Source organism: Sphaerodactylus townsendi, linkage group LG04 (assembly GCF_021028975.2).
Source record: "Sphaerodactylus townsendi isolate TG3544 linkage group LG04, MPM_Stown_v2.3, whole genome shotgun sequence".
NCBI classification, from domain to species: Eukaryota; Metazoa; Chordata; class Lepidosauria; order Squamata; family Sphaerodactylidae; genus Sphaerodactylus; species Sphaerodactylus townsendi.
The window spans coordinates 92,999,207-93,242,999 of NC_059428.1; the positions used below are offsets into that span (position 1 = coordinate 92,999,207).

Here is a 243,793-nt window from a genome sequence, read left to right on the forward strand (position 1 = left end):
GCACCAGGCAGCCAAGGTTGGGGCTGCTGCCACCCTGCCCTGCTGTTTCCAGAGGACTTTCTGGCAGAGTGGGAAGGCAGAGAAACCATTAAAAAACACCACTAGACAGCTAGGTTTAATGGACTTATGCCACCTGAAAAGATGGCATGAGTTCAAGTGCCAAGTCATGGGATAACTGGCTGCAAAGCTGGGGTGGCTGCTAATTAAAATCAGCTCCACCCCTCAGGAATGTCTCCAGCATGTCTCCACTGTGCCAGCAGGGCTAGCAGCTATGCAGGAGCATTGATGCAGTGCCCAGCACCACGTCTGGGAATCCCAGAAGGTTGCAGCACCTGCTCACTGTATGTTTGCTCTGGGGAGGGCAAATCCACTGTCATGGGCTCACGTCCCCTTCATGGGACGATCCCCACCCCTCCCCGAATTGGGCTGTTCATTGCCCAGATCGTAGTTTATAAGATGTTCAATTTACTGTTCACTGATTTATGTAATCCAAGAAAACTTTCCAACTTCTCTCATACTCTGTAGAGGGTCTGCTGTATATCAAAGATGTTAGTTTCACTGCTGTTGAAAATTCTGTGAGTTTACTCATCCCTTGATGCAAATACAATTCTTGCTGCTGTTACCATGTATTTAAACAATTCATTATATATTTTTGGTATATTATTTGGTAGGAAAACTCCTGGAGATTTGGAAGTGGAGCTTATGGAAGACAGAGACCATGTCGTGGAGTCCACCCTCCAAAGCATCCATTTTCTCCAGGTGATCTCTGCAGCTGGAGATGAACTGTAATTTCAGGGGATCCCCAGACCCCGCCTGGAGGCTAGCATCCCTAGAACTGTTGTGCATGGTAACCATATTAAGGTGAGATATCCCTGGCTTTTACAATAGTTGTTTTGTTAGGTTATATTGGTTTAGATTATTTGTGTTATTTTCAACGGCTTCAAAATTATTGACTTATTATTTGACAGCTATTTTGTTTTAATTTTTGTGGCCTGCCTTGGCCCTTTAATTTGTTTGGAAAGGGATGGACTTCTAATCAGTTTACTAAATCAGTGGAGCCTGTTTATATTGACAGGAGTAATGGCATATTTCAGAGAATACATTGAGGCAATGTGGCCTTCTGTGGTGAGACCTGAGGAGATGCTTCAAGAGTAAGTATCACAGCTCCCATCTCACTTTGGCAATCCCTCACTGACCTCACTCCCTTTTTGAATTTCAAATCAGGACTGAGGAGTCAGTCACTAAAGGGCCATTTTCTGCTCAACTGCCACCCCCTGATTGTGGTCAGGGAGGAATCAGAATGCTAGGTTCACAGCTAGACAAGCTTTTTGAGATCTTAGGAATCTGCTTCTTTCATTTCTCAATGTGAAACTTGATGTCCTGCTTGATCAAAAGATCTCCTTATCTTATCCTGTTCTGATTGAGCCACAATTTCCAGATCCATGGGCCAGGCAAAAAAAGCTTAGTCCCAATTCTAAAGATTCTTTGTTTCCTTTGTCTCCTGTGATTCTTTGTCTCCTGTGATTCTTTGTTTCCTTTGTAATGACACATCTCCACACTAGCTAAAGCTGAAGATATGGTAAAGGGCATCTCACAGGAGCCAATTCTCAAAGTTGTGTGGCTGCCTGTACTGGTGTGTGTGTTTGTGATATGCGTATTGCAGTGGCTGCTATGCTCATCTGACAAAATTCAGATTTTGCCAGCACCTCTCCATAAACACTCTAGTCTATAAAACAAGTAAAATGTCTATCATGGTGGGGTACTTGTAAATATCTGTAGCAGAGGAGCAACAAATCAACCATTCATTATGCAGCTGCTGCTAACCAGCCAGCATGTTCTTCTCACCTCCCAGTTACAATCACAGTTTTGACCTATACTTTATCCATTTTCATCTGCAAAATGAGGGTTTGGCTTATATGTTGTTGTTGTTGTTGTTGTTATCAAGTATAGAGGTGCATAGAAATATTATTTTAATCATTTTCTTACTTAATGTATTATATTTGTTTTTGTGTCCCTCCTTCTCAAATACTTTTTTCCATTCTTCGTTCATTTATGCATTTCTGCTTGACCCTTATCCTTTACCCAACTGTGATGTTCACCTCTCCCCAATGTTGCTTAACATCTATTTGCAACCTTTCATGCAGTTGGTATGGTTGAAGCACAGTTTAGTGGAACTTAATCTATCAATGGAGGTTTTGTAGCTGGGCTGGGGAAATTCAGAAATGGGACACTGACTGCTAAAGTTGGATAGGGTGCATCCGACACGTACACCTATTGCCAAGAGCCCAGGGGTAACTCTAGATGCCTCCTTTTCTATGGAGGCCCAGGTTGCCAATACAGCCAAGATGGCATTTTTTTCACCTTCACCAAGCTAAGCTGTCTGTCTCACACTAACCTAGTCATGGAGATCCATACAATGGTCACCTCCAGGATAGACTACTGTAACTCTCTGTATGCAGGGCTGCCCTTGAGACTGCTCCAGAAATTTCAGCTGGTCCAGAATACAGTGACAAGGGTTCTTATGGGTACATTGTTAAGATCTCAAATTCAGCCTGTACTCTTCCAGCTTCACTGGCTCCCAGTTAATATTGTATTAGGTTCAAGGTTTTTATATAAAGTTTTAAAACCCATGGTCTGGAGCTGTCATATCTGTGGGACCCCCTCCCTAAATACAAACCCCAAATGACATTACGCTCGCTCAGCAGGGAATAATTTGCTGGGGTTCTTCAGTCATAGACGCATCTAGCTGTGCTCAACCAAAACTAGAGCTTTTTCAGCTCTGGCTCTGGCCTGATGGGAAATTCTGTCAACTGAGTCCCAGGCTCTGTGAAATCTGGCTCAATTCTGCAGGGTCTTTAAGACAGAAATATTTCACCAGGCCTATAGCTGAGGTAGCAACAATTACCCCTATTCTTACTGATATTTTTATTTAAATTTATTTCTATTTATCTTATTTATCTTAATTCTTTAGTAGCTGGGTTTGATTGGTTTTAATTCTCTCCTTCCTCGGTTAGTCATCCAGGGGGTGACATGGAATTAGAGTGCCAGTGGGTATTGTAATTGTTGTGATTTTAATTGTTTATGACATATTGATTCTTTAAAGTTTTAAAATTGTTAACCACACTGAGCCCAACCTTGGTCAGAAAAGAGCAGGATACAAATCTGGCAGGCAGGCAGGCAGGCAGGCAGGCAGGCAGGCAGGCAGGCAGGCAGAGAGAGAGAGAGAGAGAGAGAGAGAGAGAGAGATGATCCTGGGATCTTCCAGTGGGCTGAGGATCCAAAATTCCAGCAACCATGCTACAAGATAATCTGGCTTCCATGATTGTCTTAGGTGGTTTTGCGATCAAAACCCTTGTAGGCACCTTGAATAGACCAAAGAGAAGCATTCTTTTGCTCACGAATTGCCCTCTCAAAGAGATCTTTGTATCTGATGGAATATTGAAATGGGACAAAAAGAATAGCAAAAGATGGTGACCTTTCTCCTGTGTTAATATTTAATCAGGCACTTGACCTCCCAGATTACAAATTAACAGTAATTGGGCCCCAAAAGGTTTTCCTTTTCTTTATAGATCTTTCCTCTTTTAGAACATGTTACTAGAAAAGAATGTATTGTTTTTAAAATAGGCAAAACATAGTGTAAAACTTGCTCCCCATGCCTTCTTTCCATTTTTCCTTTATAAATATTGCTCAACTGCTTTGACTTGCTACCTGCCTGGAGTTTAAATTTTGATCAGTTTTGGGCTCCAGTCAAGTCATTCTGCAGTTCTACTGTACCGCTCGTCACTGCAGCGTAATGGAGATCCTATAGCCTTTGAACAGCATAGATTGAAAAAAATGATACCATCTTAAGCTAGAGCTACGATGGTAACACTGGCAGGCATCTGCACAGCAACACGATCACTGACTCATGGCATACCATGATAATAAGGGTCTCACATCAGCATCCTATGTGATCGAAGGATTCAATCCATGTATAAGTACAGTGGGACATCTCCATTTCATTCATCAAAAGACATTTTTTTCTGGGTCTCCCCTTTAATGAGCAGCACGATTAGTCCAGTTTGGAAAGAGTGTAAGACTCTGCCAACCACTAATAATATTCACTGCAGCAAATGAGATTTCAGTGAGCATAGATTTTAACATGATTTACCAGATTCATGGCCTCTTCCACTGCTCTCTAGTGAGCTACTGAAGGCAGGTGGTGACAGTGGCAGGCCCAAGTTGCTATTCACATATTTATGTATAATATGGATATTCTGCCTTTCTATAGTCATCTTCAAGGCAGCTTACTAAAAATACAATAAAATACAATATAACACAATAACATATACAATATATACCTATACTGGGAGTGGTCAGACTTACTTTAGTTGTAAAATGTAAGGAAAATTCAGGACATTATACTCTCTTCCTCCACTGAATGTGACATTTACCTCCCTTCGAGTGGTTGTTCCAACCTCTTTTATACATTTCAGGCTCATCTCTGGCGATGAAACCAGAAAGAGGAGGAAGCAGGAAAAGTTACCATCTGCAGGAACTTCAGGTGGGAGCTTTCAGTGTCCTTTGCTGAGCACTCTTTGACTGTTCAAGTTGACAAAGAGTGAGAAAGAAACTGCCTTGTACATGAATTTAACAGTTACATGAATGATGGGCAATCCAGATGGGGGGGAGCACTGGGGTGGACAGAGATGGCATGGAGAAGGCAGTGCCACACCACCTCCAAAGGGGATTCAAGCAGGGCAGAAAGGAGGGAAAACAACAAAACCCTCCTGTTACCTGAATCACCTCATTGGACATTCAGGCAGTGCAGAAAGGAGGGAAAACAAACAAAAAACCTCCTGCCATCGAATCGCTCCATTGGAGATTCAAGCAGCACAGAAAAAAAGGGAAAACAAAAAACCTTCCTGCCACCTGAATTGCCCTATTGGGAAATGCCACATAAGTCTGCGTGCTCTGAGAGTGGCATTCCCAGGCAATAGCATGTCAAGGGGGGGCAAAGGGGTACATTTTGACCCTCCAGCCCTCACTCTCCCCCCGTGCCCAGCCCCCAGCTGAACTCCCCCACTACGCCCCCTAGCAAACTCCTCCACACCACCACCCCCAGCAAAAAAAATTCAAATCTTTTGCCGAGCATGCCAAGGCCAGCAGCAACACATTGAGGGCGGGAACAAGGCTCAGTGTGTTGACACCGTCCTCGGTGTGCTCGGTGAAAGGTCTATAATTTTTTTTGCTTGGGGGCACAGTGGGAGGAGGTTGAAGGGAAGCCCCCTGTGGGCCAGCTCCTTTCCTGGGGGTCCTGGACACTGTGAGCTGCTCAATTCTTCTGGCTGCTTTTGGCCTTCCAGACCATAAAAGGTGGTGGATGGAGACAGGTGCTTTCTGCGGCTTGGCTGGCCAGGAAGTTCAAGCAGTGGTTGTTGGCATCTGAAGCTCTGCCCTAGCAGAAAAGGGAAAGCAGGTGTGAATCCAGGCCCTCCCCAAGAGCCTGGTGTGGAACTTAGATGTCAGCTGCAACCCTCCTGGGATGTCTCCTTGATCCCATCTTAAGTGGTCTGAAGACAGCCTGGTGGATGATGAGGCTTGGTGAAAAGCATGTACCAGGCATACCTGGAGGAATCTGAGTGGAACTTGCCCTACTCACAGCCCCCAGCACGGGCCCAACACAGGCCCAAGCACTTCTCCTTCTCAGAGTGCCACTCCTGAGAGCACCTTCAGTGTATTTCTGGCGGCCTTGGTGCACTCGGTGAAATGTTTGAAATTTGTTTTGCTTGTGAGGTGCAGTGGGAGGAGTTGGGGGAAGCAGGGGCAGAGGGAATTTGGCTAGGGGCTGGGCATGGCAGGGTGCGGCACCTAGGGCAAGACTTGGGCACCTTTTGGTAAAGCTATGCCCCTGTTCTCAGGCTGGAATGTCAATGGAAGCTGACTAAATTGGCTCCACCTCCAGGAACGCCCACAACCTGCCCTCTATCAACTTCTGGGTCTGGATACTATGGTGCTGTATGGCACCCGAACACCAGCACGTTTGCTTTCTCCGCCGGTGTAGGTGCGACTGATACCAGCAGAGGGAGCAAACATACCTACGGAGCCCTCCACCGCTCCTAAATGCCATTTCATTACCACGACCCCAATATGGATTGGGCTGTTAGTTAGACCCAAGGAATTGTCTGCTTGGCCCAAATAACTTTTGGAAGAGTTTTGTAATCGCAAGCTGCAGGTTGTTTCTGTGCTCACAGTTTCTGCCACTTGCACTGCTCCACAGGATCACCTCTTTGTGACCACTATTTCCCTAATGTCCGTTTTATCTCTAGTCAGGTTAGTGGGGGATTAAGAGAGCTTTTCCTATTGCAAACTTTCCTTTTGCTAACTCCTGACAATGTTTTCCTTCTCACATATTAAGTCTTTTTAGTTAAGTGCACATAACAATTGTCGACTCGCTATTTGGCAGCATATAGAACTACCTCACTGCATTAAGAGTTAGCGTAGCACTTTGATGTTTTCTGATTGATTCCGCGTACTTAGTGACACATTCACATTTGATGGTCTTCACATGTTCTTGCTGCTTGCTCAGATTATCAGGGTGTGTATATTCTTAATAAGAACATTCTATTTTGACCAGACATTTGACATCATCACCAGGTGATGCTGCGCTGGCTGGAAGTTTAGAGTCATAATATGTTTTGCTGCCCTTTAAAAGTACATATTTGCCATACCCCAGCAGTGTCTTTCCAAATCTTTTTATTGCTTTTTCCCCTCATCAATGATTTATGACTGGTTTCAGCTTTGAAGTTACAACCAAAGGGAAAATCAGGAACTGTGTACCACCACATGCAATGCCTGCTTAGCATCTTTTTATTGTTTGCATGAACAATTCATTTGTTATTTTAGCCACAAATATAATGCACAAAAATATAGAGCCATATCTTTGCAACAACAAATCTCCCATTCTTCTCGTGAAATCTTGTTTCCCTTCAACAAGGCAAAAGTAGTTGCGGATCAACTACTTTTGTGAATCCGGGTTTCTGATCTTTCCATGATCTCAAACTTCCCATCTGCAGGGATCCATTGCCACATCGACTGTTCTGCCATGGAACCCATGGATGACTGCAGTGGAGCCACTGCCCATTGTAAAGTATTCTGGGAAATATTTTAGGATATCAACTCCATTCTCAGGGCATTCTGATGGAGCCTAATGCAATGGGCACAACAGTTCAAGAAGGATATTAAGCTGGAATGTGTCCAGAGGAGGGCAACCAAAATAATAAAAGGTCTGGATTCCATGCCCTACAAGGAGTGGCTTAGAGAGCTAGGTATGTTTAATCTGGAGAAGAGGTTAAGGGTTGACATGACATGTTTAAATATTTGAAGGGATGTAACGTTGAAGGTGGAGCAAGCTTGCTTTCTGATGCTCTGGAGACTAAGACAAGGAGTAATGGATTCAAGGTACAAGAAAAGATATTCAACTTAAACATTAGGAAGAACTTCCTGACTATAAGAGATGTTCGACAGTGGAGTACGCTGCCTTGGAATATGGTGGAGTCTTCTTCTTTGGATGTTTTTAAACAGATGTTGGGTGGCCATCTGTCGGGAGTGCTTCGACTGTATGTTCTTGCATGGCAGGGGGTTGGACTGGATGACTCTTGTAGTCTTTTCCAACTCTATGATTCATACATACATACATAAGCCTTTATTGGCATAGTCAGAAACAAATACATAAGTCAGGAGCAAATGCATGAATACATGATAGATAAAAAGGCCCCACGGGGAGCACAACAAGTACGTTCTACTGAGAACTCTCAACTATCTCCGCAATGAAATTGGCGATCTCTTCACAAAGACCAGGGTCCAAGTTGTTTAACAATAGAGATAACCTAGTCAGATCAGGCAGCCCAGATTGGAAGAAAAAATGTAAGTTGGTATATTTAGATCTGATGTTATCAAATCTGGTGCAGTGCAAGAGTTGGTGAGTCAGGGTTTCAACCACATTAAGTTTGCAACTGCATAGCCTTGCAGATTTTTCTAAATTGCTGAACCTACCCTTTAATAGGGCAGAGGGCATAACATTAAATCGTGCAATGGTAAGGGCTCTCCTTGTGCGTGGGTTTGTTAAAGTATGGAGGTAGTTGGCCATATGTCTCTGCTCAAATGGAATTAAGTGTTGTGTTGGAGAGCAGGTTCATTTGGCTGCTAGATGTAAATTTGCAAATTCTAGATCTAAAAGCCGATCTCTGAGCCTATTGTACGCTTCTGAATAGGACATTAGGTAGAGTGATTCAATAGGCAGGCCGATGGAAATAATCTTTCTCTCAATTAGAGAAAACCAGGGGTTAGCCTGCGTGTCCTGTAGTGTCAATGAGACAAGGGAGCATTCGGATGGCAGGTAGTGAAGGAGGAGCCAAAATCTGAAGGCTCTAAGCCAAGCTTTATGTTCCAGGGTGTTTTGCCCCAGTTCTAGACACAGGGCTGCATAAGGGATGCAGTTTGGAACTCCCATTACTTGGTGGAAAAACTTGGATTGGGGGACATTCAGAGTTTGGTTCACTGCTTGGATCCAGATGAGTAGTTGGGATTCAACCTTTGCATTGAAGATCTTTAATGCAGCTGGAACAAATGAGTGCCTCTGCTATAAAAGAATTGAAGGATTCCAGAGATACTAGGGGAGGACAGAGTGAGCGCTGCCTTTTGGTGCAAGGACCAGGAAAGATTGTGTGAAAAGGTGATGCCAAGGTATTTAAAACAATAAACTTGCTCAAGAAGAACATTGTTTAGTTTCCAGAAATATTTTTTGCGGGATCAACTCTATGATTCTATAAATGAGAACTTCTGAGAAGACCCCAACATTCCCCTGTGGCTACCCATTGCAAAGCAAGATCAACAGTAGTGAATAAACTGTATCTCAGGGCCAAATTAAATAGAGAGAACCATTCTAAATAGGTCTACTCAGAATCCTACTCAAGACTATTCAATGGTGCCTAGTCCCAGCAAAGTATTCTTAGAATAGAGCAATAATTAAGTTTTCCAACACTTTTGAAGCCATTTGCGGGCTTTATATTGGAATTTGCGGGCTTTGTATTGGAAAAGAACAGCAGTGCTGTTCAGAATCAAAATGTATTTTCCTGTTTTTCCCTTGCCAATTTAACCTCCCCCCTCTTTTTCTAAGTTCCTATTAGTCCTCCTATGGAAAATACAGGTTCTAAATTAACTTTCTCTCCAGTACCTCTGTCCCAATCTGTTGTTCCCCTTCAGATCTGCTTTTGAATAAAAATAAAATACACTAGAAGATCTAATCACAGATACCTGACATCCCATTTAGCTTAGACCTCAGTAAGTTTGTCCTACATGACAAACTTTCTCAATGAGGAATCTCAGCTTCGTGGTTGGCCGGAAATCCCAGGATACTACCTCCCAGTCACTGCTGTATTGCAGGCAATGGCCATTTCCAAATATGGATCTTGTTTAGAGGTTTGGTTTTGTGACATCTACAATCTTTGACTGTGTCAATAGAATTCTGTATTATCAGTGAATGTTCAAATATAACAAGTCAGATCTTGCTGTAAAGCATGACAGTGGCGAAAAAAATCAAGTCTTGTAATTCTTGCCATATGTTTTCAAAATATTCTCCTGAACTTGAGGAAACAGACAGTGGAAGGAAAATGAGTAAATGGCCCTGGCACATATGCTTTTCACAGGAAAGTCTTCCTGGACACCTTCCATCAAAATAAATGAAACATGCATAGGAACTCAATTGTGCATCAAAAGCAGCGGTACACTCTTGTAAGTCCATTGAAGTCAATGGTCTTTAAAAGATGTTAAATCAGATTTTGCCTGATCTGTCACTTGGATAGTATGGGGTTCTAATTTAAAGCTGGAATATGATATATAAACCTGCTGCACCCAGCAGTTGACAAACTTCAACAATTCTATGCAAGAGTTCCTATTGTAAAACCATGCAAGCCTTTCCCTAACAATTTCATTAATATCTACAGCTGGTAATTTGTGAATTCCTCTGTCTACCAACATGCACAGGTCCCTTGGTTTGTAACTTCTAGAAATAAAGTGATGTTACACATGGACATTCTGTTTTCCTAGGTGCTTGTACATAAAAGTCAAATAACATTAACATTGATTTCAGTGCAAGGGATTTACATCCATAAGGACAATTGAAATCACTTGTGTGTTTAGGTTCGGGTTGCCTTTGTCCAATTTCCTTCTCATAAGTATCACATGAAATGTTTCTTCAACAAGTAGGTCTTTAATTCTCAGAAACTGGGTTAATTTCTATATACTTCTTTCTATTTGAAAACAAAATACCCCCCTGCCCCCACCATCATATTCCTCTGTGCCTTTCAGCTGCACACAGAGTTGGTACTATCCACAACATGAACAAAATTCACATTCACAACATACAAACCAGCACATTCCTCATAATGTAGAACGATGCCCGAATGCCCAAATGAGGCAGACATTGCCTCTGAATAGCATTATGACTATTACACATTCTGGATCCCAAAAGTCCAAACTGCTTATATAGGCATCTGAGACAAACCAAGCTTAAATGTATCATTAGACTGTTTTGAGAAAAAAAATAACCCCCAGATCTGAAAATGTAATAACAATTGACTCCTTTGTGTTTTCTTATTGTGTTTTCCCAGGCAAATTTGTATTTGACAGCCCATATATGTCCTTTCAAACAGATCCACAACTCTTCAAATAACCCACATCATTTCCCTCTCAATCTCTTTCTGTCCTCCGTTCCCCTCAATCCTTCTCCGTCTCCCTTTTTAATGCCCACATATCCACTATCAGGAACAAATATGATTTCTGATTGAACATCACTTTATTTGCCAGTTCTGTGGTCTTTTCTTATCTTGTTCCACACTTCTCAGGCTTTGTGGTTAAATTATGTATTAAGGTCAATGTCAAAACATGGAAGATCTGTAATCTACAGGGAGCTCCCTTTTATTCGTTATTACAGTGAAGGCTGTGCGCAACTGTCAGGGAGCTTGGGATGTGCTCAGCATGGAGGCATGCTACACAGCAGGGCTCTACAAAGCCTCTCTCCTTGTTCTCCCAGGACGACCCCTTGATAGATTTACCCAGATAACCCATCTCACTTTAAAGCTCTCTTGTCTCTGCTTCAATCTGAAAGCTGTCAAGTGCACCTATATAGTAATGTCATAAATCAAACGTAAAATGTGTACACTAGAGACATTGCGAGTGTCATGTATTCACTTGTACTTTAAGATTTTCTAAAGTAAAATGGTGTCAGAAGAAAGAAGGCTGGGAGGGAGGGTGCTTTTTCTCTCTCCCCACCCCCTAAAAACATCAGACTGTTTGAAAAGGTTTTCTATAAACTTTTTTTTATTTAAAAAGGAGAAACTTTGGTAGGTACATATTTTCATTTGTATTACATTAATCACCGATTTAGTAAACAGAAAAAAAGATAGGCAGAAGGAGAGAGAAATTGCAAGGTATCTATCTCCAAGCCCCGTTATTTAATGCAATACTGTGTATTGATTTTGTTTCTTTTGTTTTCTTCCTGACAAGCATTTGTCAACATGGATTTGTATTAGTTTCCAGGTTTGTTTATTAAAGACGCATCATTCTTTTCCTGCACAGAAACAAAGAGGATGCCTAAAACAAGATGCCAGGCAGGGCAAAACAGAAACTCTTCATATGGCATGTGCTAAAAAAATTCCTTTAGCCTTAAATCAAGGGAACTTTCATTTTGTATTGCAAGAAAAGTATGCTCACTGCTTCAAAACAGGATGTTGCTATGTGTCTTCTTCCTAATGCTGCTGTGTGTAATATCTAATCTATTTCATAACCAAATACCTCAGGGCAAAGCTATTTATGCTGCTGCTGTTCAGAGTATCTTGACTTAGTATTGCCACAAGACAGCTAAAACCCAGGATTAAACACCCCTTGCAGAAAAATACTCTGAGCATTTCAATTTCATTAAGTGATTTTTGTTTGTATTACTAATATGTCTATAGGAAGCTTACCTAGCTAAAGTTAGGCTGATTCCGCATGGGCCAAAAACAGCGGTGTGAAAACGTTGTGAAAACAGTATAAATCCTTTTACACCGTTTTAAACCCTTTTACACCATTTTCATACAGTTTTCAGACTGCTGTTTTTGGCCCATGTGGAATCAGCCTCTTTACAACTGATCCTTTTGAAATCAACACTTAAACTTGGGCAGAACTGAATCCAATAATGTCCAAGGAAAGCGGTTCACACATACATCTGTGAGTCATCAAATAATGAGAAACTAACAGCGCAATCCAGAGCTGAGGTGGACAGTGACAGCACCACTTGAGTGCTACTACATTCACTTGGCAGGGGTTTCCTGTAGTGCTGGAAACCCCCCAAAGTTTTTTTTTTTTTAAAAAAACACACCTCCAATTCCCCCATAGGCGAGTACAGAGATAAGGCACTAAAATCGTGGCGCATCTCTGCCAGCAGGTCCACTGGTACATGAGTGTCAAGAGAAGTCTAGAGACTGACAAAGCTCCTGGAATGCCCCTGGAACACCCGTGTAGCTGGGAGTGGCATGCAAGTGCAAACATGAGGCCAGGCATTGCGGCCAGGCGTTGCAGGGCAACACAGCTGCTGGACGTCAGCAGATTTGCCTCCACTGGCATAAGTGCCCTAGAGAGGTTATTTACACCAGCAGAAGCCTGCACCACATTTAGAGGGGGATTTCACCTTCCCCCCTGGATTGCGCTGAACATGATTTGCGTGCATGTATAAATTGACCATTATTTGTATGTGTATTTTATTAATGTATGGACCATATTTTTAGGCTGACCTTTCTATCAACACAAATGGGATCCAAAGTAAGTCGTAACATAAAAATAACAATAATTAATATGACATTTAAAAACAATATTAACATATAAAAACCTGAAATAACCACAAAGCTACAATGAAGAAAAAAACAGCCTGTTGATTACTGTTCTCAGAACCTTGCAAAATGGTCTTGGAGAAGGTATCCTCCAGTGTCCTCAAAAGGGGTCAGACGTGATTTGCAGATCTACTAAGTGAAATCCACTGAGTTCAATGAAATTTCTTCAGGAGTATAGTTAGGAATGGATCACAAGCCTAATAAACCCACATGTTACAGGCATGCAATTACATCTTATTGATGCATTCGAGGATGGCAGAACTCTCTTTTGTCTGTGAACCATGACAACAGAATGGGAAAATAAAACCAACCACAAATCATCAAGAACAAAATGCCTAGGGCTATCCCTGTTCCCCACACATTAAAAACAAGATTAATTCTCCATTATGTGTTTCCCAGATGTTTGATTGTCTTCTGCAAAATATGGAGCCCATCAACCCTGATTCTCTGTTATGCTGCAGTTATGCTGTTATACTGCAAGGGAACTGGAAACAAAAGACACAGATGTACTTTTTCAGCATGATGTCTGGGTTCCCCTTTTGTCAGGTCATGTGAGAAACCCAAATGCCTGAACAGCAGCTTTCTTTGCCCATCCAGATTCTTCTTTTATGTATTGCTGGAGAAAATGTCACAGGCCAATCATCCTCACTTCAACTAATCCAACCTATTGTGTTCCCAACTCAAATTCTATTTTCTGTGTTACCAAACTTAAAGCAGCTGGAAGACACAAGTGAAATCAGCAATAAATATGTGCCATACAAAGCTGGCCAGTCACTACCAGAGATATAATACAATAATCTACAAGAGCTATAATTTTTTCAAGCAAGAAAAAGTTTGACAGAAATATATCAATAAGTATGCAGATAAAGCTGATAAGTTAAACTGAAACAACTTCACTTTTTAAAAAAATTTTAAATTATAATTACATTGTTAACTTTTCACTACTCTGGACAAGAGAGGTGGGGTGGTTACCACAAATCTCAGCCTGCAAAGGTAGGTTTACATATGTCAGGATTCTCATCTGAACTGACTGCTGGCCAAGTGGCCTTGTGAAAAACCTGAGTTATGATTGGATAGTATAATGGTATTTTTAAGAAAATAAAAATAATTATTCAACAGACTTTTAAAAGAAAGTTTCCTTAATTTTTCCCCTTCCGTTCTATAAGAGCTTATAGTCACTATTTTTAAAACATGAGTCAATTGGAAGAGTAACCTTATGCTATGATTTTTTAAAACAAAAATATTCATTGGTGTTGCACGCCCCACTTGTGGATATCACCATACTTATAAGTGCTAATTGTGAAGAAAAGGACTCAAAGCTCTCTGCAGACCACTGCAGACAGTGCATAAGGTTAGGATTTTCTTGCGGAACACCATTTTAGATTCGTAGGATGCCTAAGTTGTCGGCTTCACTGCTACTCTGCTTTGCATATCTGCTTGCACTTCACAAGCGAAAAGCCATGGTGCATCTGAAGCAACCTATTTGAAGAGCCACAAAAATATCTTCTGACGACCAGGCCTAATTAATGCCTCTACAATGACCTCTACATCTAGCCCATATCAAAAATATTACAGTCGAGCTGATTCAACATGAACTTGAGATCAGGCAGGACTTGGTACTAATGAATACTAATGAAGAGTAATTACTGGAACTCTGCCACTGAAAACCATGGCAGAAGCATAAGGTAATTGGATGAACACAATCATCTACAGAACTTCATGCTAGGGAAAAAAAACCTGTATTCAATCAAAAGTGTGAGGAATCACAGTAACCTATGTGATAAGCCCAATTTGTATTTATTTCCAATCTTTTTCCTTCTCTGCTGGCCCAGGCAGAGTTCTACAAACACTGCCAAACAACATGTGTTCAATTGCCTAAACCATGGCATGAGTATAGCATGAACTAAATTTTGCAGATGCTGACTATCATACACATCTATGAGGGAAACAGAAAATAAGCTGGAACATCAAGAATTGGATAAACCATCATGACGCTCCTGACAATCACAAAACAGGCTTGTTCAAGACTTTTTAGTGGTGAAGTTTAAGTGCTGAGGAATACTGTGTTAAGTGCTGAGGAATACTGAAGCTGGAGCCTTCATCAAAAGGAAGATGAAATTCATAATGGCCTCTTCACACATGTTGGCAGCACTTTTAGGAATACTTAATTGGGAGTGAGGCCCATTGAATAAATTAGGACTTATGACCAAACTAAAAGCTGTGGCAGCCACAGTTCTGACCCATGGTTGCCAATGCCATTTTAGAGATCAATTTGGCCACAATGGCACCGAGAGACCAGGCAATCATATCCCTTCCGCTGCCTTTTTAAGGTACAAAACAGGCTTAGCTGTTTTAGCATTTCAAAAGGCACAGGGAAGGAATCACCTGGTTCCACTGTACCATAATCATGATTGGACCCTTGAGGCATATTTAAATGGCCGGATTCTTCTCTAAAATAGCCGCAGCCGCGGGTCCATTACATCTAGTTTGGCCTTTAGAGTAGATCTTCTTAGGATTACCTCTCTCAAAAATGAACTCTTATACTGAGAAATAGTTGCAGGGCTGTGCCATTAATCATATCACAATGCAATTCCAAGAACAGTTTCTCGGCATTGCTGTGCTAGATCAATGCCATCCTTTGAAATTAATGGAGTTATTCACCATATCACACCCACAAACTTTGGCAGGTGCTTATAGTTGAGTCCGAATGACCTGCGTTGTTGCCAGATGCAGAAAAATACCCCTGACTTCTGGTCAGCTATAAACTATTATATATTATTCTAATATAATACAAACAAAATCTAATATGTCCCTTAAAAATGCCACTTTATGATGTTCTCATCTCTGTGTAAAAGTGTGTCCATTTATCGTGTTCTCCCACTTGATTCTGTGGCCACCATTTCCTTCTCAAGCATAGTGCCCTGATGATTCTTTCTCTTTCAAGTATTTACTGTGATTCCTCTGGCTGCAGTGTTTACAAAAACAGGTGTTCATTTTTCTTCAGAGCACAATTTTAATCAAGTGTTGTCCTTTCTTTCTTTAGCTCCAAAAGTAATTGAGCAATCAATTCAATTAAAGTGTCTTGGCTCAAACTGGGGCAACTTCTGGAAAACCTCTTTGTCTCTTTAATCAGTGATTCTAAGGCCAAAAGAACAAATACACCTTTTCTCTCTGATACACTTTATTCATTTACAAAAGATAACGCTCTCATATCACGCAATAAAAGAACCATTAAGACGAGTACGTGTAAAACTGGGCACACTGTGCTGTTGCTTTTTCAGAATAAAAAAACCACTGTCATTGGCACAGAATAAATATTTCTCTAGGTACAATATTATCAATCAGGTCTTTCCCATAATCTGATAGACGGGAGTATCGCATAGCCACCAAACACAATAAAATTAATGTGACTGGAGATGGGGAACATATGGAGTCTTGCATCTAATCCATGTCTATTCAAGTCTCTGAGCTAACCTACATCTGTTGATCAATAATCTGCTGCTGTAAACTCAGCCTGTTGCAACTGCAATAGAATTTATATCATTAGGGACTCTTGTAACCATTATTATTTTGAACAGACTCTCTGCTGACAGAGAAAGCCAGTTCCTTTCCAAAACGGTGGCTAATCTAAAAATGTATTCACTTAATATGGCTTAATTATATCTGGGTGTGCTTTAAACATGCTACAATTGTTAGGATGGCTAAAGTAGAGATGCTTCCAAAAATATTTTTTTAAAAAAAATACCGGTATCCCTAGAAGTGATTTCCAAATATGCGATATATGAGGCACTGTGACCTGGACAGTCCAGGCTATCCTAATCTTGGTAGATCTCAGGTCCTAACTGATATTTGAATGAGATACCAACAAGGAAGGCCAGGGTTGCTATGCAGAGGCAGTGAATGGCAAACCACCTGTTAGTCTCTTACCTTAATAACCATATGGTATTTCCATCAGTTGACTTGATGGCCCTTTCTACCACCAATAGATGAAACATAATTCACCTCTAAGGTCATAATGGTCTCATTAGGATGGCGCAGAAGTTCCCATCGTCCTCAGGAGGGTTGATGCTCTGGCACATCAAACCAGGTATGCCAGAGAAGTTACACAAGAAGAAATGTGGTAAGTAACTCACCCTCCGAGGTGGAATACCCAAGTATCTTTTTTTGCATTGGCTATAATCAGATAATTCAGTCCCTCTTGATGGAGGCAGTAGAATTATGAGGGACAATCAGAGGCTTATATGAAGAAGGCATGGCAGCTGCTTACAGGACCCTTCAACTATCTGCCCTTATGTGTTTCTTTTCATATATGTGCAGTTATCTCAAGCTATACTCAGTCTGCTCCAATAAATACCTTGATACCTAAGGAAATATCCCAGCATTAAAGAAAATACAAAGTAAATACAAGTCTCTCTGGGCTCATAGGCAACAATAGGAATACTCTGGGATCTCTATTAAAATACAACCTAGCATTTGCCATCCTTGCTGCAGCCAAAGCTCTTTCCTTAGCTGCCCCATCTTCAAGCAGCCTCTGGCTGTTCCTAAAAGTCCTATGCCAAGCCAGGGGACCCTCATGAACAAAAGACAGCAAAGTACAAGCAGTGAGGAGACTCAGGATGGGGAACTGGATAAAAGCACTTCCTTCTCTCTTGTCAACTGATGAAGTATCAAAATACACCAGCAAAACCCTTCAGCAGAAGATACAGGGGAGGAAGTGTTTCATTTTGTTCATGAAGGCCCAATCCTCTAAGACTATTTTTAGGACAAGCCACAGTCTGGGGCAGCGGGTGAGTAGGGAAAGATCCATTCTGTCTCTTTCACTATGGTTTTCTTTCTTATTTTTATAGTCCTGGCTATTGCACCAGTCATGTTATTATATCTGAGATAAAGAGAAAGGCCCTTACATAAAATCCTAGATTCAAGTTTCTAGCATCTACATTGAAAAGATTTCAATGTACCGTAACAGATGTTCAGGCAAAGACGTAGGTAAGGGGAGGTTCAAGGGTTCAAACCCCCCATTACATGTCCAAAGCTCCCCCCCCCATCCATCCCCCCCTACCCAGCCAGCAGTCCCTTCTTCCCTCCCCTCCGGGGAGAAGAGACTGCCGTCCCTATCCTTGGAGAGCTGCTTTTATAAGCACTGAGGCTGGAGCGGGGCTTGGGAGGTGTGGCCATGCCCCCACCTGCCCCTGGGGCATGGCCATACCTCTCAAGCCCCGCCCCCAGGCCTCGGTGCTTATAAAAGCAGCTCTCCAAGGCCGGGGACGGCAGTCTCTTCTCCCCGGAGGAGAGGGAAGAAGGGACTGCCAGATGCCGATGGACTCCCAGCCCGTAGGGGGGGCTGGGAGCAGGGCGGGGCAGGGAAGACTGCCATCCCTGGCCTTGGAGCACTGAGGCTGGGGGAGAAGCTTGGGGAGGTGTGGTCATGCCCCAAGGGGTGGGGGGCATGGCCATGCCCCCTAACCCACCCCATAGCTACGTCACTGTGTTCAGGAAAAATCTTTATCTGCCTGGAACCCTAGAGAACTACCACCATTCAATAGACAATACTGAACTAAGTGGACTAATGATCTGACTTGGTGGAAGTCAGCTTCAAATGTTCATATTATGACCAGTCATAGCTGTTTTGTAATCTTGTTGTATTGGTTTAGTGTGATTAATTTGCTTAGGCATCTTGAGCACGAACATGGAGAAATAGAATACATGCATAAGTGCCATTATGTCGCAAATTGACCTTTTAACCTTTAAGGCCTTACGCGGCCTGGGACCCTGGTATCTGAGAGACCGCATTACCCCATATGCCCCTACTCGGCCTCTGCGATCAGCAGAGGCCAATTTGCTGGCGGTTCCTGGCCCCTCGATGATGCGGCTGGCCTCCACACGGGCCAGGACCTTTACGGCCCTGGCCCCAGCCTGGTGGAACACTCTTCCTCCAGCTGTCCGGGTCCTGCGGGACCTTGATGAATTCCGCAGGGCCTGTAAGACCGAGTTGTTCCACCGGGCCTTTGGAGTGTCCAGTCGCTGAGTGGCGCCCCCTTCTTCCCCCCCCTCTCCTTCCCCCCCTGCATCTTCTTGCACATACCATCTGTTGCACTTTACCACCTATTATCCTCCCAGAGAGGAACCTGACCCCTCCCTTTTCTTTTTACTGGGGTGATCTTAATTGAATTGGCCATAATAGGGCACCTATTATGATGCTAACCGCTGTTTTTAAGTAGCTTTTAATGGATTTTAGTATTATATTGTTGTTATCGATTTAATTAATTGTATATGTGAATGTTGTTCACCGCCCAGAGCCCCCAGGGGATGGGGCGGTTTATAAATCGAAACAATAAATAAATAATAAATAAATATGGCAACCCCAGCAAGAAGCTTCCAAGGGGAATGAGCAGAGTTGGATGGCATTGCCTACCTCTGCATAGTCTTATTTGGTGGTCTCCTATCGAAGTACAGATCCTGCTTAGCTTCTAAGTTTTAATAAGATTGAACTTCACCATGCTGCCTTTCCTCTTTTGAGATGTAATGCTCATAATCCAATGTCCACTAATTTTTAATTAGTAAACAAAAGCTTACTGACAGACACCTTTGTTCCAAGAGTCTTCATACAATGACTAGTGACTGTTCTGATACCTCATGTCCATAATATGTTATGGACTTGCCATCAAATCTCTTTCAGCATCATATTCATAACACGATCACAAGTGATTACAAACACAACCAAAATTGACATAGCAGCCAAACCCAGTTCAAATAAGGAGGCAATGGGGGAATTGCATCATTGTTAATATAAGGGACAACCTGTAAAGCAGTCAGACAATGAATAACCATTACCATCATCAGAACCATGTTAGTAAGCTGACAGAAACATCTAAAAGACACTCCTGCATTGTTTGAAATATGGTACGTTCATCAAGGTCCTTAAAGGAAACAAGGAAATGACTGTGATAGAAAATTCTAATGTTCTGAGCAAGAACTCCAGATGGAGGTATTAATGAACTTCAACTGTTTCCAATTATGGACCCTGACTATGAAATATTTGCTCCCAACATAGCACAATAGCACCATGATTTTCATACCCAACCTCCCTCCTGCTCCCATCAGACTATTGACATTTAGTATCTCTCATCACACTCCCATTGCCTCTTAAATCTGCCAGAAAGGCCATTTTATAGAGTGTGAGTGGCTGGAGGGATGCCTCAACAATGGAAAGATGTCAACAGAGGTGACAGTCTCACTGAGTCCAGTTAGTTATTTTAAAAACCCTGTCCTACTAAGGAAATAAAACTATGCTATGGGATTGCAAGGGCTACTGATGAATTGGTCTTCAGAGGTGAATTGTAACACAGAACATGCAAGTAGGGAAGAGATGATGGATGAATAATGAAGAGATAAAGGAAATTAACCATGTTTTCAATTAATGCCAAATTCCAAACACAAATGGTTTTACCTACATACTGAAAACAGTGGAATAAAGGACTGCATATTCATGGCTAACATACAATGAAACCCTTTCAAGGTTCTGGATGGGCTGCGGTGTAAAATGTGAAGAAATCCTCCCTCATAACTCATGCTATTAGTGAATGCTAGCCAAGGACAGTCTGTAAATTCATCTATTTATGACTGTGATCTATTTCTTTTCAGCAGAGACAGAATTCAGCAGGATCAATTCTATGTAACAGCCAACTTGCAGGTAGGAAGCAGCATGGACTTAAGGTATAATTTCAGTGGTTTTATTCATGTGTCTTTGCTTAGCCAGATCATCTAACACTCTTCTGACTCTGAAAAAAAGTTTTAGTATGCAAGAGATAAATAGTAGAGGCTTGACTAGAGTGAGGCCTGAAAACCCTTCCATCTGATTAGGCCTTAGATGAGAAGATGATGGAATTTAGGCAACACGCTTGATGCTCCCTGTCTTTCAGGGGATTAATTCTGCAGCCTGATCATGCTCAAGAAGAAGGAGGGAAGAAGAGTTTGGATTTATACCCCCCCCTTTCTCTCCTGTAAGGAGACTCAAGGCAGCTTTCAAACTCCTTTCCCATCCTCTCTCCACAACAGATACCTTGTGAGGTAGGTGGAGCCGAGAGAATTCTGAAAAACTTTGACTAGCCCAAGATTACCCAGCAGGAATGTAGGAGTGGGGAAACAAATCTGGTTCACCAAACAAGAGTCCACCGTTGATGTGGCGGAGTGGGGAATCAAACCTGGTTCTCCAGATTAGAGCCCACCTACTCTTAACCACTACACCGTCCTGGCTCTCCACATGATCCTGCTTGGCTTCTCCACATGAAGATCTTACACCAGCCATTTCCCAAAAAAACCAATTCCCCAGGTAAACAGGCTGAAAAGATCACCATTGACTTTAGTAAAGCTGTCTACTGTCATATACAAGCATCTAATAAGCAGGCAAGGCAGAAAATTCAGGTAGGTTGACAGCTGAGCTAAATACCTGATGTCCTTCAGACCTTCTGAGGGAGTGGTAGAGTTTAAAATGCCCACATAGAAACTATCAAATGCAAAAATTGATTAATTTAATAAAGGTCTCCACTTTCAACTGAAACAAATAGGCAAGAATGAGGCTCTAATCCAGGGGTCCCCAAACTACGGCCCGGGGGCCAAATGTGGCCCCCTGAAGGCATTTATCCGGCCCGCCAGGCATGGCGGCGATGGCTCCATTCATGTGCAGTGGGGGCTCGAGGGAGAGGAGGAACCGGCCCCAACGGCTGTTGATTGCAGTTACATGATGTCACCCCCAAATCTCCATGAATTTTCTGACCCAGAGTTGGAAACCTTACATGTGGCAATGCCTGCTCCGCCCTCCTCTCAGCTACTCCATGTGTTGCTCTCAGGCTTTCTGTTCCGCCTCACTCCCATTGGCATCAGCCAGGCAGCCGAATCGCTCGCTGGCTGCTAGGGAGGAAAGAACCCAGGAAGATACCTAATCCTGGGTTAGATGGAATGCTTCATTGGGAAAGTTCTGCTTTTTTTTTTTTTACAGGGGAAGGTATTCCACAGCCTCCCCAACAATATTTGGAGCCCACCCTATACTTGACATACTTTGGTCACTGTTCTAAAAATAGACCATAACAGAAAGGCTGAAAGGTGAAATCAAACATTTTACAATCATTTGTGCATAGGAATTTGTTCATAGTTTTTTTTAGTCCAGCCCTCCAACAGTCTGAGGGGCAGTGAACTGGCCCCCTGTTTAAAAAGTTTGGGGACCCCTGCTCTAATCTATACCAGTTACACTTTATATAATAGTTTGACAGACCAGGTAGTGGCAGGCACTGTGCTCTTATTATCCTAGCTGCAACTGTTGGTAATCTGGTTCTACCTAGCTTCCAAATCCTATTTTCTCCTCCTCTTTCTTACTTATCCTTGGATTACAGGTAAGAACTTGTTTACGGTTTACCTAGCTTCACCTAGGACAGTCTTGTCCCATATTTGTGTGATTAACCTACATTATTGGTGTTATTCTACATGGAAAAAGCTTTAAAAGTTTTCTTACTATGCAACTTGTACTAGATTGATCAAAGGAACTGAATATCCTTTATCTGACTTCACCACACTGCTGTAAGGGGAAATACTTTTCAAAATTAGTTGTCTGAATTATCTAACATAATTACAGTTTCTGACACTTTCCTTTCGTTGTATTTGTTAGTTACCTCATTATCTTACTCATAATAAACCTGAATCACTGCATCAAATGGTATTTCAGAAATCCTTGGCCCACTTTGGGAAGCTTCGCATTCTTGCTCTTTCAGTCCTTTCGGATTCCGTTTTGATTAATAAGGGCCCTGTCCTTGTTTAAACATGTTAAAACACTCACCTCTTCTGATTAGTTCAGTCTGTCATGCAAATCCTTTGTGTTGGGGTTTCTAATGATTTATACTGGATTGCACTCAGATCCGAACATGTTCCTACCTTTCCTATTGAGCTCATTTTGTCTTTGATGGTCAGCTTCTCATGTGTGTTTGGTGTCAAGTGCTAGAGAACGAAGCAGCTGTAGAGGTGTCACCATTCCCCGTTGCTCATCATTTTTGGAGGCATTGTGGACTTCGCCCCTTCCAAATTGAGGCAGAACCTTAGCTAATTATCCACAGCTATATTTGAAAACATTGTGTGAGACAAAAAAGAATTCTTTTTCTGAGAAGGCAACTATTGTTGGGATGGAAAGAGTCAGGGAACAGAAACTGAGGCCAGCAAGTGGGACAAGTTGCACCAGGCAGAGGCGTAGCTGGGCCAAACTGCGCCCGGTGCGCAGAGTGTTTTTTCTGCCCCCCGTGGCACCCCCGTGGCGCCCCCCCCCACGGCACACACACACACACACCACTACGGTACCCTTCCCACACTTACCTACGTTCCTTTTCTTTTTGTAGTACTTTTTGAGGCTGAAAAACGCGGCCTATTTACAGTTCAAGGAGAAAGCTGCCTGACGAACTATACTTTTCAGGAGACCTTGTGTGCCGCGGGGGTGCAGCGGAGGAAAGGGGGAGGGGCCAGGGGATGATTTTGTGCTCCCAGGCATGCGCCCAGTGCACGACGCGCACACACACACACACACCCGCTCCCTTTGCCCTCCGCCACTGGCACCAGGACAGTTATAATACAGGCAGGGAATATCACTGGGATTTCTAGACACACATCATAGTAAACCACATAATCATAGCAACACTAGCTATACCCTTTCTCCTAAATACAACAGATGCTACTTTACAGGCCATAGAAATGTAAGATGCCCTTGGCTGCCTCCTAATGCCATATAAACTAAAAAAGCGTTGAGCACAAGGTTATTAATTTGCTGTGTCTGTAGTAGTTAATTTGCTTTATTAGTTTTATATGCCATCTTTCCCCTCACGTGCTCAGTACTGACTCTGAATATGGGAGATGCAAATGCAAAGTCTCTATTAGCTATGATACTCATTGTAACCTTTGGACAAGTCATTCTGTCACACCCACTCATCCTTCTGTCTTTTTAGCATAAATAGGATGAGAAGTATAAATTACCTGATATTTTGGAAACTGCGCTGAAAATAATAAAAACTGAACAGTTCATGACAGAATGGGGAAATATTTCTAATTTATAGTTGCAAGCCTTGGTTCCTGGGAGCAAACTGGGTTCTGATTTGGGTTTCTGGGTGCACAGGAAAGCAGCAGACCTTATTCTTAATAAAGCACCTTCAATCAAATATGTCTTGCTTTTCCTTGAACACTCCACAATATCTCCAGGCAGGCTGTTCCGTAGAAAGCCAAATACTGGTCTTTTATGTAGCTAGATTCCATTCCAGAAGCACTTTAGAGACTAATAAGATTTTTGAGGATGAGCTTTTGAGAGTCAACATTCCCTGCACCAGATACCTGTTAAGGGAGCATTGACTCTTGAAAGCTTATAACCCAAAAACCTTGTTGGTCTTTAAGATGCTACTGGACTTGAATCTAGTTGTTTTACTGCAGACCCACATGACTACCCTCTGAAACTATGCTCTTTTATATAATCTTTACTATTATTTATCCTATTTTTATCCCTTCTCTCAGGCCATTTGTACACTTGTGATCTTCTCCACAGTGAGGGTACACTACCTTTTGTTCAGATTCTCGATTGTGTACATGTTTTCTCTACTATCAAACTCACCACGCAGCAGATGAGAGAATTCCCTGCAGTTTCTGAAAGCGAGGCAAGTGCTCCTTTTTTCCTTGTCTTTGTGGGGCAAATGAAGGAGATGGCATGCATTACTCTCTCTCTGGATTTTTCTCAATCCTCCCCACCTTCCCCCCTTTCCACCATTTGAGATCAATTAAAAGGGCTTCTTTTACTTTTTGTATCAAAAGATTTATCAATAAAGCAAAGGACTGTGCAGAAGTCAGCAAATAAATGAAGAAGTCAGCAAATAAAAAAATAGCAAACAAACAAAAAAGGCAACAGGCAAGGAAACAAGGAAGCGATGGATAGGATGTAATTCCACCAGATCCATCATTACATAATCTGAATGCCTTTTTTAAAGCATTAGCAATGAAGATTGATAGATCTATCTTTAATCCAGCAAAATAAAGTTAGACCAAATCAGGAGACCCAAAAAACAAAAACAACTATCAGTGCAAGGAAAGAAGTAGGGCAGTGGCAGAAGGGCAAAATGGTGGATTCGCTTGGCTCATCTAGGGACACTTCACCACAAGAGATCCCTTTGAAATGGAAAATTACTGGGAAACCCTACTGCAAAGCATACAGCAGAACAGCAAATATTAAGTGCACAAAAGGCCTCAGAGTAGCAAACGTGGAGCTATCCTAGCTTGTCCACAACAATCCACAAAGTATGTTGGGGGAAATGACCTTTTTAAGCCATCCAGATATTCCCATGGTTGAATTCAGATTAAAATTTAGATTTCTCCCAGTCTAAACCTAATGTTCTATCCACTACATCAAGCTGTTTCTAATTCCAGTTTAGATTTTGTATTGGGCTGGATTCAGACAGTATGTTTTTGAAAAAATTAGAAAACTGCTCTGGAAATTGGGGTTAGTGACCTTGCTAAACAGCCAAAGCACCTAACAGGGGTTTCCCCCAGAGTTCTCTCCAAGACTAAGAAGGGTACTCTGGTAGGTATCAAACTTCCATAGAACCTTCATGTTTCCCCCTCCTGTTCTCCCTCTCCATTTTTTTCCTGAGGACTTGTGGGACTGAAGTAGGGGAAATGTCTGCAGTGGGGTGCGGCAATTGTTGGAAATCACTTCCACTCTTCCAGCAATGGAAATACTCTGTTGGAGGAACTGCATGATTGGGTACATGTGATTTCAGCTGAGCATGGAGAAGAGACTTCCAACCCACCATCACTACCCCCTGAATATCACATCTATCTTCACCCCAAGATGACTTTCTACAGTAAACATATAGTGCAGATACATGGGGATCTTGGTCGTGTAAACAGATCATTGCTTCTTTCCCATTAAAATGCTTGATGAAAAGTGTTCTTTCATCTGGCATTTGATACGCAAATGCAGTTCTACGTTCTCAGTTGGATGGAGATTTTTCAAGTTCAGCCCTAATTTATTTATCTTAAAGCCAGCAATGTACTATAATTTTACAATAAAGGCCTCCTAATCAAAGCTTACCTTATCCAGAGGTAATTAATACAAAGATTGTTGAATTAAAGATGTGAGTCTTGACACTTTGGCAGGGGGTAAGGGACATGGTCTCAAAGGCCCAAATTATGCCTGAAACAGACCAATTAACACCATGTATCTTCTTTTATGTTAACTTCAATTAAGGTTTCTTAAAATTTTTGAAGTTATTTTCTTCTTTACAGTCTCAGAATGTCAGAAATGTACATCAAAGAAAAACGCTTCAGTGCGAACACCATAGGTAATGCTCATTTGCACACAAATCTGCATATTGCAAAGGAGTTCAGAGCCCATTTTGCATGTATTATTGCAAGATGTGAGCTGATGATTTGAAAGACCTAAAGATAACAACCATGCAAAGGGGTAGCATGTGTTCACTTCTGTTTACAAAATGAACTTCCAAAAAGGAAGGGAGACTCAAGTTTCAATATGCAGATATACAATGACATATCTATAGCTACATCAGTTTGCTGTTATGGACTTCGGTATGCTTGAAACTTTTCTAAAAAATTTACAAAGCTCATTTAAAGTGCTTTATCAGTCTACACTGCAGACTTAAACTGGGACAATAGCCTTCCTTTGGATGCTTTATTCTGGACAGAGGGGATAGAGAATTTCTTTCTCAACACCCTCTTTAAACTACATTTCCCAGAATTCTTTGCATGAATCATGACAACTAAATTGGTAGAGTAGCAATATAATTCTGCCTTCTGAGATCATGTATCAATGCTCTTGTTACTCAAGAGGTCAATTTGATGACAGATTACCTGTTTTGTATAACAGAAGTGTTCTTAAGTTTTGCCCTTATGAAAATTCTTTCAACAAATTCTGGCCCACAGCAAATGCAGGAGTCTCCCACGTTGAATGTACTCTTGTTGCACCTCCCTTCCATTGCTACTTTGGTAGATTTACTAAATGAAAGCAGGACTTCACAAGTTTTTCTACTAACTTTTACACCTGCATCACTACGTCTCCCTATTAACCAGCTCACAAAAATTACTAATCACACAATTCAGCCACCTTGCCAAAAAAGGAAAATGCTAAATCAGCTAAAACTGCAAGAGCTCCATTTCCATCTGCTGAAGCTTATTTTTCAAGATGTCAATCTTTTCCTATAAGACCAACTGTGATAAACCTGATCTTTGATCAACAGTTCCGAAAACGTTAAACCTTGGCCAGACTTCATCTGTTGCTCAGCCTCCATTCTATTCTGCCATGAAACTTCTGAGGAACTGCAAATGCTGTTGGAAAGATATTAAGTCCATAAGCATTACAGTCTAAGCCTTCCACTCTTTCCAGCTGAGCTAAGCTAAATGCTCCCCATGGAATAAGCCCTTCCAAAAAAGACATCATTCATGAATCACCATTTCCACAGTCTGAAACTAGATTTTCAGAGAAAGGGAGGAGACAAGAATGCTCTTTCAGGAAGCTGTGCCTCAACTACTCGAGATGTTCCACTAACTTCACCCCTTTCAGTAGTAGCTCACTTTCTTGATTGAAGTTATTTATGGCTCCATTTGAAAGGGAGGGGGCAAATCTGCCATTGAGAGCTAAGCAGGATTGCGCTGGTGCATTTGCCATCTCTGAGGCACTTGCCCCAGCAAAGGGGCAAATCCACATGCGTGCAGCCACCGTGGCCCTTCCCATTGGTGGGACGTGATGCTGAATGTCAATGTCCCTACACCCCAGCCCACATTGGCATGGGGAGCATGGCCAGGGGGAGCCACCACTAGTCGGCTTCCTCCTGGCCATTGCCCCTGTTTTTCTGGTGGCCAGGAAGCAGAAAATATCGAAGGTATCTCCCTCCAGCATTTCTGCCCATATTCTAATGCTTTCAGAAGCCTGCTGGGCAAATCAGGGTCAGATCTACATTTTTTGATGGGTGGACAAAAGTACAAAACGACACCCCATATATCATATAGATGTGCATATAATCAACATCTACAATATACATATAGAATAAACAACTCTTTAAAACAATATAATTGTGTTGACCTCTAGTGTTAATGAATAATTACACTTTTTATCTTATCTATTGCTTGTAAAGTACTGTCAAGTCAAAGCTGAAGTAAAGCTATCCTAGCAAGGGGCTTTCAAGGCAATGAGAACCAGAGGTAGTATGCCATTGCCTTCCTCTGAAAAGTCTTCCTTGGAGGTCTCCCTTCTAAGTATCACCCCTGCTTACCTTCCAATACCTGACAAGATTGAGCTATATACCATGCAGTCTTCCTTTTCTATCTATTATCTGTGAATAATTACACCGCTGACACTTGTCAAAGGGGTAAGTTGATACGGCTCATGGAGGAGAACATTCAGACCCTGGAGGATTGGATTGCTATTCTGCATGACATCAAGGATGAAGAGAATTTCATTAACAGCAGCTATGATGCCCTGCATAGGGGTGAGGAGACCAGTCAACGTGCATGTAGTGGTTATGAGCAGGGACTCTACACTGGAGAACCAGGTTTGATTCCCCTCTCTTCCACATGATCAGTGGACTCTAATCTGGTGAACTAGGCTTGTTCCTATCATGAAGCCTCCTGGGTGACCTTGGGCTAGTCACAGTTCTTTGGAACTCTCTCAGTGCCACCTACCTCATAAGTTGTCTGTTGTGGGGAGAGGAATAAAAGTAGTTTGTAAGCCGCTTTGAGACTCCTTACAGGAGAGAAAGGTATGGTATAAATTCAAACACTTCTCTTTTTCTAAGAAGAATGGGTGACCTAATATTAACCAACAGGCTACAGTTGGTGGATGGGGTTAAGATGGTGGGGACTTCAGGGAAAATTTATCTTTAAAAAAATCAGATCAGTTAAGTTGACTTATTTGGGCACTGGTGGATGAGTTTTTCTATCTTGAGCAGGGGGATGGAATGAATGATTTTTCATTTCCTCTTTTGGAATTCTTCTGTGTGTTCTGTGTCACAGAATATGTCTTTGTATAAAAGCATCCCTGGTTCAATTTTCAACTAAGAGAACATCAAATAACAGGGATGGGAAATATGTCTGCCTAAGGAACTGCTGCCACTCTGAATAGATGATTCTGGGCCAGATGGAGCCACTTAGAATCGAACATAGAATAAAGAAGCTGTATATGTGCCATAGGAAAGTGACCATGGTTCATTTGCTTGGAATAAAGTGACCATAGATCATTTGCTTGGAATAAAGAGGGTTCAATCCCTGGCACCCCAGTTGAAGGGACCAGGTAGTAGGTGAGGTAAAAGAGCTCTGCCTAACATTCTGCCAGTATAAATAGACAATAATGACTTAGGTAGACAAATATTCTCTTTACACATAAGGCAGCCTCATGTGTACATTCAATACAGACTCTGACAAAAGTGATCCAAAGAAAAACATGCCATGATTCTTGTTAATAAATTATTTATTTTTAAAAAAATAAAAGAAATAAAAGGGGAAATTTAAAAAATCTGAAAATAAAAAATAAGGCCAAGTTCTATGGTGCAAAATAAAGTAAAAATATGTGTTATTACTCAGTTAAATTCCCTAAAATTCCCTATGCATTTCACCAAAAGTTTCTTCAGGGAAATCTGTTAGTCTTGCAATGATTTTTCCAAAAAAAAAGAGTACAAGATCTGTACCCCTATAATTCCTGTAAATGCAAGAAAAAATTCAGAGCAATAGAAGCAGAACTGTTGTGGGAAATTGTATGTCTTCCCTCCATGCCCACCAGGTGCTTCTACTTCATCTCCAAATGTTAACCATTTAGGGCTTTATTGTTCCAATTTAACTTAAAAGATGGCATTCTAAATTACATACTTACTGTACATAATAAACTAAAAAAAACTTTCAGTGGTGAGTTGGTTCATAGTGGTGGCGAATAGGGTATTGAATAGTGATCAACAATACCCCAGGGGTACACTTAGTTGAGACGAAAGGGGGAAAATCAAGGTGAAAGGAAGAAAGAAATGAAAACAAGGGAAACAGGGGAGAAGGAATGGGAGGAAAGAAGAGAAAGGGAGAGAGGAAAAGGAAAGGGGGGGAAAGAGGCCAGATGATCCAGCTGATCTAATAGGGAATTATCTGGCATTTAAACAGGGCACGATCAGGACATGTTTCAAAGTTAAGGGAACACCAGTCCTGCTAATGCCTGCTAAGTGTTGAACCCAGTCAGCCATTACAGGACTTGCCCTGCCTGCAGATTTCAGTAAGCACCATCTAGGGTTGCACATATCCCATTGCTGGATTTCCAACCCTTCTTTCCTGCATAGGTATCTGAGAAATGTAGCTGTTTGATGACCCAGATACATGCTTTACTACTCTTTACCGCCTCACTTTTTTCATGAACTTTTGTACATTCTCAGTTTCCTCGTGTCTAACCTCATGTTTCTGAGGGGCGGGGGGGGGGGGTTCAGTTCTGCATATATTTTGCTCCCTCTGACAGTCAATTGGACAACCCACAGCATTAAATGAAATGTTTCTCCCTACAGTTTTAATCAGCAGCTTTTGTACTTGATAAAAAATGAAGCTATACTGAATTGACCACTAGAGGGAGAAAAATGCATGCAGAGCTCCCCCCACCCCCACCCTCCCCTGCAAGAAACAGGAAATTAGATGTGAGGAAACTGAAAATATCTAAAAGGCCATTGCTGATCACCGGAGAAGAGCGGATGCAGTGTGTAGCAGCCGGGTGGGTCACTGCCTCCGCTCTGCCTGCCGCCTGGGGCACCTGCCCCCTTACCCTCCTTAGATCCAGCCCTCGTGTAGACCTGCTTTTGGTTAACCTTGCCTGTCAAATAGTTAAACAATGTGGCAGGTGCAGGTTTTAGGACATTAAAGCTTCCAGTTTCTACAGTCATAAGGTTTTGGGTTTTTTTTTAACTTTTGTATAAGCTTGAAGTCTGGTGTGGAAGACAGTATTTTTTGAAGCCAAGCAACTCTCAAGTGTCAGAGTGCTTTCAGGTGGACTTTGAATGAACTAGCCCCAGATCGTCCTTAACATGTCAAAATGAAACTTCTTCCTTTCATCTGGGTATGTTTTTAAACAGAAGTGTGAACCTAAGACCTTTTTTAAGCATTCTCCTGCTTCCCTCCTCTTGTAAAGATTTAAGGTACACACAGCGCTGCAGGAAAATGGCTACTCTCAAAGCTTGAGAGTAAGACCTGCTGACATTTGAATAGCTGGCTGCTGATTCCCATTTGGTTATCTTGCAAGTTGCTTCCTATTTGTAGATGTACGCTCCTTTCTCCAGTATGAAGGATATGTTTCATTTTTGCAGAAGACTTAGTAATTGTAACCAGACAGTATGTTTCAAGAATGGGGGGCAGGTGTCCTCCTTTTTTGCTTGGGTGTTAAGCAATGTATGCCAGAAGATGTTTACTAGCTTCCCACGGATCCTGCTTTTAAATCAATACAGCGGCAGACAGGAGAACACAGTCTGCAATCACTGTTCACCCTAAAGGTTTCCTATGACCACAAGCTGAATTAGAGCGATGGCAACTAGAATATTAAGAGAGGAGGACTCAGTTTTGTCTGCCAGATCCACTGCCAATTATTTATACACAATTTGGCTAAAATTGGCCCAGAGACGGAAATCAAATTTAAATTTACCCACAGAAGTTCAAATTCAATCTTACTACAGCTAAGACGATACAGTTCTCAGAACAAAACACAATTGCTCTTTCTTGCTCAGTCAAGTCTTTTTCATTGATGCTGGATGGGATGAGTGCATCATAATTACAGGAATTATTTTATCAATTAGAAAGTACCAAAACGACCACAGGAATTTTAATCAGAGCAATCAGATTTCTACACAACATGGAAAAGTAAAAGGGTAACATCCAATCAGCAAAAACAATCAAGTAAATGATAGGTGGAAAATGAAATGTATTAGAGATGAAACATAAAAATTTTAATTTCAGAGGAAAGAAAGTTCAGAAATATGTCTGTACTTTAGAAGAAGAAGAGTTGGATTTATATCCCCCCTTTCTCTCTTGTAAGGAGACTCAAAGGAGCTTACAAACTCCTTTCCCTTCCCCACTCACAACAAACATCCTGTGATGTCGGTGGGGCTGAGAGAGCTCTGAAGAACTGTAACTAGCCCAAGGTCACCCAGCTGGCATGAGTTTGAGTGCACAAGCTAATCTAGTTCCCCAGATAAGCTTCCACAGTTCAAGTGGCAGAGCGGTGAATCAAACCCGGTTCTCCAGATTAGAGTGCACTTGCTCTTAACCACTACACCAAGCTGACTCTTTAACCCTTATAAAAAGCTTGGAATTACATTCCACTTTATATTTGTCATTCTTCTCTGAACTTTTGTATGGCATACAAGAGGTTTTGTGGATAAAACAGATGTCCTAAACTGCCTTTTAAAACCTTTAGGTGTCATCCTCTGTAACAGTTGCACTCTCTCAGTTTATCTCACCAGTACTCAAGGGAGTTCTAAAGATGACATGATAGAAAATAGGAATGTTAAAGAAAGCACAACATCTTATGAGGAGTGTAAAGTAGAAAATAACTACATAGATAATTTTTAAAAGAACAACTGAAGCTTTAATTGTCAGTGATCCACATAAAAACTCACAAGATTCAGGTGCAGTGGATTTGCTGAACTGCTCTTCAAACTGCAAAAGAATGGCCATTTATTAAATTGTTGTTCTTCCTTCCTTGTGATCTATATCAAAGCCCTTCGGGGGAGGGCAGCAAATAAATCTAAAGTATAAATAAATAAGTAAGTAAATAAGTAAATAAATAAATAAATAGCACTCAAGACAGCAATATAATTCCACATACAACAGAAATCTTAAACAATGCAGACTTCTTCCATGACTTTTAAACACTATATGTATGGGACTGTAAGCTTTGTATTTTAACTGACTTGAAGTGAGCATATTCTGATAGAGAAAGAAGAAAGCATTTGTTTTTTTAGTCCATAATCTTGATCTTCAGTGATTTGTCTATGAACCTAATACCAGACCCTTTTGTAATACATTCACCCTTATTAGTTGCATTTACAGTAGTTAATTTGGTTTCTTTTTGCTTGTTTAGTTGAGCACTTCCAATAGTGACAATGTCTAAATTTTAGACAGCCAATCCATAGGCCATACAAGGTTTAAAGTCATCCAGAATTCTTCATCAGACAGATGGGAAAGGAAGCTAAATTCCACACAAGGTTAGTAACAGAGATCTTGAGCCTATGTATACTAATTTGGAAGTAGCTCCCAGTGAGCAAATATGCATGTGATCAGGCTATAAATGAATTTATGCTTTATAGTGAACTTACCTGATCAAATGGCATGGTAAGAATGAACATGACACAGATCAATCTATAAATTACCACACAACCACAAAGCCATCAAAAGAAATTTTCATAAGAATAGGCTGAGATACAGGTAGCAAAGCAATTGGATAGAACTTGAAGTTCAGCCAGTTTTTAGTGAAAGCAGTTAATGAATTTTGAATCTTTTCTCTGACACCCCAAAACAGGACAGTAGATTCATGAACTGAATATCCAGTCACACATATCCCATGACTGTTGAGCAATATTTTCTCCGAAAGATGTAAGTGACTTTAGGTACTTTTTGTGCTGCTCACAAATTCTTACAAGAACCTTGGGAAGCTCGACTTTCATTTTAGACATGCAAGTTTCCAATTCCTTTGATTGCAGAGAAAAACTAGAAGGAAATGCTACTGCAGTTTCTATACCAAAATGCGAAGTAAATTATTAAACACTTTAGTACAGCTTGTATTTTACTCTCCTGGATTTTAAATGCTCCTTTACAGGTTTTCACTAGCACTGAATAAAAGCCTGTTAAAACTGTCATGTTTTAAGTAGTGACATTTTTTAAAAAACAAACTAAGAATTCTATTGGCCAAAAACATGTAGTAATAAATAATATGGAAAGAGCTGGTACAGAATAAGGATTTATAATACCTGAAGCACCTTTAAACCACCTCATGATTTGGTGATGATTTAAAACTAGTTTACACATGAGTGAAATAATAAGCAAGGCTCTTGATGGGTTTAAGTGATTCCCCCTTCCCCCTCCACACCCACCCACCCACCCACCCAGTTATCCCATGTAAATGAGTCCTGTGAAAGTTTCTAACCATAGTCTAAATTTACATCCTGTCTTGTCCCTTTAACAGAGACACAATGAGTAAAAATGGGCAGAGGAAGCTTTTTGTGGCCTGAAGTTTAGTAGCATCACCTGATAATTGCTTGAAGTTCAAACTGATATCAGGAGGCCCAGTTTAAAAGTTGGCAACCCAGTTCTTGTTCCTACAAGTATTGCAATGCTAGGGAAAGCTGTTTAAATATTTACTTCCATTCAGGCAACTGGTCAAAGGAAACTTGCCACAAAACCAACCCCTTGTTGGTGTAACACTTACAGGCACACAGAATGCATTTTCTTGCTTCCACGTTAATAAATGTAGACTGAGATCACAGATTTTTTTAAAGATTATGATCTCTCAGTACCTCCTAGGAAGAGCTGCTGATTCTACTCTCATGCTGCAAGCAGCACAGATGGCATCACAGGAGTACAGCATGTCCACCACGTTCATACAACTTTTATGCAATCTTGTTAATTATGCATGCATGAATGCATGCAAATGAGCTGCAACCCTCCAGCTCTTGATATGTTACCTTGAAGCAGAATATAGTCCAGATTTAACATCTACCTGAAATATGGTACCCTAGTCCTATTTAGTGAAAGTGAAATTGTCTGTAACAATTGCCCAGTTAACTATCCTGCCACACATTTATCAACAACTTAAAAACTAAAACAGATCTTTGCGAAAGTAATATTTTGACAATATTTGAAAGCATTTCATAGAGACAGTCATTTATTTAATTATTTACTTTGTTTACGTCCCACTTTTATCCCCAGTGGGGACCCAAACCAGCAGCTTACACAGTTCTGCTCTCCTCCATTTCATCCTCACAACAACCCTGTGCAGTTAGGTTGCTGACAGCATGTGACTGGTCACCCAGCAAGCTGCCATGGCAGAATGGTGACTTGAACCTAGTTTTCCCAGATCCTAGATCTGACACTTTAACCACTACACCATGCTGTCTCTTCAATTTTAGTTAATTGATACAGATCCTTTTGATTGATTTGCCAATCTTTTTTTGTAAAAATGCATATAGATAATGTTAAGCCACAACATTAGCAGTAAGCATAGCTTGAAAGGGGAAATGTCCAATTAAAATCTGGAGGGGGAACCTGATGTTTTGAATCTGCAAGTAATTAAGTAATTAACCCTCTGAATAATTCCATTAATTCCATAAAATTGGCTGGCTGTACTCTACTGGAAGATTGCACTGCCATCTAGTGATTGCTGTGTAATGTTGCTTGGGTCTTTCTCCCTCCACCTTAAGCCAAAGGCCCTAAAAGCCATTTAAAACAACGACAATAGTTCTCAAAGCCAAGACACACAGACAAAAATAATCCTATGGCTAAGAATTCAAAGCCTGCCTTTCCCTGTTCCATTTGTGCCTCAACAACTCCTCTCTGCCTCTCCCTCTGGAGTCTACAAGTTTTATGTTGTCCTCATCCATATCTTCTCATTTATCTTGCAGTCATTTGGTCTTTTTTGAGATCTCGTTTCCTCCTCCTTTTGGTCTTCCATGGACCTAGCACGTAGCTATACCCTTTTCAACAAAAAGAACTGATTAGAATTGTAACTTCATCCACCATGTGCTGAACTGTTGTTTTAGAATTCTCCACTTGGATTGCCTACTTAATAGAGTTACTACAAACAGAGTTAATACAAATTGTTGATACAAATAGAGTTAATACAAACAAAGGGAAGCAAGTTGGAAAGAGCTTACTAGCAGCAGTTGAATTATATCTAATCTGATATAATTCAACTGAATTATATGAATTATAGAATTATATCTAGTCTGACTTTCATTTCTCTTTTACCTGCAGATACTTAAATTCAAGATGGGTTGTTTATCTGGTTTTTGGCTTTTTAGTGGCACTGAAAAATCTCTTAAAATATTTTTACTGCACAAAATAATTGAATGTTTAATTTCACTCTTCTAAGACCACTGAAGGAAGTCAGTGTAACTCTGTTTAGGATTGTGCCACTAATCGCAAAATAATCCTGAGAAATCTAAGCATTCAAAAATTTGCACAGTATAATTCCATGGGAATACACCACTTCAAAACCTGGCAAAAACTTCCTACTTCTGAAAAGGAAGCATCAGAAAGGAGACCAGCCTATACACTGGTTACAGATGTTCTTTTTTTAATTTATTCACAACTCTCCCCTTCAAACATAATCTGAATTCAGGTGTAGAAAGGCGATACACATGATTATTCAAAATATGGAGTTTAGTCTTAATGGGGAATATTTATTTCCTTTCTTGGAGATATTCATTCATATAGTTTCTGAATTGTAAAAAAAAGACTATCACTTTTTCAGACTATATGAGAGGTACTGTGTTGCTTGGCCTACACAATTGACTTACTGAATAAGGATGTCAACATGGTTTGCATCATATCTACATCCAACATTGGGGGGGGCGGGGGGGATGTGTTGCTTGGGTTACTCAACTGACTTACTAACCAAACAACGATTTGAACATGATTGTCATCCCATCTGCAACCAACATTTGGCGAGGGGAAAAAGAGCATATGTGGCAAAAGATCCCAGGTTGAATCCCCACCATCTCCAGCTAAAAGGATCAGGCTGTAAGGGGTGCAAAAAAAAAACCCTTAGCATGAAACCCTAGAGGGCCACTGCCTGACTGAGTAGAACTTGATGGACCAACATCCAGACTTAGAATAAGACAGCTTCATGGATTCATGTGTGTACTAACTTACTATTTCTTTATCACAGGCAGATTTCAGTAGCTAAGCAGGATCAGATCTGATTAGTTTTTCAAACAATCAATCTCTACTATAGCCATAGAGCTTACCAGTATAAGGTAAAAAAGATACAAACAGTTAAAAATATAAGATATATTAAAACAATTAATATATGTCAAAAAGAATCTGCAGGGGAAAAATGACTACACAAGCAAGGTTTAGGAACATAAAGGAGATAGGATAAAAACATAAATGTTAAAAGAACACCCCCGCCCCCAACCCCCTAAAACTAAAAAAGGGGGATAGGCCTGAGGGAACAATAAAATTGGCAGATAAGAGGTCTTTAACCATGTTAAATCATTTGAATCCCACCACTGTCTATAACTATCAAATCATAGTGGACTTGTGTATCAGCTTGATTTATAGCACAGATGATACTATGACGTATTTTAAGTGCTGATACACAAAACCTTGCAACTCTGTTATATCAAGGTTGGTATTTGTGAGCAACAAGGAAGTATAAAGGTGTCCTGTGTGACCTATGCAGCAATGGCAAGATACATCTAGTAAATATATCTTTATAGTACTGACCTTGGAGAATCACATGTTCTATTGTTTCTGTGTTCAGATTCACAGGGACGTTGTTTCTTCTAATAAGGAATCTTCCTGCATCAACTTCCAAGAATAGCTGAAAAGACAGCATGCCAGAGTAAAAACCTCCAATGTTTAGATATTTCAAGATTAGTTAAATATAGGAAAAGTAGAGTATCAATTGGATTCACTAGCAATAAAAGCTGGAGATCTGGCTAGATCTGATTGACACTCTCTGTCTGCCATGCACTGTTTAATGGATTCTTTGGCCTGTTTATAATCCATATTGAGTAAAAGTTGTAGAGAAAAACGCAGAAATAAGGTTTTAGATACCACTGCCTGTTTCCATGTAGACTGAAAATCATAATCAATGGGGCAAGGCCAAGTGGGAGAAATTATAGTCTGAGCCAATAGTTGAGTAATGGCCACCCATATTCTAACCTCCATTTTCATAAGGCCTGTCTCCAATCACGAAGTAGCATTATAGACACATTTTGGAACTTGAAGGGTTTATCTTAGAAATCACAAGTATATCTCATTCCTTTCTCAACTCATCTACCCCAATTTATTTTCATTGCTGTAATATGAGAAAGTACAATAATCTCCCAGAAGAAAGTCTCATGAAGATTGTGTTTATAGCAACATTAAAGAAATTTCCAAACTAAATACCATTTTGAGTATGCCAGGTCATCTAATACACATCCTCTTTGTGAAAATTAAGCTATGTTAGCATGTCACCAAAAGAAAAAAAGAGAAATAATATCCCAGTGTCAATTACCAGTAACACTGAAGTACTTTGAAAGACGGTTAATTAATTTCATCACTGGAAGCCAAGAGAAATGGAAGAGAGCTTTAAAATGATTTTGCATAACAGTTTCCATGATGATTGCTAACAATTCAATTTAAATTCAACAATTCAAACCAGAGTAGAAAGTAAATATTCCAAAACGGAGGCTGCTTTTAGCCAAAGTCTACAGCCAACTTAATCAAGCAACTGAGGGTAACCTTTCCAAGTGAATTTTGCCTCACAAAAGCTTATGCCACATTAAATGTGTTAGCCTTTGAGATATAAGAAGAGCCGTGCTGAATCACATCAGTGGTCCATCCAGTCCAGCATTCTATCTCACACAGTAGCCGATCAATTACTCTGGAGGGCCAACAATAGGACATAGAGGCCAAGGCCTTCCCTGGTATTGCCTCCTGACACAGAGGTTTACTGCCTCTGAAGTGGAGGTTCCCTTTAGTCATCCTGGAGGGAAGTCACTGATAGATCTATCCTCCAAAAATCTTCCCCTTTTAAAGCCCTATCTGCCTATAGCCATCACTGCATCCTTTGGCAGTGAACTCCACATTTGAATCACTTGTTGTGTAAATAATAATTTCCTTTATATATCCATATCATCCTGAATCTACTGCCTATCAACTTCATTGGACACCTGAGTTCTATATTTTGAGAGAAGAAAACAATTGTTCTGACTATCCTCTCTCTCTCTCTCTCTCTCTCTCTCTCTCTCTCTCTCTCTCTCTCTCTCTGCCATCAAGTCACAGCTGACTGTATTGTTTTTAAGGCAAGATATGTTCAGAGGTGGTTTGACATTACCTGTGTCCATGTCTCAGTCCAGGTATTGTTCTGTGGTCTCCCATCCAAATAATAGTGAAGGTCAACCTGCTTAGCTTCCAAGATCTGAAGAGATCTGGCTTATAATTTTATAAATGTCTGTCATGTCGCCTCTTACTCATCTCTTCTTTAAACTGAAAAGTCCTAGTCTCATAAGAAAAGTGCTACAACTCTTTAAACATCATGGTTGCTCACTTGTGTACTTTTTTCATCTCTGTGATATCGTTTTAGAGCTGTGGTTACCAGAACTGCACACAATATTCCAATTCAGGCCACACCATAGATCTATACAGGGGTATTATGATATTGTTTTATTTCAATCCCTTTCTTAATCATCCTAGCACAGAAGTTACCTTTTCCACTATAGTGGAACACTGGGCTGACGTGCAGTGGTGTATCTAGGAAAAATTGAGCCTGGGCAAAATATGATCCTCCCCCCCCCCCCCCCGCATTCCATTTTCCCTAGATAGTCCAGGACAGGTGGGGACCCTTTCATGCTCTCCCCATGGGTCCTTTTCAAAAGCTGCCTGGCTCTTTGGTGCCAACTGAGGCACAGAGGGCACTGGGGCTAACTATGATCCATGTGCCATCAGCCTCCCCCAGGGGGTTAAATCTGCAGTGTGGGGTGCGCCTTGAAGGAGCTGCTCACTGTGCATTGCAAGGAAATGTAGCCTTGGGCGGGGGGGGGGGGTCAGCAGAAAGTGCCAGAGAGTGGAGGGGGAGGAAAAGTCAAGCAGGAAGGAGGAAAAAATAGGGTGGGGGTGGAGAGAAGGCAGCAACTAATAAATAAATGGCTTGAGGGGGGAAAGGAGGGGGTGGGCAGAGGAGGGAAGCACTGGTGAGACGAGGCAACCCAGACGGGGCTCACCTAGAGAGGTTTTCCTTCAGCTTTGCTTTCTCCACTCCTGGGAAGCCCCAATCCTGCCCTCCTCCCCACCATCCCATCCCATCCCACCGCACTTTCTTCCTGGGCCTTCCCCACCTCTCCAAACCCCAACCTGCTTGGGAGGAAGTGTGGGCCACCTTTTGTGCTGAGATGCTCAGCACACTGCAGGCAAAAGAAACATCTGCAACAGGAGGAGACCTGCCTGGCAACTAGTGGGTTTTACTTCCGAGGAACTGGGTTCAGCCATCAGCAGTGAGGCCCGTGCCACTCCTGCTTACTGAGCTTGGCTGGGTCTCCCCCCCCCACCCTGGCACGCCCCTCCCAGCCTGGAAAGCCTCAGGTTAGGTGCCAGCATGAGCCGCCACCACCTGGCGGGCTGGTGGGCATGCAGAGAGTGAGGGGTGTGGCCGTGTTGGGGTGATTTTCCGGGGTTCTCCATGTGACCAAATGGCCATGCGTCCGGGGACATGTGCCCCATATATCCCTGTGAGCCGTATGCCACTGCTGACCTGTTCATTGATCTATCCACTATGACTCCAAGGTTTCTTCTTCTCTTGATCTCAGCAAGTTCCAATCCCATTTTCATATACTTAAAGTTACGATTATTTGTTCCAGTGTGCATCATCATAACTTATGCACAGTGAATGTCATTTGCCACAGTGTTGCCCCTTGCCCCTCCTCTCCCTTGCAAGCATTGTGCAATGACACATGTTCAAACCGTTCGCTTCCCCTTTTCTTTCTTTTCCTCTTCACCAGACTCAGCCACAGCAACATGTGGCTGGGCCCGCTAGTTATATCTAAGCTGTCATTTAGCACCAACAGCTTCAGCTCCCCCATCATGGCTCAGAGGCCTCTAGCACTGACATACAAGCAGCTATAACATGTTTCCCTCTCTAACAACCATCACTTCCCTCAACCGGTTTGTCTCAGTTCATGGCCCTCCATTGCCATGCAACTCTCACCTCCATGTTCCATTGATCTCCTACCAATGTTACCCTGAGTGTTTCCACTGTCATCTATTTGAACAGACTTTCCCCAACTAAAGGCTCCCCAGCTCCTGGTGGCTTTTCCCCAAGGTCAGCTTAAAAGCTGCTTTGCCATCTTTTTAAGATATCAAGCACCTGTGCCACATATCTCAGAAGAATCTGTAGTTTTGGGTTTTGTGACTTATTTCCAGTCAACAGAAAACAGCAATCAGAGCTCTCGGCTCCTGATGCAAAAGTGCCCCTATTTTAATACAATAAAATACAGGCCATTTGCAGCCAGTAATGTGGGTTTTCTTGAAAACTATCAAGCAGGAAAAATTCTGATGGCCTAAATAAAGTGTGATCTGATTTGCCTTATTGACTTCAACATTTTTAATACATAAATTTTAAGCACACTCTGTGTCTCTTTAGAAAAGGGAATTTTTCTTTAGAAAAATAAAACACTCGAAAATTTTCTGCACATATTTAGTAGGACATCTCAGTGCACATCATAAGAACATAAGAACAAGCCAGCTGGATCAGACCAGAGTCCATCTAGTCCAGCTCTCTGCTACTCGCAGTGGCCCACCAGGTGCTTTTGGGAGCTCACATGCAGGATGTGAAAGGAACGGCCTTCTGCGGCTGTTGCTCCCGATCACCTGGTCTGTTAAGGCATCATGTGCTGCTACAAGCAGAATATATGGCAGGATAATAACTGGGGTGCTGTGTGGTTTCCAGGCTGTATGGCTGTGTTCTAGCAGCATTCTCTCCTGACGTTTCGCCTGCATCTGTGGCTGGCATCTTCAGAGGATCTGATAGTTGGAAAGGAAAGCAAGTGGAGTATATATACCTGGATAATAACTGTTTAGCTGAAAAAGGAAGTTAAAGCTGCTTTAATTCCAGAAATCATATTTGGTACAAAAGGACAACTATATTTTCCCACTACTTGTAGCACATTTCCAAGTCCTTAGGTGTAATTTTGGGACAGGATGTTGCATTAGCTGCCAGCATCAAGATTATGCTAATTTCTTTATTTTGAAGATTTATACCCCTGTCTTTCTGCTATTTCATAAAAGCATTCAAGATAAATTTAGCACTAATGGTAAAATTCACCATTCATTCTGCATCCTGGCCAAAATCCGAAAAATCCTCCTCAGCCATCTTCCTTTGATCGTCCTAAATTCTCCTCCACACCCACTAGGTGGCACTCATTACCACATGCTGAACAGTTCAGGAGTTTCTTTCTCCCTTTTCTTCAAGTTACAAACTTCCCTCTTCAAGCATAGTTGTTTGGTTATATATAATGGCAATCAGATCCCTCTGAATAGATAGCAACAGTATGCTACTTTAAAAAAAACAGTAATCATAAAATTCTGCCCAAGTAACATAATCTTTTAAAGAATTATACACTGTAAAGCATTTCCAGTTTGCATCTCAAAGGATGCAATTCTTGTTAACTATATTGCATGTTCAATTCTTTCAGCAAGTTCCTAACTAGGAAATAGGATTTCCAGCCTCCAGATAGGACCCACAGATTCCCTAGAGTTACAATTGATCTGCAGGCTACAAAGATAAGCAGTTCACATGGAGGAAATGGCACCTCCAGAGAGTGAACTCTGTGTCATACCATAGGAGCAACAGAAGTTGTTGAGTTACATCATATCCCGCTGAACTCTCTCCTAAGCACCACCCTCTTCAGGTCCCACTCCCAAATTCCAAACAACTGCCCAACCCAAAGGTTTTAACTCCAGTGTTTATTTATTCAATTCATTGGTACCTTACCTTTCTCCCCAGTGGAGACAAAGACCCCTTCCGCACATGCAGAATAATGCACTTTCAGTCCACTTTCACAATTGTTTGAAAGTGGATTTTGCTCTTCCACACCGCTGCAAAGTGCAGTGAAAGTGGATTGAAAGCGCATTATTCTGCATGTGTGGAAGGGTCACTGTGGCTTACATCATTCTCCTTTCCTCCATTTTATCTTCACAACAACAAAGTGAGATAAGTTAGGCTGAGAAAGGAGGATTGGCCCAAGGTTACCCAGCAAGATCCATGAGTGGGGACTTGAGACTGGGTCTCCTCGACACTAGTCCAACACTCTTCACCACTGCACAACACTGGCTGTTTCTGCAAGTATAATAAGAATTCGCACCCAGGACATACCATACCCAGTAGGGCAATAACTGTGCGATTCTATTAAGAGAATCAACTTAAGGACATTTTTACAGTTGATAATGTAATAATGCACATGATAATGTAACAACTTTTTTCTTAAACGTCAGAAGTCATCTTTTTACAGCATATAAATATTACACAAAAGTAAACGGAACATCTGCTGTTTAAGAAAAAATAGAACCCTGAACCATTATCATGATATCATCAGCCTAAACAACATTTTCTTAAAGGATTGATTCCTCGCCGCTTTAACAGAATCACAGTCATTGCCCGATTGGGTAAGGTATATCTTGGGTGCAAATTCTTAATATACTTAGCTTCTGAAAGTAGGCAGTGCTCACTGGCTAGTGTTCATAGGGAGATAAACTCAATGCACTCATGCCCACTCTCCCTTTGCTGCTTCAGTCCATATGCACAGGTGGCATTTGAACAAGGCCCAACATTCACAAGGCAGCTTCATGAGTTCACATGATTTGCCAGGTCACTCAAATTTTGCCTTTTCTGTTATGGATTTTGTTCCTTCACAAGCCTTCTTGACAGGCAAAATGATAAAAATGAAGCAAAAGAATTCTTGCTTTGACAGTGATATGAATGTATATAGCAAGTTAGCCTAGCATGTAATTGTATCTGCACACATGAAAATGCATTATAATGTGTTTCCAGTTGGACTTGTTCATAAAAATTTACATTGGTAATTGCCAAAATGGTTGCGGTGCATTACGCCGACATTTTCCAAAAAGCCCGATCACTGTAAAGGAATTTCAAAGAAGCAGAATCAAATTTTTTTAATGGAAGCAGGAAGTCCCCCTAAAACATTTAAAAGAATAAAAACTTTTAGAGTGAAACCGAGCAAAGACTCTTAAAATCAGAAACAGGAACACATTTTACAATCCCTTTTAATAACTTTTCCTCCAATAAAAGCAGCAAACTTTGTCTCAAATGATTACCAAAGCACACTTTGTCCCACCAAAAGTCAATTATATCATCCTGTCTACGAACACTAGCAATGTAATATAAAGTAATAAAAAGGAAGCACAATACAAAGTAAAATCCAGACATATTAAATTCCTTAATGAATATATAAAAGAAAAAAGAAAGAAGGAAATGTGGTTTGCTTTATTGAGAAAATCCCCTTTCACATTTTTAATCGATAATAAAGTTCAGACTTCCTGACTTGTGACTTGATTAAAACATCCTTTCCTCCCTTGTAATCACTACTTTTGCTTTTTAAAAGAGAGGTAATAATTGCAGAATGTTATTGTTCTATAGTGTAGACTAATAGCATCCTGGGCAGACCATTCTCTGTGTGCAGACTGGTCCCATTACAGACTATTCAGACAGAGATACTTTGTCATGTTGAAGAAGAAAGGATTGCCTTTTCCACTGGAGTATATAAATGTGAAACAAAGACCTCCAAAGCATCTGGGATTAGGAAATCCTGAAGATCATTTAGTGATACATGCTATTTTCATTGAATTCCCGCTGTTATTGTAAATTCATAATAAACTGTTTTCCAAATTGATATAAAGATCATGGCTCAGCTAGCACCAGAATTTAATAAGTTTGTGATTTGGAGTCTAGATCTTTTCCATGTATAGTTTTGCCTACCTGTTCTCACCTCTGAACAGAGAAAACTGATACAAAACTTATATTGTGCTCCTGCTTTTGAAAACACACACAGCAGGAAGCATAGGCTCTGGAAAACACAGGGAGATCACTACTTGTCCCACACATACTATTATTTTAAGTGCAGCTACTACTAATCTGTTTCTGTACTCTGTTTCACATAAAGATGTTAGTTTAGTCAATTGAGGTGCAGCAGTTGAGAAAATCATACGCTTCTGCATTAGAATATAGACCCAAATTAACATGAGAATTATCCATTTTTAAGCACTGCCTTTGTCAGAACCATTATTTTGTGCATTATTGAACATGGTACTTTGATACAAGAGCATTTATGCCAAGATGTCGTTTTACTTTCAAATGTTCTTCCACATTCAGAGCAAATGCTCTAACAATAAGCCACAGCCCCTCCTCAAATGTTTGACTGGCAGTCAAATCCTAAAGTCAGTCCCAACAGCATTTAACAGGGTTTGGGGGCCTCATCTCCACATTTTATCCCAAAAAAATCCTGATTTTTCAAGTTTCTATTACTTACCTATTGCTGTTACTAATCTGTACAAGCTATTCAGCAACTGTGTACAACATTTTAAAACATCAATGCAAGCAAAAAAAAAAACCTTACAAGAATGCTCCTGTCTACCAGGAACATATAAAACTTATGCATGCATCAAACTATCAAATTCTTGGTCCCTACATAAGACAGTGTTGGATTATTAAACTTGATATTTAGAAGTGCAGAATAAGAGACCACGAGACAGTTGCTGTTATTATATAAAAGAGTTTACTTGCTAATAAGGGAAGGGTTTACATGGAAGAAAAATAAAGAAGAACTTTCTATTCTAGCACTAATTTGGTTACATTGCTTAGGACCATGTGATCCCACACGGTGCCTAGCTAGCAAGGTAGAGATTCACCTCTTAAGGGGAATCTTGTTGTAGCAAAGAGCGTGTGTCTGTAGTGCGAGTGTGTGAGACAAAGAAACATACTTAACTTTATAACCTCTGACTACGTGACTTGTCTCACATAAGCAATGCCGGGGTTAGCTGACCAATAGCTTAATCAATGAACTGGTCATAAAACTCTGACTTCAATAACTAATTAGCATGCACATAGTTAACCCCTTTATGTCTGAATTGTGACAGACACTTGCAAATCCCAACAGACAACTACCAGGATGTAATGTCCCTTAAAAACTCAATTATTTATATGTTTAATTCAAGATGCATGCCATCAACTAATAACTTAATAATAAAAACTCAATAATAACCAGGTTGATCCCCTGATCTCTCCTCTCGCTCTGATCTCTTCTCTCGCCCTGCCATAAAGCCAGAGGATCACATAGATCTCCTCATCTGCTAGACGCCGGGGGGGGGGGGTCACTTGTTGCCCCAGACTCCATATTCTTTAGGTAACACCACTAGCACATTTTTTAAAAACCCTGTTCTTTTAAATATTCACTCTTTAATACCGTGGTTATAGGTTCATCAGTTTTTAGTCTTCAGCACATAATGTGGTCACTGACAGTGAAGGTGAGAGCATCAGAGATTGCTTGCCTGCATTATGTCTTGAAATCTACTGGGAAGTTAAGCCCAATAGCGGGAAATTTAGTTATTGTACCTCCAAAAAGGGGCACGCCCATATGGGAATCTTTCCAGTGATGACCATCTTTCCGGACGTTGATACGTATAGAGACTTCACCGATGGATTACATCCTGGTAGCTTGTGGTATTTGGATGATGGTTGTTCACCTACCTTATAAATGCAACTTTTTTTACATTGATTTGATTGTAAGCTGTTATGTGTGACATGGATTTATGACATAGGAATGATTTGGTAAATTTGTATATATTTTGATTGCTCTGCACCTTAAATTTCTTTTGCATCTTCTATGCTTGAGAGTGATTTTCTACACAGCAGCAAGGGGCACAGTGATTTCATTTTTCCTTGCTATCTTATACTGTACCCCTACAGTTTGTATAGTTCCTACATAAGACACAAATCTGGCATCAAAAACAGCCATATTCAGAAACCAGTAGGGGGATATTTCAATTTCCCAGTACAATCTATTGCTCAATTGAAATGCATCATTCTTCAACAAAAGAACTTTCTATATGAGACTGCATGTATGAAACTGCTGCATTATTTTATTTTATTTTTCTGCTTTTCAGCTCTCTTAGCAAAATTTGCAGCATTCTATCTATTACCAGTGTTAACCAGCTTAGTATAACTTGTGATTGGTTGCCTTGTTTTCTAGATTAGATTTGCATTCTACACAATTACATTTCACTCTATACTTCTTGCATTCGGGATACTTTGACCCTGCTGTTTTTTTCACATCTGCTGTACAAAACATCAGCATTGTAAGGAGACACTCATTCCACCTGAAGAAGGGGCCTCTAGTCCACAGAAGTTTATGCTGGGGGAAAAATACTGTTTGTTTGTAAGGTGTCACAAAATTCCTGTTTATTCAAGCTCTGGATTCCTTCTAGGGTGTGCATTTACAGTGCAATCCTAAATACATCTTCTTATAAATAAGTTACACTGAGAACAGTGACACTGACTCCCTAGTAAGACTGTTTAGGATTGCAGCCTTAGCCTGATATATATGCTAGCTGTCTAATCTCACTTCCCATTTTTAGCTTTTGCTCTAGACAACTCTATATAGAGTTCACCAAAGTTTCCCGCAGTCACCAGCCTGCATCTGATCTCTAAAGATTTACATTCCATAAAGCTCTGCTTTTATCCATAAATTTCATGTATAATCTGTCTATATTTCTTAACACACACACACACACACACACACCCTGGACTGCTGCATTTTTGACAGCCTGTTTTCAAGAATGAAAGCAGAATTCGAGTTGGAAAAGTCACAGAGATGTCAGCCCAAGAAGCATACAGTGATGCTGACTCATGGGTTTTATTCTACAGGCTGCAGAGAGGTATCAAATCTAATTTAAATGCAAACTGGCTTTGTTATTGTGGACCACATAGCGAAAGGGGATCCAGTTGCTGAGTCTTAGATAAATTAATTTAAAAGGTAAGTAACTGATTTTCACTTGTCCAGCCCATATCTATTCAGCTTTACTGAACTAAATAGTAATTGCTATTAACTGAAAGTGTGATACTGTGATCATTTTTATTCGTCCTTCATTTTTTTACATTTTAATTCTTAAAGATTTATTTGCCATCTTTCTAACTGTGTCTGCATCCAAGGCAGCTAACCATAAAAATTAAAACTACCATGTCATTAAAAACAAAAACAGCAGCTCAGCTCACAATGTCATTAAAATATATTAGCAACAGCACTGAAAACCATCCTTTAAAACAGAGTAGATTACAAAAAAATAGGAATGCAGGGAACTGAAAAGAAATAACCCCCAAAGTCTTGAAAGAACAGGACAGACTTTATCAAGCGCATGAATGGCAAGGCAGAAGCTTGGCTGCCGGTCTCCAGGAGCCTGTGGGAGGGGGGTGCAGCTCTGGGAGCCATTCCCCCCCCCCATACGCCTCTGCCTATACACAAGTGGCAGAGTCTTATCTGGTGAACTGGATTTGTTTCCCCACTCCTACATTCCTGCTGGGTGACCTTGGGCTTATCATATATAGTCTTCACATTTGTTCTTTCAGTCCCACTTCTATCTTACCAAAATACTGTTGTGGGAGAGAAGTTTGCTAAAGGTTCCTTTGAGATCTCTTTTTTTTACGGAAGAGAGAAAGGCAGCTAAACGGCCAAACTCTTGCTTCTTCAATTGATGTGTTGGTGGTTTATGTGAAGAGAAGGCAGCCCTTCAGATACCTAGGTGCCAAATCACTGAGGGCAACAACAGCTTTTTGAATTGTGCCAGGGAAGAAACTCCAAGCCAATAAAGACCTTTCAGAATCAGAAAAACATCCTCCTTGCAGTTCCAGTCAATAATCTGGCTGTCGTTTTTTAAAAACTTCAGTTATATCTTACTTTCCTCCCCAAAGGGACTCAACGTAGCTTACAAGATTTCCCCCTATCCAAACCAGTATGGTGACCTTCTAAGGTCCTTCTCAGTTATGGCGCCAAAACTCTGGAACTCCCTCCCCAGGAAGATTAGTCTGCCCCCTTCTGTCACAGTCTTCAGCCAACAGGTGAAGACTGTTTTGTTTTGGCTGGCATCCTCTCACTGGTCCTTATTAGCCCTCCTCCCTGTTTATGTATTTTTGAGTTTATATGTTTTGCTTTAAATACACGTGTGTGTGTGTGTGTGTGTGTGTGTGTGTGTGTGTGTGTGTGTGTGTGTGTGTGTGTTAAATGCTTATTGACACTTAATATTTGAAGTGTTCTAATTTTCACTGCCTTGAGGACTCCAAATTAAATAAATATCATATAGATCATATAGAAATTTCTGGACAAGCTGAGCTGCCACCACTAAATTTATGTCCTTTGCCAAATAGGAAGAACAACCACACTATCTCACACATAGCATTTGGTTTTATATGGTGGTGGTACCAGGCAGAATAGGCAGCTGGTAAAGAGATGGAAGTTCTTAAAAGCTTAAGCCAGCTTTATTTAAAGAGAAATCCTGTGGTGTCCGATCCAGAAGATAGGCTTGCTCAGCAACCTGGTTATTAACATTGGGAGAGGAATCGAAGGAGCATGAACCTACCCTAGCATTGAAATCTCCGCTTAGAAGATGCGAATTAGAAAATCAGATAGTGAAATTTTCAAGGGTAGTAGCCTAAAGGTCCAAGAAAATTAGTGTAATACAAATTAGAAAATGTGGGAGGAATATAAACATATGGTGGTGGTGATGAAGCCAGTCCACTAATCTCAGAATATATCTTTGCTTTTCCACGTTCCTACTGCACAGGTTGTATTTGGTCTTGGTGGAGAATCAGGGGCTAGTCAACTGATCAAGGAGCAAGTGTGAGATGGTATCTGTGTTTGCCTTCTACACCCTCTTCAGCCAAAGGATTATGCTTTCAACAATGATCATCAAATAAAATATGTATCCCTCTGAAGTTACTTAAGACAGTTGATATCAACCATATTCTTAGAATGTATGCAGTGTTGCAAATTTTACGCAAAAACCATGTGCATTGTTTAAAAAAAGTTAGATATGTGTTCATTGTAATCTGTCTTGTTTCTAATAGATTAATAAATTCAGTAGCTCTGTATCTCTTAATCTCATTATCACATCTTAAAATGTTTTCTGATATATATATTTTGTAAGAGTTGAAACCTCTTGACGAACAGTTCATTGTGCTTATGCGGCTTGCTGCTGCCACTTGTTTGGAAAAATGAAAAGCACGTTGAAAAAATGTGCATTTTCCATCATCTCTAATTGAATCCTCCCCTGACCCCTTTATTCCCCATGGCTGTATTTCAGGTTTTGATGATAAGAAAAAGAATTTTGTATTTGGATAATACAATTTTCTCACTTGCCTTCAGCGACCTTCAGCTCAATTTCCTTTCCCCAGAGACACTGTATATTATGGAATTGAACCAAATTCCTTATTCATAGAAAAAAGTTCCAATTTAATCTGAATATTCAGCATTTTACACTGGTCAGGGTGATGGATGGCATATTGAAATGCTTTGGTTTAGGTAATCAAATGGTGGAATTCAGACTTGTATTGAAAAAAAATAATGAAGTCTATTCAATATTCTCATAAGGTGCAAAAATGCACATTACACAGGGGAAGAGAAGCTTTTTCTTAATACCTTTCTGATAACATCTCCATTGCAGAAAAGTACAGGTAGGAATTAAGAATTCATGTGGGTTAGAACATTTGTACAGCAGCAGAAGTCAAGAGAGTCACGGAGAAGGATACATTTCAAATGAATATGTACTGAAACACTGGCCATATATACATCAGCAATGATAAAATATAGATCTACCATAATAGATTCGCATTTTCTTGCAAGACATTTGTATAAAAATTCTCTTTTGAGAACAGACCAATAGTTAAACTTTTAAAAAACATAGTGCATCCACAGCATTTGAACATAGAACTTGGAGAAATAAATTCTGAAACTGATAGTGCAATCCTGAGCGGCAGGGGGTTCTTAATGCAGCGTGACCCTGTGCTGGCATAGATGCCACTCAGTGTGGCTTAACTGGCATCCACACTGGTGTAGGTGCACTAACGCTGGTGCCAGAGAGCCAGGTGGCCATGCAACATCTGGGTGCCAATGCTGCTGTAGCTCTGGTGCTCCTCTAGTGCAGGACTCCACACCAGCATCAATGGGGGCATTCAGGGGACAGAAAGTCAGCTTTCTGAGATCTTTCACCCTGACAATGCCCTCTTTTAGCTGGCATAGATTTTTTTGCTCCCTGCAATCCTCTTTGGAAGCAACAGGGCTGTGCTGTGGTGTAGCTATGGGGCATTGTGGGCTGGCGCCCCAGGTGCCACTTCCCAGGGGCGCACAACAGGGCAGGAACCCCCGTACAACTGCCCCCATCCCAAAATCCAGGGAGTTTGGGGCTGGGCACAGTTGAGTGCCAGCAAGCAGAGCTCACCCTACCCCCAATCTCCACATGGAGATCAGGCAGGGTCAGCTGAGGGTAGCCAAGCTTGCTTGCCACCATTTCCACATGGAGGTCAGGGGAAGCAAGGACCCATTTGAGCCTGGACTCAATCCAAGCTGACCAGGGGTGCTCTCAAGCCTGTAGTTTTATACTATTGGGCCCACCCCCAAGTTCCACCTGACTGACTTGGATAGGGCGATAAACTTCCAGCCTGCAGCTTATAGTTTGATCCAAGCTTGGCTGAGGTGGCCATAAGTTGGCTGAAACCTGATGGCATTTTACACAGAGAGAGAGAGAGAGAGTTCCCTCCTTCCGCACTGAAAGACACACTTATTGAATTGTATTGACTTGTATTAGCTTATGTAGTTTATAGATTCATGCATTGCAAATGTAACTCCATAAATCATCCAATGGAAGTGAAATATTCTCAGATTTGCCTCCTGATAATGCCCAGACTTTATGGAATAGATCACCTATTTCTGCATTTCAAAGACCTTAGAATTCTAATCACTGAATCAGCAATTGTACTGGAACCTGAAATCCAGACCAAAATACAGACCATGGTCACTAAAATATAGAGTCCTGCTGCGGTGCACTTATATACTGCTTCACACATGATGCAGTGCCCTGTATTATTTTCTGCAAGGCATTATATTGCTACGTGGCATTATATATAGCAGTCTTTCTGATCAGCACAATTTCACTGACATAGCTCTTTGCACAAATGAAATGGAGTAACATTGCACTGTGTCCAAAATTAAGATTCTACTGCTGCTTGGGTTCAGCAATCACTGCAGCAACTATGTTTTGTCCCTCATACATTTGCTAACAATAAAACCACAAGAAAGGAGGAAAGAGGCTATTTCTCTGTCTTGTCCAGAGAGAGGCCTCTTCGCTGTTTACTTCTAAAAAAACCTTCTTAATGTATTTTAAGTTTTTGGGAAGGCAAAAGTACAGGCAGTACAGGAGAAATAATAAGTAGGGCTGTCAAATGATTTCAACAAAAACTGCTTGACATGATAAAAATTTGTAGATGATGATGATGGATGGATGGATGGATGGATGGATGGATGGATGGATGGATGGATGGATGGATGGATGGATGGATGGATGGATGGATGGATGGATGGATGGATGGATGGATGGATGGATGGATGGATTTTCCCACTGTGGTCCAAAATCATCCCCGGTGAACTCCGCCCCACCTTCCGGGTTCAGCAAGGCTGTCATGCCCCCTGTGGGAGGACCAGGGCATCTGAAGGCCGGGGCGCCTGGGGGAGGCCCCGGCACCAGTGGTGGGCGGCAAACAGATTGTTCTCCCAGACTGGGTGAACACTGATCCCTCTGGAGGACAGGCTGGCGGGGCCCTGAAGGAGGAGGAAGGGCCGGCCAGTAGCCGGTATTGGCAGCGGGGGCCCAGGAAACAGGACGGGGTGCCCTTGGAACACCTCTTCCCCTTGGAGCTAATACAGCTCCCAGCAAAGCCTGATTGGAAGCCAGCATTTCAAAGTGGGAAGCATCAGCCACTCGGCAATCCACTTGGCGGTCTGCCCTATCGGCTTGGCATTCAGCTTGCCGTTCTTTAGCCTCTACTGAATCCCCTTCATGATAAACCCTAGTAGCAATGGAAAGGAGGTCGCCTGGGTCCTTGTTAGTGACATTATCAATGTGATTCAGCTTCTTTCGAATATCAGGGCAACTGCCTCTGACAAAAATGCCATTCAGATACACTTGTACATCTTTATCTGTTGGATCCAATCTGGTGTATCTGCAACAGGTCTGTCGGATGCGGTCCTGGAAGGACAAAGGAGACTCATCCTTGCCTTGTGTAAAGAAATGTAAATGGGATAAATTGTTTGGGCAGGGGATACCATTTTCTTGTAGGATTGCCTCCCGAAATGCGGCAAGGTGATTTCTACCCTCTGGGAGGTTTTGGTTCCAATTGGGGTCCACGGTCGGGATCACCTCATTCACCGTGCGGCCAGTAAAATTAGCTTTTCGACCATCTATAGCATTTTGAGCGGCCACTCGTGCTGCCTGCAGAACTAGGGTCCGCTCCTCACTCGTAAGGAGCATCTGGAGGAGCTGATGGACATCTGCATAATTAGGGAGGTGGGTGGCAAAAATAGAACACACCAATTCATGCATTTGCAAGGGGTCAGATGAATATCTGCCCTGTTGATTCCACCAATTATATAAGTCACTAGAGGTAAAAGGAATATGGGAATAGTAAGTTTCTATCCCATTGGGGCCAGACACAACTTGGGCACGGAGTGGATACACACCATCACTGGCCAGATAAAACTGAGTTTGCTTTTGGTTCCTGTTACTTTTTGGTCTCTTTTTCACTGTCCGGTGGGGTCCAGCTGAGTCCTCCCTCTCCGCATCCGAGGCAGAAGACTCCCCCGACCCCGTAGAGGAAAAAGCCGAGGAAACTGATTCAGAGTGAGCTGTAGCCCCCTGTAGGGCCACTGCAGTGGGCTGACGCTTGTGGAAAAGGCTTTACCGGCGGAACTGACCACTGGTAGTTTCAGAAGGGAGAGGAGCAGTCTCCGGTCCTCGGTACCAATAACGGCTGCTGGTGGAGGACGGCAGGCTGCATAGTAACTTAATGAATTACTAACGTGACTTTATTGGGAACTCTCACTGTCTGATGAACTAACTGATGGAGAGGTGCTCTCTGCGCTCCCGTCCCCGCTCCAGTCATGTGCCACAGCGGGAGGGGAGCCTATGATGGAAACGGGAGGAGTATTTAGGACCGCTACTGGATTAAAAGGGGGCGGTTGTAAAAACTCCTCGGATGGTGGTGGCAACCCGTCCTTCGGTCCAAGCTCCGGGGGGCCAGCCCGGGGGTTGGAATGAGGCTTGCGCACAACCATAAGGGAAGAACCTGGAGGTATAGTAAATGAACTCGGACACAAACTTATCTCCATGAACATCCCTTTAAGCATTCTTGCTTCTTTTTCTTTCTTGGCTGTAAGGAGGATCTGATACAATGATTGAATCGTGCACAGGTCCAATGTACCGCCAGGGGGCCACATGGCATCCCCTTCTAAATGCTAGAGTCCAGTCTCCCTCGCAAAGATTTCTCAACTTATCTTTGCTACCTTTTCCCTTGGAGGCTAATGCCTTCCAATTATGGAACACACAAGAAAGGTCTGAGTCCGTCGACTGAGGCTCCATAATTTTCTTTGGTTTCTTAACCATACAAACCATATTGAAGGAAAAAAGAGTTTCATCTACACAGCCCCACGCTCTTGTTACTCTAACACTATTTACTTACTAGTGCTTTTCTTCCTGGCACAACCACAAGGGGGTTTGCCTACTACTTTATCTCAAACTACAAGGGAAATTTGAGAACCTCGGAATTCCGGGGCTTTTACAAGCCTAGGGTACCCAGACAGGACAAGACAGACCTATTTTATTTGACTAAGACACCACAGAGAATTAGGCTGACAAACACAGAACAAATAATACTACACCTGTCTTGACGGGAAGATGCTGGTTCCAGATGAGGCAGGGGTGGGCTAGCCGACGTCTTCGGTGACTCCCCTGATCCTTCTACAATTTCTCCCGGAACTGTGGGCTAACACGGTGCTCCCTGGCCTCCCTGCTATTCCCGAGTAGGCCCGGGCAAAAGAGCCGCCAGGGCTCGCTCCTGCCGGGAGAGGGAAGCGAGGAGGGGACTGCAGAAAGACCCCAATCTCCCGGGTTTCAGCACCAAAATCTGTTACCGCAGACTCGGGTTCAGACCTGGAGGCAAAGGAGCCAAACCGACAAGAGGAATAAAATTAAAGAAATAATGTTATTCAGCCCCAGGGGCTCCGCTAGAATCAGGAGAGTCGCGCCCAAGTGGCCAAATCCAAGGGTTTATAAAGGGTACATGTCATAGCACATCAAAAGAAATTAAATGACCAGTTGGTGCAGATAGAATTACAGCAATAGTGTCACAATTAAGTCATCGATATGCCAATATGCCAAGAGATGTTCTAAATGTTCCCAAACATGCGGACGCAGTTCCTTTGGCAGACCTACGTTGGTTGTTTCATTTTAATGGCATCCGCATATTCTTCGGATGTTCTTGCTTTCTTATCTGAATGTGCCTTTATGGCCCTGACTTAAACTAAACAAAGGAAGTTAACTATTGACACTTTTCTGGAGTATCTCAGACTTTTGGTGCCAGGGAGAGTTTATCTCTAGGCAGGAAAGAGGAGTTGTTTTCTTTATTATTGGGATGCCTGCATTCTTTAGCATGATTTAAAACAAAAGGTGACACTATTGGGTCTTTTGGTGACACTATTAATTTCATTAGGCCGAATGCTAATTGACCAAGGCAAAAGAGCCTACGTGGCCTCTCGCTTTGGAGATTATGGCTGCTGCCATCCAGGGCCTGACTGAGAAGAGAAAAATATGATTTTCTCTTCTGCGCTTAAAGCAACACAGAGTTGTTCCACTGGACAGAGGGCCTTTTCTGACAGGTCAGCCGGGCATCCCTTTTTCTGATAAGTTCATTCCAGTCCTCGTCTAAGTACGACATGCACATTCATTTTAAAGTTTTGTACTCCCCATTTAGGTCTATGCCATCTATTTGAACTGTAATGAAATTGTATTTTAATGTAATTAAAAATTTTAAATATAATTGTATTTTAACAAATTTTATTATGATGTTTTAAATGTTTTATATTATTTATTGTACAGAGTCTATATTTTATTGTAAGCCATGCTGAATCCTTTTTGGAGAGTCGGCGGCACATGAAAGAAAGAAAGAAAGAAAGAAAGAAAGAAAGAAAGAAAGAAAGAAAGAAAGAAAGAAAGAAAGAAAGAAAGAAAGAAAGAAAGAAAGAAAGAAAGAAAGAATGAATGAATGAATGAATGAATGAATGAATGAATGAATGAATTATAAAGTACCACATCTCTGCCTTTACAGGCCCCGTAGAAATGCATTAGGTCTTGCAAAGCTCTGGATATATGCCAAAGAATTCCAGCAGAGTTGCAAGTAGTGACATCAAAGCCACAAGGAGGAGGGGCTGCTTAACCATTCTTTGCTTGAAGCTGCCCCTTCAACTGCCTTCCCACCCTTAGAAAAGTTACCCCCCAAAGCAAATGCTTTGGTTTTCAACTGAAAACGTTCTGAAATGATTCACAGTGGACATTGTCTACTTGGATTTCCAAAAGGCTTTTGACAAAGTTCCTCACCAGAGACTATTGAGAAAACTCAGCAATCAAGGAATAAGAGGGGGAAGTCCTCCTATGGATTAAAAACTGGTTGAGAAACAGGAAGCAAAGAGTGGGTGTAAATGGGAAGTTCTCACAATGGAGAGATGTAGGGAGTGGTGTCCCCCAAGGATCCGTTTTGGGACCAGTGCTCTTTAACCTATTCATAAATGACCTGGAAGTAGGGGTGGGTAGTGTGGTGGCCAAGTTTGCAGATGATACCAAAACCTGTAGGGTGGTAGGGGACCATGATGGATTCGCGGACTCCAAGTGGACCTTGATAGGTTTCATGGTGAGTGGCTAGAAATGGCCGTAGGACAATGTGAACGGATGGTGAAGTGATGCACATGGGGCAAAAAAATCCAAACTTACGCCACAGCTACAAGGGTCATTATGGATGTTTCTTAGACCAGGGAAAGGACTGAAGGCGTCTTGGTTGATAGTTCTATGGCAGGGGTAGGGAACCTCGCATTCAGATGTTCAGGAACTACAATTCTTCCCATCAGCCCTACCAGCATGGCCAATTGGCCATGCTGACAGAAGCTGATGGGAACGGACATGTATGGTGGACTGCCTTCTATTATCGAATGTCAGCTCAGTGGAACTGGACTCTATGCTGGGGATCATTGGAAGAATTAGAATAAAACTGCAAGATTGTCATGCCCTTATATGAAGCAATTGGTGCGACCACACTTGAATTTACTGTGTCCAATTCGGTTTGCCGGTATCGGATCATTGAGGAGATAGAAAAAAGTGCAGAGAAAGGGCAACAGGATGGATGGAGGGATTTGGAACGCTGTGAAGAGAGGCGTTTGGGACTCTTTAGTTTGAGAGAGGCGGCTGCGGGGATATGATTGAAGCGTGTTAAAATTATGCATGGGGTAGAAAATGTTGACAGGGTCTCTTTCTCACAATGCGACCAGGGGCATCCATTGAAAATGCTGAAGAATTAGGACTAATAAAGGAAACACTTCTTCGCGCAATGTGGTTGGATGTTTGGGGTCATGCGCTGCCCACCCGGGAGGGTGGTGATATTCCACTAACCTGGATAGACAAAGGGGGGCTTGGACGAGTTATGAAGGAGAAGTCGATCTATGGCTACAATCTTGATCCTCTTTGATGCAAGACAGGATATAACAGACTGGATGGGATCATGGAGCAACGCTACTGCAGAAGGCCATTGCTTTCACATCCTGCATGTGAGCTCCCAAAGGCCCCTGGTGGGCCACTGTGAGTAGCAGAGAGCTGGACTAGATGGACTCTGGTCTGATCCAGCTGGCTTGTTCTTATGTTCTTATGTTCTTACATTCACTTGCAGATTTCATCAGATGCTTTGAATGCCAGTGTAAATGTACCATCTCCTGCTGGCTGCTTTAGAAATAGGGAATGTCTCTCCTACTAAATACTTCTTACCATGTACATGGCTAAGGTTTGGCCATTCTAAACACAAACCTACTTGACTACAGCTGCTAGCACAGCATCCAATAATGTTGAATCCAAAGCTTCCTCTGACGTACCAAGATTCAGCTATCAATACGAGAAGCAAAATTGACTACATGGCCACAACAAAGGAAAACGAAATGAATCACCTTTCTGATAAGGCATAAAACAGTCTGTGCACCTGTAATTGTGATCAATGCTAACTACCTTTCGTCCTGCTGTCCAAAGGGGGAAAAATTGCATATACTTAATTCAATGAAGTCTTGAATGACTATTCAACTGTTTACTATTGCAGTGATGGAGAACTGAATTATTCCAAACAGACAGCTGACAAACTGATTCTGTGGATTGCTTAAAAGTGCACCTGTGCCTGCAACAACACATTTTAATTTTGTTTTTCTGCTTTATAAATATAAATGTTCTCATGCAGCAGTGACTGTTCATATAAAGTAACAGCCTAATGTGATGCGTCAGTCCATAAACACTTCTTCTATTAACCAGCAAAATCTACTTTCAAGACCAGTACTCTAAACAGCTTCTAAGCCAGCAAAGCAAACCTTCAAACTGCGAAGCAATTCATAATCTGGAATCCTGATTTACTTCAATAGCTGTCTGTTTCCAAGTAAAATAGCCCATCTTTTTTCCCCTGAAATATCTAGCAGAGAATTAAAGAATGAAATGAAGCAACAGACTAGAGAGAAAGGCGGATTCGAGCTGCAGATTTCCCAAGGTGGGAGCTTGTGTAGTACTAAGTCAGCATAGTTTACATTTTTTGTCTGCATATGATGCTACTTCTGGAGGGCATATGATCTGTAGCTAACCATTCTAATTCTATTTAGGGTAGACAGCTGCAAGAGAAGCTAAAATGGAATAGTTGGGCGATGTGAGTTGCCGAATTATTTCATTCATCCTGCCACCCACCACCCACCACTTTCTTGTATTAAAAGCAGCCATGGATGCACTGTGCTTAGAACATCTTGATGTCCACAGTCCTTAATGGTAGGATTCCTATATATTCTTGAAATACAAGGTGCTGAATTATACTGCCTTTTCCAAGGAGAGCTAAGTAGCTGAAGTGTTGTGAACTGATGGCTAGCCCAGTAGGGCGACATAACTGTGGGATAAATGTGGGATAAACTATGGAATTGCACATAGACAAACAGTAAAAGCTGGAGAATTTTTTTAAGTCTTTGAAATTAGTGAGAAGCTATACACTGCAAAAACATATTTTTTTCAAGACACCATAAACATTCTGTCCTCACTGGCTGCTGAATAGCGGGCTCGGCCACGCGTTGCTGTGGCTCAGTCTGGTGAGGTGGAAAAGAAAGAAAAGGGGAAGCGAACGGTTCACATTCCCCTTCCTCTGCTAGGGTGGGTGGGCCATGTCTAGGTGGCTGACCTTGTCCCTTTCACTTCCTTCCCTTGCAGGCGAATTACGTAGCTGAAAACACGCTGGGAGGCATGAGCTACGTTGTGTTCAAATTTCAGAGCATTTGGTCCAGCAAACCCCCGGACCCTCCCTCACCTTCCGCTTCCTCCGCTGGGGGGGTGGGCCATGTCCAGATGGCAGACCCCATCCGTTTTACTCCAGATGGCAGCAGTTTTCAAGGAAGGCATGGTTGTTTCCCTTGTATCAGAGGGTGTTGCTTTGATGGCCAGCAGATGGCGCTGTTGCAGAACAGAACTGTGGTTCCAACTGTCACAGGTGTGGCATGTACACAATAACGGGCACAGTTGTGACATGTACACATCAGGAGGTGTGGAAACAGTATGGAAACCTGGCCGCACGCAAATGCGACCTTGTGTGAAAATTTCAAAGCAATCGGTCCAGTAGTTTGGGAGATTACCTGTCAGCAGAAAAATGCACTGATAGATTTTATATATATATATATAGAGATAGATAGGTACCCACAACCTCTGAAGTAGGGAAAACTCAGGAGAACATTTCAGCTGATGAACAGATTCATATGGAAAGGCAATCCTTTAGAAATTCTGTTCGTATTTTAAATGGTTGTACTGTACTGATTACTTGTGTAGTTCATTGAATCCATGGCATACCCCTAGCTGCATGGGAACTACTCTGTTGTTGTGCAGTTCCACATTGTTGAAGTCAACTCAATCACAGAGTGATATTTAATCAGTAAAATATCCTTAGCTGAAACCAGCAGGAGTGCATTCTTTATATATATAATTTTATTGTATAGTATAATTATGTAATAGATACAGACAATGCATTTAATCAAGCTATACATTTCTCCCTTTTTCTCCCTTCCCCCTTCTTCTTTCTCGTTTATTCAAGCAAGCAGCAGAAAGTTCATTCTTCATATTCTTTTCTCCCATAATTCTTCGTTAAATCCGGCTTCTCTCATCCAGTTCTCAAAAGTTGGACCATGTCTTCATAATGTCTCTTAATTTTTCTTGCGATAACATATTTTTGTCATCATCTCAAAAATGTCTAGCTGTATTTGTTCCCATACATATTCTAACTATTTTGAGATTGTCCATTTCTTTTTGTCTTTCCATCCCAATGCAATCACCGCATGTGCAGCTCTAATCATAATTTTGTACATTGGTCCATAACTTCTATTCACCTTTTTTTCTTCAATTATACCTACCGTTAATAAATCATTATTTAAATCAATTTTAACTTTTACTAATTTTTCTATATACTTCAAAAAAATTTACCAAAACTTTTTACCCCCTTACATTCTATCCACATGTTGGTGTAGTATGCTCCCAATTCACCACAATGTCAGCATCTTGGGCATAATCCCTTAATCATATAGGCTAGCTGCATTGGGGTTCTATATCATTTAAGTATCACTTTTCTCTCCAGTTCTACATATTTTTCTATCTTTATCTTATTCATGTTGTCTATAATTCTTTATATTTTTTTCATTATCAAATAGTTCTTCTTTTTCCCATTTTTGTTTCAACATTCTCGTCATAAATCCCTTATCTTCCATCATATATTTATAAACTGATCCTAATATCTTTTCTTTTGATTTTTCATGGCTTTTCAACCATTGTGCCATTATACATTCACCTTTTATTCTAAAATTCTTTAATCTTTCCCAAATCCTGCTTAATACCAACCAATTCTGCAGGAGTGCATTCTCTCCCAATGAGAGATGTAAAGGCCTAGAAAGAAATCCCCCGTCCCCAGAATTTCTTACACGTTTACTGAAAACCTTCTATAAAATATTTTTTCCTTTGGTGGTGAGGGATATATTTCTTGAGACAAGATTTTACTCACTTAAAATGTGTATCATTAAAATCTTAATACAGTTCAATCTACAGCTTAATAATTCAGTGCTCAGGAGGATATGTAGACAGACCAAGTTAATAGGAGCAGGTTAGTGAGATTCAAGAAGAGATTAGTTATTGCTCTGACTCAGTGTGCAGTGTTCCCTACTGTAGCAGCTAGCTTACTTTATTGAAGTAATTCATGGGAATAGAATAAGCAATAAGAGGGGAATAGAATGTGGGGCCTGGAGAGGCTAAGAAGAAGAGTAGAGAAGAAAGGAGGAGGGGGATTGTGGCTTTCCTCCCACTTATGTAAAGGCCTGCCCCACAGTAGTCTTGTACCATCTTCCTCTGTTGGGGTGGTGCAAAGAAGACCTCTTCTCTGCACTGAGGGGCAACCATGGGATCCCTGCCAATAGACTACTTTTGTTCGTGGATTCTTCTGCAATCCCAGTTTTGGGTGCTGGTTCTTAATCCTGTTCCTCTTGGGCTTCTGGTCTGGTAGTCACAGCTGGCTGCAAGTCTCCTGATAGCTCCTGGCGCCTTGGAATCTATCACAGTTTTGCCCCCCATGTGATCTACCACCATAGTATATTCATCATCTGATAAGTAATCAGGCCCAAACCTCTTTCACAACCTCACCAGAAAGGCTTCTTTTGAGAGGCTATTCCTCAGATATAGTGCAGTTAGTGAAAAAGCCACAGTCCACGCCATTGTGGAATGTATGCTACCCACAGGGGGACAGAAAGGGCAGGGTTACTGCATGGGAACACCCAAGAATGGGCAGTTTTTCAAGTATACAGATGCCAATACCTTTAGGGTTTTTAATGATAGTACCAATTCCCAGGGGTGTATCTGCCAGAGGAACATGGGGTATCACATGTCCCCGAGCATTCGCCATCTAATCATGTGGGGGGACGGCAGGCCAGGGCCACGCTTGCCAGCTCTGGGCAGTAGACCTGGGCACCTCGCTGGCTCTGGGCAGTAAACCTGGGCACCAACTCCAATCAGTAGACCAGAACACTCCAAGTGGTAGACCGGCTCCAGTGCCAAGCAGTAGACGTGGGCGTCGGCTCTGGTTCCAAATGGTAGCCCTGGACACCAGCTCCGGCTCCAAGCAGTAGACCTGGGCACCAGGGGGTGGGATGAGGTGGGGAATTCAGATTTTGGGCCCTGCTCCATTTCCCCTAGATACGCCTCTGCCAATACCTTTAATTGGATGTGGAAATGGATAGGCAGCCAGTGAAGGGATGTCTGAATGGGAGTGAAATTATTGTAGTGGCTAGCGCTTCATAATAAACAGGTTGTTACATTTTACACCAGCTAAATTTCCAGATAGAGTTCAAGGATAGCTCTATGTAGAGTACAGTACTGTAAACTAGCCTCAAGATTTCTGAAGTATGAATCAGGGTAACCAGAACAGGAGATGGGAAGATACACAAGCTTAGATTTCATATTTGTAGGAGAGGTATAGATCATTATTTGAGCTGCCCCCTTTAGAAGTGGGTTTTAAACAGAGCACCTGAAAATGAATATTAACCATTCTTCATCTTAACAAAAAGCTGACTTTTTAAAAACTCAAGCAGATAAAAACACTTCCAAAATGTTGGATTTATTTGACTTACAGCTGCACATATTAGGCAGAAATGCTTAATGACAAATGCTGTGGACTGTTTTAAGGACAGCTGAATGTTAACTGTGTTTTGTTACCAAGGAGAAACTTTTAATTTTGTTGCGACCTATGGTCCACACATATTTACAGATTGTTATATTACATGGAGTTATGCATGCCTCATTTCCCTCAACCATAGGGTGTTGCAGGGGGGTTGGCTGGGTGCCTTCAGAAAAAAAGCGCTGAAAATGTTTATCATTTCTGTAATATTTGCTTTATTTACAAATAAGTAGAGCACAGAAGCAAGCACAGAGGCATTCCCACAAAACAGCAGATCACTATCTACTACAGATCCCTAAGAAAATGAAACTACAGCTCGAGATGATTTCACCAACTTTTAGTAGTATCTCTTTCAGAATCTTAACTTCTTCTCATAGATACATTCCTGCCTACTCTCTTCAGCCAGAAAAAGTGTTCACCTCTTCAGAGTCTTGAAGGCCTTTGCTCAGAACCATTTCCTTTAGATACTTTAGATCCTCTGAGGACCAATTTACAATTGTTAAAATGACCACCATTCCTTTGACTTTGTAAGATGGAAATATACAGTGAACAGAAATCAACTCTGTACAAATACTTGGCTCAATTTCTCTTACCCAGAAAAAAACTCCCTCCTTGATACTCAACAAAACACTTGTCAGGATTTTTGTTGTGTACATGAAGCACTTGGGGGACACTAGATTTCTTCATCAATGCTAAACATTATTGTTTAACATGCTTTGGTTTAAACAAGAATAACCCTTTTACAGTCTGCATCTCCTACTCTCACAACTGTTGAGTATTACTGTAAACTTTAGGAGCTATTTATCAAAATGATTCATTCTCTCTGCATTTATGCTACAGCACAACAGAAAGTCACACGAAAGACTTAACGTCAATTTCTTTTGCAGCCATGTCATTTCTTTCCTTCAGCTTGTTTGTTTTCTCACAGATGTTCACAATGCCACTTTTAAAAGATGGTATATCAGCCCGATAACCACTTTTCTGATCTCTATACTACCAACTATCTTAAGTCTATTAACTGTGGTCACTAAGGGATGCATCAAAGATTTTCAGAATGTCTGGACATCTCTTTATTTTATGGCTGTAAGTTATTTAAAAATCTTTCTAATCAAGAAGTGTCATTTTTTTAAATTGTAAGAAGCCTTGAGCAGGTCTCTGAGCATAGAAATAAATTAATTTACACATTTCAGGAGCCCCACAGGTTGATCCTACTGCATTGCAGTAACATGTAAAGCTTTGCAACAATGTGGGCAGGAGCACTTTATTGTTCCTTCCCACAAATTCTGACTAGAAGTCCTGCACACAGTTACAGACCTTGAAATGTTACATCAGCACTATGGGATGATCCCACAAAAAAGTAACCTCCCCCCCCCCCTCACTGAAGTCCTGCTAAGTATGAAGGTACCTTAATACAGGTCATATAGACCCATGAACCTGATAGTTCAAACATCAGCATTTAGCTATGTAATAAATTTAAGGTGACAGTTTGTTTCCTGATGGATCATCCTAATGTAAACAGTATTTGGGGGGGGGGGGGCAACTTCAAACACTTGTAACCATTCCATGATCTCAAGACAAGAAATGTTTGACATTGAACCTTTACATTTCAAAGGGATCCAACTTAACTGCTCTCAGCAATGTCAGGGAAGTAGGAAGTCTTGCTCCTCTTTGGGAATTTTTGGATCATGTTCTAGTTTGGACAGGGCTGATCAGTGATCATCTCCTATAAAGTTAGTGTGCACCAATGTTTTGGAATTTTTCACATTCAGGTTTAATAGACCTGATAATTTGCAGAAAATCCCAAAGTATCCCAAATCCCCATACGGATTTTCCTATGGGAAAACTTTGCAGGGCTCTGGGGTGGGTTAAGGTAGAGCCACCAAATCTGCAGCATGGTTGGAGGTGGCTCTCCTTACAAGAACCCCCAAATTTGGAGAAGATTTGTCACAGGCCAATTTTTATGCCTCCCCGCCCCCCCGAGAGTGTCCCCATTCGTCCTCCATTGGAAAAAATGAAGGAAAATTTGGAGTCCCATAAAATTGGATCCCCTGATCCGATCTTCACCAAACTAGGAGGTTCATGTAGGAATCTGCAGCTATGCTGCAAATTTGATGGCTCAGCCTCAACCCCTCCCCCTCTCAAATCCCACAAAAATAATAAACCTGAAAAAGAAATCTAACAAAAATTAACTTTTTCCAGCTTTGCCTTTTTTGCTCCAATAATTTGGTCCCTCTTTACAATGGGTTTACCATCTCGCTTTTGGGTAGAATGTCACTCCTATGGAACAGCACTTTCGACAGCCAAATGACTAGGTATTGGTAATAATTTCTTCCTCTCAAGGCAGGAAGATCAGAATGATCCAAGGACAGAGTCTTTGAAGGGCAAAACAACTGTTAGATGTTGCTTGTGTAAATTATTAAACAGCAAATGACATCAAATTCGTTGGTGGCAGGTTTGTTTTCAGTGTCATCCAGGAGTAAAGAAAAGGAGCAGCATCACTGTGCAGGGACCTGGGACAGCTACAGGGTTTCCAGACTTCCTGGGACCCAGAGTGGCTTTGCAAGACTGTCCCTTCACACAGTCTAAGTCTAGGAGGAAAAAATCACCTGTGTATTTGATAATTCTGAACTCATGTGGGAATATGCAGACACTGAGACTTTCACCCAGTTCTTCCCTGGCATTCGGTCTATCCTATCCATTGTGAAAACAAATCAGAATCTTTCTGATAAATCAGAATCTTTCTGAGCCCAAGAATCAAGGCAGAATTTCAAAGCTGAAACTTGGCAACCCTATTTAAAGAAGTTTAATACAATGCTCATAACTAATATTAATCATCTTTATTTCGTTTTACAAAATTTATATCATGCCTTTCTGTCCTCACAAGGACCTTCAAGGCTGCTAACAAATTAAAACATACAAAATAAAATCACACTTTAAAATCACCAAAACATGTAAAAATAGAGCAAAGTACATACAAAGACATAAAACCAGCAATTAAAATATGTTGCTGTTCATCCGGAGCTACCATAAGACATTTTCACACAGGTCAGCATGAGCCCTATGCTTCCTAATACATACTGAAATTGAATATCCATACACAGGCAGTTATGCCCAGCCTGTCCCAGCTCAGGAAGTCACTGCCACCACCAACCTCCTTCCTGGAAACCTACCCAAGTTAAGGATGCTTCAGACACTAATGACAGTTCTGGTGAACCAGACCCATGTCCCAAATGTTTAATAACTTTAGATAAAGATACTACTGTTGACAATAAATTCTCTGGTTCCCTCAAATAATGCAGTTTGCCAACCTATAACTATGTTATTCTGCATTTCTATTGTAAATATACAAGCTACTTCATAAACATTCCATCTACATTTATTCTCCACCGACATTACTATTTATAACATTGTACCCATTATGCTGGAATATATACTAGATCAGTGTTTTCCAACCTTTTCGACGTCACGGTACCCTTGACCTCACTCTTCATATCTCATGGTACCCCTGCCATCCTCCCCCCACCTTCCCCTCCCAGTTTCCCTGCTTGCCACCCCCCACCTTTCCCTCCCAGGGTGAAGGGAAGCACTGGGGGTGGGGATGGGAAGAGACTGCTGACCTTGTGGCAGGCCCTGCCCCCCTGGGCTAGCTCCATATCCTTGCTGGTGCTGGCGGGAGACACCACAAAAGTGAGGGGGGCCAGTAGCATTGCCGCGGTACCCCTGGGACATGCTCACGGCACCCCAGGGTACCACGGAGCCCTGGTTGGGAATCACTGTATTAGATTGTATTTAGAATATATACATATTTTTAAAACGCAAGCCTGTAACAATAAGAACAGAGCCAAATCTTGTACTTCTGTACACTTCCACCAGATAACACAATAATCGATGAGGCACTGATCTGCATATGGAAATGACAGTTATTGCCAGCTCTCTGGTACAGAATCCAATGGCCTTTTGATCCTGACATGGCACAAATTTCAGGAAGCAGTATATAGAGAGGTTGCCTACCATAATAATACTTAAGTACTTTGAATTGTTCAAGTCCTGCCCAGAGACTTCAGTGATGGGAAGGAAATAAATGTACAGATAAATAAATAATATAAATAAATAAATACTAACAAATTACCTTACACATTTTTACGGCAAGTCTATTAGATAGTATAGTATTATGATCCCATTACTGCAGAAGGGAGGGAGAGCTGATACACTGATTGGTTTAGGCAGTGATTTTTAAAGGTTTTATGAATTCCTTGCAGTGTTGGTAGAGTTAAAGAGTTATATTCTCCTAAGCCCATTAGGGAAACCCTCCCACCTCCCATCACTCCACTGACTTGTCAGCTGCCATCAGTTGGGTAGCAGGCAATAATTACAGGTAGAATGGGGGTATAACTGGAAGAATTACTGCATGGGCGGGGTGGGGCTCTCACAACTGATGTTGATGGTGTCATCACTTCCTGCATAACCCAGAATTGATATCATCATGTATGAGCAACATGAGAATTCATGTTATAGACAACATCATTTCCAGGTTACACAAAAAGGGACATTACCACTCCCCCCTCATGGTAGGCTGACAACCTTAGAGTCCACTGACTTCAACTTATTATAATATTTATACATTTATTCCAGTTTCAATGGATTTAGAAAAATGTGACTGCTTATCACTGCAATGGCCTCAGAGCCTCTATGGCACATAATTCATCTAAAGAAATAAATAATCAAGCTTTATTGATACAGTCATAGACCAGCACAACACAACTACTCTAGGACACTGGCCAGGATTAAAATCCTGGGGTTTTTTTTACTACTGTTACTGTACTGTTTAATCAGTAAGAAGACACAGATTCACTAGTAACTGAAACAAATTAACAATAAAATATGGGCTATAGGGGGGAAATTATAAACACAAATAACAAACGGTAATGTGTTATTTTGCAGTTCTAACTTTTATGAAGCCATTGTGGTCCCAATCTGGAGTGGACCATAGCATTGTGGAAAGATGGGGCTGCTAAACTCCTCCACTCTGATCAGAAATGGCACTTGCAGAAGTGGTTTTTCTGGTAAGGGAAAAAGGAAGGTATCCATATCATGCCTATTTTTGCCTCTGTAACGGGGCTAAAGCAACTGCAGGGGAGAGCAGCATTTTGATCAAGGAAATGGGAAATTTAAAACCTCCCAAGTCCTACAATCCTGATCCAGACAGGGAGAACAGCAGCTCTTTTTAGGGCCAAATGATACATCTGAATTTCCAGTCAGGCAGTTCCAGCATCAAGAGCAGTCCGTCCCTTAAACATTGTTTATATATTTTATCCTGATTTTCTTTCCAATGAGGACTCAAAGCAGTTTACATCATTCTGTACTCTTCTAGTTTATTCCTCATAACAATCCTGTGAAGTTGGTTAGGCTGGGACAGTGTGACTGATGAAAGTCACCCAATGACTTTCCATAGCAGATTCGAATCTGGATCTGTAAACTCCTAGTCATTCTAGCTCATTCTAGTTCGCCACCACGGTTCTAGCTATTCTACCACACAGGTTATGATAAACCACATAGGGTCTATTCTGCCTGTGATGTTACTGCAATGTCGACTTCCTCAGTTACACTAATTTGTAGAATTGGAATTTACAAAAGTAAGACATTATTCAAATAATCATCACTAGGTTTTACACTTATCCCTCTTGGCTAGAACTTCACAGTTAAGAGACTAAAACACAAAAGAGGATTAAACGATAATAATAGGAAAGAACCCTCAATTTTATATTGTACTACGCATACCAATTAGATGGATTTTGCTGTGCATTATACCCCTTCCCATTTTTTTTCATCCGACCCCATCGCTTCTCTCATTTGCTATCACGTGCACAGCATTCCATTCAGTTCACAATCCCTATAGCAACAGCAGCAGCTGTTTACATGGCAACGCAATAGGAAAATATTTAATGTATTTTTAAACTTCACTTTAATGGAATTTAGCAGCTGGAAACACGAAGAGGCTACCAACAGCAGCTAATCTGATTGTCTGTCATGAGCGCACTCCTAAGAGACTATGGATCAAAAATTGAGAGCTAATGTTACACGTGGAGATCTTCAGAATGAGGAACTTAACTTCTGTTGCTCAACAAGCTGCAGAATGGAGAAATGTGTGCTGGGATGTCTAAATCCAATTTCCCGACACTCTATGACACAGACATCATGTGGACATCCGCAACACATTTGTGATCCAACATTCATAACCAGATTTGATGCCTCATCGATGTTCACACTATTCCAGCAAACTATTCACTCAACCTACTCACTAATTTAGTAAATCTGTGGCTCTTTTGCAATTATCTCCAACCTAAAGAGCCACATTTACTTCCATCGCCAGCATGACAACTGCATCTCAGGGAGGATCACAGTTTACGCATCTATCACTGGCAATTTCAAAGTGGGAACCATTTGCTACATAAGTCCCATTGAGCAAGGACCCTGCCAGCTTTCCTGAAACAAGGGGCAGGTATATTGGTGAGCAGTGCTCAGAAGGCTCCTACGCCACTGAATATTTCTTGCCTTGGCAGCTGGAAAACACTATTATGCCTATTTTCGACCTGGAATCTAAAACATGTACAGAGTCCACAGAAATTTAGTTCCTGTGGATGCCCACACACTTCTTCAGGTCTTGTCAGGATCTTACATAATAGCTTTTCACAGGAGGGCAGGAAGATGGAAAGAACCAAGGAGTCATTTGGAGATGCTCCCTCAAAGGCACTGTGCTAGGGTAAACTACAAGTGACAGTGGCAAGGATCCACCCTATGGCCACCAACGTCATTTTAAAAGCATTTATAATTCCTTAACAATTGCTAAGAGGTCCCAGGAGCTCTTCATCCGCACCCCACCCCTTTTCAGGGAGCAACCAATAATAGTTATTGGGGATATTGCAAAGTCAACACTGGCATAATCAACAATGAATACTAGAAAATCTGAGGCCAGCCAAGTCTAAGAAGCATGGACTGTACATATAGAGACACAAGGCAATGAACTAATTGGTATATGCAATTTCTTCGGGTATAAAGTCAATAGATAAGTCATACACCATTCATAAAGATATATTGTGATTATATTATAAGTAATATGCAACTGGATATAAATGTAATAACAAAACATACAATGAGGGCACTTAGGCAACCTAAGAAGCGTAATGGGACAGTACTTAGTAACAAATTCTCATAAACATTGTATAAGATCTCATAAACATTGTGCATAAGGCAAGAAACCTGTAACATTCATATTGCGTTCCAATAAATTGAAAGAGTCAGTATCACCAATGTTCAATGCTTCAAAAATATTAAAGCGAATCGTGGTTGTAGACAGCAGCAGCTCCAGCAAGTGGTTGAAGACACCACGGCGACAGCAGCCACATTCGCAGAACGCGTTGCATGCTAGTCCACGTTTTCAACAGTAATTTCTTCAGTGCATACAGGTAAATACAGTTGTAATAGAGATTGAATTCTATTCTTGTATGTTTAGGTAAGTAAAACAGCATACAGCTTCAACATTGAGTGAATCAGTAAGTTACAAAGTAATGTATAACTGGCTCAACAGACTTCCAAACGGTTATAATCAACAATGAAGACAGCTCTGAGGTTTGGCGCCACAACTAAGATGGTCTTAACTCAGGTTGCCAACCATCTGGACTTGGCTAGAATGGACACTAAAAGCAGGGCCTCCAAAGACAACCAGAGTGGATGGTAAGCTCATGTGGGAGAAGACAGTTCTTAAGGTATGCTGACCTCAAGCTACATAGGACTCTAAAGATCAATACCAGCACCATGAATTGAGCTCGGAAGTAAACTGGCAGCCAGTATAGATGTAACAAGACTGGATAAGCTGGAGAACCAGGTTTGATTCCCCATTTATCCACACGAACGGCAGACTCTTCTCTGATGAACTGAAGAAGAAGAGTTGGATTTATATCCCCCCTTTCTCTCCTGTAAGGAGACTCAAAGGGGCTTACAAGCTCCTTTCCCTTTCCCCTCACAACAAACACCCTGTGAGGTAGGATTGTTTCCCCCCTCCTTCACATGCATCCTGCTGGGTGGCCTTGACCTTCTCTCCAAACTCTCTCATCCCCACTTTCCTTAAAAGGTATCTGCTGTGGGAAGAGTAAGGGAAAAGGAGTTTGGAAGTCACCTTGAGACTCCTTATAGGAGAGAAAGGCAGGGTATAAATCCAAACTCTTGTTCTTCTTCAAGCAACTTTAAAGCAATAGGTTCAATTCCTCTTAGAGACTCTGACCCTCAGTCAAAGAAGAGTCTAAGAAAGGTGTCTCTTAGATTTAGGTCTTACTTAAATTTTACGGTTTTGTTGTTCAAGACCTCAGTTTTACTAACGGGGTTCAAAAAGGAGGAGGAATTCCCCCATCCAGGAGGGTCATCTGTTCTCCTCTACTGTTGTCTGGTTTGTTTGTTCAGCCTTTCCTGCTGAGTTTATGAGTTTATCTTTTATGTTTGTTTTATTTAACTGTTTTAAACTTATTTAACTGTTTTAAACACAAACATATATATTGTATATACTCATGTATAAGTCGACCCGCATATAAGTCGAGGCACTTAGTTTTACCACAAAAAACAGGGAAAACTTATTGACTCGCGTATAAGTCGAGGGTGGGAAATGCAGCAGCTGCTGGTAAATTTCAAAAATAAAAATAGATACCAGTAAAATTACATCAATTGAGGCATCAGTAGGTTAAATGTTTTTGAATATTTATTTCAAAGAAAAACAGTAAACTGGCTCTGTAAGTGGAAAAGAGGGTCAACAAGAACAATATGGTCTCAACAGTAACTTTTAAAGCACAAAAACCGTAGCTCAATCAGCAACCAAGCTAAAACACCGGAGTTAAAATCCTTCAAAACTGGATTCCTCATCATCATCTGTATGTCCAAATGTAACCCAACTGGAAAATCTACTATTAGCTTCCATTGTAAACAATGGGGGATGGGGCACCCTTTTGGGAATCAATAACTTTGGATCCCCTGACCCAAACTTCACCAAACCTGGTTGGTATCATAAAGAGACTCTCCTGATGAGACCAGCCAGGCTTGGTGAAGTTTGGTTCAGAGGGTCCAAAGTTATGGACCCTCAAAAGGGTAGCCTCATCTACTAATAGCTCCCATTGAAAACAATGGGGAATGGGGGCACCTCTTTTGGGGTCCATAACTTTGGACCCCCTGAACCAAACATTACCAAACTTAGCTGGTATCATCAGGAGTGTCTTCTGAGGGTACCCTGAAATTTTGGTGTTGCTAGCATAAAAATTGCACCCCCTGCTGGCCGGCAAAATAAAAACACACAAAAAAATTTAATGACCCGCATATAAGTCGAGGGGAGCTTTTTCAGCATTAAAAATGTGCTGAAAAAATCGACTTCTACATGAGTATATACGGTAATAAATTTTAATGTCTGTGACATTCCCAGGGTCTCCTGGGAAATGTAGTTCCCACCAGAACAGGAAGGCCTGTTCTCCAGCATGCTTGGTTTCCTAAAGTAAGGGGGGTGCCACGGGGGGGCATAATTTCCCCCCTTACGACGCCCCCCCCACTTACTTTAGGAAATTGAGCAGGCTAGAGAACAGGCCTTCCTGTTCTGGTGGAACTACATTTTCCAGGGTCTCCTGGGAAATGTAGTTCCCACACAGGCAGGCCTGTTCTACAGCCTGCTCGGTTTCCTAATGTAAGTGTGGGGGGCACAGCAGGGGGGGCGTGATTCCCCCCCACAGCGCCCCCCCACACTTACTTTATGAAACCGAGCAGGTTGGACAACAGGCCTGCCTGTGTGGGAACTACATTTCCCAGGAGACCCTGGGAAATGTACTTCCCACCAGAACAGGTCTCTAGCCTGCTCGATTTCCTACAGTAAGTGATGGGGTGCCGCAGGGGAAGGGGGAGGGTCCGGGGGATTTTGCACCCCCCACGTGACCCAAAACTGTGCGCCCGGTGCGTGGCACACACCCTCCTGTCACCTGGGAGCTTCGCCACTGGCACGAGTGCCTGAGGTGGCACTCAGAGCCCTCTCTGTGGGCACGCAAGTCGTTATCTCCCCCTCCCCCCGCCAGAGGTGGTTGCTGGGAGATGCACACAAGGCAGGCTCAGCAGCAGCCAGTCTCCTCATAGGGAAGGGAAACGGGGTGCCCATGCATGGAGCTCCAGAGGCGGCCCCTCCCCTTCCCTGCGAGGAGGCACCCAGTCTCCTTGCAGGGAAGGGAAGTGGGGTGCCTGGTGGGGGGTTTATTGGGTTTTGGAAGGCGAAAGTTTTACTTCCCTCTCCCAGCACACCTCTCCCCCTTCCACCGCCAGCCCCCAGTGTGATAATAATTTCATTATTTCAGGGAGGTTATTAGCATTAAACATAAAACCTAGTTTTGGGAAGCAGTTTAGGTAACCTTGTTAAGAGCTGTTGAACCCCACTGATTTTCATGGGAAGAATTAAAGCGCTATCCTTTACCTGGGAGTAAGCTCAGTTGCTGGCAATGGGGCTTGCTGCTGAGTAAACTCTCCTAGGGTCATGATTCACCTGTTCAACATGGTTGCTTCAAAGCAAAGCCATTGACTACCACCAAGCTTACTCCCGAGTAACACACACCTTGGAGCCAACCGTTTTTTCTAAACTAAAACCTCAGTATTCAGGTTAAATTGCTGTGTTGGTACTTTGCGATAAATAAGTGGGGTTTGGGTTGCAGTTTGGGCACTCAGTCTGGAAAAGGTTCTCCATCTCTGGTCTATAGGAATATAATTAAATTGATTACTACACTTTGAAGGCAAACTCATAAATGTTAGTTGTGATACCCCCTGGGTTCCTGTTTCATTTTTATATTCAATGTGGTATCACAAAGTTGTCTGGACCTGGATGGCCCAAACTACCCCAATCTTGTCAGATCTCAGAAGCTAATCAGGGTCTGAGTACAAACCTCTCTGGGTTTGTACTTCGGTGGGAGACTACCTAATACCTCCAGCATTCTCCCTGCCTTTTATAGTGTAACCACCCTGTCGTCCTCCTATGACGTAGAAAACCAGCTACTAAAACTTTCTAAAAAAACCCCTCTCACTAACTGGCCAAAATTCTTACTGACTTAGATGGCTGACCATACAAGCAACAGACAGCACATACACGACTTCTGGACATTCACAGCTCATCAAATCTGCAAACCGAGGGAACCAATCAGACTCCTTCTCATCTCCCTCTGCCCTCCTAGATGCCCTCCCGCCCGGCGCGCTCCAGATCTGCCGCGCCAATTTCAATCGCACCAGCATCGGCGAGCAGAACTCCGCGCGAATACGCGCGCGTACTAAGTCCCCTAAGTCGAACTTCCTGGTTTTTCCCCATTCCAGCGCGCATGCGTAAACGCTGTACGCATGCCCAAAAGCGGTAAGGTTGTAAACTTTAAAAAAATCAACGAAAGGGTAGGTGGGAGGGGTGAAAGCGGTTTCAGGCGCTTTGCTCAGTGATGGGCAGGACCCGTGCTTCAAAAACGGGCTAGGGCAATAGTTTCCAGTTTGGGTTTACTTCTGTTGTTTTGGAAGGTGAGTGCAAATTCCCCGCCCACTCACTCACCTGTCTGGTTATACCTATTCTCAGACAGGGGAGGCGCCCATAACAGCTCTTTTGTTGTGGGTATAATAATTATGGGAATAAAGAGTACGTGTGGGTTCTGTTTTTATTTTTAGCAGCAGGAGCTCTTGTGTAAGTTTCCATACTTTATCACGAGGGCTCTGTAACGTATCTTATCCTGCTATAGTGTGAAAGATGCTAACAGCCCAGTTTGGTTTTTGTAGAAGGTTTCTGTTTATTGGAACTTGCCTCTTCTCTGTGCCTTCAGTTTCCCTGTGACAGATAAAGTACAACAAGTGAAGCCTTTGATTTGCAACGAGGGAGAGAGCAGTACTTGGCTGGTCTCTATTAAAACTCTTCTTGCTAAAAAGGGCCAATGGAGGGGGTAATAGCTCCATCTGTTGAATTGGTTTTGGATTCAGCGAAACTATGAGGAATACAAGTTAGGCTTGCTTTTCTATGTTTTCCTATTTTGTGAACTGATAAGTCGTGGATCTGGTGTAATTTGACAAAGTGTTCTGAGGAAAGACTGACAACACTGACTGCTTTTCCAGTATAAATTTTGAGAAAAAGCTGACCTCAGCTTAAGTCCCTCTTACTTAACTTCTTCCAAGACACTATAACAATTGAAGGCTGACAACCCTTTGGCATTGCTAGTGATCTGAGGCCTGGCTAGTGTCCCTTTAGTTCACATTTCCCTGAATCCATTTGTGGGTCTGCTTGGGAATCTGTGCTGACAAAGCTTGGCAAATGAGTGGGGTTTAATATGAGCTGCCTTTTAGCTCTACACCCTTTTCTGCTTTACCACCAGCCCTGGAACATGTGAAGTAATGAAGAACAGGACCCTTCTTGTAATACTCAATAGCATCAGCTTATTTGAGAGTAGAATCGGTTTCAGACTCAGTGTATACATTTCGTGCTGGGTAGTTGAATCTCCTCTCATTTATGTTGCTTTTTTTCCAATCATGTTTTTCAATCATTTACTAAAGAAAGCATAGTCTTGATCCTTAAGGCTAGTCAGTGTTATTCCCATGCTGCTGGTAGAAGGCTGAGATATTAGGGGCATATCTAAGATTTTTTGGTGAGCTTGTGGGTAAGGTAAGATTTGAATCAAGGTTTTCTTGGCTCGTGTTCTTAGTATCCATGCTATAGCAAAAACAGTATGGTAGCCATAAAATATAGCTATTGTTTTAGTGTAAAATACCCCAAGTGTTCTGCAGCAGAATAAAATCACAGCTACAGTATATCCTGGGTTAGGGAGAAAAACTGTAAAATCAAATTTATAACCCAGTAATTGAAGGGTAAACAAGCAAACAAGAAAGCATAAAGCTCTGCCTGTTACAGGGGGAAAAAAGGGCCACCTAACAAGCATAATATCCCCAGTTTGGTACTAGTTAACTAAATCAAAAGCCTGATGAAAGAGAAATATCACAACTATTATCATGAATATCAGTTTAGGTGGCAGCAGGTATGTCTCACAGGGGAAAGAATGTTAAACTTTGTACTACTAACAAGTGAGGGTTTTTTAATGTGCCACGTTATTAGACTCTGACAGTGGCAGACTAGGGCCCATTATGGATGGTGTGCTTTCTGCTGCGCTCCCAGCCCCGTGGTCCCTTTGCAGTGGGGTCTCTTCACATTTTCCTGTTTATTTATTTATTAATTCGATTTTATAGGCCGCCTCATCCCCAAAGGGCTTTAGGCAGCTCACAACAATCCCAAAACAACACATAATAAATCAATTAATCCAATAGGATACATAAACCATCTAAAACAATAATAAATTAAATTAAAATTCAATGCAGCAAATAACTTTAGCACAACAGTACAGTGCATGAATGAATTGGAGGCACCCAATCTAACCCGAGGAGTAGCCCCACCTGTCTGCCGCTCAGCTGCACTTGTGGCTGCCTGCTCCCATTCAAAACGCAAGATATTACTCTTTGTAGATAATATCAATATTGCTTATATTGATGTTGTTGAGGCTGCTTTTCATTGCTTTTTCATTTTTAGTCTTGCCCCGCTCCTCTCAGGGATCATGGCCAGCTTTCCCCTAAAAATGCAAAAGCAGCAAAAAACAGCCTCAACAATATCAATATAAGCAATATTGATATAATCTTTAAAGGGCTTTGTAGAAACAAAACAGGCAACCTTCATCTTTTTAACTGCAGTGACCTGGAAGAAGGGAAACCTCACAGCGAGAAGGAAACCTTGTGGTTTCCTCACTCTCACAAACTGTGGGGCGCCCACGATCTCTGGCAACGCAACTCTAATGGTGTCAGTACAAGAAATTTCTGCCCTGCAGAAACCATATACTTACTGCAGGGCACAACACCAGTGTATAATCAGCCAAAGAAGGACTTCACCTGATAACCGCAATGTTTGTGTAGGCTAAAGTCTATTCTATTGCTTAGTTAACCCCTCCTCAGACAAGCTGTCAGCTGCAGTAGGTGGGCGGGCGGGCGGGGGGGGGGGGAATGACACATGCCTTGTAAATTCCAAAATCTACTGAATAGAGCTAATAAATTCTCTTCATAGACACCAATCCAAATCTGTATATGATTGTTTAGTGAATTGCTAATGTTCTTTAACATGTTTTGTTATCTTGTCTGTTTCCATGGTTGGAGAAGGAGAAAGCTATCTTTCTTTTCTCTCAGTCCCAGTTTTGACCATATTGCAAACATGTTTCTGCAATCATTCTTTAATAACTTCTGTTGCACAATTTATCATTAGCATTTCGGTGTGTCGCTATAAGAATTGTCTTATCCGTGAAAATTTTTTGAATGTAAATGTTGTGTTACAGGAAACTGGAAAACAGTTGGATCTGAACTGAGAACTGGGACCATTTTGTTGAAGAAAAATGCCCGCTGCGAAAGCTTTGCAGCCTGTATTAAAAATGAAAGTGGATGAACTCTTTTTGTGTTGGTTGAGCGAAACTGCCACACAGATGATGCTCAAGGACTATTTAAGAAGTATAACTAATGAGGAGAAGATAGAAATTGGTTCTGGTGATGCTAGAGGCAATAAACATGTTTTTTCAGAGATAAACTGTGTCTCCAAGCAGATCATGTTAGGCAATTCGATGTCTCCTTTAATTCCCACAAGCTCTCCTCTTCTTTCTGCTGTTTTACCATTGGGAGCACCAACAAGCCTGAGAAGCTTTTCTAGTAGTCGAAGGATACGTAGATCTTCAAGTAGCAGAAAGGTAAGTGCTATTATTTATGTGATCAATTAAAGTAAGAGATGAGCTTTTAATTTGTTGGCAATTGCTGTGCCAAGTAACAGTAGAGCAAAACAGGAAAAGGTCTAAAAGTAACCAAGGGGGAAATACCAATGTGCAATTTTGGTGATCACCATTTCAGCTTTTCTAAGGTTTATTTTCCACCCAAAATAAAAATTAACTCTCCAGATGAAGTCAAATAGCAGGCACCAATTTCAGTGCAGGGGAGGTAGCACAGCTGAGTGCAGTGACTGTGCTGCCTCCCCTATACTTCCTCACCGCCTCTGAAATCTGAGCCAGCTACAGAGGCAACGGGACAGCCAGGAAAACAGTGTGTAGGGGTTGGACCACCTGAACCTGGCACACAACTCCCCCCTCCCAGCCTCTGAAGGCCAAGCCAGCTTCAGAGGCAGCAGGCCGGCCAGCAGGGCTGAATGCAGGGGTCAAGTCACTTGATCCCTGAATTCAGCTCTGTGGCTTGAAATTGTATGCGTTCAGCTTTAAAAACCTGAAAATTTTCAAAGAAGCTGGGAAAGCTGACATGGAGGTTTGGTTGTTTTGAAAATTTCTGAGTCTTTTAAAGCCAAACCCAAAAATATTTGGGGGAACAATGGTGCACACCCCTAGTGTCAAGTATATCCTTAATGGAACACACAGCACACAACGGCCTATACTAAGCTAGCTGTTCAGTCACACAATTTGCTATACAAGCATTTCTGCAATATAGCTGAGGATACCTGCTACTGTGCCAGTGTAAAACATGCAGTTGCTTAAAACATGAGTTGGATATTGTCCATTTCTTATACCGGATACCCTCCAAGGAATTATTGGATCAGATATGAGGCTTGGTTTACCAAGAAACACATAATTGCACTCTGTAGGGCCAAGTCCGCTTCAGTAGTCTTCCTCACAGTTAAATTTTCAGTTGTGGTAGAGCTTGTCTTGCTCCTTCAAAGATGAGATAATTACACAAAAATCTAGCTTTTATAGGTTACAGTTGTCAGTGCTGATTATCTTGCACGATACCTTACATCACCTATCAATGTTCTTTCTGCCTTTTGTGATGTCATGGATGGTCCAGGGCCACAGATATGGCTTCACTAATTATTTCTGTTTTAACTAAAGTGATTTGCATAGTGATTTGAATGTTAACCAAGGGCTTTGTATAGTTTCAGTGTTGTAAAAGTAATTCAGAATCAGGACACATGGTATTACTATGGTAACTGTTTTTATCTCTTAACAAGTAAATTAAAGACGATACACTGAAAATGCTGTTTTGAAACTGTATTTGAAATACCTCTCTGCTTCTTTCCACCAGCTGTAGTTTTGAAGTTTATGTTCTGAAAAGTTAGAATCTCACCCTACCCTTGCAGGCTTCGAGTGAATAAGTATTTGAATAAATAAATAGCTAGAATAGTAACGGGAGACCTGCCTTAGTAATGTCTTCTGTCACTTCTGGAAAACGCACAGCTCAAGTCTCTGCTGGTGAACTTTTGTGTTTTATTAGCTCTAGTACTGTTTAGAGTAGAATGTCACATAGCAACTAAGGACTATGGTTGTATGACCTGTGCCCACTGGCATGATTCGGCACTGACAGCACAGTGATATCCTGCCAGCAAGACTGCAAGAGGACTCTCTTCCTTTTTGCACTGTGAATTCCAGGTGTGGAGGGAGGGAAATTGTTGAACTAATGCAGACAGGGAGCGTTTGCAGCAGTCACAGCTTGTGGTATCAACCCTCTTGCTTATCTGTTCAAAATGCTTTGCCCCTGCATTCATAGTTGGAAGACTAAAAGATCTCACCAAGCATCTGTGTGCTGAGGTGGCATACCTATAGGCTTCTGAGCAGAGCAATGTTACAAATATTCCACAGTATTTGCTCAGTAGTGTTCTTACCACTAAAGTCTTTTTTCGCTGTAGTTCCGTACTGTGCATAGTATCATTTAGGGGGTGTCTGGTCTAGGGTTTATATAGTGTTGTGGAGAACTGTGGCTGCAGATTCAATTGGTATCCTAAACTGTGTCAAGACTTTGGGTTAGGGAGGAAAGAATGAGGAGGACTTCGGTTGTCATGCTGTGTATGTTGGGTGGGACTTATATAACATTACTCTAGGGCATGACCAGGTCTAAGTGGTTTTAGGAGGGCTGTCTGACCCCAGCCCAGGACCGTCCAATTGTATGCCAGTATCAGATTTACATGAAGATCTCTGGGATGTACCAGCATAGAACGCCGTTGCTATTCTAAACTGTTCAGAGTGGTGTTAATGATGGCACTCTGCAATATGTAAATCCAGTTTTGAAAGAACCAGCTGAAGTGAGGTGTGATTTATATGTAATATTGACTGGGAGTGTGCTAGACACTTGTGTGTGCCTTCCTTTCCTTTCTCCATTGTATGTTGCTGTTTCTGAGCAAGCCACGGGTCTCTGTTGCATGCAAATTAAGCAGTTCGTAGCTTTTTCAAATCCTTGTTTTGCACAGAAACCACTGTCAAACCAAACAGGTTCTGGTAGAACTAACTGTATTTTCCATAATTCTAAGGATTCTCTGAAGTTTGAATACAAGACTGGTGTTTAAGTTCAATCTTATGTGGAGTCACTCCAGTCTGGCCCACTGAAATGAATGAGCTTAGACTGGAGCAACTATCCTTAGGTTTGCAGTGTTTGTGAGTTAAGATCCTCCTCCCTTAGCAAACTGTTCCTATTCTAAAAGCAGTTAAATGGAATGTGAGAAAATTATATCCTAATCAATTCTTGATCCTTTAATGCAGGGGTGTCCAACTCTGGCCCTCCAGATTTCATGGACTACGATTCCTATCATCCTCTGCCAGCATAATGGCTTTGAGATTAGCAGTGGGAGGTGAATACTGGCAGGGGCTAATGGGAATCATAACCCATGAACATCTGGAGGGCCACACTGTTTGGCTTATAATAAAACCAAAGAGGTTGTTGGATGATGGCAATCCTCCCAGAGCACCAAAAACCATCAGGGCTGCTCTCCCACCCAGCAGTCTGGAACACAAGTTGAGTTGTTCTTTCTACAACTCTATCACTTGCAAGCAAGCATTCCAAGAATGCAAGGAACCTCCTCTCATTTGGCTGTAATACAACCTCCTGTGCCAGCTGTGCTTGTGAAGAGGAAAAAGGAGTCCAGTCAATATTTATCAAAATTATCATAGAGTGTACCATGGACTTCTGGAAGTAAGTGGAGGTTATACAATTAAGTAAGATCTTATTATTATTTATTCTATTTATTTATTTGACTTTTGTTCTATTTGTATTTATTGAGAACATCCATATAAACATAAAATACAGATCCTTTTAAAGGGGTATTAGTTTGGCAATATTTTACTTGCAGCTCTGCTTAAAACCATTACTAAGCAAACCGTGAACTTGTCACAGGAACAGGTTCATGGGTAACTTAGCATACACAATTCTGACACCATTGGCTAAGAACAGATTTTTTCCAGCCCTGGCTTTGGGGTTAGCAGTTGGGGGTGAATGGACAGTGTCATTGTGTAGGGGAGTTGGTGCCTTATTGTAGTGTTGATTAGTGCACTTCCATGTGCTGTCGCTGGATTCTTCTTTCTTACTCTTCCTTATGACCTAATGTGGTATTGCAACCTATTTTTTCATTAGTAAGTCTGGGTAGAGAGATACATGATAATTTCTGCCAAGTAAAATATTTTGCTTTTGGCCTAAGTTCTGTGTATGGTCACTTAAGAACTGCTCTGTATACCTGAACTCTGGGCTTCCTTCTGATTATCATGAGTTGTTCATCTTTAAAAAGCTAATATTCCCTTTTTCTTCTTACCATAAGTTAGTGGACAAAATTATAGAATGCTTGTTCTACACGATTCTTGAATTATAAAGCAGATTTAAACTAAGAGAACTTTTGTCTGTGTGAAACCTGTAATACTAAGTCCCATTAAGAAAACATACTTTTTGCAGAAATATAGATTACATCTCGGTAATCATAGCCTAGTGGGCAGTAAAGCAGCTGTGGCAAAATTACTGATACTTTCCAAATTTAGCCTGCAGGCCACCAGTTCTAACCAGACTTAAGCTGAACACATTCTGGAGAATTTTAATTATCTGCTGCACTGCACGAAGGAACATCTTGTGTAGAATTGTTTCTGTTCCCTCAAGAGACACCTTTTCAGCATGCACAGCTTACCACAGGTTTTCCTATTGGTCAAACCACAGTGACTTGGAAACATGAAATCATTGTGCACACCTCCTTCTCTCTCCCTTTGTTTTGGGAGTTTCCCCCCCCCCCCACCCTCTTGTCTCTTCAGTTGTATTTATATCACATTCCATCCACTGCTTAAAATGTATTATTCCTAATAGTGGTGGGATGTCATTTATGAGGCAGAAGTACAACCTCCCTTTTTTTTCTTTTGTGTAGGCACTCTGGGGTTACTGTGCAGTTACATTTTGAAATGTCTCATCCTCCATTTCTACTATTGAGAACTACCAATCCAAAATGGAAGCCTGGAGCAGGTTCTGTTACTGAAGAAACAGAAACACATAGCCCATCGTCCCACCCCCACAAAGAACCACATTTTTCCAACTAAATTTGATCTGCAATAACGCACAAGCAGTCCCCAATTACATGTAGTAATTACCCATAGTATGTCCAATTGCCCTAGTGCAGTGGCGGCGAACCCATGGCACTCCAGATGTTTATGGACTACAATTCCCATCAGTCCCTGCCATCATGTCCAATGTCCATGAACATCTGGAGTGCCATAGGTTCGCCACCATGGCCCTAGTGTCTCAGTTTTCTATACTGATGCAGTTGACCCCAGCTTCAAAATAATTCTCTTCCCTAAGTTTACATTTCTAGTTCAATATGAAATTGACAAACTGGATGCAATAGTTACTGCTTCTTTGTATCTTTGCCTGAGTGTCAACAGGACAAGTTATAAGTGAAATTGACAAAGCTGATCCAGTTGTCCCTGCTTCTTTATATTTCCGCCTGAACTTTAACATTACAAATTCTATGTGAAATTAATAAATCTGATACATTTACCCCACTTCTTTGTATCTCTGTTTTAACATTACGTTTTTATTTCCTTTCTCATGGAAAGATGACAGTGTGGTTGTGTGCCCTTCAATAGAAGTTGAATGTACGTGCAACCGCTTGTCAAAGAAGTCAGATTCTCTTTTTAGAGTAAAAAAATCATATTTAAGCCCTGGCTTTGTCAAAAACATTATCCTCAAAATTGTAAAACAAAGCACTTTGATAAAGAGAGATTGTATTGGTCCAGACAGCTATTAGCAAAACTTTCATTTTTATACAATTGTCCCCGCCATTTTGTAGGCTCCGTGCTGCCGCAGGTAACAAAATGACAGGCACAAGTGTTGTATTAAATACTATGTATAACAATGCCAAGGATAATATTTGGGGAGCTACGCTAGATGAAAAGGGAACTCAGACATCTAGAGCGATTGTGGAGGAAATCTCATGACGAAGCTGCATGAACATCTTATAGGATGTTTATGAAGGCATATGAAATGGTGACGAAGGCGGCGAAAAGGGATTACGTTTTGTCCTCTCTTGCATCAGCTAGCTCTCACCCAGCACAGTTGTTTCAGATAATTTGGTCTTTGTCCTCATTATAGGAAGCTCTAAAAATTGACCCATAGCCGTGAGGCTTTAATGAGCTTTTTGCAGATAAGATCACTTCATTCCGCCATGACTTTCCTGCCACCCTTGAGACAATGAGCAAACTGGAGGCTCCATTGCCGTCTTCAGGTCCACTGTTGGACCAGTTTTCCCTGCTAGCCAAGGCAGATGTTGACAGGGTCCTAGCTGCTGTTAGACCTACTACCTGTCCTCTGGATCTGTGCCCCTCCTGGTTGATTAGATCTTGCCAGGGAGAGCTACGACCCCATCTTATGAGTATCATCAATCGCTCCCTTGAGCAAGGAGTGTTCCCGGATGGATTGAAGAAGGCAGTGGTCCGCCCACTCTTGAAAATACCATCTTTAGATCCTAGAGATCTGGCCAATTACCACCCCATTTTGAATTTATCATTTCTTGGGACGGTAATTGAGAGAGTGGGGTTGGAGCAGCTCCAGCGCTTTCTGGATGACACATCCGCATTCAATCCCTTCCAGTCCAGCTTCCGTGCTGGGCATGGGACGGAGACCATCATAACAGCAGTCACAGACATGTTCCGCATCTACACCGAGGCAGATCGGCACTGTTGGTATTGTTAGACCTGACTGCAGCATTTGATATGATCGATCACAACCTTTTGGCCCACCGCCTAGCCGCTTCCAGGATTCGTGGTGTTGCCTTGGGCTGGCTCATCTCATTCCTCCGTCATCAGACTCAGCAAGTGAGGTGTGGGGACAGGGATTCCCAGAGGTGCTCTCTTCAGTGCAGGGTATCTCAGGGGGCATTATTGTCTCCATTGTTATTTAACATCTATATGCAACCCCTTGCTCAGCTTTGGGCTGATCTGTCATCAGTATGCTGATGACACTCAGCTCATTCTGTTGATGGAGGGAGGGTCAGTCACTGTTCCTGCGGTTCTGCAGCACTGTTTGGAGGCGATTGCTGGTTGGTTGAGGCATAGCAGGTTAAAACTAAATCCATCGAAGATAGAGGTCCTGTGGGTGGGGGGTCTGTCCACCAGCGCTGAAGGGGGTCTCCTTGTCAATGGCCTCCCATGTCCGTAGCCTGGGGGTTCACCTGGACTCATAATTTTCTATGGAGTCCCAGATGGCCCAAACAGCACAGACAGCGTTTGTCATCTGCGCCAAGCACGACGGCTGGCCCCATACCTCTCCCAGACTGACCTAGCCACTGTGATCCATGCAATGGCCACCTCCAGATTAGACTAGAATAGAATCTTTATTGGCCAAGTGTTTTAATAGACTATTGCAGCTCGCTCTATGCAGGCCTTCCCTTGCAGTTGATCTGGAGGTTGAAATTGGTCCAGAATGCAGTGGCCCAGCTCCTCACAGGTAGTACTGTGTAGGACCACATCTCTCCTGTGTTGCACTGACTGCATTGGCTCCTGATTGAACACCGGATCATCTTCACGGTATTGGTGATGACCCTTAAGGCATTCCGCGGCCTGGAGCCTTCATATCTCTGGTACCATCTTTCCCCCTATGTCCTGCTTGGCCTCTGTGTTCTGCAGAGGCCAATTTGCTGGTGGTCCCTGGCCCCTCCATGATCTGGTTGGCCTCCATCAGGCCAACCTGAGTGCCTTGGCCCCAACATTGTGGAACACTCTTCCACCAACCATTAGGGCCCTGAGGGACCTTGGCCAGTTCCATGGGGTCTTAAAGACTGATTTGTCCGCCAAGCTTTTGGTGGACAGTAACCGTGGATTGCCACCCACCCACCTGTATTTTCCATCATCGGACCACTCCCATGAGATAGAGCTGAATTGGATTGATTCTGACTGAATTTTTATCACCATCTTTAGCTTTTTTCTGTTTTTAGGTTCAATAATGGTTTTATAGTTGTGATTTTAATGTTTGATTATTTTGTACACCGCCCAGAGCCCTTCGGGGGTGGGCGGTATAATAAATTTAATAAATAGATAAATAATAGCTGTAATAGTTTCAGTACTTCAGCTAAGGTAAGTGGTTCCTTTTGTATGGTATAACATTATGAATTATATCTAACTTTCTGTGGAAGTTCAAAAAAATGTTATTTCCTTCACATGTTTGAGCCCCATTCTACAGTCATTTTTAGTGCATAAAGTGTTTGATAGATGTTTACTGAGTATTGAGCTCTGGCCATGACAAATCCAAGGCAACAGACATAAATTGTATATTAAAATCTACATTAATAAATGAAATAGAATCCGGTTCCCTCAGATGTGAAAAAAGAAGAGTTTAGGATTGTGGGACTTGTTCTCTGAGTTACATCCTTTATAGTAAAATCCTTCTGAATTTTATTTGCGGGGGGAGTAGGTGACATCATAAAAGAAGAAATGTTCACAGCTGTGTATCAGTACACAAAAAGTAAAGTTAAGATATTCTCTAGCTTTGGCACTTAGACAGTTGTGTCTCTACCAGCAGTTTGTACTACAGATCTCTGTGCATCTTAAGGCTGGTTGCTTCCTTTTCTGACACACAACACCTAAAGGGCTGTGCAAGTCTGGAAAGCTTTCATCCCTCAATAGGACACTTGGAGATTTGCACAGTGAGTAGCTTGTTATAAAAGAGAAGAAAGGAAACTGCAAAACCACCATGGCTGACATTTTCATGTTCCTCCCTGCTTGGTTTTTCTAAATTAGACGTTTCTTTTATTGATGGTTTGGAGTGCCACTTTTATAACAGGCTTCTTTCATTTCCATACTATACCATACCATTAAGACCTTGGAATGCATGGAGTGAGGGGCTGGTTCCCAAAGTGACTTTCGCGTCTGTGTTAGCAGTTCCAGCCAAGTTCCCTTTAATGTATGGAGCAGGCTAAGCTGAACTGGATCTCAGAATAACACAGAAGTAAAACGCAGCTGCTGCTTTAAGTGGCAGTGTGTATTAATCGGACTCTGCTGTTTACTGGGACTCAAGTGCCAGAACCGGTGCGTGCTCAAGCATTATATGAAATCTGAAAGCATGAGGATAAAGGAGATTTCTTTACGGCAAGACCCTGATCTGCGAAAGGAATTGGCATTGCTGGCTCGAGGGTGTGATTTTGTTCTGCCTTCCAGATTCAAGAAAAGACTCAAAGCTTTCCAACAGGTCCAGGTTTGTTTACTCTTTTGCATTTGACTTTGTGACTTATGGAAGGGGGGGGGGAGCGGAATTCAGTGGAAAGTAGCCTGATGCATCTTACTTCCCTGCCATCTGGACTGTGAAATTTCTGGAAATAAAATTATTTTTGCTAGGCTACTGTAAAAATATATACACATGCGATTGCATGTTAATTGGACTAAGAGTCTATCTTTGTTCTATGCCTGTATTGTTAAATGTTGGCTTTCAGACATAGGTTTCCTTAGTGCTAGGTATGTAAAAGGAAAAAAAAGAAAACAATGTAAGTTTGCACAATCATTTATTGCATTAGATTTTGGATTATGCAAGGGTGCAGTTGAAAATAAGCTGTTAAATAATATTACATATTTCCTTTACCAGACTACATTACATATTTTTAACAGTTGAAATGAAGTTTGTTTTAAATGGATATAATAGAAATGAGTGAATATGCATTTTCCACTGTTTCACAAATCATATCCTGGAAACATTCCTTTTTATAAGGACTTTTCGCTGCACAGTATAGTAATCATACTCAGGAGAAATTTAATTTTCTAGCTTGTTTGTGGGAAGATGCAACACACTGGTAACTATTCTGTTTCTAATAGTCTTCCCATCGTAGCGTTCTAAATCATTTCTATAAATACACAAGTGGGACAAATAACGTTAACGTAAAGATAGGAACTGTGACACCATAGTTACATTGAGCAGGTTTGACAGAATGTCCTTGAAGATAGGACAGTAGATATCTACCCCTTCTTTCCTTCTGGGGTTTCCTTAATGACATAGGGCACAAGTAACAGCTACGGCAGTCAACAGATGGAGATTGGCAGAAAGTATCTGAAAATCAGGTACAAAGGGGGGGAATTGTAAAGTCTTCCAAGGAAAAAGTTTCCTGATCCTTCTGAATTTTATTTCTTCTTAGGATGAAAGTCAAATTATTTCAGGTCATTCAAATGTAAAACAAAAAAAACTCATAGCTTTGGAACCAGATGATTTCTGAAGCTACCACTTCTGTTATGAGGAAGTTGCATTTTTCTTGTATGTATATTCAAGTCTTGTATTCATATTCAAATTGTGTCCATACATCAAGCGCATAAACTGCTGTTAGTGGATTGTGCTGTTACAAAATTGCTTGTACCGGCACCTGCTGTAAATCCATAGCTGTCTGAAGGTCCCTTGGGTAGGACTCCAACATTATCCCTAATCTACTTTTAGCATTGTTCTTCTGGCACTTTTAGCATTGTTCTTCCCTAATCTACTTTTAGCATTGTTCTTCTGGAAATAGGATGTTTTTAGGATTGTAGGACTGGGGGAAGGGATCCCCACAGTGTTTGGTTTCATGTAGGGAGCAGTCCTCTTTCCTTGTGTGAAAGTACAACAATCATGTTGCTCTTGTTCTTGCACTATCCCCATAGTTAGCCCTTCTCACTGCTGTCTACAATTCATTCCTGGTAGGACATGGATGCTGTGCAGTTCTTTTTTTGGGGGGGGGGCAGGCAGGGGGAGAGTATGAAGTAGGATTGTTGTGAAGGAACTGGACTGCAGCTGTTGGACATAGCATTAGACGGTTGATGTTTAGAGCTCAGCAGAAGGAAGGTCTTGTCTAATTCTGGATATCCTCTGTATTGCACTGTAGGAGGTAGTGTCATCTCACAATTGCTTATACACACAGACATACAAGGATGGTGCACAAGCTCCCAGTTTTAATTGCATTTATATAATACATATAAACTCACAAATTTAGTAGGCTGCATTGCTGAGTCAGATAATTAGCCTTTCAGATTGTATTAAAGTTAGAGGTTGATCTATCAACCAGGTGACTTTGTAAATGGATAGGGAGAGCTGGTGTGGTCAGAGTGTCAGGTTAGAATGTGGGAGACCCAGGTTTGCATCCCTACTCTGGCATGAAAGCTTCCTAGGTAACAGTGGACCAGTTACATGGCCTCAGCCTAGCCTACCTTGCAGGGCTGTTGTGAGGATAAAGAGGAAAGAAAGCTGAAAGCTACTTTGGATCCCTGTTGGGGGAAAAGGTGGCGTATAAATGAATAGTAAATATGACTCTGAAAAATATGACTCCAGTGTCAACAGATGGGACACTTTCATCAGGCTGGCCAATGTGATGAACTGTAGGATACTATATCACTTGGATGTGATGTTCATTGGCTGTGATAGTGGGAAGTAGGTTTTCCAAGTACAGAGGCCATGTGTATCTGAATATTAGGTGCTGGGACAAAATGGGGCGAAGGAGTCATACAAATATGAAAGGCATTAGTCTCACATTGTGGAGAGATATATTACTAAGAAGGTTCTCTGAATATTAATATTTGATTTCACACTGTTAAATAATGAGGATAACTAATTCAGTTGTATCTAATTAAGAGTTTATGTTGCTTTTTCCTTTGCTTGAACAACAGTGAAGGTTTTGTTACGAAGGACAGATTGCAGCATGCAATGCTGCTGCAATCTCTGTCGCCAGTAAAACCCCTGTTAGTCTTTGCTTCTCCTCTTTATCTTAGTAGTGGTAATTCAATAAAGAATACTGGTGTTAAGTTAACTATATTTAGGATACCGAGGACTGTATCTAAAGCTATTTCAGAGATGAGTTTTATACTTTGTGCTATTTCCAGCACTTTTGCTTAGTATCTGCTTTTGGCATGTACTGAAGGCTGCAAAAAGGAGTATTAGAGTCATATTAATTTACCAATTTTCATCCCAAGGTGAGAGGAGGTGACCACGAGAGAGAGAGAGAGAGAGAGAGAGAGAGAGAGAGAGAGAGAGAGAGAGAATTTCCTATTGGTGTACTTAAAGCAGTATAAAATGCTCATTATAAATCGTTGAATTAAAAAAAATAATCTGTATAGTTGACATAAAGATATCAAAAGTATGAAAGTCTTAAGTTTTGATGTTTGCTTTTTTAATATATGCAAATACTGGGTGAGCCTATAATGGTCTCTTTATGCTCCTCCTGCTGTGATGGGGGCAGGGAGAGATACTGAATTTATGCCTATGCTTCAATTAAGCAATTCTCTTTTTGTCTAGGATCAAAAGAGCTGTGTGTGGTGTGGTACATAACCACAGTAGAGTTGCCAGCTGCAGTTTGAGAAGTGCTTGGCAATTTGGGAGTGGGGTCTGTAGAAGGCATAGTTTGGGGATGTTTTGCCATAGACTCCACTCTCTGAAGCTGTTTCCTCTAAGGAAACTATTCTTTGTGGTCTGGAGATCAGTTGCAATTCCAGGAAAATGTTGGGCCCCATCTTAAAGTTAGTTACGCTACCACAAGGGCACTTTCACCCCCCCCCCCTTCTTATCCATGCCCCTCCTGCAATCCCTCCTTTCCTGGAAAACATTCTGTTGGAGGACACAAATTGTTCTAGAACTGTAGGAGGAGTTGCAGTAATCTTCCCCCTCCCTTACATGCTGAAATGAATTCTGCTTACACATGGGCTTCTTTGTTTCTAGATATTGCCCAATGAAATAAAAATTTTATCCATGGCACACAGCATTATCATGGTCCTTCTACAGTACAGGTAGTCTACACTGTTCATTCTTTAAGCATGTCTGTTTTGCAGTGTAGAATCATTCATCATAGGTACTTTCCAAATGATATCCAATAAACCCCTACCTAATGCTCCTAATGCCAGAAGCACTTTTATAAGAAGAAAGAAGCATTGTATGTCCTGGATGTTGTACCACAAACTGATATCCTGAGACAGATCCTGAGAGCTTTTGTCTATGAACTATGGAAACTTTTTAAAAAGATAAAAATTATGCCAGTTGTTGCACTGGTGTCGAAATAACATAACTGGGAGATTCCAGAACTTTCAACAAATAGTCCCATTGTTGATAAATCATTTTCCCCAGCTGTGAAACTCTTGCTTACTATGACTGTTACTTAAACACAGTAAGAGGTAAACATGTTTTCAGTGATGGAAGTTGAGATCTGCAAACCAGTGGCCCTTAGGGAATGCAGTGAATGTGTAACATGAAACACTAAAGACAGTTGTGCCCCTTTTTGCTCAACATTTCTCTGAATTTGTAGAGTAAGTTAGTATATGGTGACAAATTCTGTTTTGGAAACCTGAAAGGTGTTTACTGAAAGGCCCCTTATCTGCTGATAAGAGTGTTCATGTTTTTCCCAACAGCTGGTGGTATTATTAACTGTCATATGCTTGATGTATAAGGTGAACAGTATGTGGTATGAAGAAGGGAATGCTAAGTATAATCAACATTTCCCAAACCAGAGGAGTTAACAAGTTTTGTACTCAGTTATACACTTTTTAACTGCAACAGAAAGTAGTATACATTTGCATGTACAAATTGTATGGGTTTTTGCTTGAAGTTGTGATGAAGCTGCCTTCTTACAAACTCTCCCAATATACTCTATGTTTGCCAAGTAACAACTTGCTGGTGGTTCCTGGCCCAAAGACTGCCTGGGCCAGAGAACTCTGGTGGAGCGCTCTGTCCAATTAGAGCAGGACTCTGTGTGAACTATAATAGCTCCGCTAGGCCTATAAGATGGAGTTGGTCCACCAGGCCTAGAGTTGAGGACAGCAACAATGTATATCCATCTCAGCTGGCCTGCCTTCCCTACTTTTACCAGTTGTTCTTTATTTTCCTTTTGTGTGACAAAATCAAATAAGTATTAGCTTGTTAAATTGGTTGCTCATCTGTTGCTGGGTTTATCTTAAGGTGCCAAGATTAAGATTGAGTAGTACGATATTTTATTGTTTTTATTGAGAGTGAATACTATAAATCGCTGTGGGCCTGTGGCAGGGGAGAGTGATCTAAAAAACGAACAAATAAATAAGAAGATTATGTGTGGGCTGCGTGACAAGAAAAGCTATCCTCTGCAACCTGTATAAATTATGTTCTTGTTAGTCATTGGGTGAGGCTTTCAGAGGCACTGAACACCTCTCTTGGACTGATTTGGCCACAGTAATACATGCGACAGTCACCTCTAGGCTAGATTACTGTAACTCGGTCTACGCTGGCCTACCTTTGATGCTGATCTGGAAATTGAAGCTTGTGCAACATTCAGCTGCTAGGCTCCTGGTTGGAGCCTCTAGCCAGGACCATATAACACCTCTCCTTAAAAATTTTCACTGGCTGCCTATCGAGCACTGGGTTATCTTCAAAGTTTTGGTATTGACCTTTAGGGCCATTAACGGTCTTGGACTTGCATATCTGCGAGACCACCTCTCCCCTTATTGTCCTCAAGGTCCCCTCCGATCTGCAGAGGGGAATTTTTTGGTGATCCTGGACCCTAAAGATGTCCGGCTGACATCAACACAGGCTAGGGCTTTTATGACCCTTGCCCTGACCTGGTGGAATGCACTCCTTAAGGGCCTTGCGGAATCTGTCTCAATTCCACAGGGCCTGTAAAACAGAGCTATTCCACCGGGCCCTTCCTGTTGGGCCAGCCGGGCATCCTCTGTGATAACATTCTTGATCCCCACCTGGGTTATGTCTTGTACACCTGTTCCATTATATTGTTTAGGACTCTTTTTGGTGCCATTTAGAATTAATTGTTTTTAAACCTGGTTTTAGCATTTATATTTTGTGATTTGTATTTTTGTACTGTTTTTATATGTTTTATTATATTGATTGTAAGCTGTCTCTAGCCCTCGGGGATTGGTGGGATATAAGTGCAAAAATAAATTTAAAAATATGTATCACATAACTACCAGAAATCTTGAGGAACTTTCTTTCCCTGCTTAAGCTTCAGAGACTTCATTGGGCACTGTTGACATTGATGATGATCTTTCTTGCTTTGGAATATGAACCTGAGTGACTCATGCTTCCCTCGAATCTGAGGTGAGCATCAGAATCAGACAGTTCTTCTCTGGTTCAGTTCACAATGCAAGCCAGAGGAAAATTCCTCCAATTCTGTCTCCCACACAAGTATGCATCAGTAGTGATAGAAATAATGGTGGAAGGGCAGTTCCCCCCCTCTCATGCTTGCTTGTACACTGTTTCTATAGTATCCTATCCACCTGGACATTTGGAAAATGTAGTTTTACGATATGATTTGTGTTCTTCATATGATTGGAGAGCTCATGGATTGTGATGAACAGGAGCTAGAAGTAGATGTTCAGACCCTACTGAGTTTCCAGTGATACCAAGACTTCTACATGTTCCAAACTGAGCTTAAAACCAACAAGCTCTTTTGTGAGTTTTTAAAGCTGCTTACTTAGCCCAGGTCCTGATCAAATGAGAGAGGGGTATCTGCTGCCACTACCCCTACATACTTTCCAGCCTTTAGTCATTACTGTAAGGCATTTAAAACATCATTCAATGTGTTTCAGGTTGTCTAATTCTTGATATGATCGCAAATTCTAATACTTTTCTGGAGAAATGGAAATACACATAGCCTCAGCCACTGGGTTATCTTCTGTGGCAACTTGTGCAGTGGTCCTTGGCTGGGAGGAAAAATGCAAGACAATGAACAGATAGTTTGTTTCATTGTCAGATAAGAGAATTAGTCTTTTCATTGTCATTTCTCTGATCTTTATGAAATAATGAGTATGGATTTAAAATATATTTGTAAAATCAGCAAAATAACAAACATACAGATACCTGAGTATCTATGTGTGGGAAATCATGGTGTAGGTTTTTGTATAGTTAAGTCATTTTTCATCAGCTGTGAAGAAGTGTGTATAATGCTGAGGGGAGGGGGAAGGTAAGTGAATATCTTGCAGGAAAATAAACTGACATTCCCCAAAGTGTTGTCTGTATCATCAGTGGCAACCTTTATGACAGGCATCTTCCCAAAGACGAAGCAGAGGACATAAGAGGGAAAATGGCAGAGATCCTATAGAAAGCAAAACTTCCTGCCTTCAATATAAATCAGAAAGAAAACATGCCATTAAGACCCTCAGCTCTGATTGAGACATTATCATCCTTCCAACAAAGGCAGTGCCACAGTAGTTGTGAAAACTGAACAATTCAAAGGAAAAATCAGAACTTCTGACCCTACAACATATAAAAAACTAAAATGGTACCCAATCAGCAAAATCAATTGACAAAACCAATATGTTGATTTAGAATTCCTTACTCCACTCCAACACACCCCAACAGCTCTGCCAGACAGAAAACTTTCCATCCCAACTATGCCCAAAATCTTTGGGGACTCCATCCCACTCAGACCCATTGTGAATGCCATTTGATACTCCACATATAAATGATCAAAACTCTTGGCTATCTGTTTATATACCCGAATCAAACAAACAACATCCTACATTAAAAACTCAGCTCATTTCACCATCAAAATAAGTATCTTCAAACTTACCTCCAACAACAGTTGTTCAGCTTTGATGTGGTCTCCTTATTCACCAAGGTTCCAATAAAGGATGCCCTCATGCTCATCAACCAGATCTTCCCAAATGATGTCACAGCCCTATTTCAACATTGCCAAAATGTGGAGCCCGTTCTCTGCATTGGCTCAGTGTACCCATAAGGACATCCAGTAAGTAAAAACCTTGTCTGGGCTTTCCCTCTCCCACAACTACCATGCAAAGCACCTATCCCACACTGTTCCAGAAAAACATCAAGAGAACACAATGATACTGCTCTGGAGAGAGTTCCCATCTCCAGCCCTGGACCATACACCCCTGTAAAGACAAAGGGCATGTTAATATTCTTGCCCCAAGTGTTCCTGTCCAGTGTTGTATTAACTCAATGCTTCTTCCTTTGACTAACCTCTCTAACGACCATCTCATTTGCATTGTCATTGTTCTATAGCTGTAATTTCATCAGCTACCTTCCCCCTTTTAGGCACTCCTGAGTTTGGAACATTAAGCTGATGCCTCAACCCATTGGATTAACAATCCAATCATCAAGGTTGATGTCTCTTGACTTTCCCCAGAATGGCAGAACTTCTATTTCTCTTGGGAGATTAAGGGCCACTTTGCATAACCCTGAGGGTTCCTTTTTCCCTTTAAGAAGCCCCCTCACCCAGTAACCCTTGTTCAATATCTCTGGGCACCTCTTTGTCTGTGATATTGTCCCACAATACATTGTTGTTTTACCAGACCTAAGCATGGGTCATTTAGTTCTGTTCATTAGGCCATTGCACTCCAAGATCAGATGACTGTAACTCTTATTCCCCAATTCCCTCATGTATCCTAGACCTATCCCCTGACAACTTCTTGTATCCTAGGACTGGGTGTGTGTTGTTTTGATTATTATGTGCTTGTGTACCCCTGTTATCCCTTAATAAAATTGTTAAACTTTATTCGCTCTCCTGCAGAATTTCTTGCAAAAGCTGACTTCTGATGTGGGTGAAACTTTAGGTGCAAAAACTACCAGACCATGGCTACACAGGCCAGAAAACCCACAACACCCAGTTTATGACAGACTTGACTCAAAATCCAAAGCATGAGAGTGCCATTAGTATCGTCTCTTCCTGCCTTTGCCTTGAGGGGAGGTTTGTGAGGACTGTATCAAATATAGTGCTATGTAGAGTTTTCCATAGGAGCCACTAGTTTGGGGAAATGGCATAAGAACATAAGAACATAAGAACAAGCCAGCTGGATCAGACCAGAGTCCATCTAGTCCAGCTCTCTGCTACTCGCAGTGGCCCACCAGGTGCCTTTGGGAGTTCACATGTAGGATGTGAAAGCAATGGCCTTCTGCGGCTGTTGCTCCCGAGCACCTGGACTGTTAAGGCATTTGCAATCTCAGATCAAAGAGGATCAAGATTGGTAGCCATAAATCGACTTCTCCTCCATAAATCTGTCCAAGCCCCTTTTAAAGCTATCCAGGTTAGTGGCCATCACCACCTCCTGTGGCAGCATATTCCAAACACCAATCACACGTTGCGTGAAGAAGTGTTTCCTTTTATTAGTTCTAATTCTTCCCCCCAGCATTTTCAATGAATGCCCCCTGGTTCTAGTATTGTGGGAAAGAGAGAAAAATTTCTCTCTGTCAACATTTTCTACCCCATGCATAATTTTGTAGACTTCAATCATATCCCCCCCTCAGCCGCCTCCTCTCCAAACTAAAGAGTCCCAAAACGCTGCAGCCTTTCCTCATAGGGAAGGTGCTCCAGTCCCTCAATCATCCTCGTTGCCCTTCTCTGCACTTTTTCAATCTCTTCAATATCCTTTTTTTGAGATGTGGTGACCAGAACTGAACACAGTACTCCAAGTGCGGTCGCACTGCACGGTAACTTTATATAAAGGGCATGACAATCTTTGCAGTTTTATTCTCAATTCCTTTCCTAATTATCCCAGCATAGAGTTTGCCTTTTTCACAGCTGCCATACATTGAGTTGACATTCCCATGGAACTATCAACTAAGGCGCCCAAAATCCCTTTCCTGGTCTGTGACTGATAGCACTGACCCCTGTAAGCTGATGTATGTGAAGTTTGGATTTTTTGCCCCTATGTGCATCACTTTACATTTTGCTACATTGAACTGCATTTGCCATTTCTTAGCCCACTCACCTAATTTATCAAGGTCCGCTTGGAGCTCCTCGCAATCCTTTTGTGTTCTCACCACCCTACATAATTTGTTATCATCTGCAAACTTGGCCACCACGCTTACCCACCCCTACTTCCAGGTCATTTTATGAATAGGTTAAAGAGCACTGGTCCCAATACGGATCCTTGGGGGACACCACCCCCACATCTCTCCATTGTGAGAATTTCCCATTTACACCCACTCTTTGCTTCCTGTTTCTCAACCAGTTTTTAATCCATAGGAGGACTTCCCCTCTTATTCCTTCATTGCTGAGTTTTCTCAATAGTCTCTGGTGAGGAACTTTGTCAAAAGCCTTTTGGAAATCCAAGTAGACAATGTCCACTGGTTCCCCCTTATCCACATGCCTATTTACATCCTCAAAGAACTCTAGTAAGTTTGTAAGACAGGATTTGCCTCTGCAAAAGCCATGCTGACTCTTTCTCAGCAGGTCTTGCTTTTTTATCTTTAATGACAGATTCTACTAATTTACCAGGAACAGATGTCAAACTGACTGGCCTGTAATTTCCCGGGTCCCCCCTAGATCCTTTCTTAAAGATTGGTGTGACATTGGCCATCTTCCAGTCTTCAGGGATGGAGCCTGATTTCAAGGATAAGTTGCATATTAAAGTGAGAACATCAGCAATTTCATGCTTGAGCTCTTTAAGAACTCTTGGGTGAATGCAATCTGGGCCAGGAGATTTGGTAGCATTTAGTTTATCAATGGCTGCCAAGCTTAGGAACTTCTTCCTCGTCTACCACTATCTTTGTTAGAAGTTCCTCCGGATAAAGCCTCCTAAGAAGCTTGGTTCAGGTGCAGGAATTTTCCTCACCTCCTCTTGGGTGAAGACAGATGCAAAGAATTCATTCAGCTTTTCTGCAATCTCCCTGTCATCTTTTAGCACACCCTTTGTTCCTTTGTCATCTAACTTGGGCCTACCGCTTCCCTTGCTGGCTTCCTGCTTTTGATGTACTTGAAGAACTGTTTGTTGCTGGTTTTGATGTTCACAGCCATGCGTTCCTCATAATCCTTTTTTTGCCCCCTTACAGCTAACTTGCTTCTCTTTTGCCACCATTTGTGTTCTCTCTGGTATTCTTTATCAGTTAAGTTGGACTTCCATTTTCTAAAAGACATCTTTTTTTCCTAATAATTTCCTCAAGCGTCCCTTGTTAACCATGGTGGCTTTCTTTTGGACTGGGTGCTGCCTTTTTCTAACCTGTGGAACACATTCCAGCTGAGCTTTTAAGACTGTGTTTTTTAAATAACCTCCAAGCATCTTGGACATTTTGACTCTCTTGATTTTCCCTTTCAGCTTCCTGCGCACTATCCCCTCATCTTTGAGAAATTTCCCTTTCTGAAGGCGAATGTAACTACATTAGTAGTTGTCACTTGTTAGCATCTTGAGGAGATACTGAATCTGACGGCATTGTGGTGACTGTTCCCTATCGACTCAACAAAACTGACTTCCCGCACCAGGACATTGGTCCCACATAGAATTAGATCTAGGATCACATCTCCCTGGTTGGTTCTACAACCATCTGCTCTAAGCCACAGTCATTTAACATATCCAGGAATGTTCTCTCCCTTACTATGACCTGAACATGCATTTTTCCAGTTTATATGGGGATAGTTAAAATCGCCCATTACCACGACATTTTTGCTTTTGTTGGCCTCTCTAATTTCTTTTTTCCATCTCAAAATCCTCTTGTGCGCTTTGGTCAGGGGACGATAATATATTCCTAATGTTAAACTATGCTTCACCCCTGGTATTGATATCCACAGTGCTTCTGTAGAGGAATCAGCTCCCCTGCATTGTCTATTTTATGTGACACTATGCTCTCTTTGATGTAGAGGGCCACCCCACCCCCAATACGCCCTGTCCTATCCTTCCTGTAGAGCCTGTAACCTGGGATAACAGCATCCCACTGGTTCTCCTCATTCCACCATGTCTCTGTGATGCCCACTATATCAATGTCCTCCTTCAAAACTCTGTACTCCAGCTCCCCCCATTTTAGGTCGAATGCTTCTACTATTAGCATAGAGACACTTGTATACTCTGTCTCTGTCCTTAACCTGGGATTTATGTGTTTTGCCCTCTAGCCTTTTGTAGACACTATCACTTATCACATTGCTATGTTCCTCACTTGTATGTGGTTGATTTAAAAAAACCTCCTTCTCTGTCTGCATCCCCATGGACTCTGTATTCCGAACCGAAGTCACCTCAGCTCCTGTCGGCTTTCCCCCAGGGATCAGTTTAAAAGCTGTTCTGCCACCTTTTTAATGTTGAGCGCCAGCAGCCTGGTTCCTCTTTGGTTCAGATGAAGCCCATCCCTTTTGTACAGGCCTGCCTTATCCCAAAAGGTTCCCCAGTTCCTGACAAATCTGAAACCCTCTGCCTTGCACCACCTTCTCATCCACGCATTGAGACCCTGTATCTCCGCTTGCCTAGCTAAGCCCTGCTTGGCGATGGAACAGGTAGCATTTCAGAGAATGCCACCTTGGGGGTCCTGGATTTTAACCTTTTTCCTAGCAGCCTAAATTTAGCTTCCAGAACCTCCCGGCTACATTTCCCAATGTCATTGGTACCAATGTGGACCACAACTGCTGACTCCACCCCAGCACTGTCTAACAGCCTATCTAGACGAAGCGTGACATCCGCAACCTTCGCACCAGGCAGGCAAGTCACCATGCGGTCATCACGCCTGTCACAAACCCAACTCTCTATATTCCTGATGATCGAATCACCCACTACAAGGAGTCCCCCACCTCCCCGAGGGGTATCCTCAGTGCGAGAGGATATCTGACCACTAACTAAGGAAGGGGTCCCATCTAAGGGAACATCTTCCCCCACCTCAGACTGGCACCCTCTGTCACCCAGACTCTCATTCTCCATGACATTCTCCATGACATCTGAAGAGATGTCACCTTGGGAGTGGGACCCGGCTGCTAGGTCCCTGAAAGCCTTGTTTGTTGCCCTCTCTACCTCTCTCAGCTTCTCCAGGTCTGCCACCTTGGCTTCAAGAGAACGGACACGTTCCTTGAGTGCCAGGAGCTCATTGCAGCGAGGGCACACCCACGGCTTCTGGCCTAGTGGCAGATAGTCATACATGTGACACTCAGTGCAAAACACTGGCAAGCCCCCATCCCCCTGCTGGCTTCCTGCCTTCATATCTGCTTCGATATGGCATGTGAATAACTATAAGAGAATCAGAACTCATTCCTCCAGACCTGCATACTCCTTCAGTTCTTTCTGATCCCCAAGTTGTTGGAGAAGGAGGGCAGTTTGAAAGATAATGTACTGAAGTGCACACCACAAAGGCACTATCATGTAGTCTTGGCTTGTGATATACTTGCCAAAGGGACTGGAAGTTCATTATTGCTGTGTCCTGATTAGAAATTGTCCATTGTAGAGTTATAGTAAAATGGATATAAACCAGCTCCATTTCTATGCTCAGGGTGGATAAAAATTAATGATTTTTTTGAAGTCAAAACAAATTTTTAGAATTTACATCAGATTTTTTAAAATAAAATGCTTTTTGAGGAAAAAATCTATCTAAAGATAGTTTTCTGTTTAAAATGTATTATAGTTCAAAGGTTATTCATCACGAAATAATGCTTAGTTTTTAGTTGTATTCCATGAGGTTGTATATTTATGCAATGTTTAAATTCTTTGGTAAAGGAATTCCATTCATTTATTCACAATATCATTCTCCTCCAGAGTTTCTGTCAGACTTCTTTGGGCATTTTTTCTATCTAGAAAATGTTATTACAGATCCTTGGTTTTGCAGTTTCAAAACTGTGAGTTTGTGTTTGCAGAGATAAGATGGCTCTTCTTCACAGCAAAAATGTCATTAAAAAAACACACAGAGTTGAGGAAAAGGCCTTAATGTCATTGTTCCTTTGCAGATCTACATACATGGAATCAATCCCTTACTTTTCAAGAAGTGCAATGAATAGAGGATTGGATCGAGTGGAATAGATCTGCACAGGAAACTAAGGCTGTTTCTGCACGGGCCAAAGTCACTGGTGTCGGCCCAGTAAAAACACCATTTTGGGAAGAAACTTTGCACGGCTGTCAGCTCCAAATCAAGACAGTGCCGCTCTCCCCCTCGCCCCATATGGTGTTTTGCTGACTCGCTCACCGAGTGAGGCTTTTGGAAAACAGCAGCTTCCACCCAATGCCGAGTGAATGGCACCGGGTGTAAGGCGCTGTTTTCGGCCCTCCGTTTTTGTTTTTTAAACTTGCCTCCTCTTCCTGCATTGCTCCAAGGTGACGAGGGGACACGCCTCCGGCCCCCGGGGCATTGCCAGGGCCACTGGGGCATGTCCCCTCGTCCTGACAGAGCGATGCAGGAAGAGGGGGTAAGTTTTAAAAACAAAAGCCTTGTGCAGAGGCAGTGCTGTGGGAGCGCCGGGGCTGCCAGCACACAAGTGTCCGAACAGCCCCAGGCTGGCGCCTGTGTCAGGTACTCAGGTACTCTGGCACTCCTGGGGCCTGTGCAGAAATGTGCAAAAATGGCCTAAGTGTGAGGAGGAAGGGTGAAGTAAAATGAAAGTGAAATGTTTTGAGCAGGATTATATGGCAGGTCTTGGGATCTTTGAGGTTTATCATATCATTCTCTCACTAGAGGAGAAAAACTATAATGGCAGCAGGCTAATAAAAGAGACCCAGTTTGGAAATATTTTAATGAAGTTCCTCTACCTATGGGTAAGGCAGGCAGGCATGCAAAATGCAAGCACTGCAGCAAAGAAATTCAAGGCCTAATGGCCTGAATGAAACTGGAGATAATTTACCAAGCAAAAAATTCATAATTATCTATCTATGTATTTCTAATAGTATAACCAAATCAGTAATTTTTAATATAACTGCAAAACTAATCTGAAATATTAAGAATTAAATACCACCAAGAATTCATCTTTATGTAGAAAACCATGATGTAAACCAAGTCTTACTGAACAGTAATTTAAATTGTGATTCAGACTGATTTAAATCGATTTGATTTAAACTCAAATCAGTATTTACTCTAAATGCTTTAGGTTTCTGTCAGCATAACCAGCTGGATTTTGAGTCTTTCTGCATAAGTAGATATTATTCGCCTAAAAACAAGCCTTCTGACTTGGTTTTGGTATAAGAATTAGCCTTGTGAAAGTAGTTAAAGCCCATTGATCTGTTATGTGGTGTTGCTTATATAGGAAATCAGTTGTACGTGACCTGGGGTATTTCCTGAAGAATTCGTTTTTAGAACAGTGAAATTCCCTTAGTGTTGTTTATAATACTTAATATCCTTGTAAACTCTGTTTATTTGTGTGTAGGTATAAGCTGTGAAAAGAAATTATAGTTGTCTCTATGGCCCCTTCCGCACACACAAAATAATGCATTTTCAAACCACTTTCACAACTGTTTGCAAGTGGATTTTGCTGTTCCGCACAGCTTCAAAGAGCACTGAAAGCAGTTTGAAAGTGCATTATTCTGCATGTGCGGAATGAGCCTATGTTTTGTGGGTGGGTGTGAAAACCCTAGTCCCTGTTCTTCACCATAGTAAATGAGTTTAAATGCTCTTTAATTTATGGTTCCTATAGTATATGCTTGTTCAGTACAGAGCACACATTGTGGATTTGCTACATGTTTTCATAAGAATGTAAGGATATTCTCTCTAGCTCTTTCATTCTTCCTCTATTGTTCAGAAATAGTGTGAACTTCACTTCCTTGGCTCCTCTGCATCAATCTGGACTAGTTTTCCCATTATAATAATTGGGTTGACGCAAAAGTCATTTCTATGAACTTAGTGCTGCAAGTGTTCAGCTATCTCTCAACAGTCATTTTCCAGCAAAACGGCAACTGTTGTTTAAAATTAATAACCCCACAATTCTTGCCTCATTCTCAGATAAGTTTATATATTGAGTCTGGGTTACTACGTAAAGTGCATAAGCAGTCGTTTGACCAGTTACGCGTTGTAGTCAACACTAAAATAGACAAGGTTGTAGATTTTTAAAATCCCCAAATGAAAATTGTTTGATTAGGAACAGCCAAAATACCGCAAAACACTGCATGCAGGCTGTCAAGCTCTCTAGAACTTTTCATCCAATTGAATGTTTTAAAAAGTGGAAGGTGGGAGAAGAGATGGAGTCGGGCCACGATAAATTAATCTCCAGTTTCTTTAGTATTTGCCTCTGCAGGCAACCTTTTAAGGATAATCATGTGCTCCAGCTGGCGCTAGAGAGATTTTTTATTATATTTTCAAATAGAAGTGCTATTTTTCCCATTCATTATAGGAGGCTTTGATACCATTTTAAACTAGCACCACCTAATCTAACGAAGTCTGCAACAATTCTGAACAAGCTGCAGACTGGAGGCCTTCCCATCATTGCCTGAAAAAAAGGATCTTTTTTCTAATCTCGCTCCCCTTTGTATGTTAACATCCTGCCATGTGAAGAGTTCTGGAGAGCTCAGAAGCTTGCACAATGCATTTTGTGGTATTTCTGGTGCGTCTAATGAACTTGGCCGCTTGCTGTCCCAGTTTTTGTATGCTCTCATTGCAAAGTAGGTTAGCATGGGGTAGTGGTGAGGGTATTGGACTAGGTTCTGTGAGGCTCAGATTTGAATCTTTCATGGAAAATTGCTGTGCTGCCCTTAGTTGGTCAATCTGTGTCTCTGCCTGGTCCACCTGAAAGGATGGGTTGTTAGGATAAAATGGTGGAGGAAATACAATGATGTAACCCACTTCGCACCTTCATTGGGGAGATGAGCAGTATAAATATATAAAGAAATCTATGGCTGAACACTCTGTTTATCTGTATTGTCGAAGGCTTTCATGGCCAGATTCAACTGGTTGTGTTGGGTTTTCCGGGCTGTGTGACCGTGGTCTGGTGGATTTTGTTCCTAACACTTCGCCTGCATCTGTGCCTGGCTTCATACAGTTCTGTTGTGAGATTAAAATGGAGGAGAGGAGAACAATTTAAGCAGCTTTGGGTCCTCTCCCTTCAGCTCCTCTGAGCTCCTTGGCCAGTTTCACGCAGTTCACAGCCTGACCCTCCAATCCAGGAGCTGCCTCCGATAACTGTGGACCCTTGTTGTAAGGTTACATTGTTCTCACAACAGCACTGTATGAAGCCAGCCACAGATGCAAGTGAAACGTTAGGAACAGGATCCACCAGACCACAACCACATAGCCCGGAAAACCCACCACAGCCAATCTGTTTATCTGTTCACTAAAGGCAGGTGCAAACTTGAATTTGGTGCATCCATATCTGCAGTTTTTGCTCTGTGTGTGTATGTGTTCAAGCTCAGTTTCCAAGATGTGTGTTCATTGAAAGGGTTTCTGTTTGGTGGTGGGTATCCCTATTTGGGCCACTAGTAGTGACCTCTCTGGATATTTATCTGCACACACAATATGGAAAATACACCTTTAAGCCAATCTTCTTACCTCATACATCTGCCTTAGAGTATACAGACCCAAAGTATGTAATCTGAAATGAATGTGAGTGACTGGCCCAAAATCACCCAGCAAGCTTCCATAACAGCAGAGGGATTCAAATCTGCATGACTTTAGGTCAGTGATGGTGAACCTTTTCGAGACAGAGTTCTCAAACTGCAACCCCAAACCCACTTATTTATCGCAAAGTGCCAACACGGCAATTTAACCTGAATACTGAGGTTTTAGTTTAGAAAAAATGGTTGGCTCCAAGGCATGAGTTACTCAGGAGTAAGCTTGGTGGTAGTCGGTGGCTTTGCTTGAAGCAGCCATGCAACTCTTCCGACGGGTGAATCACAACCCTAGGAGGGTTTACTCAGAAGCAAGCCCCATTGCCAGCAACTGAGCTTACTCCTAGGTAAAGGATCGTGCTTTAGTTCTTCGCATAAAAATCAGTGGGGGTTAACAGCGCTTAACAGGGTTACCTACACTGCTTCCCCAAAACATAGTCTTAGGTTTAATGCTAATAATCAAACCCAGAGACCCAGGCCAGCCTAGATGTGTGGGGAGAGGGGCACTCTGTTTGCGGGTGCCCAAAGAGAGGGCTCTGAGTGCCACCTCTGGCACCGGTACAATAGGTTTGCCACCACTGCTTTCGGTGTTCTGTGAAAATGAGTTAAGATGTTCTCTTAGAAATTTTTTTTTGTCTTTTAAAATGAGAGCCCAGGGTAATGGTTCAGTTGCTATAAGGACTTAAACACGGAACCTGGACCAGGGGATACCTGTGTTCAAATGTGTTCTCAAACTTTGAAGTTAACTGGATGACCTCAAGTTTGTCATTGTCTTTTGGCCACCTATCCACTATGTGGAGTGGTTGTGCAGAGAAAATAGGACAGTTCTGTCTGTGTATACTACCTGCAACAATTCAGAGGAAACATGGAAAATAATTGTGAGGACTGGATACCATGTACTGTGATTAAAATAATTTGACATATGTTACTTAAATTTTTACCATTCAGGTTGGATATGAAAAGTTTTCAATTGTATTTCATTTTAGTAATAACGTTGGTATTGAACAAGAGAACTTGAACACAGACTTATGGGCTGTCAAATCACAGCTGACTTATGGCACCCCTTGTAGGGTTTTTGAGGCCAGAGACGTTTCAAGGTGCTTTGCCATTGCCTGCCTCTTTGTCACAACTTTGGCATTCCTTGGAGGTTGCCCATCCAAATTCTAATCAGAACAGACCCTGCTTTGCTTCTGAAATCTGATGAAATCAGGCTAGCTTAGAACTAGGCAAAGAATGGTTAGGAGGTAGAAGAGAAGAATAAGAGTTTGGATTTATATCCCCCTTTTCTCTCCTGTAGGAGACTCAAAGGGGCTTACAATCTCCTTGCCCTTCCACCCTCACAAGAAACACCCTGTGAGGTGGGTGGGGCTGAGAGAGCTCAGAAGAACTGTGACTTGCCCAAGGTCACCCAGCTGGCATGTGTGGGAGTGCACAGGCTAATCTGAATTCCTCAGATAAGCCTCCGCAGCTCAAGCGGCAGAACTGGGAATTAAAGCCGGTTCCTCTAGATTAGAATCCACCTGCTCTTAACCACTACGCCGCTGCTGCTAATAATAGGTAAATAAACTATTGTCAGTCTATTCTTAAGCAGAGGTGGTGGTGGAAAGTGCAGTCAAGCTGGCTTTTGGCTGTCTCACAGGATTTTAAAGACAAAAAATGAACAGAGATTGTTTGCTGTTGCCCGCCTCTGAATAGCAAGCCTGGACTTCCCTAGTGTTCTCCTGTCAAAGTGTTATCAGGGCCATTCCTGCTTAGCTGTTGGGATTGGGTTAGCCTAGGCCATCCAGGTCAGGGTTGAAGTAAATGGTTTTAGAAGGGTGAAACTGCTTATGAATGCGCTTTAGATCACCTCAAGCATCATACTCAATATGAGCAAAAGAAAACTGTTTACTGCCATGTGGCTTATCTGAAACTCTTATCTAGCTTTCTTGAAATATGTGGAGAATTTAGTGATTGTCCGATACCAGTACAGCTAAGAATGCTCAGTATGTGCATGGTTTCATAACAAATGTTGTGATTTTTGTAGTATCTTTTTAAAAAATGATACTTTGTAGTATTTTTTTTTAAATGAAAATTCAGTATTGACTAAAGGGCAATGTTCTGCAAGCTGTTTCCTGCTCCCCAGTAGTATTAAAATGAAATCTGATTTGTTTTAATAAAATATTGGATAAACAAATGCAAAAAATACTTCCTGAAATTAATGCTTCATAAAAACACTTTTATGGGAAGATGTTTTTGCAATATGATGCTATAAATCTCTCCGTTGGAAATCAGGGGCTTTCTGTCATGCTGTCTATCATCAAGGCATGAATCCCATAGGCTAAAATGGCTTTTTAGTGTGGGCCCCACAATGATTCTTCTGTATTTTGCCATAATCAGGCTTGATGTTTAGTAGCTCTGCTTATGTATGTCTTCGAGACAATTGGTAAATGCAGCTGTGTGCTGAGAAGAATGATTAATATATTTATAATGGACTTACTTATTGCACGTTGAACTGTAGCTGTCCCACGCAATGCTCTGATTTTTCCCATCTGCTGCTACTGTTTACTACCATAATTTCAGAGGACAAAATGAATATAAGACACTGTTTCAAAACTGCTCAGATATACTTTCTTGACAAATTTTAACACTTGTCTTCATGTATAAAATTTGGCATTTATACATTGGCATATGAATTGTCTCTTTTATTTTTTTAATAAACTAAGATTTGGTTTAAAATGATTATCTCTTCTCATCCTCCAAATATGTGACATTCTTTTTCTACCCTTTGTTTTAGGATTTAGAATAAAGTTTGCACTCTGCCAGTGTAGGCTGGGTTATAGTAAGCAGCTGGAAATTACAGTGTTGTTCTGTCTCTTAAACAGAACTGTTCATTATTTGTTTGTGATTACATGGTAATGCTTGTTGCAATAATAGATAACCTTTAAGTATAATTGCAGATGTTTCATTAAGTGTCTTTCTAAAAGTAGGTGAGGAGGTTACAAGAGGCTTATCATAAATGTAGGAAATAGTAGATTTAATTTGTTTAATCATGGACATAGCCTCCCTCCCCTTCGTTTGAGCTTTGCTGAAATCTATTTGATGAAGGAATGGGGAAGCTTTAATGTAGTGTTTCCAGGGAGAAAGCTAGAAATTTCTTTTTTAAAATATGTTTAATAGTATTTCTTTTTTTATCTATTTAGATTCAGTCAAAGAAAGAAGAACCTTTGACACCGTCTTTGAGCCAAACCATTCCAACATTTTATTTTCCTCGAGGATGTCCACAAGAAAAAGTGAATATTGATGCTGTCATTGCAAAAGTAGAGAAAACTTTCTCTCAGTTTCCAAATGAGAGAGCAACATTAGAAGACATGGGGAAAGTTGCCAAGGTGACTGGTTTGGTTTCTCTTCTTGGGTGCATATCTGCAGGATTTGAAATACAGTAAGAATGTTGGATGTATTTAAGTGACTGAATTAAGTGATTGGATGTATTTAAGCCCAGTCCTAAGGGAGGGTTGGCTTTAGGAGCTGGGTCCAGGGCCGTGGAGGCTTGTTTGCCCACCCTGCCAGCATAACTGGCACTTACACCAGAAGGGAGGGCAAGCTGGAGGGTGGGCAGGACACAGCCCCTAGAGATTTTATTGGGGCCCTCCTGGGGGCTGGCGCAGCAGGGGATATTCTGGAGGCATTCCCGGGATTGGAGTGAAAGTCAGCTTCCACCAGTCTTCTGATTTACACCATAAAAACAGTGGCGAAAGTCTGTTTCTGCAACAGGGCTCTTTGGACGGTGGGAGTGATTTTGATTTTCCGTCATGCCTATGGTGCCAGGACTCCCTTTGGAGGTGGCACAGCAGCACCTTCACCATGCCATCCCAGTTCGCCACAGCACTCCCCCCCACCCCCCACCATCTGGATTGTGCTGCAAGAGAGCAATCCTAAGCAAGTTACTTGGAATCCTGCTGAGGTATATTCAGGAGGTCTTACTCCCAGGAAAGTGTTCTTTGGCTTGCACTCTTAAAAGCGCAATCCTGTGCAGAAATGTTTATTTATTTTACATTATTTGCAGGCCACCTTTCTCAGTGGGACCTACACAATGTAAGTCTAATATATTCAACAGGATGGGACATCCGTAAACAAAGCGATAGCGTTTGGATTGCAGAAATCTGAAGACAGAGCTAAAACAAAGCATAAGCATTGAGATGACCCATTAAGCAATGCAGAAAGTACATAGTAGGATCATACTTTCAGCAGCAGACAGTATGTACTATGCTCAGTAGTGCAGTCCCGCACACTAATTCCTTTACCATAGCATCTTTATAAAACATTTTGTTACAGTACCACCCTAATTACTTCTACTGCAGTTTAGAGTAAGTCTGCTAAGAACTGTACTGTTGGCAAGGGAATTAGAAAGGTGACGAGAACAACCATTTGTTGAAATGTTTAAAACAATTTGGGTTAGATTTTGTTTTCCATTGGATGTGCTATTTTTCTCTGGCTCTAACTCTAGGATAGTCATTCATAATACTTTGTGGAGATACCTATAAAGATTAAAATACCTGTTGAGATTAAAAGGGCGAGTCAGACAGGGATATCTCCTGTCAGCCCTGCTATTGAATTAACAGTTGAACCATTTGTCATAATTTTAGAGCAATCTGAGCAGATTCAAGGGGTGAAAATGAAGGGATAACGTTATAAAATGAATCTATATGCAGACAATGTTGTTACTTTCTGCACACAACCATTTGTTGTGTGAAATGTTACTTTTTGTGAATAAGAAAGAGGATTTCAGTTCATGTACTTTGTGTGACTAAGAGCAACCAAAACCCCCCCTAGGAATTTATGTATCAAAAGTTAACTATGATCTCTTTAAGTACAACTCTTCTGCTGATTTCTGAGATTAAAGTAAAAATAGCAGTTTGAGTAAAATTAAATATCTGGTTTCTTGGTAGATTAAATAATGTAGAAATGTCTTTATTCCCAAATATTATTTTAGTATTTACTAATGGTGTAGTTTTAATTCACAATAAAGACATGACAAGCATTACAACATTGGTTCAGTAGCTTCATTTAGGCTACAGAGGCGCCTTAGGCTTTCCTAATATGAGTTTACTATTGTGCAATTTGATTATCTTAGTAAAATGAGTATTTTAATAATAAAATGAGAGAGAAATGGATTATAGAGATGGCAGTTACATTATTTCAGTGCTGATACAAAGTTTGTCATATTATGGTGTAAATTGGCACTTACTGTTTCCCTATTGCCCTTTGATCAGAAGTAGAAAACAAATTTTGGGTCTTGAGCCTAATAATTTCAAGTATTGGAAACTTTCCAGTTGTGCTTGGTATTATACACCTAGGATAAGCATAAGATTGTTCTTTATTACCTTGTTCTAGACAGAGGAAATAGGACAATTTTTCACTATTTTTAGACAATAAAATAGTGTATTGTGACAACTAAGAAGCAAATGGTAATCAGAGAACTCACAAAATTTGAAAAATCAGCATTACAAGAAAACAAAGTTTGATCGCTGATGTCATTTTAAAAAACACAATGCTAAACATAGAGCCTCTGGATCATATTCTATGCTCTCACTCTTCTAAACATTTTAACTGATTTAAATATTGAAATGAAGTTTCAATGGAAGTTGTATAGGGGGTTTAGCATCTTCTGAGACATCTGGCCAAGAATTCTTATAGTTCAGTTTATTTCTTACAATGAAAATAATATAATCTGCAAAATGATTGTTTTGTAGTTTTTCCAAACGTGGAACATTCTTATAAGTTCTGAAGTTAGTTCTGAAAAACTAATCCTCACATTTGTTTGCCTTAATTTTAGGCATGTGAATGCCCTCTCTATTGGAAAGGCCCATTGTTTTATTGTGCTGGAGGAGAACGAACAGGATTTGTATCAGTGCATAAATTTGTTGCAATGTGGCGAAAGTAAGTGTGATTCTTTTCTAGCAGTGCCGTTTTGTCATGTGTTTATATAGAGCAATTGAAAGACTTGTTAAAATAATTGCCGTTTGGTAATATCTTCCTATCTCTTTTTCCCCCAATAAATGTATTCTGGACTTAATGTAAAAAAAATTCCCATGTTTCTAATGTAGATCAGTTATTTTAAAACTGAAAGAGCGGGAGAGGGAGCGGCAAGGGAGATATAAAGTCAAATCTCTGTAAAGAAATATACTGCTGTGAGTTAGAGAATTACAGATCATGTTCAAGGATCCAAATAAGATGTTTGTTCCTCTCAGCAAGAAAACTTCCAGCTTGTTTCCTGCTGTTAAAATATATACTTACTATTTTTACACAAATTAGATAAATTATACATTTCAGGATACTACAGACTTGTCATGATGCTGCTGCGAAGTTTGTTCATCTTTTAAAGAGTCCTGGATATAACTATTTGGTACAAGAAGACTTCATTCCACTTTTGCAAGTAAATGACCATTTAATTAGTACCATGGAATCCCAGAAAGACTTTATTAGCTCAGCGTGCTCTTTGAAAATGTTACTTATTTATTGATGCACTCACTGAGGGATGGAAAGGCTGAAACTTGGTTTCTGTGCAGTCCGAGGCACATATTAAGTGTCGGAAAATGAGGTTGTGTTATCCCTCTTGCCCAAAACTTTGGGGTCCAAATCCATTCTTATTTCCACCGCCCTTCAAACTCACCTCAAACCATTTCCATCTAGATCACACAAGCATTTTCCCCAGCTTCCACCCGTTGCTTTCTTCCGCAGTCTCTCTTTAGATTTGCTTTTTGACTTTTTATACCCTTTCCAATGTAATTGGATTTCTGCATATTTCTGAAATTTTTATTCCCATTTTTTTCTGAAAAAATTAAACCGCAGGACAGAACTCTTTTTATAGTGTTGGTTTGCTTAAAACGTGTAATTGTCTTAAGCCCACATAATGCCTTTAATGTGGCATCTTATGAGTCGGTTGTGATTCATGAACAAATTGCACATTAGAATTCTATGTCTACTTGTTTTCTGTGTCTACTTGTATGTTGACAGTGAATACGCCTTCGTGCCTGTAACCCTCATGCTTTTTTTTTAGGATGTAGTCAATAGTCACCCTAGCCTTGTGTTCTTAAAAGAGGCATCAGAATTTCATTCTCGATACATTACCACAGTAAGTGTCCTTTATATTTAAAAATGAACTTTGTCTGAATTCTGGTACTGGCAGATCCAGGTGTTTAAGCATGGATCCATCCTTTATGTAAAAAGTAGACAATGGCATTGTCTCGTTTTAAAAGCAAAAGAAGCACCAAATTACAGAGATCCTGCGTTTGGTTTGGTGCTTAATTTCATTTTTTATATTCTTGTTAACAAGTAGGTAAAATGTGGTTTGGATCCTATTACTGTTCTGTGGATTTGTAACTGGTTGACAGATCACATCCAAAGAGTGCTTGTTAATGGTTCCTTATCCTCTTGGACAGATGGGACAAATGGAGAGCCTCAAGGTTCTGTCCTAGAGCCTGTGTTGTTGAACATCTTTATAAATGACTGGGATGAAGGAATGAAGGGGATGCTCATTATATTTGCAGGTGATACTAAATGCAGTACAAAACACAGTCAAGCAGAAAGTCAAGATACAAAATGATCTTGACAGGCTAGAAAACTGGGCTGAAACTAATAAAATGGATTTAGGAGTCTTAGTAGACCATACAGTGAATATGAGTCAACCATGTGATGTTTTAACTAAAAAGGCAAATATGATTTTTGACTGTATCAACACAGGTATAGTGTTCAGATGACTCAAATTGATGGTATCACTTTACTGTGCTCTGGGTAGACTTCATTTGTAGTATTGTGGTCAGTTTGGGGCATTGCAGTTTAAGAAAGATATTGACAAGCTGGATCAACTCCAGAGGAGGGTAATGGAGATGATGAAGGGTCTGGAGACCAAGTCCTATGGGGATGCATTGAAGGCATTGGATATGTTTAGCCTGAAAAGAAGATGACTGAGAGGTGATCCAATAGCCATTTTCAAGTATTTGAACGGTTGTCATACAGAGATTAAAGAACAATTGTTTTCTGTTGCTTCAGAAGGTCAGGTTGAAATGAAAACAAACAGGTTGAAATGAAAACAAAAGAGTTTTTGGCTAAACATTAGGGACAACTTTCTGACAGTGCAGTTCCTCAGTAGAACAAGCTTCCTCAAGAGGTGGGGGGGGGCTCTCCTTCTTTGGAAGTTTCTAAGCAAAGCTGATTCTGTTGACTTATGCAGACCATGATTGAAGGGCAGGAAGAAATGAGTCAGTGCTTGGCTCCTGTGACCCTTTCTTACATGCCTAGAGTAATGTTCATTGCCACTTAGGGGTCAAGAAGGAATTCTCCTCCAGGCCAAATTGGCTAGGGATGCCTTCCTCTGAGCATAGAGCAGGGGTCACTGGGAAACTGGAGAGTGTTACCTGAAGTGGTGGGAAATCTCTCCCTTTTAGTGGGGAAATTAGCTGGAGCAGACTCTTGGTTTGAAAAAGGCCGGGCAAAGTGAGGTCTTGAATGCCTATTTATACAAGAGTCAGCTTTTGTATAGAAACACACAGGAGAATGGATAAAAGTTCGACAATTTTTATTAAGGGATATAAATGGGGGTTTGCAAGCACACAATAAGACAGCAGAACACACTCACAGTCCTGGGATATTAATCTAGAATAGATAAGGAATATAGGGAGGGCCAATAGAAGTTTTAGTCACATGATGCGGCTGGCCTCCACGCGGGCCAGGGCCTTTACGGCTCTGGCCCCAGCCTGGTCGAACACCCTTCCTCCGGCTGTTCGGGCCCTGCGGGACCTTGGCGAGTTCCGCAGGGCCTTTAAAACGGAGTTGTTCCCCCGGGCCTTTGGAGGGATCAGCCGCTGAAATGGTGCCCCCCAGTTGGCCTTTCTACCTAGGCCACCATCTAAAATGACTCGCCGCTCTCCTCCCCCCCCCCTTTTCCTGGGGAGAATTTTTAAAGTGGGGTTGGTCGGACGCCTCTATTATTGCTATCATTATTGATTGTATCACTGTTTTAAAGATTTTAGTAATTCATTTTACTTACGCTTTGTTGTACACCGCCCAGAGCCCCTCGGGGATGGGGCGGTATAAAAGCCGAAACAATGAATGAATGAATGAATGAATGAATGAATGAATGAATGAATGAATGAATGAATGAATGAATGAATGAATGATCTTGGAGCGGAATGGTCCAATGAACAGAACTGAGCAACCCAGGCTTAGCTCTGTAGAACAGTATCAAAAAGGGGGGGAGTAATTGTGCAGAGGGCTGGATTAGCTGTCCTTTGAGGTCACTTCCAGCTCTGTGTTTCTGTGTTTCTTTCTCATTGCTGAGTACCACTACGGTGTGTAAAGTTTGTCAAGAGAAAAGAATAATGTGCTTTTCTCAAACCAGATAACTGGGAACCTGACACTACCAATGATGAATTGGGGGGGGGGGGGGGTAAATCTTAATCCTGTGCATTATTTGATGCCAGATCTAATGAAATCTCTGGGGTAGAGGAAATTATATATAGTATATAGGCAATAATATTTTGTGTTAGGCATATTTTTGAAATCTATTGGGAGAGCAGTATATTGAATTGCAGTATATTTTCACTTTATTCACAAAGCTTGCTCTCTGAGTTCAGTCTAAGACACTAAAGCAATGGTGAACTGGCTGTTGGCCCCAGAGAATGTAGAATTTTCAGGAATGAATAGAACAACTCACGTCTTATCTCACTAGGAACAGTCCTATGTACATTGTGCATTTAATTCACCTGAAAGTTCCTAGTAAAATTTGTTAACCTGCCTTTTTATAGAAACTACGTATCTTTGCACACCCCACCCCAGCCCACCCCGACTCAGTTAAATTGCAGACTGGTCCACAATTGCAGACTGATCAAAGTAGCCAAGAAAACAAAGTGACAGATTGGCTAATGTTGCACTCACAGTGGTCATATTCAACGTTAACTCTTTCAGTCTCCAGTGATTAGTCTAGCCCAGGGGTAGGGAACCTGCGGCTCTCCAGATGTTCAGGAACTACAATTCCCATCAGCCCCTACCAGCATGGCCAATTGGCCATGCTGACAGAAAACTGATAGGGAGTTCCTGAATTTATCTGGAGTCCACCCTGGTCTAACTGCTACCCGTTCATTGTTGAGATAAACATTGTTACATGTGTCTCACTTTTCTAGGCTGAGAGAATATATTTTATTGTATTCATTTATACTCCCTTTTCTTCCCAAAGGGGACCCAAAGTGGCTTACAATATTCCAGCGTTTAGCATTTACTTATGTTGATTACCTTTGTGGCCAGTGATGTTTTGTAGTATTTACTTAATTACATATATTCAGGTAGAGTACAAGTGGAGCAGTGGTGGGATTCAGCAGGTTGTTAAAATGGTGCTTGTAAACAACCAGTTGTTAAAATTATTTGAATCCCACCACCAGAACCGGTTGTTAAATTATTTGAATCCTACCACTGAAGTGGAGGCACTGCTACAGGACAAATCTGTAGTTCAAGATGCCATATGTAACAGACTTGCCCCACCCTGAAGGGCTGGTGTGAAGCAGGCCTGCTTAAAGAGGCCTGGGTGACAGTAACAGTATGTCAGCAGACCCTAATTTAAATAAAAGCAAGGTGATTGGTCGATGGAAGGCACTGTTGCCCCTGGCCAATGTAAGGGGGCGCTAAAACGCTGCTAGATAAACAGAAAGACAGAGAGAGGCTGTCAGACAGTTCTTTCCGAAGAGAACAGCTTGTGTTCAGTTGAGAGCAGAGTCTGTGGAGTGAAGTCTCTCAGCTCTGTCTCTGGTGAAAAGGAATTCTGGTCCAGCTCAGATAGCTGGCAGGATTCTAGTGACTCTCCTCAAGCGAAGGAAGCTTGTGAAAGGAAGGCACTGGCTTTTTGGTGCAGAGCGAAGCGCCGGCCAGAGGCTTGTCAGTAGACACTGACCAGACCTAGGAGTCTGTCCAGCCCCTGTACCATACCAGTCTGGGAAGCCCCCAAACCTCTAGGTAGAGAGGGTTTGGTGTGTGTGAGTGAGGGAGGCTGTGTAATGCCTGAAACTCACAGGGCCAGGACTGTGTGTATGTGAGACAGTGGGTAGTGCAAGAAATAAGGTCAAGGGTGTGTCTGTGAGGAAAAGTTAAGTATATTAAAGCCAAGTCATTTCTGAGAGACACCTGCGTGTGTCTGAGTGTGGGTTAAGTCTGAGAAACCTAAGTAATATCTGAAGCTCTGTAACTTTTAAGTGAAAAGAACCTCTCTGAAATCATCAAGCGTTAGTACCTCTCTGAGCCAGAAGCTTTATTTTGTTTTTAAAATAAATTTAATTTGTTGTGTTCAAGTTACCCTCGTGCCAGCCTGTGTTTGTGTGTGAGAAGCGGAAGAGTGCCTGTCTGTGAGACTAGAATCCCAGTCAATTTTGAGTTCCCTCCATTTTTTTTGTATATGGGACTCTGAAGGACATTCCCCTGAGACCAAGAGTGAATGTAAGGTGGGATCCTTTATATATTTGGCAGCCAGCAGCAGTTTTTGGGATTTCTAGTTTCTTCTCTTTTTATGATGGCAGCAGAGTAAAAAGAAGATCCCTGAACACTAGCCTGGGATATTTTGGGTGGCAAAGGAAACACTACTGGTCAGTTTAGTGGGAACCTTGATTGCAGGCCACCCATCCCGTTACAATTGGTGGCTAGTGGTGGGTTAATATCTCTCCCTCGCCTTGAATATAAGCGACCCCATTACACCATAAATAAAAGATAATTGAATACAGCAAGTAGCTGTATATTTTGGTATGTAGAGTAATGTAGTGAATATAATCAGTGACCTATTCATACTTATTTTCTTGCTTCAGGTAATACAGAGGATATTTTATACTGTAAATAGATCCTGGTCAGGAAGAATCACTTGTAATGAGCTTAGAAAAAGCAGCTTTTTGCAGGTATGTTATATATGTAACATTGTGAATTAAACCGAAACAAAAATTAAAACTAAAACATAAGTTAAAACATGAAACACATGTTATTCAAATAGTCCAGAGTATTTTAAAGAATGTAATGCTATTTTGGTAATATGTTTCTGTACTCTTTGGAATGATATCATTCTACTTGGATTTTTCAATTTGTTTCAAAGCCTCCAGTGGTATCTTGCACCACACTATGCAAGTCAGGTATTAAAATCATAATGTGCAGTAAACCCACCATGGAAAAAGTCATTCCTTGATTCTGATCAAAGTAGCCAAGAAAACAAAGTGACAGATTGGCTAATGTTGCACTCACAGTGGTCATGTTCAACGTTAACTCTTTCAGTCTCCAGTTATCTATATTATATTGTGCTTAAGACATTTGCCTTCCTGGCTATTTTTAGATTTGTTCAAATTTCTCAAGTCATTTTCAAGTTGCTGAAATAGTTGTAGGGGGATGCAGCAGGTTCGGCACTTGAAAAGGTACAAGAGAAGAAGAATAACTCCTCAGTCTACTGTCACTCAGGCCTAACAAGGATTGGGCCCTCATGATATTTTGAAATTGCTTTAAAATGATAGCAGTGGATGCTGTTATGTCTAGTTTGACCCTGAGTGGGGACCCATAATGCTCAGAATTTGCATAAGATAAACTGTAAAGTGCTACTGTAAAGTGCTGTGATAGTTGGGGTCATGCTTTCGTAATGAGACATTCTCTTGTGTATTTTCATCAATAGAATGTGGCAATGTTGGAAGAAGAAGTGGATATTAACCAGCTGACAGAATACTTTTCTTATGAGCACTTTTATGTAATTTACTGCAAATTTTGGGAGCTGGATACCGACCATGACCTTTATATTGATGCAAAGGATTTAGCACGGCATAATGATCACGGTATGATAGTGCAATTTGGTTGAATGTTGTCAGTAATATCTGTACTAAAATGATCCATTTCATCATATTTTCAAATATGTATGCATAAATGTATAGCAGATATTTCCAAACTTGTTGAGTCACAGATCTCTTTTCAGGAGAGAAATTCATCACAACACATGATCATTACCATTATGCCAAAGGCTGTTTTTATATAACTGTATTTTTCAAGTTGTTAGTCTTTTATTGTATTTATAGCAAAAGCACAAATTATTTTTTGAATTCTAAATAGCATCAATTTTGATCAAAACTTAATTTTTCTCATTGAAAGTCATTAAAATAGGAACTTCAAATGCTGTTTTTTCAAAATATCACAAATACACAATTGTGAGATATTGTAATATTTATTCCAATCTGTTTGTGGAGCATTTGGAGATGCTTCGTGGAGCACAGTTTGGGAGCTGCTGCTCTTCTGTAGACTTCTGTAGACTTATTGAAGTTACGCAAGGGATAAACAGGAGGAAAAAAAAGGTAAACTTCAGAATAGATGAGGATTCCTGAAACCCACATCTTCAGAAAGTCATCTCCTGAATAAAATGATGAGCATATTATGTTATACCAAACACGATAAAAACAATTTATGTGCATATGCTTGCATCACTTGTTCATGGAGCTTACAGAGGAGGGGCTGATAGTGGGGCAAGGAACATGATCTGAGATGTGAAAGTTTGTAACTCAGAGAAATCTTTTCTTCATCCCATGTGATGCTCTGTGATGCTCTGTTGTATCAAGGTCTATATTGAAAATGCAGTGCTAGCTACGTTTGTGCTTCTTTCTTCTACGTAGATTCTATAGTAGCAAAAATCATGCGAAATTAATTTGAACAGTAATACCAGTGTAAAGTCAGGGAAGTTTATTCTGCTGAGGAAGTTTTAGAATCCATAGTCTTCAGAAGCTTTCTGTGTCTTGGTGGTGGAAAGTGCCATCAATATCTAAGTCCTACATATAAAAAGCAGTAGGGATCCTAAAGTTACAGAGGCAGGTGCAAAAAATTGTTTCAGTCTTTATGTCCCTTAAGCAACAATATAACCTACATTCAGTGGACATATGTGACTAAATCCTGTCCCACAAGAAAGAAGCTTTATACACAGGGCTTGAAATTTTGAAGAGAATAAATTAACATGAGCATGTTAACCTGAACTGAATAATTTTGCTCTTCACAGCCATATCTAATCGTATGATAGAGAGGATTTTCTCAGGAGCTGTAACAAGGTGACTTTTTCTCTTATTACCTGTTAATTATGATTTGTGACGCTTAAGGTTAACAACTACATAAGATAACTGAAGTCTAATAAAAATGGAACTCCTAATTGCCAGCGTGGAGTTTTGCCTTTAAAACAGTTGGTTTTTTAAATGGCGAATGCAAGCTGCCATCTGATGTTAAATAAAGCACCTTTTTTGGTAAAAGAAATCTTGAATATAAGGTCTCTCAGGTTAACGAATGAATCATGAGACAGGTGCAGTATAATATAAAAACTCCAATCTAGTTTTTCTGTCCTAAGTAAGATTTACATAAGAAGTGGTATGAAAACATTTACAGCATGCTTAAAAGTGGTGTGCGTTGTCAGGTTTCACTGACCAGCACCAGTTTTATACAGTTGTATAAATACTTTGGCCAAAATTCAGTTCTGCATCCGAGGTTTGCAATCTGAGATCTTAATTGCTGCCATTGCCGGGGGATAATATCCATCTATTGACTTTAGCTGGCAGTTGGGCCAGCAGAAGAGTGTTGTCTTACTGCAACTGAGGCAGCATGTCATTTCGGCGAGTGAGAGAAGCAGGGGGCAACTCTGCCGTACTGTTTCCCTCCAAGCCCTTTTATTGACAGTTACAGGTGGAAAATCAAACAGGGCATGCAGGTTGGGGGAACGCAATACAATGGAGAGAGCAAAGAGCACAGGGGTTAGAGTAGAGAATTAAATGTTTGCACATACACATATTGGGGCCAGAGAGTCTGCAATGTCAGCAGTTTTCTTCGAAACCACCTTTGGAAGGAGAGGTCAGTCGGGGGAGCGTGGAATACCCTTTTCCGGCGGTGTGCCACCGTACTCAAGCGTTTCCCAGGCACTCAGGCCCTCCAACAGAAGAGTTCTACATTTCAGCACCATATCATAGTTTATTACACTAAACAGAAATAGATCACCACAACCTCATCTTCCTCAGCCTTTCAATTTTTTTAGTGGATAATCAACAGAGAAGGGAGAGTGTACCTTTGTGTCCACCAGGAAAAAACCCAAACCTTATCTGCTGCATCTGGAAAATTCAGATTAAAAATACCTCTCTGTTATAAAGGTCACAAAGTGGTCATGGGTCAATTTATTCATTTTATTTTATTTTATTGGATCTAATACCCCAGCCTCCTCGACCTAAACCAGGCTCAGGGCAGCTAACACACATAGTTATAATAAAACCCATGAAAACCAATAAATAACATAATCAACAATTAAAATCATTCCAACATGTAAATTTTCTCCAGATGGCAGTACAACTCCCAGACTTATTGCCCATACAACAACCTTACATTCACCCCAAAAGTACAATCTCGGGGGCCAGCATGACTCAGTATGGTCCATGACAGCTTCAGTTATAAGCTTGGCAGAACATCTCAGTTTTACATGCACTGCAGGATTGTTTGATATGCCACAGGACTATAATGTCCGCTGGTAGTCAATTCTATGTAAGAGCCAGAGCTGAAAAAACTCTGGCTGTAGTGGAAGCCAGCTGTATGACCATGGGGCCTTGAATCACCCAGAGATTTCTGTTGGAGGGCCGAAGAGTCCTCCATGGGCAGTATGGGGAGATGCAGTCTCAAAGGTATGATGGTTCCAGACTGCTCAAGGCCTTAAAGGTCATCACCAAAACCTTGAAGACAATCCAGAATTCAACAGATAACCAGTGCAGCTGATAGAGTGTAGGTCTTATATGTTTTCTTACTGGAGTTCTGGTGAGTACTCTTGCTGCTGCATTCTGGACTAATTTCTGGAGTTTCTGGAACAGTCTGAAGGGCAGGCCAGCATATGGCAAGTTACAGTAATCTAGCCAGTAGATTACGATCACATGGATCACTGACTCTAGAACATAACCTGCTGAATCAGACCAGAGTCCATCTAGTCCAGCACTCTGCTACTCACAGTGGCCCACCAGGTGCCTTTGGAAGCTCACATGCAGGATGTGAAAGCAATGGGCTTCTGCTTCTGCTGCTTCTGAGCACCTGGTCTTTCTTAGCTTAGTCTACCAACTAGGGATGTATCCTGCCATTTCTACAATGTAGTCAGGTAGAATATGTGAGGCTGCCTGCTTTTTATCTTTACAAGTGAGACAGGCAAAAACTCTGTGGTACCTCCAAATTTGTTACTACCGTGTTTCCCCGAATATAAGACCGTGTCTTATATTAATTTTTGCTCCCAAAGATGCGCTATGTCTTATTTTCAGGGGATGTCTTATTTTTCTGTGTTCTGTTCGTTGGGCATGCTTCCAAACAAAAACTTTGCTATGTCTTACTTTCGGGGGATGCCTTATATTTCGCACTTCATCAAAACCTCTACTGTGTCTTCTTTTTAGGGGATGTCTTATATTCAGGGAAACAGGGTATGTAGTTATTTCTTAAAATATTTATGAAAATACCACTAACTTGTATGTCATAATTTTCCCCACCTCCCCCCTTTTTAAAAACTACCTGAAAATGTCAAAGGGGCAAGAAAGCACAAAAAGAAGGGAAAATCAGCTATGCAGATTTTGTATGGTTTTTAATATCTGAAGAAGACAAAAAGACAATAACCAGGTAAGGTTAACATTTTAATGAGCATAAAGCTTTATAATAAGTATAAAGTTTTTTTATATTAGATTGGATAAGCACAGTACTCTGTTGCCATGAAAGTTAGACAGTGCTAATACATTTTATTTTATAACTTTGGTTTAATTCACTTGTAATTAATGTAATTGGTACATATATCAGGTAACATACCAATCTTGTTTGAATTGCAAGGGCCAGGTCAGTCCAAGCATGTATGTAATGGCACATTTTCTGAAGGGCTGAATAGTTCTGTTGCTTTTGACCCCAGACCTACATAGACAATATATGTGTACACAAGAGTTGTTGCTGTTTGGTCCCCCTAAAACTCTATGTATATATTCCACAGGGACAGACATCTCAAGTGCTGAACTGCTTGCAAATTGATCCTTTGTTTTCCTCTTTGGAACAGATATGAATTAGATGATCCTAAATTAATTCTTGATTCATTCCAGCATTGAATACTGGTTCCGTTGCATGGATCTTGATGGGGACGGTGTTTTGTCTATGTATGAGCTGCAGTACTTTTATGAAGAGCAATGTCAAAAACTGGACAATATGGCTATCGAACCTCTGCCATTTGAAGACTGCCTTTGTCAGATGCTCGATCTTGTGAAACCAGAGCATGAAGGTGATTAGTTGTTTAATATCTTAGCAGCAGCTCTATGAAAATGTCTTTGCTGCTAGAAAGAAGATAATAGAAACCATTGTAGGTTTGTCACTTCCATGAAGTTATGTTGGTTAATTGTTCAAGTTTTACCTATCATTTAGAAATAAAAATTCATTTCCAAACAGTTGGAAAATCAGCAAAATATTTAGTAGTTATAAAGAATCAAAAGCTTGCCAAAATAAGAACTTTTACCATTTACCTAAAGATCAGTAGTGACTGTTTTGCCACACTTTTCCTTGAGAGGAAATTTTAAAGAGAACTCACTCTGCAGCTTTTAAAGGTTCGTTTATAATTCCCACCCAAGCAAGACTTACCATTCTTCATTGAAGTGGTGGTCCCTGTGAACCTGCAAATAGTTTTGCAAAACCTGTAAATCTTGTTAAGCTTGCATTGCATTCTCAAACCTGTCGCTTGAATCCTTATTTGTATCCTTTCATCCAGGGAAAATAACTCTTCATGACTTAAAGAGGTGTAAGATGGCAAATGTGTTTTTTGATACCTTTTTCAACATTGACAAATACTTAGATCATGAGCAGAAGGATCAGTTTTCTATATTGCGGGTAAGCACTAATGAGATGGTCATAAGCTAGCTTTGCATTTCATAATAAAGCTTATAATATTAAGCAATGCTAAATATGTGTATGATATCCATAGGGTGCTGAAAATGAAAATCAAGAAATGTCTGATTGGGAAAAATATGCTGCTGAAGAATATGATGTCTTGGTAGCAGAGGAAGCAGCTAGTGACCAGTGGAATGATTGGTAAGTATAGCTTGGGCCAGAATCCCTGTCTATAAATCTTGCAAAGATGACCAGTTGGCTGCCTACACAAACAAAGGCATGAATGTTCACTTTACTGTGGCTGTCTTTAAAATGATGAACCCTAAAGGCCTGCATCATTGAGGCTCACAAAGCCACACATTTAACAATCCCAACAGGTATAACAGCACATTGAATCTGTAGTACCGCCACCAATGTGGCATTCCACAAACACGTTTCAGTTGAGGAGATTTGTAGGGCAGCCATATGGTCATCGCCCTCCTCATTTGTCAAACATTACAGATTACACTCATGGGCGGCTACCAAGAAGGCCTTCAGCCACAGGGTCTTGGAGCACGTCCTGAGGGACTGCTGATGACCTACCCATATTTGGGACACTGCTCTGGGAGGTCCCAGACAAGATGGCTTCCACCTCTAGAATGGTTCATTGGATACTTACCATGAAGGGCCTTTCTCCTAGTAGTTAAAAGGCCATCTTGGCCCTCCCATATCAGAATACAGGACATGCTCCAAAGAGTTAAGTTGCATATTATAGTTGCTAAGGGTCAGTTTTTGTGTTACCCTGTGTGTATGTTATGCTCTGTTACAAGACATGTGTTGTAGTTTCCTGTTATTAAGGTTACTGCTTTGTCAGTTGAATACTGGCACCAAATGGGAGGAGGAGCCCAAGACAGGAAGCTACAAAGTTTTGTTCCTGCCTCCCTGGAGATAGGTGGAGAATCACCCAGGCAAGATGGCCTCCTACTTACCAGGAGAAAGGCCCTTCACGGTAAGTATCCAATGGGCCATCTTCCCACTATGTGTTCAGGTAGTGTGGTTTTTTGACTTGTAGTGTGGTGTATTGGTTAAAGTGTTGGACTAGGATCTAGGGAACCCAGGTTCGAATTCCCACCCTGCCATGGAAGTATGTTAAGTGACTTTAGGCCAGTCAGGGATTCTCAGGCTAACTTACCTCACAGGTTTGCTGTGAGGATAAAACAGAGAAGAACAATATAAGCTGCTTTGGCTCCAACTGAGGAGAAAGGCAGAATATATATAAAGTAAATAAAAAAATAATCTCTATACCTTCTTGTAATTTTGTACTTTTTTGCATTCCGTAAAGGTGTTTCTTTTTTACTGTTGTTCTGAATATAAAAGGAACTGAAGAGTAAGGTCTTCTGCAAACAGAGATGAAAGTGATTTTGACTAGAGTTAACTTGTGTGCTCTGTGCAGAATATTCTTGGGACTCAGTCCAAATTCAGATATTAACATCTCCAGGGGAACTAATATCTGTTGGTTTTTATTCCAGTTGATCTTCACCCCTTCCCCACACCAAGATTAGCAACCCTAATTCCCCTCTCCCTTGTCCAAACCCTACCTTCTTCTGAAATTTCCCTACATGGAGCTGGCAACCCTAGGTAGACCTGGCCTCAATGAATCCTCCTTCAAAGGTCCAGAGAGGCCTGGAAAGGGCCCTGTCCCTTTCACTGCCTTTTATGGACAGAACCAAACCTGGAATGCCATGGTTTCCTAGCAACAGACACTGAGGAAATGTGTTGATTAAAGCTACATACACTCAGTTGATCATGTTAAGTTTTTTTTAAAAAAACCAATTTTTTTAAGCATTCACATTTTTGGGGGGTGTCTTCAGATTTGTAGAAAGCTCTGTCTGGCCCATTCACAGTTCCAAACAGTGAATTTATTCAGATTTGGTCAACTCAATTATTAAAATGCAGGGAAGTGGGAGGCCTGTGAGATTCATGGGGGGAATTGTATCTCTGCCCACATTGCAACTCCTGGCCCCACCGCCAACCTTAAGCTGTGCTCCAGTCCCAGCTGCCTTGCAAGAGGACACCAGGACCTACTCTGGGCTAAGAGCAGCTCCCAGTGTCAAGCCCAGAGCAGCTCTGGCGTCTACATTCACTGCAGCTGGGCATGGAGCAGCTCTGGCATTGGCTCTTGCTGTGGTCAGGCCCGGAGTTCTCCCGGTATGCTCCAACATGGTAGCTGGGCCCTGAGAGGATCTCAGTGACTACCAACAGTGCAAAAGGCTGCCACCTGTGCAGACAGCACTATTATTTTAATGGGGGAATTTAAGTCCCCAGTATATTTTTTTAAACTTCAGGGGTTTTTTTGCAAACCTAGGGAGCACCCCAGTTTTGCAGAAAAGTCTGTTTAGCATCTCTGTGGTCTTTTAATTTTTTTTTATTGTATAGCGTATATAACAGTTACATACAATATATTTAATCAAACTATACGTTTTTCCTTTTTTTTCCTCCCTCCTTCTTCTTTCTCAGTTATTCAAGCAAGCAGCAGAAAGTTCATTCTCCGTATTCTTTTCTCCCAAATGTCTTTGTTAAATCTGGCTTCTCTCATCCACTTCTCGAACATTGTCCATATCTTCATAATGTCTCTTAATTTTTCTTGCCATAGCATATTTTTTGACATTATCTCAAAAATTTCTAACTGTATTTGTTCCCATACATATTCCAACCATTTTGAGATTGTCTATTTCTTATTATCTTTCCAACCCAATGCAATCATCGCATGTGCAGCTCTAATCATAATTTTATACATTGGTCCAAAACTTCTATTCACCTTTTTACCTTCAATTATTCCAACCAGTAGTAAATCATTATTTATATCAATTTTCACTTTTAATAATTTTTCTATATACTTAAAAAAAATTCCCAAAACTTTTTAACCTCTTTACATTCTATCCACACGTGGATGTAGTATGTCCCCTGTTCTCCACAATGCCAACATCTTGAGCACAGTCCCTTAATCATATAGGCTAGCTGTGTTGGGGTTCTGTACCATTTAAGTATTACCTTTCTCTCCAGTTCCACATATTTATCTCTGTGGTCTTGATCTGCAGACTTAGGTAGTCTGTGGCGGTGGGGGTGGGGGGTCATATGAGATATAGAGAGCTTTTTTCCAGAGGGTACTAGAATGTCAGCCCAGCTGTGCCAGTTACCTCAAGATATCCTCACACTTATGCTGCTGCCTTTTATGATATCCCAGTTGTAGCATGGGATAGGAAGATAGGTTTTAGAGGCCATACCAAATGTAGGGACAAGTCTTTGTGTGTTTTTTGTTTCAAAAGATGCATGTGGCCAGTGCTTGAACAGAAGCCAAAATCTGTGACCTGAGGACTAATTGAATTCCTATTTTATTTTTCTAGTTATGAACCAGAATTGAACCCTGGAGACCATCAGAAGACCAACTTACTAAAATATCAGATGGAGAAAAGGCCTTTCTTTGACATGCCTTCTCATTTGGCTGATGTTGACTTGGACGAGTATGAGTATGAGGAAGACTTCGAATGAATTGAGCTGCCTAGGTTGGACAAGAATGAATAAGAACTGTCTGCAGCTGGTCTGCTGAATCTGTGTAGAGCTTTGTTTCCAGAAAAAGAGTAAACTTAACGGTTTGGCTGCAAGGTTAATATTTTAATCCTTTAGATAATATTTTGAAAAAGTGAGTTTGTATGGAATGATGCCTTTTGTATTTTTCAACAGATTGTCGACTGTAAAGTACTTAAATTATTTATAGATAGGTTATTTTTTTTCTTTAAGGACTTGCAACGTATCTTAGTGTTTAAAGTAAATTTTCTCGACTTGTTCATTTTTATACAACACTAGAATTCTTCCTAATTTCTACTTGTATGTGACAGCTGAGGCCAGAGGTTGTTGCTCTTGCAGCCTCTTAGCAGAAATACGGCAACTTCACTGGAGTTCAAAGAGAAAAGGGTCACAGCCAAGAGCTGAACATTGTGGCTGATTTCTGACGCGAAGAGCCATTGCTTAGGCAAGCTGGATTCACTGGTGCACCTAGCAAAGTATGTCATGCTCTGAAACAACCTGTTCCCTTTCCTGTCTTTCCCCTGCCTTGTTCCTTCTCATTTTGTTCTCTTGATGCCCATTACAGCAGAAGCTTTTATCTCTCACACAACTGCAGCGGCTATTTTTATTCCCATGTCAAAGGAACCAATTTTTAAACATGTAAGTTTTACTTGATTTGTTATGTGCACTAACCTTGTGATGGGCATTTCGTGTGTTTCTTCAATGGTTAGCTATTAACACATTCCATGAACATTCATACCAATGGTTTCAGAACAGCTGAACAGTGTGATGGTTGCTTGCCCACACAAGGTGAGAGATTGCTTTCTGGACAAGCTAGACATTACAGCTCCAGTTTTTTTGAAAAAATCATAACGGTTTGTAGTGCCTTAATTGTCCCATGTTCACTTGAGAAACGGAATATAAAGCATTTAGAGCAACTCTTGTTAAGGTTTTCATGTAAAGAGAAAACAAACGTAAGTTATTTTGGTTGCAGTGTATATCGCTTGTGCATTTAAAATATCATGTCGTTATTTTCAAATAAAGGTTTTTTTTCCATATATGTAATCCATCTGTCTCTTCACTATTGATTACAGAAAGTTCGCTTTCAAAATACCTTAATGCCCGAACTGGCTGAATTGCCAGATTAATGACTTCCAGAATTGTGATTACTGGTATTATAGCAATCCCTTTTAAACAGTATAGGGCTGGCTATACAGCACTGGACATAGCACCTTATCACAGGAGAAATCTGTGGGTACTCTATCCTGTTCTGCTGCTCTTAACGTGCCGTGGTTAGATAGTGATACAGACTGTGTGGGTTAGCTTTGGTTCCATGATTATTCTGGCAGACAGAAGGAGTTTCTCTTCTCGATATAGTTTTTACCATCCAGACAGCTCTTATTGTTCCCATCAGAGGAAAACTGAAGCCTCCTTTATATTTGCTCCAACAGGGCAAATAGCTGCAACAAGGGCCCATTTGAGCTTTGAGAACAGTGCGGGTGAAGTTATAATTACATACTTCCACGATTGACAGCCCTTCTCCAAATCACAAGAACCCCACAGCTCTTCTGTAGCAATAAAAATGTGCAAGAGATTCTTTCATGAGCCCTTGCCCATATGCAGGGCCAGCCTTATAATGGAATTAGGTGGTAGCCTCATTTGGTATAATGACAGTCATGCAGACCTAATAGGATTCCTGAACTCACAGCTACAGGGCATGCAAGGTGGCACCCCAATTGACTGATAACTGCCCCCCTTGCCTACCTTTGTTTTGTGGCATTTCCCTTCTATGCTAATATGACACACATTATACATATTCAGCCAAACTAAATTTGACACACCTTTTATTTTGCAAACACATTAATATAAAAGTATGAATTTTTTTGCAATGATCACTAATGGCAAACTCCCATTCTGTAATGATGCACTTATGAAACTGGAAGTAGAAAATGGGTCGTCTGATAAGGACAGAAGGGCTTTTTATTGACACAACTTTCATAACTTTCTTCTCCCTCAAATCCACAACCTTGTTCCTCTGAGACAAGATGGTAGAAATGTGCTTACTTCAAGACCTACAGAGTGTCTGTTCCTTTTTATTTACATACAATAATGTCTGGCTGGGTTTTGTTGATACATAAATATACTAGCAAGATTGGGAACAGAAAATACTTCTTTTTTTTAAAACTGCTGATTATTAAGTCACAAAATACCAAACCAGTAGTGAAGCTGGTTTTAACACTGGATGTTGATGTCATCATTCTGGTAATTTTCTTTGCCTTTTCCAGATATACTCAGCTCTTCTCTACCAGATTAGTTGAGAGCATGATTTGTTGTCCAAGATACAGTGATGACATATTTCTTGTTCTCTTCATTTTCATTCAGTTGGAAAAGTAATGGTTTATGACCAGCTGTCCTGGACTCTCATGTCTTCTGTATGTGAACAAATATCAAAGTAAGCCACTTGCCAATCAAGTTGCCATCTTAAAATCTTAAGGGGTACTGAAAGCTTCCAAATTGTTCTGCTGAGTAGCTACTTATTCATTTCATTAGTGGTTACAGTGGTGAGACCCTGTCCCAAGGGGCTCAGTAAAGACCAGATTACTTCAAACTGGCCTCAACAAAAACGGCACCAGCAGTTTCTCTCTGAGTTCTAATGTGCAAGATGGCTCCTTCATACTAAAATGCCCTGAAACTCTGCCAATCCTACAAGCCTAGGTTCTGTGCCCCCAGTCTTATGAATACCTTCTCTGACACCTTCTCTTTACTTCCCTATATATTGTGACCTTTCTTGCAACAGTGCATGGTCTTATTTTAAATAAGCTGCTTCCAGTGCAGTTAATTGGAAAATGTGTATGATAAGGAAAGTTTTGGTTATTAAATTATAATAACTGAAACTTTATGATTTCTAATCTGCTTTGGGGATATAGATATATATATATCCAAAGCAGTGGAGCAGCAGTGGCATAGTGGTTAAGAGCAGGTGTAGTCTAATCTGGAGGAACCAGGTTTGATTCCCTGCTCTGCTGCTTGAGCTGTGGAGGCTTATCTGGGGAATTCAGATTAGCCTGTACTCTCCAACACACGCCAGCTGGATGACCTTGAGCTAGTCACAGTTCTTCTGAGCTCTCTCAGCCCCACCTACCTCACAGGGTGAGGGGGAAAGGGAAAGGAGTTTGTATGCCTCTTTGAGTCTCCTTGCAAGAGAGAAAGGGGGAATATAAATCCAACTCTTCTTCTATATATATATCCAAAGAGAAATACAGACTCATCAATTATGATAATGGTATAAATGAAGGTATTTTCCTATTACCCCAGATTCAAGTCAGCTTCAAAATATTTGTCATCAGTAAATCTATAAATTTTGTTTTTAACCAGTTGAATTAACTTTACTGCAAGATGGTAAGTTTTGAGGTGGCTTTCTTCTTTTTATGTTTGCATTGCTGCTAGACTTTTAAGCTTTTGTGTACTTGTTGACACTGAACTATAAATAAAAATGTTAACACAACTCTAAATCTTTTGGTTGCAATGATATGCCTTTCCCCATATATCTCTGCAAAAGAAAGGGCTATAGACTTAATTTTCCTTACAAATGAAAGCTGGGGATTCAAAGAACTGCTGCACATTATTGCAATGGTATATTGACAATGATATTCTAGTATGGCTTTTTAATTAAATGGAAGCTCCAGACAGAGAGGAAATGGCTGCCTCAAAGACAGACTTGCTTTTCATAGCGGTCGTTTGTGGTGTGCTTTAAATTGTACTATTTTCACCTTGGAGCCACCTTGATCAAGTCTCAGAAGAGGCTGTGTAGAAGTGCTCCAAACAAGGCATCACTCATCTTCCTCAACCAGACTGTACTGCTCAAGATACCCTAAAGCTGAAAATGAAGCCATCCTTACCTAATCAGCACCAACAACATCAACATCAGCATCTTCTGAGGGAACCTCCTCAACCTTGATTACAACTTGGCAACTAAAATGAGAGCACATAGTCTAGCTGTTCACATGTTCATATCCTCCAGAAGCAAAAAGTAATGACTTTTTCATTTGAGATGTGACATGAAAACTCAGTTGACAGAATGTACCAGTAAAATACACCAAAGCTGCAAACGAAAAGCCTCCCATGTCTGTCATGATCAAGGGGCCACCATCAACAATGCCGCCATCCACCCGCTCTAGAGCAGACCCAGAGAAGCTGAATGTCTGCGGCTGTGCACAAGCTGCCATAAAAACCTGCAGCCCCACCATTTGCTTCCACCTGGAGGCATCTGCCTTGTCAAAAAAAATTAACTTTTCAAGATTGTGGGGGGCACTGTGCCCCTAACCCCAGCGATGTGGAAGGGAAAACTGTATTATATCCTACTTCTACAGAAGCAAATGCAAGAATGCTTTCAACTATGATTTTCCATTCATTATCTTGAACAGTGAAACTCAGGTCACAACTTGGTAGTCGCTGGCCCTGAGGACATGGGACTGGCCTTGACCAAAGCCAGGGCTTTTTCATGGTTCCAGTCTCATGAAACTCTCTGTCAGCTGAAACCAGGATCCGGTGGGATCTTAACCAGTTCCGCAGGGCTTGTACAACAGAGATGTTCCACTGGACTTTGGCTGAGGCCACTCGTGCATCCAGATATCATCAGCTGGTCTCCCTCCAATATCAATGCATGGTTACACAGCATTGCCCCTTCTTGACCCAACCCAGGCTCACATAGTTTTTAGATGAGTTTATACCTGAACTGGGCCAGATTATTTTCATAGGTCGAAATTTGTTTGCTTGCCATCTTGCATTTTTAGTGAGTTTGAGGATAGATATAGTGATTTGTATGTATTTGTAAAATTATTTTAAAATGCCTATATGCTGCCCTGAGCCTGACTTCAGTCAGGGAGACAGGATATTAATTTAATAAAATTAAATAAATAAATGACCTGTTTTTGAAATATGCTCAGTTCATCAGGTGGGGTGATGGTCAAAGAAGTTTTTTTTTTTGATAAAGCATAAATGCACATGGGATGACAGGGCTGTTTATAAATCCAAACCTGCTGCTCCACTGTTGTAGCGTTAGAGTAAATATTCATGTGCATCTGTAGTTTTCAAGCATCCCACAGATTCCAGAGGCTGTAAAAATGATCTAAGTCCTTTCTCACCTATTTTTTCTCCTAAGATTTGCAGGAGCAAGCAACGGAGGATATTCTTGGAGACTGCTGTTGTGAGATTTTAGCCTTTTCCTGCTCCTCGGTGCCAAGGAAGGGAGTTGAGCTGAGTAACAGATATCTGAAGTTCTATTTGTTGTTTCGGTGTGATTGGATTTGTGCAAACTTCCTGAAACAGACCATAAATGATATTCTTCACATTGGTTCTTGTACTTGTTGACCAATATGCAAGGCTAGAGACATCCATGCTTAGAATGTTTATATTCTGGGTAACACATTCCGAGACACATTGGTTAAGCTCTAACTACATATTACATTTCTCCTGGGGTACATCCCTGTGAGGAACTGAGATGTATTCTGGAATTCAACACTTCCCAAGTGCAGATGGGCCCAATTCACAGCAAGATTATGGTATGTGTGGAGGGGGAAAAGGACCATTCATCCTGTTTTTCCACCATTCAGGGCTGGCCATGGCATTTTGCTAGGGCAACCAAGTCACCTCTCCATGAGGTGGCAGGAAATTGCACCACTTACTTTCCCCCACAAACACATGTACACAAACTGACCCTCACAAACATGTATAGTGATGTACCATTTGAAAACCATCACGGATCCACTGTTGGACCCCTTGCAATTTGCATACCGAGCAAATAGATCGACAGATGATGCTATTAATATGGCTTTGCACTATATCCTACAGCATCTTGAATCGCCAACCTCTATCTCAGATGCACCAACAATAGCCAAACTTCCTACAACTGAACCCATTTCATTGGGTTTACAACCCCTGGTGATCTCAGAAAAGGAAGTGCAAGATCTATTTCACAGACAGAAGCCTGGAAAAGCACCAGGCCCAGACAAGATAACACCTTCTTGCCTAAAAGTCTGTGCTGTCCAATTGGCCCCCATCTTCACCCAAATCTTTAACAAATCACTAGAGATGTGCTATGTTCCTTCCTGCTTCAAACACTCCACTATCGTCCCAGTGCCGAAGAAGCCTTCCATCAAGGAACTGAACGACTACAGACCAGTTGCTCTAACATCTGTAGTTATGAAAACTTTTGAAAGGCTAGTGATGTACCATTTGAAAACCATCACGGATCCACTGTTGGACCCCTTGCAATTTGCATACCGAGCAAATAGATCGACAGATGATGCTGTTAATATGGCTTTGCACTATATCCTACAGCATCTTGAATCGCCAAAGACCTATGCAAGGGTCCTCTTTGTTGACTTTAGTTCAGCATTCAATACTATCAGACCGGACATTCTTCTAACCAAACTAAATCAGCTAGCAGTACCTGAGCATATTTGTGTAAAGTGGATCACAAGCTTCCTAACAGATAGGAAACAGCAGGTGTGAAGCTAGGAAAGAATTACATCAGACACCTGTAAAATGAGCACAGGGGCCCCCAAGGCTGTGTGTACTTTCACCACTTCTCTTCTCTCTGTATACCAATGACTGCATCCTCAAATGATCCATCTGTTAAAATACTGAAATTTGCAGATGATACAACAGTGATTGGTCTCATTCGAGACAACGTATGAAACCGCATACAGACGGGAGGGTTGAACAACTAGCCTCGTGGTGCCACTGGAACAATCTAGAACTGAACACACTTAAAACCCGTGCAGAAATGGTGGTAGATTTCAGGAGAAACCCTCCCATCCTCTACACTCCTTCCTCACAATACTAGACAACACAGAATCAACAGTAGAGACCTTTAAATTTCTAGGCTCCATCATATCTCATGACCTAAAATGGTCACCTAATATCAAAATGCTCATCAAAAAAAAGCACAACAAAGAATGTTCTTTCTAAGCCAACTCCTAGGAAAGCCTCAAACTGCCCAAGGGAGCTGCTGGATACAGTTCTACAGAGGGAATCTCATTGAGTCTTGCTCATCTGCACCTCTACTAACTGTGTGGTTTTGGTTCTGCAAAGCCCAACAAGATCGACACAGACTTCAGAGAATAATCAGAACTGCAGAAAAAAAAACAATTGCTGCTAACCTGCTCTTCCATTGAGGACCTGTATACTGCACGGGTCAAAAAAAAAAAGGGCTGTAGAAAATATTTACTGACCCCTCGCATCCTGGACATATAAACTGTTTCAACTCTTACCCTCCTAAGCATTGCCACAGAGCACTGCACACCAAGACAACTAGAACATAAGAACAGTTTTTCCGAATGCCATCACCTGTTAAACAAATAATTCCCTCGAGCAATGTCAAACTATTTATTATATATTTATTATATAATTACTGCACTACTTTTTTTCATCATCTCTATTACCCACTTCCTCCCAATTATGACTGTGTAAGGACTATAGCTCCAGTGCTGACATTTCATTTTATTTTATGGGATTTTACATTTTATGTTTTTATTACTATTGATTGTTTCCTGATTGCTTACTAGACCTATATGACAATCATTAAGTGCTGTACCTTATGATTCTTGACAAATGTATTTTCTTTTATGTACACTGAGAGCATATGCACCGGAGACAAATTCCTTGTGTGTCCAATCACACTTGGCCAATAAAGATTCTATTCTATTCTATTCTATTCTATTCTATTCTATTCTACACTAACTGACATACACTAAACCCAATGAGGTGCCATCCACCTCCTTGCCTAATCCCACCATGCAATACACAGCTACGGTAATGATGGTAAGCTCTCCCCACCCCCATCCCACAACAGGAGGGCAACAGAGAGGAGCCTTCTGACTAGACACCCACAGGTACTAAGGCACCTCCCAGGGCAGAACACTGACTCAGCAATGAGGGGGCTGCTGGAGATAGGAGGCAACAGGGCCAGATGGTGCTCTTCTACCACTGAGGTCCTAGATAAAATTACCTCAGCCTGCCTAGTGAACAGGTTGCCCCTGCTACCATCCATTTGCATACAGCCCCATAAAGGCAAGATCATTTCCTGTCAGCAAAATGCAAGAATAAGGAAGTATAAGTTACTGTCAGCCCCTTCTGAATTAGGCCCAGCTATACCAAGGAACCTGTGGAATTCCAGAACACGTCTCTCAAACCAGCCTGTGGACCACCCTGGGCAAAATATAGCATGTATTCAGCAGTCATTTTTTACCTTTCAGGATGCAGTTCAGTGTACCACACTGAACAGCCCTCCCCCCACCCTGCACCAGACCCCTCCTACCCTCCAGGGGATGCTTTAGGACAGGAGTAGGGAACCTGCGGCTCTCCAGATGTTCAGGAACTACAATTCCCATCAGCCCCTACCAGCATGGCCAATTGGCCATGCTGACAGAGGCTGATGGGAATTGTAGTTCCTGAACATCTGGAGAGCCGCAGGTTCCCTACCCCTGCTTTAGGAAATGCATGAGGGATGGTAGTAGAAAGAGTGCCCTGAAAGCACCTTGGCATATCTGGGGAACACTAGAAATAGACCTGTGAATCCATGCCACAGTAAGCAACTCATTCAATATAAAACTTCAGTCTGACACATTAGCTTCCTAATCTTAACATTTGGCATTTCTTGTCCTATTGATTTCAGTGAAAGATGCTTCCATCTATCCCCATGTTGCAAACTATAAATTCGAGACAAAGTGCTTGGTTTCCCTGAGAACCCAACCTGAATGGCAGGATCAGAAGAGGATCAGGTTACCAGTCTTATAGAACAATCCTCAAGGACTTTTCTTAGACTCTTCCATTGTAACCTTTATGGCAACTGAAAATATACTAACCCCATGTGTGCTATCATTACGCTTATATAGTTTACAATGCTAACCCTAGTTTTCACAATATGATGATGAGACTCACTGATTTCCTAACACTCTAATCCTTACTGTGGGTGATCTCAATGTCAGAATTAGCCACGATGATGAACATTTGATCAACAAGTGGTTAGATGGTGAAGCGGAAGAAATGGAATAGATTTTCAAAATATAGTGCAACAGATTTTCAAAAGAGAAGATAGTTAATGCTGCAACACTCAAATTGTTTGATTTCTCCATGCAAAGAGGGCAAAAAGAAATTGATGGAAAAGGTGAGTACTTTTTTTGGTTCTAAGGGGGCTAGCCTGATTGACCACTTCATCATAGCAGCAGATTATTTAGTGGAGAAAGTCAAGGTAGAAGAATATATAGGAGGAGATCATATTCCAATCTTCCCCAGTTTCCATGCAGCCACAAATAGCCACCTGCTCCACTATCTAATAACCAGACAACTACATACCAGACACAATGGTCTCCCACCATTGAGAAGACAGTAAGCAAACTGTTCAACTCCCAAGAGTTTCAGTAAAGAGAAGAAAAACTCCTATCAAGCTATTCAAAGGATGATTCTTCTATATTACCAGTTTACTATTTTTTAACAATAGTAATACACTGCATCTGCACTGGACCATTTCCTGCAACGGAAAGCATCAATGGAAAAGAAAATCCCTCCACATAGAAAGCCAGCATCTCAGAGAAGGTTAAATAATTTTTAATTTTTTTATATAGAAGAATTTTTGGTATGGAGAATCCCAGTTATGCTTGGTCCAACCTGTAGATTAATAATAAGTTATAACCCAGGGGTCATCACTGTTTTCTTCCATGAGAGTTACTTCTGAGGAATGAAAAATGTCCTAAACAATCCCACCCACTCTGAACATGTTAACAAGTTTTACTCTGTCCTAGAAAAAGAGGACTAACTAAGAAGAGCCCCAGAAATTAAGCTGCTAGTGAAGCAGCAGAGGGAAAAATCCTAAGAAATAAAAGCTTCCTGAAAAAAGCAATGACAAAAAGACTACAGCAGATATTTTGTGATCTCTTCCTGGGTTTTCTAAGGTATACACAAATTACTCTTCAACAGTGAATAAATAAATTGCTGGAGAGCTCTGTTATAGCATCAGTAGGGTTACCATGTTAATAAGTGGTGGTCATATCTATTAAGGAGTTATTATCAGTGCAGTGAAAACATCCATAGGATGTCAAACACAAAATAGTGAGACATGTTTACCTTCAGAAAATTTTCTTTTAAAAGGTGTCTTAGCATCACTGACAGGTGGCCACTCATTTAAGCTGCTGGCAGCAGAACTCTCCTCCTCTTCACTGGCCAGCAAAGAGGTTTTGTACGAAACCAGGGAGTTCCAGGAATCTCCTTTAGAAAGTGCTGGATCAGGTTCATATCTCAGCAAGTAACTATACCTGGACAAGAAAAGAGAGGGAAAAATATAGATGACCTAAAAGATCAGGTGCTTTCCCCTGGCAGAAAGGTCACAGAGACAGTTCTGGACCTTTCTTTATTTCACAAGGCCAAACCAACCCATCATTTAGGAAAAAGTCTGCTCAGAAAACTTTAAATCATCCATGACAAATGCATTTAGTCCAGGTGTCAAAAGTGACAGCTTAGTACAGTATATTATTGTGGTGGAAAGTGCTGTGCTGTCATGTCATAGCTGACTTATGGTGATGATGTAAGGTTTTCAAGGCAAGAGACAAACAGTGGCTTGCTGTCACCTGCATCTGTGTAGCAACCCTGGACTTCCTTAGTGGCCCCGAGTACTAACCAGGACAGACTCTGCTTAGATTCTGAGATATGGCTAGTCCAGGCCATCCAGGTTAGGATACGTTATTGTGGTAGCATCCAAAATTCTCCTCCCCTTAAGGACTAATATTCTAATGATTAATTCAAAATATCTATAATACCCCTTATTATAACATGCACACAGAGATGCTCATCAGCATGTGTGCAAATTGCCATATTAATATGTACCCACATCTTTTCACATGGCACAATGTGAAACCATCAAAGGAACATGCAAACAGCAAGCATCAGGCAATTAAGAGTAATGTCTTCTATATGCTAGCAGCAGATGGTTCCCAAGTAAACACCAGTAAACTGCTGTTTGCAATCTGCCTTCTACGCCATAGAAGACAGGAAAGCAGCGGTGAATCAGGACAGCAACAAATGTCTCTGGAGGAATCTTGTGCTGTCATTCTTTCATTCTGAGCATAAACATATGACTGATAATGTTAAGTGGGAGCCATACTAAAGCTCATTTACACCTTCTTTATTTATCCTTTGTCTAATTTTTATATCACAGAGACTCCTGTAATATCCCAGCACTGAACTGCATTTATTTTTCCCCCAAAGCAACTTACACAAGCCTTTTGTCAGGCTTTAGAAGCTTATTGGAGAATTCACTGAGGATCGTCAGAAAGTTTAGATTGGGAGGCAGGCACTTCCCTTCCATTCCAGCAGCTCCTTGAAAGGCAAATTCAATACCTTCCCTTTAGCAGAGGTAAAGAAGAAAGGTAAAGAGGCAATAAAGGCTTACAATGGAGGTAATGTACCAATGAATGACTGAAGGGTAACATACACTTGGCACGTACTTGTGTATCATGGCTACAGATTCCCGCGTTTTCACTTGGTCCCAACCAAATGTCAAAGAAAAGCGCCGTGCAAGCTCTTTAATGTTGTTAAAGGAGGCAGAGAAAGTGTCCGTGCTGCTGCCGCTGCCGCAGCCCTGGCTTTCAACAAGCTTCTGAAAAAGCTGCAAACCACAGACATGACACACAATTTTCCAGGCAATAAAATGCCCCAGGAGGACATACCTGTCATACAACTGGTAAATCCCTTGAACAGGATGCTGCTAAGCATACCCTCATCCATTAATCTGGTTATATATTTTAAGAATCCCACCAAGCTGACAAGCATCTGAGCACTGCAGATGGAAATCAGTGGGCAGGAGGATCAGAATACATACAGAATACAATTAAGACACTGACATGTCGACATTTCTCAGTTTCGACGGGGCAAGAAACCCTCTCAGTGCTCCCTCAGATAAAGAGATCAGGGAAGGTTTTCCTTCAGATGTGCATAGCATAGCATAGTCTATACTATGCATATGTTACATGTAGAGAGCTATTGTGTTGTGGTTAGAGAACTAGACTGGGATTCTCTAGGAGATCTGGGTTCAAAACTTTGCTGAGCCATGAAGGTTACAGTTTGACCTTGGGCCAATCACTCATACTTAGCTTAACCTACCTCACAGGGTCACTGTGAAGGAGGAGAAAACTGTGTATGCTGCTCTGAGTTCCTTGAAAGAACAGCAGCACTAAAATATAATAATTTGCAAATGCCTGTAATGAAAACATATGCATACAATAAAGTACACGTAATAAAACTTCAATGCTGTTCCCAGACAAGGAAGGCAGAGGAAGACAAACCTACACTGACCACTGGACCTTTGTAAATAGTCATACATGACTCAACCAGGCTCAGAGCAGCTGGGGAGGGGGAAAGCTGACAGAAGCAACCAGAAGCAAAATTCACACACCCTCCCTTAGTTTGGTCTTCCACAGCAAGCTGAAATGCTGTTTTGGCAAGAAAAAGTAGCCAATTATTTACACATGCATGATCAGCCTAGAGAGAACTCTTCCTCTGCTTCTTTGTGCACTGATGAAATAGATGCACATATACCACCACATTGAATGGTAAACTGGATCAGTTCTGCTAATCATGAAAGCAGCAGAAACAAAACCACAAAGGACTCAGGGGTTTCTATAGACTCCCGATACACAGAAAAATTCGACTTTGTAAACAAAAACAAAAAAAATCCCTGGTGAGGCACAAAGATGATATGGGAGGCAGAGAATGCTGGGAATGGCCAGACACCTTTTTGTTGCTACAAATTAACACTTGTGTGGACACTGTCTGTGGTCCCTACTTGTTCCCCAGTAAACAGTACAAAAGTCTGGTGGTGGAAAACTTGTTCATGAGTGCATGAGGATCCAGGACTGGCATCAGCTCCCAAATTCATGTCTACTGTAAATGCACTGGACGTGTAAAAAGTTAATCAGCTCTTGAACAGCAAAGCTATGTGGGGAGGTGTGTTCAGTAACTGCCCCACAACTGCAGAATTTACTGGGTGTACATTCAATCAAGTGCACGCTTCAACTTGTGTTTGGAAATATTTAAAGACCATGCTATCTGGGGAAGAGTTTGACAATCTAGATTAAAACATCTACACCAAAGAAAACTTTCATAATTTGGTTGGGTTGGGGGAGGGCGGGTAGATCAGAAGCATCAATTAACCGATGCAATTAAGTGAGGCTGTCTTTGTTCAATATCTCAGTTAGCAACATCATTTGCCCAGCTAGGCACCCAAGGACAGGCAGGAGAGAGCAAAGTAACAGGCCTGCTCCATTTATACAGACAGACTAGTCAGGTGGGTTAGAATGCTTTGATCCGCAAGCTTTCAAGGTCAACCAACACCCACAACTGGGCTGGTTGCCTATGTGATATGTAAACACAAGCTTCTGGCTATGTGAGCAGAGCACAGCTCACTAAATGCTGCTGAGCCTCTTCTTATCTCATATTTCAGGGAACAGGTCATGGATCTTCCTAAGCTCTTGACGACGGGTGTGAAATCCACTGGGCTCACATAACAGCCATCCAGAGGGGCATATGTTGAAGGAAGCTCAGAGGATGACATGGAAGCTTGCTGAACAGATAGCAAGTTAGGCTAGCTGTGTATAGTAAATATTACATCCAGTGCAGTTTTCTGGGATGGGCAGTGGAATCAAAACGGCACCAGCTAGGACTCTGGGACCTAGACTGAATCTGGGCTATGCCATGACATGATAATGCTCTTCTCACCCCAGTCCACCCCCAGCCCCCAGTCCTCCACACAGGACATTAGAATCTACTTTTCTACGTGAATGGATTTGATTATAAGAGTAAACTGTCATATGAGCCACCATCTGCAATCAGAAGTGATATAGCCCAGACACATATTTACTGTCTAGATGAGGACCAAACAACACATTCCATGACAGATCCATGACGGCATGTCTCTCAATGCTTTCTTTAAAACATTTAAAAAACATTTGAGGATGAACCCGATTTGAATTAGGGCCTTGGAGTTAGGGGAACTGCACATTAATACTTCTCCCCCTACCACAGCTAATAGTAGGGTGGGGGGATTTCTATAATATAGATAGCAGGAGGAGAATGGGTAAGCCACCTTCAAGTTCCAATCCAGATCACTCATCTCATGGCTGTTTTTAAAGTATAGACATGAATAATGTCAGGAGGTGCAACCACAAATCTTTCACACTGCATGTAGTCTGCCCCTGAGACCTTGATGGGAAACAGCTAGAAAACTACACAACAAGGAGATGGGATGGTTAGTCTGGAGAAGCGAAGATTAAGGGGGGACATGATAGCCACATTTAAATCATCAACTGTAACATGCTTACCTGCTGTAAACAAAGGATCAATGTCTTTGCACTTTGAATTTTGTCATTGTGCCTGGTTCGGCTCAATGTTTCTTTAATTATGTCTCCAAAATCATTATAAGCCTGTTAAAGGATAAGGGGGGGAAAGTGTTCTCTCATGCCAAGGAACAGCAATATCCATAAACACAAAACTCAAACGCTACATTCCACAACAACTAAGTAAGAAAATATTTATGGCTACTTATAAGGAACTTTGATACTCAGGGAGTTTCTAACAGACTTATTCATCGATATTAGAGGCAAGGCATTAAAATGGCTTTTGGACTTTTTATTTAACTGCATGTAAAAAGTGATAACTGATGATGTAGCTTCTGCAACATGGGAGCTCTTGTGTGGAGTTCCACGCTACTCAAAATTGCTGTCCACGTTACTTAAAATCTATGTAACATCACTGACTAAGGCCCCTTCCGCACAAGCAGAATACTGCACTTTCAATGCACTTTGAAGCTGGATTTTACTGAGCGGAATAGCAAAATCTACTTTCAAACAATTGTGAAAGTGGATTGAATGTGCATTATTCTGCATCTGCAGAAGGGGCCTAAGGGGCCCATGGGAGAGGTGGGGGCAAATCCGCCTGTGGGAGCAGTGTGCACCGGTGCATTTGCCCTCCCTGGGGCACTTGCCCGGTGCATTTGCCCTCCCTGGGGCACTTGCTTGGCAGATTTGCCCTCCATGGGGCACCTCCCTGGGAAAGGGGGAATTCTGCCAGTGTGCAGCCCTGCAGCCCTCTTAGGCACTGGAATGCAGCACCAGACATGGTGTCAGCATCCCAGCAACCCTGCTGCCGCTGGCGTAGCGAGGGGCAGGCTGGAAGCATGGCCAGGGAAGCTCCTCCCGGCTATTCACCACCATATGCCAGTGACTTGCACCTCAGACTTAAGCCACCAAGAGGATGGTGCAAGTCTATTGAGCCCCATAGAGGCTTCTCAGGGAAGACTTTTTCAATTTGCAAGCCTCCCCACGCCACTGGGAAGCCTCTATGGGAGTGGCAGAGTACTGCCGCCCCAGCACTGTGATGCCATGGCTGGCCATCCGGCCTCTGGGATGGGGCTGTAAGATTGTCTTCAGCTTTAGATTGGGCACTTATCATTATGCTGATGGCACCCAGTTATGCCTCAAATTAAATAAGCATCCAGAAGCAGCTGTGCATTGAATACAAAATCTATTCTTCTATACTAACCACAAGATATGTATAAGATACAACTGAGTATTCATATGACTGAATGGCTGTGCTTACAATTACTTATCCCAGAAAGTTCAATTTTACAGGATTTAGAAGACCTCATGAGTAGGATTATTAATTTACCTTCATATAATGCTTATAAATTTCAGAAGCTGCAGTCATCCCAATAACATTATAGATGATTAGCTTGCAATAAGCTGCAAGGAGGCCTCTCTTTGTGTGCAAGATGTCCAAAGTTTGGTCTTCATTTTTCCTGTCTTCTTCTTCTGCCAACTCTATGGTAAGAATTTGGGATATCTGTCATTTTAATGGGCAATTTTAAAATACAACCTTCCATTGAGAAACAGTATTGACCCATCCCACTTACACTCCTTTCTTTGCTTTTCAAGATCACAAAAGGGCTGTTTCTTCTTCAAGTGTCATAACAGTGATAACTACCCAGTTGCTACTTCCAACAACATGGAACAATAAAAACAGGAGCAAATGAATGGAGAGGGAGCTCTTACGTATCCCCACTGAAAAACATTGCTGACCTTTGCCTTTGTCTTTTTCCTCCGTGAAGATGTGATCCTGAATGAACAGGAGCATTTTGGATTGAAGAGTCATGCTGGGAAAATATTCGAGTAGCCCAAGGGTTCCATCATCACTCGTATCTTGATGACTCACAATCATCAGAAAGTCACAAAGCACCATAAAAGCCTATAAGAACAGGCAAGAAACAGAACTGAAGTGTTTTGGAGAATGAGGTCATAATGATGGCAATCATTCTCCCCTTGCTATTCACTGCAAAATCGTTCTTAACTGGTTTCTTCGAGTCACCGCCTCTAGAAAGCCCAAAGACTTGTTTTGCTAAGTCACATGAAGTGGCCTTACAGTGAACCTGACCCTTGGTCCATCCAAGTCAGTGCTGTCTACTCAGACTGGCAGAAGCTCTCCAGGGTTTTAGGTAGAGGTCCTTCTATGTGGGACACGGTTCCATGATCAGACCTGCTAAGAAGCACTTTGTAGAAAAATGCAAACAATTCAACTGCAAATCTTTTAGCCTGTGCAAATCTCCTGAAAAGGCATCACAATCAAATGCCGTGAAACAGTACAATTGAAGTGACCTATCCTCACAATACATGTAAGTTATTTAAAGCTCACTTATTGAACAGAGAGATTCACTCCACTGGGCTCTTGTCTGAGTCTGTGATGGTACATCTCCACAGGATCCATATCTCACAAGGGACATCAATGTTCCCCCTGATGAGGCATTTTTGGCCCTTACTGACCCACAGGCAATAGAGACTTATACATGTGCTTATTCAGCAAAGTAGTGAAGAAGAGGAATGGGAATTTCTATAAGGAAAGCTAATACAGCTAACTACATTCTGCTGGCCAGAAACAGGATACTTCAAATCCCTGCTTGCAAGACTATAGCTTTAGCTGATACACAGAACCAGCTGTTCCCAGTTCCATTTCTGGGACAAATTTGAATGCTGAAATATCACTTTATTCATTTCCCATTTCTGAAACACTACAAAGGCTAAAACCACTAAACTAAAACAAACTAAATATATAGAAATGTATAACGATAAATAAAATGCATACAGACAAGTATAGTTTTCTCTAGACATTAAAACCAAATCCTGAACAGCAGGAGACGACAAACAATACAAAAATGCAACCTATTCAAGGTGATCTGCAGAGAAAAAGATGAAAACTCGCCTTTACTATTTTGCTTTGTCACACACAAAAACCATGTATTGGTCATTCTTCACTGAATTTTAATTCAGACAAACATTTTATAACCATAACCCCTGTTTTCTCCCTCTTTTGTAACTGGTCAGTACCACGTACATCAATCAGCTTATCACAAACTGGGATTCCATTGGCAGAGAGACACTCAACTAATTCTCACTTCAAGGCAGCTTGTATGTTCACCACATTTCCATTGGTCACAGAAACATAAAGCATGAAGGGTGGCACGTATCTTCCAGCACACAACACATACAGACTACAGACACATGACTTTTAAATGCCCATCCACAGGTCTTTGAAACACACATGTCCTCACCTTGGGTATACTTTTTTTTTCCTACAGGAAAAATCAGCATCAGTGCAACAAACACAGCAAATGATGTAAAGTTGCCCTGAACACAGATATAGAAGTATCAAACTGCCATGACAATGGCAAGGCAAACCAGTGCAGTATACTGGTTTGAGTACTAAAGTAGATCTGGGAAACCCAGGTTCGAATTCCCACTAACCCATTAAAGTTCATTGGGCAACTTTGGGCAAGTCATATTCTCTCAGCCTCAAGGATGTTGTTATATGAATAAAACAGATAGAGGACAATGTTGGAAATGTTCTGGGCCCGCACTAGGAGAAAAATGACATATCTAAATAAACACATACATCCGATGGTAACTTGGGTTAACCCTGGGACCTGGGGTTTGACAATACAATTTTGCAATGAAGTTCTATTCACGTTTTCTTCTGTGCTGCCATGCTCCACCCTCCACCCATAGCAATCCAGTTTCTTTGCTTAATTAAGACTGATGCTGGGTTCACTCGTGCAGCAGAATAAGGTGATAGAAAAGACTATACCACCTTAGATTTCAGATGGACCGGCCATCTTAAACTGGGATGCCCACATTTAAAAAGTGAATGCAATTTTTAAAAAATTAGCACACTAGGAAGAAATATTCTAGTCCAGTGCTTCGTCTCTTGCACTAGATTTTTATTTGCAGAATTTGTTGTTCTTGTTGTTGCTGCATAAGTATTCAAAAATCTGATTCCACCCCGCACCTTAGGTCTCAAGTGGTCGAGTCCTTTCTGCCACCTCAGCATACAATCATCATGACTCTGCTGCACATGTAGATCAGGTCTCCCAAAGCTGTACATATAGATCAGGTCTCCCAAAGCTTTTTATGTTTGCATAAAACTTATTTATATTACCCTTAAAGCAAGACAGAATATAAATCTCCACAGAAAAGTAATATTAAAGTGTTTACAAAATTCTTACCTTCTCTCGCACATCTCTGTTGCTGTGGCTGAAGTAGCACGCACAAACATGACTGTAATGCCTCAAACGTGTTTTCAGAACAAAGAGGTTTTCCTTTAAATGTGGGGAGGGGGAAGAATCATACAGTTGCACAAAATACTTTCTTGAATATTTCGAATAGCTATTATACTAAGTAAATACTTAAACAAATAGTTCTTTCAAAGTGAAAGTAAAACAAAGTAGATCTTGCCAAAGGAAGAAAGAGGCTGCAGATAGATCTCTGCAAAACCATATGAAACAGAACAATCTCATGCCACTGTCTTCCCCACCTCATCCTTGAGTTCAACTTTCTTACTCTCTCCCTTGTGAATAGTTTTTGCTTCCTCTAGGGACAACGCTTAGGAGCCATAACAATTTACATCTGGTCCATACATGATGCTATTAATAACTGGTTGATCAATTGAAAGGCCTCTACCATCTAGATTCCAGATGAGAAGCCTGGTTTGCCATGCATCACCAGGACCTGGAGGAAAATGGGGAATCATGTTTTCTCCCACAGATCAAATAATCCCTGGAGACTGAGACTATGGTAAGATGTGCAAGACGTTACTTCACATGTTGCATTCTGATTCTTTGCTTTCAATGTAAATCATTGATATGTCTGCAACCCCTGCTGCTTTTGAAGGTTCAAAGCTGGCCAACAACAGGTATGAACAAAGCATTTTCAGTATCTAGAGCTAACCTTAGAAGGCAGCTTCTTTGCCACAGAATCTAGTTGCCAGAGAAGTGCAAAATAAGCACACTGTAAAGCAGGCAAAATAATCTGCGAAATAAAAATAAAGAGAGGGTCATCATACAATTATATGAAAATGTTAATGACAGAGGTATAACCATCACAATAATGCAGAACAGAGTATACCTCCCAGCAAAAAAAGAATAATACACGTACAGCTAAATGTAGTCTCTGTCACTGTATTAGGAATCTGAATCAGACTTGTATGAAATTGGACCTAACAAGATTAAAACAGTAATTTTTAAGGATACTAGAAACATGGGATTGTTTTGAAAGTTAAATACTTTTTGATTTAAGAGAGTATTACAGTTACCTGAGCAGGTAAGCAGCTGTGTTCCACCTCAAAAACAAGCAGCTCAGACATCTTGTCGTAGAGATTCCACTTGGAGAGATCATGGGCACTACAAATCCAAAAGGAAAGAAAGAATCACCAGGGGGACTAACAAGTGGCTGTGGCAAAGAAAAGAAAGAAAAGACAGCAAACTGACCCTGTTTCCCCAATATTTTATTTTGTCCTTTATAAAAAAATGCTTCCCAGCTATTCATGAAAACCGGAAGAAGAGAAACCATTTATCTTCGCAGTGAAACATGGATTTAGCTGGATGACAATTTTTAAAAACAACAACAATGAGAGATTTCATTGATTACAAGCAATAACAATATTGTCAATTAACAACAGAATCCCTACCTCAACAATCAGATTTTAAGACATTAAAATGGAGGCAACAGTTGTGTTCTTTTTCTAGTTCGCTACTTCTAAAACTCTGACAACCCAGTCACCCAACATAGTACTACATTACCTACAAAAATCCATGCTGTGCTGTAGACTGCAGAGACTGCAGAAAACATTCCTGGCACATGAGCAATGAAATGTAAACATTTCCTTAATATATTTAAAATATTAGTAAGAACATGATGAAAGGGCGTTTGCATACCACTTTCCTCTGCCACTGAATGTTTTCTAAACCAAAAGAACACCAGGGAAATTACAGCATTCTCACAACAGCACTGTCTACATATCTTATTCAAACATTTTACAGAGTTCTTTGGGGCAGTGGGGGTCGAGAGTCTGTCCCACATTGGGTCAGGAAAGAAAGTTAATAAACAGCATAAAACAAATCTTACTTATGAAAAACAGTTATTCTTCTCAAAGTGGTGTATATACAGTTAATTCCTTCTTCTTCTGCACAGAGACCTTCTCCCTAAATCACAATACAAAGGACAGAAGAGAAAATACTAAGCTGAGTTTGAGAAGTTGTCTATCTTGATATCTTAACTATGGGAGTCATTCTAAAACCACATTTGAAAAATGGAGGCAAGGCGGATGGGGCCTGCAGCAGCCCGACATACATTCCATGCCCACCCATTCCATTCCCACCTCACACTCACACAATGTATAAGGAAGATGCAAGATGCAGCAAGATGCAGGCCCAGCTACAGATGCTTAAATAGCACTGAGTTACCATCTTGCAAATAGCCTGCCTCTTGCATTCAGCCAGATCCCCTATGCTGTGCTGCCTCTGCATTAGTTTTACTCATTGGAAATGTTACAGCTATACTGTGAATATAGTAGTTGTGTGCAATTCCTATGGCATCAAGGAAAGAAACAAGGGGCCAGGATCCCAAAGCTGGCTGTACATTCCTACGCTACCAACCAGAAGAGAAGAGTTTGCATTTAAACCCCACCTTTCTCTCCTGTAAGGAGTCTCAAAGTGGCTTACAAACTCCTTCCCTTCCTTTCCCCACAACAGGTGGGGCTGAGAGAGTTCTGAGAGAACTGTGAGTAGCCCAAGGTCATTCAGCAGGCTTGATGTGTAGGAGCGGGGAAACAAATTCAGTTCACCAGATAAGAGTCCGCCGCTCATGTGGATGAGTAGGGAATCAATCCCAGTGCTCCAGATTAGAGTACCTCCACTCCCAACCACTACACCACACTGGCACCAAGACCTGGGTAGAATGCACATAGATTTCCTCACTGGAGCATGTTGGACTCTGGGGAATGACTGAATCTGCCCTGCTCCAGGTTCATTTGAGAAGGGAGCTCAGCAAGAGCTGTGGCTTTGGTTCTTATGTTTCTGTATGTATAGTTTGGAGAGTGGGTCAGAGAGGTCCTGTTCTAATCCACTTCTAGTGTTGAGATCAGTATCAAAATTCAAACAGCAGCCGCAATATCCCTATAACCATATGCAAACATGTTTGCACTTACCTGTGAAGTAGATTATGTGGTGATGGATGAGAGCACCAAAAAGGAGTACACAGTGTTTAAAATGTTTGAAAACACCTCTATATAGTCATGAGTAGTAGAAAAAGAATTATGTACATGACACAAAACTCCAAGGTTTTCCCTAACAATGCTTTTTCAAGGAGCCACGAATGTATTCCACTGTAGATTCTCACAAGTCGCACCAAGTCTGGAGAAGGATGAGGCTCTCCGTCTCCCCACAGACTTTTCAGGGGCTTACTCACCTTCTCAGTCTCCTCAAGGCACAGCATAATTAACACTCTAACCACTACCCACACTGATCCTCTGAGGTCCTGCCTCCGTCCCAGTTCAGAGACCTATTAACAAAGCTTACATGTCCAGCCAGTCACTTTCTCTCAGTCTAATCTACCTCACAGGGCGATTATGAGGGTAAAATGGAGAATGGAATAAAATGTAGACCACCCTGATTCTCTGAAGAAAAAGCAGGATAAAAATGTACAGATCACTATGACAAAACACTTTGCTCTCATAAGAACATAAGAACAAGCCAGCTGGATCAGACCAGAGTCCATCTAGTCCAGCTCTCTGCTACTCGCAGTGGCCCACCAGGTGCCTTTGGGAGTTCACATGTAGGATGTGAAAGCAATGGCCTTCTGTGGCTGTTGCTCCCGAGCACCTGGACTGTTAAGGCATTTGCAATCTCAGATCAAAGAGGATCAAGATTGGTAGCCATAAATCGACTTCTCCTCCATAAATCTGTCCAAGCCCCTTTTAAAGCTATCCAGGTTAGTGGCCATCACCACCTCCTGTGGCAGCATATTCCAAACACCAATCACACGTTGCGTGAAGAAGTGTTTCCTTTTATTAGTTCTAAATTCTTCCCCAGCATTTGCATTTTTCAATGAATGCCCCTGGTTCTAGTATTGTGAGAAAGAGAGAAAAAATTTCTCTCTGTCAACATTTTGCCTCTACCCCATGCATAATTTTATAGACTTCAATCATATCCCCTCAGGCGTCTCCTCTCCAAACTAAAAAAAGAGTCTCCAAAGCGGCTGCAGCCTTTTCCTCATAAGGAAAGGGTGCTGCAGTCCCTCAATCATCCTCGTCGCCTCTTCTCTCTGCACTTTTTTCTATCTCTTCAATAATATCCTTTTTTGAGATGTGGCAACCAAGAACTGAACACAGTACTCCAAGTCGCGAATTCGCGACCACAATAGCTTTATATAAAGGGCATGACAATCTTTTGCCAGTTTTATTCTCCAATTCCTTTCCTAATTATCCCCAGCATAGAGTTTGCCTTTTTTTCACAAAGCTGCCATACATTGAGGTTGACATCTCCCATGGAACTATCAACCTTCTAAGACGCCCAAATCCGCTTTCCTGGTCTGTGACTGATAGCACTGACCCCTGTAGCATGTAATGTGAAGTTTGGATTTTTTGCCCCTATGTGCATCACTTTGCATTTTGCTACATTGAACTGCATTTGCCATTTCATTTCTTAGCCCATAATTCTCACCTTAATTTATCAAGGTCCGCTTGGAGCTCCTACGCCAATCCTTTGTGGTTCTCACCACCCTACATGTAATTTTGGTATCATCTGCAAACTTGGCCCACCACGCTTACCCACCCCTACTTCCAGGTCATTTTATGAATAGGTTAAAGAGCACTGGTCCCCATTATCTACGGATCCCCTTGGGGGACACACACACATACCACTCCCCTACATCTCTCCATTGTGAGAATTTCCCCATTTTACACCCACTCTTTGCCTTCCTGTTTCTCAACCAGTTTTTAATCCATAGGAGGACTTCCCCTCTTATTCCTTCATTGCTGAGTTTTCTCAATAGTCTCTGGTGAGGAACTTTGTCAAAAGCCTTTTGGAAATCCAAGTAGACAATGTAATCCACTGGTTCCCCCTTATCCACATGCCTGTTTACATCCTCAAAGAACTCTAGTAAAGTTTGTAAGACAGGATTTGCTCTCTGCACAAAAATGCTTCTTTCATGCTGACTCTCTCTTTTCTCAGCAGAGTCTCTGCTTTTTTCTACATGTTTTATAATTTTATCTTTAATGACAGATTCATACTAATTCTACCAGGAACAGATGTCAAACTGAGCTGGCCTGTAATTTCCTCGGTCCCCCCTAGATCGCTTTCTTTAAAGATTGGTGTGACATTGGCCATCTTCCAGTCTTCAGGGATGGAGCCTGGATTTCAAGGATAAGTTGCATATTAAAAGTGAGAAGATCCAGCAATTTCATGCTTCTGGAGCTCTTTAAGAACTCTTGGGTTGAATGCAATCTGGGCCATGAGGGAGTTTGGTAACATTTCTAGATTTATCAATGGCTGCCAGAACTTCTTCCTTGTCTACCACTATCTTTTTGTTGTTAGTTCCTCGGATTAAGCCTCCTAAGAAGCTTGGTTCAGGTGCAGGAATTTTCCTCACCCTCCTCTTGGGTGAAGACAGATGCAAAGAATTCATTTCAGCTTTTCTGCAATCTCCCTGTCAATAAATCTTTTAGCACACCCTTTGTTCCTTTGTGTCATCTAACTTGGGCCTACCGGCTTCCCTTGCTGGCTTTCCTGCTTTTGATGTACTTGAAGAACTGTTAGTTGCTGGTTTTGATGTTCACGCAGCCATGTGTTCCCTCATAATCCTTTTTTTTGCCTCCACTTTACAGCTAACTTGCTTCTCTTTTTGCCACCATTTGTGTGTTTCTCCTTCTGGTATTCTTTTTTATCCAGTTAAAGTTGGACTTCCATTTTCTAAAAGACATCTTTTTTTTTCCTAATAATTTCCTCCAAGCGCTGTCCCTGATATTGTTAACCATGGTGGCTTTCTTTGGACTGGGCGCTGCTCTTTCCTAACTCTGCGGAACCACATTCCAGCTGAGCTTTTGTGACTGTGTTTTCTGCAAATAACCTCCAAGCATCTTGGACATTTTGACTCTCTTGATTTTTCCCTTTCAGCTTCCTGCGCACTATCCCTCTTCTCATCTTTGAGAAATTTCCCTTTTCTGAAGGCAAATGTAACTACATTAGTAGTTGTCACTTGTTCAAGCATGCAGAGATACTGAATCTGATGACAGCATTGTGGTGCAGCCTGTTCCCTACTCGGGCTCAACAACACTGACTTCTCCTCGCACTCAGGAGTCCTGGGTCCCACATAGAATTAGATCTAGGATCACATCTCCCCTGGACGTTGGTTCTACAACCATCTGCTCCTAAGCCACAGTCATTTAGCATATCCAGGAATGTTTATACTCTCCCTTACTATATGACCTGAACGTATTGCATTTTTTTCCAGTTTATATGGGGATAGTTAAAATGCGCCCATTACCGACGCATACTTTTGCTTTTTGTTGGCCTCTCTAATTTCTTTTTTTTTTCCATCTCAGAATCACTCTTGTGCTTTACGGTCAGGGGGACGATAATATATTCCTAATGTTAAACTATGCTTCACCCTGGTATTGATATCCACAGATGCTTCTGTAGGGGAATCAGCTCCCCTGCATTGTCTATTTTTATGTGACACTATGCTCTAATATAACTTTTTGATGTAGAGGGCCACTCCACCCCCATCGCTTCCTGTCCTATCCTTCCTGTAGAGCCTGGTAACCTGGGATAACAGCATCCCACTGGTTCTCCTCATTCCACCATGTGTCTCTGTGATGCCCACTATATCAATGTCCCTCCTTCAAAACTCTGTACTCCAGCTCTCCCCCATTTTTTTTAAGGTCGAATGCTTCTACTACTATTAGCATAGAGACTTGCTTGTATACTCTGTCTCTGTCCCTAACCTGGGATTTATGTGTTTTTTGCCCTCTAGCCTTTTTTTGTAGACACTATCACTTATCACATTGCTGTGCTCTTTTCACTCTGTATGTGGTTGATTTTAAAAAACTCCTCTCTTCTCTGTCTGCATCCCCATGGACTTCTGTATTCCGAACCGAGAGAAGTCACCTCAGCTCCTGTCGGCTTTCCCCAGGGATCCAGTTTAAAAGCTGTTCTGCCACCTTTTTTTAATGTGTTGAGCGCTCCAGCAGCCTGGTTCCTCTTTGGTTAAAGATGAAGCCCGTCCCCTTTTGTACAGGCCTGCCTTTTATCCCAAAAGGTTCCCCAGTTCCTGACAAATCTGAAACCCTCTGCCTTGCACCACCTTCTCACATCCACGCATTAAGGAGACCACCTGTATCTCCGGCACTTGCCTAGCCGTCGCCTCTCTTGCTGATGGAACATCAGGTGAGTAGCATTTCAGAGAATGCCACCTTGGGGTCCTGGATTTTTAACCTTTTTTCCTAAGCAGCCTAAATTTAGCTTCCAGAACCCTCCCGGCTAAACATTTCCCAATGTCATTGGTACCCAATGTGGGACCACAACTGCTGACTCCACCCAGCACTGTTCTAACAGCCTATCTAGGACGTGAGCGTGACATCCGCAACAACCTTGCACCCAGGCAGGCAGAAGAGTCACCATGCGGTCATCAAGCCTCGTCACAAACCCAACTCTCTATATTCCTGATGATCGAATCACCCACTACAAGGAGCCCCCCACCTCCCGAGGTGGAGTATCCTCGAGTCGCGAGAGGATATCCCAGTGACCACCAGCAACTAAGAGGAAGGGGTCCCATCTAAAGGGAACATCTTCCCCACCGCCAGACTGGCACCCCTCTGTCACCCAGACTCTCATTCTCCACATGACATCTGAAGAGATGTCACCTTGGGAAGTGGGACCCGGCTGCTGGGTCCCTGAAAGCCTTGTTTGTTGCCCTCTCTGCCTCTCTCAGCTTCTCTCCCAGGTCCTGCCACCTTGGCTTCAAGAGAACGGACATCGTTCCCTATGTATGCCAGTGAAGCTCATTGCATGCGAGGGCACACCCACGACTTCTGGCCTAGTGGCAGATAGTCATACATGTGACACCTCCAGTGCAGTGTAGCAAAACACTGGGAAGCCCCATCCCCCCTGCTGGCTTCCTGCAGCTTCATATCTGCTTTTGTTGTTTTTATATATTTAGATATTAAACTTTTGAGTCAGGTGCCCCTTTGAGCTATCTGTACCTACTATCCCTCAAAAAATGTCCTTATTAATTAATTAATTTATTTATTTTTTAAAAAAAGAAGAAGAAATTGCCGCTGGTTCCAGAGACTGAACTAAAGACTGAATGACTCACCTCAGGAGCCCCACCTTTAGCAGCCCAGGACAAAGAGTAACCTCTGTTAACCCCTGTTAAGCCCCACCTCCAGCAGTCTCAGCTCTTAGCAACCTTACAAGGAGAAAAAGAGAAAACCCCTGCAAACCCCTGTTAAAAATACACTGTTTTAAAAGATGTGGCTTTGAGAAAAGCCCTCCAAAATGAACACCAGCAGGTCACTCTGCTCTTCCTGGCCAGTTGCCTTGTCCACTGCTGCTCCTTTCTGCTGGTTCCAGAGACTCTCATGCTTGTACTTGTCCTCAAAGCTTAACATTGCATCACAGTCAAGACCCTTCTCCCTAAGATGACTTAGGGAGCAATACTAAGCAGGTCTACTGAGAAGTTAGTCTCATTTTATTCAATGGGACTTACTCCTAAAATGCTCAGTATGAAACTCAGTACTTATCAGAAACTGTAGACTATACAGTGCGCAACCAGTACTGCTTAACAAGTGTTACAATCTGAAATGAGGTCCCCTGTTACCTTTCCCTGTCCCTTTATATGTGCCCTCTCATGGCTTCCAGTTCTGGTCAGTGTCCCAAGGATGAAAAAATAAAAGATAAAGCAAAATCTGAAACTTAATCTTATAAATAAAGCAGATTTGTTAGTCTGCCCAGTTTACATAATACAGTACCCAACACAAGGTTGCTGGGGGTATAATTTAGCTGACCTCCCTTCATAAACTGACTTGGATTGGTGCGGAATCATCCACTACCAAAATAAATATGGGTTAATTTCGCCTGCCACATTTACTGTACTTCAGATGCCAATAAAAAGCCTATCAGCCTGAACTCTTGTACGATGGAATGACATCTGTTAGCGATGACACAGTTGATCAACTGTTGTTGAACTGAGTCTGCAGGCTATTCATACTTCCAACAGCTGCTCTTGTATTCTTAGTACAACGAAAACTTTTTCAAATATTTCTGCAGACCCTACATACACACAGTGACATGAAAGCTACTATTAAGATATAAATGCTTTACAATATTAAAAAACAAACAAACAGCCTCCACGTGTAAAACTTTAAAAGCCATGAAGGAGGAAGATTTTTAATTGTCCCCAGTCCAGGAAAAAAATTGCTTTCTCTACAAAATAATCTGAACTTTAAATTAATTTCCTGATTGTATCTCAGGTGAATACTGCCAAACAACAATCAGTCATCAGTTTAGAATGCAAACTGTAAACAGGCTGGAAGAAGAACAATAGTCTTGAAGTATGATCAAGAATATTACACATTCAAAAGTCATATTACTCTCTCTTTAGAAAGCACATAAATTACCGCTCTTTTTTTACACCTCTGTTATACCAAAATATTCACTACTTCAAGCAGAAAACCAAGAACATTCTGAAATAGAAAGATTATTGATGCAGGATTTTAAAACACACAGGTATCGCACACATAACAACCATTAATCTTTGGACTATTGAATACCTGACAAATTTCCAACACTGATTTCACTTCTGGATAAGAACTAATTTAAATGACATACAGAAACCAGCACATGTGATAAGTCCACTTTACTATATTTGAGCATATTCCTCACACAGTTGCCAAATATAATCCAGAGGTACAACCTTCAAAAGTTCCAAGATGTGAAGGGAGTTTGAAGATCAGCCCTCCCCTGGTCCACTCAAGCACACTTCTTAATGTGCTATCACAACGCCACAATTTGTTCTTCAGGCGGATGTAAGAAAGAAACATACCCAGGACATCTACTGTTACCATGAAACAATGTAAGAGACAAGCAGGATCTTTGGGTTACAATAATGGCAAACCCACTACACTGCGGCTGTGTACACAGTGTGCTTATGTGTATACAAGTATCGCACAGGCATATATTTTAAAATGATTTCTCTACATGCCTGAAGTGCCTTTTTATTTATTTGTATCCTGCTTTCCCCCTAGCGGGAATCCTAAGAGACTTATAACATTGTCTTCATCCCTTCTTCTATTTTATCCTCACAATACCATCCCTGTGAGCTAGATTAGGTTGAAAGACAGTGACTGGTCCAAGGTCACCCAGCACACTTCCATGGCAAAGGGGGGAATATGAAACTGGATATCCCAGATCCAAGCCTGATCCTCTAACCACTATGCCATGCTGGTTTTCTAGCCTTTATTACCTCATCCATTCACATAAAAATGTACATTTCAAATCTGCCCCCCACAGAAAACAAAAAAAAACTATTTAAATTTTGCTTCAGAAAACTTAACAGTTATTTTCTTATTACAGCAGACTTCACACATACCTCCTTTAAAAATGTGTCCAAGAGCTGATTTAGTTTGTCTACTAATTCATCTGCCAGTTCAGTTCTAGCAACAACCACTTTGTTGTGGGTGGGAAGTTCTTCACTGCAAAAAATACAGTACAACCTGGAACAAGCCTCCAGGACATCCATGTCACAGTGGTCCATTACAATGGCTTTCACCTCTCTTAGCAATGCATCCAAGTGCTGCAAGGAAGGCAAAAGTGTCAGTCATGAGTACCACAAGCTATACATAGTCTGTCCTAGGTGCAAATGCTCACTCACATTCTGTGTAGCCTGGAAAAATACAACTCTATTTGCTGGGGTCATAATACCAGTGATCTATTTTGCAGACAGAATGGTGAAATGTTGTCACAAGGTCACATGTATACAAAAAATTTCTATGCAAACCATATGCGGACAGGTACACAAGAAATAGTCCAGAAAAAAGGTGGTATGCATCAGGAAGAGGCTATCTATACACAGGGGCACATGATCCTCACATCTGCTCTGCAACAGACAGTTCAGACCAGCACAGGTTGAGATTTGATGCTATGTGGCTGAATCAGCATGCCCAAAACCAGCCCCTTGTTACCTTGCATGAGCCTGCTCCTGGGATCTGATACGCTATAAATCAAAGCACAAGTAACAGATTCAGGGCAGCTTCACCCCTCTACAACAAGAGCACCCCCAAAAGCTTGACAGGTCATAGTTTGAACTTTGGTCAAGCTTTCTCTTCTCTCAGAGGCCCAAAGATCAATGCTTGTTTCAGATGATGGAATTCAGGCATCCTTTTTTTAAAGGTATGGGATGGAGGGAACCCTATGCTACTTTGCTGCAAAGTTAGTCACTAAGGATTGGAACTACATATTACAGGCTTTCCTGCAATTCTGTTTGAGGTAAGAGCAGTACATCCTTTTTGCATACTGGGGAGTATGAAGAAAAAGAAATATGGGTTTCAGAGCAAGGATCATCATGTTCCAGCACAAACTTCTAACATTGACCCTTCCTCCTGACAAACTACACACAAATGGAGAGACTCATCCCAGACATTAATCATGAAAGAAAAAAGATGTATGTTACTTCTGAAATGGGATAAACTGACCATATTGTGGTAGCAGACATTACTAGGATATTACTAGGGCTCCATTTCCCTTACTTCTCTTGGGGCCTTGTCCAGAGTTTGTGGTACAAAAATCTAGATATTATTAAATATTAATACACACAAAACCAGAACTCAGTTGCTCAAGGAAAAAAGTATCAAAACACATTTGGTGACTTCTATTTATCACATATTTATCACAGGCATTGCTGTCTTTCCTAGAAGCAGTTCAAAACCGTGTATTCATAGGATGACTAGAGTCAGAGTTTCAGCAAAGTTGATGCCTCATAGCCTTCAGACCATTTTTCTCCACTCTACTTCAGATCTATGTCCTAAACTGCTGGAGGACCAATGTTTGTAATACAATAATCCTTCTTTCAGAGGGTAGCTGGGTTGGTCTACAAGAGAACAGCTAGATTCAACTCCAGGAGCACCTTAGTGACCCAACAAGATTTTAGGGGATACGCTTTCAAGTTTCAATGCTCTCTTTTTCAGAAATTTGATGAAAGGAGCATTGGGTCTTGAAACCTTATATCTCAAAAATCTTGCTGGTCTCTAAGGTGCTACTGGACTCAAATCTTGTAGGTTTTCTTGTTTACCGAAATCAAACTGTTCTCAAATGTTAGAGTGCATCACTGCATTTCATACTCTCTCTTTCTCTCCGACACAAACCTACAAAAACACAACTTCTTCACCTTTTCCAGAGATCCAGTACCATAGAGTTCTAAATCAAAATACTGTGGAATCTGCAAGAGGTTTGTCACTCTTTCTGCATCTTCTGAATACTGCAAAGGAAAACAGGATATGAGCAACTGCTGAAGTGCAAATGAATGATTTAATATGCATTCACTTGAACGGTTGCTAGTTTACCTTTGCCAAGAGTTGAGGAAGCACCACAGTGAAATGTTCAGTAATTTTAATACTGTCTTCAACTTGTATCTTCTTCTCCTTGGCTGATAGGATCTGCAGATAAAACACTTTGTCCCTATTATGGCATAAGCATGTTGCGGATTAATATTTAAACTAGCTGCCAGGTTAAAAGTTGGTAGAAGTAATATATTAGGGTTTGAATGAATCAAATGTTGTGATTCCTTCATTGAAAGTATAATTACAAATATTCTTTTAAAAAAAAAAAGGATGGCTGCTAATCAGCAGTGGAGAAGTCCATCTGTAAACATGTCCAAAAAGGATCATAGCATGAGCAAAGAAGTATGCAGATAAAGAAAACTCTGGGCATTCCTGTCATATCAGTCCCTCATGAAAGAGTTCAGCACTGCCAGCCACTTTGAACAAACTATGCAGATCTCTCGGCTCTTACAGTATCAAGAGGTGCTTGAGGTTTATTCTAAATGTGATGCTGCAGTGCTGAGACTAGAACTCCAGAAGTATTATTTCGCCCTAGAAAGCAACTTCTAGGAGGCAATTGCTGGAAGGTCTGATCTGATGAGGATCAAATCAGTGTTGGGGGTGGGCACATAACATTCTCACTATAAGCACCATTTTCCCAGTTGAACAAGTCTTCCTCCCAGCCGCTTTAATTCATGGTAAGGAGAGGATAGAGTTCAGAACCAACAAGGTTACTCTCCTCCCCCCCTTTGGCTCAAAACAGTTCAGAGGGGTCATTTGAAATCAGGAAAACAAAGGGGGGGGGAGAGAATTAAAACTAGTCTGCATCATCAGCATGGCCCCCATTTGCATCAGCCTCCACACGTGGTTGCTTAGGAGTACAATAACATTTGGATTTCTGATCACAAAATTCCTCTAGTAGTTCAGCCCTCACATCAGGACTGAAAAACAAAAGCTGAACAGAAGAGAAGAGAAGAGAAGAGAATTCACACCTCCAAGTAGGTCACAGTTTGTCACAACACATTGAATGGAAATGACAAAGATAGCCTTTTTAAAAGAATGATGTCCTCCTTTCATTAGCTAAAGGGAATGCACATTGTTTGCCCTTGAACAAGGATTCTATCCTCCTGTTGCGTGTGAAGCTAATATCATTTGGAAGAACAGAAAAAGCAAATCAGAAAAAGATTCCCACTGACTTTCTTGGTGCCCCCTCTGCCCACAGGAGGATGACCTTCAGCAGCTTCTCGGACAGTCGCTAAGATTATCTCAATGAGGGCACTCTCCTGGGCATCACTCAGCGCTGTAAGCAAAATGACACTTAGACTCCACTCAATCTCCCACAAAAAAGAAGCTAAGATCCTCAGATTTAGAAACAGTTGAAATTGCTCCAGACAGGAAGTGCTACATATGTTCAGAAAAAGGGAGGTAAAATGAACTGGTGATTTAAAAAAAAAATCAACACCGTATCAGGAAAGATAATCAGGGCTACTGAATTCTCCATCTATTTTAAGCTGTAAAAAGTCATAGGGATCAATTATTAACAAGTAGACCCTTGCTTTCCTATCACATATGGAGAAGCTATCATACCTACCCATTCCCCACAAGCATATGCGCAAACATACAAGGTACCAGCTGTTTTGAAACAGTAATCACACACTGAAGGTGCTATGGACAAATTACATTAAGTAAGCAGCAGAGGATAGCTCTGACTGGAAGATTGAACCTCTGCTTCACTGTCAAAAAATACAGATATCATTTTAGACTATTGCTTGACAATGACAAAGGACCCCAGTTACTGATACCCTACTTGACCTCTCTAATCCAATCTCACTTGACTTCTCATCCAACCCAGCTTCATAGGACGATGGCAGCACCTCAGCTAAAAGTGCCAAGCTTATTGGTCCACCTACCTTCTTTCTGATTATCAGCATTTTCCAGTAAGAGAGATGTCATGCACTCCCAGTCTTTCAGTAAACTCATGGACCAATCCCACAGGCTGTCCACAAGGTATGTGACATGACTATGAAGCTGAAAAAAAAAGATATGAACTATAAGAAACCATTCATTCAGTATGAACTCCCACAGAACCCAAAGAAGCAGTGTGAGGAGACAGAAATATAACCACAGCTAGCATTGGGTTTATCACAGCCCATATAGCAATTTCCACTCCCACTTTAATAGTGGAAATGGCAATAACATCAACATCAGGCAAAATTTCACAGCTCTACTCCACTTGCATGTATTGCTTTGGCAGCTTGCACACCACCACATTAAATTTTTGTCAATTTATGAAAAAATGTATCAGGTCATGATTTGGTTAAATTAACCATTAACTAATTCCAATGATACAATGGGTCCAGGAACACTCCTTACCCACCTATTAACAGCCTTAACAATCTTAACTAGCACAGAAATAGTTCATTATGAAAAATGAGACCATTAATTCTCAACTATATCCTATTTATCAAGCTGTAGAGCGGAACTTTAAAAATATCTATATACCTTCTCAGAATACAGAAGATCAGACAGTATTTTTATAAAGACTGATCTGTACTTCTGATTTCTGCCCCAAAGTCTCGTGATATCCTCAGGGCACAGCGATAACGGGGCAGGGTGGGGTGCCCCACCTCAGGCACACGCCATTGAGGTCATGTTCAAAATCGCCCCCACACCACACCATTGGGGTCTTGGAAATCGCCCCCACACCCCTCCCCCTTCTCCCCTGGCCTTGCCCCACCAGCCAGGCCCTGGCGGCCAGAGCAGGCTGTTTTTTCAGCCAGCTACTGGCTGAAATAAAGTAAGTGGGCAGGGGCAGGGCTCAGCGGGAGTGGGGGTCTGCAGGGGGCGCTTCCACACCCCTCTCCCTTCCCCCTTGCCCCACCCCACCAGCCAGGCCCCACCAGCACGAGCAGACTGTTTTTTCAGCAGGCTGCAATAAAGTACATGGGCAGGGGGCGGGGCTCTGCAGGGGGTATGGGCCCACAGGCACAAGGTCCAGGCACCATTTTGCCCCAGGTGCCATTTCCCCACCCCCTACGCCCCTGGATAGCATCGATTTCAGGCTACAGGCAGACTAATAAAACAGCTATGTTTCTATAACATAACCAAGGTCTTCCTCTTGATCCTTTAAGAATCCCTCACAAATTAAATTTATTTGTATGTTTCTTGTTCTGCAAATCTTCCAAAACATTTGAAACATATACATTCCAGAAATATATCATATTTTGAACTCTGCCTTCTAGCATACTTTACTAATTCATTTTTGAGAATATTATCTCAAAGGTGTTCTTTTTCAGTGAGTCTTTTACTTCAGTCACACAGGTAGTAGAACTATCAGTGTAACCAGAGTTCCATCCTTCTAAACTCACTAACTTGAATAGATTTACAAGCATATAACTACACCTAAGACTACACTTTATGCAATCTTATATACTTAACTACAGCTTATCCCAAAAGCAGTTCAAAAGCCAGGCACTCTGCACCAGTATGAATAGGCAGCCAGAACAGTGGGATCATAGAATCACCCTGCCCTTTTATCAACTGGTCTCAAAGAAACACATTCTGCTGACTTTAAAAAATATGCTGCTTCATTCATCTGTCGTCCATCACACTTCTTTCTTTCTTTTTTGATTTATAAGCCACCCTTCCCCTTCTTTACCTCACTCTCCAAGAAGAACATTATTAGCGTTTTCAGCTGGCTAGCAATGGGTTCCAGTTTTCCATTGCTTTTTGAGAGTGCTTCCATTTCAATTTCCTGGACAATCAGTCTGTCAATAAAAAACACATTCAGTCAAATTCAGGGCCCAAAGTTCCAAACTGAAGCAAGCATTGCATCTTGCTGGGTTATGAGCAATTCCAAAGTGTTTACTGTACAATTACTATTAATATTTTCAGCTGTTAGAAATGTATGGTTTTATTTATTCATTTTATTTCTGTCCCACAATCAGTGGATGTTAACTGTTACAAGATGATCCCCAGATGGTTTTGTTAACATATTCATGACAATATGAAGAAGGTGGATTCTCCCCACTGAAGGTATATATTTATGTGTGAGGAAACAGAAGGTTTTGAGTTTATAAGAGAGGCAGATTGAATGTTGAAAGTTGCATAGAACAGTTTGTGTATTGGCCCATTCTATCTCTCTGGAGATCTATTAATGCCTCCTTGTTTCCAACTGTACTTGCATAAAACAAATATTACAAAAAAGTACCATAAGGGCCCAGTGTTTTCTCTTTTAAAGGGAACCAACCCAACTGTTTTACATCATCTATATATCTAATTCCTATAAGTCACCGCTGTCTGTGGATATTTAAATACGCAGATAGGGCACATACTCCCCCCAAACAGGTTATTCTGCAAATAAGGGGGACATCTTGGCTTTGCTGAAAAATCAGGAAAAAATTAAAGTAATGAAGGGTTGAAATCCCCCCCCCCGCAAACTAAGTAAAGTGTTCTTTGAACATGAGCAGAGAACACACCCATCTTTCATGGCTGCCAGTATCCGCTGCTGGATCAGCCAGGTCCGAAATGGCTTCCAGCAACCCCACCAGTCTGAAGTTGCTGGTGCCACAGTGGAAGATTCCAAGAGAGGCTCCATCTTGCCCACTGCAGCAGAAGTGAGAAGGTAGGTGGTAGGGGCCTGGAGAGGTGATGAGGAGGAGACAGGGAGGTTGGAGGCCTTAGTAAGCATACTCAAAGCAACTTTAGGCTCACCCACCAAGACTAGGACTGTTGAGTGGGGGGAAGCAGGCTTGCCTGCCAAGATCAGCACGGGGGGGAAGTGGAAGCCTCGGTGGGCTCAGCAATGTGAAGAGATGGGATTCCCCTGCTCCGTTTCATAGGTCCCCACTTGTCTAATATTGAAGTCAGCCAAATCTGAAAATACTTAAATCCAAAGACTGGAGCAGTGAATGGGAAGGACAGTTCTTTCTACAAACCTGAACAGGGCTCCAGGTTTGAAGAGATATCTGAAATCTAAAAAATAAAATACATAAGGGAATCTTTAAAAACCCAATATGATAAATGGAGTAACTGTAGTTTTAAGCAATGGATTCTCTGAGTGGATATTGCTAGGTAACCACAGATTACAGGATTGGTTCTGTCAGTAAAAGACGGGGGAAGGAACAGGGTCCTTTCCAGACCTATTTTAGCCTTTGAGGCCAGGTCTGGCTAGGGTTGCAAGCTCCAGACTGGGAAATTCCTGGAGATTTTGTGGCTGAGTCAGAAAAGGGCAGGGTTTGTGGTGGGAAAGCCTTCAGCTGGATATAGTGCCATACAGTCCACCTTCAAGAGAAGTCATTTTCCTTAGAGGGATAGATCTCTGTTATCTGGAGTTCAGCTGTAAAACTTGGAGATCTCCAAGTCCCACCTGTAGTTGGCAAACCCAGGAATGCCAGCAACACCCAAGTCCCTTGATACCATCTGACTTGCATGACACAACTAGGCCTGGGTGCTTAATACAGAAGCCACCCTATGAAAGCCAGTGTGATGTAGCCAGTGACATATGTATAGGGGATTGGGGAGTTATTTGACCCAGGCACCATGAGCCTAAGTCACATAGGAGGTGCCTTTTGGCCCCCCACCCAGCTCCGACCCCCTCTCCCCACTGTCCAAAGGGAAAGGTGAAATAATGTGGATAGGCAGCTATAGTGGAAAGTCAGGTGGCCCTGACAAGTCCTTGCAGATTCCCTAATATACAGTGGTGGCCAGGAAACAAACTGAGCCATAATATTCCTAGACAAAGGTTGCCAGGGGGTGGACCTGAAGACAAAGGGGCAGGTAAATGCAGGTTAGCTGTTAAGTGGGAAGGGGAGAAGGAAAAACTGAGAGGGCATTTCAGGAAAGGGAAAATAAAAATAGTGGGGGAGGGAAAATGAGATGCCTCCTGCAAGTCCTTGCAAAGCTCCACCTTGTTTCAGTGTGATGCCCAAATACAAAGACAAGAACACTTGGAGAGGGACCCTAGAACTGTGAAGAAATTATTCATTTCACCTTTAAAATTCATGCAAGCTCAGTCTTTTTTTCCACACAATTAGTGTGAATTTTAAAAAGAAACATAGTGATTCTACATATATGTAAAATAAGCAGGAGTTGTGTGGTGCCCAGGATTTAAATCACCCCAATTGGCATTGATATTTGCACATGTTCTCCATAGCAGCATTTAGCCTTACATTTTTTTCCATCCAGCATAAAAGTTTGTGTTTCAGTATTCCTATTTAATTTTTGCTTAGTTACAGATCTGCTCATCTCTGTAATGAGCAGAAGGGCACATGAGGGGACATATCATATTGGAAGATGAGCAAGTGAATGAGCCTTAGATGGTTACACTGATTTTTAGGTCCTTAATAGTGTTACCTAAATGGATATGGAGACAGCATTGAACTTGTTTCATGGTGCGATCTATGTGAATAGTTTCTTTTTCTTGAGTGCTTTTGAATTTTCTTTAATTACATCCTGTATCTCTTGCTTTCAATTGTCTTTTTACCTGTTGTTGACAACTTTTGTTTTCATAACGGTGTGTGCATATGTATAACTGTCTACTAAGGAAACATTCCATGTGTCTGATTAAGTGGGCTTCTATTTACAAAAGCTTATGATAGAATTAAATATATTAGCCTTTAAGACTCCTGTTTATTTTTGTTGCAATCAGAAGATTAAAGAGCTACCCATCTGGAACTGACACTTTCATGCACTCTCCTTCTGTTGGGCTGCAGATATGTTTTTGCATTTGGTTATATGTAATCAAATAAAAATGAGTTTGTAAGAAGCGTTTCTCAGAAAATTTGCTCCGGTTTATGATACCAAGTTCCATAGTTGTACATGCCACCAAAAGCTTCCATGAAGGAAAAAAGAACAACCATTGTGTGACGCCTCTTTATTAATTTGGTGCCATCCTTCTTCGGCCTGTTTCAAGATCATTTCCCTTCATGTACAAGCAGTAGATGTGTGAGTGTGCCCAAGGGCATGGGGCATCCCACCATGGTCTGTTTACCTCAACTTCAGCCATGGCAATTTGCTGGATTTTTTTTTCACAGCTCTTTCTATTTCTCCAAATATCTATTCAGTTGCATACATCTCATTACTTCCCTTTAGGTAGTTATCAGAAAATAGAGATAGATTTCCATCTATGATGAATTCCTCCCTGTATATCTTTATCTATTTCTTGGTTGATAAGTATTTGATATGATTGGAAGTTGTTTTAAATGGTCTTTGTATTTAAGTGAGAAGTACAACTTTTGTACTGTTAGAATTTTTTTTTTAGATGTGCTTCTTAAGAGCGGAACACCATTTGAATGAAGTATTATTTTCATTCCCTCCTAACTACTTCACCATCCTGTTCTTTCCTGTTTAATAATCCTACCAAAAATCAATTGGCCGAATAGCATCATTAGCATTTATATGAAGAGTTGTCCACTTTCCATATATATTTCAGATCTAAACTAAATTCTAAATTTTTCATGTTTGCCTGGAGCCACACTGCAGTTTCAAAGCCCTGTGCCAACTCATGTGTAAAAATCACAGGCCATATTGTGCTTGTGGCAGCAACTTAAGGGAAGGAGGGGCACTTGGCTCCCTCCCCACTGCGTTTGATGAGAAGCTATAAGGGCAAGCATTAAGTTGCTATGATAGAGAACACCAGTCCCTGATTGTTCCAGCTGCTGAAAATTGTATGGGAGGCAGGAGCCTCCTCAACCCCCTGTGCTACTATCTTGGTCATAATCTGTGCTTTTTGCACAAGTTGCCACAGGAACTTGCAGCTGCAATAAGGCTGCAAGCCCATGTGGCAGACTTGCAAAAAGGAAACAGCTTCTATGCTGTAGCTTCCATGTTTACCAGTAGAACTATATGAAACAAGAGAGAACCTACAAGGACTAGTGGGAGATGTCCCATTTTCCCTAGCATAATTATTTTCTCTTTCCCTTTCCCAAAAGTTCTCATAACCTCTCCCCTTTTTCCTGCTTCCTTCTTGGGTTGCCAGCCTCCAGGTGCAGCCTGGTGTAGAGGTATACATTTGCTTTTGCAAAACTGTTCAAAGCCAAAAAAATACCTTTTCAGCTTTTTCAGCTTTTTTTTTTTTTTTGGGGGGGGGGGGGTCTGAAAAAAATTGACTTTCTTTAACAGCAGACAAAAAAAAGGAATCTGAAAAGTTGGGAGGGGGTACCAGCTCTTTTTGACTTTTCAGGATTCCCCATAGGCTTCAACTGAGGCATTTTCAATGGAGAATCTTGGGGAGGGGGGGTTAGGATAGAGGCACCAAATTTGCAGTATAGTTGCTGATGACTCTCCTTAGAAGAACCCTCTGAATTTGGTTAGGTTTTGGTCAGGGAGGTTCCAATTTTTAATAGCTCTCAAATGGAGGAAAAATTGAGGCCAATAAAATTGGACCCCCTGACCCAATCTTTACCAAACTTGGGGGTTCTTGTAAGCTGAATCATCAGCACCCATGCTGCAAATTTGGTGCTTCTACCCTAAAAATCCACCACCACCACCAGCCCCAGAGCCATAAAAGAGTCCCTGTAGAGTATGATGGAGTCATTGCAAATTTAAATCCCTCCATTTAAGCCTATGAAGAATCTTTGCAGAAGTCTGGGATGACTCTCCTTACAAGAACCCCTTGAGTTTGGTTAAGTTTGGGTGAAGAGGTCCAATTTTATGAATTTCACAATATGGAAAAAGCAACAAGCATCGGCACAGAATATATCAAAAGAGAGTGAAAAACATCATATATCTCATTGCCATAGGACTCAAGACTGAATCTGAAGTTCAGAAGCCAACAAAGTAATGCCAAAAACAGCCAAACTGAGGTACCTTCTATAAAGTAATTCTCCAGCTGCTACAGCTAGTGGTCGGTGGGTGGTGTAAACAAACTGGTATAAGGTTTCACAGTCTTCAGATGACAATGAATCTTCACAGTTCCTGTATAAAGACATAATGTTGACTATATTTTTCTGAAGAGGATATTGTTACATATGCTAAGCCTATAATGCCTTGGCTGAGACTTGATTTGTCACTAACTTGCACTCCCTGTTTGATATCTTTGCCAATGAACACAGAAATCCCAAACAATTAAAACAGTAGCATTCTGACAACACCAACATGTATGCCAACATAAAATGAAAGGCAGTGGAAAATTCATCCTATGGGCATTTAGAAACAATTCATGATTGATTATATGGGCCTCAGTATATGAGACCATTATCAGAGCTCTCAACAAATCTCTATTAGTCAGTGGCAGGCATGGATATAGCTTGTTCCTGTGTTTGTGCACCTGCTCCCTCTTCCCCTCACATATGGAACACCAACCAGTACTGAAAGCTCTTAGTCAAACACCAATTTGCAATGAAGCCCAAATGTAGACTCCTCTACAAACTGGAGTTTGTTTCTTCCCACAGTTTAGAATCTGAGGTTGTAAGGAAAGTAAAAACAATGTTTGTCCCAGATGCTCCATGCAGAAGGGAAGGAAGAAGGCTGAATGGAGTGCACGAGCAGAGAGGCAAACAGAGGTTTGCCTTGAAATTTGAACGAGTCCATATGCAGAACTCTAGGTAAGCACTGAAGCACACATGCCAAGAATCAATAAGTATTTGGCCTCAGTTTTTAGGTAACTGAGATATGAGAAGGCAACCATCACAAGTAGGGATGCTCATACAGAACACATGCTTTGCATGCACAAGGTCCCAGGGTCAGTTTTTGGTATTTGCAGCTAAAAGATCTGGGGAATTAGGGTGTTGGGAGCGAAATTGAGACGGACGGTGGACGGTCGGACGGTTGGGGGGACTGGAAGAAACAGTGACTGCTCCAAGATCCTGGAGAAATGCTGCTAGTCAAAAGAACCAATAATGGATAGGTGGACCAATGGTCCAGCTCAATATACTGTAAGTTTACGTATTTAAAAACTGACTTGCTAGAACAGTATTCAAGAATTAAGTGAAGTTTGGACACAAATAACTTTTTTAAAATTTCCCTATTTACTGAATTCATGCTATGAGTCAAATTTGCCTTGAAGATAAAGCTAGACCCTTCTGAATTTCTGAAAGTATTGGAGCACTGAACCATCACTAACAAGCTTCAAGTCACAGAATTTTTCGCACAATTTTTCAGTTTATGTAAACTTTCCCCATTTATGAATTTACATAAATGCTAAAACTTTGCAAATTATGGATCTGATACCCTACTGAGAATGCTGTGCCCCATGCTAGGGGTGGCAGCTCCTTAGCCATAACCACTGCCGTAATCCTTTTGCAAATGACCATCTACAAAATCCAAATTAGACACTCTCAAATCCTGTCCCCTGGCAGCTAATTAGCTTACAGAATGAGCATCTCACACTCAACTATTTGAATTGATATCATGTTTGTGTAGGTGAGGACAGCTGCTGAAAAGGGTTCTTGAAACCCACTTTCCCACAAAAGACCAGTTATCTGCTGTCATTGTATGACTGGAAGCACAAAGGAATCTGACAGGAACACACATTGCTGGTAGTTGACTTTGAGACATAAGGTAGCCACAGAAAATAGTACAAGCTGATCATTATCACTCTGTCCATCATTTGCAGAAAGGTGCCCTTTTTTATTAAAAACACTCACTGCTTGTTAAACTGCTCTTGGTAAAACTTTCCACACACCTTATTTTGAATACAACAGCTAGGGAAATATTTAAATACTGAATATTTAAGGTGTCTTTCAGAAGCAGTTTTGTATGTAAATAGTACAAACTAGTCCAAAATACGTTTTTTTAAAAAAAAAAAGACAAACTAACAGCCCAATCCAGAGAGCTCTGGTGGCCAAGGGGACAACCACTGCTATGCTGCCTCCAAGGAACTTCCACCTTCCTGTTTGCCCTCCCTGTTGGTTTAAGTATCACTTACACTGTCAGGGTGGGCAAAAGTGCTGATGGGACCCCACACCAGCTCATTAAGCCACTTCACCCCCCGCCCCAGATGGGTCTGTAATAGCAACAAACATTTATATGTGACTATTTATGAAGACTGCAGTCCTAAGCATACTTACAAGGAAATCCTGCTGAACTAAGTGTGATTTGTATCCAAATTAAAAGACTTTGGTGTAGAGTCTTATTATAAAAGATACCTGATATGAGTTAGGTTGGGAACAACTCCCAAGCAACTCACATCAGATGTGCAACTAAAGACTCGCCTTTAAAAGCAGTTTCTGCCTCCATTTTGCTCCACAACCCAGAATAGGGGGAGAATAGGCTTCTGCTTTCCCTTCTACTCCACTCTTTTGCCAACTAAAAAAATGGCTGGGGGTGACAACTGAATGTCATACTGCCAGGAATCATGACCTCTGCTCAACCATTTTTTTTCCAGCTTCAATAGCTGTTTGACAGCACATCAGCCCTTAAAATTTTTAAAGGACCATTCGTTCCTAAGGGGTAGACCTGATCTCTGCAGTTTGAAGGCCACAGCTACCCCATAAGAAAACTGGCCTTTTAAAATGTAAAGGAATGATATACCACTAATCAGCTGGGACCCTTCCTTTCTCTCCCACCTTCCCACATATTAAGAGTCTGGAAGGGCATGATTAAGTCTGAAAAAATATTGGAAGTATTATTCTAATAGCCCCAAAACACCAACAATATCCCCAATATTTTATTAAAATGATACTAATGCCATTACTAATTTTTCAGTATGGAATAAAACCAGTATTTTTTTCATGCATACATCTTTAATACTTACATCTAGCCACAGTGAGAAAGCAGACCTATTTGAATCAAGTTACTACCTCAACGAAAAGGCATGAATGTGTAGCATCATTTTACAGCTTGTGAATGAACAAAAGGAAAGGCGAGAAGAATTATCTCTTTGGCTTCTGAGGAACAGTACAGTTATTTCTATCAGTCATTCTATTATTTCGTCCAAAGGTAAGGTTGAGAAAGAGGTAAGAATCCTAACAGAAAAATACTCTCCGGCACCAGTATCTGATGTATCTTCATATGCAGTTTTACAGTTCTTTACTGGAGATGCCAGTATAATATAGTGTAAATGCTAGTTAGTGGAGTTTGTTTGATCCTTAATAGAAAGTAATACCTACTGTGACCAGAATGGTATCTTGTTCTATCACAGAAATACTTATTTTGGATGCTGTGGGCCAGTAATTATGCATTCAGGGAATACTTTATGGGGAGCGCTGCTTCAGCTGCAAATATCCAGAATGCCAAGTGCTAGATAAAGGTTAAGCCAGAAGTGCCTGGCAATATTTAGCCCTCTAAAAATAGGCCTGGCCTTCGCATACCAATACCATGTTATATCATTTTTCTCCACATTTCACTGTGACTGAGCACGAATAGAGCATGTAGCACAAAGAGGAAGAGGGAACCCTCCAGGGAGGCAATAGAAGCTTGTAGCTTCCTAGTCTAGGCAGACTCATTGGTCATTGCTTTTTAAATAGATTCTCATTTGTTTTGTGAGACGACTTTGATGAGATGGTGAAAGGAATTCCAAGATCTCAGAACGCTCACTTGCATGTCCAGAGTAGGAGAGGGGAAATTTGGGGGTGGGGGGCTAAATTAAGGGCAAGTCTATAATGTTATACCCATGATGACAATTTTGAATTATCTCCCCCTGAGAACTATGCAACCAAGGTTTAACCCAAAAGAACAAGGCAAGTTGATGAAACATGAAGACAACAGGTTCAGGAGATGAAAAGGGTGAAATAGACACATCTTGGAAGAAAAACAAGAGCTACATGGAAGAACTGGAATGCAGTTTTGGAAGTGGCAGAAGGTAGATCTGAGAGAAACTGAAATGTGGACACTGGTGCATTTTCTCCTATTCCATCTGAGAACATCCAAGCAGACTGAACTGAGAACAGCAATTCTGCATTTCCACAGCAAGCAGATTGTCAGTGGCACTTGTTTGTAAACAAAACTAGTTCTCAGGGGTAACAGAAGAGAGGTTCCTAACTGACCACTAGATTCACGCCACTAAACAAAGTGATTCCTCCCACCACCCAACAAGTGCAAACATGTGTCAAGTTCTGGCTTGTCTTGAATATATGCAAAGCTGTGAGTCACACAAACACAGAATCTAGACTCTGGGGCAGCAACTGGAAATTTTAGCACTGTGCTCTTGCTAGACCAGGGGTAGGGAACCTGCGGCTCTCCAGATGTTCAGGAACTACAATTCCCATCAGCCTCTGTCAGCATGGCCAATTGGCCTTGCTGGTAAGAACTGATAGGGAAACCTGGCTGAACATCTGAGCTGTTCAATATGGGCTAAACACATTTCTGATGTTCAAGTTGTAAAGTTTACTATTTGCAAACAATGTGGACCTCATAAAACCTATGAACCCTTTTTTCCATTATCCCAAATCTCAAAATCAGGAAAAGTACACAAGAATGGCTCGACAGGATTAATCAACATATAAGTGCTGCATGTTTAATGTAGAATTTCTTCCTATGGGGAGAAGGAACCACTCTTTCTCTTCCTGCCTAGAGCTCCCGAGAGGACATCCAAGAGTCAGGATTGACACTTGCCCTTTTTGGAGGGAAAAATGTACCAGTCCTGAGTAACAGGACATGAATCTCAGGCCTTTCTTTCTTAAAGTTCAGCATACATTTTCCAGAGGTGCTCAGGAAGGAAGCTTTTGTGGATAGAAAAGTGTGCCCTCATTAAAAAAAAAAGCATGGGTTTGCTGGCTTGATTTAGGACCTGGCCCCTGGACCAAGGAAAACAGATAACCCAGGGACTGATTTAAAGTAGTCAGATTAAATCATATTTTTTTAACCTGGCTTCTTTGTATTTTATTAGTCCAGGGGATATTCTATCAGACAAAAGTTTAGATCAACTGTTCACTGTTTTGATAACTGCAAACTATTGCCTGTTTGAATTTTTTTTGTTTTTGTTTTTCTGTGAAATATAATCCTTCAGTACATATCATTTAAAAAAAAAACTCTACTGGGATATTTACATCTCAAGATCAGCTGAATGTCTAGGCAGCACCCCTTGAGTTATAAAAGGTGAATTAGAGAGGAAATAGGGATGACCTAGGTCCCTCCATAAATTAGGAAAATTCTCCCAAACCAGGTTGGTAGCAGCAAGTACTTGGCCCATTCCATATATATATATGAGAATGAACACCATACATAAACAAACAGTGAACCAGTCTTAGAAATCTGGCAGGCATCCTCCACACCTGATTGACCTACACTGACTCTGAAGATGAGAGTTACAAGTTTAGCTGACATTCACCTCCAGTTGCTGGCAACAATACCATCAGTCATTAAATTTGTCTAATCCTTTAAAAAGTCATCTATCCTAGAGACCTTAACATCTCATGGCATTTCATTCCATAAGTTAATTACTTGTCAAAGTAGTAGTTCCAACAAAACAAATAAAGAAAAAGGTATATGGTTTCAACATGTATATATTAGTCTAGATAAAAGGGTGGGGGAGGGGGGGCTGCATCACACACAGTTCAGTAACATGAGCATCAAAACATATATTGAGATCTTTGCTTGATCTGAGAATCTACTTAGGTGTGGGGGCTTTACACATTACACATAACAGAATCCAGTGGATTAAAGTGTTATTTTGCTAAAACTTTCAAACAAGAAGATCAAATTTATAATTCTGAAAGAAGAAACGGAGGTTTGATATCTGAAGATCAGGCAATCTTCACACCTTGATACTAGATGGGTTTGGTTTCAGATGGTGATGGGCCCAACACATTAAAAGGGAAAAATATTAGACCTTTTTCCTGCACAGAATAGCTTGCTGGTGAGGTATGCCGACGAACCAGTCCCTTCGGGACAACTGCAACCCCATCCACAACAGGAGACATCCCAATGCCTGGATCAAACGTTCTGCCCACCATTTTGTCAGATGGAGCTCTTGAGAATGGGAGCAGAAGCACAGAGACAAGCTGCAGAGCTGGGGAAGGGCCTGGAGAGGAGGCTAGCAGAAGCAATGAGTCCATGTAGGTAGAAAGGACATGCTCCAGCATGGTAGACGAGATCAAATCTAAAGGGCACATTAGGGACTGTTCCAACAGAGGCAAACTTGAAAGTTACTGGATGACATATCTGCCCTTGACCCATTTCAATCCAGTTTCAGTCCTCAGTCCTCAGCTTTAGTTACACTGGTGGATGATCTTTGTTTAAAATTGCAATGTTGACAGTAAACCCTGTTGACAGTGTTAGATTTTTCAGCGGCCTTTGACACACTTCACCACTGTATTGGTATTTAGTGACTGGAATATGGAGTGAGCATTAAAGGAACTACACTTCAGTGGCTTTGTTCTCTTCTGTCCAACTGGGCCCAAACCATTTCCACTAGAGGTGCAGAATCAATTGGATGGGATTTCTTCTGTGGAGTGCCATAGGGTTCTGTTCTCTCACCCATGCTCTTTAATTTGAGGCCAGTGAATGGTATCATCTAGAACTTTGGGTTTGATATCATTTAAAGGTCACTAAAATGCAGGGGATGCCTAATTCTTTATTTTGGTATCCAAAGCCTTCCAATGCATTCATCTCAGTTCTGAGTTTGTGTTCTGAGGACCTGGTCAGGTGGCTAAGGCAGGACAAGCTGAAGCTGAATCCAGGCAAAACAGAGGTAATGGTGTGAAATAGGTTGATGCTTTAGGCATAGATGTCAAACTCGCGGCCCTCCAGATGTTATGGACTACAGTTTCCATCATCCCCTGCCAGCATCATGTTGACAGGGGATGATGAGGAACGCTATAATCCTCTTTATCGGAGCGCTTATGGTCTACCACCTAGAGGAACTTCTGGATCCAAGTGGAGTTGGCTTTTGTAGAGAACTTGAGGTGCTCATTCTTTTCATCATTCTGAGACTTCAATAAATTGTTTTACCCCATTTGTCCCAGAAACATTTCATTTTTCTTTTAATCCAGCATATCTGAAAACCCTTTTACGACAATTCTTTTGGCTGAAACCGTTCAAAGCTGGCTTCCCTTGCAGCACAGAGTTCTTGAAACATTTTAAATTTCCCACCGAAAAGCCAGCCCATTTCTCGTTCAACTTTTCCTTGGAGCCTGGCCTCCCATTTTTTTCTGTTCCTCGCCTCACCCCTTTCTTCCTCATCTCTTGGTTTTCATTATTTCATGCATTTTATATTTTTTGGCTGTTTTTCTCACTCCCTCTTGCGTTTTCTCTTACACACAGGTAAATTTACTCATCCACAATTACATTCACAAATCTACAATTAAATCCAGAATTACATGAAGCTATGATTCAACAGATTGATAAGGCATCAAATCAATAGATCAACAAAAAGAATTAAACATTTGGAGGAGGTCAGCACAGACCAACATTGTGGTAAAGAGAGGGATTGAAAACATTCTGGAGATGTTCTAAATCAGGGGTAGGGAACCTGTGGCTCTCCAGATGTTCAGGAACTACAATTCCCATCAGCCCCTACCAGCATGGCCAATTGGCCATGCTGACAGAAAAGTGGGAGTGGATTCCTGGTTCAATTTATCTGAAGCTTACAGGTCCTGTTCTAAATTATTTTGTGAGAAAAAGGCCATGGATTCCATCTTCTGTTTGAAAAACAGTAACTGAGAGCACCTTCTACCAGCTGTATCTGGTTCTCAAGTTTCTCCTTTCACAGATTTGTAACCTCAAAATTGGATTGCTGTCACATGCTATACATTGGCCTGCCCTTGAAGACAACCCAGAAACCTAAGCTGGTCCAGAATGCAGCAGGCTGATTATGATCAAGAGCTAGCCAATGGGAACATGTTACCCATTTTGAAACACCATTTTGTTTCCCAGCTGGCTTCTAAGTGCTGACCTTTAAACCCTTCTTGGCATGAGACCCATGTATCTGAAGAACTGTCACTTTCTACATGTTTCTATTCACCAACTGAGGTCTTCAGACTTCCACCCACGGGCTGATCCAACACATGAGGGGGGTGGGTGGGCATGGTTGTATCAACTGGAATCCAAACCTTTCCCATCATAGCTACCAGTGATGGAACAGACTCCCTGAAGAGGTGAGAGGGGGCTTCACTGGAGACATTCAGGAGGTATTGCAAGGCTTGCCTGTTTCCCCAGGCTTTTGTTAGGATATGAACAGTATACAACTTTGTGGGGAGAAAGAGACATTCACTTGTCTTAATTTGTAATCTTGTGAGTTTTTTTTACCTTGAGCCAAGAAGCCAGGTGCAATAAAATTAATTAAAAAATTCACTTAGCTCAACCTTACATGATTTTTTTCTTGCTTTACTGGTCTGTGATATACTATGACAATACTGGACAATACAGACAAGGCAAAATCTCCCTTTTACCAGCCAAAATTCCTTCCGCCTTTGGTGCTTAATCCTTCTACTATTTGTAGAACTATGCCCACAATGATATTGCCTTCTAGTGTTTCCTCTTCAGTCATCTCTTACAATTACCCAGTCATTAGGGAAGGTTTCTTTAATATGTTCTGAATTCACCGAACTTCAGTGCTATCTTTCTAATGCTCAAAAGTTAACACATCATCCCGAAGGTATGCTAACTGACCCCCTATGAGAACACCAGAATATTTCTGAACAACTAAATGAACATTACCTCCCAGCTTTGTGCCAACATTTCCAACATGGAAAATCTGAGCTAAAACAAGTAACATTAAATTAAATAATGCAAAGATGTGCGATTATTCTCACTCACATACAAATTAAATTGCAATGGTGTAAGAGACAGGATCCCCAGCCTTGTGCCAGTGGTCACCATGGTGCCTTTCAACACCTTTTCTGGTACCCACAAAGTGTTTTCAGGAAGTGAGTGGGGCCAAATAGGGCTTTTCCCCAGCAAGATTTCTGATTGTGCAGGTTTTTTTAAACATTGCTTTAGCAGCAGCACAAAGGTCGATACTGTACTACTGAAGATAAGCTGTAGCAATCATGTTGTGGCTGGCTCTGCCATCCTGTGACAGCCATTTTGTGGCCACGCCTACCATGCTGTATCAGAATTACAATTATGAATGTATGCTCAAAAAAGTTGGGTATAAAATAACAAAAACAACTATATTATAATACCTTTTTGTTGGGAATTTGTTATTGTATTATGAATTTTGTTTAAGGACTAACATATTGGCTACCTACTATATTTTATTTAGGTGTAACTGGGAAATGATTTGCTGTGCACAATCTCAGAGCGCACTCCCAAAACACTGTACTCAATAAGGCTTACTTACAGGAACAACTGCAGCCTTATAGTGAGATCCTAGGAGTTACACCCTTCACTGACTTCAAAGGATGAAAGATTTAGCAGGATATAACTCCATTCAGAAATTCACAGTTATTGGATCACAATCTGGCCATAGGTGTCAGACTTACTGCAAAAACAATAAAGGTGGCAAGTATACAGCAAAGTAAACAAACAAAACAGAGGAAGAAAAAGTATTCCAGAGTTTTCACATGACAAACAAAAATCCCAAATCTAACTAGTTTACAGTGTACTATGTGCAATATAGTGTCACCTTGAACTATGAGGACAGGCAGGGTATAAATATTCTAATAAATAAGTAAAATAAAAGTCAGCTGAAACCCTTTGTTCTCAAATATTTCATTTACGGTGTGATGGTCATGCTGCACTGAATGATAATACCCCATGTCACCTGGATATACATTATTCTGCTGTTGTGTAAAAGAGTTTAAGAGGCATGTAAAATATTTGTTCTATTCAAGATTCAGTAATAGAGGCCTCCAGTAATGGGAGCCTCCAGAAAAAAATTGGTGCAGACTTGTTAGACTTATCTTTGAAGATAAGAACCTTTTTCAAGACGGTTAATGCTTTGCAAAAAAGAGAAAGAGGTTTATTTGCCCATTATGTGGCTGAGCCCCTACTCCTCTTGGCCTGCATTTTCCCAATGATTACACCAGTGCCAGAGGGCTCAGTGTGACTTCAGAGCACCACTAGACAGTCCCTGGACTCAGTAAGGATATAACAGGGGAAAGGAGAGATCTTCACACAAATTGGGATGAGTCTGAGTTCCTGGATAAAACTGTTCAATGCTGAATGCTCCATTTTTTGAAAAACCAGTTCTGCTTTCCCAGGAATGACTTTGTTTTCTAAAAACAACAAAACACTCAAACTACAGTTTTCATTGTGCAGCAACAACAGAAAAGCCACAAATAATGAACAGCTGCAGAGTCAAGGCAACATTTTCCAGTTCAGATGTGGAACAAGAGTTACATTTAATGGTTTAGATCATCACTGTATTGTAACAATAGCACATTACCCCTGCTAGTACAGGACCAGGGTGAGCACAGAGATACTGGCACTGTATTTTGTTCCACTGTTTGGGCACCAGGAAGAAGCAAACACCATACACACACAATGAGACACTAAGTTGTTGTTTGTCAGGGTCATCTTGTCTCTCATGCAAATAACTTGAAAATATTATCTTTTTGCCTACCCCTGTCTTGGGGGCGGGGGGGGAGGACTGTCTCAAGGGATTTAAAATGAAAACTGCCTAGATAAACAACACAGAAGTGCACTGGAAAAATTACTTCCAGCTTGATCACATGTCAAACAAGATAAGGGTCACATTTTGCAAACTACACTACACCACTTGAAGGAGGTCAGGCAATTTGGGCACATCCCCCTATGGCGTACAACTAGACAAATCTGGTCATATTCTCAGAAACCTGGGTTTATTCACATATTATACTTTCAAGAGCTAGCACAAGTTATTCTTTGCAAGGTATGTAATATTGATCACTAACATACCACAATAAAGGGAAGAGACAGCAGCTCAGTTTTACAAATTCACACAATGACATGTGATGTAGGAACGTACAGAAAGCATTCCCAGGAACCATGCAAAACAACAACAACAACAAAAATAAACATGCAGAGAAGCCCACAGGGTTATCTTACTTTAGCTTTTAAAATCAATCCTTTCTGAGGAATTAAACAGGACTGTAAGCACATTAAAGCCCAGGCTAGCCTGATCTCATCAGATCTTGGAAGCAAAGCAGGGTCAGCCTTCATCAATATTTAGATGGAAGACCACCAAGAAGTCCAGGATTGCCATGAATAGGAAGGCAATGGCAAACTTCTTCTGAACATCACCTTCCTTGAAAGCTGTCACCATAGCTTGACTTGACAGCAAAAAAAACCCACATTAAAAATATGTTCACCCTTCATAACCTAATAACACCAAAGCTGATCACAAAGTGCATCACATTTACCTCACGCAACTCAGACATTTAAGGAGAGGGGCTTGCATACATGCCAAAAAATCACATACAGAAGATCTCATGAGCAATTTCCAGCATCTCCAATTAAAATGTGCGATGTGAGAGACCTCAGCCCTGAGACCATGGAAAGCCACTGACACTCAGGAAAGTGAACAATATGGATCTTGACAGTCAAGAGCTTCGTGTACTCATGTGATGTTCAAATACACACAGAATCGCTTGCTTGGCAATGAATTGTAAGAAACAGATTCTTTTCTAATTATTTGTTGGTCAGACAACTGCAAAGCAGAAACCTGAATCATAAGTATTTGATGAGAAGTCAGAATTAAAGTAGGCCCAGGGCTGCTACACACTGGAAGGAGGAGGAGGAGATATGAACAGAAACTTACAACAGCAGCCAGGTATCCTCCACATCATTTTAATTTGGGCCTCAGATTTGAAACATTGCTATCACAAGGCTGTATCCATACCATCATGTTTTCTACAAAGGGTGATTATGGCAAGTTTCCCACTAAAGGGTCCTTATTCCACACATTTTGTGGGGCTTTTCGTTTGTACAATCTTAAAGGGAGGGGGGATCATGGGAGATTCTTCAGTGGCAGGGCTACACTCTGGCTTTCTCCCCACCAGCACCTTTTTGTCCCTTTTACAGGGTTTTATTCTTTTCTTTTCTTTTTTGTTCCCGATTGAGCTACTATTTTTCTTTGACTGCAACTCAGCTGTAAATTGGAAAATGGAGCCTGGCCTAGAGGGGACAAAAATTCTTGTTGCTTTAGCACTTCAGCAGCAACATAACAAATTCCAAGGGACGATGGGGGTGGAAGGGACAACACATGGCCAAGAAATGGTTTCATGTAGACGATCCATTCCAGCCCACCTCCACCCCTTTCCTATTGCTTCCACAGAAGGCAGCCATACCGTTCCATCATGTGGAATATCCCTAATCTTGTAACAAGAGTTCAGACAGGCAATTTACTCCAAAAAGAAACCTACATTGCAGTTTAATCTAGGAATTACATTTATTTTCTTCAAGTAAGGCTTATAAATGCAAGATGCATTATTTGAACATTTTATAAGCAAAATGTTACTAAAATACATAATCCTTTCCAATACCACTACATCAGCTTAGGCTCTTGATTATTTTTTTAATGCAGTAAAACCCGCGTGACCAAACTAAGGCTATCTGACTTTGGTCACGTAATGAGAAGACAAGAGTCACTGGAAGAGAGAATCATGCTAGGAAAAGTTGGATGCACCAGGAAAAAGGAAGACCCAACATGAGATGGATTAATTCAATCAAGAAAGCCATAGCCTTCAATCTGCTAAACCTGAGAAAGGGTGTTAATAACAGGATGTTTTTGGAACTGTTATTAGGTTTGCCGTAAATCAGAAGAGACTTGATGGCACAACGTACACACGCAAAACCCACATGCCAATCTAGGGATGCTTGTGTAAGTGGCATATCCCTGAAGATTTCTTAACTAGTCATGGCTTTGAGCCCAGTAGACATTATAGTAAATTGAAAAAGCTACTTACTGCGACATGAGCACCAGGAGTTTCATGGCTTGAACTGCTACTTCATGGTCCTTGTCCAGTGTCATGGACATAATTCGATCCTAATAGATGTAAAATAATGAAGGAGATATAGTATGTTCAGTTCTGAAAGACTCTGCTACAGGAATTTGTGCTTTACAATCTAAGACTGATTGCAGAAACACTTTGAGGCTGTAAGTTTATAAAGGTAGGATAAAGTTCCAAGTACAGATGTTTGCAATGAAACATTCACAGAAATAAAAAGCAATAAAGATGAAATGTAAAAAAAAAGGGCATTGCAGAATCTTATTTCAAAAACACATATGGCATTGTGTTTCGTACCTTATACCACCTGGCTATTTTAGCTCAAGTGATGAAGGCTACATTGCAATAGATGGCCTGTAGCACCCCCTGCAGGTTTTAGTGCCAAACATTCTCCAGCACAGAGCCCTCAAAGAAATAATTCTCAAATAGAAGAAACCTGCTTACTGCATGGGTAGTTGTCAAAAATAACATTGAAAGGCCACATTCCCTTAACTGGTGGAACCACTTGCAAAGAGAACTGGGAACTGTCATCTCTAGTTTGTTCGTTTTTTACCTAAGAGCTCGATAGCCTTCAGAAAGCAAGCTTCTATTTCCAATTCAAAAATTATATAAAAGTTGAATATGAGCTAGCTCCAAAAATACAGTAGTATGGAGGAGGTACTTGGCAGAGGAACATCTTCCTCAGACTACCCCTTTCCCCAGCAACTCCCGGAGATCTTTTCAAAGCAACGCTCAGCAGTCCTTATGAACAACTTGGCACCAGGAGATCCTAGGGAGATGCTCAAAAAGAAGAAAGATTTGCTTCTGTGAGCAAAGTTATTTTTAAAAAATTTCTGGATTTCTATCATATTTTAATTGTTTAAGTTTGGTGTTCTCCAAAACAAGCAAGATTGAAGTAGGACATACATACAAATGTTTTCACTAAATAAATGTCCTTTTACTCCCCATTAAGAGTCACAATTCATGAACGAAAATCCACTGAAAATTCTAGAATAGAATTTTCATCATGGTAAATGTTGGCTATCTCTGTTATAAAAACAGAACTAATTAAACCTTGTCTCACTGAAAGAAAGAACCTCAAAGCTGAATGAATCCACAGTCACTTCCTGGATCTTCTTGAAGTGAAATGTTCTGCTGCAATCCTAGTGCCTGCACAGTCTCCCCCACCTCCGATTCTTCAGTAGGATTTTAAAAGTTATTTTAACTGCCGCTTGTACTGCTTGAGTCAGAACCTATATTCTGTGTACCCTTAAACTTGTAACCTTGATAAAAGAACATTTTTAGTGCCTCTAGCGATTATTAGTAGAACTTGCCTTTTGCTCCCACTGTTCTGCGTCAGCCTGATAGTACCTTTCCATTTTCTTAAGACCTTTTCTTCCTAAGATCTGATAAGATGTATTGTCGAAGGCTTTCACGGCCGGAATCACTTGGGTGCTGTGTGAAGGCACTTTAACATACAGCCCGGAAACCACACAGCACCCATCTGATAAGATCTTTTCAATTCTATGCAGAGTTAATCCAATCTAAGATCATTCGCTTCAATGGGTTTAGACTGGGACTGAGATTGGAATAACCTGGCATAGGATTGCACTGTTAGTATTCAATCTGTTTAGTTTAGAGGACTGAAGATACATGTAGGATTATGAGATATTTTGGATGGGTCCAGTCAAACCTTCCAACCAAACTGGCAAAACCAGCGGCACCCTAACTATTTAGCAAAACATGTTACGGTACAATGTAAACCAATATAAAATCCTTCCTACGTACAGGAATTAAATAAGGTCTGTTTTAGAATCAGTCAGCATAACATTCTCCATGACCAGGTCTTGGATGTGAGCTTAACAGCACTATCCAGAGGGGGAAGCTGAATTTGCCAGTGGGAGCAGTGCACAACCACACCGGCAATTGGCCCTCCCCGGGGAACTTGCCCTGGTGGAGGGATGAATCCACCATACGTGCAGATACTGCCACCCTCACCGGTGGTGGGGCGGGGGGGAGGCAGTGCAGGGGCATTGCCAGGGAAGGATTTAACATTGGCCTCATTGCACCGACAGCCAGGGATACAGACTTACACCACCAAAAATGTGGCATAAGTCTATTCAGGCAATGATGGCTTCTCGGTGGCAAGGAGGCTTTTCAGCTTTTGAAGCCTCCCCACACCACTGGGAAACCTCCTTAGGGTTGGCAGGGTGGCTCGCATCCAAGACCTGGTCATGGAGAATGTTATGTTGACTGATTCCAAAACACATGGGGCTGTGAGAACAGGCAACCACTAAACTTCATCATTTAAAGACTGAAGCTTCTACCCACCTACCTTCTAACATTTCTCAACTGAACCTGGAGAGATACTGGATCCCAGTGCTGTTTGGAGAATAATCAGCCTCCTTGGCCAATCCATTAATCTTTGGGAACTGCTAACTCCCACTTACCTTGAACCGGCTATTGAAGAGATCCATTTTAGAAACAAGCTTCTTTTGGTCATATATTCCCTGCAGTCCGTGAAGGCACTTTAACCGCACTTCAGGTTGCTGCAAGAAAGGAAAGAACATGGCAAAAATGACTGAGCGCACCAATAAGGCTATGTGACAAATCAATATTACTCAGCAGATAATATGGTGTTGGAACATCTGCATACCAGATCCTTGTGAAAATGGTTTAATATTACCACCTTTATAAAATAAATAAAAAGCATTTTAAATATAACTTCACAGTTATTATTCATTTACTGTGAGGCATCTAACAGCCACACTGAAGCACTTTTGAGGCACCTCTGTAACATATGAGAGCACAAGATAGCCAAAGAAAAGCCATCTTACATATATTTAAACCAAAATCCAGTCCTTGTGAAAATAATTTTGAATGTAAGGTATGTCTGAAGTGCTTAAAGTAATGATACCCTCAATCTCAAGGCTTGCTCCACATAATTCTAACATTCAATTCAGAACTGCATTTTTGGAGCAAAATAAAACAGCTGTGGAAAAAACAAGTTAATACTTTGAACAATTGTCTTCAAACAAGGGTACAATATTTATTTCTATTTTTAATTAAGTATCCTGCCCTTTTCCAGCCCAAGGCTGGGCTCAGGGTGGCTGACAAATTTAAAATTATTCCATACATATGCAGTAACAATATATTTGATAAATAATTCAATAAACCTATTAAAAACCATCAGATATTGGTGAGAGATCACCCCATGTGGAACCCCACAAGTTAGGGGATATCACTGGGACGTCATCCCACCAAATGCCACCTGCTGTTCCTGCCACTGGAGAAATGAGGTCAGCCATTATAGGACCGTACTCTTAATCCCAGTGGCAGTGAGGCAGAGGATCAGAAGAGCATAATCAACCAAGTCAAATGCAACTGTTAGATCTAAGAGTAACAGCAGTACTGACCCACTACGATCAAGCTGGAGCCAGAGCTCCAGAACAATGTATGAATTAAAAATCACTTTATCATACAGACTCTGAATTTCAAAAACTTTTCACCAATTGTGAAAAAGAGAAAATAGGGGAAAAAGCTTACTTTATCATAGAGCATCCATCCAATGTATTTTAAGTAACTATCATTTAAGAACGTACGGGGATAAATTTTCATCCAGCTGCCCATTTCTTCTATACAAATAGCCCGGATCTCTGGAATAACATCGCTTCAAAATGACACAAATGAACAGTATTAATGGCCCTCTGAGACCTGATTCGCATTGTATATACATAATTCTATTTGTTACCACCTGATTAATCAATATGTGAACAGAGTATTGAAAAAAAACTGTTTGAGATAGTGGGACATAAAAGAACTGTTGGTAGTGAATGATGTGTAATGGCTTATTCACATACACAAGTCATGTTTTGATGCTGTAGGCATCAGGCAATCAACATGTATAATTAGCCTTAAGTCAAATATGGCAACAGTAACAGTTGGCCCCTATCATTACTGGCTCATGAGGTGATGTCACGTCATGACATTTACTAGGCAGACTACGTTTACAGGGTGGTTTGGCAAATATGACCTGTCATTCTATGTATCTCTGGGGGGACTATATCCCTGCAATGTCCAGGGTTGGATTAGAGACTTGTTCCAAGTTAATAAAGTTTCTTACCGATAGCGCTGCAAAAAGATCCCTTTGAAAATAGCATTCATCATATTCTCTATCTCCAGAGGCTTCTGTTCATACTGAAATTAGAAGTATTGAATGGTTCATTTCAAATAATGAAGGCTTGACTCAAATGCTGAATACCAATTCATTTTTCAAATGAAGGAATAACCAAAATTCAGGCAAGAAAGGAGTGAAAAGGAAGCTAGTAATGTTTTTCCCTTTCCTCAATAACTCATCCAGAATTATCAACTTCTTCAACATTGGGATTGATCGTAATTCATTGTGCCTTAATTTTCAGTTGTTAAACACACAGCAAAATAACTCCACCCATTTTTTTCATAGCTATGTGATATAATAATCTGCTTATAAAATCAGTTCAGTACCTCTAAAGGTCAGTAAAATTAAGGTCATTGAACAGAAGTAATATTGCGTTTCACCAAAATTACCTATATCCTTCTACAGTGCAGTCACTATCTTGGACAAATTTGATATATAGTTGTCAAATATGCAACCGACATAATATAGTTGTCAACCAACAATGCTCTCATGCTGAAAGCCTTGAGTGATCCATGAATATTTAACCAGTACTTCATGAGAACCCACCACCTCCAAAACAGACTATTCCACTGCTGAATATATCTTACTATTAGGAAATTTCTCTTAATATTTAGCCAAAACCTACTTCCCTGTAATTTCCACCAATTGGTTCAGGTCCTTCCTCTGGAACAAGAGAGAACAACTTTGCTCTATTTTCTTTGTGACAGCCCTCCAGATATTCAAACACATAAATTGTGTCTCCGTTCAGACTAAATATGCCCAGCTTTCCCAACCTTTCTTCACAGTACTTGGTTTTCAGACCCCACCCTATCCTAACAACCCTTGTCTGGAAATACTCTAGCTCACTGACATACTTCTCAATACAGCACACAGAACTGGATGCAGCACTGTGTGACCTGATCAGTACAGAACAGAGTGGAACCTTTACTTCCAGTGATCTGGACACCATGCTTCTGTTAATGCAGCCCAACACTGTGTTATCTTTTGTAGCAGCTGCAAGACACTACTGGCTCATGTTTGACTTGTGATCAACTAAGTGCAATCCTATGCAAAGATACTCCACTTTAAGTTCATTGGAATCAGTGAGATGAGACAGGTGATTCTAAATATATAGGAGCTATGCATTTTACAGACTAAAACAATTTTCCATCATAGTCTTTAATATTATGGTAGCATTAAACATAGTCAAGTCAGAACCATGCAGTGTCTGCTGTAATGCACACACAGTAAATTTTATATCATCATCACAGATTTCCAATGCCTAGTCACTAACAGCAGAATAAGGACTTTTAAGAGACCATCATTAATCTCCAAATAGAAGTGCATCATACCTCTTTTCTTTTTTTCTCTAGCTGGTCCAGTCTACTATTGGTCCTCTTGCCAGCAGTTCTGTTCTTCTCCACCTCGTATAATCTTTCAAGGTTCCTCTTACTTGCATCTAGACTGAGATTTAGATTAACGAGTGCCGTCAGAAGCTTCATAGCTGGGGTGGGAAAAAGAACAACTCAACATCAAATTCGATACTCAAATCGCACCATCCACGTTTTTAAAAAAAAATCAGTAATCTCTAGATTGTTATGATGTTACTGTACCATAGAATCTATTGCTATGATCTACTAATTCCTCTGAAGTCTCAGGGTTCCTTGTAAAAAGTAAGTTTTATCTCTTTTTGCTGTGCATTTGCATTAAACTCAATTATCAATTGGAAAGCCTCAACCAAGGGGGCAGGTGGCCAGCAGTGCCGACTCACCACTCCCATAGAGGCTTCCTGGAGGCTCAGGGAAGCTTCAAAAGCAAAAAAGCCTCCCTGCTGCCAAAAAGCCCCCACTGGGCTTAATAGACTTATGTCACTTTTTTGGGTAGTGCAAGTCTAAAGCCCCAGCCACTGGCGTAATAGGACTAATAGCTGGGAGGAAACTGACTAATGTTGGTTCCTCCTCTGGCCTGCCCCTGCTATGCCGCTGCCAGCGGTAGGGGCACTGAAATGTTGGTGTGGTTTTGGAACTGGGTCCCAGCACCAGGGAGGGCATCAGCAGCCGCACACTGGTAGAATTGCCCTGGCGGATTTGGGCCCTCTCTTTGGATGGGGTTGTCAGTGATGCACAAATTACACTCCAAGGAAGATGCACTCTGCAATGAAAGTTTACAAATACAGGTGTGCACAGGCATATATGACTGAACTGATTATAAGCACAGCTGGCGATTTACAAGATCACATTACACAACAGACAGCCACACACAAATAAGGAGCACTACCTCAAAAAGTTTAACACTCAGACATTTATCTATTTCACTGGTTTGAAACATCAGACTTATTTATTGCTGATCATATTTGCAGATACCTGCTAAAGTGCTGGTATGCCTGAATGCTCTCACTGTGGAATCTGCCAAACCTGTGAGCAGTGAGATGATGGTGTCCAACAAATAGCTGTCGCAGAGAATGCTGCACTGACACTGCTGTATTAGCACTTCCGTGAACTCACAAAAATTGGCTTTGAATTTCTTCCAGTAGGACCCTGGTCTGATGAGCGGATAATCTTCATTGTCCTGCATTGGGTGGGGAAAAACAAAAGCAGTCTTAACAGGAAAGCTTAAGCAAAGAATCATGGAAAACAGAGGGGCATTATGATATCAAATCCTTGCCCTACATCAAAACCAAAAAAAAAAAAAAGATCAGCAGTGCAATCCTAAGCACAGATACACCCTTCTAAGTCTTAGAGGGATGTTGCTTAGGACTGAACTGCAAGGCAACTTGAAGGCACTTGTGTACAAATACACTGGAGAGCACAAAACTGTGCAAGGAAAAATCAGAAGAATGCATTGCTGGCTACTGAAGATTAAAGGTGCTTTCACACATCCTGAATAATGCACCTTCCATACACCTTCAATACATTTTAATGATGGTTTGCAAGTGGATTTTGCTGTTTCACACAATAAAGTCCAACTGCAAAATGAATTGAAAGTTGATTATTGAAAGAGCTTTGTTTGGTATGTGAAAAAGTGCCCTTTTCTCCTACATGCCCTGGTTAAATCTAGATTAAATTACTGCAATGTGCTGTATGAGGACTGGCCTTGAAAAGTATTCAGAATCTTCAATTGGTGCAGAATGCTGCAACCAGGATGCTGACTGGAGTAAGTCATAGGGACCATATCCCTCCACTCTTGGCTCATCTACACTGTTTTCCCAATTTGCTTCCAGGCACAAATCAAAGTGAGGCCCATTATGCATAGAACGCTTGCCTCAGAACTCTTCAATGGGCTTGCAGAGGACTCTCCCCGCATTTCTCTGTTTACATGCGAGGAGGCATGCCCTCCTTTCCCTAGAGGTTTGTTTTTTTACAGAGAGCTCTCTAGGCCTGGTTCTCTTAACTCCATCCATCAAGTGATTCTTAGAGGCACAGATCGCCTTACAGCCAGTAGTCACAACTGCTGGCTTAGCACTTTAAGACGTACTTATGTCGATATTACTGTTCCAAACGTAACACACACACCCCCCAATGAAAGTGGCAAAGTAGGTATGCTTATCTTAGATTTGTTACGCTTTTAACATTTGTAAGCCACTTTGAGTCCTGTGTATCAGGAGAAAAGCAGAATATATATATGCTAAATAAGCATAAATACATAAATAAAAGTGATGAGTGAATCTATTCTAGCTGGATCCAAACTAGGCAGATACTGCAGCACTACCAGGTGTGCTCCTGGCTGCCAGTAGCCCTCCAAGACAGTGATAGGGAAGGAACTCTGTTGGCAAGTTAAATGCTTGCACCAAAATGGCAAAGGCTTGTCAGATACATAAAGATGTTTACCTTTTGTATATATCAACGCAAGACTTTTTAAATTAATGGAGCAAACGTCATTGATTATTCAAATGAATTTTTCATTGTAAATTCTGATACTGCAACTCTACTTTTGCTAAATAAGGTTTAGGCCTGGATGCGAAACAGCATCGGGATTCTATCTGTACAACCCTAAATTTTGAAGAAGAAAGGTATGATATGAATGAACAAACAAATGAATTAAACTTACCATATCCACTGGCCAGGTTACAGTCAAAATCCAGGGATAAGCCATGAACTTTTTATACTGCAATCCTGTTTCCTACAAAATAAAAAAGTTTTAAAAGAGTTTAAGTGATAACAGCTAATGCTGCATTCTGTTAATGGGTAAGTACATAAACACAGAGAGCCACAGGCTTCGTGGGCATCCAGAAGCTGGTGGAGATCCAAGAAGCATGGGCTTCTTTATTCAGAAATGAAGAAGCTCCATTAGCCCATCCTCACCAAATGTCCGTGGCAAATAATCTACAAGGAGTCATGCTCAAGCTGAAGTTCTGTGTATACACTAGAATGCCAGCGTGGCTTTGGATCAGAGTTCCCGAATGTTAGTTTTAAGTACTATGATACTAAAATCAGAAAAAAAGATATTTTGTTTAGTAAGTCCGCCATCACTGTATCAAATTCATTCTCACCATAATACACAGTGAAACACAATTATACCCTATCAGCATAGTATGCATCTCCCCATTCCCATTCCACTACACTGGTGGGGCAGGGAAATGCATTAAGACAAGGCCATTGGGACTGGTTTCATTATTTGCTATAGAAGGCAAAAGGATGAATGTGATACAGGATTGCTGTTTTTTGGCAGAAACACAGAAGTTATCATTAACATCTAGTTCAGCCCAGGGGCGTAACAAGGCAGCCCAGGGCAAACTGTAGCCCTGGGCAAAACCTGAGTTGGATCCCCCCCCCCCCCCATGGGCAGCCACTCCACCACGACCAAATTTCTTTTTGCACCAGGACATTGGTGCCTGCAGGGGGTGCATTTTTAGACATATCAGCACCAAACTTTCAGCATATCATCAGGAGACTGTACTTATGCTACTCCCCAAGTTTGGTGAGGTTTGGTTCAAGGAGTCCAAACTTATGGACTCCCAAAGGGGGTGCCCCATCCCCCATTGTTTCCAATGGGAGATAATAGGAGATGGGGGCTACAGTTTTGAGGGTCCATAATTTTGGCCCCCCTGAACCAAACTGCACCAAACTTGGGGGGTGCCATCATCTCCAGATGATACCCTGAAATTTTATCCTAGAAATTTGCCCAAGAATCTTTGTTCTGAATTGAGTTTTCTGCATTGCTGTCAATGGGGGTTGCAGGCTGCGGGGGGCACATTTCTGAAGGCACAGTCTCAAAACTTTCAGGGTCTCATCTGGACACTGCCCTAATGATACCCCCCAAATTTGGTGCAATTTGGTTCAGGGGGGCCAAAGTTATGGACCCTCAAAACTGTAGCCCCCAATCTCCTATTAGATCCCATTGGAAACAATGGGGGATAGGGGCACCCCATTTGGGAGTCCATAACTTTGGACTCCCTGAACCAAACCTCACCAAACTTGGGGGGTAGCATAATGACAGTCTCCTGATGATACGCTGAAATTTTGGTGCCACTAGCCTAAAAACTGTGCCCCCTGCAAACCAAAAATGGAAAACCACTAAAATACCCAAAAAGAACCCAGCTTTTTGATGCCCCCCCAAGGTGATGCCCTGAGCAAATGCCCACCTTGCCCAATGGGCATTACGCCAGTGGTTCAGCCTGAATCTAGTATGGGTACATACAGTTAAAGGCTTCCAGCTTAAAGAAGTCTTTATTGCATGGGATACAGGGGGTGATTTTCCTTTCAAATACCACATATGCAAGACAACCCTCAAAAGAATGTAGGATGGCTTTCTTTTAAAAAAGACAGTAATGCTTTCTAACGAAACAGTGACCCTCTAAGAAAGGGAAGCCATTCTGTGTTATACTTACTTCATCAAATGTCTCTGTCATTTTCTGCATCACATCACAGTTCTGAAAACTCTGGAACATCTCTGCAGTAACCATTCCTATGGAAACAACAATAAAAATGATGTGAACGGAGTACCAAACTAAACACAGGTATGACACTGTTGAAATAACTCTTGACTTTAAAATAACATCAGGACTGCAATGACACATATTCAGAAGTTCGAAAGCGAAGGAAAGTTGTTGGAGGAAAAAAATGTCAGTCAGTAGTACGACATCTGCTTTGCAAGCAAAAAGACCCAGGTACAATCCTCAGCTTTCCAAAGGACATGATAGTGCATTTATTTTAAAATTTATGCTGTTTAAATATACATTTATTCAAGTCTCACTGATCCTGACAAAAAGAGGATATAAAACTGAGTAAAATGTGCCCCTGAAGAAACATGGCCAGAGTAGTAGAAGAAGAAGAGTTTGGATTTATACTCCACCTTTCTCTCCTGTAAGGAGACTCAATGTGCCTCACAAACTCCTTTCCTTTCCTCTCCCCACAACAGACACCTTGTGAGGTGGGTGGGGCTGAGAGAGTTCCAAAGAACTGTGACTAGCCCAGGGGTAGGGAACCTGCGGCTCTCCAGATGTTCAGGAACTACAATTCCCATCAGCCTCTGTCAGCATGGCCAATTGGCCATGCTAGTAGGGGCTGATGGGAATTGTAGTTCCTGAACATCTGGAGAGCCACAGGTTCCCTACCCCTGGACTAGCCCAACGTCACCCAGCAGGAATGTAGGAGTACAGAAACACATCTGGCTCACCAGATAAGCCTCTGCCACTCAGGTGGAGGAGTTGGGAATCACACCCCAGATTAGAATCCACCTGCTCTCAGATTAGAATCCACCTGCTCTTAACAAGTTCACTATGCTGGCTCAGTGTTGTGCAATATCACATGTTCTTTTTGAACCCCCTGTTCTCAATTTCTCCTCTGCTTTAATTATAAGAAAGATCGGGCACTAATCCCATTAATTAATCAAAAGTGATTAATTCTAAAAGGCAGCAGACTTGTGTGTATCCTAACGTTCAGTGGAATATACTAGCAAACAAGGATCGCACCTAATTCCTCCTTCTCCCGGCACCTCACTGCCCCTTTAAAAGGTTGATGCTTGAGGATGCACAACCCATAGGGGCATAAATCCACTCAGACTGTACGGGAGGGAGGGGGAATGATTGAAATCGGCTTTCCTGCCTCTTCTAATCTTGGAGCTTCTGAAACTCTGTTCCAGGAAGAGGGAGAAGGGGCAAATTTTACCCATTATTCCTGATCTGCATCAAAATCCACAAGTGTCAGATGACCTCCAGCATCAGTTTTTCATAGATCAAAAGGAGCTGCTGAGGTAAAGGAATAGAGGGAAGAGCTGCATTGAACAGAACATTACACTGGCAGTGCTGCATACCATCAAGTATTTCTAATTTGCTACCCTTACCAAATGATGTTCGTTCATCCTTCATGTAATTCAATTCTGTATTATTTCTTAAAGGTCCAAAGATTAATACAATTTGTGAACTTCTATTTGTGAACAGTTTTTCTGGAATCTGAGGTTTATTCACTTACATGGACCCAACAGGAGGACACACACAAGATTCTGAATGGCCGGATCACTAGGAGCTACGCTGTTTGAAACGGGAGCTTAGACAGCTAGAGCGAGTGTGGAGGAAGTCTCGTGACGAGGCTGCGCGAACATCTTATAGGACGTTTATGAAGGCCTATGAGATGGCGACGAAGGAGGCGAAGAGAGTGTTCCTCTCTCGCGTCTGCTAGCTCTCGCCCAGCACAACTGTTCCGCATTATTCGATCCCTTACCTCTTTGTCAGAGGGTTCAAAAAATGATCAATTGGCTATTAGCTGTGAGGCATTTATGAGCTATTTTGCAGATAAAATCGCGTCGCTCCATGGGACCTCCTGCCACCACCTTGGAGACAATTAGTGAACTGGAGAGCTCCCTTGCCGTCTTTGGCTGTGTTTGGCCCAGTTTTCCCTGCTCTCTGAGGGGCCGATGTTGACAGAGCCCTAGCTGCTGTTAGACCTACCTACTTGTCCTCTGGATCCGTGCCCTTCCTGGCTTATTAAAGCATGTGGGAGAACTCACCATTTACCACCTGTTGACTATTATCAAGCGCTCCCTTGAGCAAGGTTTGTCGGTGGGTTGAAGGAGGCATGGTCGCCCACTCTTAAAAAAGACCGTCATTAGATCCCTAGTGATCCGGTAATTACCGCCCGTTTGAATCTTTCGTTTCTAGGGAAGGTAATTGAGAAGAGTAGTGTTGGAGCAACCGGGGGTTTTTCTGGAGGACGCGCCGACCTTTGATCCCTTCCAGTCCGGCTTCCGTGCTGGGCATGGAATGAGGAGACTGTTCTGCGTCGCCCGTCACAGATGCGGCTCCGTATGCAACTTGACCGGCGGTTGGCTGCTGGTGTTGTTGGATCTCGCGGCATGCTTGTTCGACCGATCTTTTTGACCCCACCGCCTGGCGTCTCCGGGGAGTGCGGGGTACTGTCCTTTAATGGATTGCCTCGTTCCTCGGGACGGAGTCAGCACAAGTGTGGTCGCGGGGATAACTTCCGGCGGTGCCAGCTTTATTGCGGTGTGTGCCTCAGGGGCTATTGTCCCCGCTGTTATTTAACATCTATATCACGACCCCTTGCTTCCAGCTGAGTGCAGACTTTGGGCTGGAGTACCATCAGTGGCATTTGGTAGGTAGCTCATTCTGTCGATGGAGGGGAGCAGAAACCGCCCTACAGCTCTACAGCATTGTTTGGAGGCGTTTGCTGGTTAGTTGATAGTGAGCAGGTTAAAAAACTGGAATCCAACAAGGACGGAAATCGCTGAGTTAGGAATTAGCGAGCGCTGGAGGGTTTCCAGCCACGCCCGGTGTGGGAGGGGGTCTCATTGGCACGGCCCCTCGGTCCATGAAGCCTGGGGTCCACCTGGATTAAAATCTCTCTTTCTTCTGGAGACCCAGGTGGCCCATGTAACCAGGGTTGCGTTTTCCATCTTCTCGCCAGGCCCGGCGGCTGGCCCCTTCCTCTCCCAGGCTGGATCTGGCCACAGTGATTCATGCAACGGTCCTCCAGATTAGACTATTACAACTCGGCTCATGCTGGCCTACCATCCTTTGAGAGGCTGATCCGAAACTGAAACTGGTCCCAGCATGCTTGTGACCCGGCTTTTGCTCCGCAGGCGGTGCCTTCCCTAGGGATCATATCGCGCCGTGTTGCAAATCGTGGGTTGCACTGGCTCCCCAGTTGAATTCTGAATGCGTCTTCAAGGTATTGGTGTTAGCCTTTAAAGACCACAGCGGTCCTGGGACCCTGTTACCTCAGGGACCGATCTGGCCCCATATGTGCCCGCATCGGTCAATCTTCATGCGGCAGGAGCCAATTTACTGGAGATCCCGCCCCCTCTACTTAGTCGCATTGGCCTCCCACTAGGGCCAGGGCTTTTCACGACCCTGGCCCCTGCCTGAATGGAATGCTCTCCCACCAACTGTGTCCAGACCCTCACGGGACCTCGCTTGAGTTCCACAGGGCCTGCAAGACCGAAAGTTATTCCGCCCGGAGCTTTTGGGGAGGCCGGCTGCTGATAGGTGCCCATTAACAGCTGAGATCCGCTTGTTCCCCTCTTAGAGGAGTTGAGGAGTTAATGGTGAGCGCCATCTATTTTAATTGATTATGAAATTTGGGCACGCTGCATTTTAACTGGATTTGAATTTTATTATTTTATTGTGTATTCGGCTTGTGTTATATTATGATGTAAACCGCCCACAAGGCCCTCTTGGGGAGGCGGTATAAAGAGATGGAACGTGAATAAATGAATAAATAAAAAATAAATAATGAGAAAACCATTCAAAGAATCAACACTGCCCCCAAAAAACTTTTATCCAATTCTCCCTCAGAAGAAAGGTGGCAAAAAGAAAAAGTTTTACCTTGGCAACCTGAGCACTGAATGAAGAAATTGATGAGGTCCAGAAGGGCCACATCTCGGTCTTTCTTATAAGCTTCAACCCAGTCGTCAACCACAAACTAAACCAAATGGCAAAAAAGACCAAAGATCAAAAAAATAGAAATACAACATGCCAATTGCTAGCAGCCTCTCACAATTTCATGTACAATAGCCTAGTCACTTCAGGAAGCCATCGTACCTGCATAGCTCTTTTGCCCATGCTAACCACCTCAAATAAGGTAACTGCTTCGACCACATCTCCATTGTGCGGCTGGTATGACCTTCTCCGACTGGAAGAGTTTCGTCTTCTGTTTTCACACTGCTCGTAGATTTTCCTTTTCCCTTGCTAAAGCAAGAAAGATAGAATGTATTCCTTGACAAACAAAGTAAGCGAGGAGACATAGGGTTTCATTCATTTGCTAGGTATATAATCCTTTCAAAATAACTGCAGCGGGAACAACATAATGAGGGGCATGTACTTGTGGCCCAGAAATAGACAGATGCTTAGCACAGAAGAGTGAGAATGAGCAGAATCTTACAAGTGGTTTCACTGGTCCAAAAGGGAGGAAAAGCCCCTTTTGACTCCCTCAAACAGGTAGGTCAGAGATCATGGGGCTCTTGTAGACCAAATGTCACAGGGCACAGAGGCAGCAGTGAGAAGGAAAATGAATAATCTCCTCTAAGAACCTCACTCTAGTAATCATCACACACATTTTACTTGATCAGCATGTATATGCTATGAAGAAAAAATACCAGCTACCGTAATATATGACATGGAGGGTACTGTCAAAGGCTTTCACAGCCAGAATCATTGGAGTATTGTGGGGTTTCCGGGCTGTATGGCCATGTTCTGGTAGCATTTTCTCCTGATGGTTCGCCTGCATTTGTGGCTGGCATCTTCAGAGGACCCTAATTTCTACTATTTCTTTTTTTTTAATTGTTTAATATATGCTGAAAAATAATTTTAAAAAATAAAAAAGATTTGCCAATTTTGAGTATTTACTATAGTAAATACATCTTATCACATGTTCAGAGCAATGAGACCTAGACAGACCCATTGGTTTATCACTTGTACAATTATGAAGCATAACAGAAACTTACAAAAGATTTAATACTGCCATTTCTCAAACAGTTGCCATTTTGAGCAGTGGATTCAGGCACAGATTCCTCATGGATCCCATTTTCTCTGAGTCATTAAAAATGGAGAGAGAAAAAGATGTGAACAATAGGAGTAATATATTTTGAGGTGTATATACTTAAAATAACTGATACTTCAATTCTGTTCTACAGACCAAATTGCTGATTAAACCAATTCAAACATAGGGGGGGGGGGGGCTAAATACCAGAGCTAATATCTTCTCAATCCAAGACTTCCTATGTTCATCAAACAGTGGCACTAATATTAATTATCACATGTAAGATAAAGCTGAAGTTATACACTTGGGCTAAGTTCAAACATAATGAAGCAAAATGTATGACTGTGTGAACAACCTGGTGAATCCTGAGACTTGCATGCTCCCTCCCTATTTGCATGCTACCAGATCATTAGATCTTCACTTCTAAACTAGAGTTTCCCTATACAGCCAAAACAGAAAACAATAGTTTTTTCGCAAGATTCTAGTGGCCCAGTCAGGAGGGGGTGAATCACCACTTGGATGCAGTGGAGGGTCACACCAGCATGTTTGCCCTCTCTGCCAGCATAAGGTCTACCCTTACTGGTGGAGAGGGCAAGGACACCAATGTCCAGGTGCTCCACAGCTCCATGGTGGTAAAACCTGGAAGTGAGTACTGCTACAGAGCTACACAAGCGTCCAACTGGGTGCTGGTGCGGGGGGAGGGCAGACTAGGGTGTTCCTGGGGGTGGAGCTGACCGTAGGGTTTTTTAAGTTTCTGCAGCCTCCTGAAAGCCCTTTGGAGGTGAAGCGGCGGTGCAGCGGCAATGCCATCCCCAGCCACCAGGGACTTACGGATTGGGTTTTAAACAACCAAATTAAAATGTTGTGACACAAAGACATTTGTCTGTGTCAGGTGTAAAGCCTGTTAGCTGATGTGCTCATTCCAATTCACGTGAGATCCAAATTCAAGAACCTGGAAAAACTGGATTTTACTTCAAGTTTTCCTGAACTCCATAAGGCCTCAATTGTACTTCATGTATGAGAGAGAGGAAGCAAAGCGGAAAGAGTAAGGGGAACACAGCTATAAATAGTGTTCACACTGAGAAACTTCTTTTTGTTGTGGCATCTGAATGCAGTCAGTTACTTATTCCCAGCATGGAATCCTGGTTTACAGAGATCGCAGAAAGCACTGTTTGCTTATTCAGACATCTGCTCAATATGGTTTAGCAATAAAAAAGGAAATAACTCATTAGATTGCCAGGGAAAGGGAAGCAGGGAAGCTTATACAAGAAGTAGCAAACTGCAGTTTTGCTGTTATTTCATGTTGGAACCAAGCTAACACGAGACAGAACTGGACACAAAAGGAGATGCAAGAGTAGTTTTCAGACTTTTAAAAAAACTGAAATGTAGCTGCAGTAGACTGTAATTGGCAACTGAAGAGCAGCTATTTTCTCTGCACAAAACTCATCCCCCGACTACTTTTCTCTCCAGAAGTAGAAAGACTGGTGACCCCCTCCCTTCTTCTCCATATGTAAGAAACAGATGGCAGAAAGAGGAAAGGTGTGACCACCTCTCCACTACAACTACTTGACTGCAGCCTCTCGTGACATTTTTTCATGTACATGGTTCCTCAGTCAGGAAACTCTGCATGCACTTCCTATGTAATATCTAGTTTGTCCCATGCACTAAATCATCTCAGCAAAGACCTTCTGAAATCTAGTGTATTTTTACTTGTTCATACAACAGTGTTTTTTAAAATAAAAATTACACTAATGTTGTAGTACCATACAGAATAAAACATAGGGTTTAAAAAAATACTACATTAATCTTCTATGCAATTTTTCCAAATTCTTGCTTTTAGGCACCATAGACTAGTACAGTGCAGCTTACCAGTTCAGGCTTGCGCTATGCATGATAACACAAGAAGTGGAATATCCAAGCACAGCCTGCCTCACCCAAATTTATACAGATGCTTACTAATTATGAAACTCGTTTTCACACTAGATTTTCCCACGTCTTCCCACATACCCCGTAGCAATTCCCAGTGCCTCCAGACAAAAAGTGCTTACATAAAGTTTTTTGCTGCTGAAATAAATTCAAAAGAAACAACAGATTTCATCCCTAGTATGTCTGGTTCAAGGTGGTCTGAAAAAGGTCTCTGACAGATCTTGAAATGCAGTTGCCAGTCGCACCAGACATCAAGTCAGATATTACTGGCTTAACACATTGCTATAAAACATCACATTATGTCCAGCTGTTATGGGTATAAATAAAAGGTTTAAACGTTAAATATTTTCATGTGTGTAGCTGTATTGGTCTGCAGCACAATGATATATGAATCCAGTAGCACCTTAAAGACCAGCATTTCCAGTCAAACTCCCGTCATCCCTGGAAATCTCATTAGTCTCTAAGGTGTTATTGGCCTCAAATCTTAACATTAAACTGTTTTCTCTGATACTGTCAAGCAATTAATAGCTTTTAATAACTTCATTAGTCACTTCACAAAAACAGGAATTATTTGGTTGAGCAAATTAGGACTGCATTTCCTATAAACACAGCTGTGAATAAGTCTCACTGAACTTAGCAGAGTTTACCTCTGAGCACTGAATCATGATATATTTATTACTGTACATCACACACATAAAATGCTCAAGCCCCCATAAGCATAACAGCCAGCATCCATCAACTTCATCCTCTGATTTGCTTTTGAACATGCAAACAAAACATGGGTATCAAAGCAGGTGTAGACCCTTTAGAGCACATCAGGTCCTTCAAGCCCTTTTTTAGCAACCTCTAGTCATTCAAATAACACAAGAGTCTCTATGCAGAGGAAAGCAATAGCAAATCACCTCTGTCAGTCTCTTGCCTTGAAAACCCTACTGGGTCGCCATAAGTTGGCTGCAACTTGATGCCACTTTACTTACACACAAACACACAGAGTCATTCACAGTGCAGTCCTAAGCAGAATTATACCCTTCTAAGACCATGGACTTCAGCTGACATAGAAGAGCTTAACTCTACCTAAGACTGCACTGTAAATAAGTAAGAAGGCAGAGGGAAAGCTTCAGATGAAACTCTGGAATCCTTTGGAGAGCAGGCACAGTCTCTAATGCTGCCAACCTAAACCTCTGTCAAATAATTATAATGGCATTTATTTGCTTATGGCATTTATAGGCTCTTTCAGCCACAGCAGCTCCCACATCCTCAGGACCCGCAATCACAAAAAAGCACCACAACCAAAACTGAGTTGCTTGGTTCACAGTGATTTTGGGCCCTATGACAGGATGCTCAAAGGAAAAAATGGTGGCACGGCCATATGAGTCAGTTAAGCAGTTCAGGGATCATGCCGAGAGATGGGTTTGCACTAATCACAAAACCCAGGTTATGATCTGAACTTACAAATGTGCAAGCTGGAGCTGCTTATGTGTTTTCGTTTTCTACCTGCTCAGCACTCCCTTTACTAAGTAGCAGAGGCTTCTGCAGGCACAGCAACAAACCAAACCATAGTTGGTCATGAAGACACCATGCCAAACTTACTGCAAGTCATAGCTCTCTTCTCCTTAGGTAAGTGGACACGGAACTATAGTCAAGCTTCAAGAATCATGACTGATGTTCCCACTGAACCACATTTTATAAACTTTCAGAGGACCTCAAAATATATATATTAAAAAAGAGAAAATGGCCACACTAGCACCTTAGGATGCCACTGTGGCAATTCTCCTTGTTGTTATATTATTAAACTGCTCAAAAAAGGGGGACATAAACTGTATCTCAATTCACCCACCACACAGCTCACCCCCTCTAGTCACTTCCATAAAATGGGATGCACATGGGATGTGGGGGAGAGGAGTTTGAAGAGTTCATTTCTCCCCTAGAAATTAACTAAGCTGTGAAGCTGGGAAAGCCTCAATGACAAAGACAGCCGTTCCTTATCCTAAGTCTTCCCTGGGGCTATGTGTTTTCTTAGCCAATAGGTAGGTTTTACTTCTCCCACTTGGTTTTATAGCTTTTAGTGTAGTCCAGTTCATTAATTTCTGATCTATGGACTCTCAGTTATTTTTTACTCTCTATGGACTCTCTCTGTGGTTTATTTTATTTAATGATTTTGGTTACTGTTTCATCTTTTAAATTATGGGTTCTTTTGCCAGAAATGGTTTTATGTTTATATTGTAATTTTTGCCTGTACATCCACTCCTAGGAGCTTGAGATATGAGAGGGGGCAAAGAAAAAAGAAAGAAAGAAAGAAAGAAAGAAAGAAAGAAAGAAGAAAGAAAGAAAGAAAGAAAGAAAGAAAGAAAGAAAGAAAGAAAGAAAGAAAGAAAGAAAGAAAGAAAGAAAGAAAGAAAGAAAGAAAGAAAGAAAGAAAGAAAGAAAGAAAGAAAGAAAGAAAGCTATGTATCAGTAAACAGCCTTATTCTATACTGAAATACGGAAAAGGAGTTTTACACGCATTCACATACATACCACTGCCTCTCTGTTTAAAACCATCCCCTTTTGTTGATGCTTTGGAGAGAAACAGCAACCATTAGGCCAGGGGTAGGGAACCTGCGGCTCTCCAGATGTTCAGGAACTACAATTCCCATCAGCCCCTACCAGCATGGCCAATTGGCCATGCTGACAGAGGCTGATGGGAATTGTAGTTCCTGAACATCTGGAGAGCCGCAGGTTCCCTACCCCTGCATTAGGCCAACATTGCATGCAGTTCAGAGTAATATGTGGGCTGGTTTTAGTATAACTGACCAAGGCAGGCTAACCTCACATATGCAAAATCCACTGAGAACAATGCTGAAATGTGACATCTGTCCTCACTCTTAGAGGCTGTGTACATGTGTCCCTGGAACCATGTGTATCACTTTTCTGATTATTTTTTCCCACTAGCTCATTTAAAATTATCAGTGTAATTCCAAAAGAAAAATGTACACACAAATATATTACAGATCTGCACACACCTTTGCAACCCACTACAAAACACAGTAAGTATATAGCATAGACTGTGCAACACAAACATCAAAGTGGTGTCTGTGCCCTGCTTTTTATTTCTTACTTGTGGTTGGGGAGATTAACAGCGGAATTGGGCTCAGCTATCATTGCCACTACATCCTCTCAACAGCATAGAAAGCGAATTTAGCCTTATTAGACACGGCAGCATGTAAATGAATATAAGCAGCAGAGATCCAGATTCATTTTCTTCAGGTCTCCATCAAGAGAAGCAAACAGCAAAACTGTACAAAATAAAAAGAAGCAAGACAAGACAAACCTCAAATTATAGCTTTTAAAATATGTTAACAGCAGAAGCTCTACAATTAAATGTTGAAATTCTAAGATCTAGAAAATGCTTTATTTTTATTTTAGCCGCATGACTGATACCATAAAACTTGTGAATTGATCTTGACCAAACATCATAACTAATGACATACCATTTTAGAAATCACCAGTGTTCAAATGGAGCTGACAAAAATCATTGAGTTACACAGAATTTTTCCTTGGGCTGAAAAAAAACTCTATCAAAAACATAAACAGATCTTTCTATCTGTTACATGTTTACTTCTGCCCTTTCTTCAAGGCGGTCAGGGTGACATATTTGAAACAATGCTATTTTATCTTCAAAACAGCCTTATGAGTTCTGTTTGGCTAAGGAAAGTTAATTTGCTTAAGGGAATCAAGCTTTGTAACTGGGCAAGCAACTTGAATTGGCATGGATGTTGTGGGTTTTCCAGACTGTGTGGCCATAGTCTGGTAATCTTGTTTCTAAGGTTTCAACTGCATCTGTGGCTGGCATCTTCAGAGGGGTATCACAGAGAGAAGTCTGTTATACACTGTGTCCAATGAGAAGGGAATGTTTAGTGGGGTATATATTGTCCATGTCCCGGGGTAGGGAACCAATCAGTAAGTGTTTGGGTGGAACTTGCCATTCCCTGCAGCAGCAACAGTCTTAGTGAATGCAAACCCTCTGGGTGAAGTCCTTGTCTATGATCCCAGCATGCCCTTGGCCTTTGATTCTAGTGTTTTTAAATACTGGTAGCCAAGTTTTGTTAATTCTCAGAGTCTCTTCCTTCTTGTTGAAGTTGTCTTGGTGTCTGCGGATTTCAATGGTCTCCCTGTGTAGTCTGACATAGTAACCTTCTGAGTTATCCAGAATTTCAGTATTTTCAAATAAAATGTTATGTCCAGTTTTGTTTAAAGCATGTTCTGCTACTGCAGATTTTTCAGGATGGTTAAACTGACAGTGTCTTTCATGCTCCTTAATATGAGTCTGAAAGTAGACCTTTCCACAGCTGCAGGATATGTGATAGACTCCTGCAGAAGTGAGGGGGTCTCTCTTGTCCTTTGCTGAGTGTAGCATCTGCTGTATTTTTCTGGTAGGTTTGAAGATTGTTTGTAGGTTATGTTTTTTCATCAGTTTCACTATTTGATCTGTGATTCCCTTGAGGTATGGTAGAAATATTTTTCCTGTGGTGGGCTGTTTCTCCTCAGTCCTCTGGACTTCTCTTGGTCTTAAATCTCTTCTGATTTCTGTTGTGGAGTAGCCATTAGCCTGCACAGCCCAGTCTAGTTGATTGATTTCATCAGAGAGGAGGAGAGGGTCACAAATTCATTTTGCACGATCTGCCAAAATTTATTATACACTTTTTTTGTTGTGGGTAGTGGTTGGAGTTTTTATGTAGATACCAGTCTATTTGTGTAGGTTTTCTGTATACTGTGTGGGCCAGTTGTTGGTTGGGTTTACAAAAGACCAAGACATCTAGAAAAAACCGTTTTCCTTCTTTTTCAGTTTCTGTGATAAATTGGATGTTTGGATGGATGCTTTTAAGGTGGTCCAGAAAATTCAGCAGTTCTTCTTCACCATGGCTCCAGATTGTGAAAGTGTCATCCACAAATCGGAACCAAGTTGTAGGTTTTCTCGGTGCTCTTTTGAGGGCTTGTTTCTCAAAATGTTCCATGTAAAAACTGGATATCAACGGACTGAGGGGGCTTCCCATGGCTACCCCATCTGTCTGGTCATAGTAATCATTGTCCCATTGGAAGTATCTGGTTGTTAGGCAGTGTTGAAACAAAGCTGCAATGTCATTTGGAAAAATCTGGCCGATGTGTGCAAGTGTGTCCTTCACTGGAACTTTGGTGAACAGTGAGACAACATCAAAGCTGATAAGTCTGTCACTAGGGTTGAGATGGAGATTGCTAATTTTTTTCGATGAAGTGGGCTGAGTCTTTAACATAATGAGTTGTATGTCCGATATGGCTTTGTAACTGTGAAGTCAAGAATTTTGCCAGTTCATATGGGGGGGAACCAATTGCACTAACAATAGGTCTGAGTGGGATGGAGTCCTTGTGAATTCTTGTTGAAGAAAACTTCAGCAAGAAGGAAGAGACTCTGAGAATTAACAAAACTTGGCAACCAGTACTTAAAAACACCAGAATCAAAGGCCAAGGGCATGCTGGGCTCATAGACAATGGACTCCACCCAGACACAGGGTTTGCATTCACTAAGACTGTTGCTGCTGCAGAGAATGCAAATGTGAATCACTCCCTGGACCGAAAAACTCACCTGTTTTACAATGCACTCAACCACACCTTTGCATGGCAAGTTCCACCCACCCTGGGATCCCCACCCTTGACATGGACAATATATATTCCACTAAACATTCCCTTCTCATTGGACCCAGTGTATAACAGGGCCTTTCCCCACTTACCTTAAGCCCCGCGCTACTCTCCTCAAGTAGCGCGGGGTCCCCCGGCACTCCCCACGACAGGGGCGGTGACAGCGCAGCCACCCTGACACTGCCGCTGTTGCGCCCCCTCAGTGCGCAGCATCCCTGGCATTCTTGTAAACGGCGCCTTTTGATGACCCCGTGCAGAGCAGCACGCAGCATAGGGGGGGTCGTGGTGAGTGGGGAAACGCCCAATGACTTCTCTCTGTGATACCCCTCTGAAAATGCCAGCCATATATGCAGGCAAAATGTTAGGAACAAGATCTACCAGCCCAGGCCACACAGCCCAGAAAACCCACAACAACCAGTTGAATCCAGCTGTGAAAGCATTTGACAATACATTGAATTGGTATCTCACTTGTCCAAGACGAGTATTCAGTGCACTACACCACACAAGTCTTCAGGATTTTGAGTGGAAGCATATTGTGCTGAACTAATCTGTCTCTTATCTTATAACTGAGAGCAGAAATACTAGCAGATGTGAATTATCCCAAGTCTATATTTATCAGTTTATTAAAATATTTATAAGCTGCTTTTCAGCTCCATGAAACCAATAAACGTAAAACACATTACAATCTAAAAACCAGCTACACGAAAAAACTAATTAGCAAGAACAAGATGCAAACATAGTAGCAAGAACAGGATGCAAACAGAATTACTTATATCCCCTCCCACCCCCCGCACCCCCGGACAGGTTCCTTAGAACACAGAGCATAGCAAAACATAGTCATTCCTACACTGGCAAAGCTATATATTAATTTCTGACAGTATACAAAGTACAAAAATCAATTTAAAAACCTAACATAATTGATCCTGACTGCTTTTGATACTAAAGTTGGATAACATGTTACTTGACAGCTTCAGATAGGAAGCATTTCCCTTGTTCCTGTTCTAGAACCCCACTAGAAATAATAATAAAATTGGTCCACTGGCTTTTATGACCAGCAAGTTCTTTCGAGGCTCAATTGACACCTATCTTCATCATCGTATTACAGTGAGAAATAATACAAAGAAATTGCCATCAATATACATGTGTAAATTTGGTGTAAAAAGATCTATGCAACAGAAACGATTCATGAATGCAAATTCAAGTGAGGATATAGAAGTTTCAAGGCGCACACCCTAAGGCAGGGGTGGCCAACCTATGGCGCTCCAGATGTTCACTGACTACAATTCCCATCTGATGGGAATTAGTCCATGAATATCTGGAGCGCCATAGGTTGGCCACCCCTACCCTAAGGGCATCCTGGTCACCTTTTGAAAAAGAGCAGTGTCCTTGCGCCCTTAACAGTGCATGACAGGCAGAAAATTACCACTAGAGGAAAAGCAAAGGCACGTTAATTCTTGAATTTCTGCACTACAGCTGCCAAAAGACCCGACTGCCTTGCAAAGAAAAGGTGACAGAACGAGAGAAAAGTGCACGAACAGGATGCAACCCCAAGTTCAGAATAAAGGGGAAAGGGAGACACGTATTTGTTGCAAAAGAAGACTAGCACGGGCGGGAGTAAAATAGCATACAGTGAAACTGGGAGCCCGCGGCATGCACAGAAAAGATGTCAAACACAAAGGTGCAACAAGAGCCTGCAAGAAGCTTGCAAGGGGAGGGTCCTCCTCAACCCAAGAGCAACAGTCGGGCACCGACGCTGACCCCGCGGGACCCCCTACCCAGCTGGATGCACTGACGGAGACTGGGGCCCGATCCTGTCCAGAAAGGAGAGTCGCGTTCCGACTGTCAATCACAGCAACAGCAATGAGCCGGCCCGCATTAGCCGCTCGCCTGACGGGTCCAACAGGAGAGACTCGAGCCTTTCTAGATCACGTGCCTCACCTTGTCCAATAGAAAAAGGTTTTGGAGCCACCCGTGCATTCGAAGGAGCGCTTCTGGAATCCCCTCCTCTTCTGGTTTTGCTCAGAACAGAAAGTGACGCGATGGGCGGAGCTTAGAAGCGTCTGGCACCAGAGCCGTATAGAGCGAAGGAACCACAAGCAGGGAGACCTTTGTTTCACTGGGGACTTGTTTTGGGAGAGGACCGTGGTATCTAGGGGGACCGGATAAGTGTTACACGCGTGAGTCCATATGGGTTCTCGGTGGCGGCAGCTGCTGCAGCTGCGTCGGGGGTTTCGTGCAGTTTTTCGTCTTTCGCCTGCTTGTTGCCGAGTGCCTCGCCCTGTCAAGTTTTTGCATGCCAGTTCTGTCAACTGCCGCTTCCTGGGGTCAGGCAATGGGCCCGCTGGAGGAAGGCCGGATAAGGACGGCGGTGAATGGGGGACCGGAGAGGGCGAGGAGGACAGCGAAGAGGAGGGAGAGGAAGACGAAGAGTTTGAAGTCGAGGATGAGGAGCTGCGAGAATCGGCGCTGCCCCCTCTGCCCCTTGGTGTGCAGCACGTGTTTGTGGTCCATCCAGCTGTGAAATGGGGGCCAGGCAAGGCTCGGTTAACCACAGGTGTGATGCACACTGTCAGGCAACAAACACGCGAGGCAACAAACAATGCAGGTGTTTATAGCCGGCTCTTAAAAAGGTTGAGCTGTGCTGGGTGGATACTGGCAGCAGGTGGCGAAATTGCTGCAGTTGAGTTCTATGAACGCCTTCTGAACCGTCACTGTTGCACTTTTTCAGAAATCTCTCATGCAGAAATCAACAGGGGCAAACTCCTTCGGTTTTTGCCACTGCTGATTTCTGCATGAGTGATTTCTGCAAATGTGAACACATGCTGATGCAAAGGACCTGTTGCCCTATGCAGAAAGATTTATGGGAGTGAATCTTGATTCATGTATTTTTTTTTGGGTCAGCCCACTTGTAAGTAGTATTTATTTGTACAGTCATAGGCCAGATCATAAAAGTAATTAACAAAATATACATCCTAACAAATACAATGATGTCCAGACTGGTTAAAACTAAAGTGAGACTATTAAAACCTATAAAATGATACTGTTAACCATATAAAACATCCATCTATAATACAAAAATAATAAAATCTTATCTTCATATATTTTTTAAAAAATAACTTAAGCTAGAACCATAATAGGAATCACCTCTTGTTCCTTTAACAGATACTGCAGGTGAATTTGGCAACTTTTAACATTGCCTCAACATCTGTTCTGGCGACCAATATTGAAATAAGAGTTCTCCTATCCCTCCCAGGATATTTACATACCACTGAATTAATTAAATTCCTTCTTTCCTGTTCTAAATTTTTGCAGACAAATATAAAATGATCCAGTGATTCTATGGAGCCATCTTGGCATGAGCATAGGCATTCTTATTTCAGTTTCTTATTATATTTGCCAATTAAAACCGCTGTGGGCAAGGCATATCTAATGAGCATAAAACTTTTTTGTAGGTTTGATACATCTAGTTGTTTTATGCACGGCATCAGTGTTATATCGTTCAAGGTACGCATATCAAACAGGAAGTACTTAATTCTATTTATATCATGGCTCCTTTCGATATCCTGTAGTCTTTGTTTAATTATTAATCTGACCTGAGTATTTTCTGTCATCATCAATACCTTAGCAGATAGACCATAGGATCTCAGTTTAGATACACAGCCTTGCACCACAGTGAAATATATGGATCCCTACTAATGAGATAAAGGAGACCTTTAGATGAATCTAATAACCTGAGCCAAAACTAAAAGGCCATCAGCCACATTTTAGCCTCAATTTTGACCATTCGATCCTCAAGTCTAATGGCGGCATTTGAAATTTATAAGAGAACCTGGAAGATGGACTTAATTCATATATGTGGACAAACCTGGTGACATAGATGATATGTCACTAAATGGTTTGTTCTTTATTCTAGGACAAACAATCAATGGGAATTCTTCAATTCAGTGAATAGTGTGCTTCTGTTGGCAGTGAAGAAGGAAGACAATACAACTTTATTGTATTTTCTGTTGACACAGCTGCCTATTGTATTAGCAGTCTTGAAGTCATCTCAGCAGAGGTGGACAGACTATTTAACTTATAGGGAAAATTCCCCATGAGTCCCTGTAGTTGAAGGTTGCTGGGGATCAGTAGCAGGAATAGCTAAGTTCTAGCAACTCTGCCAGAGCCTCAAGATCCTTTGGCTTAGATCCTTCATTACCAATTATAATTGGTTTTCTGCACCAATGCCAGTTTTCAGAATGATGCAGTCAGTGAATTGATACCCATTGTTGGCATGACTGAACTGAGTAACTTCTGAAGCACGAGTGTGTAGTGCCATGGGGCCTGTCAGCTTGGCATTTTCTGTTGTCATTTACATTTCTTGGTTCACTTCTGCCTCAGTTCATTTCAAAGGGAAATGTTTGAAACATTTGTGAATGCTAATTTGTATACTTTAAAGCAGTATTCTTAGTGTTACGCTGCTCTTTGGATTGAAATTTGAAACTGGTTTGAAAATATACCCATGTATCTGGCATTTTAATCTGTCGCACACTTTTGTTGATTTAAATGTTATAATGGTATGTATTATAGTTTATATTTGTACATCTGATTGTTGGAAAACCTGGTGATGAATTCCTACTGTCTTAAGGGGAGTTAATATTGCAAGTACTAATTTTATATTATAATCAAGTGCTTATGGAAATGTGTTGTGTGGTTAGGACTGTATTAATATTTTGTTTTTATGATGTTACAGCTGAACTTCAGCTAGCTGAAGCTGTTGCACTGATAAACACCATTCAAGATTGGACTGTTGTAGAGAAAATGATTCTTTCTACAAAAAATGCAGACAAGCTTTTTATCTTCGGCAAAGGGAATCTCCAGCTTCTGACTGGTAAGGAGAAAATCCAAGTTTTCAAACAGGTTTTTGTTCTGCTGTTAGTTTGTGATTGTGTGTATTGTATTATAATCCTGTCGATAGTTGATGCTACAATAAATGTAAGTTTTCTTGACTCTTGTGTTACAGACTGCCTCTTCAAACAGTTATATGGAACATCCACAAATTAAAATGGTTCATGGAAAGCTGTAGGGTTCTGTGTAAATTTCTGGCTGTGAAATATGTAAACAAGCCTAGCAATATGTGAACAAGCCTAGATCCTCTGAAAATGACAGCCACAGATGCAGGCAAAATGTCAAGAGAAAATGCTACTAGAACACGGTCATACAGCCCGGAAACCACACAACACCTCAAACCTAGCAAGTTTAGAATCACAGAGATTTTAGCTTGTCCATTAAGTATCTATAAATTAGAGATTTGTTTAAATAGTGCATATGATGGGAGATATACTAAAGAGTTGTTTTGCACTGTTAAGTGAGAGAATGTATTCTGCTGATTAGATATTAAAGAAACTGATTGATAGTCTACTTTAGCATGAGGAAAGTTTTTCCAGATTAAGGGATTCTTCCATTGGAGGGTGAGCCCTTAAGACTTAAGTTGAAAGAAGCAGTGGCGTATCTGCCATAGGAACATGGGGGGGGGGGTCAATTGACCCTGGGCACCACCCATTAGAGCATGTGGCAGGTGCCTGGCGGCCCGGCCAGGCTGTTCCTTCAGCCGGCGGAGGAGGGTGGCCCACGGCAGGCTCCTGGAACAGCTGGGCCTGGATCCTTCCATGGGGCTGGCCCTGCCAAGCTGGAGGAGCCTGAAGGGCTAGAAGGAGCAGCCAGGCTGGGAGCCTGCCATGGGCCTGCTGGGCTGGCCCCGCCAGGCTGAGTCAAGGGGCGGCCTGTGGTAGGCTTCCAACCCGGCTGCTCCTCAGCCCCACCAGACTGCCCGGGACCACTGCCACCCTCCGCCAGCTAAGGTAAGTGGGACAATGGGGGCCCCCTGAGCACCATTTTCCCCAGCATGCCTCTGGAAAGAAGGCTCCTTAACCTGGAAGAACCCTTCAGGTTTTCTAAAACAACAGTTCTCCATGCTAAATGGCTTATCTCTTTGAAACTAACCTTATCCCCTTCGGGGATTGGGCGGTATATAAGACTGATAAATAAATAAATAAATAAATTTTAATGTGTGATATGTTGTTGCATGTTAGAGGGAAGTTTGTAGTTCAAAGGGGGAAAACAGTGGGGGGAACAGCATGCCCACCTTGGAAACTCCAGAGGTATCTGTTTGGATGCTGACCATTGTCTTTTGTCCTCCTTAGGACTAAATTGTAGGATTGACGTGTGAATTGTATTGGTTTGAATGGTCTTTAGCTCACCTGTAAACCTTGACCCAGAGGGAAGTCTCTTAAGGAATCTGCTGCAGTTGCCCTGTATTTAAATTAAGGGAATCCTTTCTATTCAAAATATGTACTGAAAAATACTAAATTCAACTCACAAAAATATTTTTTAAAATTAGCAACCAATCACCTAAAACAATTGATAATGGAAAGACAGCAGATAAAAGACAGCGTAGACAGCAAAGGGGAAACACGGCAGCAGGTACAATTTAAAAATGATCTGTAGATCTGACTTCCCTTCCACCAATTCCTTTCCACAACAGAATGCAGAAAGGCAATGAAGGAGCAGACCAAGGTGGACTTCGAGGGGCAAAAATATTTATAATCTGCAAAGTTGACTAACGGGGCAGGGGAGGTGGCCAAGTTGACTTCTGGATGTGTCGCAGAGCTACACCTGCAGATTTGCCCTCAACTTATCCCGGTGGAGGGGCTAAAATGCCAGCAGGCAAATGCCGCAGCACTCTGGGACGCCTGAACACGGTGCTGCAGCTGGTTCTGTCAGTGCAGCAGGGGCAGGCTGGAGGTGTTTCCTGGGGTGAGCTTACTGTAGTCGACTTCCACCCAGCCTTTAGATCTGGGAATGCTACGGCTTGGACCTCGGAGTTACATCATGCAAACTCCATTCCACCCTATGAAGGGGTTTCAGGTAGCTGGGTTTTCTTTTTTCTTTTTTGCTGCACCCATCTGCTGCTTGAAATCCCTCTGGAGGCAGCATGGCAAGCGGAGCTGTCCTGGGCCACAGCGACCTCTGGATTGGGCTGCCACCATTACTGTCTTCACCCACTGGCAGAAGTCAATGATCAGAGGAAGACAAACAAATCTCCCTGGGGAAATAGTTCCTAAGTCTCAGCACAACAACCAAGAAGGCCTTTTTTGGGGGGTCCCCGCCTGTCTAACCATAGATGGTGATTACACCCAAAACCAGACCTATGAAGATAACCCCAGATTGGATGGGTAGATGCATATGGGAGTATGCCTGGCTCAAGCCTTATAGGGCTTAAAGGTTAATATTTCAACTTGCTTTGGGCATGGAAGTAAATTGGCAGGCCGTGTAGATGGGAAAAGACTGGAGTGATATGAATATGATAGAAAGCTATTTGCCTTGAAGGGATTTGTATTCAAGGACAGCAACTGGCTAACTGCAAGATAATTTCACATTATCTGAGTTGGTATTGTAGAGTGTCTCGATTGCACAAAACAAAAATTAAAGATCAGGAATGAACCTCTGAAGGATGAAATGTTAAGTGCAAACACTACGTTTGAATAGCCCCAAAGACATAATCTTTGTTTTGGTATATGTAGTCTTCCCAATGTTATTGGGCAAAAAATATTTATTCTAGAAACAGCAAGTATTATTTTGTAGGCTGCAGCTCTATACACACTTATTTGAGCACAGATGCCATTGAACTTGCTTCTAAGTAACTAGGTTTAAGATTGTGCTGATAGTCTGGCTGTGTATAATAGCTAACCTAGATAGGAATTTTCTCTTGATACATGAGTGAAAAAATAACTTTTCCATGATTGAATTTTTAAATTGCCCCAGGTATGACCTTTGTGAAGGGGACTGTTTAGTGGAAGGATGAGCACATAAGATGTCTGCCTGTACCTTTCCTGCAAACAAAGAACGTGGCTTTTCAGTACTGTTAATTCAGATTTTAAAAATATAAATGCTAATAGCTGCAAAATGATATATCTTAGTAATTTCCTTTTTAGACAAGATTAAAGAATTGCCATGTGTATCAGCAGTCTTTGTGAATGTAGAAAGACTCTCTCTTCGTACCAAGGTAATTACAACATTTGATGTTAAAAGAAGTCTGACTTCATGTTTTGAAGGCTGCATTTGTAATGTACTCATAAAATAGAGATGTGCCTAAATTTGCATGTCAATGAGACACTCAGAAATTAGGAAGCCAGTTTTAATCCTAGGTTATTATGAAATTGCTATCCAAAATTTTAGCACTGCAATCCTATGCACATTGATTTGGAGTAAGTCTAATTGAACTCAGTGAATTCATATCCTTAGAATTGGTCTATACAGTAAACCTGATTGCTTCACAAGTTAATTTCTCTTAAGGTTTAGGTCCGTAAAACTTTTTGCTCTTGTCCTTTTAACATGCATGTGCACAACTGGTCTGAACGTTATCTGACTGTAATTCAGATTTTTCCTTGTGCTGATTTTCCCCTCTGGGGCTATAATGGCTTTGGCACAAGTAAAACAACTTGCATTCCAGTTCATGGAGACAGGAGTGGATTCTGCACAGCATATTTATAACAAGTTGCAATCATTATAGATGAACTCATTTTCCTTTTTATAAATAGAAAATGAACTCATTCATTGCAACTCATGATTGGAACTCGTTATAAATATGCTGTGCAGCATCCGCAAGGGCTGCAGGAAAATAAGTACAAAATTCTTTTCTGCCTCTTTAGTGCCATGAGATAATTCTGTATCAGATCATTAAAGAAATGAATGAAAGAATATTTTTAAATATTTTAATTCTCCATGACTACTGAGATGTTGGGATTCTTGCTTCCATGGTGAAGAGAAAAGTACGTCTCACCTCAGGTTATCCTATTGTAGGTATCTGTCAAATGATGCAGATTTTCCAGGAACAATATCAAAATTCCGTATACTGGCTGGTTTACAGAAAATATATAAATCTTCATTTTTTTTCTCTTTTAAAGAAAGAATTTGAACAAGCCTGGGGAGTGGAGGTTTTCGACAGATACTCAGTTGTTCTTCATATTTTCCGCCGCAATGCTCAGACTAAGGAAGCAAAACTTCAGATATCATTGGCTGAAATACCAATTCTGAGGTATTAGAAACAGTACAAGTAGCATTTTATTATGTCAATAAAATAGCAAAAGCAGTTAAGACAAAACGCTTTATTCAGATACCATGAACAAACCACAGTTTGCTATGTGAACAAGGTTGAACTTCTCCAGTTCATATGCTCTGTTCCTTCCTTTCCACACATGGACTCCTGAAGGTGGAGCAAAGATCCCTGATTTATGAAGTTTTCAGTCTAATCACAATTTATCACAACCTCCTGTGTGGGTATTTTAACCAGTTGCAGTTTGTTGTTGCCCAAGACAAACTTCAATTTTTAAGACCTCCCAGATTCAGATAGCACAACAAATTCCTAAACCAATTCTGGTTTCTTCATTAACCCTTGAATACAACCTGTGACTAGAACGATGATGCATTCGTCTTGTTTCTCTTGTGCAGGATGCTCAACCTCATTATGTAGCTTAAAACAGAACAGGATATTTTGTTTAGTTCCTCATTCATAAGTATTTAAATTAATTTAACTTGCCTATTGAAGGAATATACATAAAATAATTTATCCCAAGCAATGAGGCGTATTATAAGTGTTCTTGTCTTTTAAATTAGACAGTCATGGGCTAGGATCCTATGAAAATTACTTATAATTTATTATCACTGAAACTGATCATAACTTTGTGGGCTATTTGGATAACAGTTTAATAGTGAAGAGTGCGGACAAAGAAAAGGAAAAAAATGTCACTGACAGCCCAATCTAGAGGGCTCCAGCAGCCAGGGACAACACCGCTGCCATTCCACCAGATCACCTCCAGAGGGCTTCCAGGGGGTGTGGGAAGGCAGCAAACTCTAGATAACTCACAGCCACCTGATTGCCTTCCATAGGGCAAAACAGATTTAAGCCTGCTCTAGGGGTGTTCCCAGCTCAAAAGCCTGGTGGAATCTGACTCCCAGTGCCACTTACACCAGCAGGTGCCACTTACACCAGTGTGACTCCAGAAACTGCTTTGTGCCCCCTCTGGATTGGGTTATTTATCTTTTTAACTGTTGTTGTTAGTTCGAAAGAAAATGAGATTGGTAGGTAAAAGGAAAGAGATAATCCAGTGTTCCTTGCAACTAACAACTGTAACAGTTTCCTAAAAATAAAATAAGAACATATCCTACCATCTGCTATCCAGCTTGAAAAATACTTTGAAACAGTTGATGAGAATTTGACATCGTGTTAGTCTATTCTAAAAAGTCTACATTTTACTTGTTATCTTGCTGATCTACCAATGAGGTTTAAAGCTTTTGATTCCAGTCCATTTTGAGAAGCATCTTATTTTGCTTCACACTTTTGGGATATAAAGTTAGCTCCAAGAATCCCAACCTTCATTTCCCAACTGAGGGGAGATGCCCATTTAGTCACAGTATATGCGCATGTGGGCCATTTGGGTAACAACTTGTATGATTGAAAGACATGAATGACTGGGGCCCTAGTTTGGAGCTGAACCCAGACATACTTCATGATGTGTGTGAGTACCATTTGAAATAAGAGGCCCAATGCAGCCACACAAAAGAGTGAGATGTGTGTCTTGTAATGAAAAAGCAATGTTTCTTTATCTTTCTTTCACAGGACCAATTTGAGAAATGAGGTTGCTCAGATGGATCAACAGAGGGGTGGATCAAGATACATTATGGGTTCTGGTAAAGTGCACTTGTTGGAAATTCTCAGGCGGACTTACATGCCCAATCAGAAAACCATTACTGTTATGATAAAATGAATTTTGAACCAGCAGTATTACAAAGCTTAAAGAAGCTTTGATAAATTTCCAGGTTTTTAATTTATTTTTATTTCATACATGATAATAAATACAAAATAACGAGCGACTTACATAACTAAATATAATTTCAAAGTGATCCAAGGAATCAAATAACTTTGTTTATAGTCTTAGACCATCAATTAAGAAATTATTTCAGCAATAAAATTTCTGCATAAAATTCTAGTACACACCAGATACACAAGGGGCATGAATTGTAGCATCAGTTAGTAGAATCAGAAAGCATCAACAGCAGTGCATGACGGTACAAAACACAGAAAGTGCAGATGTAAAGACTGCATAACATTCGGTTGTATTCCAGACAATGCAAGATCATCATTCATAATGGCAGTATCCATATTGAGCCGGTGCCCCTATCTGTCTTGCTTTTTTACGTACGGTCTCTAACTCACAAAGCAAATATATAGCTCATAAAATTTATAAAATACTACAAAATATACAAAACTTTGAATAAAACATATAGAGGGTTCCCATGTCTCAGAAATATACACAAAACCATCCAACCAAACAGACTCATATATGCAGCTGAACTTCTTTTTTTACTCATAAGTAATCCTTTTGACATTACATAATAATGGGCTTCAATATGCTTCCCAACCTTTAATTACTTTCTTAACCAAAGCAGTATGCCTGGCTAACACTATCTGTCAATTTTTCCTTAACCAATCCGCTTTATTTGGAAGATATTTTGTCTTACAACAGTAGCCAAGACCAGCCATGCAGCTGTTTACAATGTATAAATCCAGTTTTTGTAAATCTTATTTTTCATACATTTTGCCGTTCCTAAATTAACAGTTCTTAAACAACTTGTGATGCACATTATTGAAAATCTTCAAGATACAGCAGCGTCTTTCTGATTCATGAATATTTACCTGTACGCTTCGGTTACACTCCATTTGTAAATTCATTTATTTGGAACTAAGCTCCAGTTTTCACATACTATTTACTTAATTTCCTATGTCAGCATAAATATTTTAAAAATGAGTTGGAATTAGTTCTCTGAGCCTTCTGGGGAAATGTGAATGAGAACAAAGGAATTGAACATGCTTTTCACCTATCTTTTCTGAAAAATGCATATGAATGCTAGAAAATAAACAATAGAATCCAAAGAACTCCTTGGTAGTAAGCCCCATTGGATACCTGATTCTGAGTAGACCTGCTTAGAATGGCACTGTAAGCAACAGAAGCTGTCCTTGCTACTGTAGATGTGTGTGAACAATATATTTGCTTGACCTTATTGGTCTTGTATCTTCAAAAATTAATATATTTATCTTTATGTTTTTTAAGGTGCTGCTTTTTCTACTGTACCATACTTAACAATTACACAGTTTAAATTATCACAATGAGATGAAAACATTGCCAAGATATTTAACAAAAAATATTGCTGGACCATGAAATCATAAAAGTTGAAACTGGAAGAAGTTCAGGAATTTTTGCAAAATACTTTCACTTCCATTTCTGGGGATGATGTAGTTTTTTGTTTTTTTGTGTCCAGACAGTTATTGCTTCATGTTTTTCAGGTGAAACATTCATGGAAGTGCAACTTCGCCTTTTGAAAGAAAAGGAAGCTAAAATTCGAAGGGCTCTGGAGAGGCTCAGAAGAAAAAGATCCTTACTTAGAAAACAACGGAAAAAGTGTGAATTTCCTATTATTTCAGTAATGGGCTACACTAACTGTGGTAGGTTGCAAGACATGATGATATTAAATGAGAAGTGTTTACAAGAATTCTCTTTTTTTAATGAAAGGGCTTGTGTATTACTTCCTGGATTTTAAACCTACATAAGTCAATTAAGAATGAAGGAAGTGTTTTCCTGGTTATTAGTAGAATGTCTTGTGTTGGCAAATGGCAATGCCCATTGATGTTAACAAAAATTCACAGGGTTTCAATGGAAAATTAAGGGTAGTTAAACAGTCTAGCAAATATTTAACTTTCAAGCTAGGCCAGGATCCAATGTGCAGCATTCTTCTTGTGCACTTGAGATTTTCAGCCATCATCTCTCTCCCCAACTTTCTGAATCCTTTGAAAAGATACTCAGAAAAGTCCTTAGTGTGGGAAGCTGTAGTGAGAGGGACAAATCAGCAATCTCAACTCTTATCAGACTTACATAATCCTTTCTGAGTGCACATGGGGATCTTGGTATCCCACTCAGAAAAACCAAGAGTAGAAAATGAAAATGTTGAAAAGTAAGGTCTTAGAACAAATGTCACATATACCATGAGTGGCTTTTTGAAAATACCAGCTGTTGCATTAAACACTTTGAATTGTGTTCGCTCAACTCAGAGGAAACTAAAAATCTATGAAGGGATAATCATTATCACTAATTCTGGATGACAAATTTTACAACCTATGGGTATGTGTTGCATAGCAGCTGGGAGACCTCGAAGGAATACCAAGATTGTGACACAGAGGCAGGCAATGGCAAACCAGCTCTGAGTGTCTCTTGCCTTCAAAACCCTACAGGGTTGTCATAAGTTAGCTGTGACTATGGCCCTTTCCACATGGGCGATATACAGCGGCCCAGGGACAGCAAAAACGCTGTCCCTGGGCGGCTGTTCACACAGGAGGCGCTGCTGCATTGCAATGCAGCAGCACCGCCCTGGCCGCCCAAAAGTGGCATGAAGCCGCCACTTTTAACCTCGCAAAATAAGCAAGATTTTTGCAAAAGAGCGTCTTTCCAGCAGCATGGTGCAAACTGCACCGCTGGGAAGATGCTGCTTCCCCCATAGCCTTTACTCACCGTCATGTCCAGCGTCGCCCTGGAGGGCTGCAGGGACCCGCCCACGCTGCCCTCCGACCCCTCTCCGGCTGGGGGGGAGTGGGGGCCGCTTGCACACTAGCATGCAAACAGCCCAAGAGTCTCCATTGGCATAAATTATGCCAATGGAGGCTTGTTTCCGCCTGTGTGCAGAAAGGGCCAGAATGGCCAAAAAAAAGTGTTGCATGCACAAACTCAATTTTGTCCCTTGACTAATCACAAATATGAGTACTCAACCTTTGTTCCCATTCCTGTTCCTGTGAGGAGAGGAAGGGAAAGGAGTTTGTAAGCCTCCTTGTGCCTCCTGGCAGGAGAGAAAGGTGGGGGTATAAATCTAAACTCTTTTTCAAGTTGGGCAAACATGGTTTAGGCCATGGAATAAGAATAAGGAAGTATTTTTCAGTAAGCTTTGAGCCCTGCCTCAGAATATCTCTGCTAGTGGAGAATGCAGAAGTGTTTGCATGCTATTTTTATGTTACTTTGCCAATTTTTATTACATTTTTGGCATTTTAAAAATGCTAAGCTCTGTTCACTGGACTGGGAAACATAGGGTAGCATCTTGCAGTTCAGGTAATAGCTATCTGAAAGACACAGAAAGCACAAGAACTTCTACAGGATTGTGCTTCTGGTGAGAAAAGGATCAGGCTCTTCTTTGACTGTGCTGCGGTCCCTACAACTGCTATTTATGAATGTTTTAAAAAATCTCTGTAGAGATCAATTTGTGGAACTCACAGAGGAGCCTTATGCTGAGGTTGCAGATGCAGTCTGTAACGTAGACAAACACTTAGGCACATTCAAGCAGTAGAGTCCAAAGGGTTAATCTGGAACTCCATATGATTGGCTGAGAGAACTGCACAGCATGAGGGCACCCTCTTTCATATGGGTGTATATGTGATACAGTCCCACCAAGGGTGGCTCCTTTGCTGTCAACACCACTAACTACTTGGGGCAGGGATTGGCTGAAAGAGGCAGCCCTCAAGGTGCTGCTGTTTTTTGTGGACTACAAGCAGGCAGGTTGCGTAGGAAGAGGAGAGGTCTGCTGCACATATAGCATTCCCAACCACCAGAACCCATGGCAAGGGTCACAGGCCCACTCAGTTTTCTTAGGCACAAATGTGGCACAAATGTATGCTTACTCTTTAAATAATTGGTGAAGCGTAGTAGGGAAGCTTCTAGGCAAGGAAGCAAGTGACCACTTCCTGAAAGTTTATCTGTAATCTGGTTATGTGTGAGCAGGCATTTAGATGGCAAGAAGACAGAAGTGCCAGCTGCTAGTCTGAGGGTGTGTTTAACCTGCTAATCTGTGCATATCCTGTTACGTCTTTTACTGTTGCAATTCAGTCTGTGTGAATCAAAGTTCTCAGCTTGTATTCTTTATCACTTCTGTAAGGGAAAACTACTCTGATCAAGGCCCTTACTGGAGATTTAGGATTAGAGCCTCAAGATCGATTGTTTGCCACACTGGACATTACAGCTCATGCTGGCTGTTTGCCATCACGCCTCACCGTTCTTTTTGTGGATACTATTGGATTTCTCACTCAGTTGCCCCATGATCTTATTGAATCATTTTCGGCTACGCTAGAAGACGTAGCCTGCTCGGTAGGTTGAATTTTAAGAGCCATCTGACAAGCATCTTTGGCAGGGAAACCTGCCCTTCACATTGTTGCAAAATATTGTGGTCCTAGCGCATAATAAACTTGCTTCTGAGTTTTCATAGGTTTCAGTTTGACTTGTCCAAAACCAAAATTTGAAGGTTGTATCCTGCCTTACAGTAGTCATTCCAAGATTGCTGTGTATTGAACCTGTCCTCTCTGATCATCTGATTGCAAACTACAAGGTTTCCTGTCTGTATGAATAACTTTTGTATGGAGAGGACACTAGACACAGTTCTTTTCTGGAATGGAATATTATCATGATGCCATTTTGAACCCACTCTGAATGAACTTGTACAATACTCTGTTCTACAGAAAGATGACAGTTCAGTCAGTTGAGGTGCAGCCGTTAATAAAATTGTGGGCTTCTGCGTTGGAATATAGTCCTAAACAAATATAAGATGTATCATTTATTTTGATGCACTGCCTTTGTCAAAACCATTATTATGTGCATTTTTGAACATGATACTTTGATACCAGAGCATTTATGCCAAAATGTGTTTTTACTTTCAAACAGATGGGGGGGGGGGGGAGAGCAAGACTAGGTAGGCACTAGGACCCAGGCAAAGCATTGTACAACAGAGAAAGTCTGGCTTGCTTTGTTCTGTGGCAGAGGAATATACAACCTACTATTATCTTTCTGTGGAACAGAGTATCATTCTGATCTCAATAATACAGCATGGTCAATGGTTGTGGGCTGGCTTCCAGAAAAGGACACTGATATATATTCTGAACTATTTGCCAGTTTCAGCCTTCATGAAGGTTAAAAGTAGACAGGCATTTCACACACCTTCTTCACAGCATTTCTGCACAGGAAAATGCCTTGTAAGAGTAGTTGGTAGATGGAAAATTGTTTCATTTGTGTGGGAGCTTTAGAAGCTGTTAACCTGTGTGGCATTTTCAATAGCATTTTCAAATTATTTTCTATTTTGTTTAAAGACTTCTCTTTAACTTTGAAATGAGAAAGTGGAACATAATTTTCCTTAGAATCTATAAGTATGTTAGGGAGGAAAAGAGTTCCTGCTTCCTAGCATGGAAAGGGGTCATGCTACAGACAACATATCTTCAGCCTCAAGTTCAGTTTTAGCCTTCTGCCTAGTCAGGTAGTATAGCTGAACTTGTTTGGTTCTTCTTTCCAGCTTGCCTCTGTTTAAAAAAAATCTAATCACTTATTCATGCATTTCTGTTTGTTTCCTTTGCTAGGATTTAATTGTCCACGTGAGGGATATTAGCCATCCAGAAACCACCCTCCAGAAGGAAAGTGTGCTGTCGGTTCTCAGGAATCTCCATCTTCCCAGTCAGTTAATGGAGTCAATTATTGAAGTTCACAACAAAGTAGATTTGGTAGACAGGTAAGAGTTGGAGTAAACCTTTTGAAATATTGTTGCATTCCATATTTTAGTCATCCCAGTCCACAGATAAAATCAATTGAGGGTCTTCAGAATAAAGTTTATGGTGCAGTAGCCTTTGTGCCAGAATCCTTCGCTTTATTTCTGGCACAGTGTTGCAGTCTCGCCATTTTGCATTGGAACAGGAGTCCAGCTTATGTCATGAGTTAAGGCATTCCAATTCACATTTGACCACCAAGATGGAATAAATTAAGGATGGCATCTATCCATTAAAATATTCCTGCTCCATATTTGCCTTATAGCCCAAGAAAGATTATAATTCCAAAATTAAAAACATATTATACAGTAAAAACCTAATTAACCCCTTTCCCAAGAAAATATCCTCAGCACTCACTAATCAAAAAGCACTCACTAATCAAATGGTCCCTGTAGGCTCTTCTCTGTTCCAATGATTTCCTTGAATTTTAAGCATGCTAAAGATGAACTAGGTCATGACCTAAACTTTTCTTTGGCTTAACTGGTTTATGAATGAACTGCTTTTTCTGTATCCCTTTTTGCACTCAGAATATGAGAAGGTAAGAGAGATTGTAAAGTAATTGTATAGACTAGCACAGTCTTCAAAGGAAAAATGGCAGTAGATAGGGGTAAGAGAGAAGGAATGCTTCAATGTTTTTAATATTTTGCACTGGCTGGAGACCCACAAGGTAAACCTGCAGAAAGCTGAATTAATATATGAAAATTCCCACCCTTCTGACCGTAGCTGGTGCTCATGAATTATCCCAGCTTTGCCTTGGGCAGATGTCTCCTCAAATTGGGCATTGAATCATGTGATCATTTGGAGGTCACAAAAATTTGCTTTTTTATTTCGAAATAGATGAGATAAAATGCTTGCTGTGAAGCAGTATTTTGTCTCTGACAAAAGAGAAGCACAGTTTACTCCTAGGAAACACAGTTTACCATTGTACTTCTGTTTCTCAGCTAAGTTGCTGCTTGTTCTAAGGTTGTCTTTCTGTCTGTTGCTTTCTCCTAGTTACCATCCTACTGAACCAAATGCCATAGCCATTTCTGCTCTCTTGGGGCATGGATTAGACAACTTGAAAGAGGAAATTGAGAGGACAGTTTTGAAAATAACTGGGAGGCAGATTCTGACAATTCAAGTTGATTTATCTGGACCTCAGCTCAGGTAAATGGCAGCAGCAAAAGGTCTGTGGCCGGCCTGGGCGGTGGGGGGGCGACAGAGGAAAGGTAGTCACATAAGTATCAAGGCTCTATTTCTCAGGCAAGGTGGTGCTTTGTGGGGGAGGGGATACAAACGATTACATACCCTGCTTAAGCCACTCTTGGACAGTAGGAGATAACCTGATTTGGGAAATATTTAACAGTCCTTGTGTTGACTTTAGCTTAGAAAAGAGTTGCATGAAGAGCGAGTCTGTAGCTAAGAAGTTTATGGCTGTGTCCATTTACATTTCTGTATCATCATCAGGCTCTATATCCTTCAGAATGTCTGGCACAAATGCATCAATTTAGTTGAAATGCTGCCGCTGTAACCTAATTCTGGTGCTCCTGATGTGCTGTAGTTCTGATTGTTGCATTTTGCTGCTTTTTCTGGCTCAGTAGCCAATTGTGGTTGCATTTTATTCGCTGCTTTTTTTTACATTTCTTATTAATCACTTTGAGTGCTTTATTGGTTGAAAGGTAGGGTCAAAATATTAAATATGGAAGTTCAACAAAAAAGGGAACTTAAAATATGCAGCTCACATAAAACATATCTACCTTTAAACACACCTGTAGCAGCACTGAACTATCAGACATTGACTGTTTTATCATTTCAGTTGGCTTTACAAAGAAGCAACAGTACAAGAGATGAATGTTAATCCTGAAGATAGTACAGCCACTGTAAACGTGATTATAAGCAGCTCTGCCTTGGGCAGATACAAAAGACTGTTTCCACGATCACGTTGTTCTTCCATGGGAAAGGGGAATCCTGACTAAAAGAAAAGCATTTTTAACAGAAGTTAAATGCAGAGTACTCTGCTAGAACACAGACTTTCGTCATATTTCTACTTGGAACTGATCAGCATCTGTTTGTCATGCAATTCTGACCTACTACCTCTGGGAGGAAAACAACCTCAATACGAAAGCTTTATAAAACTGTTTGCTTGGAATTGCAGAAAAGGATTAAAGATGTTTTGCCCCCAAACTTTGGAGGTTTCAGCTCTATCTGTAGTAAAAATATCAAGTCTCTGCAAAATGGCCAGTTGTTCTGGAACATAGCTGGCTGTTGGTCATCTCTTCCTTGACTGCTTTCCTTTGCTTAATAGATAAAAGGGAATTTAAATAGGAGAAACTGAAAACATGCCCACTGGTGGCAAAAAAATAACCCTGTTTCCCCCCTGGAATGCTCCTTAGGAAATAATTATTTATACCACATATGGAAACCAGCCAAAGTCAGCTTGGCTCCAGGAATGCCCCCAGCCTGCCCCCAGCTGCATTGATATCCATGTTTAGGCCGCTGCAACTGGGGGCAGAAACACCTTCCTGGTTGGGCAAATGTGTTTGCGTGAGCCCACACCATTCCACAGCCCACTACACCTCCCCCCGGCCAATCTGGATTGGGCTGTTAGTCCTACAATCAATCCTGGGCTTCTGTAGATACCACTGTGTGTGCTAGTGCATCTATCTAAGCCAAACTCAGAATGCTAGCAGCAATTTCTATGATTGGCTGTTGTGCATTTTCTGGGCTGTGTGGCTGTGGTCTGGTAGTTTTTGTTCCTAACATTTCAGCAGTATGTCACAGCGAGATTCATTTCTCTCTGTGGCACAGAAGAAACATATCTCACTGTGACATATCTCTGAAGATACCCGCCATAGATGTAGCTGGAACATTAGGAGCAAAAACTGCCAGAACATAACCACACAGCCTGGTAAACCCACAACAGCCTTCAACAATACAATTTCTGTGATCCTCGCAGAACATTGTATTGTGTGAATCAGTCCCAAGACCATAAAATATACTGGACTTTTTTACTTAGTTTAATTCCTGTTATGGTTCCTAGCAGCCAGGTAATGTGATAGAGACTCTGAAAAGTGAAAGACAAACTTTATTAGACTGAGTTCAGGTTCATTCAGTTCTACAACACTTGTACTATCTCTGATGCTGTCACAACCACTTCCACATTTAAGGCTGCTGCAATAAAGCTTTGGTCATTAGAAAGTGCCTACTATAACCACCTATTTAGGCTGGTAAACATTTACTATAGATCAGTGGTGGCGAACCTATGGCACTCCAGATGTTCATGGACTACAATTCCCATCAGCCCCTGCCAGCATGGTCAATTGGCCATGCTGGCAGGGGCTGATGGGAATTTTAGTCCATGGACATCTGGAGTGCCATAGGTTCGCCACCACGGCTATAGATGGTACCAATCAGTAAGGATGCTCATACCAGTCATAGTACACCAGATCTACTTTTTCCATCCTACATTCCAACGTAAAACCTTTCCACTACTGTGTGGGTGGGGATGCTGCTCCAGAGTTCCCTACATAACCTTTGATGAGGGCTCAGTAGGGTATAAATAGAAATTGGGAGTTTAAAAAAACCCTCTGTGGAAATGGAGCAGCTGCTTCTACCAATTCTTAAAGCACAGGAGTATCTGGACACTTCTTTTTAATAATATATGCCATAAGGGAGAAGACAAAATATACCAATACACACAATAGATAAATTTGGTTAGTTAACCTATAAGCACAGAGATCCTGAATTAAGATCGCCTTGTTGAGGTGATAACCTATAATATCACTGGCAAGACTACTTGTTTCACTTTACAAGTGCTGTTTTAGTAATTGCAAATATGGCAAATAAACATAAACAATTACACTGAAAAAAATATAGTTTACATCCATTCTCAAATCACAGAGTGTTGGTGTTTGAAATAAGAAACTGGATCCTGGAGATTATGGATCCAGCAGTGGAGGTGATGCTTTTTATCTGGCCCCAGTCACTCAGAGCAGTATTCACAAACCTTTCCATTGGTTGCTGATGTAGAAAGGATTTCCCTCAAGTGCCTTTTTTCAAAGAGGATGCACAAGAGGATGCACAACCAGCTGAACTGGTGTTTTATGGTCACGTACATAAGTGCAGTCAAGTCACAACAAACTTATGGTGACCCCACCAAGGGGCTTTCAAGGCAAGTGAGAAGCAGAGCTGGTTTACCTTTGTTTTCCTCTGCAAAGTCTTCCTTGGGGATTCCCTATCCAAGCTACAGTTAAGAATATCAAACTAGTGTACAGGTCACTACATCACCAGGCTCCCCAAATCTGCTATTACACCTTCATTTTAAATATTTGTCTGAGATGCTTAAGAGCAGCCGTTGTTCAAATCAATTCATTTAGGTCGACATTCTGCTTCCAACTGCAACCAGGTAAATGCTTTCAGCAAGGTTGTAAGATAGGAATACAACAGCCCTCCTCTTCATTATTTGTCTCATAGGTCCTGGGGTTAAAAAATATTGCCTCTAAACACAGCAGTTGCATTGATCCATCACAGCTAAATAGATATTGACAAAACTGTTGTCAAATTTTATTAGTGCCTATGGCTATTGCTACATATTGTAAGTTGTGCAAATTGCAGCACTGTGCAAGGAGGATTGAAAAACATTATCTACTTCATACATACTTTACAAACACCTTATATATCTCTTCGCCTCTGCCCCAAATCATTACTATTTTCTGCTCTTTTTCTACATTATTCTTCTTGCAACCCAGATTTACGTATACCATTACAATACAATACTGGCCATGCTATTAGCAGTCCCTTTTTCAAGTAATTCTTAACACTGAACTATTTTTTTCACAGCTGCTGCATGCTGAATTGACGTTCCATGCAAAATAGCCATACGATCTTTTTCCTGGTTACTATCTATGTGGTCAGGATTTTTTGCCCAACTATCTTCATTTTTACACTTAGAGAAAGTGTTTCTGGCAAGGTAGTTTGGTGATATCTTCAAACACGGCTATCTCATACTTCACTTACAACTCATGGACTGAAAAGTTAAATACCACTTGTGGAAACTTGCTGCTTATTTTCCTGTGTTGCAAGAACCATCCATTTATTCTAGTCTTCTGATTCCTGTTCTTTACCAAGTCCAAAAAAGGATGTCTCACTCTTCTCTCATAATCAAAGTATGCAATGTCTCTACTAGAAAGCTGTGAGATGTGACTTCGGTCAGCTGAGCTTGTTCCTTTGAACGTTTAGCTTTAAGAATGTTATCCATTATTTACCATGGTAGTAGTTAGACTAGCTAACCTCATCCCTTGCTTTCTTCTCTCCTACCCAATCCCTTTCTGAAAATTGTATTACGTTGGCTTCCTTCTGCTCTTTTAGCAGAGGCTGATTTCTAGATAATTCTTTCCTTGTAAAACTCCTCTATTTATAGCTTTTGTTATGGGATCCCAGCATCAAGCATTGGATGTTTCACAGTCAAGGTTGTACTTCTGGATTGGCAGCATGAACCGTTCCATAAAGATGGCTAGCTTTGTCAGTCCTGATTTTGTCAGTCATCTGTTTTTGGAAGAAGAATGTCTTCCCCTTCCCTATGAAGAGATAACTGGTGTGTGCCATTTAGTTCACAAGAGCACCTGGTCAGATTCTCTTATACAGTAACAAGTACCAAGCATTGAAGACATGATGTTTGGATTTAAAAAATGGCAAAAGTGATGTGAAAAAGTACTTGGTTTCCTAGGAAGCAATGCAGTAAGAACAGTTGTATTTTTCAGTATCAGCGCCAGAACAATTCTTAACTAGAGGAGGGTTTTTTAAAACTTTGCTGTGTATGTATTATTCCAAAGTCTCACGGTACTCAGGTTTTTCCAAAACTGGGCAAAGGCAGCATATCCGGGGAGTGCTATTTTGGAATAAGGTTTTCATTAAGACTGATCACATTCTTCACAAAATTATTTCTTTCTATGAAGTCTCCAGCAATTATATTAATGCACTCTTTCCCTGCTCCAGGTTGTTGCTTCTTTATCCAGCGATTTAGACATGGAAGGGCATGGAGCGTCATTTTCTTTATAGAATAATGGAGATGTGCCAGAATGTACCCCAAATCTCCAGTAAGATTGATTCCTGCAACGAATAATCCACCTGTATGAAAACAAAACAAAGAGTTGCCACCGTGTCTGTAATATGCCTTCCTGTGGGCATGACTAACACTGTGGGTAATCAGTGTTTGAATTTTCTCACTATATTTAAAAGTTTAATTTCAGGCACCTCCATCAAAACCTCCAGTGATGGCGAACCTTTTAGAGAACAAGTGCCGGGGTGGAGCAAGGGAAAACTGTGTCCAGGGCATGTGTGCACCCTGCACCCCTGCCTGCCCCTGCCCTGCCCTGGAACACCCCGAAACACCCCGTCACACTCCTGGAACACCCTCGCCACGCCCCTGCAGGGACACGCCCCCAGTTCGTTGCGTACCCCTAGCTCCCTTGACACTATGCCACTGCTGAGTGCCCAAACTGGGGCGATGGCGTGCGTGCCCACAAAGAGGGCTCTGAGTGCCACCTCTGGCACCCATGCCATAGGTTCGCCACACTGGTTTAATCTGTCCACTCTTGCATGGTTCACCCATTAATCTCTTATCCCTTTCCCACTCTTAGGAATTTGGGAAGGAAAAAGATTCCTCCCCCGTCCCCACACCCATAGGGAGAATTCTAACTTGGGCCGATGCAGAGGCGTACCAGGGGTAAATGGTGCCCAGAGACACATTGTCTCCGGGTGCCCCCCCTTGGGGGGTGGAGACAGGCACCTTCAACCCGGCCCATGTTCATGTTGATAACGACATGTGTGAGTTGAGGGTGCTCAGACACAACAGCAGGAGGAAGTCCTGCTGCCTCGTCATCTTCGAGGGCCCTCAACCCCACCCATGTGTCATGGACATAGGTGGGGTCAGGGGTGCCCAGCTCGACACCCCCACTGCCGTCTTCCTGGTCACGTGGGGAGGCAATTTTGTGCCCCCCACATGACCAGGAGAGTGGTGCCCGGGGGCAAGAGGTACCCCTTGCCCCTAGGCAAATATGCCACTGGGCCGATGCATCTGAAATTTAGCTTTCAAAAGATGCTGGGAGATATATTTTTAATCAATTTGACTCTGTATTCACACAGCATAGAGTCCCATTCCTTTATATTAATTAAAGATAAAGGAGCAAACTATCCTTGTACCAGTATGCTGCTGCATTTGCAACCCATGCACATTGAAAGCAGTCCACAGAGATACTTGTAACTAATCTCCTAACATGGCAGACTGAAGTTACCAGTAGATTCTCTCATCATTTTCTATATCAAGGGGTAGAGGAGATCCAACATAGATAATTGCAACATCTTGTCACTTTGAACCGCAGATTAAGGTGCTAAAGAGCCATTCTACTTGGCAGTAAGCGCCTTACCTCTAGGAGCAACATTGTCCAAATAGTGCACTGTTGTCTAGATTCAAATCAAACAGTTTGCACTACATTGGCTCTCCAATATTGATTAACTGGTGCAAACACAGCCCATTATAATCAGCTGTTTTCATGTCTTTGTTTTGTTAATTTAGTAGACCTTTATAAAGAATAAAGAAATAGCATAAAATAGCTCTACAGATATAATAGACAGCTGTTGAATCTCTCTAAATGCATCCTAACAGTGTCCATGCACATTTGAAGTAAAAACAAAGGGTTTCAGTTATCCGGTTCACCCTGTCTCCTTAAATGTGATCAGAGAAAAACCAATCTTCCTTTAAAGTTATATATTATATGGCTCCGATCAAGCTTTATGGAAATCCTTCTTTTAAAATGATAAAAGCATGTCAATCTTTGACAGTCTAGAGAACAAGCCAGATAGAGCTTTGAAACATGGTTTGCAGAAACAAAAATGCAACAGATACCTGGGCGTCCACCACTTTTCCTTAGCTCCAAATACTGGACAAGTTTTCTTGCTGTGGTCTTATTTCCCCACCAGTATGGAATTTTAGGCCATAACTCAGAGTGCTCTGCCACTTGTACAATATCTTCATATGAGACAATAACCTGATAGCCATTAGCCCACATGAGCTGTAGGGTTGGAACCACCTGAAAGAGAGACATTGCTCTATATTTGTGTGGCCACAATGAATGTGGCCACTGCACAGAAATTCAAATGTTAAGGCATGCATCCTTTATTATATTTCTCTAACTTGAATTTAAAATTCATAAACAGGAGAGATTAAATAGCAAAAGAGGCATTTTTTTCTGAATACTAAGAATCACCATACGTTTGTAGGATTTTTTCCCATATGTGAATTTTCTAACTTCATAAAAGGCCTTCAGTTTTTTGCTAGGTAGGCAGTCTCCTTACATAAATACCCTCATTTATATTTTTTAAAGCTAATGTAAGGGGGGAAAAACTTTCTTAGATGAAACATTTCAGAATATCTTTCATAAACATTGTGTTTATTTTTAAGCAAAATCAATCACTCTTTGTTTCCATCTGCCTCCATAATATTAGAAGGAAAGAAAGGAAAAAAGGAAAGGAAAAAGACCCTTGACAGAACATCTTGCTCTGTGTCTCCCATATAGTTTTTTTTTGTTCACAGGTTCCCAAGAAATACAACTAAACTTCTTGAAATCCAAGAGTTCTGTACATCATCCCCTCAAGCAGACCAGTCCCATTATCTACACCTCAGTACTTGAGGACTCTTCCCCCATACACACACATTCAACAAAGTGCCTCTATATGATGTGATTACTGGTGCTGAACTGACTGGTCATTTCCTGTTTAAGAAGTGAAAGACAATTTTAAAAGAGAAGAGTTCTGTCTTTTCTACACACTGTTCTAAGTGCAACAAAATTCACATAGCCTCGGCCTATAGCTGTGATCCAACTTACAGAAATGTGTACTGGCATTTTTGAATAAATTCCATTGCTCTCATGGAATTTAATCGCCATTAATGCCCTAATTTGATCAGCTATTTAATTTCCACACCAAAACTGAAAATATCTTAGATATAGTAGTGAAGAGATTTGATCACTTTGTAAGTAAGGTATAAGTTTACATTTAAAGATAAAGGTTTATTATTGTTGTTGTTGTTATTGTTATTATTTATTCCATTTCATATACTGTTCTATCCCCAGAGGGCTCTGAGCGATGCACAACAAATATAAAACATAATATAAAATATAAAATCATTAGAAATACACAATAAATCCAATAAAATTATCTAAAATCAGTAACAATTCATGTAGCACCACATAATATATATATTGAATATCATTAATGCATTTGATGGCATCTGGCCTACACCCCGGGAGAGGACCAACAAATAGCCAAGATAGGCACATTCAGATGACACGGGGGCATCATGAAGGGGCGGGAGATCCGCAGCCAGCCTCCCCAAAAGCTCCGGGGGAACAGCTTGGTTTTGTAGGCCCTGCGGAACTCACCCAGGTCCCGCAGGGCCCGAACAGCTGGAGAGAGAGAGTTCCCACCAGGCAGGGGCCAGGCCTGTAAATGCCCTAGCCTGGGTAGAGGCTAGCCACATCATAGAGGGGAGGAAAAACCACCAGGAAATTTGCCTCTGCTCAATGCAAAGGATGAGTCGGGACATATGGGGTAAGATGGTCTCGCAGGTATGCGGGCCCCAGGCCGCGAAGGGTCTTAAAGGTCAACACCAACACCTTGAAAACGATCCGGAAATCCCACTGGGAGTCAGTGCAGGCGGTGCAACACAGGGGAGATGCAGGGGCGTACCTAGGCAAACTGGCGCCCGGGGACAAAACCTGATTTTGGCGCCCCCCCCCCCGACCCGGCATATGAGCGGCCACCCTCCCCCACCATGACCAAACAATGATTTTTGTACCACCTCACAAAACACCTCCCACTCCCATCAAAACATACATGGCTCTCTCCCCACCAACTCTTTTCCTAATTTCCTAATCACAACAACCCTATGAGGTAGGTTGTTAGCCTGAGAAACAACTCCAAGCCAGTGCAAGTGGGTATTAAGCATGTAAATCTCTCACAAATCACCCCCAGCAAAACATTTACCAAACAAATGTCAGCATCATCTCTCACAAAACACCTCCAGTGGAATCCACCCCCAAACAGCATCACTTTCAATGGTGTTTAAACTAGGGAGCTCAGATTCTTCTTTTAAATCCACCTTAAAGGGAGAATCTGGAGTCCCCGGTTAAAACAAAATTAAAAGTGATGCTGTTTGGGGGTGGATTCTCCCCCGCCCTGAAACAGAAGAAGAAGAAGAAGAGTTTGGATTTATATTCCCCCTTTCTCTCCTGCAGGAGACTCAAAGGGGCTTACAATCTCCATGCCCTTCCCCCCTCACAACAAACACCCTGTGAGGTGGGTGGGGCTGAGAGAGCTCAGCAGAGCTGTGACTAGCCCAAGGTCACCCAGCTGGCGTGTGTGGGAGTGTACAGGCTAATCTGAATTCCCCAGATAAGCCTCCACAGCTCAGGCGGCAGAGCTGGGAATCAAACCCGGTTCCTCCAGATTAGATACATGAGCTCTTAACCTCCTACACCACTGCTGCTCCTCATCCTCAACCCTCATCACTTTTGAGGGTTGGAGATTCAGATGAAACAAATAGCAGATTCGGCTGGAATCTGGGCAAATTTGGGCACATTCGGACAAAAATTGTCCAATTATGTCCTGCCCAAATATGAACAAACGCGAATGCAAGGTATTTGGGTTTTTGGGGAGTATTTTTGGTGTTTTTTCGGCCTGCAGGGAGCACATTTTTAAAGCTAGCAGCACCATGATTTCAGGGCATCATCCAGAGACTGCCCTGATGATACCACCCAAGTTTGGTGATGTTTGGTTCAGGGGCAGCAAAGTTATGGACGCCCAAATGGAATGCCCCCATCCCCATTGTTTTCAATGGGAGCTAACCTGAGATGGGGGCTACCCATTTGAGGGACCATAACTTTGATCCCCCTGAACATAACTTCACCAAACTTGGGTGGCATCATAAGAATAGTTAACAGATGATACCCTGAAAATTTGGTGTCACTAGCTTTAAAAATACACCCCTTCCAGGCACCCCAAGAAATTTGCCCAAGATTCTTTGTTTTGCAGTGACTTTGCTCCATTGTAGCCAATGGGCAATTTCTGAGTGTGTAGGCAGGCTGCACATTTTTGAAGATAGAGGCACCAGACTTTCAGGGTGGCTCCAGGAGGGCTTCCTGGTAATAGCATCCAGGTTTGGAGACCTTTGCTTCTGGGGGTTCAATTTTATGGGCTCCCAAAAGGCTTATTTTGTTTACTTGCTCCTGCACATGAAAGCCTGTGGGCTGAGTTCTCTCAGAACTCTCTCAACTCCCCCGCCCCCCCACTCCAGAAGCAAAGCTCACCAAGCTTGGATGCTATAACTCAAGGCCTCTTGGAGCCACCTTGAAAGTCTGGCACCTCTATCTTCAAAAATGTGCAGCCTGCCTCAAAATTCCTCATTAGCTACAATGGAGCAAAGTCACTGCAAAACAAAGAATCTTGGGCAAATTTCTTGGGGTGCCTGGAAGGGGTGTATTTTTAAAGCTAGTGACACCAAATTTTCAGGGTATCATCTGTTAACTATTCTTATGATGCCACCCAAGTTTGGTGAAGTTATGTTCAGGGGGACTAAAGTTATGGTCCCTCAAATGGGTAGCCCCCATCTCAGGTTAGCTCCCATTGAAAACAATGGGGATAGGGGCACCCCCTTTGGGGGTCCATAACTTTGCTTCCCCTGAACCAAACATCACCACATTTGGGTGGTATCATCAGGACAGTCCCTGGATAGTACCCTGAAAATATGGTGCCGCTAGCCTTAAAAATGCGCCCCCTGCAGGCCGGAACGTGAAAAACACTTAAAAATTTTAAAAACGCACAAACGACCCTGAAATGTTGGCGCCCCCCCACGTGACCAAATGGGGGGCGCCCGGGGACATAGGGTACCCCCTGTCCCTAGGCAGGAACGCCACTGGGGAGATGTGATCTCTAACAGAGCCCCCCCCATAAGGAGCCAAGCCCCCGCATTCTGGACCAGCTTCAACTTCCGGATCAGTCGCAAGGAAAGGCCAGCAACTGTTTTTGACTGTTAAATTTGTGTTTAAAAACTGTGTTACATATAAATAGCTGAATTCCTTACTTTGAAACAACTTACATTAAAGTGAATAAGGATCCATTCTAAAAGGATGCTGAAGAGTATCCAAAGTTGTAGCAAAATGAAATGGAATAGGAATTTCAAACCAAAGCATGATGCAGATAATTAAATATCTAGGTAACAGAACACAACTGTTCCTCTTACATTTGGCATCTTAATAATTTCAACAATACTAGGTTTAATTTGAATAAAGACTTGGTCTTGGAATGTTGTTTTAATACCAGAGCTGAATCCTGATGTGATAGGCAGCTGTACCCTAAATGGTTACCCCGGCCATAGTACACTGTGATTGACATTCAAATAGAATTCTGAGAATGGTAGAAAACTGACAGTTAAGAACTGACAGTTGACTGAGAAAGAAGCCAACAGATAGAGCTTGGAGAAAGCTGTGTGAGCTATCAGCTGTCTGATGGAGGATTCTCCTCAAAAGTGAAAGGAAACACATTTGGGGGTTTTGGATCAGGATAGGATCTCTAACCAACTATCTAGGGGAAACAGCTCTGATTCCTAAGAGTTTAATGGGAAATACCTCTTGTGAATCAAGTAATGCACTTAGAGAGAAAAACTGGGAAATGTGTCGTGTTAATGTTTCCAAGTCCTACAACTAAAGAACCACTGTGAAAAAGAAAGAACCTTAAGTTTAACAACGTATAAAAGAATCTTAAGTTTAAGAAACAAACCAGTGACTGCCAAGCAAGATCACTTTCAGTAGAATATAAAGGTATGTGAACCACCTTGATACACTTGAGCCTAACCACCTCAAATTTCTCAGTTCTGTTACAATCTACATTCCTGTTATAAGGATTTGCTAACCTGACTTTTAAATCCCACAAAAAAGACTAATAAAACTATTTTAAGTGGTATTTCAAAAAGCCTTTCAAGTGCCAAATATTTACGACCATTTTACCATTAAAAACAAGTTCCTCTATCATATCTGACATAGCTGAACTAACAAAAAAATGAGCTTCTTCAAGCACAACAAGAATGGCTTGCTTACAGGAGCCTATCTCCACACACTTGGGATTAAGATGGAGAAAAGATGGTCTATTACTTAGGGTAGCTTGAACACCAATGGTTCAACACTGAGCATCTGATTCTTAATCAGATTGTAGGTTTTAATTTTCATCTTGCAAAAACGATATTGACATCTGTACAGAATCCCATTCATTTAGAGCATTCATTGTGGGTTTTATGTGAGCAGTATTGTTTACTTAAGTATAACATCCTGAACAGGCAAGTGTAAGCAAGACACTTGTATCTTTGAAAGGTCAAAACCAATGATTCCAAACAACTTACATTTCTAGGACACAGTTTGGAGCTGAAGATCTTCTTTATACAAGCCACCAAATGACCATGGTGGTCCTCGTTCAATCCATCAAAGTTTCTGAAAGCTAGAATGATGACTTCACAGGGATGGGTTTTCAACCATAGTAAAATATCCCACAGGACATCCTACAACAATTAATGCAAAACAGCCAAGATAAATAGTTAGACAGGTGTGTCACACTATGCATGCACAGAATTCTACATGAATGCCAGAGTACTCACCCATTCTACCTCAGCCTGTTCCCACAGCATGAGGAGCCAAGGGATAAACAGTATGCTTATTTAAGTACCAACAGGAGTAATAGCCTACAGGAGCAGCAGTGGCATAGTGGTTAAGAGCAGGTGTACTCTAATCTGGAGGAACCGGGTTTGATTCCCCTCTCTGCTGCTTGAGCTGTGGAGGCTTATCTGGGGAATTCAGATTAGCCTGTGCATCCAACACACGCTAGCTGGGTGACCTTGGGCTAGCCACAGCTTTCCAGAGCTCCCTCAGCCCCACTCACCTCACAGGGTGTTTGTTGTGAGGGGGGAAGGGAAAGGAGATAGTAAGCTCCTTTGAGTCTCCTACAGGAGAGAAGGGGGGATATAAATCCAAACTCCTCCTCTTCTTCTATTCAAGAGAATGCTATCTGCAGTAAAATATTCAGGACTCTTCTAAATATTAAAAAGAGGGTTGTTAGCAAAAAGTATCCATGAACAGAGAGCTTCATAGTTTGGATTCTCTGAAAAGGAACAGCAAGTTGCAAGTACAAGTCCTTTATCTGGTCCGTTAGAATTCCCTCACTGATATCTCAAAATTTAAACCCTAATCTGACAATCCCTTGACTAGTGGGAACTATAATGGGTACACACCCCGTTCCCCTGAAGTATGTAGCTCTATCAATGAATCTTTCTTGATATTCAACCCCACTCCAAGTTCACATGAAAGTGGCTTAGGAGCAGTCTTTTTAAACTAATAGCATAAAGGCTTTTCTTAAAACAAAAATCCAGATTGTTGGCAGCCCAAAACATCATGAGCACAACCACCAGGTCAAATAATTTCCTGAAAACTGCCGCAGAGGTCACCGTTTCAAACTTGGTGGAGCTACCCATTCATCACCACAGAAGATTCTCAACTATAATATAATTAATTATAGCAATGAAAGGCATCATGAGTATATAGCCTGAAATAATGATTTGGTGCAAACTAGGACAGATTACGCATGGGCCAAAAACAGAAGTTTGAAAACGGTTTAAAAGGGTTTAAAACAGTAAAAGGATTTATACCATTTTCACACCGTTTTCACATCGCTGTTTTTGGCCCATGCGGAATCCACTTAGGAGAAGTAGAAGTCTGGAAGTTCAGCAAACGGTTTTTGGGGTAATGCATTTCAAGGTGGATTTAAGGGGATTTCAACCACCTCATTAAGAAATTGCATTTTCATGACTGGGCCACAAAACAAAATTCCGAATGAGAAAAATAATCTGTTCCACCTAACCTATAACCCACTCATTTTTTTAAAAAAACAAGTAACGACAGTAATAGTTACCCCAACAGATGGCTGCTTAGATGGGATTGGATGTAAGTGGATCCAGCCTCCATTTAGACTGGAATAACTATGCACAGACTACATTGTAAGTATACGAGAATCCCATTTTAAATAATGTAGAAGCCATTGTTCTAACCTCTCTTCAAATAGTACCCAATAAAGAGAATCTCAAATATGTATGTCTTTTATTTTATCCATATTTTAAAAAGCATGTGATTTTTTTTTTGAGAGGTTGATTCATATTTTGGACCCTTGGGGCTAGTAATTTTTGGGTTTCTATATTTATTCCTGAGACTCTTGGAAAATTTTTAGTAATCTTCAGACTGTAAAATATATAAACTGGATGTCACATAGAACTGCTGACATTCCTGAGTCAATACAGACATTGCTGAATCATTAATTAGCTTCAAACTCATTTAACTCATGGCCACTTGTAAAACGTCTAGGAATCTAATGCTTCAAGCCTTTGTACTAAGAACCATGCATCACTCAGATTCACACTACTATAACTCATGCATACTATGTTCATTTCAATAGTCCCCTATCTTAAAAAAAATAAGCCACAATTGTCGTTTTCAAAGGAATTAAAGTGTAGCCATAATTGGATATGGGGATTACACTGCTTTGCTCCAGCAAAGTACCCTCACTACTTGTTCAAGCAAATGGCCCACAAACAAAAGATACAGCCTTGCTAAAACAGAAATAATCTTTTTGGTGAGGGAGATAACTAATTTCAGCAGAATTTCCTTATGCTCCCCAACATCCTTTTAAGCAAGATTCCGAGGCGAGCCTTCTCCTTCTTAGCTGCCACCTCTTCCTTTTCTCAGCCCCAGTTCTAGTTTGGTAGTCAGAATGAGCAAGTCAAAGGAGGCTGTGGTTTCCATGTGAGCTAGCAGCAAGGTGTATGCATAGGAATGTGCTCTCTTCACTAATACAACTTTATTTCTACAGACACAACAGAGTTTACAATACAGTTTATGGGAACAACAGTGGTGATGGAAAGTGACATCAAGTTGCAATCGATCAAGGGCCCCACATAAGGTTTTCAAGGCAAGATTCAAATGGGTATATGCATAAAGAAGATGTCGTTCTTCTCATAGTCACACATTCTCCCACAGTCAAACAAACATACACACATGGACAGAAAGGACAGCTTTTTCAGTTCTCCCTCTCATGTGTAAAAGGGCCTTAGCAAATCTGGGCCTTGAGTTCTGGAACACAAAGAATTTCCTTAGTCAATAGAGAGGCACTTAACATATCAAAGAGATTCCATATTTTCACTCCTGGCTGTAAAACCAATCCTATCCAGCCAGATAAGGTTTCTCCCAGGCCTAGTGGTGTCTCAAAGCTGGTCAGTCTTCGCAAATGTGCTGCCCCATCTGCCTTCATTCACTGCATAGATAACCTCTGGCTTTCGGTACATCTCCAGTCCTGGAATTCACCCAACTCCATTCAGGCTGTATTTGCATTGGAAGATTGCCCACAGGTTGCATTTGCATTGGAAGATTGCCCAAAGGTTGTACTGTTAGAGTATGATAACTCTTTGATGATAATGAACTCTTAGGATACTACCTCTGGGCAGTCTTTCCTATGCAAGCACCACTAAAATAAACAAGTATTAAAGCAGGAGTCCTGGGTTCCAACTTGCACTGTGCCATGAAGCTTGCTAGATATTCCTGGACAAGTCAGTTTTTCTTAGCCTAACTTATCAGGAAGGATAAAATGGAAGAGGGTAGAGGCACTATCTTGAAGGCATAAAAGCGTACTAAACAAAGCCTCTGCCAACCAGACCCTGGAAACAAGGTGTAAGGTGCCACTGGCATTTGCATTTATTTTTATTTTATTATATTTATACTCCACCCATTCCAACCTGAGGCCAGGTTCAGGACAGTTTACAATACAATTAAAACCACATCAGTAACGTATAGCATAAAAAATAATGTAACATTTAAAATCTAATATTTGTGGTGGCAAACTATGCAGTAAATTCCAGCCTAGAAAATAATTCTACCCTCCCCTATCCTGATATAAATCAAATTCCTATATATCAGGAAGGGGAAAGGGGAGGAGTCTGCATGTTGATAATGTGCCTGGTAAGGGAGGCCAGCTCATAGATGGATCAAATCTATTCATAGGAAGCCCCAGCCAGTGGAATATCTCTATCTAGGCAAGGTCCCACAGGGCCCTAGTGTCTGCTGACAGAGTGTTCCACCAGGGCTGAAAAAAACCCTGGCTCTGGTCGAGGCCAACAAATGTTAAGGAGCAAAGCATACCTGTGAATCTAGTCACTAGCCAGTTATCTATGCTTGGGACACAGAGATTGCTGCCAGACAGGGGCGTATCTAGGCAAACTGGAGCACGGGAACAAAACCTGAGTTTGGCACTCCCTCCACCCATCCATGGGCCAAACACACAAACCCACCCCCACAACAACAATTTTTTTGCACCAGCTCACAAAACACCTCCCAACCCCCAGCAAAACATACATGGCTCTCTCTCTACCAACTCTCTTTCCTAATTTTTTCCTCACACCTACCCTATGAGGTAGGTTGTTAGCCTGAGAAACAGCTCCAAGCCAGTGCAAGTGAATATTAAGCATGTAAATCTTTCACAAATCACCCCCAGCAAAACATTTACCAAACAAATGTCAGCATCATCTCTCACAAAACACCTCCAGTAGAATCCACCCCTCCGGGGGAGGGCGGTTTATAAATATAATAAATAATAATAATAACAGCATCACTTTCAATGTTTAAACTAGGGAGCCCAGATTCTTCTTTTAAATCCACCTTAAAGGGAGAATCTGGGGTCCCCAGTTTAAACAACGTTGAAAGTGATGCTGTTTGGGGGGAGATTCTCCCCCATCCTGAAACAGCATCACTTTCAATGTTTAAACTGGAGACCTCACATTCTCCCTTTAAGTCCATGCTGAAGGGGGTGGATTTAAAAGGAGAATCTGGGGGAATTTGGAGGGTGCCTGCTGTCAGGGGTGCAATTGTTAAGCTAGCAGCACCAAAATTTCAGAGTATCTTTAGGAGACTCTCCTGATGATACCACCCAGGTTTGGTGAAGTTTGGTTCAGGGGGTCCAAAGTTATGGAGCCTCAAAGGTCCATAACTCCCCCATCTCCTATTAGCTCCCATTAGAAACAATGGGGGATGGGGGCACCCCCTTTGGGAGTCCATAACCCTGAACCAAACCTCACCAAACCTGGGAGGTTTCATCAGGAGGGTCTCTTTAAAGATCCCTGAAATTTTGGTGCTGCTAGCTAGCCTAAAAACTGTGCCCCCCTGCAAGCCAAAAAAGGAAAAAACACTAAAAAAGACAAAAAAGACACCAACGAGCCTGAAATTTTGGCACCCTCCACTGGGGGATGCCCGGTGACATAGGGTACCCCATGTCCCTAGGTAAATACACCACTGCTGCCAGAGCATTGGCTGCAGAAACTGGATCATGCCAGATATTATATTGATGGTAGTTACATCTTGGTTACCAGAAACAGTCTTAAAATAAATTAACAAATTTGTTTTCATTAGAATTGGAGACTGTACCTCTACAACAGCTGTAGTATATAGCATATGAACAAAGTGCAAAGTCATAGAAGGGTCATCAGGCTTGTGAGCAATCCTAAAGTCAAAGTACCTAATTCCAGCATCCAGTTGCTCCAACACAGTCAGCTCCTGAATAATTAAAAAACAAAACCGAAATACAGAATGTGTGCTTAATTCTCTTCAGAAGAAAGGGACTTCAGTCGGATATGATGCCATGTAATCCACCCTCCAAAGCAGTCTTCTGTTGCTCAGAGGACTTGGAATAAGGTGCACCAATATGCAGAAAACATGTAGCTCTGTTCTTCTTTTATTTGCAAGATATATATCCCACCTTTCTGCCCCCGTAAGAGCTACCAAGGTGACTAATAATGTAAAAAATATACATGATAAAATCACATTTTAAAACCATTGCAATCAACCTCATCCTTTAAACACACCTCACTAAAACAAATTAAATACAGAACTAAAATACATACCGACAAAAAATAGCAATTAAAACATTAAAATACATACAAGACATAAAAACACCAATTAAAACATTGATCAGCTGAGTGAGGTAGTTTAACCATTTTACAGAGTGCATTTAGTTTAAAGGATATTATTTTAAGATGCTCAACAATACCTACATTTATGTTTTGGCTAGGTTTCTTAATTCTGAATTTTAACTAAATGTTTAATGTTTTAGGTTTTTATTATGCTTTATACACTTACAGAATCAATGTGCCTCGGGCAGGTTCATCAGAGAGGCAGTATAAAAATGCTCTCAATAATGCTCTAAATTAATAAACACTAATTCTCTTTGTGGAAGCAGCCTACACCTTTGAGCTTAGAAAGAATCTACATGTGAATCAGTTATCAGAATACAATATACAGAGAGGGAAGGGAGATCTCCTCCACAGACTGCATTAAGAAACAGTAGAAGGCAACAGCTTGTATTAATATATTCTTGTGAAATCTCCCAATTCTCTTGTTGAAAACAAAGGTTTAGTGTTCTGTTTTCTGAGTTGGTTCTATTTTACAGGAATGACTAGAGAGTTACCACTAAAAATAAGTGTCACAAGACAGTAAATTGAAAAATTCAAAATAAGACATAAAAAGGAAGATTTGTTTACCTGTGTTATACACCACCTCAAAATGATAGGGTGTATTATACAGTGCATATGTTTATCCATAAGTTCCAACAGCTTGGATTCATTTACGCTGACAGTTGATGTTTTATCAAAGCTGTATGTCACAGCATCATGGCTCCCTAGCAATATAAAACTTAAAATTAAACTAATGCAATTTTTTGTCTGCCTTTCAAATGCTGCTTGCATAAATACACAAGTTTCGTAAACATTATTCAGGTATCACCTCAGTTCAAAAGGATATCTTCTTGTACCAGAATCACCAGAAAGTTTGTCAACTTCCATATCAGGATGCAGAGCAGAAGGAAGGAAGGCTCTGAGACGAATATAGGCTTAGAGTCCACAACATGGCTAGGACTTTCAACAAATTTCCCACTTCTGTGCCTCTGGGCCATACACACGTCTCCTATGTTCTCAATTGTCCTCATCTTATTCCCACTCTGGCTCTCACACCTGCCCCTCCTCTTTTTGGCCACTGACTCTTTCATCAGGCTCTATGAAGGCATTATAAAGTCCTCATGTTTCTTGTGGGGAGAACTCAAGGACCTTGTATCATGTGTCCTCAAACACCCCCACAGAGATGCTGTTGACTCTCTTATGTGACTACACAGAAATTTCACAAGTAATGTGATTTTTACAAGAGAGGTAATAACAGCTCTATGGAGCTGGGGGAGGGATGTTAAAGTCACTTCTTCCTGTGTGGTGTATTCACATACAGAAAAGTCCAGTGCAGTATTCCTTAAACATTTTAAATTTCTTGACAAAAGGTTGGCTCATTTCCCAAGCCCCTGTGCCCTTGCTCAACTTCCCCCTCAGAGGTTGCAAGAGAAGCTATCTTGGAAACATTTCAACCAAAAGAATCGTTGTAAAAGAGTTTTCAAATACAACAGATTAAAAAGAAAATGAAACGTTTCCACAATGAATGGGGGAAAATGAAGTCCAGAATGCCACAGAGAAAACAATTTATTGAAGTCATGGAAATGTTTTTAATGACGTGTGCGGAAAAGGTTGCAGTCTCTTCAAATTCATGTTTGCTAGTTTGTTTATGAAAATTTGGTGATATTTTCAGTCAAAACTTGAACCGTCACCCGTCAGAAGTAACAATGAACAGTTTTCAATCTCATAGGCATTGTCACAAATCCAAGAATCTGATGTGTAAAGTTGACTTCATTAAATATAATTTTCCACCGGTTACTTCATTGGCACAGCGAGTGCACCAGTCTCAAAGAGAGGAATCTATGGTTATTAGAAATAGGGGAGACAGAGGAGCCATCACAATCTCCCAAGGCTGGAGTGCTTGTCACCGGATGATTAAAGTAGGTGAAGAGTGCAGTGGAAGAGCATAACATGACAGCCTTTGAAATAAAAGTGTTGGTCAGATAGGAGGATTGCTGCCTTTTCACTTGAGGTGATTGGCAACAAAAATGTTAGTCTATATCAGGCAAGAAATATTTCACATATATGATATTTCTAGTTCAGGGGTAGGGAACCTGCGGCTCTCCAGATGTTCAGAAACTACAATTCCCATCAGCCTGTCAGCATGGCCAATTGGCCATGCTGGTAGGGGCTGATGGGAATTGTAGTTCCTGAACATCTGGAGAGCCGCAGGTTCCCTACCCCTGTTCTAGTTCTAGAAGTTTCTGCTATCTGGCCTGCTCATATCGATTTTCCATTTATGGTACTGTTCATAAGCCAATAAGAAAATGATTGTTACAGCAGTAAGTGCAAATAAACGATATACCCATATCGCCCGCAGAGAACCCTTCAGTCCTTGGATAGTAATCTATTCCAGCCCCAGGGCCATTTGGCTGAGCTAGGGCCTTTTCAGCTCTGACTCCCAGTTGGTGGAATTCACTCCCAGCGGACATAAGGGCTCTGAGGATACAAATCAATGCCGCAGGGCCTGTAAGACTTAATTGTTCTGCTGGGCTTACAATTGAAGATGCTGTAATGTAACATCTTGGTCCCCAAGCTCATATCTCTCACCCATATGACCTAGACCTGGAGTGGGAGTAGAACTGATCATTGATGGGTTAGTATTTAAGTCGCCATCTGGGTGTTATACATTGGAATGTTTTAATCTACTAATTTATTAATGGTGTTATTGGTTATTTTAAATATGTTTGTCAACAGCCCTGAGCCCAGCTTTAGCTAGAAAGGGTGGGATATTAAATAAAATTTATTATTATTAAAATGTTTATTATTAATAATATTGTATTTTAAAGTAAATACTATATACCTGGTAGTGATAGGTTGGAAAGCGGAATGGTCCACAGACATTCTGGCAAGTGAGACATCCAATAAGCAAGTTCATGGCACAGGGGAATGGACTTTTTTGGACGGTTCTTCGTTTTCTTTTTTTGCCGCATGTTCTAGAAAATAAGCTAAATGAAAAGTAGCAGTAAACTGACTTGCTGGTCTGTACCAAATTTATCTTGCAAATAACAAAAGCTCCCATTAAATCAATTAAAATCCTTCTGCTGGTCTTGCCAGCTTGCATGCAGGATTCAAATTGAACCTAAGGTCCTTGTTATGTAGGAGGGCCAAGATTGGATCTTCCAACATTTTTTGAACATTAGAAGGCAATGATGGAGTCGATTCTGGAAGCAGAAGAGTTTAGCCCTGTTCCCACTGCCATTTCCATAATAGTATTTCTGAGAAAGGGTTTCTACCAGGAAACTGGTGACGGGAGTCTTCAACTAGCAACTACTGGGAAGGGGCCATAGCTCAAGGGTCAAGCATTCCATTCCGAAGATCCTTGGTTCAGTCCTCAGTATCTCCATTAAACTGATTAGATAATAGGTACTATGAAAGATCCACACCTGAGACCCTAGAACAGAGATGTCAAACATGTGGCCACAGGGACCAGATGTGGCCCCTTGAGAGGGTTTATCAAGCCTGAAAGCCAGCCAAGGCAACCCCTCTTCTTTGCTTCCCAATCTGGCCTGGTGAGCCAGGATCAGAAGCGAGAAGGAGTTGCCTCAGCTGCCTTGTGGGGCTGATAAGCACTGAGGTAACCACACACTCCAGTGCCAATCTTGGCTGTGGGGGCTGCTGGTGGCTTGCCAGCCAAGGCAGCCATGTCCCACGCCCAGAGCCCAGCCCAACCAAATCACATTTGTTATATGTAACAAGTGAGTTAGACACCCATGACCTAGAGAGTCACTGCCAGTCAAAATAGGCAATGCTGATTTTGACAGGCCAAGGGTCTGGTTTATGGTAAAGCAGCTTAATTTGCATTCACTTCCCCTCCTCCTTTTAGCTAAAGACAACACATGAGATTCAACCATAAAACTCCTATGTAATCTGTACACCAATCCAGCGAGAGGTTATGCCGTTACAACAGAAGAACAGCTGAAGCATTTTGCCTGCTTCAACACCAGAATGCCTGTATGACGCCAAACTTAAGCATCAAAGACATATGACAGCCTAAGGACTCTTACAGGGACTGGAATGGTATGCATCAGCATGTCATTACTTCCACTTATAAGTCATCTAGAAATTTGCTTGGCAAATGGGGAAAGGCTAGGTAATTCTGACTAACAAGCAGCCTTCAGTCTTCACCTGCACTAGCCCCAGTTGTTCATATCACTTCTTCTAAAAACAATGTACAGGACTGGGCTATCCATCAATTGAATTACATACAGATTTTTCTTTTAAATATATAGGTTAGAGAATTGGAGTTTTCTTCCCCCCCTAATGAGTACTGCCTTTTGTGGTAGCCCTGGAAATCAGGTCGACAGGTTTGCTTGAAAATATATTATATGTTGGAGCCTGTTAGACACCATACAGCCAATATTCAGTGAAAATTGGTGCCTTATAAATGGTACTGTTCATTATAGTTTTGTTCAGTTCTTCCTGCAAAACATGAGAAAAGTCACCTTGGTGGTCCCAACAGAGCAGAAAGGCAGTATATAAATGTTCTAACAGACAGAAAGAAAACTGGTTGTATGAATATATATCTTTATTTTTTAATGATGAAGGCAGATTAATCAATTAAATAGTATTTTCTTGAGTGTTGTGAGTTTTCCGGGTTGTATGGCCGTGTTCCAGTAGCATTTTCTTGTCTTGAGCAAATGTACATCAGTTGGTTGTTGTGGGTTTTCTGTGCTGTGTGGCTGCATGGCCATGGTCTGGTAATTTTTGTTTCTCTCCAGGGCACATCTCACTGTGACACGCTTCTGAAGATGCCACCTATACATGTGGGCGAAATGTTAGGAGTAAACACCACAGCCACACAGCCCAGAGAATCCACAACAGCCAGTTGGTTCTGGCTGTGAAACCTTCGACAATACATTATACATTAGTTGTACAATGTCAAATCCCAAATAAAATGTCTGAGGGGGGCAATTTTCATCATTTCCCCCTCCTGTGACTAATTCCCTCCAAGTTGTTTTTACTGGTTCTCCTGCCATGAACACCATTCTCTTGCCATGCAGATGGAGCTGCAGTTAGAAAGGGTAAGTGGGAAATCATGCATTTTTGGATGGAAGTCCTTCCGTCCAATTTTAGGCTGGATCCCCTCTAATGGGAAGAACTGTAAAATGAAGCATCCTCATTTTAGTAAAATATAATTAAATTAACACAGATGGACAACTATAGAGACTGTTTTGGACTCTGCAACTAAAGTTTTAGTAAAACCAAGCAAGGGGAAGTCCTAGTTCTCCAAAACAAAAATATATTTTAAGACTAGTTCAGATCTGATATTCTTTTAGAAAGGAAAGTAGATACATATAGTTCAGGCATTTCCCATACATCTATCTGGGTTGCAAAAAAGAAAGACCTTAATAGACATAATACATAAGGTTGATAACAGCAATCCACAGAAAGCACAAATTAAGACTTCACATAAGCCGATTTAAGACTCCACATGAGCCAAACTCCTTATGGACCCCTAAACCCAGGAAAGCTTGACAGCTGTAACTGTATCAGGCGCCACTATTTTGACCTATTTCCATAAATCCCCTTGTCTGAGCCTATCCTATTGTTTCCTAAATAGGTCATTTTCTTCTTTTCAGTAGTCACCAATACTCAGGTGTCATCCAGGATGAAGTGTGAATAGAAATGTATTTTATTATGTTATTTAATTAATGTATACCCTGCCTTTCTCTTCAGTAGGGCCCCGAGGCAGCTTACACGTTATGCTCACAGCAACTGTGTGAGATAGGTTAGAAGAAGAAGAGGTGGTTTTTATTCCCCACTTTATCTCCCAAGGTCATCCAGCAGGCTTCATGTGTAAGAGTGAGGAAACAAATCCAGTACACCAGACTAGAGTCCTCTAGGAGTGAGGAATCAAGCCGGGTTCTTCAAATTAGAGTTTGCTGCTCTTAACCACTATACTGAGGGTGTATGCTTCAACCAAAATCACCCAGCATGCTTTTATGGCATGGCATGGCATGAGTAAGGATTCAAACTTGAGTCTTCCAAATACTAGCCTGACACTTTTAACCACTGTGCCCCACTGGTGTACATGTGGCTCTTCAAGATCCTTTTTCCTGCCACCCAAGAAGATGGCTTTGGGAAAAGATACACCTGTATCCAGAACTCACTGAGTGCATATGCATGACTGGTACACTCCATTTTGGACTGTAACATTTCAGATGTGAGGAGGTGAGATTCAGGACCCTTTACCCCTAAGCCAGCTGGTTTAGTTGAGCACACACATCTATTTAATGGGACAAGTTCTCCTGTGCAATAGCAGGCTGATTGCTGCAAAGAAGAACCTCTAGATCAGAGTTACTACATGGACATGCTACAGTTGACAACTTGGAGGTGAGCTAACGTCCACCGAAAGATGCTTAAGATCCATGTTAACTCCTAGGAGAAATCTCTCTCCTTTCAAAGCAGGGCACCAGATTGTAACTATCTATTTGTAAGGCTTCCAAAATTAAATCAAGAGGGAAATGAATAGTCAAACAAGGATACATTTTGATCCTACAGATCACTTGAAAGAGTTTCAAACTATCCCCTTCATTTCTGTTTACTTAACATTGTTTCCCTTCTAATTTTGTATTATCAGACTGCAGACCTCTCTGAAGAGGAAATAAAAACTTTCATAGGAAGAGTCTCATTGTGGTACATACTATAAGGTACAAGCTTGCGATAAGAAAAGCCTCAGCCTGTCCTGGTACTCTGAGGACTTGCAGGAAACATATACTGTCTCATTCATACTTTACACCTTTAAGAATGTATTACAGATGTCTGATGAGTCCAAATGAAAGAATAACTTACTGGTTGTTCCCATGTTTGTTTCTATATGCCTCAACACTATTGCTGCTCCCAGTACAATAAAAAGGATTAGCATAATTTCACAATCTCAGAAACTCTGCTAGATTTTCTCGGTAGCCCTATTAATGAAGTTCTTTACAGCAAAAGTTGTAGTGAGTCTTTGATGTTGACTGTAAAGAATCAAAACTTTTTCACAGAGATAAAAAATAAGCGTAAACCCCAAATCTCTAGAAAACTAGAAGATAACCCTGAATGCAAAAGCCCCCCCCCCCCAGTCATACACAAAAAATTTTATTATTGCTACTGTCCAAAACTGTAATTCGTTCACGAAATTAAGACACTCCCCTTCTTTTCTTGCTGGCACACATGGGAAAAAAACCTCCTCTCCTTCAAATAAATGGGATATGTTATCAGCCTTACCTTGTCATTATTTTAATGCCCCAGTGAAATATCAGGGGCAAGCAGATGTATGTCATGACCCATATTCAGCTGGGATAACAAAAATTAATCGGCTACAGAGACAAATCAAACGACCCTTCCTTTATTAAAAAAAAAAAAAACAGAAAACTGCAAAAGCGAAAGAGAGAAGAAAACGGCTTTACCTGTCCAGCAGAAATACAAGAGGCAAATCGTTACATACCAGGAACCAAAATCAGTCGCCGCTCATTTTCAAAGCAAGCCTCGTGATTTCCCAAAGCTGAGATTTTGCACAAACCTTTGGTTTGCTCCGAAAGAAACGTACTTTGTTGTCGTTCCTGTTCACTCGTGTGATGGGCATCTGAGCAGCGCCTGTACTTTCCCCATTAGCAGATGTTGCACAGGTTTCCGCATTCCGGATAGGCGCGTCTGCCGGCGCGTGGATTCACACACAGAACAGCGGCGGCACCAGCAAATGAAAACAAACACCCACGGCGATATGATTTGCATAGAGCCTCGGGATTGGTCGCTGTCGCCAACCCGCTGCCTCCTGAGTCAAGCGACGGACAAATTTGACTCGCAGGGGCGGGAAGAGTTAAAATGAGAAGCTGTGCGTTCTTTGAGGACTTCACGTCCCTGATAGTGGGAAAGTTACTTGTGGTTTCGTTATTAGGTTGAAACAATGGGGGAAGAATAGGTGGAAGGCTGCAACGTTGTGCTCACTTCCTTGTGAGCAGGTTTCATTGAATCCAATAGTTCTGAGTACAAATACATTGGTTTGAGCTGCAAGCTATATTTCTAAGCACGCTTACCTTGGAATGCTCACTTTTGAGTCAAAAGTAATGTC

At 41.4% G+C, this 243,793-nt stretch overlaps 4 protein-coding genes across 14 annotated transcripts; 2 read left to right on the forward strand and 2 right to left on the reverse strand.

Annotated features, from left to right (window-relative positions):
• Positions 1–74,152: 74,152 nt before the first annotated feature.
• On the forward strand, positions 74,153–125,677 carry PPP2R3B (protein phosphatase 2 regulatory subunit B''beta). 3 transcript variants are annotated; one of them, XM_048492726.1, is made up of 14 exons: positions 74,153–74,280; positions 77,112–77,513; positions 106,379–106,564; positions 109,012–109,115; positions 109,509–109,611; positions 110,236–110,310; positions 115,019–115,105; positions 115,861–116,017; positions 117,220–117,268; positions 119,748–119,837; positions 120,302–120,477; positions 120,958–121,076; positions 121,171–121,277; positions 124,460–125,677. In XM_048492726.1, the coding sequence occupies exons 2-14, from the start codon at positions 77,169–77,171 to the stop codon at positions 124,602–124,604; spliced, it is 1,743 nt and encodes a 580-aa protein (XP_048348683.1). In that variant the 5' UTR covers positions 74,153–74,280; positions 77,112–77,168; the 3' UTR covers positions 124,605–125,677. The 3 variants fall into 3 exon arrangements, with proteins under 3 accessions (XP_048348683.1, XP_048348685.1, XP_048348684.1); XM_048492728.1 differs by lacking the exons at positions 74,153–74,280; positions 77,112–77,513 and adding an exon at positions 85,714–86,241; XM_048492727.1 differs by lacking the exons at positions 74,153–74,280; positions 77,112–77,513 and adding an exon at positions 85,715–86,247.
• A 769-nt stretch (positions 125,678–126,446) lies between these two features.
• LOC125430647 (cohesin subunit SA-2-like) lies at positions 126,447–202,001 on the reverse strand. Of its 5 annotated transcripts, none has more exons than XM_048492722.1 (33): positions 201,920–202,001; positions 197,427–197,604; positions 192,369–192,453; positions 191,467–191,613; positions 191,251–191,347; positions 187,297–187,373; positions 185,517–185,588; positions 183,833–184,037; positions 182,822–182,973; positions 181,437–181,510; positions 180,860–180,983; positions 179,764–179,862; positions 177,293–177,372; positions 164,391–164,498; positions 159,241–159,349; positions 157,493–157,610; positions 156,779–156,882; positions 155,607–155,699; positions 155,432–155,521; positions 153,638–153,841; positions 145,118–145,194; positions 144,306–144,393; positions 143,942–144,022; positions 143,221–143,313; positions 140,747–140,912; positions 140,337–140,488; positions 138,992–139,093; positions 136,121–136,281; positions 135,890–136,018; positions 134,745–134,932; positions 129,764–129,938; positions 128,519–128,591; positions 126,447–127,049 (listed from the first exon to the last, which is right to left on the reverse strand). In XM_048492722.1, exons 2-32 carry the CDS (start codon positions 197,468–197,470, stop codon positions 128,519–128,521), a joined length of 3,567 nt encoding a protein of 1,188 aa, XP_048348679.1. In that variant the 5' UTR covers positions 197,471–197,604; positions 201,920–202,001; the 3' UTR covers positions 126,447–127,049. The 5 variants fall into 5 exon arrangements, with proteins under 5 accessions (XP_048348679.1, XP_048348682.1, XP_048348681.1 ...); XM_048492725.1 differs by lacking the exon at positions 201,920–202,001 and adding an exon at positions 201,757–201,907 and having other exon boundaries at positions 140,753–140,912; XM_048492724.1 differs by lacking the exon at positions 201,920–202,001 and adding an exon at positions 201,757–201,907 and having other exon boundaries at positions 126,447–127,046.
• Positions 202,002–202,076: 75 nt separating this feature from the next.
• On the forward strand, positions 202,077–225,693 carry GTPBP6 (GTP binding protein 6 (putative)). Of its 5 annotated transcripts, none has more exons than XR_007244306.1 (11): positions 202,077–202,586; positions 204,714–204,851; positions 207,955–208,025; positions 208,927–209,057; positions 210,639–210,709; positions 212,364–212,522; positions 214,991–215,199; positions 216,456–216,604; positions 217,632–217,784; positions 222,612–222,813; positions 225,208–225,693. XR_007244306.1 is itself a non-coding variant. In XM_048494300.1 (10 exons), exons 1-10 carry the CDS (start codon positions 202,169–202,171, stop codon positions 222,637–222,639), a joined length of 1,527 nt encoding a protein of 508 aa, XP_048350257.1. In that variant the 5' UTR covers positions 202,077–202,168; the 3' UTR covers positions 222,640–225,693. The 5 variants fall into 5 exon arrangements, 3 of the variants coding, with proteins under 3 accessions (XP_048350257.1, XP_048350255.1, XP_048350256.1); XR_007244305.1 differs by having other exon boundaries at positions 222,612–222,712; XM_048494300.1 differs by having other exon boundaries at positions 222,612–225,693.
• On the reverse strand, positions 220,065–243,571 carry PLCXD1 (phosphatidylinositol specific phospholipase C X domain containing 1). The gene is made up of 7 exons (XM_048494301.1): positions 243,132–243,571; positions 238,541–238,685; positions 236,287–236,423; positions 235,175–235,303; positions 230,065–230,220; positions 224,521–224,704; positions 220,065–222,743 (listed from the first exon to the last, which is right to left on the reverse strand). The coding sequence occupies exons 2-7, from the start codon at positions 238,668–238,670 to the stop codon at positions 222,505–222,507; spliced, it is 975 nt and encodes a 324-aa protein (XP_048350258.1). The 5' UTR covers positions 238,671–238,685; positions 243,132–243,571; the 3' UTR covers positions 220,065–222,504.
• Between the last annotated feature and the right edge of the window lie 222 nt (positions 243,572–243,793).

Excerpts from the sequence above, each read along its gene's own strand:
- PPP2R3B (XM_048492726.1), top strand. The coding sequence starts at position 77,169 with ATGCCCGCTGCGAAAGCTTTGCAGCCTGTATTAAAAATGAAAGTGGAT. Across the intron at positions 116,018-117,219 it reads AGCACGGCATAATGATCACG|CCATATCTAATCGTATGATA; the intron begins GTATGATAGTGC and ends TGCTCTTCACAG. Across the intron at positions 117,269-119,747 it reads TTCTCAGGAGCTGTAACAAG|GGGCAAGAAAGCACAAAAAG; the intron begins GTGACTTTTTCT and ends AAAATGTCAAAG.
- LOC125430647 (XM_048492722.1), bottom strand. The coding sequence starts at position 197,470 with ATGATAGCTGAGCCCAATTCCGCTGTTAATCTCCCCAACCACAA. Across the intron at positions 136,282-138,991 it reads TGATCCTTTGTTTACAGCAG|CTTTTTCAGAAGCTTGTTGA; the intron begins GTAAGCATGTTA and ends TGTGGTTTGCAG. Across the intron at positions 136,019-136,120 it reads TCTGTAGCCATGATACACAA|GGAAGGTATTGAATTTGCCT; the intron begins GTACGTGCCAAG and ends CCTCTGCTAAAG.
- GTPBP6 (XM_048494298.1), top strand. The coding sequence starts at position 202,169 with ATGGGTTCTCGGTGGCGGCAGCTGCTGCAGCTGCGTCGGGGGTTTCGT. Across the intron at positions 212,523-214,990 it reads AATGGGCTACACTAACTGTG|GGAAAACTACTCTGATCAAG; the intron begins GTAGGTTGCAAG and ends CACTTCTGTAAG. Across the intron at positions 216,605-217,631 it reads AAAGTAGATTTGGTAGACAG|TTACCATCCTACTGAACCAA; the intron begins GTAAGAGTTGGA and ends GCTTTCTCCTAG.
- PLCXD1 (XM_048494301.1), bottom strand. The coding sequence starts at position 238,670 with ATGCGGCAAAAAAAGAAAACGAAGAACCGTCCAAAAAAGTCCATTCCC. Across the intron at positions 236,424-238,540 it reads TTCCAACCTATCACTACCAG|GGAGCCATGATGCTGTGACA; the intron begins GTATATAGTATT and ends TTATATTGCTAG. Across the intron at positions 222,744-224,520 it reads GAAAAGTGGTGGACGCCCAG|GTGGATTATTCGTTGCAGGA; the intron begins GTATCTGTTGCA and ends GTTTTCATACAG.